This window comes from Pan troglodytes, chromosome 14 (assembly GCF_028858775.2).
Source record: "Pan troglodytes isolate AG18354 chromosome 14, NHGRI_mPanTro3-v2.0_pri, whole genome shotgun sequence".
NCBI lineage: Eukaryota > Metazoa > Chordata > Mammalia > Primates > Hominidae > Pan > Pan troglodytes.
The window spans coordinates 21,290,129-21,578,486 of NC_072412.2; the positions used below are offsets into that span (position 1 = coordinate 21,290,129).

General features: G+C 39.4%; 1 long non-coding RNA gene across 1 annotated transcript; it reads left to right on the plus strand.

The window, feature by feature from the left end:
- The first annotated feature begins 52,984 nt into the window (after nucleotides 1-52,984).
- On the plus strand, nucleotides 52,985-167,435 carry LOC134808187 (uncharacterized). The gene is made up of 3 exons (XR_010150624.1): nucleotides 52,985-53,119; nucleotides 74,755-74,822; nucleotides 165,454-167,435. It is a non-coding gene; the product is annotated as an uncharacterized LOC134808187 (long non-coding RNA).
- Nucleotides 167,436-288,358: the final 120,923 nt, after the last annotated feature.

A 288,358-nucleotide genomic window follows, 5' to 3' on the forward strand; every position in this document is an offset into this window, starting at 1 on the left:
TTAGTTGTGCTGTAAGGGAGCTTTTGTAACTGCAGGAGGCCAGGACATTAGTTTGACGTCTGTTTAGGAAAGTCGGCTCCATTCTGCTCAGCACCCCTGGATCACGCTCACCTGTTAAATCATCCATGTCCCAGACTGTATGTAACTTGATGGACGGTCCTCTGAAATGGGGCCAGTTTTTGATACCAGCTGACAGAGGGGCTGGGCAGTATGGAGAGGTGGCCTTTCATGAGAGACAGGGTGGGCAGACCCCTGCAACAAGATTTGGAACTGGGAATGGTCCTGGGTGATAGAAAGCAGAGATTCATCCAATTCTTTCTGGTTACTCTAAAGTGTGTTCTCCAACTTTGGAAATCTTTCCCACAAATTCATTAACCTCTGGTCTATGCCATCCTTCATACTGATCTACTCTGATGGGCCACAGATCTTGAAAAAGAGCCAGAAAAAATGTCTCTTTTTGGACCAAAATTTGATTAGCAAAAATAGCTTATCCTTTAGGCAAAAGAATAACTCAATTTACAAGTAGATTAACCTGTTCTGAATAGGAAAATCAAAGCTCCATGACCACTTGTATTGCTTTACACCTTCTGTGGTCCCCAGGGTAGTGTGATTATTTTTATGGATAAAGAGGGAAGTCAACACAGCATACTAAAACTTACGGGATGCATTAGAAGAAGTGCTCACAGGGAAATTGATCACTGTGCATGCATACATTAAAGAAAAATGAAAACCTCAATTTAATAACCTAGTCATACACCTTAAGGAACTAGGAAAAGAGGAGCAAATTAAACCTAAAACCAGCACAGGGAAAAAAATAAAGATTAGAGTGTAGAGAAGTAAAATAGAGAATAAAAAATTATAGAGAAAATCAAAACCACGAGTTGATTTTTTGGAAAGATCAAAGGGTTGACAAGCCTTTAGCTAGACTAAGAGGAGGAGAGTCCATCGTGGCAGGGTCTTTTTCTTTCATTCTGGGGGCTTGATGGGGCTGGGCTGGTCTCTTTTCTCACTCACAGAAAGATTTGGGAGTCTTTTCAGTGTTGTCTTGGATGACGGAGTGTAGTGGAGCGTCCAAGACCCTTCCTGGGAGGCTGTGTGTCACAGGTCAAAGAAAACTGTGTGTCCTCCACACCCTAAATATTCTTATATGAACAAAAAAGGAAACACAAACATCCAAGGCCATCCTACAGTGGAAAAGAGCAGCCTGGAGCTGGGGCGGGGGCTGGCAGGCAGAGCCCGGGCTGAGTCAGATTAGGAGGAACATGCGGTGGTGGGGATGATGTTTGCAGAGTGATTGTCCAGCCAAGGTCTTGGCTAGAGCCATTGGCTGGTAGGGCCACTGCGGTCCCTACCCTGAATCACCCTGGAGCCCAGCAGCTCTGTCTTCTCAACATGCAGGAACCAGGGCTGTGGTTCCAATTCACCGTATCCTGGTGACAGTTCTGATTCTCCATGGAAAATTCCGTATTTCCCAACTAGGTCCAAATTAAATATTGACTTTACTAATTTTAAATTGTTTCACCCAGAGACATGTACTTTTATAAGGACATTCTGAAGAAATATTTTGAGTGATTGCTAAGGCACTTCTGCTAGACAAGGCTTCATGGAGGTGCAGTTGTGGGGAGCAGCAGAGATGTGCCTGCAGCGAGCAACCTGGCCTGGGAGGGGCAGCAAGAGCCTGGAACCCTGAAACACTGCCCCTGACCAGGCACGGGGCACAGCTGCTGGGCTCCTGTGGGGTGTTCACCGTGCATGTCTTGCGGAAGCTGTCCCCTCTGCCCTGCAGGACATCTCAGCGTCCTCTGAGTCCTGGTGATTTGTAGGCTCTTCTTCTGCCTGGCTGTGGATACACAGTGTTTCACGCCTGGGCTAGCCTTAGGGACTACCAAGGGTCCCCCTTCTCTGGGTGTCTTTCTTACCTAATCCACATTTCACTTCATCTCTACGGTGTGTCCAAAAGCAAAATTTCAACAAATGGAGTTGACAGATTGAGTTGACTGTTATTAGTCATAGCCCATCTAAAGATTTAGACAGGTGCTCCACTGGGCATGACAGAAAAGTTGGTTTCTATAAGGCTGCTTGAGCAGGAGCAAGGAAATGGCATAATACAAAAAGCAGGTGGGCTAACATCTGGCAATTTCAGGTTGCTTTTCTCCAAAGGGTTAAAGCAGAGGGGACTTCCTTATCATGCTGGCTGAAAGTGGCTTCCTTAGAAATTTGGCTGTTATCTCTCCTGATTTCTCAGAAGGCCAGATAAACACTTTCATTTCTGTTTGGTGGCATGAAACTTTAGCCTGAGTGACTCCATTTTGGTGTGATCTGTTGAGGCGTAGTTTCGGAGCTCACTCCAAATCAATGGCCTCCCATAAGTCATATTTAGCAAGTACCAGCAACTTATGTCTCCAGCACAACTGGTGGAACCAAGTTAGTTCCGTTTGATGATTGTTAGGATGTTCTCCAGTCACCTTCCCTGCCCCTTCACTTGATGTCAGGTCAGTGTGTTATCTCACCCAGGAGAGCATTGTTCTTGAAAGCCATCCTCTACTCATAAAAAGCAGTGATTCTCCAGGGCATGTAAGGGAATTTGGTGTTTTTTCTGAATAGGAGGGAGAGACATCAACAGATGTATTGGAATGGATTGGGAGTTGGAGGTGATGAGACTGGAGTTTGGGATCCGTCCAGGAGCCTAATAAGATGATCCTATAGAGAGACGTTGGGGTCTTATCAAAAGCGTTGGCCAGAGGAAACTGTTACCGGGAGCTACCACTCTTCCCTCCAAAAATGAAACTGACATTGACAGGATGAGGGCATTTCTCCATAACGAATTCCAGGATCCTTTGTGGAATGCATGTGGCGGTGTAGGCACTGGGCTAGGAGTGGTATGCACAAGAAGGAGTGTGTCCTGGTTCTGCCCTCGGGGACCTCTCAGAAACTTGACGAAGACTTTCATGCTAACGCTGGTATAGCAAGCTCACCTGCATCGTAATTATGCGTTTCACACAGGCTTAATGAAATAGTAGACACAAAACGCAGGATAATTAACTTAAAATTGAGGCAAGACATTTTCTTGTATCCTGTAAGTATTAATGTTTAGTGACCCAGACAAGCATCTTTTAAAACTTTTTTCTTTGAGCCATTTATAATATACCAAACTTTGTCTAGGAGGAAAAAAGTCACACTAGTTAGTCCTCGTACTATCTTCTGTTCAATTAATCTACCTTAATTGTCTCTTCTAGAAATTATTTCCACACTTAGTGCAAGCACAGTAAACACATTTAGTATTTTTATTCTTTAACCTTTTTAAAAATTCTATGAATATATTAGTCATATTGTATTTTAAATATTAAAAATTATACTTATTCATTAGTAAGCAAAGCAAAAGAAAACAAAACCCAGCGAAATGTTAGGCATCTTATTCTCTAGGATTTATTCATGTTGTAAAAAAATGGCTGGGCTTGTTGCTTAGATAGGAGCACTTGACCTGTGTTTGTGAATTTTGTAGGATTTCCTACGTCTTATTCTGCAGGCAGCATTGACAATCGCCGTGCATGCACCTTAGCATCTCTCTATAGTGGATCAGCCAGGAATTGCTGACAAGGACCCCGCGTGGATAAGGTTGTATGTGTGGCCACAAGGAAATCTTTCCTGGCTGAGGCTGAGTTGGAGACCCTCTGTGTGCTTCCCTGTCACCTGGCCTCACCTGTCCTGACACTCCTGATTTGACCTGCTGCCTGAATGAGCCGCAGCTGATGGAGTGAGTAACAAAATGGAAAGCTTCCCTCTCTGTGTCCTCTCACAGGAGGGGATAAAAGCTGTTGGTTTTCCAAGAACAGGCATTCTTAGACATGACTGGGATGACAGCAATAACAGTTAATTATCGACAGAGAGGAAACTAAAAGAACTCAATGTCCTGACTTAAAGGAATGCGGGCAAAGGATAGTGGGTCAAACCCGCATTCGTAAGGGTTAGACTTTTCTATATAAGTATTGAGTTGTGGAAGTCAGAATGTAATAATTATTAGTGATAGGGCCAGTAGGGTGTTGACTTACCTCATGGATTATATAAAACCTCTGGTCTTCGGCACCTTCCTAACATTGGACATAGGTCACCCCTGCACAAGCAGCGAAGGAGCAAGTACTAAGATCTAACCTCCAAGTGCATGTCCAAGCTTAGCTTCTGTGACTTTTCTCCCAAAGCCTGACTCATCTACTCCCAGTCCCCGATGCATCTTACCTTTTGAGCGTGCTATGTAAGAATTTGCCCCCTCTCTGACTGGCAGTAAATGTTGTCAGTGAAGTGGTTCCATCAACAGGAATTCACGTAGAGCAGTGGGTTGTTGAAATACAAAACTTATTCTGATTCCTCTTTACTCAGAATTACTTCTGTTGTTCTAAGTTAGTCATGTGTAGAGACTACTGACAATGCTAAAATCATTCATTGGGCAGATTGAAATGCATTTTGTGGATGTTTTCTCTCTTAGAAAAATAATTATCATTTGAATTTTTTTCTGGGTCTTAGAAATATTTTTCTCCTTGTGTTCCTGTATGATTGGTTTGGTGCACATCTTCACTTAACTCCCCACGATTCTCTCAGGTTCTGATTATATGAGAGACTGACTCCAATACCTCTGTGTCCCTAGGAGATTGTAATTGAAATGCGAGCTCTTAGCATTTTCTCTGTTTTGAGCTTAAAACTGAAGAACTAGAAAAAAAGGAATTATTAGAGACATCATTTTAAACATTCTTCCTCAATGGGTTTTCATAGATAGAGATGCTTTACTAAATGTTGAATTATTTTGGTAAGTGATTATACATCTTTACATTCAGGACAGGAGCCTTTCAATTTGTGTTTTTGTGTTGCTGAGGTCACTGTTTTTTTTGTTTGTTTGTTTGTTTTTCCGTTTGTGGGTGGGTATTTGGAGGTAAGAAAGGTGGTGAACTCAAGAGTAGAAGTCACAGAAGTTACATGACACTTTAAGTTTGAGAAAGGACTGAATGAGCCACGTTTAACAAAGTCAGACTTGTTACAGAAAAAGAAACAGAAAACCATTAGAAAATGGCATATAGCTCATGCTTGTAATCCCAGCACTTTGGGTGGCTGAGGCAGGAAGACTGCTTGAGGCCAGGAGTTCAAAACCAGCCTGGGCAACATAGCGAGATTCTGTGTCTACAAAAAATAAAAATAAAAAATAAAAATAAAAAAAATTGGCTGGGCATGGTGGCAAACATTTATAGTCCCAGCTCCCTGTGGGGCTGAGGTGGGATTGTTTAAACCTGGGTAGTTGAGGCTACAGTGAGCCATGATCATGCTACTGTACTCCAGACTGGGTGACACAGTGAGGCCCTGTATCAAAAAAAAAAAAAAAAAAAAAAAAAAAAAATCGCAGAGTACAAAAACTAAGAGATGCATTCTGGAAAAATAACAAAACATGCCGCCAGTCCTAACACCTCTATGTTTTGTATTTTAACCCCCTCCTTGGTTAAGTGAAGGGGAAGTGAAGACCACAGTGACTCGTTTCCTTTAGAAACACTGCTTATTGGCCTGACATCATGGAAAGAAATTTCCCCAGCTATTTTGGTAGTGGTGGTAATTCAACCCTGAATGTAAGAACTGAAACCTTCTCCCACATCTGAGGTCACCATAAACCATTGTGCAAGTCACTAACTCTTTGGCCATTTCAAGTCATTGTTTGTCTTTCTAACAACAGTCTCCATAAATCAGTCACTTGGGTGTTCTCAGGCATTGGAATGAAGTGTGAGTTTTCTCATCCTTGGAAATTAATTGAAATCAACCAGGAGGATCAGATGGCAAGGTGATGAAATCAGAGTCAAAGGAGGGATGGACTAAGAAGCGGAGCCTCGGCCTCCATGCTCCTCGAGGCCTCTGGTTCCCCTTTGCTGATGTGCTCTCCCCAGTGCAATTGAGTTTGTTTTCACTTCCTGTTATTCCAATAGGTCATCACTCTTGGTGTGTGAGTGTTTGACCTCTCCCTGTTTCATTACCCAAACCACCGCCCCATCAAAACACCAGCAACAACTGCAGCTTTAGGAGAAGGATGCCAAGTTTGATTTGTTTTTTAGGTAAAGAGTCATCTGATTTTAGCAAGATGGTAACCTGGTGAATGTAAAAGTGAAAAGTTCAGCTCAACAAGGGCTATGTTTTTCTTGTAGATGTCAGAGGATATTTTTCAGATGGTTCTGAAGTGGTTTCTTTTCCTCAGGTGAATAGTAATATTTTGGACTATTTTCTTTGGGGTTATGGAGATAACCTGAAATTGCTCTTCCTTTATCTGAGTATGGTTTCCATGGTTGTACATAAAAGATGTGCTGTCATTACTGAAACACATAGAGGTAAATACCTATTTTCACTTGTATCCATTGCATGTGATTTTTTGGCTCTAGTTCATGAAATTGATCTGTCAGTGAAAAACATATTTCACTGGAGAAACGCCTAAGAAAGTGTTGTTATAACTAACATCCTATTCCTTCTGTTTCTACATCATGGAAAGGTATGATGTTTTCAGTCTATGTTAAACATTTTCCCGGAGGTGTTTTGTACTAAGACGTTTATTCATTTGGAAAATGTTAGCGTAAAGTCCAAGGACTTTAGAATCAGATCCATTCCTCTGTGTATTAACTGGGCAGATTGGCTAATCTTTCTGATCATCAGATTCCAACATTCATAAAGTAGGAAGAACAATGTCTACTGTTCAAGGTCCTTACTGGGTTTAAAGGCAGTGCAGCTAAGGACACTGCCTGGCATGTTCCGGACATTCATTCAGCCAGTGGAGGTTTTCTAGCCATGTTCTGACTCTTTTTATTTTTTTGGAGACTGAGTCTCGCTCTGTCTCCCAGGCTGGAGTAAAGTGATGCTATCTCAGCTTACTGCAACTTCCGCCTCCCAGGTTCAAACAATTCTCCTGCCTCAGCCTCTCCCAAGTAGCTGGGATTACAGGTGCACACTGCCATGCCTAGCTAATTTTTGTATTTTAGCAGAGGTGGTGTTTCACCATGTTGGCCAAGGCTGGTCTCGAACTCCTGACCTCTGGTGATCCACCTGCCTCAGCCTCCCAAAGTGCTGGGGTTACAGGGGTGAGCCACGGCACCCGGCCATTCTGACTGTACACAGTGTTCCATTGAGTTTCTTACCACAGTTGTAATGCTGCTGGTGGTATGGTTACTAATTTGCTTGTCCTTTGCCAAAATTCATTTGGCTATTTTTATCAAGGAACAAAAGGGAGATACGGAGCCCCTCTGCTTTTGATGTGTAAACTCAGAGCCTTGTGATTTTTAACATAGTTGAGGTGTTTGATATATAGAGTACTTAATGTGAAGATTCTTTTACAATTTGGGTCATGGTCTATTGCTTGACTATAAGACTGGGTGTTGAAATATCCTTATACCAATGAATTTAAAAGCCATTTCTCCTGTGATAGAGGTAAATCATTTGGAAACTGCACTTATATTGTCTCCAAAGGAATATTGCATTATTCCTGAAAAAAAAATCAGGTTATATTTCTTAGGATTTGGTAAACAATGAAGGTCACCATAGAATTTTAATGATGACAGGCTTGCAACACCCTTATCATTTTTTGTGTCTGACATTTTCTTTTTGGTGGCTTGCCCTGGTGATCTTTGTATCAGTAGTATCTGTTATCTGTGCCTTGTAGAATAAGCTTTCTGGGGTAGATGTTAATATTGAGCTCAGTACAAATTGATCCCATCGAAAAAACTTTCAAAGTCAGTTTCTTTGTTTTGATTTTCATAGTATAGTAATAAAAATGGCTTAAATCAGGGGATCTAAGGCTGGGCTTGAGCAGATAAATTAACATACTTGTGGGAATTGGCGCTTGTCTTTAGGCGCCTCAGCTGGGAGTCATTTGTTTGGAATAGGCGACATTTGGCCTCTATCTAATAGTGGGAAATGGACGAGGATTTGAGTGGGCACAGGACCCAATGGGAGCAGATGCAGATGCCCACCAGGCTTGGAGGGCTCCAGAAAGACAGGGATGGGGGTGGGAGCAAAGATTGTAATGAGCTCACTCCAAAAGAAACGGGGCAGGCAGTTCCTGAAAGTGAATCCCCAACTGATTGGAGGGCAGTGCAGCTTATTTTAGAAATTGAACACAACTGGGCTCTTTGACAGAAAAGCGTGGCTGGGTAGGGGTGTGGAATTAAAAACTATCTTACCATTGTCCAGTAGGATGGGGAAGACTTGAGGGCAGACATTAGAGAGAAGAATATTTAATTATTTAACATCCACTGGTATCATAGGGATCAACATGTCCCTTCTCTGTGGAATATAAGCCATGAAGCAGCATTGAGAAGAGATCATGCAGGTCAGACAGAGCTTCAATAAGTACTGTATAAAAGAACAGAGAGCCAAACAAACTGATGCCTCCCTGGATGCTTTTCAAGGGCGTATGGGTCCCAGGTATAAAGGTCTCTATGGCCAATGAGTTGTGGGGGATAAAGGCTTTGGATGCCATCCTGAAAATCTTATCCCTGCTGAACCATGGGACCTCAGTGTTGCCAGATGGGATGGCTTCTCTGTGGCAGGTCTGAAATGCATTTGAGGGTATGGGGTGGGAGTGTGCTGCTGAGTTGGGCTCTTAATGGACAGATGAACATCTCACCGAAATTTCCCGGTATTTGGAAGTAATTGGTGACTTGTTTCCATCCTAATTGACAGCCTCAAAACCAAGATCATGTGCATATAGTGATTGAATTAGCCCTTCCTCCCCCAGCCCTACCCCTGCCCCACCCCCAGCATCCCAGATGATTACTGTAGCTCAGGCGGACTCCAGGGCACTAATTGATGTAAGAGGATAGAAACTCTTGTGTGCCTGATAGGCCGTGAACATCTAAGCTTTGTAATATATGTGACTATAACCTTCTTAAAGGATTTATTTTCCTTATACAAGAACAAGAGGAAAAAGAAGGCCACTCCCTGATCCCTACTCCTAACTATCAGAATAGTGAATTGGAAAAGGATCTGAGACAGCCCTCGATCTGAACCTCAGTTTTGGGAAGCAGTGACATACCTCTGGGACTCAAAGCAAGTCACTTGGCCCTGCTAGACTTTGGGATGGCCCCGGCACTGTGCCAACTCTTTCAAAAACATTACCTCATTTAGTGCTGAAGCCACCCATGTCTTGCTTTCTTTTGCATAAAACTCGTTGGATGAAAAAGGACCTGGTTAAGGTTTAAAATACGATTTGTAATAATAATAGAATGATAGGCTCTGTGTTTTGAGCACATTCCACGTGCCAGGCATGTGATACTTACAATGTATGTTTCCAAACACCGTCTCATTTAATCTTTAGAGTAACCCTATGAGGCAGTTACTGATTGAGGTTGGTAAATCTCAGGTCGTAAAGATAGTATGCCATGTTGTGAAGATAGGAGTAGAAATCTAAATCCCAAATTATTTTACTTAAAATCCAGAGCATCTTTTGGCAAATCTGTATTTTAGCTTCCTAGAACTATACTGAAATTTTTTCTGGAGTAATGAAGTAGTAATGAGTAATGAAAACATTAACAATTCTAGTCATTCTTCACCACCATAACAAAGAATTCAAGATTTCTCTTCATGTGGATCTCAGAAATCTGATGACATACCTGGAGTGTTCTTCTGGAGGGAATATTTACACTTTACCTTTAGGATATCACACAACTCTCTTGTCCATTTCCAGCCAAGTCCCACAGAAGCCCTGCGGGTCACTGAGCACTGACCCCAGAAGTTCGCATTTTCTTTGTTCTCGTCTTGAAAGCTACAACCAGATGAAAATCTTAGATCCACGCATATGTGTGCTGTAGGGCTATGGCTTTCTTTACTAAATGAAGGCATCTTCAAACTTTGAGAAAACACTTTGCTTATGTAGCTGAAATCACATCAAATGTTTGCTTTCCTTTTCTTGTTGCTGCTGCTGATGCTATTTTTCAGGCAAACACTGAGCTTGAGACAGAGAAATCTTCAAGAGTATGTTTCATAGAGGTGTTTCAGCTTCTCTGGCAGAAAAGAACCCACAAGTTCAAAAATGAACATGGACCTCTTGAAACAGACTGTATTCTAGCCCCGATCTCAGGCAGGCTCCTGACCCACAGAAAGAACATGTTCTCCAGTATATCTGTTATCACAGAAGGAGAAAAAAGATGGAATCTGACATGGCTACAGCTTTAGACAGACAATATTATGTATAAGCATTTTTTTTAATAATTGACAAAGGTAGTAAAACTAAGAAAGTGATACGCTTCATTCTCTTAGTCATAAAAATGGACTTTTCTTTGGTTACTTTCACTGACTGCTTAAGTAGCTTTCCAAACTCCAAATCCTATTGAGACCTGACACGGAATTGTCTTAAGTTCTTTCTTCCCCTCTCCCTCTGGCATATCAAGGGTCAGCCTAGATGTTCCATCTCAGCGTTCTCCACATCCCTTTGCAGATGGTGGAGGAATGGGGAGGCAGGATCTTCAGTGGTAAAAGGATGTGTTAGTAGAGGAGAGCCAAGGAGAGCACACCCTTATCTGTGCTTGAAGGTGAGAGGGAAGGGGTGGTCAGTGGGTCAGCTCTGGTCCTGCTGAGGATGGCCCCGGTCTCCAGGCAGTGAGGGCTGAAGGGAGGACAGTCAAAGAGAATGGACTCAAGGCCGTCAGAGCAGGGCTGGAACCCATGACTCGCCATGAGTTTACCCGGGCATGTAGGTCCCATTTGGGACAAGGGACAGAACCTTTGAAACCAGCAGATGTCACCAGTGCATACCCAGTGACCCATGCAAGGTCAGAGGGTCCCCGTTCCCAATGGGAGGATATGTGGGTTGTCTTCTACCCTTTACACCTGGATGCCGTCTTAGGGAGCTGAGTAGGAGAGACCCACTGGTAGAGACAAGGCGTTTCTATCAGGGAGAGACTGAGGACTGCATAAAAGAGAAGGTTCCGATGATCTGATGGAAAGGCCGGGCTACTAACAATGCATATCACTTTTCAGCACATTTGAATTAAATGCTTTAAGTGGGTAAATGTTGCAGCTTCATCGTAGCTGCTAAACCCAAACAGTGAATCTCCAGCTGATGGATCCGCAGAGAGGAGACAATCTGAGTCCGTTTTTGATCTGTGTAAATTACACAGCAGGACCGGCTTCTTTGCCCACTGTACTCATGTAACCTGTGACCCTGTGACCTGTTTAATCTTTGATTGACCTTTAAGCATCATATGCTAAATGAATCAGTATCTCTAGTATATATTGGATAAACCAGAGGTCTAACTTGGAGACCTTTCTGAGTAAACAGTAAATACCTTTTGGTACACTAAATGTTTTTCTGCAAATCTTCCAGTCCTTTGCCACGGCCGTATTTAGCTCCTTCCTTTGTTTCGCTCTCACTTGGTCCCCACTAGTAATCATCTCAGACTTTATATGGAATGCCCCTGCTTTTCCAGTGTGAAATTCTTTTTGGAGGATCTGAAACAAGGAGAATGAGTCACTGACACGAACACATCTCAAACGCTAGTATTATGGCTTTAACCACCTTCCTACAAGCTGCCAGCCCTATGCCTCCAGAAAGCTGTGCGGCTGTTCCCCTGACCTCACACACAGGTCAGCTGCTTGGAGGTCGAGGTCAGGCCAGGATGCGCAAATGAAATTGTGAGGTTCATCTTGCCCTCACGCAGCCCAGAGTAGTTGAGGGAAGAGCTGCAGGTTTGGCCTTGAACTTGGGAAGCTCTGAGTGATCAGCTGGGAAACATGGCCTGGGCACAGCCCTCTGCCTAGCTGTATTACTTAAGGTCCCCTGTGAGCTCCCGGCATCACAAAGTGTAGCAATAAACCATCACCATACGTGCCATGGTACCTCTTAATGCACATTCTGGGAAATGTCTTTCAAGGAACGCTGTTGTACAATGGAATTAATTTTCACAGGTAACTTGTAGGACCAAAAGTTTTATTTTAAAAAAAAATGCTCTAAAATTTCCATGACTTCAGCACCTGGAAAAGCTGTAGAGCCTAACGGGGCATCCCATTAGACAGGCCTGAAAAAGAGCAGATGGAAATTCTGAGGGTGAAGTGAAAACAGATGGGAGCTCTGCAGGTGAAACATGAACTTGAGTATTTCAAAGTTCATATTGCTGAACGTAAAATCCCATTAAGTGCGTTCCGATAAAGAGTTAAACTGACAAGTTGCCTGGTGATCTCCCTCCTTGTGAATTTCCAACGCATTTTGCCACGGACAGTTTCTGTGGCTGGGGTTAAAAAGTACTTCCTCCGAGGCTGCCCGCTCATTTGCAAATGGCAGGTCTTCAAGCTGCACTTTCTCCTGCCTGGGACTCCAAGGTGGCGGCCTTGTAAACAGGGAGACATGGTTCAGCCTCTTTCTTTTTCTTTTTTAGCCGGTTGCTTGTCTGTCCCCTGTAATTTCCCCGTCTCCATTTAGACAGCTGTGCACCCACGGAAAGCTGTGCTGGCCAGGCAGGCCGGCTGGTGCTCTGGCCAGTCTGAAGCCTTCTGGTGTTTTGAAAAGATGTCACTTCATCCCACAAATGTCTCCTTCTGTGAAAGAGGCCAAACTGTGTGACACAGCTATCCTCCGCGCAAGAAGGGCCTGGCACTCAGCGTGGTGTTTACTAGCAGTGGGTAGTCCACCACCTGCTATTTCTTAAATGGCATAGAACTCTGCAAGTTGCAGGAGATAAATAGGTTCTAAATTTACTTGAGTCTGTGTAAGTGACCTGAACAGCCCAAAGGGAAGATTCTCTCTGATGAAGGGGCTGGCTCTTCACTTTGGTGCTTGCTTTGTGCATGCGTGTGTGTGTGTGTGTGTGTGTGTGTGTGTGTTTTAAGAGACACGGTCTTATGCTGTTACCCAGGCCAAGTGCAGTGGTACCATCATAGAGCTTACTGCAGCCTCAACCTCTTGTGCTCAAGCAATCCTCCTGCCTTGCCCTCCGAAGTAGCTGGGACTACGGGTGAGCACTACCACACCTGGCTAATGTTTATTTTTCATAGAAGCAGAGTCTCACTATGTTGCCCAAGCTGGTCTCAAACTCCTGGCCACAAGTGATCTTCCCATCTTGACCTCCTGAGTAGCTAGGAGTACAGGAGCCACTGTGTCTGGCTTGGTGCTTGCTTTATGATGTCAGACTGCAAGGGAGAACTGGAAGGGGAGTTGGGGGTTGTGTCGATCTTTTCTGTCCATTGTCCCGGCTGCTAGCTGCATGGAATCCAACACCAGGCTTTCCCAGGAGGAGGAGGATGATATGCATTTATCTAACATCATCTCTCTGGGTTCACTTTCCTGTATTCATAGAGGAAAAGTTTATAGGTATAGGGAGTTCTTAGTCAAGTGGTCAGGGGTGGGGAGGTTTGGAGGTGCAACCTTTCTGGTATTTTTCCCAAGAGTCCGAATTACCCTTCTTAAATCAAAAAGCACATGTGAATCCCAAAGGAGCTCAAATTGTAGATGTGGGTGTAGTTTGCTTAATTCACAGGGGCTGAAATGTAGGAGCTCTGAAAGAGTCCCATAAAGGAGTAAAACTCATGCATTTTTCTGAGATTTTAAATATGTGAGATGTTATACATCTAGATGCTTCCAGAAGCTATGACAATAAACGTATTTAACAATCATGCCAGCAAACAAATGATGCTGGTTTTGCACAACTGGTCCAATGACACCAGGGACACCTGTGGGAGTATCAGCCTTGCTTCAATGTGCCCACAAGGCTGCAGACTGCCTAAGTACTCTATCTGAAGCTCAGTGGTTTCGATGGTATCTTTAGAGCCAAAATTTATTGAATACTCACTCTCAATAAAATAGGAATAAAAATTTGCCTTGTAAATTTGTTGTAAAAATAATGCCTGATGCGAAGTGCTTATTAAGTAGCACTTGCTATTATTATTCAGCATTCTTCAGACTAGAACATAGTAAAAAATTTTTTTTATTATACTTTAAGTTCCAGGGTACATGTTCACAATGTGCAGGTTTGTTACATATGTATACATGTGCTGCACCAGTTAACTTGTCACTTGTTGGTGTGCTGCATCCATTAACTCGTCATTTACATTAGGTATTTCTCCTAATGCTTTCCCTCCCCCCGCCACCAACCCCACGACAAGCCCCAGTATATGACATTCCCCACCCTGTGTCCAAGTGTTCTCATTGTTCAGTTCCCTCCTATGAGTGAGAACACGCGGTATTTGGTTTTCTGTCCTTGTGATAGTTTGCTCAGAATGATGGTTTCCAGCTTCATCCATGTCCCTACAAAGGACATGAACTCATCCTTTTTTATGGCTGCATAGTATTCCATGGTGTATATGTGCCACATTTTCTTAATCCAGTCTATCATTGATGGACATTTGGGTTGGTTCCAAGTCTTTGCTATTGTGAATGGTGCCGCAATGAACGTACGTGTGCATGTGTCTTTATAGTAGCATGATTTATAGTCCTTTGGGTATATGCCCAGTAATGGGATCACTGGAAATTTTTATTTTTTATTAGTTTTTATATGTTGATGGTGACAAGATCTCTGTTTGAGATGCACCTAGCTTTGTTTGTTTTAAACCACTTTATTGAAGTATGATTAATATACTAAAAGCTGTACATATTAAATGTGTACAACTCGATGAGTTCAGGGATAAGTGTGCACCTGTGGAACTATCATGGCCATCAAGGCCATAAACATATTCATCACCTCCATCACTGAAACTTTGTACCCTCTAACCAACACCCTGTCCTCACACCAAGCTTGTTTTGAGTATTGAATGTATCATAAACAATCTAACATGTCGAATCATTTGATGGCATTTTCATTTGTTAAGCCTGGCAACCCTAGCCAGATTAGAAGCAATGGCTAGTTGTGGAGTGACCATCATGTATCTTAGGAAGGCACGTCCCTCAATATGTAGAAGATTTGGCCCTCAAAGCCTGGGTAAACCAGTGAAGGGGGCATGCGTGACTACTGGCCTGCAAGCTGAATCCCAGCAGTTTACAATTCTCTGCTCTAGAGACTCTCTGTGCTGTTTTGCTTCAAGCAATCTTGTTTAATTTGTACCTTAACAATCTAGAACCTTGCAGGAGGCCATAAATGTCTGGCCTCTGTGAAGTCGAGATGAAACAAACAGCCTCTTTAATGAAACTAGGGCAAGTGACTGAGTTAGAGTTAAAATTTGGCCATTTTTATTCCGGAATTCTTGCTTAAAATATCCAGGGGTAGACATCTCAGAAACCTAAAATTCAGCAGCCACATGAGATGTGGAACATGAGGCCAGTTCATGAGATGCTACTTGGTAAATGGAGAACTTACAAGTCTAGTGATGTATCTGATTATGTGGCTGTGTAAAAAGTGCTTGTGACTTTAAAAAAACCTTTTAGGTTTTTTCCTAGTGGCTGTGTAAAAATTGCTTGTGACTTTAAAAAAGCCTTCTAGGTTTTTTCCTACTTCCAGGTAACAATGGGAAGCCAGGGAGACATTGTTGTAATACCAAAAATGTGCAAGAAATGTTTACTAAAAGTTTTTGTTGAAAGACATTTGTAATAATGAGATTTTCCCCAAGGGGGTGATGATTCAAGTAGTGGTTGTTGTTTATGTGTGGGTACAAAGATCACTGTCACTTAGCTAAAGTTTAACACATTAGTTCAAATAACAAATAGGTCTCTGAAAAAAAAAATAGCCTGGTTTCTTAAATGGGCTTATTTGGGTAGCTGCTGTAGTCTGGTAAGACAATCATGGTGACTTTGGTCACCTGGGTTGTTGCAACAAATTACCGTAGGCTGGGTGGCTTGAACAACACACTTGTTTGTCACAGTTCTGGGGGTTGAGTGGTCCAAGATCAACTTGCCAGCAGATCCGTTGATTGCTGAGAGCCTGCACGCAGGGCTGCTTCCTGGTGGTCATCTTCTCACTGTGTCCTCATGTGGCAGAGAGCAGTCATGTCTCTTCTTTTTTTTTACCTTTTATTTTTTGAGACAGGGTCTCACTCTGTTGCCCAGGCTGGCATGCAGTGGCATGATCATAGCTCACTGCAGTCTCAAACTCCTGGGCTCAAGCAATCCTTCCACTTCAGCCTCCCAAGGTTCTGGGATTACAGGGGTGTGAGCCACCACATTCAGCCATGTCTCTTATAAGGCCACTAATCCCATTCATGAGGGTTCTATCCTCGTGAGCTAATTTCCTCCCAGAAGCTCCATCTCCGAATACCATCACATTGGGATTTAGACTTCAGCATATGAACTTTGGGAGGATAAAAACATTCAGTCCATTGCTGTGGTTAAAAACTTCTGTGTGGCCAGAGGACAATAGGGTATCCAAACATAGGAGGCAAAGGCATGGAAAAACAGAAGAAAACAGGACCTACTCAAATGGGATCTGGAACACCATCATTTGGGTCTTACAAATGGCCTCATAGGCAGGTGAAAGGAAAAACCTAGAATAAAAAATCTTTTACCAAAATTGAGGGAAGAAGGCTGACTTAAAACAAATAGTGATTTTATCTCCATGTTTTAAATATTCCATATGACAGCGCTAATATAATTGGCATTTTCACTTTATAGTTGCTGGTAAAAGGAACATACTTTCCTCGATACGTCTAGAAATCCTTGGCATAATGGGCCAGATGCTCTGTTTTTGAGGCAGATGATGTCACATCTCCTGCAGGTCACTTTGCTGCTCTTCACTGCGGGGTGGATTCTCATCAGCCATGCCTGGAAAAATGCAAGGGGGCTGAGACTTCTGTCCCATTCCCTGAAGCCAACCTGGCTCTGATAACTGCCCAGGCCAGAGTGGCTCTTCAAGGTGTGACAAAGAATGAGACCCTTCAATTCTTCCCTGGACACCAGTGATCAAACTCACCATTCAAACACAACTAATATATCCCTCAGATAGTACCTACTGTGTAGTATGCCCAGTGATACAAAGCGGGCATGTAACCTGCCTCCATGGAGTTTAATGTTTAGAGCGGGAGACAGAGAATTAGCGGGATACAGAGAATTATTGGTAAATAACAGAGTAAAACACTGAAGTCTGAGGTATTACAGATACACGGCAATGAAGGAAAACAGTAGGGCATACCTTTGAGGATGAGGAAAGGGGAATCTAAGGTGGTCGGGGAAGAAGATTTTCTGATAAACTCAAATGATTTAAGATATTTCTGGACTGCCTTGTTAACACTTCAACATTATATATGCTCCTGGAATTTTTTGCCTTTTTAGTCAGATCTCACACTTTAACTCATAATGAAAAGCAGGTAAAATGTGGGTATCTGATGAGGTTGAAAGTTCACACAAATGGAAACTGTCAATTTGAAGCATATAGCTTACCATACCTTCATTTATATATAGTGAAATTGATTGTGGTGATCAATATTAAAATCTCACAAAGTAGTTTTCATCTTCAGTGCAGTTTCAGCATTCCAACGAGGTATGTAATATTGTCTGTAATTTCTAGGAAGGAGAGGAGTAATTTCAAGTCAGAGACAGATTCTAAGTTAACACCCACTTCCGTGGTATGGCTAGCCTGATAGACCACATTTTCTCTCTCTGTCTCTCTCTCAACTTCCCCTTATTACTCTAATTCTGGTAAGCACTCCCCCAACTTCACCATCTTCCTTCCTCTGAATAATTTGTCAGTATTTTTAATGATCACAGCTGCTCCAGGTCCAGGACCCTAAAATTCTGGGAACCAGGATGGGCTTAATTGCAGGAAAACCATGGGTCTTCCCAGATGGGAGAAATGGAGGCCCTCATTGCTCAAGTCAGTAACTCCTCAGGCAGGCAGCAGAATCTGGCTTTCAGAAAGGGCCAGCACATTTCTTTCTCCATCCCAGAAAGCCTTCGAGGAACCTGCTCGAAAGTGGCAGGTATCCAGGGGTCCCTTCAATCCCTGAGGATGTGTGATTCTTGTGAGTAATGGTTCCTACGGTGCCTGCAGCCACTTAAGATTTTATTCTGGAAGCCAAATCAAAGAATGTTTCCTATTTCTTAGGTGTTTTTCTAATGAGAGGAGGTAATGAGAGCCTGAGAATTCTGGTGATGGTCCACATACCTAAACAATGTGGACAGTCTTCAGCTGCTGCTGCTTCTGCAAGCCAAGAAAATAAAAACCCTTACAAGCACCACACACACACATGCACCACAGACCACACATACACTACACACCTATGCATGCACACACACACACACACACAGAGCATACACATCCCATACACACCATACATGCCACACACATTACTCATACACACACCACACCCCTAACACCCCACACATGCCACACACAAGTGCATATACAACACACGTGTACACACAGACTACACATATACACCAAACACATACACATCATACCCACCACACACATACTGCACATGGTACACATGCCACTCACACACACCACACTCCCCACATATGTCACACACACCGCACACACTAAACATGCACATGCACCACACATCACACACATACACATGTGCACACACATGTACATGCACCACACACATAACCTGATATATCAAAAATCCCAGGGCTCACAAGCAAAGAGAGATTGCAGGTCATGGGCTTATTTTAAAACACAGATGACCACAATTCGTAGTTCTTTGCACACAGTGAACAAAAGTTTGTTTTCCTTTTTAATCTTAAAAATACCTGTCTTGCAACAAACTCTGAATGATTCATTTTTTCTCATATCACTGTTAGGTCAGCAGAGCAAATGTTATTTTTGTTTCACAGTTGGGGAAACTTGCCAAGATAGGTGGTGGCTTCTCCTCATTTTGTGTCTGGCCACGAACTCAAGACGTGTATTTCTATTCTGGTGGAATAGAATCCATGAGCATCTGCTGCTCTCTTAGAGTTAACTTATACCCAGGATTTGGGGAGACTTTCAAGTGCCCAGTTCTACAAATTTTTTTAAATCTAGGCCAGAAACCTTACCAGGCAATTTGTTGTATAGAAAATTTATAAAATAATAATGACCTATATAAACCAAACAAACAAATGACCTATCCAGTTGTAAGCTTTTCTCATGAAATTTAACTGTTTCAAAGTTAGTACATGATCAATTTGAGGCTTGGGTGTAATTCCTTAGAGTCTCATCATTGAGATCTCCCAAAAATTGAGAAGAAATATTTGAAAGGGGAAGGAATTAAAGTGATTTGTGGATTTCTATATTGGAAGATTTTTATGCTTTTCCACCCTGCTAGGTTTTTGCCTCAGCATAAAATGGATTCAGTGGAACGACTGTGTTTTGCCGATGAACAGCTGGTTTTCTCTTTTTTCCCCTCTGAATTAGTGATTCATGATTTATTTTGGTCTTGTGAAGACACATTCTCAGATTGTGATGACATACACAAACCATTTGACTGAATTCAGTAAAAATACAGTAAAGTAAACCCAAAAGGATAAACAGGACAGTTGCATTCCAGCAAACATTTGTTTTTACTGAGACAATCACAGATAACCAGTTTGATTGCGTCTCCCTCTTTTAGACGGTCATCCCAAGTCCTGAAGGACAATGATTAAACAATGGAAGTGGACCTCTCTGTGTTCCAGTCTCCTCTCCCGACAAAATGTGTTTGTGATGAAAGGGAGCTTAATTTTTAACATGGATGAATTACTAAACACTTGAATTAAACATTCTCATGAGGGCTTATCTCCTAAAGAAGGCATTCTGTTTCCTTAACACTGGAATGGGCGTTTCATGAAGTATCATAAACAGTTTACGATTTAAGAAGAAAATGTAGTAACCTCCCCTGGCTTAGGAAGGGTTCTGTGGCTGTAGCTTGTTACTGGCTGGAGACTGCTGAGATCGAAGGCCATCAACCTTGGAGATGCTGGCAGGGGAAGCTTCGCCTCTTTTCCTGGTCTATAGTGAGATGAGGTAGGACTGCAGGAAGGGCTGGAAGGTGGCCTGCAGTTAACAAGACGTCTCTCTGCCCACTGAGCTGTTTCCCTCACGTTTCACTGATGATTTCACAAGTGTGCATTTTATTTTAACGCGAGGATAATATTTACTCTTGGTGCGCATGAGGCAGGCATAGCTAGTGTGACAGACATTTGGAGAATGTTTAAAGGCTGTGAGTGCATTGAGTATCTGAAAATTAGGGAGAGAGGACCCATGAAGCCTGTTCCATTTATTACATCTGTATAAAAAATTACTCCAAGATGAAGTGGCTTAAAACAATGGCAGCATTTTATTTTGCTAATGGATTTATAATTTGGGCAGGGCTCAGGAGCAACAGCCTATTTCCGCCTTGCTTGGCCTCAGCTTGGGAGGTTCAAAGGCTGGAGCTAAAATCGTCTGAAGCGTCATTCACTCATGTGACTGTTGATGCTGACTGACTGATGTTGGCCAGAACACTTACACATGGCTCTTCATATACCTTGGGCTTCCTCACAACATGGCAGCTGGGTTGTGAGGGCAACAACCCTGCGAGAGAGAGAAAGATGACTAGGGGAAGCATATCACCTTTCTGACCCAAGCTTTGGAAGCCAGGAAGCATTACAGTGCTTCCTGTGGGTTCTGTTCTGAAGTGCTTGCAAAATCTGGCCTGGGTTTAAGGGGAGCAAAAATTGATTTCACATCTTGATGGGGACTGGTAAGTTTCTGGAGGAGGAGATGGAACTAGAAATATTGCTGCACCCCAGTTTTGGGAAAATCCTCCAGAGGGTCCATGAAAGGAGCATCTAGTAGGTCTGTAGGAAGATGGAAACACACACAGCTCTTACTTTGCCCATACCCTGGTGCCCCTGGAGCAGAAGTCCTGATGTGGTGATATCATTTCTATGCCTTCGAATAGAAATGAAATTCAGAGACACATTTTGAATTACTGTGAATCTGATAATAAACTTTCATAGCATTGTCTAACTTAAGTGACCCAAAAACTGCCTTGTGAAGTGGGAAAGGCAGGCATAAGCCTCTCCATTTTGAGGAGGAGGAAGCTGAGAACTGAAAAAGTTTAAATGACTTTTCGAATGCCATAGATTGCATAAATGTCAATATTGGGACTCAAATTCACATCTTCAGATTTCAAATCTGGTGTGTCTTTTGTTCTAACCACGTTGAACCTGAAGAAGAAAAGACTAAAGCAAATACATAATCAAATGGGTTATATTCTGAGATTACAGTAAGAAGGGGCAAGAGATTAAAGTGAGATTGACAAAGTTAAAAATATTCAGAGGGTATTTTTTGCTGTCTAATGTGTTTTTTTTTTTTGCTGAGTAATGATATATTTAAAACCTTAATGCTCATTTATTAAAAAAAAAAAAAACTTTATTAGGAGCCTACTGCATGCCCAAAATGATGGTGGTATAAGTATAAATGGCAAGATTACTGATTTCAAGGCTCTATTAAGCTCACTGGGAGAAACAGACATATAAAAGTCAATGGTGTATGTCCTTTTTAAAATGATAACAATGAAATGGTATTGTATTATGCTCCCACTCCACATCAAAATTTCCATGAACACTAGAAAAAAACCTTTGAAATGATATAATTAGAGCACTGGAGAACTTAATAGGTACCATGATTATGAGTAATCTAGAAATTTTGAGGAATTTCAGAAAGAAGGATAGCAGCTGGAAATGGATAGAAAAAGTAGAAACAGGGAAGATATACCCCCAAATGTAACCAGAAGCAATCTTTTTTTTTTTAAGATCAGTTCCAGAGGTAATTTAAGCCCGTAGTGAGTAAATCATGAACCCTGAAGGATTTTTATGGGGCGATTGTCAGACAATGGATTAATTTTCTGTGTCCGTAGCAGATGTGCCAGACGAGCTCTACTTGGCTTTCCTTCCGGTGCTGAGCATCTAGCAGCATCAGTGTTCACACCCAGGGTAAAACCTAAAAATTAAATAACCCCACAAATGGAAAAGAGAACGAGATCCCAGTTTGTGGGAACTTTGGGCTCACCAGTACCTACATGAAAAAATGCAAACAAGGAGGAAGAAAATGTAATCACTGACTCAAATATTTGTCCACAGCTAAAATTGAGAATGTTCTCCAAAATGGGAATTGAGATATGAGAAGTTACTGTAGTGGACCAGGCCCAGAGAAGCAGATAAGATGCAGGAGGAACAGGTCAGCTGTTTAGGTCTGTTCTCTCCATCACCCAGGGCATCTGTCAATGTGTGGATGGAGATTCTCATTTGGGCTAGAGTCAGCTGAAACCCTCAGCTACAAGTAAAAGCAGACACCCAAACCACCAGTATTTGATTGGTGGTAAAATAAAAAATAACAAAACACCGCCACACGTATACACATAAAAGAGAATCACCATGGGGACAGAATTGGTAGTGCCAATAGACGAAAACTTGAAATATAACCTTAGGGAGATTTGAGGAGCTTTGATGAAAAGGCTGTATCAAAAATATGTCTCGGAAATTCAAAATATGTCCATCAAAATGAAAAAAATTAGATATGTTGAACGCAGAATAAATACAGCTAAAGATTGAATTATCCAACTGGGCAGTTGAGTCTGAGTTATGCAATACAAAAGGTAAGAAACAGGCCAAGTATGGGGGAAGAAAAGCTAACGGATATGGAAGATGGATCAAGAGATTAAATATCCAGCTGTGGGTCCCAGAAGGAGAGAACAAACAGAATGAAGAGTCAGGAATTCCCAAAAGCTGAAGAAGCTCATGACTCCTGAGACTAAGGGAGACTTAGAACTGATAAGGTTTGCCAAGCAAGATACATGCCTGCACATGGGCTAGCGAGGTTATAAGCACCAAACAAAAAAAGAATCATAAAACTTTACACAAAGAAAAATCAGTTAACTACAAATTAAAGAGGATCAGCTCAACATCAGACTTCTCATCACTGATAGAAAACAATGTAGATAACAATGGAGAGTGTCTTTAAAGTCATTTGATAAAAAACAACTTGGAATATAGAATTGTTTCATACTGAGTTATTTTTTCATTCAAGTGTGAAGGTGAAATAAAAATACTTGTAAGTAATGAAAGCCTTATAAAAATTACCCACAATAGGCATTTTATAAAATAATCACTCAAGGAGGTATCCAAACATGATTAAGGAAAAATATAAAAAAGATGATGATATGAGCTATAAGAAAGGGTGGCACACAAGGAAATCAGTGTAGTGCCTAGCTGAATTTCTGTAATTGTTGATGTATGATTTGAAAGAACACAAGCCCCTCCTCCCTTGGTAAAAATTCAGAAATGTAAACTCCATATAATTTCAACATGGGAAACAGTGAAAAATAAGAAAAGAAAGCTTGTGAAACATTGCCAAGGTCCTTAGTCTGTTTGCGGCGAGGCGGTGTATAGAGTAATTCTAGATAGCAACAAAAAAATCCACATATAAATACATGCTAACATTTTAATGACAACCCTTCCAAATATGATTAAAATGCATATCCTAACTGAATAAGAAAATTTGGGTGGGAAATTGATCAATTTAACAAAAAAGACTCTCAAAAATAATGATCAGAAACCAGATGATGGAAAACAGAAAACAATAGCCACCTCTTTCACTCCTCCTAAATATGGCAGGAAAATATGGATAGCCTGTTAGTAATTATCTAAATGTGAACATGTTTGTCAAAAAGAACAGGGTATCCTGTACCATGTATCCTTTTCAACTCGTTTCTTCCATTTAATATCATGTTTTTTGTGTATATCTTTGTTTTTTGATACAATACAATTTAGGTTAGTGCGCTGTCTCTCTCTCTCTCTCTATATATATATTTTTTTATTTTATTTTATTTTATTTTTTATTTTTTTTGAGATGGAGTCTCGCTCTGTTACCCAGGCTGGAGTGCAGTGGCGCGATCTCAGCTCACTGCAAGCTCCGCCTCCTGAGTTCATGCCATTCTCCTGCCTCAGCCTCCAGAGTAGCTGGGACTACAGGCGCCTGCCACCACGCCCGGCTAATTTTTTGTATTTTTAGTGGAGATGGGGTTTCACATGTTAGCCAGGATGGTTTCGATCTCCTGACCTCGTGATCCGCCTGCCTCAGCCTCCCAAAGTGCTGGGATTATGGGCATGAGCCACCGCGCCTGGCCAGGTTAGCAATATTAATTGCTCTAAGGTATACCTTGTATGAATAAATCGCATTTCATTCACTTACTATCCTCATTCAAAGCCAGTTATGTTTTTTCTATTTTTTTCACTATTAGAATAATTCAATATACACTTTGCGTATTTTCATATGCACAGGAGAGCTAATTCTGCGTGAGTGTTGGGTGATAGAATTGTAGGGTTTCAGGTGATCGGCATCTCCGATTTTAGGAGATATGGCCTAATTGCACTCCAAAGTGATAAATAATTGGTTAATTCATTTAAATGGGCTCATGCAAATGAAAAAGTACTGAGGATGCATGAAGTCAGGCTGACACACACTTCAGAACAGTTCTTATCTATGAGGAAGGCAGGAGGGAGAAGGTGGGAAACTTTGGACTGGATCCATAATATTTTATTTCTTTAAAGGGATTGAAAACTAAACTAACATGATAAGCTGTTCTCTGTTAAATCTGGATAGGGAATACGAGAGCATGTGTTATGCTATTTCCTCATCTTTATTTGAAACATTTCATAATGACATGTATTAGAGATGAAAATTCCATATGTATTGGTGTAAAGAAGGGAGGGTACAAAAGGAAACTTTCACAGTTTAACTGTTGGGGAACAAATAATTCATTATCTGGTGACAGATGATCAATAGCAAGGAGTTAGAAAAGAGCAGGACACTTTTGGTGGAAGGCTGCACTGGTGAGAGATGGACAGGGATTTAGACTCAAGGACCAGGTTTGGGCCAGATTATTAGAGGTCCTGAGATTCTGGGCAGAGTTTCTGAATTTCCCAGAAGCCATCTGAAGGGTGAGTTGAGGTGGAGAAATATTCGAAGCAGGAAGGCACATTAGAACATGCAATAATGTGGTTATGAAGGATGAAGAAGTTAAATAAACCGTGGCAGGATGGACAGGCATGACAGCAAACTGAATATGAAGAACGATCACCACGGGAAAGTCGCAAAGCAATCCTCCTAAATTTGGGGATGGAGAATGGTGCCATTAAGACAATAAATACGGAAGATAGATGAAGCTGGGAAGAAAGATACTTAGTTGGATTTGGGACACTATGGATGTGAAATGCACATGCAATTTGCAGGTGTTCAGTGAGTAACAGGAAAGACTTTTTGTTCTCAAATGCTCATGACGCATGCTTTATATGCATTATTTATTTATCCTTACAATAACCCACATCATGTCTGACGTAACTGACGCTGAGCTACACATGTTAGCTGAACTCAAAACCAGGATTGTCTCACTTCACAAGGAAAGAGAACACAGCTAGCAGTACTGAGTGCCTTCTAGGACATAACCATTCATTTAATTCCCCAAATAACTTAGAGTCTGCTATCAACTCCATTTTACAGATGAAACAGTTCAGGCCTGGGATGCGTGAAGGCACCTACGTGCCTGAGGCTGCCTTCCTGGTTAGAGCCGGGCTCTGGTTGGCTGCCGACCTCATGGTGTGTGTGGCCTCACTTCACTCCTCTAGCCTCAGTTCGTTACTGCCCCCGCTGTCGCCATTCCGAGTAGTAATGGGGTAAGCTGCACACAGCATGCAGAAGAATGCCTAACGCGCAGGACAGTGCTCAAGGCCAGCCAGTTATTTTTCATTATGGAACAAGGTCGTGCATCGGATATTACTTTTATTCTCTAAATAATGGCAATGATTCACCCACATCCACCCACCAGGGAGTGGTGGAGCGTATGTGGAATCCAGGTTCCCCTTCCTTCAATCCTACAAGTTTCTCACGGTGCCTCCACCTTTCTTTTTTTAATACTCACTTCCAGGAAGCATGCAATGCCTTCCCTCAAAAATACATTTACCTCAACATGCATGTAGTGAAAGTGTGTTGGTGTCTGAAAGAAGAGACTTCTTCATTTATCTGGAAAGTCTACCTGCAAGCTCTTTTCTCACTGACACTGTGTGTAATTACATTACTTTTTCCGGATGTACTTAAGCCCCATCACCGTGCTCTCTGCTACTCTGCGCAGGATCTGCGGTGCAGCTGCTGAGGGGTGCCTTTCGGGAATGGCCTCTGTGGAGGCTGCTCTGGGCACCCAATATTGAATCCACCTCTTGAAAGCCGTGAAGCTGTGCAGTCCTAAGAAAACACTTTATTTTTACTGGAGAGAAGAAGATCACTTTCGACACATTGCTGTGCAATTCGTAAAAGACAAATTATGAGAAAGGCTTATAATTTTTTCATGACATGGAATGACAGCAGGAAGTTACACTGGAAAAGGAGTAATGCACGCTGACATAGCTTTGAGGACAATCTCCCCAAGACATACCGGGACCACACATGGGAGGTGATTACACTCCAGTTAAATTCCTTTCACTCACTTCTGTACAAAAGCTCTGCTGTTTCTCTTTGATCCTCCAGAGGATATCTTCTCTCTGTGGTGTGGACTGTGGCCACTGGCTACTCCTGTCTCTCATGATAACCTTGTCGATTTTGGACTGCGCCTTCTCTGCTGCTGTTATGAGAGCTGGCTTTATTCTCAGTTCAGAGGCAGCAGTGCTCAGCTTTTGCTGAGAAAATGCTAAACGTTAAATGTTATCACACATTTTGCTTTTCAATGATAAAAGGACCAAGAGGAACCACCTCTTCCCGACTAAATAACTCTGGGATACTGCAAAGAAAGCATTTCTCTCTCTCTGGTGTTTACAACTCAAGGCTTAGATTAGTAGTAAAGATAAACTCAGGTGAAATTCCTTTGTCCTGGATTGAGTGGTGAAGAAATTACTTACCTAAAATCTAAACAGATATGACTGTTTAGTTTCAGAATGTTCTAAGATGTGTTTTTGTTTTTTTAGTTCAGTTTCAAATTACACAAAGTATAATTCAGATAACATAATTCAGTGCTCACACACCCTAGAAATGATTTAAGAATTAAATTCACTGCTTTTCTGAGCCCTGACATTACTCTGATTTTAGTTCTGGGCACCTCAGCTTCCTTCTCCTATCTCTGTCAACATTTCTACCTTCTTTTGACTTCCAGCTATTCTCATCCACTGTCCTCTGGTTTCCCTGGGGCCTTTCAAGCTGTCTTGTATGGCTGATTTGAATTGATGGCCACAATGATAATTCATAATGATTGGGCTTTACAGCACACATAAAAATCCAAGGATTCTGTGAGATCCATATTTGCAGCTAGCAATTTTCAAGGACTTGAATTTTAAGACCAATGGCAAATATGATAATAAATATCTTCAAAACAATGCAAATTGCCAGGGGCAACAATTTGGATATTTCCTGTTAGCCATGTCAGGCAATTTTAGGTTCTGTATTCAACAAATTCTGCAACGATTGTTTCATTATGAACTTGGCCCCAGGAGTGTGCTGGGGGCACAGTGGACATTGTCATTTTTTCCTGCATGGAGCTTATAGTCTGAGGAGGAGGCAGATGACAACCAAATAGCTGCTCACACAGCAGTCACAGCAAGGTGCCCTTGGAGCATGTGGGCCCCTTTAGAGGCCTGGCAGAGTCTAAGTGGGCCTCCAGAGGGTTTCCCATGAAAAACTGACCATGGAGCTGAGATCTGAAGGGCGTCTGAGATTCACAGATGAGGGGAGCATGTTTTAGCTCAGGGAAGAGTGGAGGCAAGGACTGGGGGCAGAAGGGAACATGGCCTATTCCAGGACCCGAAGGACAGGCTGTGTGGATTGAGCTTGCAGAGGGAAGGGAGAAGCTGGGAGGCTCAGAGCCCTGGGGCAGCAGTGAGGATTTTGAACCTCATCCTAAGAGTAAAAAGAGGTATGTCGCAGACTCTTCCTAGCCCTCAGCTTTGGGGCCTCGGCTTACTAGATAAAGGAATGCCTGGCTGTGTGTTCTTCCTGGAAAACACCCTGCTGCTGGCAGAACCCTAATGAGGGAAGGGGGTACAGCACCCCTTTCAGGACCCTTCACAGACAGAGGAGGGGTGTGGGCCGGGAAGTTCATTGTCTTAAGGCCTTAAATCATACCACACATTCAGCACTCAAATCCCCTACCCACAAGTGCAGTTCTGGCTCCTGAAATTTGGGTGAATAAGTAAACAGCTGATGCTGCTGGGTCTTTCCTGGGTCCAAGACTCCCCTGCTCTGGGGTCTTCCTCTTGGTGACAGCGGACTTGGGCTCCTGGGCTGGAAGATTCCCAAGAGGTCAGTTTAGTTCTGGAGTGAGTTTTTTAAAAAAATAATTTATTTTGTATCTAGATGTTTAATTAAAACATGATGTTTTAATACACATACTGAAATGGTTACTATAGTAAAGCAAATTAACATATCTATTAGATCACATGGTTACGCTTTTTTTGTGGTAAGAGCATCTAACATCTGCTCTCTTAGCACATTTCCTGTATACAATACAAGATTATCACTCTAGTCTTGAAAACAGCAAACATTTGTCTTATCCTCCCTCCTTAAGCTCCCCTAACTACTTCATTCTACCTTTCATTTCTCTTTATGTCCTGAACCCAAATAACCCTTATAAGCCTTTTAAATGAATACAGTTTTGTTGAATATTAAACATATGTTTAGCTTTGTAAAGATGTGGGGGTTCAATAAATATAATCGACCTAGATGTAGGAACTAAAACTATAAAATTTCTCAAAATACAGAAGAAAATGGTTGTGACTATCAGTGAGGCAGAGGTTCCTTGAACTGGGCAGCAACAGCACAAAATAAAGCACCTATAAATGGCACTTCATAAACAACAACAAAACTTTTGCTTTTCAAAGGCACTGTTAAGCAAATAAAAAGTCAAGCCAGACACTGGGAGAAAATATTGCAAATCACATGTCTGACAAAGGGCTTGTTTTGAAACACGTAAGGAACTGTTACAAGTCAGTAAGAATGTGAACAACCTAGGAAAAATTGGGCAAGAGATGTGAACAAACACTTTACCAAGAAGTGATAGTTTGCATCCCTAGTCATTAAAAAACTGCAAATGAAATGCACAATGAGACACAATTACACACCCACTAGAATGGCTAAAATTTAAAAGACTAATCATAGCAATTGTTGGCAAGAATGTGGAGCAACCAGATGCTCATAAACTGCTGTTAGGAATATAAAATTTCTTTGGAAAACAATTTGACAGTTTCTCAAACAGTTAAACATATACCTACCATATGACCCAGCCATCCCACTCTGGGTAATTCTCCAAGAGAAATGAAAGGAAATACTCACACAAAGACTTGCACATGAATGAATGTTCATAGCCCTGTTTGTAGCAGTCAAATCTGCAAACAACCCACGTAGCCTATCACTCAGCAATAAAAGCTATTGGTCTTTGCTACAACACGAGTAGGGCTTTAAAAGCCATGCAAACAAAAAGTACATAACAGTCCATTCATCTAAAATTCTAGAAAATGTGGACCAATCTGGATATAGGAGGATAGACTGGAGATGAGTAATTTCCTGAGGACAGAAGTGGAGACAGGGTGGGTTACAGAGGGGCATGAGGGAACTAGTGAAGCTGAAGGGAAGATTAGCTTGATTGTGGTGATGGTTTTTTGTATGTAAAATTCATCAGATTGTACACTTTATGTACAATTTATTGTATATTAGTTCTACCTAAGTAAAGCTGGAAAATGCTAGGAGCTGTCCTTGTCTTCTAGAGCCGTACATTCAGATGGATCTAATCAGACCTAGTCTTGCTGACCTGATTTAGAGGAGTTCAGGTCTTTAGAATTGTTTTAACCTCTTTGGGGGTCGGGGATCTCTAATCTAGAATGCCCTGAGGTGGCTCTGCTGCTCCTGGGACCATTCTGAGCTACAAAATAATAAGTAGAGACGCATAAGCTCATGCTCTGGCATTTTGGGAGGAGAAAAGCCTCAGAGAACTGTAGGGGGAATGAGTTCAGAGCTATCTCAGCAAAACAACTGAGACCTACTGAATCGATCTACTTGCTAAATACTGTACTGGGTTAAATACCACAGGCATTTAATCTTCATGATAACCTTGTGATTCATATCCTCCTTTTATAAAAAAGAAACTGAGTCAGAGAAGATAAGTCACTTGCTCTTGAAATCTCATTCAGGTGTTCAGGGTTTACGGGATCGCTTCTTTGAGGCTCGTGATGGTTTCCGATAGCACTTGAGCTATTTATTTTTATGTTACAATGAGGTTCATATGTTATAGATTTTTCAAGCAGTGTTGGCCGTGGTATAGGCAATGGCTAGCTTATCATGGGTGTCTTGGACAAAAGAAATTGTCATATAATTTCATCCCCCAGTAACAGAAACCACTCCATGACTATGAGCTCACTGCTGTTTACTCATAATTTCTTTTAAAGTTGATATATAGCAAAATCCACTCTTTTTAGTGTACAGTTCTATTAATTTTGACAAATGCATTGAGTTGTATAAATAACCACCAGTCAAGATATAAAATAGTTTCCTCACCCCCTTCCCTAAATTTCCATTGTTCCCCTTTCAGTCAGACATTCCTCCCATCCCAAACCCCTATCAGTCACAGATCTATTCCCCATTCCTCTAATTTTATATTTTCTAGGATGTCAGATGAATGGAGTTATACAGGATGCAGGCTTTGAGTCTGGCTTCTTTGCCTTAGATGAATGCATTTGAAATTGATCAGTGCGGGTGCCTTTGGTGGCCATTTGTTCTTTTTTGTTGCTGGGTGTACTCTTTTGTGTGGATGTAACACAACCTGCCTAGCCACTCCCTCATTAGGGCACACAAGGATTGTTCCTGGCTTTTGATGATTATGAATATGGCTACTATAAACATTAGCATACAGGATTTTGTGCAAATGTAGATTTTCATTTCACTTGGAGAAAATATTTAGGAGGTGTTCTTCTGGATCCCTCATGCTCTGTTCATTATTTGTTTTCTAGCTTTTTTCTCTGTGTTTGATTTCTGTTAGTCTATCTTCAAGTTTTTTCCCTTATCTCCATTCTGCAATTGAGCTCATCCAATGATTTTTTTAAATTTAAAGTATTTCATTTTTTAGTTTAGAATTGTCCATTTTTTGCATCGTTTCTATTTCCCTCTGAGATCTTCTTCTTTTTTTTTTTTTTTTTTTTTTTGTTCATTTGAAGATTGCTCACTTTTACCTCATAGAGATGATTTAAAAAAAAAAAAAAACTGCTCTAACATCTTAGATGATTCCAACATCTGGGCATCTGTGGCTTGTCTTTTTCCCTGAGAATTTTTCAGATTTTCCTGGTTCTTTGGATGTTGAATAATTTTGAATTGTTTCCTGAGCATTTGAATGTTGTGTTGGGAGACTTTAAAATCCTCTGAAGAGTATTGATTTCTTTGTCTTAGTAGACCTTCGGCCTGTTTCAGTGCAGACCACAGTTCTATCTCACCTGCTGTGGGTGTTGGTGCAAACGTCAGTACAGTCTGCAAAGACGTCTGTGATATTAGCGTTGCCACAGGCTCCCCTCAGTGTGGGTTTGGGATCTGGGTGGTGGTTAGTGCTGTATTTGGTTTTTCGAACTCCTGCTATGCATCTGGGTGTCTGGTCCATGCACCTGAAGCTTGGTGGAGCCTGGGACATCTTTTGGATACACAGAGTTTGGAGATACTCCTCTCCAGCTCTCTGCTATCTGGGGATTTTCTATATGCTTGAGCTCCCAGAGGACCATTTTCCCAGATCTTACTGCCAAAAAGTTAGGTTCCTTTCAGAGATTTTCCCCCTGGCCCTGTTTTGGTTGTCTCAGGCTGTCCTCAGGGCAATGTGGAGAGAGAAAAGAGAAAGGAAAAAAAAGAGAGAGAGAAAATTTCCCCTAAGCTCCTTTGAACTACGAAGGCTATTTTTCCTTTTTCCTCTGTCCAGAGACATGGCTTTTCTCAGATTCAGATGACTGCTCCTGCACAGCTCCTGGAGTGGTACAACTCCGAGCACAACCCTCTCAGGGTGGGACCTGAAGAGGAGAGGAAGCAAGACAAAAACCTCAACTGCCACCACCTCAAGCCCACACCTTGATGCAGGAATGCCGAGAAGGTTTGCATAGGTGCTAATTTTTTACAATGAATCTTAGAGTTTGAGTACAAAGGATCTTGTCAAGGATCTTGTACTCCTGCTGGATTTTAAAAGCAGGGAGATAGAGTATTTTCTAAGTATGAACACAAATTAAAATGGCACAATGAAGATATATGAACAGCACCTGCGAAGTGCACTGGTTGGGACTTTAACTTTTGTAAAGAAAGAGTCTTTTATAAAATGTTTTTGAGGAAGAATTTGTGAGATATTATTTTCCTGCAATTCAAATCCCCCATGTCCCATCTCCATTGTCAGAAACAAAAGATTTTTTTGTTGTTGTCCACATTGACGGACTCAGATGAGAATGAAAGTCATGCAGATGGAAATCTTGAACCTGCTGCTGTTCAACAGGGCTGTTGGGAGAAGCCCCTGGAGCCCCAGACTCTTTCTTCATCTCTGAAGTGTGTGTAGCATGGAGCGGGCTTCACTGCAGAAAGGAGAAGAAGGAAGAGCTGGAAATGGAGTCCTGAGGGACAAGGGGATGCTGAGAGCCACTCTTTGAACCAGGAAGAAAAGCCACAGTGCCAGAAGAAAAGGTCAAAAATAAAATATTTAAATTTTCTTACTGGTACTTTTCAGATCCAACACTCTCTGTGAATAGTCAAATGGAGAGTTGACTCACAAATGATGTGTTGAAATGTATTTGGATGCTTCACAGTGCAGAATTATAAGCCTCAATTAACCAGATAGTTTCCTCAGTTCTCCTCTGCCCCCACCCCCCCCTTTTTTTTTTGGAGAAAGATTGTTTACAAAGCTCAATCTGTGTTCATATGGCTGTCATCATCTTTAACAATATTGAGCAATATTTATTAAGTCAGTAAAAATAAATTTGACACTTTCCTTCTCTGTAGAGGTTTGGAACCAAAACTTGTTGCACAAGATGTGGTTAAGTGAGAGAAACACACACAGTTGTGTAGTAAACACCAAATTAATAGTGTGCATAGATTATATATTTAAATTGTTCTCAGGTCAAGGGTAAGTTCAGAAGATTTTTAGAGTACGTTAAATTGCAGGAGTTTTATGTTTAGGTAAGGTAAGGTTAAAATAATTGGTGTCTTCTAAAAAGCCTGGGGGGTGGACAGCCAGAGGAAATAGGCTTTAATAACTGGTGCACCGGGGAAATTTGGATTTGCAGTGGGTGAGCCTTCAAATGCAGGGGCCCTCACTATGTTTGCTTTGAGAGCAGCACAGAGGCTCTGTGGCATGGGCTCTCTGGGAGTTCCTCACTGTTTCTGGGGTGGTGGCTCTTTTATAGAAATTGATGTGAACTACCTTTTCTAAACACACACTTACACACAATCGTATTTCTGGTTTGGAGGGTTCATCAGTAGGCTGTGAGTTGAGAAGGCAGGTGCTCTATTGGTTTCACACATTGTATCTTCTTAAACAATATTCAATGCATGAAGTGATGAATTCAGTAAGCAAATAGGCATCAAATGCCTCCTATGTGTCGAGGACAGCTCTTGGTGCTGGGGACATAACACTGAGCCAAACATAGAAGCATTCTTGTTGTCATGAAGCCTGGGGGAAGACAGACAATCAACACAATGAATGAGTCAAGGCTATGATATATGAGGTGGTGGTGAACACCGGGAGGAATGTCAAGCAGGGAAGGTGGGTAGAAAGTTTGCATGGAAACTGTAATTTTAGGTAGCATAGCCAGAGAAAGTCCCACTGAGAAGTTGGCATTCAAGGAAAGACCTGAAGGAAGTGAGGACATAGATTGCACCTCTCCATGGGTCATCCATCCACCACAACAGCTGGGTCAGTTTTATGTCACTTATTCATTTATTTTCTGTTAATTAATATTTGGAGGTTTGGTGAGATCAATATTTGTCAGAGAGATGGGCTGAATGTCAATTTAGAGGGGAAGGAAGCTTTATAACCCTACTGGTCTACTCAGAAGGAAGAAAAAAATTATATATAAGAATTAGCCGGGCGTGGTGGCGGGCGCCTGTGGTCCCAGCTACTCGGGAGGCTGAGGCAGGAGAATGGCGTGAACCCGGGAGGCGGAGCTTGCAGTGAGCCGAGATCGCGCCACTGCACTCCAGCCTGGGCGACAGAGCGAGACTCCGTCTCAAAAAAAAAATAAATAAATAAATAAATAATCAAATTAAAATTTTGGGTTGTATGTAAGTTCTAATCCAGGTTGTTCATGTCCCCTCTTCAAAGTCTCTTCTATACGCAGGGCTTGTTTCCTAATATAAGACAGTGTCCTAACATGTAAACCAGGAATACTTTCCTACTTCAAGTAAGAAAAAAACCTAAATAGAGTGACTTAAATAAATAGGAGCTTTTCCCACAAAACAAGCAACCCAGAGGTAACTTGCTGCTGGCATTTGTTCAGCAGTTTAGCAGTGTCAGAGACAATAATGATTTAATTTTTCTGGCCTTTTCCTCATGGTTACAAGATGGCTGTTGCATACTCAGCCATCATGTCCACATTCCATCAGATGGGCTAAAATTGAGTGAGGGGAAGAGCAAAGGACTGAATCAACAAAGCAAAACCTTCCTCAGGGATACAGAGAAGACACGGCTTATGTCTCATCAGCCAGAACTTTTTAACAGGGCCAATCCCAGCTGGAATGTGGCTTTGGAGGAAGGAGGTTATAAATGGAGGCTGGGCATGACAGGCAGCCTCTCTGAGATGGCCCCCATTATCCTACATCCTGGTATTTATGCCTACATCTTTCCTTTTCATGCGCACTTGACCTAGTGACTCACTTCTGTGCATGCACTATGGCAAGTGATGACATGTCACTTTAGAGATTAGGTTTCAAAGAGACTGTGTCATATCTTCTGTCTTGGGCATGCCCTCTCCTGGTCCCCCTTGATTGCTTGGCTTGGGGTGACCAGCTGCCACACTGTGTGGCAGTCCTAAGAAGAGGCCCATGTAAGTGAGCTTAGGAATAGATCTTCTGAGGTCTGTTCACAACCGTGTGTGTGAGCCTGGGAGAGGATCCTTCAGCCACAGTTGAGATTTCAGATGAGTGTATCCCTGGCCAACAGCTTGAGTGCAACCTCATGACAGAACTTGAGCTGGACACACCCAAGTAAACTGCATCCAATTCCTGGTCCACAGGAACTGTGAGATAATAAGTTTTTATTTTAAGTTGCTAATTTTGGGCTAATCTGTTACACAGCAATAGATAAGTGATACATTGGGTCAATGAATTAACCATGTCTTTTACATCTATATGTGATAATATTCAACAACAAAAAACTTCTTGATGAGAAACTTATTAAAGGTTTCTCGCAAGTTTAAGTAAATTAAGTGTACTAATTCTCCCTGCTCTCAAAGTTATTTATCTCTTCAAGGAATACTAGATTAATGAGCGTCATATAAATTTTTATGGAAATTTTGTTGTTACCTAATAGGGACACTCGTGTAAATGTTTCATGGCTGTATTCTCTATGTCTAATACCAACCAACTCTCCATGTCCAGATTATGATTTATTTATTTGCAAGTCTCTGAGTTATCAGGAATATTTCTCATGGGCAGAAATTACCCTGGCCATATCTCAGTCTTGTGATCTTTGTAATACTAAATAAAACATTTCTTTTCAGTACAAGCTAATCATCTAACATCCTACTAACATTTGTTTTGGCCTCAGAATTTTGTGTATCTCAACGTTTTTCAAAGTTCTCTGTGATGTGGGCCAATCTTAAATATCCAAAAATTGGTTTATTTTTCTCCAATATACTTAGAGCAGGCTGATTTTCTCCTTTTTTCTAAATATGCTCTCTCATTGTTGCCTAATTAGGCCTTTGACTATTTTATATCACCATGTAAATTTTCCTTGCATACCACCCCTTCTCCCCAACAAATCTCATCCACATCTTTCAAACTCACCTCCAAGGCTCCAGTGATCGTATCAGTCCATGCTGGTCTGTTCTCTAACACCCATTTGGCCCTCCGCCACCTGATTGCCTAGAGTAGGCATACTAGGAAAATATTTCTGGAATTAAGTTTGAAAAATTTTAAGGTGTTTGGAAACATTCTCTTTTTTTAAATAATATCAGCCTTTCTACTTCATAATAGGGAGTGAGGGTGAGAAGTATTAGTAATTACTATGTACCAGGCATTCCTTATACCTTATAAAATACAACAAGCTATGACATAGGCATTACTATCTCCACTTTGCAAATAAAGACAGTGAGGCATAGAAAAGCTCAAGTCCTAGGCTGGGCGCAGTGGTGCATGCCTGTAATCCCAGCACTTTGGGAGGCCAAGGCGGGTGGATCACCTGAGGTCAGGAGTTCGCGACCAGCCTGGCCAACATGGTGAAACCCTGTCACTACTAAATACCAAAAAATTAGCGGTGCATGGTAGCGCATGCCTGTAATCTGAGCTACTTTGCGGATTGAGGTAGGAGAATTGCTTGTACCTGGGAGGCAGAGGTTGCAGTGAGCCGAGATTGTGCCATTGCACTCCAGCCTGGGCAACAAGAGTGAAACTCTTTCTCAGAAAAAAAAAAAAAGCCAAAATAGTTAGTCCTTAATATCACAGTGATTGAGCAAGGATTGGACCTCAGGTGGTCTGAATCCCAAGCACTTTCTCTTCCCTTGAAACCACACATTCGTTTTTAGATTTGAGAATTATGTTAATATATTCCTCAAAGTAAACCAAAATTGGAAATTAATTATCTTTTTCCTTTAATTCTTAAGCAAATCCTTTGCACTTAGGATCAAAAGTAGTTGCATTGATTCTCCTGTTGAACATCTACCTTTGTTATCTTAAAAACCTGAATTATTGGCTTCAGAGTCCCTTGTAAGGTATTCCTTGAAACTTTCTCTGACATACCTAATTTCTAGTTTGAATTTGGCATTTTGGACCTTGTGGGTTTTATTGTTTATACTTGGGTGGTTTATTTTTCATTTAAAAGCCCATCTGACTTTTTCTTAATTGAAATCTTTTTGCTTAATTGAAATTAACATTTCTTTGGTATGTTTTGGAAAACCTAATGATATTAAATATACATTTTAAACAGTTTTATTAATGCTCAGAAAAGTATATGCAAAAACTGTACAAGGATCAGGTCTGAGCTGTGTCAATCTGAAGTTGGTTGACAACTTTTGCTGAGCTTTCTTACTGCACAGCAAGTCACTGAATTGTACATAAGATGACCAGTTTTGTTCAGATATGTGTCCTTGTGTTGATGCATATTTCTAATCCAGTCATATAAATGCTCCTAAATGTGCCCCATTCAGTGAGATGGGAGAAAGTTCAAAGAATACCATATTTTCAGGAAGGTCAGTTAGTACTATAGGAGTTGATAGAAGAGAAAGAATATAGGGAAAATTTCAACTCTCCATAATTGGAGTAAGTGAATATTAAGAAAATTGATTATTGATTAACCAAAACACCCAATAGCATTAGTGTCCTGAATTTTCACCCTAGGATGCTTTGCAAACGGAGGCTTAGAAAAGTAAAAGGGAGAGAAGGATCTGGCAAAGTTCTAATCTCCCCAAGTGGACACTGTGAAGCATAAAGCACTGTGCATTAGGAAAGTTTTATTGCTATTTTTATTTATACAAGAATGTAGTTTTCTGAAATTAATTAAAAATTATCCCAAAGAAGGAATGGAGTTTGAGGTTGTGAAAATTGGTGATTCCTGAAGTCTTACTGTAATGTACTTTATCAAGATGAAGTCCAGGGCCCTGGTGAAGTGGGAGAGGCTGGGCAGCCTGGGTCCAATTCAGCTGCAACCTGAGTAGGCCATGACTGTGTGTGTGTGTCTCAGCCTCACTGCATCAGAATTTTCTCATCTGTACAAGGGGATAATCATAGTACTTATTAATCAGACTTCCAGGATCAAATCAGTCAATAAATGTAAGGCTTTAAAAGGAGTTCGTGGCACATAGTGAATATCTGATAAATGTTAGCTATTATTTATGACCATAACATCATTTAATCCTTCCTCAAACATTGTTATGTAGGTATTTTACACAGAATTTATAGAAGAAGAACTCAAAATGCAGAAACACAAAATAACTTCTCCAGGGCCATACACAAGCTATTAATTGATAGTTCGGAGATTTGAGCAGAGATTTATCTGATGCCAAAGCTCGTATGTTTATTTAAATAAAATTTGTAAAAACAATTTGACACTTATAAATACAATCTCAATTTTCTAAATAAAAAATTATTTTTATTTGACTAAGTGATGGATTAAGGAGTGAGTTTTCCTAAATATCTCAAAAGAAATGATTAAGTCAAGGATTCACCCAAAGACTGCTGAAATGGAAACTGAAATTATTGTGAATTAGCACAGTGCTTGGTCTCATAAAATTCAGGTGTGCGAGTCAGTGGCAGAGAAGTTCTCTGAGTGTGTGTGCTGAGAAATGAGGTGAGAATGACAAAACTATATCTATAAAGTGACAGCGATACATTACAGGTGCTAATTAAAACAAAATGGTCTCTCTTGTTTCCAGGAACCCCCACCTCCTCATTCTTATTTTTAGTAGGCTTTGTTTTTAGGATGACATGAGTCAGTTTGGTGGATAATACACTTAGGGCAGAGTCACAATCTCATAGTTCTTGATTACCTGAAGTCGTTGGTTGGATATATTAAATTAAAAAGTTGCTTCAGTTTGGAGTGGACAGTATGGTTTAAGAGCATAATTGGAAGTAGGAGTTCTCAGCAAACACCAGGTCAGCATGGAGTTATTGTAAATCTGAGTAGGAAACAAATGGGGCTATATAATTTGGGCTGCTTGCTTTCTGTCTCTAAATTTCGTTTTCATAAAGTGATCCAGAAGAGATTTTGTATAGTGTGAATCTAAGCTTGATGGAAAATCAGTCAGGTACTGAAATATTCAGTCATTTGGGATAAACTGTAGTGACAAAGAAATGATAGAGACTTGGGATTAGAAGAGATCTCAAATGTTCTATGGTCCAACTCCACCTATGCTTATACCTAGTTTTTTTGTTTTTTTTTCCAATCTCATCTTGACCATCTGTAGTGATATAAAACTTATTATTGCACATATAAAAGTTACAGTCTCAGATGGCCTAATGGCTAGAAAAATGTGTTCTTAGAGCAAAATCCTTTTTCAGTAACTTCCATCCATTTCTCTGATTTCAACCCTCTGAAGCCACATTTAATTTCTAATATCATTTTCATATAATATGTTCTTGAAAACTTTTCTTCAGGTTGACGATCCTTATCCGCTTAAAGCCTTCTCCTTTTGAGACCCTTAAAAGAAATGGTCAGTAGACACTTGCCAGCTTGTTGACATTTCTTTTAAAGATTATTTTTCAGAACTGAGGACAGTTCTCCAGTGTGGTCTCCACTGATGAGGCCAGAGTGCTGCATGTTCTGATCCCTCCAGAATAGGCTGCTTACGGTTGTATAAGCCTTCCTGGCCACTTACTGAACTGTTGACTCTTGTTGAGGCCAATGGTAATCATAATCTCTTGAGTCTTTTTTTTTTTTTTACAATTAGTTATGTCTCCACAGTACTGCATTTCTATCCCTCCCCTCCTCTCACCTCCCCTCCCTTTTTCTCTCCCATCCCCTCCCCTTCCCCTCTCCTCCCCTCTCCTCTCCTTTTCTCTCCTTTCTCTTTTTCTTTTTTGTTGAAGCTTGAAATGGACAGTGTTTATACCTATTATAGTTTATTGAGCTAGGTTTGACCCATCTTACCACACTGCTAAGATTATTCAGGACTTTGTCTCTGATATCCCATTTGACATTCCTATCTGTAATTTGCTAGTTGGATCCGTGTGTGTCTTACATGAGAGCCAGTAATCACAGGCTGTTGACTCACATCTGGAACCCAACCCTGGATCCAGTGTGGTGAGGGGAGGCGTGATGGCTCTGGCAGGTAATGTTGGGAACTTGACAACTGAGCCCTGGTGTGTGGGGGATAAAAAGCAGCCCAAAGCAGAAGAAGGACAGGGCCCATGGATGCAAGATAGGTTAGGAGGCACATTTTAAATATATCTAGGTAGGCATTGCCCACCTGTCAACATTGCAAAGTAGAAAACCAGGAGCTGGAGGCACAATGGTAAGGGAGGGATGATGCCCTGGTGGGGAAGGGGCACCATCCTGCCCAGGTGGGTGCTGACTTCACGCATGCACTCCTCCCAGCACCCAACACGAATCAGTGTTGGGATTTAGGCTGAAGCCTCAGAGGCTTTCCTTTCTGAGGAATTCCTTCTGCCTCAAAGTCATCAGAAGTGCACAAACAGCAGCCCAGATCGCCTTCCTCTAGGTACACGTTACCTTCAGAGGCACAGAAGGCCCTCAGGAAATACATGCTCACAGGGGATGATAGGGAAATATCTTAGAATTAAAACCCCTATAAGACACAAGTGACACATAGAACAAACAATGGTAATTAAGCAGAACTTAAGAAATCAGACAAAAAACAAGCATAAAAAGTAAGTATAAGAAATACTTTAAAAGAAATAAGAGAAGCTATGTGGAACACGGAGCAAGAATTTTTAAAAATCATAAATAAGAATCATTAAGAGCTATCTAATATGAAGACATAATAGCTACAACAAAGAACACGGCAGATGAACCAAAAAGAACAATTAATAAGTCTTAAGAATGAATTAATCAGCTGGAATATTTTGCCAAGGAATTCTTCTGGTAAGCATCAGGAAGGGATAAAGAGGGAAAATGTAAAGGACTTGTTAAAAAATATGATGTCTGGATATAGAAATGTTAAAATATAATAGTAGTCAAAGAAACTGAGAAAAATTGAAATTACAGCAACATTATTTCTACCATAAGATGATAGAGGACCTCAGATTATAAAGACTGCCATAGTGCCTTATACTAATGAAAAACCCACATACAGATACACTGTAATTAAATGTGGGAAAATGAAAGACAACAAAAAAATTCTAAAAACTTGGAGATAAAAATTCTTATACAAAGAAACAGGGATCAGACTGGTATCAGCCATTTTGTAAGAAACACAACAGAGTAGCATTTTCAAGTATTAAAAGAAACAAAACCCCTGAATGCCTAATTACAATTTTATATTAACTAAACTATTTGTTTATTTATTTATTTATTTAGAGACTGAGTCTTGCTCTGTCACCCAGGCTGGAGTGCCGTGGCGTGATCTTGGCTCACTGCAACCTCTGCCTCACGGGTTCAAGTGATTCTCCTGCCTCAGCCTCCCAAGTAGCTGGGATTACAGGCACATGCCACCACGCCTGGCTAATTTTTTTGTATTTTTAGTGGAGATGGGGTTTCACAATGTTGGCCAGGCTGGTCTCGAACTCCTGACCTCAGGTGATCCACCCGCCTCGGCTTCCCAGAGTGTCGTAATTACAGGCGTGAGCCACCGCACCTGGCCTAAACTGCCAATTTAAATGCGAGGATAAATAAGACAATCTTAGGCAAGCAAAGCATCAGAAATTTCACCAACTACCTTCTTTGAAAATCTCCATTGAGGTAATACTCCAAAAAAACTGTTAAGTCCAGGAGGGCACTGTTAACTTGGAAATGAAGTCAAGATTACTGTTGTCAAAATAATACTTAAAAAAAAATATGCTCAATGCTCATAATAATTTTTTAGATGATATCAGCAGAGCTGGGGGTGAGTGGAAAGACTGAATTGAGTGTATTGTGGGTTGTGTGGTGAAAATTACTGAAGAGCTGAGGAAAAATGGAGCTATTAATTATTAATAACTGTCCTGTGGAGGAACTGGATCAGGGAAAGGGGGCAGATTTTAGGCACTGAGAAGCCTAAGAAATTGATAGGGGAAAATGAACAAAGTACAACATACATGAAACAAAACCTAGAATGACAAGGGATTTAACTAAATAATCTAGAATGACTAGGGATTTAACTATCTGATGAAGATATTCAGATGGGATGAAAACCAAAATGTAATAGAAACAATTTCAATAAAATTAAAGGGGTATAAAATGATTTACTAGAGAAATATTAACTAAAAGAATGTTATGTATTAGTAAAAAATGATAGTTTTCAAGAAAGTCTAATAAACATGAATATGTATACTTTTTAAGATTTCCTTCAAAAAGTAAACAATTGAAAAAACTGGGAAGAAATAGATAAATCAATGATTAGGCTTTGATATATCAATCAGAAAAAATAAACGGGTTGAATATCTAGTAGATATAAATTACTTTACTTTCAACAAATAGAGAACATACTTTCTGTTTGAACACACATAGAACACAAAAATTGACCACATACTACATTACCAAGAAAGTAAACCTTAACAACTTTTAGATAACCAGGGTCATACATGGTATATACTTTGACCATACATGTAGTGAAATTAAAAAAAAAAATTGAAAACCTAAAGAAATCACATGTTTGGAAACTGAAAGAAAAATCTGAATACTTGACGAAGAAATCATAAAATAAATGTTAAAAGAAGACAACTGACACGTCTGAGACACAGCTAAAGCAGTTCTGGGAGGAAAATGTATAGCCTTAAATGTATTATTTTGCAGAACAAAAGAAAGAATAAAAACATTTGATGAGCTTGCAGGCATGTTTTCATTGGAGTCGTTGGTAATGCTGTTGAAGTGGACTGTGCATACAGCTGAGAGTCCTGTGACTTCAAAGACTTTCCTCTGTTAAATTGATCCATCACAATGGTGAAGTGGATATTCAGTCAATCATGATTCTGTCTAAATACATTAAAACTCAAGCAATAATTTGTTATACCACCAGAAAGGTGTCACGAATATTTTTGTCTATTGACCATTCAATACAGATGTGTATTTAATGGTGCATTTTTTTTAAGTCTTCCAGGCAAGAAGAACGTTCATGATACGATTATTGTGAATCTTTCCTGACTCCTAATGATTGTCTCTTTACTTCAAAATTAAATTCTTCACACATTATTTGCTTACCAATTTGTTCAAAACATTTTCTTGGCTGAACACCAAACCTGCCAGCCTGTACAGTTTGTATTATGAACGTTCTTTTCCTTTCTGAACATTACAACATTTATTCATCTTCAGTCCTCCTTTTACTTATTAGTTCCATAATTATTTAAAAGTTCACTGAAAATCAATTGCATTAGACCCTAGGATGATGCCTTTGAATGATTAGTTATAATCAAGACAGAAATCTAGGAACCAATTTTTTTTTTTTTTTTTTTTTTTTTGCTGCTGTACACTCAATGGTCAGGAAAGCCAATAGGCAAGATTGGGGAAGATGTTGAAAATGAAAATATTTAACATGTTTAAGCAGAAAAAAAGTCCATTTTTGTATAAGAAAATGTTCTTATTATGCACACATGATTATCTACCTCTACATCATCACTGTTCTTCCTGTCCCAAGCAAGAGAGGTATTTTTCATTCACTTATTGCAAGAAACATGGCATTGCCAAAATTTAGATATTTTAACTTGCAAAATGGCAATTTCAAATGGCTCAACTTTGTACCATGTGCAAGGCATTGGGTATATGGTAGGGAACAAAAATGATAGAGGCTCCGTCTCTTAGGACCCCTCCCTCTCCTAGAGGGACAATGTCCTAAGCCTAGAGAAAAGTCACAGATATTAATGGAGATGGTAGAACCTGTGACCTTATCTTGAAAACAACTATGATTTTTTGCCATGTAGCTTGGACCACTGGTCACCAGTCCTGAGCAGTATTTTTCTGTTGGTATGTATTTGATAAGTAACTGGTTTTTAAAAGATGCCAACAGATCCACAGGATTGAAATCATTCCATTACACTAGTTTCCCATTGTTCCTCCATCAGCCTCACATCATTTATCCAGGGCACTTGCTGTGTACTGCAAACTCTGTGGCGCTAATGATGTAGAAAGAATTTAAACTTTCGGCAGTAAATATCTGCTAGATAACAGCAGCTGGATGGATGGAGACCATCTCTGGTGCCATGAGTATCCTCCCTTCTGCCAAACATTTTTATCTGTGGAGCACAACACAGAACTCACTTCACATCCCTGCAACTCTCCCTGGCCAAGTAGATTTGGTCTCAGTGCTCTTATCGCTCATGTGACAAATGTGTTTCTCACATGAATGTGTGTTTATATATATATATATGTATAAAAATGAAAGGTTGGCAAGAAATTGATATGAACTTGTATAGATTGGATACCTCTGCTAGCGATAATATTTATTCATCCATCTTGACTCACTCCAGATTGCTGAGACTCTATGTGTGTAAAGACAGTTTCTATCTCAAATTATAAACAATCTCTTAGCACTTATTGTGGTGTGATGGAGTTAATAGTACCTCAATAAATGCTCATAGAAGATTATAACTTTCCAATGTCTGTTTTGTGGCAATCAACATATAACCAACTGAAGTAATTTTATCACATTGAAAATTAAGTGCTAAGAAAAAGGAAAGAATTGGGGTGTGTATTTTATGATATAATTTCATGTGGCAATGTAGATGTCAATGTAACTTTTTCCTTTTCTAAATGCCCAAGTCATTTCACAAGGCCACAAAACTCTTCTTTCTTTTCAAGTGAAAATGATTTCTTTTCAAATAGACGAAAAAGAAATTCATTGGCTTCAGGTTATATGACGTGAGAAAATCAGGGGAGACTATCCTGTTTTAAAGGATAAGAATTTGAGCAATGAAAATAGCTAGAGAGCCCAGATTCTCATTAGCACCATTTTTATCTGGTGTGTGATAGCAGGAGATAGAGTTGATTAAAATCGCTTTTCAGAGGATTGAAAAAGTACATTCTTGTCACTCTCCTCGGATCATTGGGGCATTCTGTTTATTTTCTGCCTCTTTCCACTGATACTTATTTCTAGTTTCCATGGATCCTTTTTCTCTTTTTCCCACAGGGTGGTAGTCACTATATAAGGAATTCCTTAAGTCTGGCAAGTGCAGTAATTTTTCAAATTACAATTATCATAAAAATTTTAATACCAATTTAAGGATATTCCTGTTCATACACTTTGAACATTACAATAGATACTCCCTTAATTATTAAACTTGTGACTTTGGATCCGTTTCCCTAATAAATGTTAGGTCAGTTGAATCAAAGGAGGAGAAGTCTACCTGGAGATTTTAGTGACTATTGGGGAAATTAAAACAAAACAAAACAAAAAAAGACCCATAACGATAGAAAAACATCAGTGTCTTGCATTGATATTTCAATGTAGTGTAAGATAAATTCTAGTTGCTAAAATCTAGTTTCACCTCCAGGGCTGGTCAATACCTCCTGTGTCTATGAGGTTGGAGGAGGAGTTTGCCTCAGTGAGAAGGGTCTTAATGTTAGGTAACTACTCTAACATGGCAATACTTGAGTGATTATTTATTTTCTAAACACACATTTCTCTGGTCCTTGTTTATTTATGGCATGGGAATAAACATTTGAGACTTTGTATAGTTTTATCTATTAATAATAATTAATCCAGTATCTGAAAACGTTTCTAACTAGTGTTTTCCATGAGGCCCTTTAAAAGAGAGAAATTCAATTGCCTTTTGAGATGTGAATGTTGAATTCATTTAGATCTCCTGCAGAAATAAATCCGTCATAGGCAAAGTTAACATCTCACTAGTGTTAGAAAAACCTGCTGAAGTTCGAAATGTTTCTCAAGGTAGTATGTTCATTTGGTATTATATTTAAGTAAGAAAGCTGATTTTATAGGGGTTGGGGCTTTTGAACTTTCCTAACTCAGACATTCCTTGGAACTGGAGAAACTCATATCTGAGATCAACATTTGGCAGCATTCAAAATACTTTCTTCATTACAATAATATAATTTCCCATGTAATTTGGCTTCTTGGAGTGGAGGTGGCACTAACTTCACCATTTTAAATGGAAGAATAAGATTTGGCACCCTGTCATATGACTTGTCATTTGAAGTCACCTGCTTTTAAGCAATCCCAGAGAGGCTGGGGTTTAGAGTCCCAAAAGATGGCATATGACTCTTCCCCATGCTCCTCAGGCTAAACTCATTGAAACAGAAGCTGCACTTGTTATTTTTGTGATGAGCATGACTTAGTATTGCAACCCCAGAGCTGGGCGAAACACTGGTGTTGTGCAGAATCAATCAAATCAAGGTATGGCCTTGCCAGACAGCAAATATATGAAAAGAATAAAACTTTCTTCTAGCAGTGAAAGATTGGTTGAAGGAAATTCCCTGTAACCAAGAAGGGGCTAGAAACTAAAATCAAATGATTTGTTTGCAAGTGTATAGGAATAATCTACTTTTCTTATTGTGAAGGAAGCTCGGTCTGTGCATCCGGGGTCCTGGTAAAATCATTTTGGGTGGCTCTGTGGCTTCTGGTCCCGAGTTTTGGAACTCACCTGTAGAAGGTACCCATGTTGCTTGCAAAGGCAAATCTCTTCCCCTGAAAGGTGAGTAGATGTCCTGTTCTTGGAGGTTTTAATTAAAAAGAAAAAAGTAAATAAATCAACCTATGGAAATTCACACTTTTAAGCATAGGGACAATTTTTTATCATTGAGATAATCTGCATACTTTTGGTACTTAAAGTATATGTAATATTGGCCGGGCACGGTGGCTCACACCTGTAATCCCAGCACTTTGGGAGGCTGAGATGGGCGGATCACCTGAGGTCAGGAGTTCATGACCAGCCTAGCCAACATGGTAAAACCCCATCTCTATTAAAAACACAAAAATTAGCCAGGCATTGTGGCAAGTGCCTGTAATCCCAGCTACTTGGGAGGCTGAAGCAGAAGAATCGCTTGAACCTGGAAGGTGGAGGGTGCAGTGAGCTGAGACTGTGCTCCAGACTGGGAGACAGAGTGAGACTCTGTCTCAAAAAAAAAAAAAAAAAAAATATATATATATATATATGTAATATTTATGTAAGATAATTCAATCAATTATCTTATGTTTAAAATTTAAAAAAGATGATTCAGCAATTGATTTTAGACTTCAGATATAGAAATGTGTAGAAGAATTTCACGACATTTTAAAGTCATGGTTGTAATTAGCATATAACATTTATAATTAGAACTTCAAATTTATGGAAAATTGGGTTTTTGCATATGCAATTTAATAATTTGAATTAGTTAAAAACATCTGGTGACTTCGGATTATGGTCTCTGTGCACAAAAAGCCCCCCTTTAACATCAAAATACTCATAGTAACACCTTTTACAGATGCAGAAACTGAAATCCTGTCTATCTAGAAAATGCTGCATGCTCCCTTCCTTCTCCTGGTCCTGGCCTGTCACCTCCTGGCCCTGGCCTATCACCTTCTCTGGAAGCCATCCCTGACACACCTGTACCAGGTAGAGCCACCTCTTCCCCTAGGTCATCATTCATCTTTAGCTTGCTTCTATGGATTTGCTTTCTGTCCTATGTAACAATCCTTCACATTACCCAGAATTTTCTTAAAGATTTACTCCTATTTCAATCCCTGTTACCTACCAAAATTTATATTTTGTTCTTGGCATTGTTCTAGGCTTGCTAAGGTGTTAAGGAGACTCCCTAAAATGTTATACTATATTGTTGTAGGCCTCAAGGAACTTTACATTTTAATGACAACTAGTACATATAGTGTGATAAATGACGCAGTACTACATGGCTCCCGGATGTTCTGATTTAGTAGTTGAGGTTGGGCCTCAGGAATCAGGATGTTCAGGAAATCTCCAGAGAAATCCAGTGTGCAGCCAGGTTTGGGGACTGCTGGATTAGAGGAAGGAGATTAGAATCTGCAAAGCCAGTTTGAAGGCACGAGGGTTTTTAAACGAATATTCAAAAGTCTGGCTCAGGATACAGTCATGGGTAGAGCAAGAAACTGATGGTGGCCTTGCATGCAGATCCTTCCACTGTATACCCAGACATCATGTAGGTGCCTCTCCTGGTGGTTGCAGGCCCTTATGGGGATCAGGGCACAGGTAAAGTGTGGGACTCCTGGGAGTCTTGGTAGAGAATGATTGCAGGGTTTTTCCCAGTGGGGTGGTCAAATGTATGGAAAAGAGCAACAGGGAGCCTGGGGTGAGGCCAGAAAACAGCAGAACCTGAGCAGAGTTAGGCTCATAGAAATAGGAGGATCTTTGTGCCAACCCCAGCTCCATGAGCTTGTGGCACGTCCCCTTGGCCTCCAAGAGACCAACGAAGAGCTAAACAGGTAGGGGTCTTTCACCATCCTGAGGCTGACAAGGACCTCAACAGGGACTGGCAGGCTTTCTGCTTCCACACACAATTCTAAAAGGGAGACACCACTTTCCCTTCCATCACATGCAAGGGTGCTGTGCTGTTCCCTGGACTCTGTAGAACCACATTCCTGTCCAAATACAAGTCCCTTTTAATATCCAGAGAAGGAAGAGTGGTCAGAAGAAACACAACATAAACCTAAACAGAAAGAACAAAAGGCAGAAACAAAATACTACATTTTAAAAAGTACTTAACTTTCTAAAGTTGAAAATATGATATATTAGTACATTTTACGTTGCTATAAAGAAATACATGAGACTGGGTCATTTATAAAGAAAAGAGATTTATTTGGTTCATGGTTCTGTAGGCTGTACAGGAAGCATGCCACCAGTATATGCTTCTGGTGAGGCCTCAGGAAGCTTCTAATCATGGTGGAAAGCTTGTCACATGGAAAGAGCCAGGAGCAAGAGGGAGGGGAGGAGGTGCTAGGCCCCTTGAAACAATCAGCTCTTCTGTGAGCTAGTAGAGTGAGAACTCATTCATTACTGAAAGGACAGCACCAAGCCATTCATGTGGGATCTGATCCTATGACCCTAATACCGCCCACCAGGCCCACTTCCAACAGTGGGGTTCAAATTTTAACATGAGATTCACAAGGGACAAAACTGCCAAGCTATGTCACATGATTTTCCAAACAAATAATTGACTGATGAATTAAAGATGAGATAGTTATAGTTGAGACTAAAGTTTGAGAACTAGAAGTTCAAGTGGACAAAATATTTCAAACAGAACATAATTATAAAGAGATGGATATAATGAGGAAAAAATCATTTTGGTGGGGAAAACCCATCTTTAATAGTGAAACAATACATCTAGGTGGGGAAATACTTGGTCAGTTGCTTTTAAAAGATAGTAGGAAATGTATATCTAATTATGAGAGGTAACTATTAATGAAATGGAAAAGTATGGTAGAATTTGTAAATTATTAAGAGGAAAAAATAGAATTATTAGAGAATGGATCAAAGTAACAAAACTAAGAAGCAATTTGAAATATTTAGCAATCATAAGGTAAGATAAAAAATATATAATCAAGGCATCTTAGCCATTATGGTATATGCAAGTGGGCTGAATGCTTTCATTAAAGATGATTGTTATTTTTGCATTATAACACAAAACCCAGTTATATGCTATATGATAACACTTAAAACAAATAAATACAGAAAGCTAGAACATAAGGTTGTGAAGATAATTAAACACAAGGCAATATTAAACAAAATAAAACTAACAAAACACTTATTTAAAAACCCTAAAAAGTAGAAAGTGGGAAAGGCAATATACTAATATCACAATACCATTAATATGATAATATATTAAAATACTCTTGCATTTAAGGTTAAGCAGGGGTATTGAGTAATGATAAAAAGAAATTATAACATTCCTAAATTTCTATGCATAAAAAATATATCAGAAAAATATACAAGGCAATAACTATGCAAAATGCAGTATGTAATAGGAACATGTTTGTAATAGGAAATTTTAATATACTGTTTTGGAAAATGGACAGATCTAGCAGGCAAAATAAATTAGTCTTGCAGTAATGTATACACAATCAACAAACAATAACCATAAACGTAAGCTTGCGTTTTTCAAAGGAGGCCATACATATTTGGTATGATTTTCACACAAAAAAAGTGCTCATTAAATTACCTATGAAGAAAAAATAAATAGAGATTTTTAGGCCACAAAGACTACTGAGTGGTCACAAAAATCATTTTCCTACTTGAATACTAAGAAACACACTTGGATAAAATTTTTGGATCGAAGACAAAATAAGAGGGAAATCACAACCTATCTAGAAAGCAATAAGGAGAAAACTTCACACTAAGTGTGATGGGGTAGAGCTGAACTCAGAGGGACATTTTTTATTTTAAATTACTTTGTCACTAAGGAATAAATACTAAAAATAAAGGAACTAAGGAAAAATGAAGACAGAAATCTATCATAAGGAATTAGAAAAGGAAAAACAAAAACTGAAGAAACTGGGAAGAGAGAATTAATAAAGGCCACAGCCAATCTTAATGAAATAAAAAAATGCAACAAGTAAAAATTTCAAAAAGGATACTTTAATCCAACATTTAGTTTTTTAATAGATCAGAAAAATAAAACTTTAAATGTTCCTGGTTCATGAAAAAGGAGAAATAAAAAGCAAAAATGGACACACTTACACACTTTGAGATACTATTTATTATAGTCGGTTTTTAAAAAGAAATTATTAAGAGTGAAGGAAAATGGAGTATACCTCCTGACCTGACAGTGTCAGTAGACACTGACAAAGGGAGATTATTTAAAATAAGGGGGTCAGGAATTTTGCTACTGATGAACATATCTCTCAAAGCCTTTTCTAGCTTTTAATATCTTGGGATGATTAATTGACTAATGCTAAACTTTAAAGTATGTTTAAATTTGAAAAATGGAGGAGTCAATCAATGTGTTTATAATAGTGACACTCAGTATAATAGTTATTGGTGCGCTACACACTTAAGTCTCTTGAATGTAGCCTTGGAAATCTGTAATGCAAGATTATTAATGTTACCCACAATCCACATTTAGTTTCTTTTAGTGTGTGTTTATATTTGAAAATATTACACATTTGGGAGAGAAGACTGATATCCGTCAAGATAGCTATATAAAGCAGAAACCTGCAAAGTATTTAGCAATATGCTAAAGTATTCACACATGGAATTTCTCTAATTTTCAACAGTAGTAATAACAACATTAACTTGGAACTGGATAAACATATGCATTATGTCACAGATTAAAGCAGCAGTGGTTGCTGTTAATATTTATAATCTTTATTCTATATGTGATACTTCTTCATCTAAAATAAAACTTGACCTTTGAAGAGGTTCATATGAAAAATAAGAATGACTTTTTGTAACTGTAAGATGGAATTTAAGAAAGGAGCTTAAAAGTTGTGATTCAGTTTTGTTCCAGGCCTTTATACTTTTTACTTTATACTTTTGTACTTTATATCTCTTTTGTGACACTTCATAAAGTTGCCCTTTAAAAGGAAACAAAACAAACACCAATGTGAAAACACTATATTGTACATGATAAATACATTCAATTTTATCTTGTGACCAAAAATACAGAAATAAATTTGAAAAACAATGCAAAAAATGAAAAGAAACAGAGATGTAAACAGTAGTAGTTCACCCACATAGCATTTTAGTGTCTCTCATTTCATTTGATTTTCCAAAATACTTTAAAAGCATAGAGGGTATAAATTTCCTTATTGTATACGTGAAGGATCTAAGATTCAAGAACAATGACTTGATGAGATCGCATGTCCAGTGAATGGGCATTGAAGACTCCTAGACCAGCAGTTTCATTCTACTACGCTATTGTGCCTATTCAAGGGAATAAAGTGAAGGCTGATTTTGTTTCATTTCATTCATTAGTCTATTAATTTATTAGCATTTTATGCTCTTTTTTAGCATTTTATGGATAAGTAAATCTTAGCCGTCTTAGGAGCAGGTAGAACCACGTTAAGAGTGATGATTAGAGATGGGGGCAGAGAGAGAGATGGAGAAAAGAGAGAGAGAGGGGTCTGTGTGTGTGTGTGTGTGTTTAGGGGTCTTTTTAAATAGCATACCTCAGAGAAATCCAACCCAAGCAAAGTGAAAGTTGAAAGTAAGGACATGGGATATGTTTCCATAGTTTTCTGGGCTGTAGCCTCATTTTCCACAGAATGACGTGGAGCCCTTCTCATCTGAGTCATTCGAAACTGTCCTAGACAAAACACTTGCAGTCCCAGCTTAGGGAATAATCTTGCCTTGGCAAGAGCCTGGACTAACAAACTTATTTTTCTGATTTTTACTTTGACATTACAGTGAATACAATATCTTTACACATACACACACACCTGTTAGGTGTTACATTATTTTTCCACATGGGTAGGAAGTTGGTATGTAGCACTGTGGACTAGATTTAATTGACGAGATCAATTAAATAGGTGTTGCTGACTTCTCTGTTCCTCAGAGCACTCTCTTAACTTGTGCTTTCTGCTCATGTGTTTTGAGGATGAGAGAACAGCTTTTTCCCAGCGTTTTTGAGGAAGGGCAATGTCATTTTAGGAAGAAGAAACCTCTATTGTAGATATTACCTGTTCTTTTTGTTTGTACACACACACACACACTCTATCTCCTGTTGGTTCTTGGTTTTGTTTCTATGAAGAACCCTAACTAGTACATCATATAATGCAAATAATAGAATATGTGACCTTTTGTGCCTGACTTCTTTAACTTAACATCATTTTTCTTAGATTCATCCAAGTATATCAGTACTTTGTTTCTTTTTATGGTTGAATAATATTCCATGACATGTACATGCCACAATTTCTTTATCCATTCATCCAGTGACGATCATTTGAGTTGTTTTAAACTTTCAAATATTATGAATAATACTACTGTAAGTATTTTGTGTATAATTTTTTGTATGGACATACATTTTCACTTTCTCTTGAATATACACCTAGGAGTAGAATTGCCGGATCATAGATCGTATGTTGATTCTATGTGTAATTGTTTGAGGAATCATCAAACTTTTTTCCACAGTAGTTGCACAATTTTATATTCCCAGTAGCAATGTGTGAGAGTGCCTGTTTCTCCATATCCTTGCCAAACTTATTTTTCATTTTCTTAGTTTAAGATATCCTAGTCGGCGTGAAAAGGTATCTCTCATTGTGGTTTCGATTTGCATTTCTTTAGTGACCAAGGATATTCAGCACCTTTGCTCTGGTTTAGAACCTGCAGTATAATTATGCATAGCAGAAGTGAAAGCAGCAATCCTTTTCTTGTTCTGATTTTGAAGGCAAAATTTTAGGCTTTCACAATTGAGTATGATGTTAGTTGTGGTTTTCTCATAAAAGACCTTTATTTCGTTGCAAAAGTTCTCTGCTAGTCCCAGTTTTCAGAGTGTTTTTGGTATGAAAGGATGTTGAATGCTGTTAGTGGATTTTCTGCATCTATTGAATTCTATTAATGAGGTAAATTACATTAATTTTCTTATGTCGAACTGCCCTTGCTGTCCTGTGATAAATACCATTTGATCTTGGTGTGTAATCCTGTTAATATGCTGTTAAGGCTAGGCATGGTGGCTCACACCTATAATCACAGCATTTTGTGAAGCCGAGGCAGGAGGATCTCTAGAGGCTAGGAGTTTGAGGCCAGCTTGGAAAATGTAGTGAGATCCTGTCTCTAAAAAATTTTTTTTAAGTAGCCAGGCATGGTGGTATGCACCTGTAATCCCAGCCACTCAGATGCTGAGGCAGGAGGACTGCTTGAGCCCAGGAGTTCAAGTTCAAGGCAGCAGTAAACTGTCATTGCACCACTGCTATTTAACCTGGGCAACAGAATTAGACCCTGTCTCAAAAAAAAGTGCTGTTAATATTAATTTGCTAGTATTTTGTTGAACTGTGGTGTGTGTGTGTATGTGTGTATGTGTATGTGTGTGTATGTCTGCATTCCTAAGAGATGTTTGTCTGTAGTTTGCTTGTAGTATCTTTGTCTGACTTTGGTACTAGAATAATCCTGGCTTTATAGATGTGTTAGGAAGTGTTCCCTCCTCTTCTGATTTTTGGAAAAATATTTGAGTATAATTGGTGTTAATTCTTCTTTACATGTTTAGTAGAATTCACCAATAAAGGCATCTTGTCCTGGAATTGTCTTGTTGAGAGGTTTTGATTATGGATTTATCCTCTTGTAGGTCCTTTGAGATTTTCTACTTCTTCTTGAGTCAGCATTTTCAGTTTGTGTGTTCTAGGAATCTGTCCATGTCATCTAGATTGCATAATTGTTAGGGCATCTAATCTCTATAGTTTCTGTAAGGTTGACAGTAATGTCCTTACTTTCATTTTTGATTTTAATTACTTGTGTTTTATCTGTTTTTTCTCACAGTCTAACTAATGATTTATCCATTATATTCTATCCTTTCAAAGAACAAACTTATGGTTTTGTTAATTTTACTGTTTTTATATCCTCTGCTTTTCTTACCTTTGCCCTAATCCTTATTATTTCCTTTTTCCTACCGGCTTTGGGTTTAGTTTGCTCTTCTTTATGTAGTTCCTTAAAGTTTAAAGTAAGGTTGTTGATTTGAGATCTTTCTTCTTTTCTAATGTAGACATTTACAGCTATAAATTTCCCTCTGAGTACTGCTTTCATTGTTTCTTGTAAGTTTTGGTATATTGAGTTTTTGTTTTCTTTTGTCTCAAAGTATTTTCTAATTTCCCTATTGATTTCCTTTATTGGGCTGTTTAAGTGGGTGTTGTTTAATTTTTATGTATTTGCAATATTTTCAGTTTTTCTTCTGTTACTGATTTCCAGCTTCACTCTATTGTGGTCGAAGAAGATATTTTGCATGATTTCAATCTTTTAAAATTTACTGAGAGCTGTTTTATGGCCTTACATATGTTCTATCTACGAAATGTTTCATGTGAAATTGAGAAAGTGTATATTCTTTTGTTTGGTGAAGCATTCTGTATATACATTTAGTCTAATTGGTTGGTAGTATTGTCCAAGTCTTTTGTTTCTTTATTAATCTTCTGCCAAGACATTCTATTATTATGGAAAGTGATTTGGTAAGTCTCCAACTATTATTGTAGAAGTGCTTATTTCTCCCTTCAATTCTGTCAATATTTGCTTCATGTATCTTAGGTCTCTGTTTGTTACATCTGTGTTTATAATTGTTATAACTTCATAATGCACTAACCGTTTTATCAATATAAAATGCCCATCTGTCTCCTGTCACAATTTTTGACTTAAAATTTATTTTTTCTGATATTAGTATAGCCACCCAGTTCTTTGTTGGTTACTATTTGCATGGAATTTTTTTATCTTTTCACTTTCAACTTATTTTTGTCTTTGGTTCTAAAATAAGTCTCTTGTAAGCAGAACATTGTCAGATCATGTTTATGTTATCCATTCTTCCATTTTCTGTCTCTGAATTGGTGAGTTTAACCATTTACTGATTATTAACCATTTAAACGGATTACTGATAATGAGGAATTTACTTCTGCCATTGTGCTATATGTTTTCTATATGTCTTATATCTTTTTGTTGTTATTGTTCTTAAATTCCTCCAGTACAGGCTTTCTTTGTGTTTGATTGACTTTTGTCTAATATACCATTTTGATTCCTTTTTTATTTTATTTTCTGTATATTTTAAGGTTTTTTTTTAGTGGTCACCAGGGGTATATTAAATGTATAACTAGTTTGAAGTGATATCAACTTAGCTTCAATAATATACTTTAACTCTACTCTTATGCAACTCCATCTTTCTTTATCTTGCTGTTGTTACCTATTACATCTTTATATGTTGTATGCCCATTAACATAGATTTATAATTACTGTTTTATGTAATTGTCTTTTAAATCATATAGAAAACAAAAAGTGTTTATAAACCAAAAGTACAATAATATTGAGTTTTATATTTACGTATGGAGTTAACTTTATGAGTGATCTTTATTTCTTCATAGGGCTTTGAGTTACCATCTAGTGTCCTTTAGTTTCAGTTTAAAAAAGTCCCTTTAGCATTTATTGTAGTGCAGGTTTACTAGTGACAGATCCCTTTAGCTTTTGTCTATTGGGGAAGGTCTTAATTTAGCCTTCATTTTTGAAGCCATGGAAATCTTGGCTTAACAGCTTTTAAAAATTCAGTACTTTAAATATATCTCACTGCCTTTTGGCCTCCATAGTTTCTGATGAAAAATCAGTTATTAACCTTATTGAGGATCCTTTGTGTGTGACAAATTGCTTCTCTTTTACTGTTTTCAATTTTTTCTGTTAACTAGGACTTTCTACAGTTTGATTATAATATGTCTCTGTAGATCTCTGAGTTTACTCTGCTTAAAGTTGAGTATTTTGTGTGTAGCTTCACATCTGTCATCAAACTTAGAAAGTTTTTGGCCATTATTTCTTTACAAATGTTTCTGCTCTTTTCTCTTTATGACTTTTATAATATGTGTGTTAGTATAGTTCATAGTGTGCCATAGGACCCTTAGGCTCTTAATTTTTCTTCATATTTTTCTTTCTGCTTGTCAGACTAATTTTAATTACATTCTCTTTAAGTTCACTGATTCTTCTGTCTGCTTGAATGTGCAATTTAACTCCTTTAGTAAATATTTTATTTCAGTTGTTTTACTTTAAGCTCCAGAATTTCTATTTGGTTCTTTTTAAAAATAATTCTTTTTCTTTATTGATATTCTCTATTTTTTCATATATTGTTTTCTTGATTTCTTTTAGTTCTTTATCCATGGTTTCTTTCAATTTTTGAATAAGACCGTTAATTTAAAGTCTTTGTCTAGTAAGTCAGATATCTCAGTTGGTCTTACTTAATTTCTCTTTTTTCCTATAAATCTATAATTTCCTGTTTATTTGTATGTATTGTAATTTTTGTTGAAAAGTGAACATTTTGAATATTGTAATGTGGTAATTCTGAAAATAAGATTCTACCTTTTCTCCAGAAATTGCTTTTGTTGTTTGATGAAGGGTGCAGTTGTCTCTTTTATGGAAGGCATGTATTTCTTGTCATGTGTGTTCTCTAAAGTGCCCATTGTGTTATCTCTACAGTCAGCCAATGACTTGACAGGTATTTTCTTAAATGCCTGGATCCAATAAGAAAAGAAAGGTGCCTGTCTTTGAAAACTTCTAATGATTTATGTGGTGGGAGTAGTGACTCCAGCGAGTGGGGGTTGATATAATATCTAACCTCTGTGCTGGCCTCTCAATGATGAAAAGCAGTGATCAAACTGAATCATTTCTATTTTGAGGGAACACAGTCTCTATTTCCCAATCTGGTTCTAGCTAGCCACAGCAGCATCATGGGTGCCATCTCCATATCTGCCTGTCACAGGGTTTGGGGATGGGTTGATAGTGGCTAAGCAAAACACCAAAATTCAATGAAATTTACCAGTCTGTTTCTTCATCAAGCGCCTCCCAGGATGTTGAGAGTGTTCCCCTAGATTCCAGAGCTCCAAAATTGTTGCCTTACAGTTCTTGCCAGCCAGCTTAATAGAATTGTGTGTGTGTGTGTGTGTGTGTGTGTGTGTGTAAGGACAGATTCCTGGAGCTTCCAATTCCACTATCTTTTGTGATGTAACTTCTCTTATATTATGTTTGTTCTTCTATTTATTAAGAAGAATCCAAAACAATGTTTAGACTCTTAGCTCTGGTAGAAATGGTACATTCACTAATTTTCCAATTTTGCTGCTATGGCCTATAGACTAACAAGTGGGAATCTAGAAAATGTATCAGAATTTTAGATCATCCAAGGTGGATAAACTACTCCTTTGCACTCCAGAACCTCCTGGGGACAGTAGAGAAATAAGGTGATTTTGAAGACTATTGTGAGAATGTGGAGGGTGTTTTAGTTAGTTAATTAAATTATAGATGGAAACTCCATATTTAAGAGCATTAACTAATGTCAATAAAAGAGAACAAAGTTAAAACAATTTCATATCTAGAATGTTTAAGAAAAATTTACAATATGAACAATATGATATAAAACGTCTCTTAGAACAGCTTAAACAAGGCATCATGAAAACTTGGGAAAGTGTAGGTGATGACTTATCATGGGGCTTTTCCATTCCAAAGAAATACTGTTCTCTCCTGCGCACATCTTCAAGTCAGCAAGTTTCTTGACAGAAGGCGGTAATATCACACAAATGAAATTATAAGGGTCTGTATTAAAATACATGCACTTTTTGCTACTTACACTCTGAAAATAACAAAATGCATTCATTTGTGATATTTATAATTTTTTCTTCAGTTTTTAGTAAAAAAAAAAAAGTTAACATATATACTTTGACTAAATAATACTCTTAAATCTCCATGAGGTAAACTACTGTTTTTATTTTCTGGTTACTAACAGGGTTTAGGGAGTCAATTCCTGATCTAAATTTATCTCTAAATTCTAATAGAAAATGAATTTTAAAATCATATAGAAGAGGGAAATTTTAGAGATAATAAAACTCTCTATTTTGTAGGGAGACCGCAGAATGCTTATTGAACAAGAATCCAGTTTGATGTTTTGTTAAGTAAGGACAATTAGTGTCTTAGGTCCTTTTGAATTTAATGATAAAGTATATTGTATATTTTAATGTATAAAAATTGTAAGTATTTTGCATACAATTTCTATGAATCTGAAATGACACCCCAATTGAGTTGTTTCTTCCCAGTGAATTTTATGATTAGATCTTAAAAACATGGGCACATTCACAATAAATGCAGTAGATTATAATTTGAAAGGAGTGATAGTAATAAGCATAAAAGAAAACAAAGATAATGGCAGATTTAGGTTTTACTGGCACATGAGAGGTCAGTTTTTGAGATATTTGAAATAACATAGAGTCTCACTGTATATAAACAACCTGATAATTTTTTTAAAGTTTCATAACCAAGTCAGCATTTCAGAGGGAAGAAATTTTGATGAAAGCCATGCTGTGTAAAAATTAGCTCCTGTATTCATTAACTCTGTTGGGAAGCAAATGTTTCACCTAAGGAGGAATGTTTCTCAGGAAGCTAGTGTACGATATGTGTGTATTGATTAATTTTAGGTCTTAAAATATTCAATGCAACTTGATAAAAATCAAATTGACTACAGAGAATTAAAAATATCATAATATAAAATTTCATTTTAGGTATGTGTAAGTCGTTTTCCACTGAATTCTGTGTCACGTGAAATCCTTACAAAATTTTATAATTTATAGATATGTGTCTGTATATGTATGTATACACATGTACATGCATGATTTACATTTGTTTTTCACAGAATGGAGGCAATATTAGCTTTCCTTAAAGAAAACCATGACTCTTGACAGCTCTTTAAATATTTTGCAGGTTACTGTGACTGATTCAGTTCAAACATTATGTGGCATGAACATTTGCTCATGTGTCATATTGATGTTGATGATGTTAGCTGAGAGAGAGGAAGTACTTAACTGGAATACTATGCTTCTCAGTTTAGACACTAATTTTCTAGCTATTGCAAAACACATTTCATTCTCACTTTAGACACACAGGGTAAAAGGCAGACTCTGCATTCACAGACTTGGAGAGCTCATGGAAATTCATTGCAGTTCTTAGCAATTCCACCTTTGATTTTTCTCTTCAGAGATGAATATGATTCTAAGAACTACTCCAGGAGCTTTCAAACTTTTGTTTGGGATGCCACCATCTTTGAAGCCTTTTTTTCTTGTTGGCTGGAAATTTTGTAAAATGTCTCTGTGAATTTCCCCTATGGCATGTCGACATCCAAGATGGTAGCCGTGGGAGGCCCCGGCCCCCTTAGTGGCGACTCCACTCAGGAATGTGCACAGCTGCAGGAACCTGGGCTGCTGCGCGGAGGGGATTGTGCAGTTGCTCAGCTGTGTGATCCAGTGAACACAAAATATTTCACTCGGAAACTAATACTGCTTTAAGGAAAACTTATGGGGGGAGGAAAAACAGGTGAGACCAGATGATCTAATCCAATTAAAACCATGGGATCTTTCCTTCTTATCTTTAAATAGTTTGCTTCCAAACATACCGTGGTGTGATTGTTTGCCTTGTTCTAATGTGACATAAGGGTGTATTTTCAATTTAAATGCACTGTGAGGTGCCAAAAGATCACTAAGGGAGTTTGTGGAATATGTTTTCCTTAGAGCTCCAGGGCTCAATATAGAGCAATTTTGCTTGAGGAGAAATGGAGATCTTAAATGAGCTCTAGAGGTCTCTTTATATCACATTTATAAAATGACAAATGGATTGAAGTAGGTTCAAACCACAGTGCAAACTCCGGGAAAGTTCCAGGGTATGAGGTCAAATCTGTCTCTCTGCTGTTCGTTTTTCTCTTTGTGCCTTGGCTCTGTCTTTCCTTTGTTTCACCCTCTTTCTCTTGGTTCATCTTTTTCCCTTTTGTCTCTCTTTCCTCCTCTTACAATTTTGGAGAGCGTAGCCTGTTTGTTCTTCATCTTTTCCTTATCTATGGGCCTCATGACCCTTTTCTTTAAAGCATTTGTTGTTCATGTCCTTATTGCTTTTAGAAACCAACAGAAGTTTCTGACATCGTATAATGAATATGACTGAGGAAGAAGCCAAAGTTGTACTTAAAGAAAAGAGATGCTTTCTAAGAGAATCTGGTAGTGTTTACAAACTATGTTAGTGTAACACAAAATATTTATGAAGTAATTTCACAAAGGTAAGTCAAGCCCAGAGCCAGGATCTAAACTAAGGAACAGAGTAGGTGTTTGAGGAATGAATGCTGTCTTCTCCCCTCTGTCCTCCAGTAAGGAAGCACACCACTGTGACAATTGAGGGGTTCAGAAGAGGGTGATTTCACAGCAGGTCATGAAAGGTAGAGGGCTGGTTAGAATTGGACAGAGATGATGACATAACAGCTTTGGAATGATGCTACTGTGAGGTGAGGGGCTTGAAGCAAATCTTCATGAGCAAGCTGTTAGTCTTGATAAATAAGCTATTTTACTTGGTTCCTGTCTTATCTTCGTGGAGTAAGTAGCTTAGTTATTTTTGCGGCTTCTCAGTGTCATTTATCACAGGGACAGGAAAGTATTTTGGATTCATTTTTCAGCCTGCATCAACTTGTCGTGTGTACATCTCATTATGGTGCATCACAGTTAATTACTTACATGTGCTTTTCCCTCAAGACTGTGAACAATTGATAGCATTTAATTTTGTATCATGATAAACATGTTGCCTGGTGGCAATTTCAGCCACATTTTAAAGTGAAATGGATAATGTAATGTCAAAACAAAAACTAACTCAACCTCCCCTACTGCATTCACCCCCTCCCCCACCCCACAATGAAGCACTGTGATCATAGTAATAGAGATGACCAGAGAACCTTGGCACTTGGGCTGACTCCTGGCAGCTGGACTGGCAGGATTTAATAGTAAGAATACAATTTTGTGATAGAGGTGAGTGGACCACATTGCTCATTCCTGAAAGGATGCATTTTGCCTGAGGTTGCTGTTTCTCGTTGTTGCAGGCAAGCTGTGGAAGACTTAGCTGGCTTCTGCTGGTCTCAGAGGTCAACAGGTATATTCACACGAGTTTTCTTGAAATCTGCATGCCATTGCACAAACTCTTTTAGATTTTGTAAACTCGGTAAAACCATTTCATTTATTAGGAGTAAATATAGAAAGATCTATAAGTTAACTAATGATATTTATCAAATGCTTATTTTTTGGGACACCATACCAAGCCTTTCAAGGTTCATTATAACTATGGACAATTTGTGATGCATGGGTGCCAGGTGTGCCAGATTTCGTATTCTAAGGCAAAGAAAATATATATAAGCAAGATAGGTTAGTAGCTCAGCTTCTTTGTTGAGATTTATTTTCAAAAGCAAATGTGACTTATTTTTTCTTGGCAAACTAGGGCCTGTCCTGAGAAGCATAACCAGGTTGGTGAGAGGATCTAGAATCTTGTAATATGAAGAGCAGGTGAGGGAATTAGGGATTTTAGCCTGGGGAAGAGAAAACATAATGGGAACAAGATAGCTGTCTTTAAATGTTTGAAAAGCTGTCAGGTGGGAAAAGGATTAGACAGATTCTGTGAAACTCCAGAGGGCATAAATATGGGTGGAAGTTTCAAGGAAGCGGGTTTGGGTTGAAAGAAATTTCTAACAATTTGAGCTATAGATAAAACAAATGATGTGTTCTAAAACACCGTAGGGTGTGTTCAAGAAAGGAATTTCTGCACCAATTAATCCGTGGACGTTTGGATTAGATATCCTCTAAGGGAACTTTCAGCTCTAAGGCTCTGTGTTTCTTGGGGATGAAAATCACACTTTACACAAAGAGGTAGTTCGGTTTGCCATAACCAGTCACAACAGCCAACTTACAGATGTCCTGAGAAGCAAACTCAAACACTGCTTATGCGGACCTCTGAGCCCAACCCCTGCACGCGTCTCCATTTTCATCCAAGAATCCTCTCTTCCCCAGTGTCCAACTTTCAGCCTTCTTGGTGGTTCTAGATTTTTCTTTTTTGGTGAGAGCCATCATATAGGCCAATTCCTCTGCCTAGAATTTCTTCTTTTCACTTTTTCCTTAGCTGACTCTATGCCTCTCAACGTAAATGTCTCTCTTTCCAAAGAAGACATTCTTTTTCTTTTTCCTTTTTAATGTTTACAGGATCTGCGCGATGCTTTGTTGCGTGTATACACTACATAATGATCAAATCAAGGTGATTAGCATATTCATCACCTCAAATATTTATCAATTAGTTGTGGTGAGAATATTCAAATTCCTGTCTTTTAGCTTCTTTGAAATGTACAGTACATTACTGTTAACTATAATGACTCTCTTGTGCATTAGAACACCACAACTTATTCCTCGTGTCTAACTGTAATCTTGGACCCATTGTCCAAACTCACTCCATTTCCCCTCCCCTTTACCCTTCCCAGCCTCTGATAACTTCCATTCTACTCTGTACTTCTATGAGCTTGCCTTTTAAAAATTCCACGTATGAGTGAGATCATAGTATCTGTCTTTCTCTGCCTGGCTTATTTCATTTAACATCATGTCCTCCAGCTTCATTTGTGTTGTTGCAAATGGCAGGATTTCATTCTTTCTGACGGCTAAATAATATTCCATTGTGTATTTGTACCATGTTTTCTTTATCCACTTATCACTTGATAGGCACTTTGGTTGATTTCATATCTTGGCTATTGTGAATAGTGCTGCAGTGAGCATGGAGGTGCAGAGATCTCTCTGACATGCTGGTTTTATTTCTTTTAGATATATACCTAGCAATGGGGTTGCTGGATCATATGGTAGTTGTGTTTTTTTATTTTTTGAGAAATTGCTATACTGTGTTCCATAATGGCTGTCCTAATTTACATTCCCAGCAATATTTGTTATTGTTTGATCTTTTGATAATAGACATTCTAACTGGAATATGGTGATATCTCATTATGATTTGGATTTGCATCTCCCTGATGATTAGTCATATTGAGCCTTTTTTATATATATGCCTATTGGCAAGTTGGATGTCTTCTTTTGAGAGCTGTCTATTCAGGTCATGGGAAGCCATGCTTGATTCAGTGGTTAACTTCCTCTCTGAAGACCCTGCATGGCGTGGCACATTGCCTTTTTATAATACTCTTTACTCTGTTTGAGAATTATTTGTTCCCTGTCTGTTTTTCCTGTAGGACTGGAGCCTGTTTGAGGGCAGGAACATGTCCCTTGTTCTTGGCTGCATCACCAGTTTTAGACATGTACTGTATACTCATGTATTGACATTGAATTTACTTTTCAATTTTCACAAACTCATATATTGTGTGTGGTAGCAGTGTGTTGCTATGAGGGATGATGAGCTGTGAAGATTTAGAAACTGGGAAGCTTTAAAAAATTTAAAGCTTTTAGTATCTTACAAGGTTGAAGGATTTCTTTCTCATGATAACGCCTTTGGAGTTCTTAGAATAGCTGTCCACACGTAGCACCGTAATTCTTCACCTAAGAGGAACAAAAATGCATGGTCAGAATTACCTGATTTTTGCACAGAGTGAGCCTAGCAGGGAATAAAATGCTAATAGTGAGACCAGATGAAAAGGTGACAAGTCAATAAATGACTTTGCACATAATTATACTTGGTTTACTTCTTCTCAGCTGCAGTTGATCTCAGTTACCACCTTGAGAGTAATACCCATTCTTCTCCACTCTAAACTCTAATGACCTAGTCAGCTGACCAAACAGGAAAATGTTTGACTGTAACCTCTAGGAGAGAAATTTATAATACTTTATTGCAACCCAGTAATATTTACTTGTTTTATTGTCTGAAAAACTATTCTTTATTATTCCTGCTGTTTTTGCCTAGGAAAAGTTAGTTTTCTTTCTCCAAGAGACTTGCCATCTGTTGACAGGCATTCACACCAGTTGGCATGAAAGATCACGGAACAGCTTTCCTGGTGGAGTTTGGATCCATGTTTATCATTTACAGTTAATTAGAGGTGATTTCCCTGAACTTCTTGGGTAGTTTTGAGACCAGATTGAGAGGAAGAGATTTTCGTTTCTTTGTGTTTGTGTAACCACATGAAACAGTTTGTCTCCTCCTGCCCATCCATCCCCTTTTTGCTGTAAGAAAATAACTCCAGTCTTGTGCTACTAACTCTCCTGATAAAAATTATTGGCCTTTTGTTAGGCAAAACAAACTAAACCCATGGCCCAGATTCATGGATAATATTTTTGGGGTTAACTGCTTACAGAGATCTTTAAAAGTTATTATTATCCAGAGAAGAGATAGCAATAATAGTTAGGGACCATTTTGTAGCAGTTACCACTGTCCTAGAAATATCAGCACAGAATTATTGATTTTCTAATGAAAAGAAGAGTAAGGCATACAAGTAGTTGTAATGTGTGTAGCGCAGAGAATAAGGTTGATCCATTTTCAGTAGGGAATGGGACTTCAGTTATTTTTCCACGACTGATGATGAGTCTTTGATGAGTCATCCTTACTCTCAGCTGGTTACAGTCAAGTCAACAAATATTTCCTGAGAAATACAGAGGAGCAATGAGACAAGTATGGATTTTACACCAAGGATTTCTTTGGGAATGAAGGTACGAGCTTTCTGGGCCCGTGGATCTCATTGCATTGTTTGGGAACATATGGATTGGATTTGTGATGTTAGTCATATTAGCAAGATACTCAGGTCAACAGAGTCAAGAAGTGTGTGTGTGTCTAAGTCACATAATAGAACAATAAATTCTTTTGGTTGTCTTTTATTTTAAACATAGTGAGACCTTTTATCTAACAAAAGCCAGGTGTGCCCATGTATGCTGGTGGTCCTAGCTACTCTGAAGGCTGAGGTGGGAGGATTGCTTGAGCTCAGGAGGTAGAGGCTGTAGTGAGCTGTGATCACTCCACTGTACTTCAGCCTGGGCAACAGAACAAGACTCTCTCTCAAAAAAGTAAAATAAAATAAAATAAAGCAGCAATTAGAGCATCCAAAGAGTGCCTCCAGATAGTCATGGTGAGAACAGGTCAGTCAGTTGGGAATTGATAACAACTGTGATGAAGGTGGCAACTGAGGTCAACTGCAGCAGTTTAAGCACTTTGGTAAACAATGCTTTAGATCCTATAGTTTGAGAACATTGCAGTAAAGTCAGTTAAGGGAAATAAATGAAATTGACCCGCGAGAAGATTGTTAAAATAATTGCCCTTGAGAGACAAAGAAGTCTATCTTCTGGAGGAGCAAGCTCTCTCCACAGAGTCAAATGTCTCCACTGAGACACTTCCCTGGTATGACTTCGGTTACCTAGAGGTGCTGCCTGTGGATGCTCTAATCTTGGGGTGGCTCTTTCCAAACTCCTGCCTGTGCACTCATGCATTCTTGCAGAAACCCACAGTGGCAGGGATTCCTGTCCTGTGCCACACGTGCCTGTGGAATTCTTGTCTCTGGGATTGTCAGGCTGTCACATTTGATAAATCCTAGATTTGAAAAGGAAAAAAAGAAACAAAACATTTACATCAAACCAATATGCAACGGCCAGAGCTGAGAAGAAAAATGGTCCACCCCACTGGCCTTCTCTCTCTCTGCCCTCCTTCTCCTCCTCCTTCTCTTCTCTCAGTCAGCAAAACCTGGCAAATTCTTACGAATTCAAAGCTGGAACAAGACTGCTTTCTCCCCAGCGCCTGCTCCTTAAGCCCTTGGATGTTTGTGGCCCTACTGCACTGCTGAGCCTGGCAAAGGGAGAGGAGGTCGCGCAGGACAAATTGAAGCAGTGAAGGGATATTTGGCACCAAATTTAGCAAGAAATCCTGCAATCCTGTGGGCCAGCTGAGTCCATTACTGTGTAGGATACATCCACGTGGAGCCTTTCTATGGCCCTCAAGGACAACTGATGGACCAGTGGCAGAATGCCATGTGGTCTTAGAAAAGGCTTTTAAATCTCTTGTTCTTATTTTCTGAAGCTCATGCACTTTTTATTTTATTTTTTTAATGCTGGAAAATTTTGCTATTGGCCTTCCATTACCTAATTAAAATGAGAACAGTATGTGAGGAAACTAGTGTGTAAGAAAAAAGCTCCTCCACTCTTGAGCAAGTTGCACTTCCAAGCCCTGTAAGAGATGCTCCCCCTGGAGGGCGACTCACACCCGAAGAGTACCCCTCCCGACTTTGGTGATTTCAAGCACTTCAGAAGGAGCAACATTTGGTATGTCAAAGAAGGGATGTGCGAGAAGGGGAGAATTTTCCACAAAAGCACAGCTCGCTGCCAGAGAGCACACATGAGGCCTGAGCATTTGAGCAGAAACCACTCTCATATTTGAAAGAGCTGCAGCGAGGCAGAGAGAACTGGAGGAGAAGGCTGAAGAAGCCAATGTATTTTTCAGAATGTGGCAAAAGTTCTTGGTGGTAATCCTACCTGAGGCAAAAATATAAAAGCAGATTTAGACCTCCTTATTATGTTAAGCCAAATATGACCTTCACCTTCCAAGAAAGAAATCGAAAAAAAGTGAAAAAAAATTGGGCAGGAAACTGAAATCCCAATTTTTCATATGATCCAGTGTAGAGAACCTAAATCCTTTGTATTTTATATTCTCACTGTTTAAATGTAAATCGCATCATATATGGTCTGTGGGCTCTGTGACGGTTAAGAACGTCAAGTCACAGTTCTGCCCTCCTTTCTCCACTCTGGAGGGTGAATGCGTTTTCTCTGGGGGCAGCCTCCAGGGAGTGCTCCACACCGGGAGGAGGGCTGAAGTATCTTGTTGTCTACTGAGGGCTTTCAGACTTAGGGACCTAGGCCACGTGGTTAGGGGACAGGACCAGAATGGGAATGAGCCCTTTCCTTTTTGTCTTTCTGTTGATAGTTCCATACTATTAAGAGAGATACTATTAGGGTTGTCTCTTTTCAGCTCCCCATCCGCATATCTGCCTACCTTTTTTGAATTCCTGCAGTGCTGCCTTTCTCCAAGTCCATATCTTGGATCTTGTTGCATTTCCCTCAACCCTCCACCCAGTGGTGATGCTTCCCAGGCTGAGGTGTTGCTTGCCTTCACCTGTAGCTTGCATTGACTCCAGAGCCAGCCTGCCAGCCTGAAGGTCTTGAAGGTACCTCAAAGTCAGTATTTCCAAAATCAGGATTATTCATGCATTTGCTTATCAACAACATGCTGTGTACCAGATCCAACCACTTAACACACTCAGTGATAAAGCAGCTTTAGCATCATTTTAGGAGCACGGACTTTGGAGAAGGGAAGGCTGGGGCACATTTAAGCTGTATGAACTTAGGCGAGTTACAGAACTTCTCAAAACCTCATTTTTCCACCACAAAGGTTGGATAATAACACTGTTGTCTTGAAGTGTCATTGCAAGAATAAAATGGGATGATGTTGTAAAGTATATAAACAATGCATGCTATATAATTGAGATCAATAATATTAGTTGTTGTGAAAGAGATGTGTAAAATAAATATGGGAACACCTAAGTATGTGTTAGTGCATCAGGGACAGCGTCATAGAGACAGAGCTGTTGAGGTCCTCCCTCAGAGACAAGAGGCAGCCAGCCAGGTAGGAAAGAAGGAAGGGTTTTCTATTCTTCTATTTGTGAAGGTATGAGGAGGCAGCATGAAATAGCACAGGCATTTGGTAAACATTAAGTAGTGTAATACTGAGAGTGAGACTTTGTGAGGATAAGTGAGGAGATAGGGAGGTAGAATGTACACAGGCATCACATCACCATGTAACTTTGTGTTAAGCTAAATAGTTTCAATTTTATCCTGGAAGCTATGGGGAGCAACTACAGGGCTTTAAGCATGGGAATGGCATGATCAGATTTATATTTTAGAAATAACACATTGGCAACTGTGTGGAGTAGGCATTGGAGTCATGCCAGGCTGGAGGCGGTGAGACTAGTTAGGAGGCAGTTGCAGTAATCCGGGCAAGACTTGTTGAGGGCCTGGATTAAGGCAGTGACTTCGCAGATAGAGAGAATGGTGTGGATATGAGTGGATATTAAAGAGGTAGAATCTGTAGGACTTGGTAACTTTAGATGAGGGCTAAATGAGGAAAGAGAATCTGGGATGCCTGCCAAATTTCTGCTCTGGGCAAGTGGATGGATGAGTCCACGGTAGCATCACTCAGTGAGATATGGAATACTGAAAGATGAAAACATCTTGACAATGGGCCCAGTTTGGGACCCAAGGAATTTTCTGTTAGATTAATTGAGGAGAGATGGCTAATAAGGTCTGGTCATTTCTTTTCTTTCAGAGGTAGGGAACCAACATCCAGGAGATGGTAAATGGAGTAGTGTGTTAAGATGAAGAGTTGTGTGTTGAGTGAGAAGAGCCAAGGCCAAGATCTGGGAAACATGGGCACTCAAAAGAAGGAGGATGTTGAACTAGTCGGTGACATAGCCTACACCAGCAAGCCATGGAACCCCAGAGAGAATCAGGAAAGATCGTTCAGTGTCACAGAAGGCAAAGGAGAGGCTGAGTCATGTAGTCAAAGACACAGACCACATCAAGTTAGAGAAGAGAAAACTGACCACTGGGTTGGAAACATGGAGGCCATTAGTGACCTTGGCGAGAGCAATTTTATGGGCACTGTGGGAGGAATGCCCGAACGTAGTGTGTTGAAAGAATGTGGGAAGTGAGAAAGGGTAGGTATCCAATATATTCTACTGCTTCAAGAAGCTTTGCAGTGAAAAAGGGAGAGGCGTAGAGAATGGAATTTAGAAAGGAATTTGAATTTGAAGAAATTCAAATTTGCTTTCTTTTTACTTTCAATTTATTTATTTTTGGAGTAGAAATGTGGGAGAACACTGTGTGTGTGCGTGTGTGTGTGTGTGTGTGTGTGTGTGTGTGTTGTAGGGAAAATCCAGTAGAAGTAGAAATATTGAAATAAGCGATGGGATGCAGCCCTTGAGGATGTGAGAAGGGGAGGGTCACAGAGCATGAGTGATGGCACGGCCCAGCTAGAAAGGTCACCTCCTTGAGACAAAAGAGAGTGAGGAAAGACCAGTGCAGGCATAAATATGTTTTGTTTTAATGATGGGAGAAAAGAGTTCTTTCTTGATACATTATATTTGTTTCTGTTAGGCAGGAGCAAGTTGATTTGTTGAGAATATGTAGCAAGGAGGCTTGAGGATGGAAATAACATTTAAAGTAGAGGAAAGAGCTAACATGCATTGTGTGCTTACTGTGTTCCGATTGGAATTTACTTGAAAGGTATTGACTTTTTTAATCCTCAAAATCACCCTATAAGTCAGGTAAAATTAGCACCCTCATTTTACAGATGAGGAAACTGAGGCACAGATATTAACTGTCTTGACAGAGGAGAGCTGGAACCCAAAGTTTTGCCTCCATGACCCATTCTTTTATGCATTTATACATCTGTGGAGCACCAAATTCGGAAGTACTACAACTGATTGAAATAATAGACCATGAAGTCCAATCTTTAAAGGAAAGAAAATTAAAACTCAAAAAGGTAACAGTGGCTTCAGATATTCCTGCACGATGTGAAGGAGTCTGGGATGGGCATCTTCAGAGAGTATCTGTGACCTGGAATATGGCTGTGGCAAGACTTAAGAGTAATGAACCAGATCAGAAACAAACAAACCCTGGAGGGGTTGCTGAAGGGAAGTGGAGTCAGACAAGTGAAACTACTCTAAGGTTAAGGTGTTGGCTGGATTGACCACTTATATTTTAGCTTTACTGAGATATAATTGGTGTACAATAAACAGCATGTATTAAAGTGTAAAATGTGATAGCTTTCAACATAGTATATTTCATGACACAATCACTACAATCAGGATAATGAACCTAACCATCACCCTCGAAAGTTTCCTCACACCTCTTTGCAATCCCCCCTCACTCTTTCCCATTTCACTCTGCCCACCCCATGCCCAAGGAAACACTGTTTTAGTTCATTCTGGTTGCTGTAACAAACTACCATAAAGAAGTTTGTTTATAAACAACAGAAATTTATTTCTCACAGTTCTGGGGGCTGGGAAGTCCAAGACCAAGGGGCAGGCAGATTAAGTGTTTGGTGAGGATCTGCTTCTTGGCTCATAGATGGCAGTCTTCTCTTTGTAGCCTCACAGGGTGGAGAGAGGAGGCAAGCTCTCTCAGGAATCTTATTAAGGACACTAATCCCATTCCTGAGGGCTCAATCCTCATGACCTTTGCTAACTCTAATTACTTCTTAAAGACTTTACCTCCCCACACCGTCATCTTGGGAGTACAGATTTCAACACATGAGCTTTTTGAAGGGAAACACACTTTCAGACCATAGCACTGATCTGCTTTCTGTCACTATAGGTTAATTTGCATTTTCTAGAATTTTACAAAAGTTAAATCATACCACATTTTTTTTTTTTTGGTTGTCATTGATTTTTTTCACTTGCCATAATTATTTTGAGTTATTCACATTGTTGCAAGTATCAATAGTTAATTCATTTTTACTACTGAGTAATATCCATTGTTTGGTTATGCCACAATTTTGTAATCTATTCATCTGTTAATAAACCTGAGAGTTGTTTCCAGTTTTGGGTTTTTACGAATAGAGCTTCTATGAATATCTACATATGAGTCCTTGTGTAAACAAATGCCTTCATTTCTCTTGGATAAATACCTAGGAGTTGATTGGCTAAGTCACATGGTAGCTATACACTTCACTTAGTAAGAAATGACCAGATTGACTTCCAAGGTCAAAGTGTATTGTATCATTTTACCTTCCCAACAGAATTGTATAAGAGTTCTAGTTGCTCTATATCCTCTCTGAAACATGATACAGCCAATCTTTTTAATTTTATTAATTATAGTTAGTGTGTAATAACATCTCATTGTAATTTAGTTAGCATTTCCCTAGTGACTAGTGCTGTTCAGCAGCATGCTTTAATATGGTTTTTGATATCTGTATTTTTTTGGTAAAGTATCTAAACATTTTTTTGTTATTGTTGACTTATCTCCTTTTTTATTAAGTATCAGTTCTTCATAAATCTTTTGTACAAAGTCCTTTGCCAGATATATGATTTGCAAATATTTTCACTCATTCTGTGGCATTTTTTTTCATATTCTTATGCAGTTAATGTTTTTGGAAGAATAAAAGTATTTAATTTGGATGAAGTTCAATTTATGGATTTTTATTTTATACCTTGTGATTTTTGGTCCTATTTAGAACATATTTGCCAATCCCAAGGACATTAACATTTTTCTCTTAAGATTCATTTGTATATTTTGTAAGGTTACATTTTTTTCTTTGCATATGGCTATTCACCTTACAGCACAATTTTGTTGAAAAGATTATCCTTCCCTCATTGAAATGCTTTAAGGCCTTTGTTGTAAGTTAGTTGATCATATGTGTAGGAGTCTATTTCTGGACCCTCTATACATTGCCATTGATGTATTTGTCCACCTTTATGCCAGAACCACATTGTCATGATTATTGTAGTTTTATAATAAGCCTTCAAACCACGTAAGTGCTGTAACTTTGTTCTTTTTCAAAGTAGTTTTGACTATTCTAGGTCACTCACATTTTTATATAAATTTTAGAATCAGCTTACCAATTTCTGTAAAATCCTGCTGGAATTACAATTGGAAAAGCCTTGAATTTATGGCTCCATTTGGGGGTGATTGGGTCTTAAGAATTGGGTCTTAACCTTGAAATGTGTATTTCTCTATTTATTTAGGTCTTGAATTTCTCTCATCAATGTTTTGCAGTTTTTAATGAGCATATCTTGCACATCTTTTGTCAAATTTATTACTGAACACTGTATTTTTGGCCCTATAATCAATTATTTTTAAAAACATTTTATTTTAGAACACTTTTAGTTTTGCAGAAGTTTGAGCAGATAGTTCAGATATCAAATAATCACCTTTCATACACACTTTATCCTGTTACTAACATCTTACATTAATGTGGTGCATTGAAGAACCAGTATTGCTCCGTAATTATTAACTGAAGTCTACAGTTTATTTAGAGTTCTTCAGGTTTTTCCTGATGTCCTTTTTTCTGTTTTAGGTCCCTTCCAGAATACCACAATACATTTAGTTATCATGTTTCCTTAAACTCTGCTTGGCTATAACATTGCTCAGACTTTTCTTACTTTGAGGATCTTGATGGTTTTGAGTCGTAATGATCAGGTATATTGTGGGATGCCCTCTATTGGAATTTGCATTATGTTTTTCTCATGTTTAGACTAGGGCTATGTGTTTGAGGAAGAAGGTCACAGGAACAAAGAGCCATTTTCATTGTATTAAGAGTACATGCTATCAACATGATTTATGAATGATGATGTTGATCTTGATACCTGGTTGAAGTAGTGTTTGTCAGGTTTCTCCACTGTAAAGTTAGTGTTTTATTCCCCCTTTTCATATTGTACTCTTTGGTAAAAAGTCACTATGCACAGCATACCATTACAGAGTGGGAAAGTTATGTTCCGTGTTAGAGGGACAGAACTAATAGGATATGTGTGTGTGTGTGTGTGTGTGTGTGTGTGTGTGTACATGCATATACACCCTGTATATAGACACACACACACATACACCCTATATATACACCCTATATATACATCTCATATATACATCATATATATGTATGTATGTATGTAAATGGGAGTTTATTAAGGAGCTTTACACGATCACAAGGTCCCACAATAGGCTGTCTGCAGGCTGAGGAACAAGGAAGCCAGTCCGAGTCCCAAAGCTAAAGAACTTGGAGTCTGATGTTCGAGGGCAGGAAGCATCCAGCTCAGGAGAAAGATGTAGACTGGGAGGCTAGGCCAGTCTAGTCTCTCCACGTTCTTCTGCCTGCTTTTATTCTGGCTATGTTGGCAGCTAATTAGGTTGTGCCCACCCAGATTGAGGGTGGGTCTGCCTTTCCCAGTCCACTGATTCAAATATGAAATATCTTTTGGCAACACCCTCACAGACACACCCAGGAACAATACTTTGCATCCTTCAATCCAATCACGTTGACCCTCAGTATTAACCATCACATGTTCCTTCTCTTTTAGGGTGAAGAATACATATGATTTATTTAAAATTCTTCTGCAGGGGAGATTTGTCTCTTCTCCATTTATGGATGTGTTCATTTATTTATTTATACCAGTAAAGGCTCAAGGGTATTAATTTTAGTCTTTGGATTACAATCCAATACTAATTAATTTATTTCATTGGTCAAATTATTCCAACTTTCATCATCAGGAACCGTTATGGACCCAAAGTTGGCTTCTATGCCTCCTTTGACATACCCCTATCAATCAACGTGTGGTGTGTGCATTTTTTTTTAGTACTTTCTTACTTTCTGATATTATAAGATGCCTCGGGCTCACCCAGTGTATTTTCTGCTGCAGTCCTAGATTCATCCATTTTCTCCAAGGGGTCCTGGTCCCTTGGAATTAGAAACCAAGATTTTGGCACAAGATACATTTGTTGCTACTGGATTTCATTTCTTTTAGGCCATCTCAACTGACAGAGCAAAGAAATATGTGTATATATGCTAATCCATGTATAGACATGTCTGCAAATATTCCTACATATAACTGTATCAACATCAAGCTAGACATGAGTTCATACTGATATCCCCAAATCTAATCCATTACCACACCCTTCTCCCCATGCTCATCTGTAAATTCTCACTACAATAGAGAGATACCTGACTCCTACTATCCACCATCTATTTACTTAATTTATCAATTACAGTATACATGAGTAGCATTATCAGAATCATTAACCCCTCGCCCCATGGGGAGCAACTGTCAACTACAATACAATTGCTTATATGCAGCACCTTTTGCCTTTAGTACTACAGATTCCATTCATTTCCAGAGGTATTGGTTCAGCCCCTTGCCCCCACTCCCTTCATTTAGATTGTCTCACACATTTGTAATACAGTTAGACTCTCTAGTCAGTCTGCGTTCTTTCCTTGGATGCCCTAACTCCCTAAATTATTTTTTTAATTCGCTTACATTAAGGTGCACTCTTTTAAAACTTTTATTATTTTATTTTATTTTTCCATAAGTTATTGGGGTACAGGTGGTATTTGGTTACATGAGTAAGTTCTTTAGTTGTGATTTGTGAGATTTTGATGTACCCATCACCCAAGCGGTACACACTGCACCATATTTGTAGTCTTTTATCCCTTGCCCCGTTCCAACTCTTCCCCGCAAGTCTCCAAAGTTCATTGTATCATTCTTAGGCCTTTGCATCGTCATATCAATGAGAACATATGATGTTTGGTTTTCCATTCCTGAGTTACTTCACTTAGAATAATAGTCTCCAATCTCATCCAACACTGCAAATATTGTTAACTCATTCCTTTTTATGGCTGAGTATATCATGTATATATCACAGTTTCTTTATCCGCTCATTGATTGATGAGCATTGGGTTGGTACCACGATTTTGCAATTGTGAATTGTACTGCTATAAACATGCATGTGCAAGCATCTTTTTCAAATAATGACTTCTTTTCCTATGGGTGGATATCTAGTAGTGGGATTGTTGGCTCTTGTGTTGTAAAGTTCTATGGATTTTAACAAATGCCTAATGTCATATATACACAACTGTAGTATCATAGAGAATAGTTTCACTGCCCTAAAAATACCTTGTATTTCACCTATGCTTTCTCTCCACGCTCCCTGACGACCACTGATGGTTTTACTCTTTCTACGGTCTTGTCTTCCAGAATTGGATAATTGGAATCATGCAGAATGTAGCCTTTTTGGAGTGGCTTCTTTCACCTACCAATATGCAGTTAAGTTTCTTCCGTGTCTTTTTATGGCTTCACAGCTCATTTCTTCTTATCATTGAATAATATTCTATTGTATAAATATACTCGTTTGTTTACCCACTCACTCACTGAAGGACATCTTGGTTGTTTCCAGTTTTGGGTAATTATGAATAAACCTGCCATAAATATTTCTGTATAGGATTTGTGTGTGAGGGGAGTACCTAAGTTTTCCACTCAGTTGGGTAAATACCTAAGTACATGATTGCTTTGTTGTGTGGTAAGACTATTTTAGCATTGTAAGAAATTCGAACTGCACTATTTTGCATTCCTACCAGCCGTGAATGAGAGTTCCTATTGCCTTGCATCCTCTTCAGCATTTGGAATCATCATTTTTTTCCCTTTTTTTTTTTTTGGATTTAACCATTCTAATAGGTGTGTGGTGATATCTTATTAATAATTTAATTTGCAATTTCACAATGACGAATGATGTTGATCATCTTTTAATATGCTTATTTGACATTTGTGTATCTTTTCTAGTGAGGTCATTGTTTAAATCTTTTGCCCGTTTTTAACTGGATTGTTTATTTTCTTATTGTCCAGTTTTAAGAGATCTCTGTGTATTTTGGATACAGGTATATTATCTGTTTCTTTTGTTTGTTTGTTTTTTCCTTTGTTCTTTTTTTTAAATTATTATACTTTAAGTTTTAGGGTACATGTGCACAATGTGCAGTTAGTTACATATGTATACATGTGACATGCTGCTGCGCTGCACCCACTAACTCGTCATCTAGCATTAGGTATATCTCCCAATGCTATCCCTGCCCCCTCCCCCCACCCCACAACAGTCCCCAGAGTGTGATGTTCCCCTTCCTGTGTCCATGTGTTCTCATTGTTCAATTCCCACCTATGAGTGAGAATATGTGGTGTTTGGTTTATTGTTCTTGCAATAGTTTACTGAGAATGATGATTTCCAATTTCATCCATGTCCCTACAAAGGACATGAACTCATCATTTTTTATGGCTGCATAGTATTCCATGGTGTATATGTGCCACATTTTCTTAATCCAGTCTATCATTGTTGGACATTTGGGTTGGTTCCAAGTCTTTGCTATTGTGAATGGTGCCGCAATGAACATACCTGTGCATGTGTCTTTATAGCAGCATGATTTATAGTCCTTTGGGTATATACCCAGTAATGGGATGGCTGGGTCAAATGGTATTTCTAGTTCTAGATCCCTGAGGAATCGCCACACTGACTTCCACAATGGTTGAACTAGTTTGCAGTCCCACCAACAGTGTAAAAGTGTTCCTATTTCTCCACATCCTCTCCAGCACCTGTTGTTTCCTGACTTTTTAATGATTGCCATTCTAACTGTTGGGAGATGGTATCTCATTGAGGTTTTGATTTGCATTTCTCTGATGGCCAGTGATGGTGAGCATTTTTTCATGTGTTTTTTGGCTGCATAAATGTCTTCTTTTGAGAAGCGTCTGTTCATGTCCTTCGCCCACTTTTTGATGGGGTTGTTTGTTTTTTTCTTGTAAATTTGTTTGAGTTCATTGTAGATTCTGGATATTAACCCTTTGTCAGATGAGTAGGTTGTGAAAATTTTCTCCCATTTTGTAGGTTGCCTGATCACTCTGATGGTAGTTTCTTTTGCTGTGCAGAAGCTCTTTAGTTTAATTAGATCCCATTTGTCAATTTTGTCTTTTGTTGCCATTGCTTTTGGTGTTTTAGACATGAAGTCCTTGCCCATGCCTATGTCCTAGGTTTTCTTCTAGGGTTTTTATGGTTTTACGTCTAACGTTTAAGTCCTTAATCCATCTTGAATTAAATTTTGTATAAGGTGTAAGGAAGGGATCCAGTTTCAGCTTTCTACATATGGCTAGCCAGTTTTCCCAGCACCATTTATTAAATAGGGAATCCTTTCTCCATTGCTTGTTTTTGTCAGGTTTGTCAAAGATCAGATAGTTGCAGATATGCGGCGTTATTTCTGAGGGCTCTGTTCTGTTCCATTGATCTGTATCTCTGTTTTGGTACGAGTACCATTGCTGTTTTGGTTACTGTAGCCTTGTAGTATAGTTTGAAGTCAGGTAGTGTGATGCCTCCAGCTTTGTTCTTTTGGCTTAGGATTGACTTGGCAATGCGGGCTCTTTTTTGGTTCCATATGAACTTTAAAGTAGTTTTTTCCAATTATGTGAAGAAAGTCATTGGTAGCTTGATGGGGATGGCATTGAATCTATAAATTACCTTGGGCAGTATGGCCATTTTCATGATATTGATTCTTCCTACCCATGAGCATGGAATGTTCTTCCATTTGTTTGTATCCTCTTTTATTTAATTGAGCAGTGGTTTGTAGTTCTCCTTGAAGAGGTCCTTCACATCCCTTGTAAGTTGGATTCCTAGGTATTTTGTTCTCTTTGAAGCAATTATGAATGGGAGTTCACTCATGATTTGGCTTTCTGTTTGTCTGTTATTATGGTACTTATTATGATACATTGTTTTGATGTATTTTAAGTTTCACCACTGTAAGCATTCGAGAGCAGAATCATTTGTTTTTTTGAATTATTTCTCTCTCTTTATAATTGTAGTCCCCAAGGTGTTGCTATTTAATGATAGTTAGTTATTCTCATTATTCTTTCCATAGCTAATGCTTAGTTCTCTGCTTGACACATGTATGTATTCATAATTGTTTGATGAAAGCAACAAAAATTAATTCCAGGCACAGCATGTTTTGAAGCCAACCAGCAGAATGCTGAAATATTTTGTGATATAAAGCTAGTGCTGATGGTGACACATAGAAAGGAATCCCCATTTATTTGTGGTGTTATTTTAAATTAATAAGCTGGTAGGCTTTATTAGTAATGCAGCTACAGATTTCTGACCTCTGGACCCCTCAGGATGAGGAAGGGCAGAGAAGGTAGATTTGGAACTTTATCACTTGTCTGGGCCACCAGAAATATGGATTAGATGTGTGTATTGCTCCATAAACATGCTGACATAGTGCAAGACTTTTGGGTTGCTTCAACAACCCTGTCTTGGCTCTGAGCTCAGATTCTCCTATCCCATTTCCAGCCTGTCCTTTCCTATCTCAGGGAGGAGGAGTAAAACAGGAAAATGTGTTTTGTGTAATTGTTGGAGGTTTAAGAGGTCTAAAATGAGTAGCACCATCTTGAGTCTGTAAAATCAATCAGAGCAGGAATAATGAGCAAAAAAATCTTTTCAACAAAGTTTCAATGAAATCATAACAAGAAAGAAGTGACCATTTAGGCCTCCTTCAGTCTTCTTTATATTATGAGTCAGAAATTTAGGAGGACTTCCGAATGTTCCTACTCTTAAAAAATGAAGACGCCTGTTGTAAAACACTTAACCCAATCAAGGATCACAACCATGTTTCTAGGGCATTCCTGATTGTCTTTGTGATCCTTTGAAATCTTGTTATTGAGAATGTTTTACAGCCATGAATGAATCATGGAAAAAGCCTCTCGAAGTCAAGCTTGAGCACTCCTGGGCTATCATGAACATTTATCAGCTTTTTTGGTGGGAACTTTCTCTCCAGTGTAGTAGAACAGTCCTGAGAACCTGGTCTGCTAATTGCATTGAATTGCTTGAACAGGCTATTTCTTTCTTAAGAAATCACTACCCTTGCTGGAATGAACCAGGCTGTTTCTTCCTGAAAAGTTTACTGCTGTCTTCTTACCCTGGTTCTCTCCTGCCCTCTTTGGGTAAACCTACATTCTAACCTTATTTATTGGTATTCTCTCTTTAAAACTTCAGATGTGCATAATTACTTTCAAAGACAATAGTATCGAATTTTTTTGCAAGTACTTTTACTTTTGATTACTTCGACATTCCCATGAGATAAAGCTCAAAAAATTTAAGCATCACAAGATGATAGCTAAGGTCACACATTTGTAGAGGTGGAATCTAGGCTTCTGTCTCCTAAACCAGGATCACTCCACTGGACTACACGGTATTGAGCACTTGCTATGGACTTTGCATATATTAACTCATAATTTTGAAATGTTATTTAATGCCAGTTTTACATATGAGGGGACTGAGGCTTAGAGAGATAAAGCCATGCTCTCCAAATGATACAGTAATAAATCCCAAAGCTGGTTAATATTTGGATGTGATAGAGTCCAACCTTTGAGCCATGCTCTAACACCTCTGTGGCTTGGCCAGAGCTATTTTTCCAAGACCAAGGTCACTTCATTTGGTTGCTTAGGAAATGCCCTACATAAAGGTGCCTAGCTTTGGATATTGGCAAGGCTGAAATCAGCCCAAGGTTTACTGGCTGGATTCATCAGGCCTTGGGCGTGTCAGAGTCATCAGGGAGGAATAACTTAAACTGGAATGTCCAGTGGGGACACTGTCCTAGGCTTTTTGGAGGGGTGCCTTTTCAGCACATGCAAAGATGCCATATGTGCTGGCTGTGAGCCTGGCTGGGTTTTTCACATGTATTCCTACCTTGGGATCATAGTCCTTGCTGTCTTATCCAGCTCTCCTATAAAATCAGCCTGGGGTATGATCAGGGCTTAAGAGGGAGGAGTTTAGAAATCCCAAAGTTAGTTTATAACTTTTCAGCTAAGTCATGAGGGAAAAATGCGATTTTCATTGGAAATTGCCTCTGTCCCATTCAGGTAGAACTCAATATCTAGGCTTGAGATTATGTACTTTTATAAAGAAACTTCAGAGTTCATTGAAAATGTTATCAGCTACCTACTTGCTACTGATAAAAAAAAAGACTATAATATTTACTAAGCAGGTAAAGTATCAGGCTACAAACTGTAAGCTTTCCTATTGCTGATATTTGATGTTTCTGGTGAAACTCAATTCAGTGCCTGAGATGATACCTGGAAAGTCTGTAAAACTTCAAAGATCTATAAACGAGTCAACTTAACTACCCCAAATATCCCAGTGTGCCATTTGTACTTCAGCTTTCCCACATGTTTACTGAGAAAGAAAACTCAAACCACACACAGGGGTTTGAAGCAAAGTGGGTCTATTAGTTGGGGAATTCTGAGCTTCTAAAAGAGATGTAGAGTGATTGAGTTCCGGATTACATAGGAGAGGTTGTTAGCCTTGTGAGAGTGTCCTTTGTTCAGGTCCAGGTAATAGGAACTAGAGTGCTCCTTAGGATAGGAAGGGATTTAACAAGTGTTATTTACACAGTGAATACAATGATGGGCCCAACTGGTTTGCAGGTCAAGGAAAGTCAGGGAACTGGGCAGCTCACTGGGCTATGCTGTATCTGCATCACACTGCTGAACATATCACCTATTGCAGGAGTGGAAAATGCTATGGACACATGAGTTACGATTGCTGTGAAAACCATAGCTTTGCATTTATTGACTTCGTTGTGTTTAAAGTTTTAGTGTTGTGTCAGCATGTTTGAGGAAGGTGTGCAGGGTAGAATATATGTCTCACTTTCAGATGAAGGTCAATCTAACTTAACACATTCTTTCCCCCTTAACAGAAAGTTACAGAAAACTGTCAGACTTCAACTCTGGTTCAATAGCTCCAGTTCCATTGGCCCGACTTAGAAAATATCAGTCTGGGTCCAACTCACAAAATTTAGACCCAGAAGGAAAAATAAATTCCTTGTGAGGTCATCCCTCCAGTCTGAACACTATCTGGTAGACTCCTTGAGCCACTAAAATGGCAAAGATCTTGGCCGTCTGCCCAGATATTGCAGAGGATGGAAGAGTTAAGCAAAGGAGCCAGGAGTTGTGGCGCAGGAGAGCACTGAGCCTGAGCAGGGAAACAGAGCGACTCAAGGCTCTGCGGACTGAGTGGCTGCTTGTGGTGGAGCAGAGAAGAGCAGACTCCATGTGTGTGCTTGGGGTGGGGAATTGGGGATGCCTGAAAACCAGAGAAAAAGAAGATGCTTACTCATTACTTTACAAGTGTGGAGTCACAAAGAGTTTCAGAAAACGCAAGAACATCACTGTCTGCCTTTTCTTGTTTTCAAAAGTCCAACAGAAATTTAAAGGTATAGAAAAAGTAGGGGCAGAACTTTGATGTTTGTGAGCTCTATTTGGTAAGTAGATTGGGTGTGAGTGTGCATCTGTGCTTCTGGCCTTGCTCCTCAGTACTCAACACCTCCTCGGTCTGCATTCACAGCCAGCAGCCTGTTACTGACCTTTATAAAAATCAGCCTGAGATGGTGCATTTCAGCAGTGCAGCTCATAAGCAACAAGCTGAGGAGATACTTCTTTCTGTAGGGTTGTGTTTTCAAGCCAACTGGTTATCTGAATGAAGTTGAGAGGACCAGCAACCCCTGAGTCCTAATACTGTGTGTCTCAGATTTGTTTTCCAACAGTTTTTTTTTTCAGGCATTTGGGAATATTGAGAAAATATCATAATGTTTATTTTATTTTATTTTTAAAATGTTTCTAAAAAGCAATGTGGTACCTTTGTATTTCTCTCTGGATAAAATCATGTGAAATTATTTTTTATTGCTGGACAGACTGCATTGTTAACCCTTATCGTTTGCAGTGTGTGTCAGTAATGCATTACAGACAGCACACACTTATTGGACTCTGTAGCCTCTTAAAATACGGGTAAAAGCTGCTCTAAGCATCAAAATATCTCTGTTCTCCCAAGAGCAGTAGATATTGAGTTACTGATTGTTAGTTTGATGGATATGGTTTAAACACTTACTTTAAATAAAAGTACACATAAAACAGACCCCATTTTTGAAACACCTTTGATCTATAAGAGGTATGAAACAGGAATAGATTTTACTGAGGACTAACGTATTCTCCATCAACCTGGTTGGCTTTTTACATATTTTTATAAAAGATAAATATTTTGCACATCCCTTGAGATGGAGAGAAAGTTCTAGAAAGGTGTTACAGTGCAGGTTTTCTTTTTTAAAAGCTGTTTTTGGTTTGCCAGAATCTTCTACTTCTGCAGAATTTCCCTCCAGCCTATTTCAGCTGAAGACCTGATGGCAGCTGACGTCCATGGGAGAACATTCACAAGCCCATGCGTTCAGGTCCTCTGGGCACTTTCCTTATGAGGATAACATCTTTGTTGGTTTAAGTTACTTTTGCATGTTACAGGAGCCTGATATATAGAAGGTTGCCTGACTTTATATTTCAAACTTTTCTTTGCTGAGAATACACATAAAAATCCATATCTTTGAAGATGGAAAAAAGAATAATCCGCACATCTGCATAATGTCCTGGATGTATTCCTGACAGTAAAAACATTTCTCTGCCCATAGTTGGTGGGGAGAATTAGGCTGATAGTGTTTTATTTATTCAGCATTCAGAATTTACAAGCATATTTAAAAATTATATGAACCTAAAAGTTTTACATATACCAAGCTAAAGTCATATGTATAATGCTAAAACCATTTAGATATTCATATTCATATCTGTATGAATCCAAAAAAGATGGTCTTTTGTTACGACAAATGCCTTGATTGGTCATTTGGGAGACAAGTCAGGCTCCAGGGCTGTCCCCAAAGACAGAGAGAGGACGTGGCAGCCTCCTAGAGAGCTGAAGCAAGAGTTTGAAGAAGTAAGCACATTTCTAGGAATAATGGATCTAATATGCAAATATGTGAGTAGTTTACATTGTCCATTGTCCTGATGTAAATTTTTTTTATATCTTCAAACCTTTAATAACTTCGGCTTTTTAAATGATAGGAATCATATAAAAGGGGCCCAGCTCATGCAGACTTCTAACCCAAGGTGTGAGGAAAATATATTTTTAAATCAAACCAGTAGACAAGCATCATCTTGTGGATCGTGATTTTGTTTAGTCACTTTAATGTATATAGACAGGTTTCCATGTGCAGGAGAAAAAGGACTGCCTTCCATGAAAATTCATTTTTCTACAAGAGTTCTTAAATTCATGAATGTAGTCACATTGACCTTTCTCTGGGGGTACATATAACATGGTTAGGCATCTGTGTTAAATTAGATTTGAAAATTTTCTGCTACTATAACAGGTTTTAAAATATAGGACACTAGCATTTTTTTATTTCAAGCTGATTTCATATATCAATTCAGGCTTTTTATTACTATGATATTTCACTCAGTTGGTTTTTTTAAATCCCTTCTGTGCAGTTAGATTTAATTGTTTTCATTAAATGTGCTAAAATAATATTTTAAATAGCTTTATAAAATTGGCCATAAAATGAGTTCTTGTTGGGGGAAAATATGCCATATACACATATAAATAGAGGAAAAAATTAGACTTGCAACATACTGGGTCTATGAAGTCTGCGTAAATGTAATGGTGTAACATTTGCTTATTTTCAATAAATTATGTTAGATTTACTGATTTCTGCAGTATTATGGGAAGGTCGCATTGCAGATATTAAATCATGGTTCTATACAGAAGTCCTAATGAATGAGTTTTTAAATGGATGCTAGATTAATGAGATTTCTAATCTGTGTTACTGGGCAAGTTTTTCAAAAACAGATACAAAATCAATTATGTAAATTGAACTATTGAATTAAATTGATCGCTTGGATGATTGTTCAAGCAAATACAAACAAAAGAAAATGTTTGAATCATTAAATAATGGAATTTACATAGGGCTCATGGTGAATAATTCAGACATTGTGCCCAGATTTGCAACTATATTTTGAGTGGTGCTCATTAGGTACAGAATCGTATTTTGTTGATCTAATTGCCTACCTCTTGCATTGATCACGGTCCTTTGCAGCTTCTTTATGCGGCTGCACATTGTAATGGCTGGGGGAGTATGCATGACTGGAGATCCTGACTTCCCTGCTCCGAGGGAGTACTTGGTCAGTGGATTTTCCTTAAAGCTCCCCAGGAGAGGCCGGGCGCAGTGGCTCACGCCTGTAATCCCAGCACTTTGGGAGGCCAAGGCAGGCGGATCACGAGGTCAGGAGATCGAGACCATCCTGGCTAACACGGTGAAACCCTGTCTCTACTAAAAATACAGAAAGTTAGCCGGGTGTGGTTGATGGGCGCCTGTAGTCCCAGCTACTCGGGAGGCTGAGGCAGGAGAATGGTGTGAACCTGGGAGGCAGAGCTTGCAGTGAGCCGAGATCGCGCCACGGCACTCCAGCCTGGGCAACAGAGTGAGACTCTGCCTCAAAAAAAAAAAAAAAGCTCCCCAGGAGAGGCTAATACACAGCCTTGGGTTGAAAACCACTACTCTACTGCATTTGTTGGCTTTTTACATTTTTATTAAAACAAGAAAAAAAGCAAAGCTTTTTTCTGCAATTCAGCACTCAACTGGGGACAGTACCTAGTATAGAGTGTGGCCCACCACAAGCCTCAGGAAGTGTTGCCTAAACGAGCTACTGTGTTGTCTTCTAAGATGACTACACTGCCCTCTAAGCAACACCGCTTCTAACAAGACAGTCCAGAAATTAAGCTGAGCTGCTGACAAGTAGAATCAGCCTTAACTCAACAAAATATGAGGACAGGAAATTTTCTCAATGGTCCTAACTAGTGTGACCTCAGGAGGAGGTGAAGAAAGGGGCTCTAAGCTCAGCACTTGAAGGCATGAGGTACAGAAGATTCTAGAATGGCATCATCATCCTGACACCCAGGCATCAGGAAGGACACAGAGAGGACCAGGGAGGTGTATGTTTTCTAATGGTGTGTTGTTCAGAGGAGGAAATGGCCACCCAAGCCCCATGGAACTGTATCCAGGCTTAAAGGAACCGAGGCCGCACCACCCAAAGACATAATGACTGCCCAAGAACACCTCAGACAGATAAGAAACTTATCTGTCTGTGTTTGTTTCGCTTCTAACCCAAACAAGTTTAGGTGAGAACATTACCAAAGTTTAGGCGTCCCATAAACCAAGTTAGGTGAGTCAAAATTTATCCAAGATTACAAACTTTGTAATAGGTAGTAGTTTTGTCTTTGATACTCCCATGCTTTTGAGTCTGACAGAATATTTGATTTGAGATAGTCCAATATTGTCACTACTAAACCAGGGCATTGGTAGAAGATTTGTTTCCTCTAGGCTTTGATCAGCATTAGGAATGATGATAAGATGGCAAGCATTTAGTGTGAATTTGCTTAGGCACAGGTACTATACTAAGTGTTATCCAGGCTTATGTTATGTAATTTTCCCAATAGACTTGAACCAGGATTCTGTGTTGCAAGTGACAGAAAACCAATCCATACTGGCTTAAACAAAAACAGAAAATGTGCTGGCTCCTATAACAGAATCTAGGTCCAGTGGCAGTTCCAGCTTCAGCTGCAGCGCAGATGAAATTGCTGTGACCTGGCTTCTCTCCTGCTCTCGGCCTTGCTTCTCCTGCAGTGGCTCTGTTCCCTTGAGGCAGCTTTTCCAGGGCAAAACCTGACTCACCCCAAGCTTCGTGTCCAGTGAGGAAGAGAAAACATCTTTGTTGTCAGCAGCAACAGAATGCATGAGATTCAACTTGGTCATTTGCTCACTCCTGAGCCTATTGCTTTGAGCAAGGGACCACAGTGAATGGATTGACTTCGACTTGGGGAACTGCAGCTACAGGCAGAAATAAGCATGAACAAGAGGAAAATGTGCAAATAAAAATCAAAGGCAGCTGTCAAAAGAAGGAGCCATCTGGAGGCTTGGAGAGTCAAAATCGTTTGCCTGAGCTAAGACAGTTGGCACGTGGCCTTGTTGGCATTTGGAGGAGGAGTGGATGACAGAGCACAAGTCAAGTGGCTGCTCTACAGGGTCATATTTTCTTCCCAATCATGTAGCGCGGGGACAACATTGCCTGGGGGAGGACCAGATCCCAGGAGGATAAGCAGCCTTCCTTCCACAGGGTCCCTCTCCTGGTCTCTCCAATTGCAAACCCATGTTTTCAAAAGAAATTCTATGAGGCACACAGCTGTGAGCATTTGTTTATAATAAGTTGTTTCTTTTAATAATAACCGTATTAAAATATTGGTCCCATGACCGTTTTCCCCCCACCTATTAAGAGGCATTTTCCACACAAGTTCTTACAATTGGCAGTAGGTTAGTCTTTTTAAAATCCTCAACCTTTAACAAATATTTTCACACTATGTAAGCCAAAGATAAGGAGGAAGGGCAATTTTTTGACAAAGAAAATTAAAATAAACTTTGGCCATGCTTGGTTTGTGCAAATCAAGCCTGTCAATACAGGCTTGTGGGATTTGCTCTGCGATGTCAGGTATGTTGCATATTTTGATGCATTTAGATGTCTTCTGTTTCTCCTTCTAGTTGGCCTTCAACTGTCAAATTATCTTTACGCTATCCAGTATATTATATGCTTAGTTTTTCCATTGTCTCTGGGATAGTTATCTATTTTATATAACTCTTTTATGCTTTTTGCATTTTTGTTTAAAACTCTTGCTAGCCACAAATTCAGTTTTCAGTCACAGACTGGTTTGTCATTGACAGTTTCTCATCTTGTATATTACCTACGCTTATTCGTTGGCTGCCAATTAAAAGACTCAGCCCTAATTCTACACAATCAGGTTCTGACACTTGAGGTATTGCTTTTTTGTTTCCACATCATCTTGTCTGTGAAAACTTTCTTGTCCTGATTTGCAATTTTAACTTACTTTATATACTACCACTTTTAGTTCATCTTCTTTAGTGTTAATTACTTGATCAAGAATGATGGATTCTTAACAATATAGAGTGTAAACGTCCTGAATCAAATGCTTATAAAGATGAAAATATAAGTGTAATATTTTGGTTGTATTTGGCAAGGGAATCCTGAAATACTGAACATTCCCCTTGATAATTTACCTCATCAAACCAGGTCCCTGTACAGAGAAAAAAGCAAAATAATTTAACTTTTCATACTAACAGTGCCTTTAGCCCCTAGGTTACAAACTCTAGTAGGCTAGGTGAAATTCCATGGAGAATGATATTCAGCAGTCCTTCCAAATGAACACTAACAGTGCACAGGTGCTAGTCTGCCTACAGTCACCCATGAGCTGGCCTTGTCCCCATCTTTCCAGTCCACTGCCCAGAAAAATGAGAGTAGATCTGCCCATGAGAAAGCCAGAGGAGATCAGTGAGCAAGACACTTTGATCCAAATCAGAAAAAGGAAATGGCTGCAATTTATCAAGACTCTTCTTGGTTGGTGGCTGGACACGGTAGCTCATGGCCACTCAGGTCAATCACGCCATTGCACTCCAGCCTGGGTTACAAAGTGAGACCCTGTCACTAAAATAAATAAATAAATACATGCATATGTACATACAAAGACTCTTCTCGGTAGGGGGAAGGATTTGGGAAAACAGGATGTTGCTTCCTAGGTCCACCTGACTTAGCCATATCAGAGAAGAGAACACTGTAAAAGGCAAAAGAGGTGGCCAGGTCTCTCCAAAGAGGAGATCCACCACCAGGCCTAAAGTCTCCAGGTTTCTTGGATGGAACAGATTCAAGCAAAAGAGAAAAAAATATGAGGACTCATCAGTCTTGCTTCCTTGGATTGGAGGAATTGCCCAGGCCAGACTTTGAACTTCTTCATCCAAACATATGTGCACGTGCGCATACACACCAAGAGAAACAAAAAAGAGAGACGGAGACAGGGACAGAAAAAGAGAACCAAGTAAAAAGAGATGGCTAGACCTTCTTTCAAGGGAAGTAGAATCTACTTACTTCTCTTGATATCTAAGAAAATAATTCTCAAACCTTCACCCTTTCAACCAGTTTGAAAGCTTTACCTTGGGGTAAAATGAGGGGCTTATGCTAGAGGCTTACTAAGAGGAAGCATATGTGAAGGAGACAGGAGTCTCTGACATTTTCCCCATAAAGATCAGTGAATTCCATTATATACTACCTTCAATACAGAGCAGATGAGAAGAGAGCAAAATAGGTGTCTGCTCACTTTGTTCCACCATTTTTTTAATACTGTGGACTCCTTTGCCAATCTGGTGATGCCCGTGGACCCCCTTCTTGGGAAAATGTTTTTAAATACATAATATAAATGACAAAGACTTATAAAAGAGACTTATGCTGAGATAGACTTCTACCAGTAGATGGCTCAGGGGAGGGAATTCAGGGAGCCCAGGTTAGGAATCATTGTTACACAGAGCTGAGCACCAATCAAGGTCCCTGCAGGAAACAGGTGGCATACTCAGGCTAGGATAATTTGAGGATGATTTCATAAAAAGATATTTACAAAGCATGGGCAGGTATGGGGAAACCATGAAGTGCAATGCAGTGCATGTTTCCAGAAAAGGCAGGCCTATGATCAACCCCAGATCCAAAGGAAAGAGGGGCAGCATTTACTGGAAGGAGGGTAATTTCAGAAGAGAAGTTACTCATCTTGAGATTGGGCCAACCACAGGTGACCCTTACAGAGAGGGAGTCAGGAGCATATATACTCTCTCCTTACCCCTCGCCTGATCTGCTGGGATCCCCAGAGGTGCCATACATTAAGCAGACTTTTAAAAAATATATATCAAATTAGGTTGCAAGAATTCTCATGACCCAGAGCCAGAGCCAGCCCAAGCCCATCAATCCCCATACGGGCCGACCTCCTGCCAGTGGATATACAGCATTATGAAAAGGTGGAGCAGGAAAGGAGACGAATCACCAAGTGCAGATGATATTAGTAAAAAGTGCCTTCGCTATAACTCGGTCTTTATTTTTGTTGGCAAATATTTAGAAATACTTTAAACCATATGTGGAATTAAGAGTAATTGACCCCCCTCCCTTTTGCTAGAGTAATTTTTCTTTTGTGATTTATTTAAAAAGCAACACCCACTGATAGATTTCCCAGGAAATCTTTTTATTTGCAGGTTAGCTGGCCTGAGATGTCAACTGTGCTGAAGGAGAAATCCTTCACAAGTTTCATCTTGAGAAATGGTTAAAATCACCAGATTCTTTGGGCGCAGCTATTTGGTCTTTGAAAATATAGGTGGAGTACTTGAAAACTATTTGGAAAGTCATTTGTTCCAATGGGTTGTATTGTCATTCTGCAAATTACCCAAAACTATTTTAAAAATGAAAAAAAAAAAAAACGATTATTATCTACCCACGGAGATTCATTGACAATGTATACACAATGTTCTGTGATGGTTTTACCTCTTATAATAATAGAGGGTTAACAAAGATCTGACCCCAACTGTCTGTGTTCCCCAGACGAGAGGCATGTGGTCAGTTACCTTGGTGCGAAGATAGTGCCGATACAGAAATGAAAATCATTTACTCTGGGAACTCAGCCTGCCAGCACGCCTGTGAAATGATTTGCATACGGTTGTACCAGGAGTTCCCAGAACTCGTTCCTGGGTGTTCCCTCCTCTATTTCCACTGCTGGCTGGCTGATTCTGTTTGGGTGTATGTCTCCATGTGTCATGATGTTCTCTTTTAAAATACAGCAAAGTTCAAGAAGTTTTGCTTCCTTAAAAGCACACTTGGTGCTCAAATATGAAATACTGAGCTTTTTTTCCACAGGGCATTTTTGTTTGTTTTTGAACTGCAAAGCAGTTTTCTGAAACTGATCTTCCAGAGTGAATGATGGGAGTGTATTTTCTTGTAACGCTGGCTTTCCTAAATACTAAACTGCCACTTAGGTGTCCTGCTGGTTTATCTTCCTTTTCTGGAGATCCTAATGTTGTAGGGGACTTGATGACTAGAGAGGGCATTTGCAAAGATGAGGATGTCTGCAAAACATTCCCTTTTCTTTTTCTTTTTTTTTCAGGCAGTGATTCTCTGCAGAAGCATTTTTCTTTTTAAATGAATTCTCAGAGGGCAAACAGAGATGAAAAGGGAGGAAAAGCTGAATATTTCTGCTAGTGTTTTGACCAGAACAGCCCTAAAATGTTCTGTTTATTAACAAGAGGAGAACGGTTTGTGTAAGGTTAACGTTGGCATTACTTAGCCGGGTCACTCCTGTAGAGCGTCTGCATGAATTAGGAAAGGCTGCCAGGTTTCCATCTGTCAGCAAGGCAAGCCCGGCCACAAACACAACTGTCGTGACAACCACACCGAGTTAGTCTTTCAAATAAAACTTGTTAAAAGCTACTGCCTCCAGCCTCCACCCACTGCAGCTAACTGCATTAAATCACCCTCTAACTAGTATTTATTTTCTTAGGCATTCCTTACTTGTGCAGCTGTGGGCATGCTGGCCTTTGATTTAAAATAACCCCACCAGGATGAGCGTTTACAGTCCTGAAGGTTGAGATGTGTTGAGGAGGATGTCTGAAAGCAGTGTCCCACCTGAACCTTTCTCAGGCTGAGTGCCTGTATCTGGGCCCTCTGCATCTTCCCTGTGGGACATGGTCTGTAACTCTGGGAACTGCTGGATCAGCTGATTTCTTTCAGATGATGGCAAACCACAAAGATCCCCTCAGTGTAAGGCCATATTCTTGGTGGTGGAAGGCCCGCCCTCAGGCCAGTTCCTCTCCCCAGCCCCCCTCCACCGCCCCAGTTTTCCCATTATGATGAACTTGGGTGGCAAAGGCAAGTTTGGATTAACTTTAGCTCACCTGTGAAATCCGAGTTGACAAGGGAATCAAAGCTATCACGGAGTCCACTGGCACTGCGTCTCCTGGGGTGTGCGTTTTCTTTTAACTCACATGCTTGAAATCTGTGAGATCAAATGGCCTAGTGACCCCCTGGTAGGACTCTGTTATGTAAAAGCAATTTAATATTCTCAATATGCTCTTTTAGGTGCTAGGTCCTTTTAGAAGATTTCTGCACAGTAGAGAGTTATCTTCCCTACTGGTCAGTGTGGGCTGTAAAAATGGGCACTTGGTTAAAAAAATGCTGAGGGTAGAAAAAGTGAAGTGATGGTGAAACAGATTGTGTATTTCTGTACTCTGTGTACATTTTTGAAAAAAAAGGGACAGCCCTCTCTGATTGTTAGAGGAATACTCAGCGGCTATGCCTGTATCTGAACAATGTGGTTAGTACCAAACCTTTAAAGAAACATTTATGCCTAAAATATTATGAGATAAATAGAGGCTTTTAAATGTCAAATTCCAACTTCTGCACAGCTTCTGAAGTGTTGTAGGAATTGAAGGAGCTTATGGTGTCTAGTACTTGGTGGTGACTCAACAATACCTGTTGAGTGAATGATGAATAAATAAAAATGGTGACGGTGATGATGGTGTTAAAGGAGAAACTTTAAAAGAGGATAAGATCATGATTCTCAGGCAAATATACAATCAGCACAAGTCAAAAACTGCATTTAATGTGTAAATTAATGAAGAAACCAATATGATAATATTACAATTGGTTCATAAGACAACTCAAAGAACTATATTCCTTATAGTCAGACAGGGATTGCTGAAATGAATTTACAAATGGATGTAACCTGGCAAAATTGGTCCACGTCCACAGGGTGACACAGAATTGACTACCAGGAGATGAGACACAGTATGTATGTCTACAGGCAGGAATTGTTTGTATAACTAAGAGTTTCCTACAAATCAACTTGCGTTTAACAGAGTTGTAAAGTAGCCTAGTCAAAGAAAAGCAACCAAGCAAATGTGCACACCCTATAGAATCGAATAATCCTTGTAATAGTAGCATTCCATGGAGGGCTATCCAAAAATCCTTTAGGCCTATTTCAAAATCTTCCACAATCTTCCCCAGAGTAGTTAACATATCCATAGTACATATTCAGTGCCAGACACTGTTCTGGATGATATGCTTTACACAATAATTTATTGAATCTTCCCCAGCAACTGGCCCAAGTTTACAAAGCAAGTCAATAAGGGGTCAGAATTTGAATCCAGCCTGTCCAACTCCACCACCTCAGGCTCTTGCTGACCATGCAAAACTCCCTGAGAATGGATGTGGTCAATGGGTGCCTGCTAGCGCAGCTGAGAGGCTACTGCTATCTATGCTGGTCTTCAATTAGCATAAGATATCATGGGAGGAAAAGGGGTGATTGAGGCTCTACTAGATTATCCCAGGTCTTTGGCAGTAGACATAGGTGCATTGTGTTTTCTGGTTTTCCTTTGTTTACTCATCAAATCTGCACCTGGCATAGCGTGTTTCATCTCACTGTGATTGGCACATTCACAGACTGACGCCACAAGCCACCGTGTGACGAAAGGAGTTCTTTGCAGGTTGAGTATAATGGAATAATCAAGTTAGATTAATATATATATATATATATATATAAGCCCAAGTAAAACAGGAGGATTATGGCAAAATATGAGTCAAAAATGGTTGCTTTGGGACCCACCCTGTGTTTGCCCAGAAAGGTCTTACAAGAGGTTGTAGGCCTGCTTGTTCCTACACGCAGGAGGCCTGGCATGGCCCAGGTACTGCCTTCAATCTTTAGCCACAGGGGACCAGGCCTAGTTTTGTAAAGCGGAGAGTGGCAAATACAGAAAGCTGCAAATTCCCAAATTGGCAAAAAGTTCGTCCTATTCATTTTCTCCCCCAGTTTTACTGCTTTGTATTAAAAAAGAAAGTCCAGGAAATATTTAGTACAGTTGTAGAGCTATACCCTGGGAATTCTCAAATTTACTATCCTTGGCCTTTTACTCTCTGTCATCCCCACACACCGTAACAATGGGAAGATTATGCCGGAAGGCCTATGCATTGTGTTATGTATCTGCAAAGGCTCAAGAAAAGCAAAGCACCTGCAAAGCTCACATTCTCTCTTGGCCTCTGCCTCCACTGAGTGGGGACAGCTTATTCCACAGTTCAGTGGTCCCCAAGAGGAGGAAACCATGGTGGATTCTCCCTCATTCTGTGCGGGATCCCCTTTGCTTTGGGTAAGACCAAAGCAAAGAGAGTAAGTCATTTATAGTTTTGGAGAAGTGCAATTTTTTTTTTGGCTGGGTTTTTGTTTTTAAATAAGCTTTAGTCCCTTGTATGTAAGTAAAGTTTGGGCAGGAGCCCATGTTTTATTTTGCTTTGGGAAGAAAAAAAAAACAATGTCATGATGATAATAGGAATAGTTTAAAGTCTATATCAGTTCTTTTATGTTCACTACATCTCTGAAAACCTACTTATAAGAAATTGGAGAAGGAGAGGTATTGGATCATATTTCACCTTCAGGGGGTAATGTCAGAAAGGGAGGTCTGTGAGGGTGGATGGGATTGAGGGTGGTTTATTTATTGATTCATAAATAAGCCATCTGGGAGCTGGGCTGGAGCCAGAGCTGATGGTGCACATTCTCTTCCTAATTCTGTATCTCACAGGTCGCTGGAAATTGCCTGTGGTGGAAGAATTTACACCACAGTAACTGGCAAATGCTGCAAATCAGGGCTTCCTCATTGCCTCCTCTCAGAGTGTCATTTGGTTGTTGCACATGTACTAGCACTCCACTTAGGATACCCCAGGTACCAGAACAGTGCTTGGCATATAGTTAGTGCCCCAAAAATACTTGGAAATGAAAGAATGAATGTTTCTAGGAACCCTGAAGTAAATTTCACTCTGGTGAAATAATATCTTTAAGTTATGTAAGTTCAGAATTTTATCTTCAATTTCCCTGACAGCATAATTTAACTTACTGTTTGGTCTGCAGGTTGCCCGTTGCTTTTTCATGCTTTGCTTCTTCTAGTTTCTATACAATCTCAGGAAAAGTGAGAATTATTCTCATTTTACAGAGAGGAAAAGGAGGCTCAGAGTAGCAAAGTGTCACTGCTGTATTAAGAGGCAGAGTGTGTGTTCACTTCTAAGTTCTGGTTGATTTTCAGGCTGCTGCTTGGCTATGAGACAACACTGCCTGGCCTTACTGTGAAGGGAACCTGTGTCCTGTCATGGAAGGCAAAGAGTGTCAGGCTCATTAACTGCAGGAGCCACCCCAAGAGCTCCACTGCCCTTCTTCAGGCCTGATGTTTCTTGAAGAGCAGAATCAGTGAATTTCCAGCTCCATGTATGCTTCCCTTGTCCCCTGCTGGGAGATCTTAAAGCAGATATAATACTTATTATTAGATCATGACAGCAGTTAATACATTTTAAACTCAGAGCAGTGAAATTCGGCTTGCTGGTTTGACTTGGGAGTGTCTTGAACAATGAGCGATGAGTACATTGGCTGAGCAGAAAAGATGGAATGACGTAAGATAGCTGCAATGTCTGGTGTGACTGTCCTCCCAGGCACCCGGTGTGAAGATGGCTGTCTTTGAATATAAGGACAATATTTCACTTTCTACAAGGACATCAGCACCCACCGCAGTCTGCCTGTGTGGCTTCAGGTTTTGGGATGCTTTCTGTGTCCTGTCATCAGCAGAGGAGTCAGAGGCGAGGGGATGGGAGCAGCTGGGCTCAGCTCTTTGAAGGCCTTCGGAGAAAAGGCTGAGATGATAAAGGAATTTCAATGCAACGCCTAGCAGCCCACCCACCTGTACCTGAGCCTACTCTGCCATCAGGGATGAAAGGGCAGCTGCTCGCCCATCCATTCTCTCTTCATTAATTTTCTTTGAAAATTGGGTCCCTTTACCTGCCCACTCGCTGCGACCAAATTTCAGTGTGGACATGGGAAGAGAAATAATGGGGAAGCATGTGATATGCAGAACAATAGCCAGTTCCACCAGGCCCACATTCTTCACGAGGTAGAGAAATAACGGCAATCAAGAACCATATTGTTATAGTCTGCTTTGAATAAAATTCACAAAAGTTCAATTAAGAAACCCTGTAGTGCTGCTTGCCTGAAATTTCAGTGCGTTCATCACAAAGAATGTCTGCTATTCCCTGTCTCTAAAAGGTGGTTGTTTCTGAAATGTAGTTTATCAGGCTGCTGGCTTTGAGGGTTGTTCTGCAGCTTCTCTCCTTTTCTCCAAGGCACGGTCCATCCCGGGTGGATTCACCAGGTGAGGCAGGCCAGGTGCTTCCATTTGCTGAGGAGGCCGCAACATCAGAAGTAACTGCTGACGTATTATTTGCCATCTTCTGCAAGAGCATAGAGAATATGGCGATTTCAGTCCTAAAAGCCCAAATCCGGGGAAATATTTGCAAAATCTGTAACAGAAAATTAATACTGTTGCTACATAAAGAGCTCTTTAAAATCGATACAATATAACTAGAGTTGTGAGAGTAAAATAAAGTTCCCATGTTTTGGGCCCAAATTGCCGGCATCCATGGGAAGAGTCAGGGGGTGAGCTGGGGCTATTGGTGTGGCACCCTGTAGGGGTGAGTCCAGGCATTTTGACTTCACTCCTGGTGTAGAGAGCAGATTGTGAAGGGAGGGTGTTGGGGATGGATGGAAGAGAAGGTGACATTGCAGCTGCAGTTCAAACATTTCTTTCTTGGGGAGAGAGCAGGATGAGGGGGCTGGAATAATAGCCTGTGCTAGAGAAGCCGGGAGTTCCAGGAGAAAGACCCCCGTGGCATTGAAAGAAACTGAATGGTAGGAGGAAAAACTGACTTAGTCATAGTTCGGAGGTGAGACTGAGGGAGAAGAAGGTTCTAAGGCTGACTCCTGGCTTTCTGTCCGAATAACAAAAACACTGCAGATGGCACCACCTCAGACAACGGATAAGCTTGGGAGGGGACCCGGGTTGTTGCTGGAGACTGGAGGAGGAATCAGGGGTTCGGTCTGTGAGGTTACTGTGTGGTTCCCTGATGAATGACAGAGGAAGGGCTGAACTGCAGGTCTCAATTTGATACTTAGCATAGATAGAATTTTGGGCCCAGATATAGAGTTAACCTTTGAGGAACTTCAGAATTAAATGTCCAAGTGGAAGATGATGACTTTGCAAATGACTCAGAGAAGGAAAGGCCAGGGAGAATGGGGAAACCGGAAAATAAGGAGAGAAAGCATTGGACGTGAAGCACATTGGATGCTGCTGGGAATGGACTGACAAGTCTCCTGGGTTCAGCGACGGGGAGCTTATTTGTAAGCTCTGCAAGAGTTGTGAACTTATGCAATGAAGGCAGGGACCAAGCTGGAGCAGGCTGAGAAGTGAGAGGGAGCTAAGAAACAAAAATGGCAGCTCCCAAGATCTTTAAAGAAGCTTGGTTATGAAAGAGCAGGGAGGAACCAGGAGCCATTTGATAGCCATGGGGTGAGCACTGAAGACACAGAAGAGTCAATGAATAGAAAAAGTTCCAAACTCCAAGGCACAGGCCTTGGAAAGGGGGACAGATTAAATGGAATTGTCAGCATGGTGTCTGGAGACAGTGGGAATTCCCATTTGATGACTCCAAGTTTTTTATGTAAATTAGGACTCAGGTGACTATCGCTGGAGGAGAGGTGAGAAGAACTGAACCATCCAATCAGAGTGGTCAGTGGGCTTACTGACTAGACAGGTGTCATGGCAGAACATCTGCTGAAGACAGCAGCTGTTCTCATCTCTGCTCCAGAATCTTGTCTGCATGGTTAAAAATTGTTGCTTTGCAACTGTAGCTAGGATGGGAAACAGCATGAGGTAGTGTCTTAGTTTGCTGGAGCTGTCTAACAAAGTACTACCGATTGGAAGGCTGAAGCAAAAAAATATGTATTTCTCTAGGTTCTGGAGGCTGGAAGTCTGAGATCAAGGTGTCTGTAGGGCTGGTTTCTTCTGTGTCCTCTCTCCTTGGCTTATAGATGGCCGTCTTCTCCCCGTGTCCTCGCATGGTCATCCTATATGTGTCTGTGCCCTAATATCTTATAAGGACAGCAGTCATATTAGATTAGGGCCCGTCCTAATGACCACATTTAACCTTAATCGCCTCTTTAAAGGCCCTGTCTCCTGACACAGGTCTATTCTGATATACTGGGTGTTAAGGCTTCAGAAACATTTGAATTTTGAGGGACACAATTTAGTTCCCTCATCTAACAAGAAGATGAATGTTTCTTGTTAGAAAATGGCAATGTCTTACTCGCTATCTTTAAAGTTTTATTTAAATGTTCCAAGTGAGTGCTTGCCTTTAAAAACAAAAAACAACAACACAAAACTTTTATTACTTCTTGTATCCCTGAAGTCTGAATGTACACTTTGCACTGCATTTACAGCTTGCTTGCTTTCTCATTCACTGAAGTATCAAATACTTCATAGAAATTTTCCGTACTTTGTCTTAGTCCAAAAATTTGTTTTGAGAAGAAAGGGCAAGTAAAAGTCACCCAATTGTCTTTCAAGTAGATCCAGAGAAATGATATTGTTTCTCCTGTTTCTTTGAGAATTCTCTGGAGCAGCTTTGCTCTAAAATGCTTTTAATAGGAGCTGAATTAAAGTTTTTTTTTTTTTACAACTAGTCTTGTAGTAAAGATAGTTTTAAAAAAGTGGATATTGATTTTTTTTACACCAAAAGTGAGATCGTTTTTGTATTATTTTTCTGAGAAAATGTTCAATTTCATCTTAGAAGAGTCTAAGTAAATGAAATGCATTGTTTAAAGGTTTAACAGGTATTTTTCCCCTCATTTAAACGTATAGATATTATGATCACATTCTTCATGAATACATAACCTATTTTACTCCTTCACATTCTTTGTATTAGGGTAAAAATACTGATGGCTTATTAGGATATCAGATGTATCACTCACATTAGATTTATCTGTGAGTTACAAAGGCCTGAAAAACAGTAGGTTAAACAGGATAGGAAAACGTTTATTTCTCAGGTAAGTCTGCTCAGAGCAGAGGAGTCCAGGACTTGGAAGTGGCTCTGTAGCCATGTGGAATGCAGACTGATGCCTTGGTAAAAAACCTCCTCCTCATAGTCCAAAGTGGCTGCAAGAAGTCCAGCCATCTCATTTGAGTTCTGATCAAAAGTGTGAATAAAGTAGTGAAAAATGTCATACCTTCTCCTTTCAGGGAACATTTCCGCAAGTTGCATCCATTTGCACTTAAATCTCACTGGCCAGAATTTACACCTAGATTCCTGGGATCCTGAAGAGTATGATCTTTTAGTGGGGTGAAATACTGTCCAGAATAAATTCTGTTGAATGCTGTGCAATGCTCCTAAGGAAGAGAGGGAGAAGAGATGTGTGTGGCCACGAGGACCGCTGGTTCCTTTGTGTACCATATGCATACTGTGGCTGGTCACTCTGGCTCTGGGCATAGAGAGGCCTGGGCTGCACAAGAATAATAATGGTAGCAAGAAATTAAGAAAACACATGAGCAGTGTTTTCCAGAGCCGGCAATTTCAGAGCCATTATCTCAATTAGTCCTTATAATGATGTTTTGAGGTAAACAGTATCCCAGTGCCATGGACACTCATGGTATAATGTAAATTTTCTAAAATAATTCAATCCATAAGGGATGAGTCCCTCATTCTGGGATCTGAGTAAAAAGTCTGCCTGCTGTCTGCTGGGCCAGGCTGCCTTGGCATCCCTTGTGGTAGTGAACGCTCTGCCAGCTGGTACTGCAGAGAGGTGGGGTCATCCCTGCCCCTTCACCTGAGCTCGCAAATCCCATTATTTTTCTTTGCTCATATCCCTTACATCTGTTCATTCCCTATCTCTACCACCACTACTATCTCTCCCCTGGATGGTTGCAGTGGCCTTGCGAGTTACACGTGTTTATGGCATTCTCATTCCCTTCCAAATGATCCAAAATGTAAAGCCAGGCACATCCCTTACCTCCATCAAACCCTTCTGTGGCTCTTCTTGCCTTCAGGATAAAGCCAGCTTCTGGGTTAAACCCCACCCTCCACGATCTGGTCCTGACAGCCTTCTCTCTTACTGGTGCTTTTTCCCACAAGCTTGGGCTTTCCAGCAGTTTTGAGCTTCTTTCATTTTCTGAATTGTTTCCCTCCTCCTCTGTCTCTGTTTTTTGTGCTTCCTCTGTCTAGATGTCCTGTTTGCCTGACTGACTCCTGTCCACCCCTCAGGGCTGGAGAGAAGCTTCCACAGAGAAGCCCATCCCTCCGGAGGCTGGCCAGGGGCCCCGGCTGTGTGTTTAGCTGTGTTGCATGGTCATCTCTTGCTCATCTCCCCAGGTAAACAGCTAAACCTCAACGGCAATGCATTAACTGTGTCTTTTTATTCTGATGCTTTGACATCTGGGTCCTGTGGACCCTGAGAGGCTGCCCCTCCCAGGGTGAGCCAGTGTCTGTAGTGTTAAAACACTTGCCTGCAAACACACCCTCTTTTGCAAACCAACCAATCCAGAGCCCACACCCCACATCTCCTCCGTCAGGCTCCCATCCTCTGGGCCACTATTCCCCTGATCACCCCAAGGTTAGGGACCAGACAACTAGGAACAGCCCTATACCAGGGCCTGCTGAAATTATTCAAACCAGCCAGTCCTAAGCCTGCCCACCCTGCTCTGCCTGTTCCTTCCCGTGGAAACCACAGTAATGCCTCCTCCCCACCATGTCCTCTTGCTCCTGACGCCGGTGGTTCCCATGTGGCCCTGTGTGGTTTGGAGTGCCCCCTCCTCTTGGGAACTGAGTAACACCCTCTCCAATGGTGTTGTCTCCTGAGCAGTTGGCCTCATCATACCTGAATAAGAATGCAACCCCCATTGTCAAACAGGCAAGGGCTTTGTCTTCTTCCCATGGCACCGGGTGTCCTCACAGTGCTTGACACACAGTAGGTGCTTAGTATGCACTTATTCAGTGATTGGCTGGAGGAAAGAAGGGGGGGGGGGGGTTGAAAGGATCCAGGAAGGCTTCCTAAAGGGTGTCATTCAAATGGTGCATGAAGGTGAAGCAGGGCTCTCCATGCGGGGATGCCTGGGAAGGACGTCCTAGGAGGCTGCGCAGCCATCGTCTCTGCCTGGGATACTGTTGGCTTGCCTGCCTTTCTTAGCTGTCCACACCTCTCTGATACCTTAGCTGCTTGTTGTGTTCCCAAGAAGGTCCCTGCCCAGTCAAACTGAGTAAAAGCACTCAATTATGTGGATTTTCACAGCACTTTGTCACTCTGCTTTTGGTACCAGGAACAATTTGTAATTTTATACTTGCTTGTGTAATATGATGGCTGGTCATGTCCCTTCCTCTAGGTCATTAGCTCTCGGAGGGCAAAGACTTGGCTCGCGCCTGTAATCCCAGCACTTTGGGAGGCCGGTGTGGGCAGATCACGAGGTCAGGAGTTTGAGACCAGCCTGGCCAACATGGTGAAACCCTCTCTCTACTAAAGATACACACACACACACACACACACACACACACACACACACACACACACACACAATTAGCTGGGCATGGTGGCGCATGCCTGTAATCTCAGCTACTCTGGAGGCTGAGGCAGGAGAATCGCTTGAATCCAGGAGGTGGTGGTTGCAGTGAGCTGAGATCATGCCATTGCACTCCAGCCTGGGCAACAGGGCGAGACTCTGTCTCAAAAGAAAAAAAAAAAAGAAAAAATTCAGTAATATTTGTTGGATAGATGAACGCATACATTTAGGACACAGAGGGTGTTTTATAGTCACTGAACAATATGGTCCCCACCGGGGCATGCAAGGAAATGCCCTGGAAAGGTAGGCTGGGGCTGGGTGAGGTAACCGTGCTCAGGTTTCAGTCCTGCAGCCGCCATTTTGGAAACAACCATCTTATAAAGAGAAGGTGAGACCATTGGTGAGGGTGGAAATAGGGGAATGAGGAAGAGATGGCAGGGCATTGGAGAGAGGGAAGGGTGTTCTGAAGTGTGTTTCTGCAACTCTATGGAAGGAGTCGAGGTTGAACCCCTTACAAATATCTGTCACCATTTTCTGGCCTCAACTCCACAAACAGTGTGAAAGCACTCCCGGTTCTAGTGATGGGAAATGTAGTTTCAGGGTTCATTCATCTGCCGCTTGTCAGCAATTTTTCACAGGCCCTCTTTTTTTTTTTTTGTAAGTCAGAAAAGATACACATAAGAAAATGCAGCACATTCAGGAAAAACACATACAAGCTAAATGCAGATCCATTGTTTACTGAGCTGGTGAACCCATGGCTCCTTTGCAAGGCTGCATTGTGAGTCTTCTAGGAGAATTGATCCTATGCTTGTGTGTTGCTATATGAAGCGCTCCTGTGATTAGGTTTTAAACAAGGACAGTGTGAAAAGGAGAAAATCTGATCCCAATTTTTCTATTTGTAATAAAAAATAATGACAAAGAAAACTTAAACGGCAAAATCTTGAATTCTTAAGTCTCTAATCACACACACATAGACACAAGGTACACATTAATACATCTCCTTTTGTATGAGGAAAGACCACTATGTCACAATTTCCCTTTGCTAACAATTCCATGTTATCTCTTAACTGGAATGGATTTAATAACTGGGAGACTGAGAGCCATTGAGCTTTGATGACCCTTTAGTGGCCTCAAGTTATAGGACAAAAACTACTGAGGAAGTATCTTCTAAGGACTTTGGTGATTTCCGTAAATGACTCCACTTTAAATTGCTGGGATTGTGTAGCCTCCTACAATTACTGGTGTTCTAATTTCCTGGGACTAATTTTAGAGGGTGGAAGATTTTAATCATGGAAAGGAATTGTTTCCATTGTTCAGACTAACTTCAGAAGCAGAGTTGAAAGCCAGGGCCAGAGAGAGCCCCCAGAACATTCCACAGGGGCTGGGCGGGCCGGCCCAGGGCCTGCCTATGGCCTGAAAGAGAAAACCTGCCACGGAGCCCGGGCTTCTCTGATCCTCCCGCCAAACTTTGTCTCTCATTTAGCTTTCTTTGTGTCTGAAGATTTAGCAAAGGCCTCAGGGTGAGTTTCTGCATATCCTTTTTCCTGTGGAACCCCGGTGGTTGACGGGGCCCCTGGTAATGTGGCCTTAGGATGCTGGCCTTCTGAGTTCCTGTGGAGGGAGCAGGCATGGGGGAGGGTTGAAGTGTGGGGCTCTGTCTCTCTTTGGCATCCCCCAACATAGAGCTTTGTGCACCTTTCTTTCTCTCTGCTCACACCCCCATGCCCTGCAGATGGGAGCAGACACCAGCAGGGCTTCCCATTCTAGCCCCAAGGAGTACCCATGTGCCTGGAAGGGCACCTCAACATCCAGCCTGCCCAGCCTGTGAGGCCGTGTGACCTCTTCAGAGCTAACTCGCCTTTCTTTCCTGTCCGTGTGGATCCGCACCCCCAACCTGCACCATCTTCAGATTAAGATTTTGGATTTATGGAAAAATAGCTATTTCATTCACTGTCACCTACTAAAGGTGTGTCACAAGTACCAGGTCATGGGCAAAATCATACTGCTGGTGTCTGCGGCTCCCTCCCCTGCTTGGTCTCCTATGCAAGACCTTCTGGTGGGAGGAAGCCTTTCTCACTAATTTTTATTTGGAATTTCCGCATGCTGCCTTCCTGCCCGTGGAGTACTCTGCTTTGAAATGTCCTAGGAATACTTGCATTGGAAGAAAATACTCAACACAATGCATTTCCGTAGATACAAATTCAAAAGGAAACTCCTGGGTGGTGGGGTGGTCAGAAGACTGTATTAATAAAATTTACAGTAAATGAAAAATGAAGAGAAAAAAATACATATACACTTCATGTCTCCCGCTAACTGTGTTCATTCCTAATACATTTAATAGTGGTTCATTTTCTTTTCTATGTCTCCAATTTTTCTGTGAGGAACACACTTATAGACCATGGAAAGGACACATGCTGAAATGTGTCATTGCACACCAGCCTGGGGACGCTGCTCTGAGTCACACTTCAGGTCCTGGGATCTGGGCTCTTGAGCAAATGTTAGAAGTTTTCCAGTCCAGGCTCCTGCCTCATTTAAGCTGGTATTTTCCTGAATGCCCTTCCACGATGCTGTCCACCCGTGCCTGAACAGTCCCAGTTAGAGGGAGGTCACCACCTTCCAGGCCACAGAGTCCCTTCATGGGCAGCTTTATTGTTAGAAACAAAAAGAATGAAAAACAGTGGGGTTAGGTAAAGATGAGAAGGATGGAGAAGGAATAGAAAACATTGCTATACGTTGAATTTGATAGATGTTTGGGTGGGTTTCCCATTTGAGCCACACAGAACTGGGCGATCTTTCACAGACTTGGCACCCTCTCCTCTTTGAGAGCCGAATCATGCTTCCTCTTCATTTCCACATTGTCAACACCCCAAGTTCCTTCAATCCCTCATTAAACAGGCTTGCTTTTAGCTCCTCACCACTCGAGTTACCTCCTTCTAAACTAATCATAGTCAAATTGTCCTTGAAAAGTGTATTTCCCGGAGCCCAGCGTGGCGCCCTGGAGTGGGCATGGGCACGGGCGGTGCACTGCATGGGACTTTTCCTTCTCTCCATCCGGGTGCCATACACGAGGGTTTTCAGCTTAGGGCAGCATTCACGTTTTCAGTGGTTACATCACACTGTCAGCTTACATTAACTTTGTGGTCATCTCTGCTCCAATATCTCGGACTCATCGAGTGAGTCAGAAGCAGGGTCAGGGGAGACGTTTCCATTGTGTCTGTGTGGAGGTGTCAGGGGACATTAAGGCAGTCACCATGTGGGACCCTAGGAGAGGAGCCAGCAGGGAGGAGCGGCTCTCTGACAGCGGGGCCTGCGGGATGACGGAGCCGCACCTGCTGTGAGAGTCGTTTCAGAGCCAGTGCCCCTTTAGGTGAGTGCACACTGTAGGGATGACAGAGTTGTGCAAAAACTAAAAGCTTCGGCTGGGTGCAGTGCCTCATGCCTATAATCCCAGCACTTTGGGAGACCAAGGCGGGTAGATCACCTGAGGTCAGGAGTTTGAGACCAGCCTGGGCGACATGGCAAAACCCTGTCTCTACTAAAAATACAAAAATTAGTGAGGCATGCTGGCACACGCCTGTAGTCCCAGCTACTCAGGCTGAGGCGGGAGAATCACTTCAACCCAGGAGGCGGAGGCTGCAGTGACACGAGATCACACCACTTCACTCCAGCCTGGGCGATAGAGCAAGACTCTGTCTCACAAAAAACGACAAAACTCTAAAAGCTATGCCATGAGGGGCTGAAGTATCCTCGTTGTGGAAAGGCAGGTTACGCAGAGCACAGCGACCGGGGGCCCCAGGCAGTGGTGTGCCAGGCAAGCCAAGTGGAGGGGAGGACAGAGGCAGGTGTCAGGGAGCGGGTAGCGTTGGGGACATGGCCACTGTCTAAAGAGGCACAGTGGACTTGGAGAGAATTCTGGAGCAGTGAAGAGACACAGAGCAGGCGACAGCCTTGAGTTTAGTACAGGAACTGAGTGGCCACTCAGTCACATGTAAGTGGGCAGCAGCAGCTGTGTTGTGATTCGAGGGCCACAGTCCTTGTGGCCTGGGATGAGGGCAGTCCTTCCTTGCCTGGCTATTTTCTTAGAGATGATAGTCTAAAAGGAGAGCAGTTCATGCCTCGAACAAAGCCCCACCCAAGTGCAGGATATCAAGGCAGATGAGAAGCTTCTCTGTGACTTCCGGGAGGATGCTGGAGGAATGAGAGGACCTCAGAATGGGGCCAAATGAGGTCCTGCCAAGGGCAGATAAGAGCCATTTGGGCTGTTGATGGGACCTTAGTGGTATCCACAAATAATATGGCCTGGGGGTTACAAGGCTTTTCTTATCCACAGAAATGTTTTAAAGTAACCATGTGAACATTGTTTTAATAGAAGCTTTATGGTGAGAAATCACAGAGTAAAATCGCCATTTAATTCTGTGACTTCCTGAACCAAGCTGGGTCCAGGGCAGACCCGCGTGTTTGGATTGTGTGCACTAGGCCACATCTGGGGCTATTAGCAGTTCTCTTCAGTTCCTCTCAGCGTGTGTGGCTCTCCTGCATGGGAGCCCCAGCCTAGACAATGGAAGACTTCCCCACACACTCTGGAAGACTTGGGGATAAAAACTGTTTGGTGCCCAGGTCAGACCACAGAGATGTTTAAACCTTGATTTTAACTTTAAGGTTTGAAAATCAGACCATTTTAATGTTTCATTTTAGACTTACTCGTGCTGTTTCCCTATTGCCAAATTTCACTTTCATAAGGATTTTACTGTAGAGGGATTCTCAGGTGAGATTCTCTGGTTCACGCTTTGACATTCTAATCCATAAAATTAAGCAACAGATAGGATCACTACAAAAAACCCACTTAATATTGCTATGATGACTTACACGCCCCTTTGTAAACTCACTTGAATCATCAACATGTGTCTTTCTTCATGAGAACGTACACTGAAAAAAGGATTTTGCATGTATCTTGGGTTGGAGATCCGTTATAAGACATGTGATACATTTCGATTTAGAATTTTTCCAGAAAAGATGTTTAATTTAGTCAATTGACTTGCGTTTTCTTTTTCTCCCCTCTTCTATTGCGCTGAACTTAAAACCCATTTTAGCTGTTATTTTTGTATTTATTGGATTGCAACCCTCTTAATGAGATTTAAATGAAAAGTCCTGAAGTGCCCAGTCTAGACTTCATATTGCGCCCACATGGTTTGCTAAAGCAGGTACCATACCAGCGGGGATCCCTAGTTGTCACAGCTGTAGGAGCCTCCTAATTGCTTGTGACATGGTGCTGCCTTTTGATCTTGACCATGTTCTCCTAATTATTTAATCTTTGACAACATGAAAACATGTTTAACCACATACCATGAATAAAGATCCAGCACGACTTTTCTCCTGAGGCCTAGTTCTGCGTGCATATTCTTTATGTGCATAGCAGCTAAGGAAAAAAAAAAAGTTTATTTCCTGTCATCTGTTGAAGGGGAACTAGGGGATGGGGGTGGTGTGTGTGTATGAACATCCCTCCAGCCTCTCCCACTCTAGACTTCTGCTGATACATTTCTTGTTTGTTCTGAATTACCCCTGAGTTGTTGAATTCTCAAATGCACTGTTTTTAGGCTGGTATTGTCTGACAATTTTTTTCTAGCCTGGGGAAGGCAGGGAGCAGGAACTCATTGTTAGACAAAGAAACAGGGAATTGATTCTGGTGTGTTACACTTGTGCTCTTCTATTTAGGAATATTTATGTTTCATTTTATTTAGTTCATGTGTCTGTTTTTTTCAATGGATTCTAAGCTGCTTGTTGGTAGGGGCCTTACTATGTCATCTATGAATCATCTGTGCTTAAAAAATAATTGCTGTGTGTGGCCGGGCGCGGTGGCTCACCCCTGTAATCCCAGCACTTTGGGAGGCTGCAGCGGGCTGATCACGAGGTCAGAAGATCAAGATTATCCTGGCTAACATGGTGAAACCCCGTCTCTACTAAAAAAAAAATACAAAAAATTAGCCAGGCGTGGTGGCGGGTGCCTGTAGTCCTAGCTGCTCAGGAGGCTGAGGCAGGAGAATGGCGTGAACCCGGGAGGGGAAGCTTGCAGTGAGCCGAGATTGCGCCACTGCACTCCAGAGCCTGGGCGAGAGAGTGAGACTCCATCTCAAAAAAAAAATAAATAAATAAAATAAAATAAAATAAAATTGCTGTGTGAATGAATGAGCAAATGGGTACATTAGTTTCATGAATCAATGAGTGAATAGTAAATGACGTTTGTCTTTGGGGACTTCGCTAATGCCATATGTGTACCTACTGAGGCATCTCTGTGAAAATCTCAGGAAAATCTGCGTTGTTTCTTATTGGGGCATCTTGCTCTGCTCGCTCTCTGCATCTCTTCTTAATTATGGCAAAAAGAATATACCACATAAAGATTTTTCTCCTGGGTCTGAACAGTACAGCCCAGTGTTCTGTAACTGACAGAGGCACACCAAACTTTTTTGCCTGGGGCACCAATATCCACCACATATGCTAGAAGGATTTATCTCAGCTCCTGACCTATTGCGATTTCCTCGCAGAATTGTTTGCCAGGGTAACAGGCTGCCTATGTATTTTGTTTAATATTTGTTGGGTAGAGGGTTAGGGTGAGGGTGGGGGTGAGGGTTAGAGTTAGGGAATCGAGGCTGTGCTGGAATTCTCACCAGTGGCTTGGAAATGGAATACATCGCAGGTTGCAAACTTTTCTGCAAGGGTCAAGGTAATAACATGTCAGGCTTGCGGCCTTGTGGGTCTCTGTCACAGTGGCTCAACTTTGCGGTTGTAGCGGAAAAACAGACCTAGACGATGCAAAATGGCCATGGTGTGTTCTAGTAAATCTGAAATTCGAATTTCTTGTAATTTTCCATGTCATGAAATATTATTCAACTTTTGTTTCCCTCCGCTGATCATTTAAAAATGTAAAAACCATTCTTACCTCATGGACTGTAGTTGGCTGCCCCTGCAAGGCGGGGACAACACCTACTTATTGTACTTTGGGGGACCCATGAGAAGACTGCAGTGAGATGGAGCAGGATGAAGACAGCACCCCTACTGAGGAAGCCTTTTGCATGAAAGGACAGCATTGTTGTGAAGGACAGTACTGTTGTTCACCATAAACTTCCTTTCCATTGGCTTCCAACAAGTTGTTGGTGGGTTTTTTTGTTTGTTTTTTGGGGGTTTTTTTGAGACAGAGTCTCACTCTATTGCCCAGGCTGGAGTGCAGTGGTGCGATCTTGGCTCACTGCAACCTTCAGCTCCCAGGTTCAAGCGATTCTCCTCCCTCAGCCACCTGTGTAGTTGGGATTACAGGCATACGCCACCATGCCCTGCTGATTTTTGTATTTTTAGTAGAGAAGGGGTTTCACCATGCTGGCCAGGCTGGTCTCGAACTCCTGACATCGTGATCTGCCCGCCTCGGCCTCCCAAAGTGCTGGGATTACAGGCATGAGCCACCGCACCTGGCCCTGTCGGTGGTTCTTGTTTGTTTTTGTTTTTTGAGACAGAGTCTCTCTCTCTGTCATCCAGGCTGGAGTGCAGTGGCGCAATCTTGGCTCACTGCAACCTCCACCTCTCGGGTTCAAGCTATTCTCCTGCCTCAGCCTCCAGAGTATCTGGGACTACAGGGGCACACCATGGCTAATTTTTGTATTTTTAGTAGAGATGAGGTTTCACTATATTGGCCAGGCTGGTCTCGAACTCCTGACCTTGTGATCTGCCCGCCTCGGCCTCCCAAAGTGCTGGGATTATAGGCGTGAGCCACCGTGCCTAGCCCTGTTGGTGGTTCTTAAGGCCGTTCTTAACTTTAGTATTCTACCTTTGGTTGTGTTGCCCTCTGAGACCGTGTGACCTTTAACAGGCTGGGAGCTGGAACTTCAAAGTCCCAGAGTCGTCTCCGCAGAAGGCATATTTCTGCCAGCATCCTGTTTTCTGTATAAGATTATATCATGACTGTTGTCCCTGTCAGTTTGGCTACAGAGAAGAGATGCTTTGGGATTGGAAAAAAGTATGCTTTGGCATCTACGCCACTGGGCAGCTCCATGGGAGTGACTGAGAGGAAAAGGATCAGGCAGTGCCAGCCAAGAGCTTCCTTGGACTTTAATGTCACAGTGTTCGCCTGCACACTTACGGGGGTTACAGGTCTTCTCTAGTCTTTGTGTGGGGACTCAGCTGTCCTATTTGTACTAATAACATAAAGGGAAAGGGTAAAAGAGGTTCTTTTTGCCCGTCTCATAATAGCATTTTTTTTCGCTCTAAATGAGTTAATGAAGCCATCACATATTCCAATGCCTTTATCATTACTTAGGTAAAAGTCTGGACTTCATGCCTGCAAGAATTGATAAGAAACCAATCCTTGGGATTTTAGCCTCTAATTCTTTTTTTTCTTTTTATAAAATTACTTTCGAAATGAAAGGAGATATAGGGAAAATACAACATTGAGTCATCTGAGACCAACTGCATCCCATGATGTTTTAATTTCAGGAATATTTTTCCAGAACTCATTCCAGAATTGGACAAAAAAATAGAGTAAGTCTAAGGAAAGATTTACCTGCATTTTTTTTTTCCAATTTTTTGCTAAGTCCTCTGTTCCAACTCCCATTTGTCACACACAGCCACATTATCTGATACTTACGCCTGAAAAATGAGAACGATGCATTCACATATAGATGGAAAGTTATTTTCTTAGAAATTCAAGGAGCAAAATCAGCTGTCAATAAGCTTTTAGAAGGAAAGGAAAGGATTGCTAGGAATGTGAGTGTGATGGAACATTTCTAGTAATATTTGAGACACTATTTGCAACACCTGTTCCAAACTAAATAAAACATTATATAGAGCGTGTGGAGCAACTTCTGCTCACATCTCATGTTTGCTGCAGGAATACAGAACGCACACACACTCATGTCATGGACACATGTGTCAAATTGATCATACTCCAAAATCTGCATGATCAAACAGTTCTCAAGTAATTTTAGTCCTTGACATAATCCACTTCTCAGTTTCAGGACCTTTTAGAGCTGTTTCCATGAATACTGATTTAAAGTCACCCATGTGTGCACAATGAAGAATGGAATGAGAAACATCACACAGCAGCAGAATGCAGAGGGATCTCTCATTTCAAAACAAAACCAGTATTTGGGTTTGCCATGACTGCACAACTGTACTTCTGCACAAGTGTCTTCGTTGCAGGCACATCGTTCTTTTATTTAAAGGTTTAGAGCAGGGGTCAGGGTCTGTGCTGATTTTATGGATCAATTTTTTAAAACTTGTATGATATAAGGAAGAGATGATTCTAATTTCTTTAAACAATTTCCATACAATGCTATTTATTCTCATCACTTTAGAAAAATGTGCTTCATAGTAATCATTTGTTCTAGGTGGGCGTCACATAGAACTGGGTAAGTGGGTCCAGTCCCACCCAATCCATGCACCCATCATCTGAATAAAACACAGCAGCTTATAGAGAGACATAGTATGGCTCACCCTGCTGGGATAGAGTTGTGTTTGTCTCTGTTTTAGTGAATTTTCATTCACATTTCTCCATTGATCATCCTTCTCAATATAGAGTGTATGGGAAATAAAAGCCTAGCAACGTCTCAAAGAAGTGAGTTTTAAGGAAAGTTATAAAACAACTACAAAGATTGACAGAATAAACGTTTTCTGGGAATCACTACACAGGAGGATTTACCAAGTTTTGAGGGTATACTCATGTGAATCTGCAGATACATTTGTCGTAAGGTTTGGGCAGACAGTGGGACAAAGTGACTGAGACAAAAAGGAGTCCTAACCTTCAAGGCTTTCAGGACCTGGGCAGATAAACTGACCATGGGAAGTAGCCAGACTTAATACAGAGGTGGCGGTGAGGCTTGGCAGTCCAGAGAACATTTGTCATGGCTCCAGGGATTTGGATCCAATTTTTAAATAATAAATGTGCAGGCCAGACAAAAATGCACCTGTAGGCTATGATTTGTAACCCATGAACCAAGTGTTCGTTGGGTGCAGGGTGTGTCCCCACAGTCGAACCACCCAAATGCACAGACAGAATGTTTGAACTCTGTGTAGCGAACAAAGGGCTATAAATAGAGCCGAGTTCTGGAGTCACTGCTGAATCTTGGCAAAGAGATCTCAAGATCACAATCAGAGAGGGAAGGCATCCAACGAGCAAGAGGAGGAGAAGGAAAATAACAGCTCAAATGCTTCAGGAAGGTGGACAATTGCTCATTTATCCACTCATTTATTCTTTCTTTTTTAAATTGTTGCTGGTTTTGAGTAATATATTGCCTGCTTTCATTATTCATATTCCTAAAAACCAGGTAGTCATCTCTCTGGGATGATGTCAAAACAGAATAAAAATGGCAAACGTGATCTCTGCGTTGTAATCTGTCCTTTGCCCTGCTGGGGTCATTCCTTGCTTTCCTGAATGCATTTAAGAAGAAAATTATTTTCTTGCTGCAGAGACTTTGTGTCTGTTGGGTGGTGGGACTCTGGGGACACAGTGTTGATGTGGCTGCCTCAGAAGAAGGAAAACCTTCTTATTCTGCACTTTCTAAAGAGAAGGACAACTTCAGTGAGTGGCTGAAGCTGTGAGGGCTTTTCAGACATCAGATGGTTGACTTCTATGAACCCTACAGAAGATAATGTTGCATCATGCTGGCACTTTACATTCTAAAGAGCATAGCAGACACAGAGAAATACATTTCCTTTTACAGTAAAAAAAATAAAAACTTATGTGCAGGTCCTCTTGATATCAAACCTGAATTGTGTGTCTGATCAGTGTTCCCTAGATCATGAGCGTCAGGGAAGGATGACAATTGTAGGATGACAACTGGGAAACGAGGTGCAGGATGGAATCTTGGAGAACCACAGACCTTAAAGAGAAAATGTCATTTCCAATGGGAAGATGAGGATGAAAATGGCTTTCAAGCCACAGGACCCACAGGGTTGGGTGATGACATCATTCCAGCGCCACTGTCTTTCCCCTTGCCTTCTTGTCTTTCTCCTCGCTCCTCTCTTTTGTTCCCTGGTTTTCTTTCCACTTCCTGCTGCTTCCTAGGAGACTCAGGAGACTGGACCCAGAGCCTCAGCAAGTGAGTCTTTCCCACCCTGTTCTACTCATTTTTCTCAACCCAGGTCTGAAGACCACCTTGAGGGATGACAGGGTAATTCAATTTCCAATCCCATTTCATTCTCCGTCTCTCGGTAGAGACTACCAACAAGGCACCAATTAGGGGAAACAAGAGGCCCAAGGAAAACAGAAGTTTGCTACTGTATTGCCTGTGTGTGTTTTGACATTTAGTTTGAACTTCAACCTGGCCTGTGCTCCTTTGGGAGCTTTTAAAAAGAAATAAACTTCATCTCATTACCATCAGATACAATGATGGGGGAAATGGGCTGGAAAAACCCTGAATCTTTTCTGAGCCCTATTTTGTGCTTACAAAGAGAAGGGCAAATTCTTCACTGCTGTGCCATTCAGCTATTATGTTTAACAATCTAATTAGAAAGGCCGGGTAGCCTATTCCCATTGTAAAAGCTAAGACAGTACACACAAGCAAATCCAATTAGACAGCTGTCCTTTACAGATCGGAGCTGCCCTCCGGCCAGGTTCTAATGAACGACCCGCCACCCCAGCCCCTCCCTGCAGCCCCCAAGAGATGGATTTTGTCCATAAACTGGGCCAGATGACAGTGGAGGCACATTGAGTGCTGCCCACTCTGCGACAGGCATCTGCAGTTACCTGCTCATTGGCACGCAGCAGGAAGTCTTCGCTGGGGCTCCTGCCCAGCGGACTTTACTGCACCCTCACCGGCCTTGGCTCCTGCCCAGACCTGAGCCCTGTTCTCCTTCTGGACTATAATGCCTGCCCCATTCAAGCAGGTCAGAGTCATGCTAACAGGTGGTAATAAATCAGAGCCATTGCTTTCGCTTTTATGGATGTTACTTTCTGGACACTAGGGACTTACTTAACTTGAAACAGACCAAAAGCTATATACACTGAGCTGCATGTTTGCCGTGCCTTCGTTTTTCACCACGTATGGTTTAAATTAAGGCACCCTGTGTTCAGCAGATTGCCCACTGCAACTTAGTCATCTGTTTAGTGTTTGGCATGTCCCACAAGGCAGTTGTGGTTATTCACAAGTCTATTAATTAAAAGGAGAACTGGTAGGGGACTACTAAGTGGGCTGGGAGATCGTGCAGCCACTTCAAATAAAAAGATGTATGAAAAGGTGTGCCTTCAGAACCTCTTGCGCTCCCTCTCTGGGTTCATCTGGCATCAACAGTAATTGTTGGGACCCAGCTTGTGAAGAAACACTCTTGTCACCACTGCATCCAAAGAAGTTTTATGTCAAAAATTAGAGCAATGTCATCTGAGTTGACAAAATTGAGATTGTGTGAAGGTTTCCATTTTTCACCCTCGAGTTTCAACAGGTAATGACTCACTGAAAAACATCCAAATTACGTTGAAACTGGGCCCTATCAGAACAGAAAATACAAAGGATTTTTAAATTCTAGGAAGTGGAACAGAACATACTGTCTATTAGCAAGGTGTAGGTACTAACGGAACCTACCTGCATTTTCCTCAGCATCTCAGGAACCAAGTACTTTTCACATCATCTATTTTTTCTCTAAGCCATGATGCAAGAACCATGGAACACATTTGTTTTATAGGTGAGGAACTGAGTGATTAATATTGCAAGCTTATCCAAAATAGTTTTACCACCAACGGTCGTGGCAGAAGTGACAATTATTGAAATAATTGTTTGCTTATGAATTCCCAATCTTCTGACGTCTTCCTACGAAAAAGAACTAGATTTTGAAACTATCCTGGAAAGCAAGTGTTGCAAAGTTTAGATTTGGTCAACATTTTGTGAAAATAACAGCTTGCTTTTCCAAGGATGTCTATGGTAGATTGTTCCTGGAAAGACTAGGTAGAGTGATTGCATATTAGCTGATAGGTACATAAGACAAATATCCTGGCAGATGAGACTGACATTCCTGGCTGGTACCAAGCACTGTTTCCATGTTTTGTGGGATCTGGGAGTTCAGGGTAAAGTTGAAAACAGTATTCTTACAGAAATGCAGGCATGAGAGGCAAAGTCATCGGATTAAAGTAAGGGCCAGTGTCGTTAGCAAATGATGATATCTCAATGGCAAATCGGTTAGCAGTGTATACTTGGTTCTGTAAAATTGTATTGATTACGTACTCTGTGAAACCAGAGAATGCATACAGACTTTTCTGTGGCTCCAGCAAGTGTATAATCTGATTGGGGAACCAGACACTTGACCCCTAAAACATAACCAATAATTTATAATGGCCAACTATATATTCATTGGAAATGGAGAAAATGCTGTATACTGTTTGATATAGCAGTGAGCAATGTATTTTTCAAGGTTTTAAAACAATTTGTAGAATAAATAAAGCTATGAGCAGTAGAATTCTCAAATCTGCAGATGGCATGAAGTTTCAGGTATAGTTTTATGCTGGATCCATGAATAAGAACCTAAGAAGAGTATGACAAGTTGGAATGCTGATTCTCACAGAGCAAAATTTAATGAAAACAAAAATAAAGAACCAGACTTAGGTCTTAAAATATAAATGCTTAATTGCCTAATGGGGCGAATATTTTTCAGCAGACTACTTAGCAAAGCCTGTTGGGGCTGGATGCGGTGGCTCACGCCTGTAATCCCAGCACTTTGGGAGGCCAAGGTGGGTGGATCACCTGTGGTTAGGAGTTTGAGACCAGTCTGGCCAACATGGGTGAAACCCCATCTCTACTAGAAATACAAAAATTAGCCAGGTGTGGTGGCAGGTGCCTTTAATCCCAGCTACTTAGGAGGATGAGGCAGGAGAATTGCTCGAACCCGGGAGGCAGAGGTTGCAGTAAACTGAGATCGTGCCATTGCACTCCAGCCTGAGCAACAGAGCAAGACTCCGTCTCAAAAACAAAACAAAACAAAACCTGTTGGGTAAATGAGTCAAGAGTGAAAGAGGAGAAGGGGAGAGGTTGAACCTGAATTAAGCAGCTACTGTCAGGGCCCAGCAGCTGAGCTGGGCGCTCTACTCGTGTTTCCTTGTTTCTGCCCACAGCAACACTGTCCCATCGCTGAGCACCATGCACAGCATGAGCATTTTCTCCTGTTCACTGTGTAGGCCCACCTTGCAGGGTGGGTGCCATCTTCATTTTACAGATGAGGTAACTGAGGCTCAGAGAAGTCCAGTCCCTTGGCCAAGGTACTACAGACAGCAAATGAGAGGCAATGTGATGTTTCTTAAAGTCTCTGTCTTGTGTTTTAAACCAAGCCATTCTGTCTTTCCAAGATGTGATGTAGCCTCACGGATAGGCATGCAGTACCCAGAGTAGGGGAGGTAGCAGTCCTGTTCTGTGGGGAGAAGGCGGATTTCAGTAATAAGTGCATGATCATGGCACCAGATGGCCTGGGTTCTCTTAAAGCAAGTTTAGCCCAAAGCTACCTCCTTACGTATTTAAAGTTCAGTCTAAAGATTTCTCTGTATATAGTGAATTATAACCTAAATGGAGGTTTAAACAAACTGTAACCTACGCTTGTGCCAATCACTGAATTCTGGCCAATCAGAGGCATCCAGTTGTTCAAACCGTTTTCCAATAAGGCAAACGCTGAGCTGTAACCAATCCAGCTGTTTGTGTGCTTCCGTTCTGTTTTCTGCACATCACTCCCCTTTTTCTGTCTGTAAATCTCCTTCCACCACGCAGCTGTGCTGGAGTCTCTCTGAGCCTGTTCTGGTTCAAGAGGCTGCCCGATTCGTGAATCGTTCTTTGCTCAATTAAACTCTGTTAAATTTAATTTGGCTAAGGTTTTTCTTTTAACAGTCCTATTGCAGCTCTGCCACTTAGGAGCTGTGTGGCCTCGACCAAAAGAATGAAAAACAACAAACAACCCGCTGTGCCTCAGTTCTTACTTCTCTAAAGTGAGAGCACAAGTAGATAATGGCAGTACCCACCCCCCTGTAGGTTGCTCAGATGATTCATTGAGGGATTTTGTATAAAGCGTTTTCAAGTGGGCCTGGCACCGTCTAAGGGTAGATGTTACTGCTCTGCTCAGACCAGATCCCACCTGGAATACCAGGCCACACACTGCAAGAGACACCTTGGCAAGTAATTTTTCTCAGAAAATGACAGAGCCGGAAACAACTTCCCTGCAGAATCATAGAAGGATCTGAAGGCATTTAGTCCTATGTGATGAGAGCCGCTTAAAAATATTTGAACTAACTTTGCTCTAAGCCCCAAAAAAGAGCAATAGAAGAAAACTAAGATTGCTTTGTTTCATAATCTCCCCCTAAATAATGACATCGGATGTTTCCAGAAGCCTTAAAGCACTGCCTGGCACTTGAGAGGTGCTTCTGGGCCGCCTCTGTAGGATCTTCTGCATGCGGGGCTGTGTCTGAGCATCACAGGCATCCCCATGGTCAGTGTCCTCAAGGCACGATGCCAAGACACTGCTCAGATTCCTCTGGACAGTGACCAGATGCAGGGAGGCAAAGTCACTTGTCTACCTTCATATTAATTTATTCAGAAAATATTTATCGAGTGTCTGTAATGTTCTAGGCATTGTTCTAGGCACATGAAAAAAACAGACACAACTGTTTCCCTGGTGATGCTGACATTCCAGCCAGGGGCAATGGAATCAGGAACCTATCAGCTTGACCTTGACCTCACACATGGGCAATAAATGAACCAAACAAAACCAAAGTGTAAAAACTGAACCTTCTAAGTATCTGACACCTCTCTTTTACTTAATATGCTTTCAATTGACCAACATCCAGCTAACCTATTGGCTACCAAGCATTTGTATATGCTGTCTATTATTTAACTCTTGGAGTGAACCTTTTGCATAAGTATTAGTCCATTTCACAGGTAAAGAAGCAGGCTTAGGAACTTCCGGTGACTAAAGCGACACCTGGGGATTCAGGCCCAACATGATTTTCATTACAAAGTGCTGCCCTCCAAATAGAAATCAAGTAGGCAGAGTATGTGGCATCCTCTGTGGCAGTTTCTCTATGAAAATTAGTACCTGGGATCCCTTGACATACGGACTAGTCAAGATTTGGCTGTCATCTCTAGACCTTCTGGCATATAAGCATCTGATGGCCATAAGCTGCCCTAGTGGCTCTGAGTGTCTGCACAGTCTAGTTTGGGGTACTGATTCAATCCAGTGTCTCTAGGAATGGGGTCTGGGAGTTGGTTTTAAAGCTCACCATGAGCTTTAAAGCTTCTGAGGGATGTAGTGCAGGATTCAGGTAGCATGCATGTAGGTGTGACGGGCCAGGAATGGATGTGGATCTGATTTGAGCTCTGCAAGCCGCGCCAATTCTTGGCCTGGTATGGTGAGTCCGTAAGCCCCATGGCTTCCACTTCCTTATGGGTCACTAGAGAAGGATTATGCATTGGGTGCTTCTCGCTGGACCTTTGCTTCTTTTGCAGTTCCAGGTGGGAGAAGCAGTTGCAAAAATGCATGGATTTAGGGTGAATAGGGTCCTCCTGTGTTCTTGGTACAGTTACCTTGAGAAAACTGGTCAGAGGCAGCTAATGCGGCAGTGAAGTCTGCATTGCTTGTGGTACCTTCAGTCCTTACCAAGCAGTGGCTGTGTTCTCAGCTCAAGAACCACCAAGGAGGCTGTCTGATGATCAGAACCGTGTTTCTGCTGTCTGTCACAGAGCCTATCACAGGTAGCTCCCCAGGCAAGGTACTGAGGTAGGGAACACTCATTTCCCCACAGACGGATGGGACAACAGGGCTCTCTAGGGTGAAGGTACTCAGAGGTATAGGGGATCATCCTCTCATGGGGCCTCTTTGGTGGCTGCACATCCTGGGAAACATCCCTCAAGGCTGGAGCCTGCTGGGTTAGTGCCAGCGCTCACACACAGACCCACTGCAGCTCTGAGCTGCATAGATGCGGGAAGCTGAGCAGCATTTGGGCCATGTTACAGCACACTGGGGTAGAGGCATGGCAGCACGTGATTCTCTCCCATGTCCAGGAGCCTCACATTAGGCAGAAAGTGGAAATTCAGGGCAACACACATCCTACTGGGACATCAAGTCCTTTGCTTGAGACATATGAGTTCAGGTTTTCTAAGACTTTCCCTTTACAATCCTATGAGTATACTTCCTTGGGATAATTTTCTTTAGCTTAGAGCAATCTCTAGGAAACGTTCTTCTGGAGCTGAAGGTTTGTCTTTGCTTTTAAAGTTTTAATCTCATTCTTTTCTCCGAGTCACAGCCTCCTGGTGCCATGAGAAACAACAGTCCCCTTTTTCCTCAGTGGCACTCACATCCTCTAAAGACTTGCAGGCAGAGAGCCAGCAGCCATTTCTCCCTTGGTTCACTCGTTTGTCTGCTTCCAAACTCATCTTTCTCCAACTTAGATACAGTTATTTTACTTTCTTAAATAGCCAGTTCCTTTTAATTAATCTTGGGACTCATCTCCACTCCGGCTGCCTTATGTTGGTAATAGTATAGCACTTTAAAATAGACTAATTTGCACATGTAGACATAGCTATAAAATTCACCCATTATAATGAGGATATATATATACTTCCACATTTATATGCAACACCTTCTGGAAAATTCTACTTCCAGTCTCCATCCCAACCTTGTCCACTCACATCATAGAATGACAGAGGGGCAAACATCTTGAGTTCATACATTCTCGGTCTATGCCAGGAGACAACTGCACAGACACAGTGTTTAAATGTTGGCTCTTGTTATGCAAATTGTTTACATGAAAATGATCACAAAAATCACTTTATTTGATATGGGAAAGAAAAAAAATGTGGTTTGGAAAGTCTTAATAGACTAGAAATGAATTCCTAGTTCTCATAGTCCAAAGAGGAGCCTTCCCTTTTCCATGTTGTTATAGAAATTATTACAGGATGTACAAATTGGTACAACCAACCAAGCGGGATTATTTGATAAATATGTAATTTCTACAGTGTCATTTGGAAATGATTGCAAATATGCCTATTCAGATAGGAGGAAAATCCTACTCTGAAGACTGTGGTCCATGCAGTCTGCATTGTAACCTATGTGACATAAAGAGAAAGCCATGTGCTCTGAAAGGCTGCCCTTGAATCCTTGTCCCAGTGGGAATGAGCCGAATTCAGCACCTACCTCATAAAATCTGAACGTGTGTCTCACTAGGGCTGGGGTTTCTGGAGAACCACCCCCATTCACATGGAATGAAATTACATCGAAGCACTGAAGGGAGAAGAGCCATCTAACATAATGTCCTAATAAAAAGGCCAAGAGGACTGGCCCTTATCTCAGGTATGCACACACATTAGCTCCTGCCATGGGCAACTGAGTGGGCATTGGGATTAAGGATAAAAAGAAATCATTCTTAATAATGAGAGAGAGTGCCAGGAATTTTTCTTGCCTCATGAAATAAGGTAATTCCCTGAACTAAGAAATAATGAACAAGACAAACTGGCAGGCCGACCGGGGGGCTCAGACAGGTGCCTACTTTCAAGGAGTCTGTAGGGCAAAGAGGCATCTGCTCCCGAAGGAGGACTTTAAATAGCCATTTGTTACGCCAACATTTTTATGAATAGACTGAAGTAGGGATGTGATTAGGCTGGGGTGGGGAATGCGTGTGGATAAATAGCAGTGGAGGAGATGTGCTTTAAATATTCTTTGTGCGTAGGATCTGAGAGTAGCACTGAGGATGATGTTAACCCTTTAAGGAGCCACCTTTTAAACAGATAGCAGTAGACAGCAAGGGCATTTCCCCAGGGGTGGATCAGGCTCTGCTTTGAAAACCAGTCACCCCGATGACTCCTTGACCTTGCTGGGAGAAACAGCCTATTGTACCTGGCCCAGTCTTTCCTGAGAGGATTCCAACTTGGAGGGAAACTCTGTGTAGCAGGAGGTGGCTCTGGGGACCCTGTTTTCATGTTGGGGATGTCCAGCCTTGTATCAGGGATGGTGCTGGCACAACAGCACCTGAAACATGGCGTCCCATAGGGTAGCTACTTGATTAATATCAAGTGAATGAGTGAATGATTTAATCAATGATGTTCAGGTTCATCAGACTCCTTTTGACCTGAGCCTTTGTCCAGAAACCTAAAAATATATCTCATTGGACACTTCAGTAGGCTTGCTTCAACTGTCCCTTGTTCCTCTTTTTTTCTTCAACTTCTTAACTGTATGTGGGTTTGTGGAAGATACAGGAAGAAGGCACACTTCATTGCTCAGCCTGAGAAGACTTCGCAAACCTTTGAGAGCCACCTCTCATTCTACTTTCTCTCCAGTCTGAGCCCTGGAGTATGCTGGCAACCCAGGGAGCATCTCTCTGCCCTGTGAAAACTGGGACTAGCAAAGGAGTGGGTGAGGAAGCTGCCGTAAGCACTCCATAACTTCTGCTGGTTCTCGGCTCCAGGGATGACAGGTGGAGTCGTGTCTCTGGGATTTGCCAGGTGGCTCCCAAATCCTGAGTCCTATTTGTCTACTTTAGAGCAGTGAGGCTCAAATTTCAACATCCCCACATACCCCTGAGTATCTTGTGAGAATATGGACCCTGTTCCAGGAGTCCTGAGGTGGAGCCCTGACTTTGCGTTTCTAGCAATTCTGCAGGTGACACTGATGCTGCTGGACCTCCGGCCAGCCTGACACTGAAGCAGATTGAAGCATGAAGAAGACACAGCCTCTGTCTGAGTTCTTTTTCTTTTTTTTTTTTTTTTTGGTTTTAATAGAGATGAGGTATCCCTCTGTTGCCCAGGCTGAAGTGCAGTGGTGCAATCATAGCTCATTGCAGCCTTGAACTCCTGAACTCAAGCAATCCTCCTGCCTCTGCCTCCCGAGTAGTGAGGACTACAGGTGCATGCCACCGTGCCTGGCTAATTTTTTAAAAAAATGTTTTCGCTATGTTGTGCAGGCTGGTCTTAAACTCCTGGCCTCAATTAATCCCCTGGCCTCAATTAATCCCCCAGCCTCGGCCTCTGAAAGTGTTGGGATTACAGGCATGAACCACTGTGCTCATCCTCTCGTTTGAGCTCCTATATCAGAGCAAAACCTCAACACTTGTAAGGATTTATTGAGCAACTTGGTGATGCAAGCTAAGGACTTTGGTACTGACACTCATGGTAACTGCCTGCAGTGTGGCCTTTTGAGGGTGCTGATTTCTCAGTGGAACTTAAACTAATGGATGATGTACCTTCTGATTGTCTCCTGGATGTGCTGCCATTACTCTTTTGGGAGTGTGGACACACAAACACACACACACATATGTGCCCCAGGTCAACTGTTACAAAGCTCCATGGCTATTGGTTGAGCTCAGTGATTATGCACACAATACGCACATGTGCAGGTGCGACCCACAGTCCTAGGACAGGGCCGGCTTCTGGAAGAATAGTGTCTGTGCCTGAAGAGCCTAGCAACTTAAAAGGCTGTTGAGCACTTGCAATACAACACATGACTATCCAGTCTATTAGAAAAAAATACATATGATACGTTTGATTAGTTAAATGCTTGATTGATTAAATAACTTTTGGTTTAATTATTCCTACAGGGACTTCTAGGAGAAAAAAAGCCAACCAAGCAAACAAACAAAAACACAAGAATTCCATTCCTTGCCAAAATATTGGCAGTCAGTATTTTCAGGCAGGTGTGCACTGTATGCTTTGCGGGACAGGCTTCCTGTGAACTGATGTTGGGGGATGCTGTCCCCAGATGTGGGAGATTCCATCTCTGTCAGGTCACATGATGATGGACAGCAAGAGTGTTAATAAGAAGCCTAAGACAGAATTCCTAGACAAAGGCAGCCCTCTGCACAAACCCGTTCCTCCTTGGCTAGAATCCCTTGTCACCTTGGGACCACACTGCCCAGGTGAGGCTTTCGATCCCAGGCCTTTGATTACCCACACGTCTCCCCATTGCTCCTCCCCCAGCACTGAAATCATTTCAGCAACATTCTAAAGTGGATTTCAAGACATTTCCTAAGCCGTCAGGTGCATAAAAATCAGTAAATAATGTGTATGGAGCACTCACCATCTCTGGACGTGATACAAGGTAGAATTGACCTTCTGATGTTAATGAAGTAAACTGCAATTTCTGATGTTAATGAAGTAAACTGCTATTGGGGTTGGACAGAGGGTTTCTACTGAGAATCCACGTGCTAGCATTCTAAACCACGCACCACCCCAAGAGGAATTCCCGGTAAGCAGTGGGGCTGACTGAAACCCACAATGTTGCCTTTCTAAAGTACAGGCTCCCACACAGACCTGCTTTGCTTTAAAATGTCATTACAATGAACCATCACTTGAAAACCTCCATGATCTTGACAAAATTGGAACAGTGATATAAAAATAAAAGGTCAGAAAAACCATGTATGATAGAGCTGAGCTGGCCTGTTATAGATTTCTTCAAAGACCTCCTTTGCTCACTACTAAAGCCAAGATGGTGTGTCAAAGTTGTTTAAGAGAGGAATCGTTTTTAATCAATGTGACCTCAGCTTTCCAAGGTGCTTAGGTCTGGGAACACTTAAAGTACATCTGTTATTATTTTGGTTGTGCTGAATTTCTTATTTTATATGGTTTCATTTCAAGAGGGGCTATTTGAGGGAATATGGAGGTAAGCTCTTGTCACCATATTCTGGTTGAGTTTTTTAGGATTATTTATGTCTCTAGTTCTTATTGATATTTCTTGCTTCCATAAACTTGCCTTCTGGTAGTAATTTTACATTGCAATTTTACTTTAGAATCTACATCTCTGCCCTTTGTGATAAAACCTAGTGTCAAATTGTCTCTCAGTGACTTCATTGGTATTAGATGTATCATCCCATCAATCCCCAAATTTAAAACAAATATGTTCCCTACATGTGGTTTTGTACTAGTTCCTTTATGGAGACAATGCATAGAGACCTGGCCCTGCCACCTGTGAGTTTATAGTTCGAAAGTGATGTGAAGGAAACAGAATCAATCACAGACACATTAAATATGTGAACATGGGCTAAATAAAAACTGGAAAATAAGTCAACAGTTGAAATGCAGACAAAAATGATGGTTATCTTCCCTGTCCATCTTCTCTCCCATTCTGTCATCTAATTCTACTACATCTCTGCCCTTTGTGATAAAACCTAGTGTCAAATTGTCTCTCAGTGACTTAATTGGTATTAGATGTATCATCCCATCAATCCCCAAATTTAAAACAAATCTGTTCCCTACATGTGGTTTTGTACGAGTTCCTAATTCTACTATTCATTTAACTGCCCTTCTCTCTATCCCTTCACCCAGCCATACATCCATCTATATGCTCATTCATCCATCCATCCACCCACTCAGTCATCCATCCATCCACTCACTCACCCATCCAGTCACCCACCCATCAACCCATCCATCCATCCATCCATCCATCCATCCATCCATCCATCCACCCACCCACCCACCCATTCATCCACTTACCCATTCATCTATTCATCCATCCATCCGTCCATCTGTCCGTCCGTCCATCCATCCATCTGTATGAAGAAGTTCATAGAATAGAAAAGAGTTGGGTTTTGTGTAGCCTCAGGTATTGCTGATCTGGTTTTGCCAGACCTTGAGTGACATAGTATCAATATCTATCTACAACAAAAGCCGGACGGGTCTTTTAACTAGGTACTGTATGATCTGTCCAGATAAATGAAGGATAAGCCAAGAAAACACCATAGCAATAACTATACTGGTAACCTAGGTGTAGTTAGGGATAAACAAATACTGATTTGTTTAGTCTCACCAAACAAATTGTGAAAACCTTTAGCCACGTTTGGTTAAGAGAGAGATTTCCTTTTGATTTGGTCAAGGCTATGCTTTGTGGGTGACCTAATTTCTGCTCAAATTGTTTTTCTCCCACTGGGATGTTACTTTCTAGTTTCAAAGCCCTCATCATGCTTTGTGGATGGTCTTTTATTTCTCTGAGTTCACTTGAATTTCAAATCTTGATGATATGCACATTTGGAAATGGCTTTTCCCTGTAGCATGTGCTGGTCAACACCTGAGGCTGTTTATGTTCCTCCCTGTAGTGGGGTCTCAGCCGGCTGCCCTTTCAGTGTTTTGTGTCTGGTGTATGCAAGCTTGGCCCAACAGCATTTTGCTTCTGATGTCTTTGCCATTCTGAGAAGCATGAGAAGGATTGTATTTTTCCCTTTTCCCATCTGCTTTCTGATCAGATGGGTCCGTTCCTGAATAAGGTCTAAATTGAAGAGGGACCCTCTGTTGGATGCAAACATTGATACTAGGGCACCTCCTGTGCAACATTGTCAAATAGCCTTAACGATAATGGGAGTTGGAATGGTCATTGTTTCTGACTCTATTCTCTTACTCAGTGTAACAGCAAATTAGTTCACTTAAGAGCTATCTTGCAAAGCTCTCTTAGTCCTGCTAAACGTGCAACCTCCTAAGTACTAGCGACCTGTTTTTGGCCTAGGTCCTTCACTTTGCTGCAGGAAGTGTGCTTCATCTAGCTCAGCTGGTTTCTGGGCTCAGGCCAGCCTGTGCCTATTGCCATCCTTCCATAGTTACTGGTCCACACTACTTGCCTCCCAGCTGAAAATTATTTTCAGTTGTCTCTCTATTGTCTAGACATTTTCCCCTGTGGACCCAAATCTTCTCAGTTTTAAAAGAGATGTGGCAGTAGCTCACGCCTGTAATCCCAGCACTTTGGGAGGCAGAGGTGGGTGGATCACTTGAGACCAGGAATTTGAGACCAGCCTGGACAACATAATGAAACTCCATCTCTATGAAAAATACAAAAATTAGCTGTGTGTGGTGGTGCAGACCTGTGGTCCCAGCTACTCGGGAGGCTGAGGTGTGGGGATTGCTTGAGCCCAGGAAGCAGAGGTTGCAGTGAGCCAAGATCACGCCACTGCACTTCGACTCAGCCTGGGTGACAGAGTGAGACTCCTCTCTCTGTCTTTCTCTCCCTCTCTCATGATATGAATTAAACTCTCATGTAGTCTTTAACGGAGGGGTACGTGTTCACCTTAGCTCCCTATAATGAGACCTGGACCCTAATTCCAGGTGTTCTACATATGGTAGTTTCATTTTGGTTTGAGATAGTTTTCAAAATGCTCTCTCACTGAACTATATGAGGAAGTAAAAAATATATAATAATACTTGAGTGCATCAAATGGCCTCATTTCCTTCCATTTGAAAATTGATAGCTGAAAAGGCAGCAGAAGTTAAAAACAAAACAAGAAACAACTTTGGACTCAAAGTTATGCTAACCATGTAACTCAGGGCAAATTTCTGAAATCTGCCAGACCTGTGTTATTCATTTGGTAAATGAAGATGACACCACTTTCTACTTTTTAATAAGGTGCTCTTGGACTGGAAAACACTTCGATCCTCTTTAACAATGTGAATCCACTCTTAATTTTATTATTTGTTAAAGCACGTAATTAAATTTTTGTCTAGAATTAGCCATAAACTGCATGCTAACTTTTAAAAGTAGTTGTCTATTTTACTAAGTGTGTTTTCTAGGTTAATACTTTATTTTAAAACCTATACTTGCTATTTTATTTTGCATGAGTTTAAATTTTTTTCGCAACTAAAAGGTCAATTATAAAATACTATCCGAGTCTCTAAATTTGCTCTTCCTAAAATTTTCTGAAAAAGTCTGACCTTATTCAGGTTCAAACATACAGAAAAAGCAACAGTGAATCATTAAACCTCCTTGATACCAGCTGCCACTTTCTTCCATACACTTCTGATGCCTGCACATTATGTAAATATCAATATTAAAAAATTTAGTCTTTAAAATAACTGTAAGATAAGCCCCCAAATATTTGGCCTGCCAAAAGATTTTCTGTTCCAAAAAAATATATTTTTCTTAATCCCCTATACAATTAATCTTCAAAATGCAACTTGAATAGCAGAACAATTTAAAAATATCTTTACCAACCCAGATTCCTTATAAACACAAAACCCTGACATGTGTACAATGCTTAATTTACAATGTCCTTTCACTTGGTCTTCACGACTGCCCTAAGAAGAAGGCAGATGTGTTTTTTGTACCTACTTTATAGATGAAGATAGTGAGGTTTGTATAAAATTTTTCAAGGTCACACAGCTAAGTGGAGGGAAGCCAGGACTAGAACTCAAATACCTACATTCAGTTCTAACAGTCCTTTTACTATAGCCACAAAGAGAAACAGCTTATGAAATTTTTCTATAGCCCGTTACATAGACTTCTTCAGGTTCGGTCTGATTTCTAGGCACATGTTAGTCTAAATTATACAGAGACCAACCTATAATATTATTATAGCTTAATCTTTTTAAGGTCTGTATCAGATTCTGGAATACTGCTGTCTGACCGCCTCTATTAAGGCTTGAATTTTGGCCACTCTTTATAGAAGTCTAAGACACTGAATTACGTATTTTAGTGTTACAGGAAAAGGTTTGTTCCGGAGGATCTGTTCATTTTAACAACTAAGGATTAGAGCGTGGTAATTTATGCTTTGGTGCTTAAAAGGTTTATTTTCTGTTCTGGTGTACTCCCTTTTACAGCTAGCCACCTGAGTGATTGGGAGAGCTGTGTGGATGCTTTTGAAGGTTTGGTTTGGCACCTACTACTGTACAGACATTGCCATTGACTGGAGCGAGTACATCATTCACATCAGAGTTCATGCAGTTATTTTCTGGTCATAAAGAGCAAAAGGCTTTTGAATATCTAATTATTCTATTAGATAACTTTAGAATCCTTACCAGGTATCATTATGGCTCAGATAAATATATCCTCTTGTTAAATTCTTATTCACACAGACTTGAAAAAGGCTGTTCATCAGTGATATGATTTCCACTGGGACATTTCTAAGTCTTCAGTGCTTAAGTTTTCCCACAGCTGTAAAACAGCCCAAAATAACTATTTATTTTCTATGTGTATGGCCATTGTGGAAAGAGGATGTGCTGACACTAGAATATAATTATTCCTCTCCCGGGCTGCCTAAAATGTGGTCAGCCAGCCTTCTTTAGATTTCCAGTGCCTATTCCACAGGCTGTGGTGTTTTATTTCTGAATGGACCAGCGTTTGTTTTTGTTGAATTATGCAATTTATTTTTCGTTACACATTCAAATATGTTTCTTGTTTTCAGCTGACTGTCTTCATTCATGACACTTTTTTTTTTCATTCTCCCAAATTCATTTCTTCTCTCTTGTTTGAATATTTCCATGTGAAATAGATGAAATTTTACATGGGCAAACAGAAGAGCAATCAGTCAGAAGCCAACAGACCTACTTACAGTTGATGATGCTTTAAAACAGACGGATTGAGACTGGGGGGTGTGGAAGAGGGCTTTCCAATTACTGTTTCTCATCAACCTGACCACCCTAAGCCATTAAGCCACTGTAATAGTTTTGCTAATTTGATTTCCTGCACATAAACAACCTTTGCTGTTCTTTGAAGTTCTTAGGAAAGGTATGAGGAGTTTCAAATTGCAATAATTCAACTCCAAGCATAAGGCTAATTCATCTTTTTTTAAAAAATAAATCAGTAAAACAGAAGTTAATTAAAGTGTAAACAATGGGCAGCATTGTGGCTGAGAGTCTCAGAAAAGGAACCTTTGAAATTCTTTGTGTAATGGATATTACCTGATTGCACCAGAGCAGGGTGGGGTTTAGGAAAGGATCACATTACTGAGCTCTTTCTCCTCTTCCCCTTACTTTAAAAAAAAGAAAGAAAGAAAGAAAGAAAACCACCAACAACAGATGCTTTCATTTTTTTTACTGAATTGGGTGATAGCTTCCTAAACCCAAGCTTCTCCAAAGGCTGGGGGCTTCCTTTCCCCAGAGAGGCCCTGACACTCTAGGCCCTTGTAAGGGCTGACTCTGTGGGGCTGAGAGTGGGTGGCTGGGAAGCAGTTTGCAGGGAGTTCTGTAGGCAGGATGTCACTGCAGTGTGATTCACACCAGGCCAGGTTATGCAGAGGACATGGGGTTCCTCATCACTGATGCCATCGAGCTCCTCATGGGTAGACAGGACCCTGCCAGTGACACAGGGATGAACAGCTCTCACCCCCTTCCCTCGTCTCAAACCACAGGCCTGGCTGAGAGAGGTGCAGAAGAGGGAAAATGGGCCAAAATAGCTAAAACACCAAAGTGTTTTCAGTAAGGATTCTCTTGTTTTGATCTTGAGAGAATACAAAGAAGATATGTGGTAGGAGGCCAGGCAAAAATTCCAGCACCCCTGGGGAGGGGGATTCAGCTAAGCCTCTCTGTCTGCAGGAGTAGAGCCTCTCCTACACAGAGCCAGGAAACTGAACTCATGCTTTCTTTTGAAGGTCAGTTTGTGTAAGGAGATGAAATATTTTGCTTCAGAAGCAAAATCCAAAGAAGAGCAGAGTGATACTGTGCATCGTCTCTCACCACATAATAGGTAATAGGTAAACCCATTTGCTGGGGTTACCTGCTGACCATATGACACCACAGATGGCGTGTGTGTGTGTGTGTGTATGCATGTGTGCAGGTGATTCTCTGTGTATGCTGTTAGTGAGGGGTGGGGGGCGAAAGTGGGGAGCCCAGAGGAGATGCAGTGTCAAAACCATGGACAGCAGAGGAGTAGGTGGTCCCCCATGTGGAGAGTGTTAAGAGGTTCCAACACGTCTCCTTGCAAAACAATCCATTCCAGATTGTGCGAAAATTCTTAATTTCACTTTTTGCTGCCAGAATTTCTATCGTTAATGATATAATTTTACAGATAACAAGATTCTCTTTTAACAGGCAGACTTTGCTTTTAAATGGCTAGAAGCCACAGGTATCTTAGAATCAATTAGCCTAATGAAAAACTTTATAACATCAAGCTAAAAATGTCAGCTTAATGGAGAAAAAAATAAGTATAATTTTGAAAGCAGAGAGGTGCGAGCCTGGTGTAAGATTCTGAGCACAAAAGGGGCTACAAGCTGCAGTAAATGATGTAAGAGTTAAATAAATAGAGAGATCTGGAAGAAATATGCCACTTACTTACTGGCTTCATCAAGGGCTGGCCTTGGATATTAGGGAGCAGAGCCCAGGAAGAATTTCCGGGCTGATGGCTGGTGTGTGAGGTCCCTGTCCACCACTCAGGTGGGGAAGTGTGCTTTCCCTGGGGCCCTCAAATACCCTGAGCCAAGTGTAATGGAACTGATGCATTCTCTCCAGAGTTGCTGAAGCAGCTGGGGCTCCCTCCAGTAGTGTACCCCTGGCTTGCACACAGGACCCTGTCCCTGGAAGGGTCTCTCAGACAGCCAGCATGCCCCAGGCCTTGAGGGCACCCGGCAGCTCTCCAAACAGAAGTCACCCATGTGTACAAATGCAGGACTCCTGTCTTCTCCAGGAGTAAGATTCATGGGCATTTAGATTTAAAGTAACTTGTAAAATATTCTAAACTTTAAAACTTATTTATGGATCGAAAAGTGTATCTACTAGCAAGTGGGGTTTTTTTGGAAAGATTTATCCTTAGCTACAAAATTTACTGTGGCTGGAAGAAGGTAGACCCACATTTACCAAAACCCTATTCTTGGGTGTCCCAAGAATGTCACAAGCAGTATTTTACTTAATTTAATCATCCCAACAACACTGTCAAGTCAGTATCCTCAGTCCCATGATACAGATGATGGGAATGAATTTCAGAGCTGGCAAGTGCTGAAGCCAGGATTCAAATACAGGCTTGCAGGTTTCCCAGGCTGGTGTGCCTCTTGCCATACTGTGCCAGCAGGCTGAGAATTAATGCCTAAAATATTATGTGTATATTTTTCATCTACATGTTGGCTACCCTTTAGAAAAGCATGGGCTTTTCTAGGTAATATCTGGAAGAGCAGTAAGTACATTGTTCGACTCTCTTTTCCTCAATCCACAAACTCAGAGTTGAGATCAATTTAGCACCATATGGAATCATGGCAACCTAACTGGGTAGCAAGTCACCCTGTTTATTGCCTGGTTACGTCGATAAACGGAGCTACGTCTACAATTCAGGAAGCTAAGTCAGACTTGCAGCATCTCACTTACTCCTCTCAGATGCAAACCACATCTATGGAACCTTCCCTCATGAAGTGTATTTGTCAGTCTTCATACACCTGTGGAGATAGATTATCTTTTGGTCTTATCTTTTAGTCTGGCTTTTGTTTTTTCTCAGAAAAATTAGATCCCTTTAAAAAGTAGAAAAGTTTATCTTCCACAAGTAGGTGCTCTCTACAGGCAGGGAGGGAAATGAGGTAGTTGACCTAGGCTTCATGGCAGCTGCTCAGGGACAGGGCATGCCCCTCAGCTGTACCTGATCAATGCACAGGACAGGATCCTGAACAAGCCTTCCTGGGCGCTGTCTTCATGGAGTTTACATTCCAGGAGGAAAGAAAGGCAACTAACAAGCAACTGAAGGAGTAAACAATGTCGAGCCATTATGGTGCTGGGAAAAAGGACAACTGTGTGTATTTAATGTGTGTATGTGTGTATGAGTATGCATGTGTGTGTCAGTGTGTGTGAGACTGTGTATATGAGTGTTAGTGTGTGAGCATGTGTATGACTGTGTGAGTGTGTGTGTGTGTGAAAATGAGTTTCTGTGTGTCAGTGCATGTGTGTGTGTGTGAGAGAGACTGTGAGTGTGAGAGTGTGTGAGTGTGTGTGAGTGTGTGGTTGGGGGTCGGTCATAGTGCTACTGTGGAGACTGCTTTCTGGAGTAAACCCGCCTCCCTTCACCTGGTGGCATAGTATGGCATTCATCTGAATGCTGCCACTTACTTGCTGTGTGATCTTGAGTAAGTTCCTTAATGTCTTTGTGCCTCAGTTTCCTCATCTACAAAATGGGGATAACGACAGTAACTGATTCATAGAGTCATTTTCTGAATTAAATGAGTTAATATGTAAAGTCCTTGGTCTAACACAGTGAGTGCCAGAGACAAGTTAGCTAAGGAGACCTAAAGTCTCATGATGGTGGAGGGAAGGGGTGGCAGGTGGTCAAAGAGTGAGGACGCAGGGGCTGGGATGGAAAAGAGCCCTATTGGAGAAGATTTTCCACGTAAGAGTTTTCATTTTTTAACCGTTTAGATAAAACTGTACATTTAAATATTAAAATTTTTATCATATTGAAATATAGCTATAATTTTTAAAAAACAAAATTTCCTATTTATTAAATGTATGTGGGTCATTTTAAGCTATTTCTGAACTACTCATTATTAAAATCGATTGCACTATGACGCAGTCAGCTTCAGAGGACTCTTGTTCCCTAAACTAAATGGCCCCAGGATTTGGCTTTTTGCGCCAGTTTTTTACTTTCATCTTTCTCCCTCTGTTCACATGGTCAAACTCTGTCTCTTTTTATATCTGCATGTCTTATTATGCCTGACTGTAGCAACCTAGAGTCCTTCTAATGTTCTGTTTCCATCTGTGAGATATGAGAACACATGTAACTGCATTGGCATTTGGAGGTAATATGAAGGATATGCGCTTGGAAAGAGGGCTGGAGAGACTGCACATCATTACGGACTTGGTTCTGCTGTCTCTGTTTCTTTTATTAAGAAACATCATCCACTTATATTTGGGTTCTCTTTTAGGTTCTGGTCTATCTACAGCAGTGGCTTTCCTGTAATGGTAACATGATTGTGTGAATGCAGTGCTTCCTGGGGCTCACAGGACTGTGGTGGGATTGGTGGCCCTCCCTCACTGCATAAGCGGAGCCTTGAATTAGGAAAGTTCTGTTGCCCTCTTGAGAAGCATAGAACTTTAGAGCCAAATGAGCCAATTTTATCTAATTCCATCCCCATTATTCTCATAATGAAATGGGAAAAGTTCCCTTGTCCCCCAAAATCGGGGGGTCTTGACCAGCCCAGTTAGGGTAGAGTTTTTAAAACTCCGTGAAGGGAAATAGAGCCTCTTACCTGCAGGAAAGAGAAGTGGCAGGGTTTTGGAAGAGAGGCAGGCCCGACAGTTTTGCATTCGTTCACATTCACCTCCCAGGATCACAGGCAAGGTCCCCAGTTGTAACAGGAAAAGTTCCCTTTTCCCCCTAGCAGTGTGTGCGACAGGAGAGTGGCTCACTTCTTCAGCACCCTGCTGCTCAAACCTCTAGGGGAGCATACAGAAGGGCAGGCTGTGGGGCTCCGACCCCATGGCAGTGTCTAGAGGTGAACTAGGGGTGAACGTTTACAGCTCCTGAACCCCAGTGGGTGTGTGTTACAGGGTGCTCTTGTAGTTTAGCTGTCCGTAGGCAGCTTGTGTTAACCAGCTCAGTTAGACCCTCTACCTTGTCACAAGGATAGAGGGCTTTCTGTATCCTGGGTTCTTGCCTTGGTGAACCAGAAGAATCAGATTCCACCTGGGCTTGGAGGATGAGTGCAAGGCTTTATTGAGTGGAGGTAGCTCGGGGGAAGTCAGAAGTGGGTAGAGTGGGAAGGTTTTCCCCTGGAGTCGGGCCACTCAGCTGCCTGGCCTCTCTTCTGACTGCCCCAGCCAAACGCTGCTAGTTCTGCTTTGGTCAGTGGGCTGCCGGGGTGCTGCTGCCTGTCAGTCAGTGTGTTCCTCTTGACGTCCAGCCGCCTGTGTGTTCCTCTGCTGATGTGCTCTTCTAGACATCCAGCCACCTGTGTGTCTGCCTGCCAGGGTCTTGGGGGGTTTTATAGGCTGGATGGGGGTGTGGCAGCCCAGGGTGGTCTTGGGAAATGCAACATTTGAGCAGGAAATGCCTGTCCTCACCTAGGTCCATGGGGTTGGAGCCCTAGCCAGGGACCATGCCCTCCTCTACCCAGCACTCCCCTTCCTCACTTCTGAATCATTTAAAGGGACCACTCTTCCCTTCCCAGCACTTCTGTATCAATAAGAGAAATCCAAGCTTAATAATGGGGCAGGTGAGTTATTCAAAGTCATGTAGCATCAAAATGCCAATAGCACCATGGCCTTCCGTTTCTGGGCTTCCCTGTCTCGCTGGAGCTGCTGGAGCAGTCATCTCACCTAACAGTTGAACCTAAAAATTTTTCACACCCCACCCCCCACAGCAAAATGAGCCCTGGCACTTGCCCAGTGGGCCCTCTGAGCTCCCAGGGCTGCCCCCACAGCCCCTGGGCTACCTCCTCCATCCCACCTTCCTGGTTTCTGAAACAGAAGATAAAACAAAAGAAGGAAAACAGTCTGTGGGTTTGGAGTTTAAATAAACAGGGAGGTTAACCAAAAGGCTGGTTTCAATAGATCAGAGGCAAAAGGGATTCCTACAGCTGGAGGCAATTAAATGAAACTAAAAAAAGGATTCTCACACTAACTACTAGACAAGTTCTAGAGACTGAAGGAAGCTTTTGTTGAAGTGGACAAATGCTCACTTTAGCTCAAGACTAAAACAAGCAGCCTTTTTCAGCATCCGTTTAGGGATGAGAGTTTTTCTTTCTTTCCTTTTTTTTTTTTTTCTTAGTTGCCCCTCAGTCACTACAATTATGATAGTTCTTGGAAGAGATACTAACTCTCTTTATAGATCAAATGCTGCCCAATCCCAGCAGTATAGAGTTAGAAGTGACCTTACCATCAGTGGAATGCTGTTAAATATTAAACAACTGAATCTCCAAAAAAAATGAAAGAAAGGAAAAAGGCCTGGTGTGTAGCATTTGGAAATTTTTATGGTGTAAATACCCTACGATGGCTGATTTTAAGTAACCAGCATGAAGTCACTAGTCCACTGATTGTGAAGCTGGGAAGAAGGACTAAAGATCAGCTGCAATGCACAGGTACAAGCTCAGGACTCCACTGCTGACCATGTGAGAGTGATAGGAAATGGTCATGTGCCATTGTGGAGAGGGAAAATTTGGATATAAGCCTGTATACGTAGCATGACTTCAACCCATTCTATCTATCTATCTAATTATCTACTCACCATCTATCCATCATCCATCCATTATTTATGCATGTATCCTCCATCCATCCATCATCCATCCATTCCATCCATCATCCATCCATTCCATCCATCATTTATTCATTCATCCCCCATCCATCCATCCATCCATCCACCCATCCACTCATCTACTTACCTACCTACCTCATAGTCCTCAATTATAAAATTGTGTGGAACAGATAATAAGGTACTTTCCATTTTTAACTTTTTGTGATTCTACATATAATATTTCTTTTCACAGAATCACTTGATTCATGGATTAGCCGAGGAAGTTTATTTTTGATTTTGCAAATGCTTTCCTTTATTTATCCTTATGGTACTTATCACATTTCAAAATCTTAGCTATTTACTTCATATTGTGTTTTCCCTAGAAGGTGAGCTCCCTGAAGGCAAGGGCTTTGTTTGTTTTGGTCACTTCTGTATCTAGGATCTCAACGGGGCCTGGAGGATGGAGGAGCCCAGTAGGTGTGCATCGAAGGGCATGATCAAAAGTCTTCCTTGTACACTTAAGGACATTGAGGCCCTAAGGAATGAAGTGACTTTCCAGAAGTCACAGAGCATATTTGTGGCAGAACCTAATATAGAACCTAAATCTTGCAATTCAGTTTTATTCTCTTTATTCTTTAGCTTACCTCACAAAAGACAGGGCCTACGAAGAAGTACATGTATATTTCTAGATTGCAAGTTGCAATTTGTGGAGATGAAGTAGAATAAAGAGAGTTAGTTGAGCAATCTACCTGCTCTTCTCCACTTACTCTGAGACCCTTTGCCTGAAGCCCTTTTCCCCTCTGCTAATTTTGGTCTCTGCTGGAAAGATGGGCATCACGGGCTTGCTTTACATTGTCATACTAATTTGTGGTCTGCATGTATCTCACTGGAGATGGAATCGGGGAAAATTTTATTGTTTTCCCTAGAGGAACCCTTCTTTTTAGGTCCCATATCATCAGAAGACCTGTTTTCTTTTTGTTGTTTTTGTTCTAGCTCCCAGTTCACTTCAGCATATATTGGTAACAGGTACTAATTTAGGCGCTGGAGATACAAACATGAATAATACAAGGCAGCTTATCTCCAGGAATGGACATTCTCTGGGGGGACTGATGAAGAAAAGATATTATCAATGTAATGGTGGTAAGTGTAATGCAGAGGAAAATTCCAAAGCTGTAGGAGTCCAATAGAGAACACAGCACAGATATTGAGGGAGGGTTCTTTAAAAGAGACTGATTTGGGTAATCTCTAATTTATCTGATTAACAGTTTTCTCATTTCTAAAATAAATAGTGTTTGTGAATAATGAAAGTGTCTACCCATTTGTATAAGGTTCTACAAAAGCAATAGAGTTCATGGGCGAGCCAAGTCATCTCCAGCCTCCTGCCAGAGCCTGCAGTCAGATGGTAGACCAGATAGCCCTGCATGACAGGTCCCACCTGATGCTACCTTGTAGTTGTGTCAAAAAATGGATGCCCTAATTTAATCAGCCATTAGTACTTGTGTACTTAATGGAAAAAAACAGCAGTGACATTAAACATCATTAAAACATCTCAGCCTGATTTTTAAAAAATTACTAGATAGAAATTCAACTGACTGAATCATCAACACTATTCAGTTACAATGAAGTTACTTTAGGCATGGGGTTGTTATAAAAAGTTACTGGTTTTCCAAATTATTGAGGGTCCGCAGTTTTAGGGTTTTAAATAAATAAGGGCTCACTGAAAAGAAACCTCCCTGTAGGTCAGTGTAGATTTTAATTAGCTGGTAGAGTCCAGCGTTAAACACCTTGAGAAACTGTCGTGGTGTAGCTTCCTTTCTCTATTGCTTTTGTTCCTTTGAACTGCAGTGCAAACCCATGCACACAGAAAGTCAAGAAAAATAAGAGCAGTTTCTTGTTTCGGGAGTCATAAGTCATCTCAGGTAATGGTGAGGTAGGAAAACAGTTTTGGTCTTAGCCCACTGATAATGGATGGAAGTTACACCCGGTGTGATGGTTGCTCTATGTTTTAGCTGTGGACAATTGAAAGGGAACACATCAACATTTACTTATCTGACTTAATGAATGTTATCATGTGGAAAAGGTAAATCAGTAACAGCCAAGATCAAACATACCAATCTCCTTTTGAACACACAATGCCCTCATTTATATAAATCTCAGCTGCTTGACGGGTGCCCATTTGAATACCCCTGGGCCAGCCTGGCTAAGAGGCCTTCCATCTTAGGGCGCTGGTGTCAGAATTTCAGGAACTTTTAAGCGTGGAAACTGATTTAAGAGCCGGCAAAGCTATAATTCCAGTGGTTTCCTAATTAACATGTGAGTGGAGAACTAGAGTGGCCATGGGTTATCTGAAGTTTTTAGTTCCTGCCTTCCTGCCCTGCCTCCCCAGAGCCCCAGACTCATTGAACAGAAAGGTTAGAAGTGGCCTACTGGTGACCCCAGGCAGGAACAGATTGTGATCTGCTTAATTAGGCTGCTGTCTTCATCTTACACCCCAGTTTTAACACAGCTTTCCCCTGAGGGGATGTGGCTGCTGAGGTTGTGAACAGGTTTAAAGAGGGGATCTGAGAATGGCTGGGTGGGCTTCCAACTCTCAGGGTCCCCAGTAGTTGGTCCCCTCTGAACTCAGTGCTGCTCCATTTACCCTTCCTCCCGTCTTTTTCGCCCATTTCCTCTCCCTTGTCAGCCCTTCGTAGGGTGGAAGGGATTCAGCTGGGGGACCGCGGGCCTAGCCAGACCCAGCTGTGAGAAGCCACACAGGGGAGGCCATCTCACCGTTTTCATTCTTGTCTCCGGCTTCTTGTTTCTGTTCCACTTCATCCCTCACCGGCAAATCCCACCCTCCAACCTGAATTTCCAAGCCTTGTGATTCTCACAGAAGCTCCTTTCTGGGTTGAGGTGGTTTTGAGCAGTAGAATACTCCGCTTTTCATTTTACTTGTGTTGAACAAAGTTTATGGGACTGAGCTGCTGGACTGGGATCCAGCAGATCAAACCAAACCAGAATGGAGTTGCTGGTGCTAAGTGGCGCTCATCAAAGGGAACTTTGAAATGGGCCAGTTTTCCCCCAAACCAGAAGATTCCAGTCAACCTTTAGCCCTAAGGAGGTTAACTTTGAAATAAATGACCAGTTGCTTTTTGTTCTCTATGTCTGCTCTCCTCCGCTCTTTTCTGCTTATGAAGCTGAACGCCTCTGCTTCGTTCATTGGAACACCCATTCTGTTTTATAGAATGAGGTGTTGCTGGATTCCACAATCACAAATCAAAGCCAATGAGCTCATTAAACTAAATCTGTTGTCATTTTGTCTTTTGACACTTACCTTGGTGTTGCTCTTCACTCTAAGGCCTTAAAATATCTCCCAATACCCTTTTCACTGCTTTTCTTAAAGGTGTGTGTGTGTGTTATTGCTTCTGGTTTGATACATCTATCAGTTCAGTTTCCTTATATTAATACTTACATGGTTCTCGATTACCTCCAATTGCAACTGTGAGTGAGGGTTTTAAAATATTTTAAAACAAACCGAAAAAATCGAGTGCCTTAGAGTCTGAGGAAATCAGAAAGACTATCTGTAGACCTTTCTGCCAGTTCACAGTCAAAGCCAGGCCCGTGGCTGCAGTTCTCTGGTGTCCTTGGAGGAGTGGGAGCACGGGGTGTGGTCAGTGGTTGCCTCTGTATTTCAGGCCTCAGGGGACTTGAGCCCATCTCCCAGCCCTTGTCAAAGGCTTTTCAGGCTTAAGAGCAGATTCTCAAAGTTTAGTATTCTTACATTAAAATATGAATGTAGGGACCACATTCCATAGACATCAATTCAAGACATACGGAGTGAGGCCCCAAAATCTCTTAGAAGCCAGCACTAAATTCCGAGACCACATTGCTTTGGGAAACTAAAAGAGAAAATCGCTTCACCCTGTAAAAGTTTGGACACACTTAAGATGAGAATTCATTTATGATTTTTGTTACTTGGTATTTCGAATTCTGCCTTTTGAAATATAAACATAGACTCAGGGAACAGTGTACACATACACTGTCTGTCTGTCTGTCTGTCTGTCTGTCTGTCTATCATCTATCATGAACCTCTATCTATGTATCTATCTATATATCTATCTATCTATGTAGGTATCTGTGTATCCGTGTATGTATGTATCTACATAGGTATCTGTGTATGCATGTATCTACGTATGTATGTATGTATGTATCTATCTATCTCCCTCTTTACAAATAGCTGTTGATCAAATAATAACAGCATTGTTAAAAAGTCAGCCTCAGGGCCTCAGGATGCCCTCTTAGAATCTGTGAGTGTATGAGGCAGATCTGTAGGCTCTGTTGCTGCTAGTACATTATATTTCGCGGTGTAGTAGTAACTTTGGCAAGACCTATTTATTGGATGAGAGGGAACAATGATTGATGTGGGGACAGCATGTGAGTGAGGCATTCTCACTTTGTCACTGGACTCTTTTAGTGGTCCCTATCATTGTGAGAGATGCAGGATCCCTGCCCCAGTTCAGGCAGAGCAGCCTTCCCTCTCCTCCCACCAGCTCCCTGCTGCCACCCTGCTCTGCACACCCTGGCAGAGCACAGGCAGTGTTGACTGGAGTCTCTGCCATCCCTACCTGTCAATTCTCCAGCAGAGTCCTTAAAGGTAGGTTATATCCCCAGCTCCTAGTAGGGGGCCTAGCAATTAGTACATGTTCAATGAGAATTAGTGAAAGAATGTGTTTATTGAAGGGAGTCTAAATGTACCAGGATTTATATGAGGGAGTCGAAATGTACCAGAATGTACCCCTTCTCTGCTTACAGACCTCAACTCCTAGGTGTCTGAGTCAGCTCAGGCTGCCATCAGAAAGGACAATAGACCAAGTGGCTTACACAGCAAACATTTATTTGTCCTAGTCCTGGAGGCGAGAAATCTGAGATCTGGGTGCCAACATGGCTGATCTCCCGTGAGGACTCTCTTCCAGATTGCAGGCTGCCATCTTCACATTCTGTCCCCACGTGGCCAAAAGAGAGTGCGAGAGCTCTCCAAAGCCTGCTTCCATCATGAATGGGATCCACCTCTTAATATCATGTATTGGGGGTTAGGATTTCAACACATGAATTTGGGGGGAAAACAAATATTCAATCCATAATACCAGGGATCCCTGTTTCATCTAAAATGCCGTATAATGAAAACTCAACTCACGAGTATTATTCATGGAATTGTTGGTTAAGTAGAAGGCATAGATAACTCTGAGGTATTCCTCAATCAGCCCTCGAGCCAAGATGAGTGGGAGATTTCACCAGTGAAAGCCATATTAAGCTGAATCAATGAGATCTAGAGTCCAAGTCCTGGATGGTACATAACTTATTTTGTAGGGACTAAGGCCATTCGAAATGGCTTCCTGTTCTTGTCTAGGTAGATGAACAAAGTACTCCAGAAGTCTTTTCTTAGTTTACTCTTCAATCCCTAGGGTTCACAATGTCATGTTATACTTTCATAAAAGAAGGAGGCATGCTTTACTGCTGGTGTGTGTGGTGTGGGTAGGAAATCATTCTTGCCTTCTAGACAGTCTTGGTTTAGGAGAAAAAGCTGAGTCTTGATCCACTTAGATGGCAAGCACAGTGAATTAGAGAGATTTCTGCATAAAGAGAATATTTCTGAAGTCCTTTTTTCATGGAATAATAATCTCTTATGTGGTATATTACAGCAGGATTCTAGTTTTACTAGAATTCTTACACTGAGATTCTGAGACTATTCTGTGATACTTCCTTCTAGGATCATTAGTGATGGAGAGGGCAATCTTTAAGACTACTTGTTTCTTAAAATTACAGGTGAGGATTACAAATCAGCAAACCTCTCCAAATAATGAAATACTCGTCACCTTTTCTTTATGCCTTATAAGCTCTCGCAGTTTAAATGAGTTAGCAAGGCTCCCATGTACGTCCACACAGGTCATGGTTGCACTAATCCAGGGAGCACCATCATGTAGACATCAATTGCAAACAGTACCTCTGGTGGTTGTTCGTTGCACAGTCTGTACTGACATCAATAATAGCACTGTTTTTTGGCATCTGTCACCCTTATGGAGTAGAGACCATAGATTTTGGAACATCTATTTTCTAACAAAGGCACCTAGCCCATGACAGCACTCACAGTTCACCCTTATCTCCCTGCCCCACGCTAATGTCCAAGAATGGCCAATTAACTGATCACCTGTAACCTCTGTGTTGAGTCATACTTTCAGAGTCACCTTCCCTTTGTCCCTCCTGATTTATTCTTAGGCCTTGTCTTTCATGACCAGGAGGCTGGCCTGTCAGACCGCATCCCCTGTGCTCCTCTGGTGTTTGGCTTCTGGCTGGGTTTAGTCAAACAGAAACACTGGCAGGTGAATGGGGAACAGATGAGAGAGTTTGGGGTATTCACTTCTGCTGCACTTTCACCAGGCTGTCGTTTTGGTAGTGATGTGCCTTCTCAAGCTGTCATCACAGTTCCTACAGGGCAGCCCCTTTCCAGGGCTACAGCCCTTGCACGACTTGAAACATTGCCTTCTCCCCTTCCCTGACAGTCCCAGGTGGCAGTGGCTTTCTACTGACATTGTCCCTAGATCCCTCACCATCCCTTGCTGCTTCTTTTACAACTACAAATAGGACATTTCTAAAGTTCCTCAGTCTCCCCTTTGAGAGTGGGGCTGTCTGTTTCGTTCTGGAGTCACGACTGATACAATCTGCTGTTTCCTTTTGCTTCTTCTTACCCCTGACATCCTGGATGTTGATCTCACCAAAATCAGATCTCCTATCATAATTTCCCTTTGGGTATCCTGGCCATTGTCTATTGCCCTCTGAGCCAGCTTTATGACCAAATTAGTCCTCCTTACTCCACAGTTACTCACACTTTAAAACCTTTAAAACGTTTGAAGTGGGGGTTTTAGAACATTCTCCACTGCTATGATTTCTGCACATTTGCTACCAAGGTCTCCAAAGATTTAGATCAATTCTTGTTAGTACTTCATCAAAGTCTTTTACTAGAGTGTAAACTCCATGAATGGAGAGATTGTAAACGCATCTTCGTGTTCTCCATAGTACTTAGAAGAAAGCTTTTTATGTTAAGATTGCTCACTAGATTTTCACTGGTGTAAGTGGCATTTGGGCACAGTACTGACAAATATGGTGCATCCGACATTAGACGTTATAATATGCATCTTTAAAAAATATTGATTCAAATGGAATTATACTACATACACTTGCTTATCTGCACCCATTTTCATTTAACAATATACGTATGTATCTGAAAGCTGTCCATATCATTATGGAATTATTAGTCTTTTTATTTATTAATCTCTTTGTTTGAAATGTGATATTTTATATATAGTTTTTGAAAATCTATCTTTAATAATAAAGAATTTCAGCATACAGAAAGGGCTGAGAATAAGATAAGAAACTTTCATCCAGATTATAAGTAGAAACATTTTGACCCTTTTGATTCACGTCTCTTTCTTTTTGAATAAAGGAAAAGACATTTGCCATGCTCTTTGTACCCTTCCCCATCCCACTCCTTGCTTCCTTTTCTCCCTTCTTCCTCCCTCTCCAGAAATATTCACTGCAGTAGTTCCCCTTATCCATAGTTTTGCTTTCTGCAGTTTCAGTTTCCTGCAGTAAGCCTCAGCCTGAAAATATTAAATAAAAATTCTAGAAATAAATAATTCATAAGTATTAATTCACTCACATTTCTGAGTAGTGTGGTGTAATCTTGTGCCACCCAGACGTAAATCATTCCTTTGCCCAGTAGACTCACTTAGTAGCTGTCTTGGTCATCATATCAACTGTTTCAGTATCCCAGGGCTTATGTTCAATGGCCCCAAGCTCAAGAGTAGTGATGCTGGCATATCATCATGATTGTTCTATTTTATTATAAGTTATTGTTGATCTCTTACTGTGCCTAATTTATAAATCAAAGTTTAACACAGGTATGTATGCACAGAAAAACACATAGTGTGTATAGGGTTCGGTAGCGATAGGGACAGAAGGCAGGGAAATTCTGGGCAGAAGAGGGTAGGTCCCCAGCGAGAGCCCCACCCTCAAGCCTGGAACTGTGGCCCAAAGTGAGAACATACATCCTTGTTTTCCTGTTCAAATGTTGCCTTTTCAAGAACCACCCATGGCCCGCCCCACCCCCTTTCCTGTGCCCATAAAAACCCCAGGCTGTACTGGCAGAGAGAGGAGATGCAGCTGGATGTCGGAGACTATGGTTAGACATTGGAGAAAAGTGGCTTAACTTCAGAGGGATGGCTTGACAGCATATGTTTAAAGGGAAGTCTGGCTGCAGATGGCCCGACTTCAGGGAAGATTACTTTCTCGCTCCATCCCCTTTTCAGCTCCCCTTCCCACCGAGAGCCACTTTCATCACAATAGAAACCCCCACATTTACTGTCTTCAAGTTGTTGGTGCAACTTCATTCCTCCTGGATGCACGACAAGAACTCAGGTGCTGGTGCAAAATGCAAAAGGCTGTCACACTGACCCTCCACTGAGCTGTTAATACATAAACCATCTGCAGATGGCAAAGCTACAAGGGCAGTGTAACACTTTTTCTGGGGCTTCAAGGGTTGTGGGCACCCTCCCCTAGATGCTGTTGCAGGGCTGGCATGGAGTTCATTCTTGCTGGCATCCGAAAGTGCTCGCCCCAGCTCTTGCACTTGCTCACCTGCGCTCCCCCTCCTGTGAGAGGTGAAGCAGTGAGTTAGTGGAGTTTGCCCCTGCCGGTGCCTGTGCACTCCAGATCCTGCCTGTGAAGGGGTCAGGGAAATTTCCTACTTCAGTACTATCCACGATTTTAGGCATCCACTGGGGGTCTTGGAACATATCCCCCACTGATAAGGAAGGGGGGACAACTGCATTCTGAAGTTAGTGGAATCCTTCTCACTCATGAACTTATACTCATCCTATGTACCAATGTGTCCACACACAGTACAACAGTGCTATTTTTGTTTTTAAAATGATCACAAACTCTATTGTCAACTCTCTTTTAACAGTTTTAAACATTTTATTTGTTAATACTTTAAAATTTAAAGAAAAGTTACATGAATAGTATAATTCTCTTATATACTTAATCTAGACTCACTGATTTTTAATATTTTGCCACATGAATTTATCATTTCCTTTCATATACTCTCATACACACATATTCATCCCCCCATATGCAATTTTTTGAAGCTTTTGAGAGTAGATTATATACATTATGTCCCTTGACCTTACTGTTTATTTTGTAATGTACAAGAATAAGTGTCTTATCAAATTTAGAAAATTTAGTATTGATATATTTTTTCTAATCTACTGTTTCTATACCAACATTTGTCCCAACAATGTCTCTTATAACAGCTTTTGCTAAGACTCAGTGTAGCCCAAGATTATGCACCAAATTTAATAATCATATCTCTTTATCTGGAATATTCCTCGGTTATTTGTTGTCTTTTATTATGTTTGCATTTTTTTTAAGCACGTAGGTCACTCATTTCATCAGAAGTCTCTAAATTGGAATTCTCTTGAATTTCCTTATGATTATATTCAGCTTTTTGTCTGCAATACCATTTGTTATGATTACTAATAGATCAAGACTTCTGTGTATCTATTTTTATATACCAAACCTTTTCTTTGATTTTTGTTTTATTATTTAACATTCTTTATTGGATAATTGGATTTACATCATTCCTCTTTTTATCTGTATTGGTATAGACTTTCCCTTTGTATTCTTTCAGTAGTTACCTTTGAATTTTAAATGTAATGCAACTTAAAGACTTCACATCTTAATATTGCTGTCTAGTATTCTTATTCTTTTAAGAAATGCCTTTAACTTAGTCATTTGCAGGGTAAAATACATAATGTGCATTCCTAATGTTTTCTTTGAGGGCAGGAACATAGACGTGTCACAGCTTTGGCCTGTCTTCACCCCTTTATCCGTCCATCCCAGGTGCGGAGGCAACACTTTCCTCACGGATGAGCTCTGGAGAGGAAGTGAGCACAGAAAGCAGTTTCTTCCCTTCTTCTTTCTCATTGGGAGCTGGCTGCTCCTCCGCGTTTATTTACATGGGAAGCAGTGCTTGCCGCCGTGAATGAGTACAGTTCTGTGGTTCAGTATGAAGAAGCCCACTGTTGCCACTATCTTACTTTCTCAAATATCAGCTTGTTAAGCAAGGAAGGCAATATTTGATATTCAATTGCTAATGCTTTTGTCTTATTTGTTAACAAGTTCAATAGTTAGGTGCAAGAGGTGCACATAATTTACTGAGCATCCTCCAACCCCACTTAATAGTCATTATTATTATTATTATCTTTACTAACCATAGTAACTTACTAACTTACTTTGATATATGAACATGTTTTTTTGTTTCTGTTTTTGTTTTTTTTGAGACAGTCTCGCTCTGTCTCCCAGGCTGGAGTGTAGTGGCACAATCGTGGCTCACCGCAAGCTCCACCTCCTGGGTTCATGCCATTCTCCTGCTTCAGCCTCTCCAGTAGCTGGGACTACAGGCACCCGCCACCACGCCCGGCTAATTTTTTGTATTTTCAGTAGAGACGGGGTTTCACCGTGTTAGCCAGGATGGTCTCAATCTCCTGACCTCATCATCTGCCCGCCTCGGCCTCCCAAAGTGCTGGGATTACAGGCGTGAGCCACCACGCCCAGCCTGTTTTCTTCGTTTTATTACTATTATTTTGCTGCTTTTTGCTTTTTAAATCCTAATGATGGCAGCAGCTGCCCATCTAGAGCCATGGCTGCCAAGACACGGGCTGCAGGGGGGATGCATGCCTGGGGCTATAATGCTCCATGGTGCAAGCAGTGGCCCTGCCCCTCTGGGCTGCGCCTCCCGCTCCGGGTGACACAGCAGCCGCCCTGCCATGGCTCCAGACACCGTCATCTCTGTGCTCTTGAGGGGCCAGGAAGACTCCTCCCCACCACAAACCCCTGCAGGCTCAGAAGTGCCTGCTGCCGCTGCCTGGCTTTTCCCTGCTGTTGCTGTTGGTGCCTGCTCCAGTCTCAAAGGCGCCCCCAGGGCTGCATGCTCTGTAGAGAGCCAGCGACTGCCAGGGTACAAGTGGGAGCCCCGCCCCTTCAGAGTTGGTGGGGCTGGCCCTTCCCTAGTGCAGCTTTAATCATCCTCCCAGGCCCAGGAAGCAGAGGAATAGTTTGTGAAAAAGCAAGAATGTCATAACTAGGTAGCTCAAGGTCGCTGCACCATTGGTGCGTAGGCAAGGGTGGGGAGTGGGATGAGGAAAGAAACATGGAAAGGCAGAGGTCAGATTATATGGGAATTGATATGGGTTTTTTGTTTGTTTGTCCCACACTGTTGCCCAGGCTGGAGTGCAGTGGCGCCATTTCGGCTCAATGCAAACTCTGCCTCCTGGGTTCAAGCGGTTCTCCTGCCTCAGCCTCCCTGAATAGCCAGTAGCTGGGATTATGGGCATGCACCACCATGCCCAGCTATTTTTTGTATTTTTAGTAGACACGGGGTTTCACCTTGTTGGCCAGGCTGGTCTCGAACTGCTGACCTCGAGTGATCACCCACCTCAGCCTCCCAAAGTGTTAGAATTACAGCCATGAGCCACTGCACCTGGCCTAATATGTTATATAAGGATTATGGAGTCTATCCTGAAAAGGGTGAGGAACAACTGGAGTATTTCAGGTAGAGGGTAAAATGATGAGGTTGCAATTTAGGAAATGTAAGCAATCAGAATATCATGGTGGAGGTGAGGCAGCACTTGAAGTAGGGTGTGGGTGGGGAATCCATCATAATACTCCAAGTCTGAGACAACAGGAATGGAAGTGTGAGGAATAAAGAAAACAGCAGAGTGGTGTTTTAAAGATTGAGAGACATGACTGTGTAGTCAGTTCACAATAAATGTGGCAAAACGGATCAGTGGGATAATTAGAATTATGAAATCATTCATGCACAACTGATTTTGTGACACCATGTGTATTTCGTTTTGATTCACTGATAGCCTGAGTTGGAGCTGAACCTGTTTGAGTTTTGCAGCTATAGTACATTGGTTTCTGTCTGTGTAGCTGCTTACATTATTTGGGTAATTTTTTAATCTTAGGATGTTGAAATGGAGGTCAAACTTTATTCTTTGTGGCATATGTCCTATGTGCAGGATTCTTAATCTCTATCCCTAATCTTTACAATACCCTCTATAGTATATGCCAAGAAATGTAACCAGAGGCCTTTATGGTCTAGGAATTTCATTTTTTTTATTATGTCATATGAGAACCTATAATTACAAAATATCTTTTATATCACTAACTTCTGAATTAAGAACTTAGTAAAAAGTTAAAATATAAGTTCCACTCACATAGAGCAAACATTCTCATGAATGGCACTTAAGATTTTATTTCTTATATTTGTTTCTAGCTTTTGAATTGTATCAATAGCCTTAGGCTTGTTTAATAATATGCATACATAGCTGTATAATATAGGACAATTAGAATGGGCTTCAGGTTCTTGAAAGCACTTAGAGACACAGGCAGCCACAGAATGAATCCATGGGCTGTTCTACTCTTCATTTTCCATCAAGCTTGTTGACCTTAGTCTTTTGACATAATGTATTGTGGCTAAGGTTTCAGACACTTGAACTTCTCTAATCATAAAATCGTGGAGATGGTTTAGTTCTCATCACTTTTATCTAAACATGATATAATACATGGGAAGGTTTTTTGATCTTTTTATCACTCCGTGTGTAGAAACAGCTAAGTGCTTGCAGACCACTGTCTTTTCTTTCTTAGGGTAGATGTTCAGCCTTCTCCGCTGTGCCAAGGACATGAATAGGTATATAGAGTCCTATGCACAAAGCTGCTTTCTTAACTTTAAATATTTTTCAAAATCTATCTTCTTCATATTGCAAAAAAAAAAAAATCAAATGTGGTGGAAATTCCTGATTTCTCCAAACACTGACAATTTTATTAGACTTTTTACCACATCAAAATTGAAAAATGATACTTAAGAGAAAGGAAACAGCCATTCATTCATTGCTCACATCTTCATTGTGTGTTAACTCTGGACAGTGATGTTCTCAGCTTTGGGGAAATAAGGATAAAAAAGTGTCACTTCTGCCTTTAAGTATTTTGATGTCTACTGGGAGAGAAAAACATTGCTTAACTGGAGCATAGTGAGTACTACAGAAGAGGTAGAAAAAAGGGAAAGTGGGAACAACGGTTAGGACTAAAATTAAAATGATGAGAACAAATTATATCAAGTTATAAGTTATGTGCATGTGATGACAGCGTAAATTATATTAGATAAGGGCTATAGACACTATTATCATTTGATAATAAATGTGGATGTTGGCTCATTTCAGAAAGCCTTTGGGATATGATATACTGATACATTAATACCAATAGTAATAAGAATAAAATTATTAATTGTGGGAAGCTATTATGGGCCAGGCACTTTTATGGATGTGTTACATGTGATCCAAGAAATAAAACCACATGTAGAGCATTGTGGCTCATGAAAAGGATGTGGAATCAGATGTCCTAGGTTCAAATCCCAGTTCTATCCAAATTGCCCATTTGGCCATATTCAAGTTACCTTTCTCCAAGGGTTTTTTTTTCCATGGAGAGAATGTCAATAACTTACTTATTCAAGGGTAATTATGAGAAAATGAGTTAATTGATTTAACACAGTGAATTAACATTAACAAGGTGTGTTATTATTATTATTATTATCATCATCATCATCATCATCATCATTATTATTACTTGAGACAGAATCTTGATCTGTCACCCAGGCTGGAGTGCAGTGGTGTGATCTCAGCTCACTGCAACCTCTGCCTTCGGGTTCAAGCGATTCTCCTGCCTCAGCCTCCCGAGTAGCTGGGATTATAGGTGCCTGCCACCACGCCTGGCTAATTTTTTTATTTTTAGTAGAGACAAGGTTTCACCATGTTGGCCAGGCTGGTCTTGAACTCCTGACCTCAAGTAATCCACCCGCTTCAGCCTCTCAAAGTGCTAGGATTACAGGCGTGAGCCACAGCGCCTGGCCTATTTTTTATTTTTATTTTTTGTTGTTGTTGTTGAGACCGAGTCTCGCTCTGTCGCCCACTGGCCTATTATTTTTTTTGACACTTGAAACATCTCTGATTTAGAGTTCATGTAACTTTCCAAATACCACAGGCATGGTTAGCCCAAAACAGGTTCAGCACACATTTGCGTTCTCCAAAGCCTGTGTTCTTTTAACCCTGTACTGTGTGTGTGTGTCTGTGTATGTACTATTTTATATGTATAAAATATATTTATATATATTTATATATATGAAATAGTATCTATATATTTATGATGTATATCATATATACATCTTAAAAACTTCCAACCTCAACTACCATGATATTTAGAAATAAAAGGTGACTTCCTCTTTTTAGATTACAACTTTATTTGTCCGTGCTTCTAATATGACTAAGTTTAGCATTAATTAAATGACATAATTTTATGTAGTATTAAAAGTTGGCATGTCTAAATTATTCCGTTTAATTGATATCAGATTAGAATTTGAAAACTTTATGCTACAATTTAGATGTATAAATATTGATCCACTCAGACATAAAACAGTTCTCTTTATTACCAGCTGCATGAGTGATGCTATCTTTAATTTTACTAGTTGTGGAACAATTTGGAGAATGTGATATTATAGCTGAATAGTGAAACTAATATTTAAGTAATGCTGACACAGCAAAATCAAAACAAAACAAGTCTCTATGTTATTCTCTTTGCTGTCATCATTAAAATCAGTACATTAATAAGGGAGAACTTGGCAGCCGGGGCAGCAGGCAGGTTGGCAGCCACAAGGGGGTGTTCCTCCTGCTGCAAAGTTTACAAATTTTTTTTTCCAACTACATATGCCTCATTTTTCTTGGAATTCTGTTCTTTTACTTGAACATGCAATCTCATGGTAGCAACCCAAAGCATCAAAACACTAGCAATTTCTGACATACTTTGGGGAAGGCAATCACGTGTCTATTTCATCGCATGCCACCACAATATTCTTCCATGATGGAAGATGTTTTCAGACTTCCTTTTTCAATTTTTTTCTTCGTATTTTAATTTTCAGACATTCTTTTTTATTTTCATCCGATAGCTCATGCATGGATACTCTGAGAGAGGATGCATGTAATTCAAAGATACACTAAAGTAATAAATACATTTCTGTGTGTCATTTTTCCATGTGGTAGTAGATGGAAACTTCTGTCTATATGGAGAGCTAAAGATCCTAGCTCACATCAAAATGTTATTTAGAAATGCACACCATGGCCTCCTTTTGCTTCTGTTTATCTTTTCATATTACAAAGTAGAAGAAAGATGATAATTGGATACTGCTATTTATGGCCACTGAATCCACATTATTTTTAGGAGCTAGGTCACCTAACATTTCGTCCTGATTTGTTTTCTGTTTTAAATTTCTTTGATTTCTGCTCTTAACTTTATTATTTTTCTCCTTCTGCTTGCCTCAGGTTTCTCTTGTTCTTCTTTTTCTAGGTCCTTGAAGTAGGAGGTTAGATTATGTATTTGAATTTTTCCTCTTTACTGTTATAAACATTTAATTTCCTAAGGTTTTCTCTCAGCACTGTTTTAGGTGTGTCTTATAAATTTTGACATGTTGTGTTTTTATTTTTATTCAAGTATGTAAATAAATATATATATATATTTAATTTTGCTTGAGGCTTCCTTTGTGACCCATGATTATTAGATATATATATTTCCAAATGTCTGGAGGTTTTTCTGTTATCTTTCCATTATTGATTTCTAGTTTGATTCCACAGGGGCCATAGAACACAATCTGTATGATTTCAATTCTTTTAAATTTGTTGAGGTTTGTTTAATGGCCCAGAAGATGGTCTCTCATGGGTTAAGGTTCTGTAAGTGTAAAAAATGTTTCTGATTGGAGTATTCTATAAATGTTGGTTAGACTCTGTTGGGTGATGTGTTTTGAGTTCTTATAGATCCTGGCTCCTTTTCTCTCCAGTTGTTTTATCATTGTTGAGAGAGGGATGTTGAAGTTTTCAACTTTAATTGTGAGTTTGTCTATTTCTCCTTTTAGTTCTGTTTTTGCCTCACATATTTTGCAGCTGTGTTGTTTCATTTATACACATTTAGAATTCGTATGTTTTGGTGGATTTATCCTTTTATCATTATGTAATATTCTTGTATGTCTCTGGTAATTTTCTTTTCTCCACAGTCTACTTTACTTGATGTTAATATAGCTACTCTTAATTTCTTTAGATTAATGGTTGCATAATATATTTTCCCCATCTTTTTACTTTTAGGCTACTCCTATCATTATATTTGACCTTAGTTTCTTATACACAACGTATAGTTTGGTCATGTTTTCAAATTCACTATGCCAGTCTCTGTTACTGAATTGATGTGTTTGGACCATTTACATTTAATATGATTAATGATATGTTAAGGCTTAAGTCTGATATTTTATTTTTGTTTTCTGTTTGTTCTGTCTTGTTTTGACTTCTCTGTTTTCATACATTCCTGTGGGTCACTTGAACACGTTTTAGAGTAACATTTTGATTTGTCTGTAGTGTTTTTAAGTATCTCGTATAGCTATTTTAGTAGTTTTCCTAGATATTACATTATATGTACATAATTTATTACAGCCTACTGGTCTTGATATTTTACCAGTTAAAGTGAAGTATAGAATCCTTGCTTCTCTTTACATTTCTTTACCTTCTCCCATTCATAATAAAATTGTTGTAAATATTTTGTCTCCACATATTTAGAACTACATTAGAGAATATTATATTTTTTAAACCCTCAAACATAATTTAGAAACTTAAGAGGAAAAGGAAAACATATTTGCTTATACTTAACTTTCCTTTGTTCTCTTCTCTTTTTCAAAGTTCCAAGATTCTTTCTGTTATGATTTCTTTTTAGAGAATTTTTATTAGCAACAATTTTTTTTTAAGATAGATCTGTTGGCAGCAAATTCTATTACTTTTTCTTCCTCAGAAGATGTCTTGGTTTCTTGTTCATTACTGAAGGATGTTTTTCACTGGATATAGATTCTTCACTTAACAGTTCTCTTTCAGCACTTGAGAAGTAGGTTACTTCCTTATGGCCTCCATGATTTCTAATGAAAAATATGCCGTCATTTAAATTATTTTTTTCGATATAGATAATTGCTTATTTCTATGTTGCTTTTTTCAAGACTTTGTCTTCAGTGTTCAGAAATTTGGCTATGCTATGTCTTGGGGTGGACTTCTTCAGAGTTTTTCTGTTTGGATTTCTCTTAGATTCTTAAACATGTAGGTTTAGGTCTTTTGCCAAATTTGGGACATTTCAGCCATTATTTCTTTGAGTACTTGTGAGCGTCACTCTATTTCCCCTCTCCTTCCAAGGTCTCAATGGTAAGAATTTTAGGTCTCTTGTTATAGTCCCACAGGTCCCAGAGGCCTTGTTTATTATTTTTTTCCAGTTTGTTTACTCTCCATTCTTAATATTGGGTTATTTATGTTGTTCTGTTTTAGCTCACTAATTCTTCTTTTTGCCCCTTTAATTCTACTGTTGAACTCATACACTAAGTTTTTAAAAAAATTTTGCTTTTGTGTTTTTTCAGTTCTACAATTTCCATTTGGTTTTTTATGTCTTCTATCTATTTATTTGCTGAGAGATTCTATTTTTCAATTGTTCCATGTATGTTCAGAATAGCTCACTGAAGTATTTTTATTGTGGCTGCTTTAAAGTATTTATCAGATAATTGCAACATCTTTGTCATCCTTGTGTTAGCCTCCATTGATTGTCTTTTCCTTCGTTTAGATTTTTCTCATTCTTGTTGTGATGAGTGATTTTTTATATTGAAATGAGGACATTTTAGGTATTATGTTATGAGACTCAGGGTCTTATTTAAACCTGTATCAGTTGGCTTCCTCTGACATCCTCTGACAGAAAAATGGGGAGTGAGTTGCCTCATTATCTCCAGTTAGGGGAAGAAATCCATTCCAGTCCCTTGGCATTCACTGATACCGGAAGTGGAGAGTTTCCTGTTACTGCTGGAAAGTGATGGGAGTTCTGGGTCCTCCAGCCCCTGGGCCGCTGTTTATTCCCCTGGAAAGGAGAGGAAGGAATACATCATGAGTGCTCCCTACATGGTCCCACTGACACCATGGAGAATGATCTTATGATCACTGAGTGATGGCGAAAGACCTAGTGCACTTATCTAGCACTAGGCCACCTGTGACACCAACATATCAAGGAGAGGGAGGGGCATCTCATTACTATTGGGTTGGGGTGGAAGTCCAGGTTTCCCACAAAGTCTCCACTGACCCTGTAGTGAGGCAGCCTCATTACCATGTGGCAAGGATGAACATCCCAGCTCCCTTCTCTGCCTTCTCTAACACCACCCCAATAGGGGTGTTGAGGTGTCTCCTTTCACCCTGGAGTAAGTGGAAGTCTAGGCTTCTCACTCTGTCTTTGCTGGCATCATGATGGGGCCACTGTCTTTTCTTTGGCTGGAGCAGAGAAGTTATACTCTGAAAGTTTACTGTCTTGCTAAACTGCTCCTTTCTGGTTCTTTGGTTAAGGATAGCAGGCATTTTTATTGGGGGGTTACTTTTATCTGCTCCTGTTGACATTTGGTCTTGTCAGCTTCTCCAGCTAAAACCCAAACTAAAACCCCCAGGAACTCACCATGATGTTGTTCCTTGTATCCTACCATCTCTAGCCAGTGAGCTTTCTCATTTGTCTTTTAGGGGCTTTTTATGTTTGTTTTATACACAATGTGCAGGATTTTAAATGGTACTTAGCAGAAGGAATGAGAAAAAGTACTTCTATTTCATCTCTTTGGAAGTGGAAGTCTAATATTAACGTCTTATTCAACCTTGCCAAGACTTAGTGAAATGCTTAAGAAAACTTTGTTCTAATTCTAATATGTATTATATCTTTTATCATTATCCTGGTCCTATTAAATGTACATTCCATATTCCATCCAGTATACTATTATGATGATAGTAACAGTGATAGTAGTGGCTAACACCTATATGGTGTTATGTATAGAAATGTAGTCATTTAATATTCATGATGATCTAATAATTAGTTATCATTATTTCCTTAATGCAGATGAGGAACTAATGCACAGGGAGACTAAATAATTTCACCAAGGTCTTTCAGCTGAGCTTTGAGCTAAGGCAGATGTGGTCGCTCTCCTGAGTTTCAGAGAATTTAGTGAACATTTCAGAGAACTCTTACTTACTATTTTAATTTGCAATTTCTTCAAGTTCAAACTTGAAGCACAATCTTTACCACTAGCTATATTTCTAAAAGGGCTTTGATTTCTTCAAAATGCCTGCCACCAATGATGATTATCCAAACAGTGGTTTCATGAGGCTCATGGTGCCTGTTGGGAGACATTCCTCACTGGGAGTCTTGTGCTCATTTGTGTCTTATGATGTCCCCAAAATGCAAGTCCCTGACTGATCTTTACCTGGGCTCAGGATTGTGTTTGCAGCGAGAGCAACTTTGAGGCACGAGATACTATCTCCCTGCAGAAAAAAGAAGTCTGTCTTTTGCTAACTCTAAAAGCAGTGAATACCCCAAACTCAGGGTTTATCTTTTGTAAAGCCACCCGTGGTCAGTGTAGATGTCTTTTGTCTGTTTAAGCTCGTGTGGGACTCGGGGCTTGGAAAATTGGTGCAGTTACACAGTCACTGACTACTACTTTTGCTGGAAGTAATAAAATTTTTTGTCTGTAAGCCAGGAGTCTCATACCTTCAGGGGTAACCATGAAATGGTGGCAGGCTAACTTTTTAGCTTGCAGGTAGGGTAAAATATCTGATCCTTCACAGTTTTCACAGTGGTACAAGGTCCACTCTTGCTTTCTGAGGACTCCAGGAGCTCAGCCCACACTTAGATAAATGGGATTTATACATTGTTTCTTTAGGCAGGAAGAGTAAGTTAACATTTGAGTCCAGGCAGAAACAAATTTCTTTACCCTTCAGAAGCGTGAACTTTATGATTTTGCCTGTGTAACATTACTGGAAATTTTAGCAGCTCAAAATTTCACCAGTTCATCATTCCATGCCCACAGCCACATCGACTAAATTGACCATTTGGCAATTTGTTATCTTCTAATATTATCTCCTTCTAACCATACTGGGGATAATTCTAGCAGATACAGGCTAATGGTGTGTTTTTTGTTTTTGTTTTGTTTTTTTGTTTTTTTTGGCCCAGTCAAAAAGTAAAGACAAATTGGAGAAATGGGATGAAAATTAGTATGTGTCCTTCTGGCACCCAGACACAGTAATAAAAAAAAAAAAAACCAGGCCAGGGGTTTAAAGATTTCTAATTAAGGGTTTCCACCTCAGTTTCCTCCTGTTGCAGGACATTTGACATAATAGGCTGGCTCCTGAAGGCAGAGCCTTATGGAGAAAGGTGGGCTTCGTGTTTCAGTGTTTTACTTGCCTCTCCCTTCTGTTCTTTCGTTTCCCAGGCCTTCCCATTGTGTAAACACACTTGTTCATGCTGTGTTTCTTGCTTCCTTTTTTTCCCCCATAGTTTGCTAAATATGCCTTTCAAGTATTCTCTTAAAAAAAAAATCGTTTTTTTTTTTTTCCCTCCAGATTTTGCCTTCGTTTGCTTCATTTTCTGGGCAGAAGGCCCAGTCTGATTTATACTTATTGTGCATCTATATCTTCTCAAAGTGATTCCTTCCTTTATAATTATTATTCTCATTCATTTATTTTCTCATTAGAGAATTGAGTGATGTGGAAAGGTGACCTCCCAGCTGATCTTTCAGGAGAAATACTTCCTTCTGTGTCTTTAAAAATATTCTTCTATGATGTTAGAAGATGAGGCTTAATGCCTTCCTTACATGCTTTGCTGCTGAGTAGAATGACATTTGTTTTGACCAGTGCTCGCTTCATTTTCTTTCCTCTTATTGAATCAGATAGAAATCATGCACTTGTCTCTGTGTGTTTGTATGCCTGAGTGTAGTGGAGTTGCAAAGGCAAATGCTCTGTGTGTGTTTGTGTGTCTGTGGGTTTGTGTGCTGAGTGTGATGCAGCGTAGATGCATAGGCGAATGCTCTGCTGCACTTTGGCATGTTTATTTTGGAATGTCATTTCCAATCAAATCTAACATTTATAACTGGCCTCCCTTCATGGCTTTCTGGGCCACAGTTTAAATGCCCAAGAATAAACATGTCAGCTGTAAATGGAAGATTATGGCAGCAACCAAGACAGATTGCCATCTCATCAGCTGCTTAAAAATTAAAATTTCCTTCTGTGGCTAGACTTTCTTACAGCTATGTCTATGGGCTGTGAAGAAAGCAGATATTTAGTGGAGTGAATGGGGTATAGGATATAAGATGTTAAAATAACACAAAGTTCCTTGTCTTGTCAGTAAAAGACAACCATAGAGAATACCAAGCTGAGCCAGAATGCTTTTTAAGAAATCTCCCCCAAGCAACCAGAATCTAGTGATTCTAGGATCTAACAAGAATAAATTTTCTAGTGGGATATGTATTTTATAGGTATGGAAATGCAGAATTGCATATTCACGTGTAAGCCTATAAGTTTTAAAGATGCAAAGAGAAGTGTAACAAGTTTTATTTTTCTATTTGAAAGCAGAGTATTTTTCACAGATGACTACACTCAGCTTGCTGACACATTCTCTGGATTTACCAAGTGAAATTGCACAGTGTCAGGAATGATTTGCCAATGTCTTCAGTAGGTATGAACTCAATACATCTTTCACATTTAGGAAGCCACCAGAAGCTGTCAACTGGCCAAATGAAGGGGTATCCCACTGAGCTGGGTTAACATCGTCAAATGAATGTGATGAAATGTTACTTCATTGATGATGGCATATTGTGATTCCATCAGAGCCTTCCCTTAGGAAACACTATGCACTATGGTACTTTTCTTGATTATTACAAAATACATGGATTCCTATCCTTTATTTTAGCAGGCTGGAGGAATCTGAAAAAAGATGTTTCGTGAACAATCCAAATGGATTCTTTACCATAAAACTCTGACTTTTATTGCTGTTATAACTTTGGACTTTCTCAGTAAAATTAAACAATCCTCTGGGTGCAGCAGTTTATTCCTTTAAAAATCAAGCTGTGGGCCAGATGCGGTGGCTCATGCCTATAATCCCAGCACTCTGGGAGGCTGAGGCGGGCGGATCACAAGCTCAGGAGATCGAGACCATCCTGGCTAACACGGTGAAACCCCATCTCTACTAAAAAAATACAAAAAAAATTAGCCGGGCGTGGTGGTGGGCGCCTGTAGTCCCAGCTACTTGGGAGGCTGAGACAGGAGAATGGCGTCAACCTGGGAGGCAGAGCTTGCAGTGAGCCGAGATGGCGCCCCCACACTCCAGCCTGAGCAAGAGTGCAAGACTCCATCTCCAAAAAAAAAAAAAATCAACCTCTGGTGTTGTGGGTGGGGATGGCGGAAGGAGTGATGCATGATACGTTCATGGCTATTTCGTCATGCTCCCCTGCTTTCATCAGAGATATCAACAGATGAGCAGCTGTTGACCCAGAAAGGTGGATCAATGCTTACGGCCATACCCTGTATTAGTTTCCTTATCTTTGCAAGTTGGGTCCTACGGGGTTTCAAATCCAGCTGCCTTTAATAGACAGAACGCTTAGGGCCACACACGTGAAGGACTTACTAGGTATTGCTTAACTCTGTTTTTGTTCATAAACAGGCATCAAGAATGGAGATGCGCTAAGACTGATGATGTACACAGTACAAATAGTGCAAATAAGGATGAGAATACAAGCCCTGGTGATTAAAAAAGGTCAATAATGTTTTTCAAGGAGCACTTAGATTTTTAAGTGATTGTTTAAAAAAATGTTGCTTCCATGTATTAAGTCTGAATTGTCCTTAGATGAATGACAGGAAATTATGTCTGTCTTTTCTTTTAATATGTGTATGTTCATCCAAACACAATGAAGTAAAACACCGAAGCTTTATCTGTGTGATTCAAGTCCCCTAACTTATCTTTATCTGAATATTACAAGAGAAAAATCTTGGTAGATATAAATAAGAACTAAATTGTCTACAAAATTGATTTAATTCTCTTTTTTTTTTAATTTTTACATGACCTACAGGACATCACTTGTAACACAATAAAGAAAAAGATATTATTCTTTAATACAGATTACAAAGTTGACAGTGAAAATTGCATCATGATTGGTTGAAAGAGATATTGATAGGATTTAATAGTCCTCTACTTTAATTGCTACTGTTTCCAATTAGGCAGAGTTGGTGTTGCTCAGCCTGAAAATTCTGGACTCTGACTTCTTGAGCCTCTACAACTCTAAAATGTTCGTGTTCACTGCTGTGCTAACTTTACATTTAAGCATTAGTAATGATATTTTTAGATAATTTTAATGTTTTTTATAGTAGTTATGAATACACTAACCTTTTTCATCCCATGCTTACTGTAAAAATAAGATTAGCCAATGATTATCTCTTATATATATATATATATATATATTTGACAATCCCGTGGTTATGGTAAATTTCACACATACTGACATTACTTTGAGAAAACTGATTTGTATCCCTACTCCCATCCCAGGAGAATGTTCTTATTATCTCAGTAACGTCCAGCAGATGATATCAAGATATGGGTCAGCTGGTGAGCACATGTGGGATTATAAGAAAATCGGCCTGAAACAGCTCAAATTCACCAATAAGCCATCCCATGCATGGCATTTTATTTATTGGGAATCTTAATAAACATTTCCATCATAATTCTCTCCCAAGTAGCCTTGGCACAACTTGGATTTCTTCCTTCTTACGGTCTTTATAACTGTGCTTGCACAAACTCTGTTATAGCAATAGATGACTGAGGGAAGTTAGCTGGTTTGGTAGCTCTAAATACCATCCCCAGGACCTGGATTAATAACCAGCAGAACATTTATTGTTGAATAATGAATTCACTCCTTGTATAATGCTTTAATGTAAGAAATTTCTCCCTTGATTGGTTTGAGCCCTTTCTTAAACTCACACGTCATTAGCGAGCTAGGAAGTGTATTGTTGGACTACTGGTAATTCTTAGCAGTGTACGAAGACCACTATGTTCCGTATATTAGTATCTAACATTTATTGAGCACAAGCTTTATGTGCCAAGTGCATTGGCAGGTGCTCTCTATTTAAAGTGGAAAGTACAACGAGTACTTGTTCCTTCCCCTGAGTGTAAAAGGAGTAGGTGGAACTCTTAGTATGGAAACTAGCAAATTTGAGTGTATCTGACATGGGGTGGGGGTGGGGGGGTGGTGCAGATCTTGGATAATAGCAGGAAAAAAGTAGGTAAGTCATATATGCATACCTAAGACCAAGACTCATTCAGGGCATAAGAAATTGTATGAAATTATTTGAAGTTATTGAGATAAGATTTTGTTTTTAACAAAGGCAGAACTTTTCTACATGCCGGCTTTGCAAACTATATCTTACGTATTTTCAGTCCATGTGCCAAAACTGTACTAGTCTCTCCTCCATCAGAGACTAACAAAAAACATCATGAAGATCCACCTGCTGTTGTAGTGGCCTGAATGATGCAGGAGAAAGGGGGTTTCCGAGGGGGAGTAACACCACTCATAAAACCTGAAAACATGTTATTGATTCTAGAGCCAAGATGTTGACACTGTCTGCACCCAGATCAAAATTAGATAAAATAACATTAGATTTCTATAATTACAGAAAGTAGCATATAACTTGAGACAAAGTTTCTAAAATACTGCATTACAGAACACTTAGTAATTAAATCTTCCATTGCTCCCTAGTTTAAACACAATGACTATTCATTACTGTGCTGTCCTCCCCAAAACTCCATTGGAGCCTTCTACGTAGCTCCTAGTCTTTCAGTCTCCCTAGAAAACCTTTTCTATTTTACATGAAAATTTTAGAGGTGTAGAGGCTACAGGAGTCAGAGTACAGACTTTTCAGGTTGAGTAACACCAACTCTGCCATATTGGTAACAGTATATAAAGTTATATACATAAAATATGAACAGAGATAAAGTTATATACATAAACTATGAAACAATTCCTTGCCTTCCTTATTATTTGCCTGTCTGCTCAGCAAACCTCTGCTCTTTAGTCTCTGTTTCTGCCCAAGACCAGTCTCCCCTCAGGCCCTTGATCTCAGCTTCTTATGTTCCAACAGTGTATCTTAGATTTATTCCTTCTTTACTAAGTTCTTTTCCTCAACCTATACACATGCTCAAATAGCCTATCCTTACAGAAACTCTCTTGTGACCCTGAAATGCTCTCCTAATTACTATCCATTCTCTTTTCTTTCTCATCCAATGTCATTCATTAATGCAATAAAAGTTTGTTGAGCAGCTATTATGTGCCAGGTACAATGCTTAACTTCTTTAATTCTATAATCAGAACAACAGTTATTATTCTTCATTCTCAAAAAGCATATATGTATTAAATTAGAAATATAAATTGGGAAAATATAGAAATGTATAAAAAATAAATAAAATTATAAATAGTCCTACTCACATGCCCAACACTGGTAATATCAATATATAACCAACCACATATGTACTGCTGCCTATTGGTAATGATGTATTCTAGATACAGGTAGAGTAAAAATACAAAATATGCCTTACAATATAAATTATTTTAAGTTTGTAATTGTAATTATTTTAAGTATTTTAATGAGATGTTTCTCACCCTCTTGAATAGTCTTGGAATGCAAAGTTTGTGCTAATTAATGGTCCTGGATTGCAGACCCAACTTCTCATTGTATCCTTACATGACAGAGAGGCCCGTCCCTTCTGTAAGGACACTCAGCCTATTCCTGAGGGCTCCATGCTTACATTCTAATTATCTCCCAAAGCCCCCCACCTCCTAATGCTATCACATTGGGCATCAGGATTTCACATATGAATTTTATGGGAACACAAGCATTCAGCCCATTGCAATGCTCTTTTTCCCTTCTGTAAAGTTGTTTCTGGGGTGTGGCTGTCCTTCCAGGACACCTTCATCACAGTAGGGCCGTGCGACTAGTGCTCATTAAGAGTGGTGTGTGTAGCTTATGGGCCAAAATAGTGAAGAAGTAGGTTTTCTCCAAGCTCTATGACTTCTTTCATCTGTTCACTGGGTCACAATGACCAAAGTCACCTTGGAAGCCATGTGTTGAGGATTGGCAGAGCCCCTATCAAAGTAGGGTCATGAATGACCCCACAGAGTAGAACACGGTTCCACACCCCCACCCCCTGACTGCCCGCTAGATTTACAGGGTGAGAAACAAAATTTCATGGGATTAAGCTACTGAAATATAGAGTTTCTCTGTTATATTGATTAGTGTTACTTAAATATAGAAACTAGTATCTTAAAGTGAGAGCTAGTATAGTAAATATCCTAAAACATGTGACATTGCTTCTAGATGCCAGGCAGGGAACAGTAAAAAACCTTGCGCTGAAGCATGGGAAGACAGAGGTCCAGGGTATGGGGTAACGAAACATTTGGTTAAACTGTCTCCAAAAATAAGTTTAAAGGTAATCAATTTGCCTGTAGCTGTAAATGCAGAAAGTGAAAATAGAATATTTGTAGAATGTGTTGGTTGAATGCAGGCTATATTAGTTTCTTAGGGCTGCCACAAACTGGGCCCTTGAAACAACAGAAATTCATTCCCTCATAGTTCTGAAGCCTAGAAATCCAAAATCAAGTGGTTGGCAGGGCCATTCTCCTTAAAACCTCTGGGAAATAATCCCTCTGTGCCTCTTAGCTGCTGGTGGTGGCGGTTGACACGTCTTCACACTCCTTGGCTTGTAGCTGCATCATTTTAATTTCTGCCTGTATCTTCACCTATCTTCACATGTCTATCGCAGTGTGTGTGTGTGTGTGTGTGTGTGTGTGTGTGTGTGTGTGTGTCGAAATCTCTCTCTCCTTACAAAGATACCAATCCTTGGAGGTAGGGCCCACCCTGATCCAGTATGACCTTATCTTAACTTGATTATATTTGCAAAGATCCTAATTCCAAGTAAGGTCACACTCGCAGGTATCAAGGATTAGGTCTTCAATACAGCTTTTCCAAATTCAATTCAATTGTGGAATTCAACTTGAATTCCACAATTCAACCCACAAAATGGACATTGGAAAATTACATGGCCTCAGGCAAAGTTTTTCTGTTTGTAGGCAAAAATTGAGAAGGAATAGAAATAATACACATGTTTGGAGTTTGTTGGAAAAGCAGAATGCTGCTGCATTCGTTCTCGTGGGGAGCCAGACTGACCAGGGAATCTTAACACATTGAACTTGGGGCTTCCAAGTCTACTAGGGTGTGGGGAATAGATCCTGTATGTAGGAATGAGGATGCACATGGATACATTTTGACCAGAAGAGGACTGTGGCAGAGAAGGCGACTGTGGCAGAGAAGGCTAGCTATGCACAGAGATCCTATTCCCCTTCCGTACTAGAAAATGATTGCTGGGAGCAACTGCCTATTTAAGGACTGCATTTTTTACTTCCCCTTGCAACTGGGGGGGATAGAAGGAATGTATTTTACTTCCACCTGGTTAAGAAGTGCATATGCCTTCTCCTTTCTCTCTTCCTCCATCTTTTGACTAGATATATTCAAGATGACTTTGGGCTCTGCATGTTTAATAGGGTGGGACTTGTGTCAGACCGGATCCCTTAACAGCTGGATGGAGAAATAAAGGTATATTTTGTTAAGCCACTGAGAATTTAGGGCTTATCTGCTACGGTAATATAAAGTTTTACCTTTACCAACATATAAAGTGTTCCTTAATTTATTTGAAATGTCTTCTATGGTTAGGCATTTTAGATGTTTTTAGGTTTCTACTGTTACAACAATATTAACCTATGAAGTTTTGGATTCATCCCTGCTTATTTCTTTTCTTTCTTCATTTTTTTTTTTTTTTTTTTGAGATGGAGTCTCACTCTGTCACCCAGACTGGAGTGCAGTGGTGCGATCTTGGCTCACTGCAACCTCCATCTCCTGGGTTCAAGCAATTCTCCTGCCTCAGACTCCCGAGTAGTTTGGATTACAAGATTGTGCCACCACGTCTGGGTAATTTTTTGTATTGTTAGTAGAGACGGGATTTCGCCATGTTGGTCAGGCTGGTCTCGAACTCTTTTTTTTTTTTTTTGAGATGGAGTCTTGCTCTTTGGCCTAGGCTGGAGTGCAGTGGCGCGATCTCGGCTCACTGCAAGCTCCACTTCTCAGGTTCATGCCATTCTCCTGCCTCAGCCTCCTGAGTAGCTGGGACTACAGGCGCCCGCCACCACGCCCAGCTAATTTTTTGTATTTTTAGTAGAGACGGGGTGTCACCGTGTTAGCCAGGATGGTCTCGATCGCCTGACCTTGTGATCCGCCCACCTCGGCCTCCCAAAGTGCTGGGATTACAGGCATGAGCCAAGCCACTGTGCCCGACCTCATCCCTGCTTATTTCTTTGGAATACATTCCTAGTGTGAAATGTGGGGGTTATGAGAGGCTGTCAATATTCATTGCCTTTCAGAAAGAATATTTCAGTTTGTAATTATTTCTACCAGAATTGGATGGTAGTACCGTGTTTTTACACCATTGCCAACATACTTTGCAAAAATTTACCAAATTGACAGGAGAAATAAAAATCATATCTTGACTAAGCTTGAAGTGTAGCCTGTACGGGTTGCCATCATTTCATCACCTTTTAGTCACTTCTAAACCTATTACAATTTATCTTCCACACCATTAAGCAAATGAAAATGCACTTGTTAATGGTCTCTAATGACTTCTGAATTATCAGATCACATGGACGTATTTAATTCCTTGTCTTATTTTATCTCTTTGTATCAGTTTAACAATGGAACAGAAGTCTTTTCTTTCTTATTTTCTTATTTCTTCACTTCTGCTTTTGTCTTTTCTTTGATATTATTATGATGACAACTCTGTCTTTGTGACCATTCCTCTAAGTTCCCTTTCTGGATCCTCTTTCTTTGCCTGGTCCTACATGTTGGAGCTCCTTAGTGTTCTGTCCCTGTCCTCATATTTTCTATCTCTGTCCCTGCTCCCAAACCTACCTCTCGTGTGCTAATGGCTTTCTTATCTATGTGGTTAGCTTGGCCTCTCACAGACCCTGTGTCAAGTGCCTACGGGACATCCTCCACCTGACCATCCCATAGAGACTTCAAACTAAACAGAACTGAATTCATTATCGCCTCCTCCCTCAAACCTATCCTTTCATCTTTACTTCCTACATAGGTTGGTAACTCCGCTCTTTAACTCTTTACTCACTCCCTTAGGCTGTTGGAGTCAATCGGTCTTTTTGAGTGTTCATATTCAGGTTCTCTTGAATGTGCACTGGACCAGGTGACTTGCTTCTAACAAATAGAGTAAATAAAAGTGGCGGGATGTCACCTCTGGGATTAGGGTATAGAAGACTGTGACTTCCATCTTGCTGGTATACTCTTCTTCACTCTACCCCGAGCTTGCTGTAATGGACAGGGCCAGATGGTATGGCGCTAAGCCAGCAAGGAGCTGAAGCCCTCAGTCCAACAGTCTTTGAGGGCCAGGATTCTGCCTGCAACCACCGAGAGAGCTGCGAAGCTGATTCCAGCTCACTTGAGCCCCAAGATGACTATGGTCTTAAATGTCACCTGGATCACAGCCTTGTCAGAAACCCTGAAGCAGAAGACCCAGCTAAGTTGTGCCCAGATTTCTGACCCACAGGAGTATTAAACAATAAATATGTGTTATTTTAGGGCATAAGTTTTGGAGTACTGATTTGTTACACAGCAAATAAACAATACAGGGAATAAGACAATGGCAAAATATTATGCGAAAATTTATGAATTTTTACCTTCGAAATGTGTGAATATTAATGAAGGAAATTCTTAGTGATAATATTTGAATACCTCTTCATATAAAATATATCAAAATAGCATATTTTAACTTTTATCAGCATTCGATGTACCAACAATATTTTTCTTCAATATGTTCATTCATTCTTGGTATGATGAACTATATGAAAATTATAAATGCATACTTAAATGGCTAAGAAATTACATAAATTTTGATTAATTATAAAGTAATGAGAATATGTGGCTAAATTAAACCTCAGTTATTTGGCAGGAAGCTATAACTGATCAAAGCAGTGTCCCTTGAACTTACCTTGATTAGCATTTCCTGTGTAACAAAAATGCCCCAGATTCCTTGAGAATACGCACAGTGTTGGTTCATTCAGTGAAAATTTGTGTTATAATTTTGCATACACAACTACATGGTAAGTGGCTGTAGTTCCCAGTACATTGGCTTAATTGGGTGGATGTGACTTAATTTAAGTAGCTGTCTTGTTTAATTCATTATCTTAATACTTTCACCCTCCCCCTCTATATTTCAAATTACCTCCAGGATGAAATAGAATGCTGTAGTTCTAAGGATAGAAAAACATTACTTCTGAGCAATATTTCAGTCACAGGTCAGTAATCTTGATAGCTGGTGTTACATCTGCCTCATCTAGCAGGGTGGATATAGATGTTCTTATAGCTCAGAGAGAATCACCAAGGTACTAAATACATGCATAGGACAAAGACAGGCATCATTAGGAAGGGCAAGTATTGCAACATATTTTATTGTGTGCTATGGCTGCATGATGAAGTTTGCTGCCCCGACAGCCATAAATCACATTCACAGATTAAACTCATTTTCTGTGGCCTAAAGGAGCTTTTCTAGATTCAGTCATTAAATTTTTAGTTTAACCATTTTCATATGTGGAAAAAATGATGTTTTTTACAGAGATGTAATGGTTATCCCCACTCTGGAGAAATTTACTGCATTATATTGCTGAGGCTTAATAGAGATTTAGGTTTCATGTTGGGAATATACTGAAGATAAAATTTAATGGTGCATTCAACCACTAAGGTGGATTGTCATCATAAGTCATACAAAAAAGCTGTAAGTGATGAGACTTGCTATCTTCCCACTGAAAGAAAAATATGAAAAACCAAATTGAAAATAATGCCTTATACCATAAAGTTTTATTTCTATGTACTTTTGCCTGTCACCAAGTATCACAGATCATTTCATTCTTTGATGTGTTGACTGTAAGTCTACATTGAACACTAAAAATAACATCAAATAGTGTCCTATTAACCTGATTTAAAACAATGATTTTTCCCTCTGTATTTTACAACACAAAAAATAAGCAGATGGATTTAGATGATTGAGTGGTTTTTCCCCTGGGATTTCACCCTCAAAACGAATCTCCAGATATTCTGTATGTCCCCATAAAAATGTATATTTTTCTCCTTTTTTTTTGTTTTGTTTTTTTGAGATGGAGTCTCACGCTGCTGCCCAGGCTGGAGTGCAGTGTGCAGTGTCACGATCTCACTCACTGCAACTTCTGCCTCCAGGATTCAAGCTATTCTCTTGCCTCAGCCGCCCAAGTAGCTGGGATTACAGGCATGTGCCACCATGCCTGGCTAATTTTTGTATTGTTCGTAGAGACGTGGTTTCACCATGTTGGCCAGGCTAGTCTCGAACTCCTGACCTCGGGTTATCAGCCCACCTTGGCCTCCCAAAGTGCTAGGATTACAGGCGTGAGCCACCACGCCCAGCCTTTTTTCTCCTCAATTTGGGTATCACATGAATTAGCTTTTCTGTAAAGTACCGTTTGCTCTGTCCTTTCTGTGTATTTCCTCCATCAAAAATTTCAGAGCCGTGTTTTATTCCTTCAAGTGTCTTCCAGGCAATTGTTTAGAGCAGTGCTACTTTTAAACAGAACCTTGTTTGATGATGAAAATATTCTATATCTTTGTGTCTACTGCAGTGTACATACAGTCCTAAGTGCCTGTTAGTCACTTGAAATGTGTCTAGTGCAATGGAGGAACTAATTTTTAAATCTCATCACATTTTAATTAGTTAAAATTTGAATTAGTCACATGTGGCTACTATATTGAACAGTTCAGTCTAGATAACAAAGTGATAATGCATGCTTTAGTTTAAATGTATTGTTCTTTTCAGTTAGATTTCACGATGTTCTCTTGGTGTTTAATCTTATTTTGCTTTATTTCATTTTATTGAGTGTTTATTATGTGCCAGGTACAGTGCAATATTCATCAACATGGATGCTTATCTATTCCTATTGTTTTTATTTATTTCTGAACTGCAATTGGCCACTAAGCCTCATAGGAAACTATCTTTGACCCCAGAGTGACCTGAAGATGCAGCGTCTTGGAACTTTCACCTGGAACACCAGGATTCTCTCAGCCACATGCCTTCAGTAGCTAGGCTGTCTTGCTGTGATCTGCCTCTGTCACCATCCAGTGGGGACAGGTCCTAGGTGCAGAGCCAAGAGAACGATACATGTGATTTGATGTAAAATATGTTAATCAAAGGCCTTCTGTCTCCCTTTTTTGTCTTTTTCCAAAATTCTCTCTGAGATTTTCCATTAAAGGAGTAAAAATTTCTTCAGATGGAAAAAGAGCCTCATATTGTAATGTCTATGGGATTTTCATAGACTCTGAAAACCAAACTCCAAATTCCTAAATACCTAGACACTGTTGAAAGCACTTTACTTGAGCGCATTCAGGTATTATAATAACAATTACGTAAAATTTTCAGAACACTTCTGCCTGGTTGGATTAAGATCAAATTTATTAAAATATGTCTGAACCAATTAAGTAAATTGTGATATAATGTAAAGTACAAAACACCCACCAATGATAATAATTTCTATCAACATTTCACATCTGCAGTTAACTTGAAGCAGATGCTCTAAGACACGGCCCATTGTTTTATATTTGCATGTGACAACATGTTTTGATGTTTTCTTTTTAATTGTAACATCATGTCATGCAGCTTTTTAAAAAAGTACATGTGTGGTAAGTGTCAAAGCCTGAGCTAAAATTTCATTTCGAAAACTCTTTGTAGCATTTCCAATGATCCTATCTTTTTTCCATGTACTCCACAGGATTCAACAGAGTTGGATTGCTGAGAATAAAATTATGGATTTCTCCATAATGGACACACGCACTTTTTGTTTGTGCTGTTTCCTTTAGAATGGACGATGAGTCAAAATTGTTCGTTTATGCTTCTTCACAGAAGGATCTTCTGTGTCGTAGGAGGTGGCCTGCAGCAATCTGACATTCAGTGGTCCTCCTGTGATTAATAAGTGAACGGATGAGCTATTCTGATAAGAACTGGGGAACTTTTGCCATTCAAAAGCAAATAGAAGAACTGGGAGATTCCTCAGCTTAGCTTTTCTTTTTTTGGTTCTAAAGTGACTGCGAATGGAGGTAGAAGAGAAGAAAAGCTTTCAAAAACATCTTCCATTAAGAAAAATATGTATCTTCATGAAGACCTATCTGAGTAAAATTACTAAAACATAACGGCTTTCTTGAAATAGGATGGAATGAAAGGCATATTAGGGAGTATGAAAGTATGAAGATTTTATTAACATACTTCTAGAAGTTTATTAAATATCTGCACAGGAACTGTAATTCGAGATCAGTGGTGGAAAGAGAATAAAGGAATCGTGTGGACATCAGCTCTGAGGCCTGTGGCCCGACTTGCTTCTGGGCTTTCTATAGACATTTGCTGGTGACCTGCCCAGGCAGGCTAGAGTACCCTTTCTCATTGCACCCTGTGTTCACATCCTCCTTTCCTTCCTTCCTTCCTTCCTTTCTTCCTCCATCCCTTATGAAACCCTCGTTGTGCAGTTACTTATTAGGTGCTGTGTGAGCGTGTGAAGTCTCCCCTCACCCACTTTTCCATTTGGGCCACTTGGCCAGTGATTGCATCAGTACCAGGGTTCTAGGAGCCATGCAGGGCTCCCCAGTGGGCAGAGCTGGCTGTAGCATTTGGAAGGGAAGAGAGAGAACTGGAGACAATGCCTAGGAACAAAAGCAGAGTCCAGACCCAGGCATCAAGTGCAAATCCAAAGGCTCTGGATGAGTCAGTTCCCAGCAAAGGGACACAAGTAGGCACAGAAGGAAGGACAGCAGAAAACACTGGTCCAGAGAGGGCCTGCAGAGCCAGAAGCGATGACGCATCCAAGGTTGTGTTTGACTTCTGCACTGTCTCTGCAACCTGTAAGCACATCTGAGCCAGTTCAGAAAGTAGGAAAACCAAAGTATATCAGAAATGACCTCTTATCATCAAGGAGATTTTGGTCTAGATTGCTTATTGCTCAGGAGAAATCACCACTTTTTAAAAAGATATGCTGAGATAGGGTTTAGTTGGGATAGAAAAGGTTATTAAACTACGGGACACCCTTCCTTTACAGAGTGTAAGCACTACTACCCCTTTTGTTTGTCTGTTTTTCTTATTTTTCTCACAGATGCAGTTCCTGCATTAGTATTGATAAATGTGTGGCTGCTCCACTTGGAGTGTTTTCAAAGCATAAATCACAGCATTGATGGTGCTGTGGTTTGGCTCTTCCAGCCCTCTTAACAACGGTCTGATGGACTTGGCGAGAGTCTAGCCACGTGTTCTGGCCTCTGTCACTCTCATGGCTGAAACGCATGCACACCCACAGATGGGGGCCCCGTGGTAGAGATGTGCCTCTACTTGTCAAATAGACTGATTCCAGATTCGGAAATATGCCTCAGGAATCTAGAAAGATAGAAAAGGAGTCTTCGTCACTGTAGGGTCTCATTCACAATATGGAGGAGAGATGGAGGGGAGTTTTTGGTATAAATTTTGCCTCATAAAAATTCTCCACGTTGTTTTTGTACTGTATGAGGGTAGCGAGAAATTAGTTGATGGTTAACAATCAAGCTGGAGAAGAATATCCTCAATTTTTCACATGGAAAATGAAAAACTACAACTCCTTCCAAATATATGTATGTTTCTTTTCTGAAGATAGACGTGTGTGTGTTTGTGTGTATCATATAACATTTATTTTTTGATTTCTTTGTTATCAACAGTAAAAATACAGAAAATGATGCCAAAGAGAATTTCTGATTTTTCTTTCCTTGTTTTCCATTAAAGTGTATTACAAATAATGTCTTCAAACACAATAGCATGCATGGTGGCTTAAATTGGGTTCTTCCTGGGCCACTCTGTTTAGGATCCAGGTTTTTAACATTGTTCTTCTAAGTGCATCCATGTTTCCTGAGATCCACAAAGCTTGATCTCATCTGTGGAACCACCTGGCCTAGAACCAGCTGCGGCTCTTACTGTGGTCCCCAGACGGGCAGCCTCTGCATCACTGGGAGCTCCTTTGAAAGGCAGGTTCTTGGGCTTCACCCAAGACCCACTCAATCAGAAACTCCAGGGGCGGGCCTAGCCATCTGTGTTTTAACAGGGTGAGGCCGATGCTGGTGCAGGCTTTACTGCTTCCAATAGTTGTGCAAACTTGAACTAGATGATTAACTTTCTTAAATCTCAGTTTCTTTACTTGTAAAATGAAGCTAGTATTATTTACTCATTGGACTATTAGGAACACCAAGTTTATAATACATTGTCTAACACGCTGTATGTATCACTTAATAAGTGTTTTCTTCCTCTTCCCCATCCAGAGCACTTTCTACCCTCTTCCCCCTCACCTGCCTCTAGACCAATAATATATCAATTCTGTTTTTATAAGGAATTAGTCAACATAAAAATTTCAATGTAGATCTTGCATCAATTTGGTGCAATGCACTTGGAGGCTATTTCTGTTAGTACACCTTTAAAACAAAATGCTGAACAACTGCTGTGTTGTTTTCTAGGTTAAAAACAATCCCCCCAAAGAAGTAGAGGTCTCAACTTTTACATCTTGATTTTACTGCAAAGAATATAGAAGGTTTAAAAGACAAGGTCTTTCTATGTCTCTAGGAACTTTTGTGCTTCCCTCATCTAGAAGAACCAGGAGTAACTCCTTCATTGGAGATCGTCTTTCACTTGGAGTTTAAAGCATTTTGCTTATGTGACACCCTTTTTTGAAATGGCCTTTTTGATGTGGAGAGGCAGAGGGTATCTTAATGAATTCTAGACTGCTTTCTGCACAATCCATCTCTGAAAGCTGAGGAAGATGGATCCTGTTTTGTCATCTAGCTTCTTGCTACTCAGTATATGTTCCATAGGGACCAACAACAGTGGGAGCTGGTGAGAAATGAGGAGTCTCAGACCCCTCCCTAGGCCTACAAAACCAGAATCTGCATTTTAATAAGATCTTCAAATAATTTGTACTCATATTACTGATTTGACACTGGATGAGTTCATTGTATCTATTTAGGCAAATAGATATGAAAAAATAAAGGGAACTTTTCTGGCTGTTTGAAAACACTTTCTTTTCAATGAAAATTTTAAACTGCTTCCTGTGGCTCACAATGGACCCAAAATTAGAACTAAATTCTGCCTAAGTGCTTTTCTTTAAACTGTATCACCTAAGGGATATATAAAGAGGCAAGAGTTTAGAACTCACTAAATCTAGAAGACATAACTCTAAATAAGAGCGTGACACAGGAAGTCAGTTGGTTGGTGGTGTCCCTGCATCACTTTCTTGGAGACCGTCTTGCCCATCCTGTAACCACACACTCTTCCTTCTTATGCTTTGCGCTTCTCCAATTCCGTAAGCACTGACCGGAGCATTTCCATTAATGGAGTTGCCTTTCCAAGAGATTTTTATTACAGGGTTTTAAAAATGAGGCCTTCAAATTCTTAAGAGCGAAAGGAGTGAAAGTATAACTGTGATTATAAGATTATAGAAATCATCATGGGTTGAACTTTGGGAGTAAGAACTCTTGTCTTGAACTGTTTAAAACATGCTAGGAAGGTGACTATTGATTTGTTAGTCTGTCTATATCCCAAGAACTGTATTCGGTGTGAGGGATACTAGGGAACGGTGTCCTCTTCACAACACCTGGAGTCTATACTTTTCTTGGGTATACCATCTTGTAAGATTTTGAACCAGCAGAATACTAGGGTGTACCCAAATTTGTAATGTAGCTGGTGCCCCCTGCTGGAACAGGGTTACTTAAATTTCCATCTTTTGGGCCATCTGTGCCAGCAACCCTGTTAAGACACAGCCTTGCCAACGTAGCCTGTGGGTATAAGAGTAAGTCATTTAATTAACCTCTGCTTCGGTTCCCTGACATATAAGAGTAGAATAACAATAGCAGCCAATCCCAAGCTTCTGGTTGAAAGGTAGAATTAATTAGGGATGACAGTAAAATACTTCATGAAAACTGGATACTAAATAGTGATAAATGTTTGAACATGCCTCCAGTGTTCCTCTGGCAGGAAATGACAATGTGGTATGTATTATTACTAGACTCGATGTTGCTAATTTTATCTGGTTATTAATTCTCACTTGTCTTAAAGTTGAAATGCACACATACACCTTCATCCACCCCAATCAATATTACATGAGCTGAAGATTTTTGCTGATAGCATTCTCTAGTGAGCAAGATGTGATGAAGAATGTGCTTCAAACAGAGAGGACAAAATAGGTCAGTAAGTGTCTTTGTGTATTACAGGTATAATGCTTTGAAAATCACTGATTTGTACTCCTTTATTGATAGGGGGACTTCTCCTGACACAAGAGTGAGTCCCAGAGAATAAGGGTCCCAGAGATTGAATTCCATATGAAGAAGGGAGGGAGTATGAGATTGAGGAAATGCAAGGAGAAATAAGCGTGCCCCATTTTCCTGGCTGGGAAGGTGATGGAAGAAATAAAAAAGAAAGTGCTAAGGTAGAAAAGTCAGTGTGCATCCTATCTCTCCTTTCATGGATAGAACCCCAGTGTGGGGTTGGGAGTGGGAGAGTTTTAGCTAGAGGTAGGGCAAAACCCCAAGGACATTCCAGGAGAAGTACTGTAGCTGGAAAGCTGTTTCTCCCAGGAGAAGCTGGGGTCAGTTGGCATCCAGCATGATGTGTGGTTGGCCGAAAGAGGAGGCAAAACAAACAGGACTGAGGCAGGCTCCTGGTCCCACAGCCTGTGTGTGGTGTGCAGGAGATTTTTAAAGTCCCTGCAGAAAATGATGAAGGAGTCAAAACTCCTAGGCTTGAGACCAAGGCTGCAGTTTGCAAATTCTTCAGGGATGAGGCAGGTGGCTGAGACCAAGGATTTTGGAAAGAAGTGCCATCACGATGCCTGGATGGCTGTGGAGTTAGGCACACTGCAGTGCTGTGGGCTCAGGGGGAGGGGCAGCTCACCTAGAGCACAGGGGAGATTGCAGAATGCTATGCATTTGTAGGGCCCTGCTCTCTGGCACTCATGCCACAGCCAGACTGCAACAGGCTCACCTAAAAGGCCTGGAAGTTACCTTGGAGAAGAGCAAAAGATATAGAACACCCAGAATTTCCTTAAGGAAATATCTGAATTATTGGATCAGACTAAGTTTGACAAACTGAGAAACTGGATCAGCCCCAAGAAACAAGGAAGCTCCACTTGTCTTCACACATCTCACCCTAAAGTATACAGTTGTGAACCTTCTACATGGCTCAAAAATTGTACCAAAATATGCCCAGATTTCCAGAATAATTGGTGGCGCAATTCTTCTAAGTACTGTCAAGTATCAAAACACCTGTGTGATGCTGAAGCCTACATCTTAGAGCTTGTTACGAAGGATCTGGTGTTTGTAGGAATAGAAGGTTAATGGAGTTTATAGAGCCTCAATGAGATGAGGAGGCCATTGTGACATCACATTATCAAAATTATTGTGGGATATCATGTTAGCAGAAAAGAGGGGAGAAGGAAATGGGGGTAGAAAATCTTTAGTTGTTTACTAGAAAAGAAAAAAGCCATATGTGTTCACTGTGATGACACAGAGGTGTTAGGGGGGAAGAAAATAAGACAAGAAGCCAAATTCACAAATGTTTAGAAACAAGTGGAAGCTGCGCACATCTCTGATCATTCTGTTGACGCCAGCTTTACAAAATGGAGGCCCACTTTAAAAATAAGTGTACTGAAGGGTTAGGCAAAGGACATGTTTTGGTTTTTTTTCCTGAAATCTGCAGTCACTGAGATTGGTATTAATGACATCGCTATTATGAATGCTGCGATTTCATCTAATATCTACTCAGTTAACTGCGAACTTGAGGTCTGAACAAGTCCTCTCTTCCTGCTCCTCCCTGCTAAATACAACTTTAAACTCTGGAAATAACCTAAGAGACAACCAAAGGAGGGTACCAAAAAAAGGAAGAGGAAGGTGGGGACTGATGAGGGATCCATACAGGTGAGGGACAACACAGAGCCAGTGTCCTGTGTCTTATCCAGGCATCTAACCTAACAAGAAAGAGAACCCCAGGCCTGGCAGAAGGCAGCCCAGATAGGCCCATTTCTCCTTGGATCCAATGGGAATCCTACTGAAAACACTGGGTGGGCTGGACCACCAGCTGTCAAGGATTGAACAAGAGTTATGCCAAGGGCCGACACCTAGGGCCAGGGCCAGGGCAGTGATCCTGTTTCTGCAGGTGTGAAGGGACTCTCTTCTTCCATCTGGGGACACCTGGGTGCAGTGGGGAGGCCAAGCGCCCTGCCAGGGAGTCCTTTTCACACTGACCACAAAACCAATATCCATTAAAAATGGGCGAGTCCAATATGATTTATAAATAATAATATGAAAACAAATACAATGTTAACATATAGGATTCCATAACATTTAAAAAAATACACCATGATTAATGTGTTTATTTCAGGAATGCAAGCCTATTTAATATTTATAAATCTATTCTCATCCACATTAATGAATTTAAGCATAAAAATTATATGCTAATCTCCCCAGATATTACAAAGGAATAAGTAATAGCCAATCTTAATAAAAAGAAAATTTGTTATAAAACAAGTGTAGATGAATTCTTCCTTGACACGATAAAATATATTTATAATAATGCTAAAGATAGTATTATGACTAGCAAGAAAAAAATGTTAGAAACATTCCCATTAAAATAAGAGATAGGACCAGGGTGTTTGCTGTCTCTGGTCTTTAGCACTTTTCTGGAGCTATAAGCCAATGCAATGTGACAGGAGAATAAAGTTTAAAAACTGAAAATTGAAAAAAGGAAGGGTACAATTTTATTTATTGGCAAATTGTATAGTAGCATATCTTCAAATAGTCTAGACAATTAACTGAAAAACTCTTCCATAAATTAGAGGCACTCAAAATGAATATGCAGAATATATACAGAGTCTATACAGCAAGAGAAGACCCAATTTACAATCCTATACAAATGATAAAGTACCTTGAAATAAATGTAATGAAAAATGTGCTAAAAACAACAAGGTTATATTTATGGGCTTTCTTTTTTTTTTCTTTGAGACAGAGTCTCGCTGTGTTGCCTAGGCTAGAGTGCAGTGGCGCGATCTCGGCTCACTGCAAGCTCCACCTCCCAGGTTCATGCCATTCTCCTGCCTCAGCCTCCCGAGTAGCTGGGACTACAGGTGCCCACCACCACGCCCGGCTAATTTTTTGTATTTTTAGTAGAGACGGGGTTTCACTGTATTAGCCAGGATGGTCTTGATCTCCTGACCTCATGATCCACCTGCCTCAGCCTCCCAAAGTGCTGGGATTACAGGCGTGAGCCACCGTTCCTGGCCTATTTCTGGACTTTCTTATTCTGTTCCATTGATCTCTTTAACAATTCTTGTACCACTTTTAATCATTATAGCTTTATAATATGTTTTAATATTTAGTAAATCTAGTTCTGTGTAAATGTCTCTGAATAGGAAGCTTGTTTTATTAATGTCATGTACAAGTCTGCATCCATTACAAATATTGGATTTTCAGATACTCATCTAAAATTATTTCTTCTGTGTTGTTCAGTGAAAACAAGCAAGGTGCAGGACACTTTGAGCAGTTGTGCAAAAGCAGGTATAAAATGTATATACATTTTTAGAATGAATAGACTATCTTTGAGATGGTTTGTAAAAAAGAAAATCATAACATTTATTTCCTCTGGAGAGGAGAACTGGCAACTGGGAGATAAGGACAGGACAGAGAGTGTCATTGTAAAAAGTTTTGTTCTCATTGATTTATGAAACATGTAAATATATTATTGTTTACTCAAAAATAAGTAAATATAAATTTTAAAATATGATCATAGTCTCTACATTTTAATCCTCAGAGATGCCTTTTAAGTTTTTCTGTTAGAAACTTTTAATTCTATTACGCATATATAGGCATTACTTTGCTCTTTAATATTTTTTCAGGGAAAATGACATAAAAATTTAAAAAACCCAGGCAATAACTTTCTACATTATCAGGTTTTATTACGCTAAATTAAATTTACTAAATGCTATTAAATTTTAGTAAATGCTTTTAGAGTATGTGTTCTTTTAATTGATAAGATGGTACTGTTCTCATGATACATTATGTGGAGTCTATAAAGGAAAGTTAATATCACAATGCCTAGAAAAGTTAAAGTTTCTGCCTCATGGGGAAATATGGCTGGTCTTTATTCCAGACTATTTTCAAATAGCCTGCTCAGCCCTCCAAAGCTATGTTGTCTTCTCTGACCTGTTTCTTAATTTATATGTAACTTTTAAATCTGCAAAAGGATATTTCAATTTATTTTTATTTTATTATTTTTTTTTGAGACAGAGCCTCACTGTGTTGCCCAGGCTGGTCTGGGATCCTCCCGCCTCAGCCTCCTAAGTAGCCAGGATTAGAGGCTTGCACCACCCTGCCCAGCAGTTTTAGTAGTTTGGACTTCCTGTGTCATCCTTTCTGTTTCCCCTTTCTGTTTCCCTGTGTCCATTATTCATCTCTAGTCACTCATCTTCCATGCACATCCAATTCCTCATGTTCCTTGACTGTCTCACACCTCCATGCAAGCATTGACCCAGGTTGGCAATGTCCTCTTTAAGAAACATAGTATAAACTTAGAAATATATAATTAATACCAAAGCAAATACTTGTTTAGAGAGACAGAAACAACATAACAAGTTATACATTTTAAAAAGCTTACAAAGGCTATAAACATAAAATCCAGAAAAATAAGATTTCTTTATGTCCTAACACAACTTTATAACATTTTTTCTCCTGTTTTTTTAGGGGTTCGGGGAGCTACTTGTATTTTGCCTTGACATATAACAAAAATTTTGTAAAACTATGTTCTGTAGGGAAAATCGAAAAAAAATAATTCAGCCTTTTTTCCAGCATTGTTGGTTAAAATAATTTGGAAAAGTTACTTTTAGCTTCACAACGCATCTCTGGTTACATGTAGATTATTAGGATTGTTGTCAAATGCGGATAATCCTCTACTGAGTCTCTTTCATAGATGAGCTGTAAGAGTTCAAGTCATTTCAAGCATTCTTGGTCCATGACTAAACTTACATAGTCTTTGAACTGACAACATCCATTCACTCATGGAAGTGGCGTATTTTGAGTTTTCACTATATTTGTGAAAGTCAGGGAGAAACTTACATCTTTTCCCAATGTGTTCATGCAATTTACTCTCTTTAGTCATTGGTACAGTCCAAAAAGTTATTTATTATTTCTTTTTGCAGTTTGTTTCTTCCTCTAAATGAGTTACAACTTTTGTATGATCTGAATTTTTAGTATTGCCACTGCTACAATTTGCTTCTTGATGTCAGAATAATATGTGTTGATTTCATTGCCACTTTTGTTTGTATTTCATTAATTGAAATTTCTCTTCATCCTTTAACTATAAATTTTAAGATGACAAAAAGAGGTAACAGAATGATCTTTAAAAAAGATCACCCACGTTCCCCACCGCTCCCCGGCCCTGGCTCAAGATTCTTTAATGGCTTCCTGTTTTAATCAATATTGAATTGGAACCACATGGCCCTGTACTACCTGGCCTACGTTGACTCTCAGCCCTTACCTCGCACCATAACTTCCTTTTGTTCCTCAGGCTTCACCCCCTCTGAACTTCCTTTCTGTTCTGGGATACACTGAGCTTGCTCTACCTCAAGGCCCTCACACCTGCTGCTCCCTATTCCTGGGATACTTTTTGTTAAGATGTTTGCATTGAGGACTCTGTCTCATCATTTTTTTTTCTTTCCTTGTTTAGAGACAGGGTCTCTCTCATTCCACGTAATGTATCAGCCTGTCAACCAGGCTGAAGTGCAGTGATGTGATCATGGTTCCCCACAACATTGAACTCCTAGGCTCAAGCAGTCTTCCTGTCTCAGCCTCCCAAGTAACTGGGACTACAGGTGTATGCCACCGTGCCCAGATAATTTTAAAAAATTGTATAGAGATGGAATTTAGCTATATGCCACACAAGCTGGTCTGGCACTCCTGGCCTCAAGTGATCCTTCCACCTCAGCCTCTCAGAGTGTTGGGATTACAGGTGTGAGGTGCTGAGACCAGCTTCTTCTCACCTTTATGTACCTGTTGTATGAAACTTCCCTAATCACTCTTCCACCCCTTCCAATCGTGATTTCACTAATTATTTTATCATAAACTCTTAGCAGCACTGATGAAAGGATTTTTAAACTCCTCTTTGTATTTGATCATTTGATTATGTGTTTGTTGGGCTGTTTATTGTCTGTTTGTCCTGACTGGACAGCCATTTTTTTGATGACAGGGATTCCATTCACTTACTGTTTCTCCTTAGGGCCATGAGCAGTGCCCACGGCAGGACATGCAGCCCGTGAGAAGTGTTGGCACGGTGTGTATGTTATGAAAGGGTTCTTTGGCCCAAGAAAGCTTAGGCAATGCTTCACACAGCCCCCTTTTGTAGACTTACATTTCATCTGAGTATTTTGAAGCTTCTGAGACTTTTCTGCGATAAATCTGTTTCATTTTGTTTACGCCAGAGTTTGACAAATGTATTTAACCACAGAAGCTTCTTGTTTTATTACCCTATTACCAACTACCATTTTGGAAATAGTCACACAAAGCCTTAAAATAATGTCTAACACCAGAGGAACTCTACACAATTCCATAAAACTACTTAGGTAAGGATTTAGGGTAAACAGACATTGAAAAATAATGCCTTCATAGCTCTAGTCTGGTCATTCATTCATTCACTCATTCAATAAGCATGTCTTGGACATCTGCCCTGTACCAGACATGACATCATGTCTCAGAGATATAGTGATTGGTACAATCCCTGTATCTCTGAGCCTCAGCATCTATGATATGGTGTGAGAAACACCACAATCTATGGGAGAGCATGTTGGAGCAGCACTGAGCCCAGTCTCGGGCTCTGGGAAGGCTTCCTGGTGAGGTGTCCTCTAAGCCAAGACCTGAAGGATTCATAGACATTTGCCAAACGAAGAGCCAAGGAAGACCACCACAGACATGGAGAGCAGCCTGCGTCCCAAACTGGCAGCGTGAAGCAGCATGGGCATTGGAGGGACTGGGGGAGCCCAGTGTGGTGGGGCAGACTGCGAGAAACAGGTGCTGAGCTACGAGGACAGAGCAGTAAGCAGTGGCCAGGTCACACAGAAGCGACCTGAAACTGCTAACTTATTTATCTGTCCTACTAACCTGAATGTAGATTCATTTAAGTGGCTTTGTATTGTTGACTGTATTTCTCTGGCTTACCTTGTCACCTGGTGCCGAGTGAACATTTGGTAAAGTTTTATGAAATAGAGGAAGTAAAACAAGTTGAAGACTGGAGGAGTCTTTCAGTAACATTGCCAGTGGGGGAAAAAGCTGCTCTTGGGTATACTGTGATCAACTGCTGCTTCATTTACTACTCAATTCGCAAGCAACCTTCTAGGAGTAGCAGGAAAACACACCACAGACATGATAGCAATCACAGGCCTTTCTGATGGAGCAACTGGCCCGAGTAGCTGTCTCAGGAAAAGGGAGCAGCCGTTTCTGACACCGTTGGGAATATCTTTCTAGCTTTTGAGTAATTGTAAGTGTCAGGATCATTTAACTTTTCAGAGTGTGCAGTGTAAAACAAGTGGTAAATTGGGGTGGGGGGAGGAGTCCAAAAGAGAAAAATAGTCGATGTTGCAGACTTGTTTCCACTATTCAGTGGCCAATAAATGATGTCTAGACTCTGTCCCTCATTCCCATCTGGAGAGTTCTGCTGTTCTTACATAATAAACGAATCAAAAGAAAAACAGTCATGGGTGGGAGAAACAGCAGGGTCTTCGCATGTTGTTTCCCTTATGATTTCTTTGCCAACAGGAAGGCAACTATTCTAACCGAGCCAATGAACACTTTATGAAAACTGCTTTAATCCCAGACTTTCTTACCCTCCTGACTAGCCAAGTCATTTTTGGGTAGCTCAACACTTCTTATTTTGGCCCCGGCCCAGAGCTTTCTTATACCCTGAGAATTCATATGAAGACGATTATATACACTTTCTGGGACTACTTCTTTTTGTCAGAGTTTGAAACCAAAGAAATATTTAAACACTTTATTGTCTTTTTATGGTGATTCTGTCTGTGTAACTGATCAAACTTTTATAAGGGAAAGAAAAATACAGGTTTTGTTGAGTAAAGGGAGATGGTAAAGAGCTTGTTTCTTGTGAAACTGGTTCTGTGAATAAAGGAAATAAGGATGACAGTTTTGAAAGAATCGTCTGAATTCCTCCCCAGCCTTGGAGAGTTTTTCACCTCTTTTTTTTTTTTTTTTTTTTTGCTAAAATTTAACTTTTCTTCTTGTTTTTAAAAATTGATACCTAAAACTGTACATATTCATGGGGCGCAGGTGATACTTTGATACGTGCATACAATGTGTACTGATTAAATCGGAGTAATTGAGATTTTGTTTAGACTTCTGTTCATATTTCATAGTTTTCTTTGTTGCTCAATTCTTGCCTTAAACAAGCACAAGTGTCTTTGCTTCCTGAATTCTTCACAGGAGAAAGGGATTGTCAAATGGTGAAGGCAAGGGGCCGGGGCAGGAACCTGGTTTTCCAGACTGGTCAGGAATGGAGGCTCCTGGAATTTTCCATAGTGTTTTATGATTCCCCCACTCCCCTTCTTCTGCATCTTTGGCCTGTTGAAAAAAGGGAAGCAGTTGGAGGTTTTGAGAATTGTTTTTGAGCAGGCATGACAGGCTGTGGTGTGGAACCATGCACCTATGTTTGACCTCGGACCCTTGAAAATGCAGCTAGAGTGCTGGATCTACAAGCTCAGGCACTGTGTTGAGGACTTAACTCTGTCAAATGACTACCTCTCCTTACACGCCTACAACTCCGGTTATTGGCCTATGCTGTCATCTTGCTGCTGTGTTTCTGGGCATGTGATAGAATTCAATGTGCCATGACAAAGAAAACATAAAGTGCACACTCACTTTTCTCTAAGCCACACAGCTGTTGCGCTCACTCTTCCATTACATAAAACCTTGTTTCTCATTCATGCATCTTAAATTGGTTTGTTTCAGGCTGGTGTTTCTCCAGCGAATCTAGAACAAGAAAGCAGTTGCTAGATTCACATCATTTTCTGAACACTAGGTTTTTATGTGACACTATTGGTTACCTAACATCTATAAGTTTAGATGCTTGAGGTCAGCATGTAACACTCTTACAGGAATGTTATATGATCCATTCATGTCTAAAATTTTACTGTTTTAATAACATCAAGGACTACAATAATACTAAATTACACTGTGAGCTCAAGATCAATGAGTATCTGTATTAGTCTGTTCTCATGTGGCTAATAAAGACATACCTGAGACTGGGTAATTTATGAAGGAAAGAGGCTTAATGGACTCACAGTTCCACATGGCTGGGGAGGCCTCACAATCATGGTGAAAAGTGAAGGAAGAGCAAAGGCATGTCTTACATAGCGGCAGGCAAGAGAGGTTGTGCAGGGGAGCTCTCATGTATAAAACCGTCAGATCTCATGAGACTTATTCACTATCATGAGAACAGTATGGGGGAAACTGCCCCCGTCATTCAGTTATCTCCACCTGGCCCTGCCCTTGGTACATGGGGATTATTTCAATTCAAGGTGAGATTTGGGTGGGGACACAGCCAAATGATATCAGTGTCTCGTTCATTACTGAATTCCTAATATTTAGAATGAAACCTTGTATTAGATGAGACTCGATGAAAAGTTGTTGCTGCTGTTTAGTCTGGGACTTAGGTTCCCACAGAATTAGATCCTAAGACAAAGATTTAAATGCTTTTTTGGAGGGTTCAGGGTCATTATAAGAGGAGTGAGGAAGTGATATAAAAGAAGAGAAGGAAGCCAATAGAATGTGCACTATTCAGTCTACTTCCGCGGTAGTGTAATGTGGGAGCGTAATCACACAGAGAAACTCTGGGGCATATTGCAGAACACATGTCTCAGAATTTTCCCACCCAAGAAACAATGGCGCTGCTCTATTTAAACAACGACTTCTGAAAATGAATTAAAGGCTGCTCCCAGGGGTGTTCATTCTATCATTTCCAGCCTGCCTTTCTGTGACCAGAGTGGCCTTTCTTGGCTCAGGAACTGAGTGCCCTCTGGCACAGAGATGCAGAGCCAGGCAGAAAGATGCCCAGCAGCCAGCCGCAATGGCAGTCAAAGGCTGTGCCAGGAATGTGGGCAGAGCACTGACTGTGTCTGCTCAAGGTAATTTTGAAGTGAAAGTAGTTGCCAATTATTCTAATTCCTCTGCGTATTGCTTTAAGTGTACCAATGACATTTTTATCACAGTCATTTGAGTAATACAAAATGGCTGTTTAGTTGTCCCAGCACCACTAGTTAAAGAGACTATTTTTCCCCCATTGACTGGTCTTGGCACCCTCATCAAAAATCAATTAGTCATAGAGGTATGGGTTGATTTCTGGACTTTGAAACTCATCCCTTTGGTCTGTTTGTCTATCCTTTAGCCAATACTATACTCTTGTAACACTGTAGCTTTGTAGCAAGTTTTTAAATTGGAAAGCATGAGTCTTCCAATGTTGTTCTTTCTCAAGATTGTTTTGGCTATTTGAGACTCCTTATAATTCCATGTGAATTTGAAAAACTGATTTACCATTTCTGCAAAAAAAAAAAAAAAAAAAAACCTGCTGGGATTTTGATAGGGATTGCATTAAATTTTTACTAGAGTTTGTTTTGGGCAGTATAGGGATTGCTGTCCTAATGATATTAACTCTTCTAATCCATAAACATGGGATTTTTTTTACCATTTATTTAGAGCTCCTTTAATTTTTTTCAGTAATGTTTTATAGTTTTCAATGTACAAATCTTTCACCTACTTGGTTAAATGTATTCCTAGGCATTCTATTTTTTAATGAAAATATAAGTAGAATTGTTTTCATAATTTCCTTTCTGGGTTGTTAATTACCAGTTTATAAAGACAGTGGTGTTTTATGTGGTGATCTCATACCCTGAAGTTTCCTAAATTGTTTATTAGCTTCAGTTTTTGTGTGGAATTTTTGAGATTTTCTATATATAGGATCATGCCATCCATGAATAAAGATAATTTTACATCTTTCCTTTCAATTTGAATACCTTTTTTCTTGCCAAATGGCTCTGGCTAGAACTTCCAGTAAAACGGAATAGCAATGCTGAAAGCAGGGATCTTTTTCTTATTCCTGATTTTAGAGGGGAAGCTGTCAGTCTTCAACATTGAGTATGATATGAGCTGTGCATTTGTCACAAGTGCTTCTTACCATGTTGAGGAAGTTCCCTTCTATTATTGTGTGTCTTTATCATGAAAGAATGCTTGATTTTGTGAAATACTTTTTGTGTGTGTTTCTCCGAATGAGATAATCATGCAATTTCTCCCCTTCATGCTTTTAATATAATTTATTACATTGATTGATTTTCTTATGTTGAAACACCCCTACATTCCAAATTTCTGTACATCAAAGAACGTTCTCAGGAAAGTTAAAAGGTAATTTTCAGAATGGGAGAAACTTGAAAATCATTAATATGAAAAGTATCATGTCCAGAGTAAATAAAGATGTCTTACAACTCAACAACAACAACAAAAAAAACCAAAAAAACTAATTAAGAAATGGGAAAAGGACTGCAACAGATATTTCTCCACAGAAGATACACAAATGGCTTCAAAATAAGCACAATGAAAAGATGCTCAGCATTATCTCTTACTAGAGAGATACACATTAAAAACCACAAGGAGAATGCCTTACACCCATGAATATGGCTACAAGTTTAAAAAGAAGTAAAGAAGAAAATAGAAAACAGCAAATGTTGGTTAATATGTGGAGAAACTGGACCCTTGTGCATTGCTGGTGGAAAGGTAAAATGGGTAAGCCACTGTGAAGAAGAGTTTGGTGGTTCCTTCAAAAGGTAAACAAATTTACCATATGACCCACTAATTCCACTCCAAGGTATAATCCCCAGAGAACTGAAAACAGACATTCAGACAAATACTCGTGCATGAATATTAATAGCAGCACTATTGAGAATAGCCGAAAGATAGAAACAGCTCAAACATCCATCAACAGATGAATGAATAAGCAAATTGTGGAATATCCATACAATGGAATATTCTTCAGTCATAAAAAAATGAAGTACTGGCCGGGCAGGGTGGCTCACGCCTATAATCCCAGGACTTTGGGAGGTCGAGGCGGGTGGATCACGAGGCCAGGAGATCGAGACCATCCTGGTTAACACGGTGAAACTCCATCTCTACCAAAAATACAAAAACAAAATTAGCCTGGTGTGGTGGCGGGCGCCTGTAGTCCCAGCTACTCCGGAGGCTGAGGTGGGAAAATGGCATGAACCCGGGAGGCGGAGCTTGCAGTGAGTGGAGATCGCGCCACTGCACTCCAGCCTGGGCGACAGAGCGAGACTACGTCTCAAAAAAAAAAAAAAAAAAAAAGAAGTACTGATGCATGCTATAGCATGGATGAAGCTGAAGAAGGTTAATGTAAGTAAAAGAAGCCAGACGAAAAGATTACATATTGTACAATTTTTAATTAAATATCAAAAATAGGTAAATATATAAACACAGAAAACAGATTGGTCATTGCCGGGAGCTTGGAGTTAGGGGAATGGGAAGTAATTGCTTAATGGGTACAGCATTTTATTTTGGAGCAAAGAAAACATTTTGAAACTAGATAAAGATATGATTAAACAACATTGTATTGTTAATGTACTAAAAGCCATAGAAGCGTCACTGACATCTCATATATTATGCATTTTTATATGGGTTACTGTCATTGGAAACTAACGTCTTAAATGTAGCTGAAGTTCTGGGAAAATTTGAGTTAGCCATTATTTTTTACACATAATTTTTGCATCTATTTTGGTTACTATTATTTTAAGAACAAAATAAATGTGTGTATTGGATGGCTTAACTAGCCAGGAATGCCATATGGAGTCCAGACTAAAGAAAAAGAAAAAATATATTCTAGATTAGTTCTTATGGCAAAGTACTTAGTCACATTTTAGAATAATTTTTTTCCCCTGTATGACGTTTGGAGAGGTGTTCTGACAATTTTTTTCTCCAATTAATGGTTGAGGCTGAGTATTTTGCAGGGTAAAGTATGGTCTTAGAAACGAGCCTTTGAGTCCGTCTTTGACTGGAAAATCAGAAGGCTGGGCTGCCATAGTCCTTTGGCCTAATTTGGGGCAAATGATGTTTTCTGAAGCTAAAAGAAAGGAGGTTAAAAAAAAATGAATGGTTTTTCTGAGTATGTCATTTAAATGTTATTTAAGCAACCATTAGGGTTTTACTAACCAGTACTACACTTCATTCAAGCACATTTACTTGCACCTCACCTGTTTTAACATTAGAGAGTTTAGTTGGGAGTAGGGTGTTTAAGCGAATTCAGTTGTAAGCAGGCTTGCCTATCCAACTTAGTCTATGTTGTGACTAGCGGACAAAAGAGGGGGACAGATGTCCTCTCCAAGCCCTCCCGGAAAAAGTGATGCTTAACAAAGTCACTCTATTCATGAGGAAGCTGCCAACTTCACTTATTCATCAAAAGGTGACTGTACAATGCATGTTTGCTGTGAAAGTAAAGGAATTTGATCTCCTTGGCTGAAACCTACTAGAGGAACCAAGGAGAAAGATGTAATTACCAAACTAGTTGCAGTATACCACAGTGCTGTGTGCAACACCAAATTCCTGGATCTGTACACATGAGAGACTGCATTCTGTGAAGCCATGATGATTTGAAAGCAATTCCCTGGGCTCATTCTATGTAAGGGAGAATTGATGCTTTCTATGAATCATGCTCCAGTTATTGTATTATGTTTATGGCTTTCAACTTGGCAGAAATGCTTTTAATAACTTTTTAATATTTTATCTTGGCATTATCAATTCCTGGCTCCCATTAGTTCATTGTCTCCTGCTTTGTACAGGTTTGGCTGAGGTAGTGATTTTAGGTTGTTATTAATCCCCTTATTTGCTCTCATGGCTTAAGATTGATGGCCAAATAATATTGAATTATTATGACCCATACTCAATTTATATTTGAATTGGAGTTTTTATGTTTACATTTTTGTGTTTATGTATATTACATAAAAACATTAAAGGAGGTGTAGAAAACACATAAATAAATAATGAGTGAAAAATTAGAATCAACCATTACTCAGAGATAACAGCATTAACTTTAAAATTTCCATTCCAGCCTTTTTCTACGTATATAATTATGCATTTCATATAATATATGTTACAAAATTACATTCATGCTGTATGTATAGTTGGTATCTCACTTTTAATTTAAAATATATTGTGACTGTTTTTGCATGCCATTAGTTCCTGTTTTATTAACTTTCTTACTTTTAATTTCTGTCTTTCTATATATATAAAATATATTTTGTTTGCTAGTATCTTCTGTAGTTATGTACAAAGTCCATAATGTACTATTTATAGTAATAGTTATCTTTCCGCATTTCAAAATACTCTTAATTGATGACTGTTGTATCGTCAAAGTCAATAAATCAGAACATTTTTAGATTTTTAGTTCCTTCTGTAAAAGAAAACTAAATGAACACCCTTTCTCTTTTTTTTGATTGGATTGTTTAATCCATTCACATTTATTTTAATGTTAACACGATTGTATTCATGCTTGCCTTTTGCTTTTTGTTTTCTGTAGATACCATGTCTTTTGTTCCTTTGTTCCTCCATTCTTCCTTTATATTTTTTGCATTAAGTGAATGTTTGCTTTTTTGCTTTCTTTCTTTCTTTTACTTTTCATGTATTACCCCCTTCTTTTAAACTTACCTTTTAAGTTTGGAGGTAGAAGTGCAGGTTTCCTACATAGGTAAACTTATGTCACAGGGATTTGTGGTACAGATTATTTTGTCACCCAGGTATTAAGCCTAGTACCCATTAGTTATTCTTCCTGATCCTCTCCCTCCTCCCATCCTTCACCCTTCGACCGGCTCCAGCGTGTGTCGCTCCTCTCTATGGATTTTTCTATGCTCTATTTTCTTCAATATTTTCAACATCAGTTAAAATCTATGATTTTAAGTAAAACATACTTTAATGGAATTATTTTACTTGTTATCTTCCTTACAAATAATTAATGGTATATGTTTTGTACCAACATTTATTACATTTTATTTAATGCAATGGTATTCTGATTTCAAATGCTCAGCTACAGCATGAATATTAAAGTGTTGATACTATAGTACTCTAAAATCTGATTCTCTGTCAACTTAAGTGCATTTCTTCATTTTTGTTCACAGAATTTTTTGTTAATAAACTTTCCAGTTTTTAGATCAGTTTTAGGTTTACAGAAAAATTGAGTGAAAAGTACAGAGTTCCCATATATTCTCTCCCTCCCGTCAACAGCTTTCCCCACTATCAAATTCTCTTAATATCCACCATTAGAGTGGTACATTTGTCATTACTGATGAACCTACAATGACACCCAAAGTGTATTGTGTACATTAGCATTCACTCTTGGTGCTGGAGTCTATGTGTTTTGACAAATGTCTAATGGCATGTTTATACCATTGCAGCATCATACAGAATAGTTTCGCTGCCCTGAACATCCACTGTGCCCTGCCTACCCATCTCTCCCTCTCCTCGACCTCTGGCAGCCACTAATAATTTTATTTTCTCCATAGATGTACCTTTTCCAGAATATCATAAAGTTGGAATCATAGTGTAGCCTTTTCACATTGGCTTCTTTTACTTAGTAATATGTACTGAAGTTTCTTCTATTTCTCTTCATGACTTGATAAGCTCATTTGTACTAAGTTTATTCATTCATCGGCTATTTTGATTGCTTCCAAACCAATGTGACAATTATGAATACAGCTGCCATAAACATCCATATGCAGGGTTTTATGTGGACATACATTTTCAATTATGGGTAGGTAACAAGGAGCAGAAATGCCGAGTTATATGGTAAGAGTATATTTACTTTTGTAAGAAACTGCCAAATTGTCTTCAAAAGAGGTGGTACCATTTCACATTCCTACCAGTGATGAATAGAGTTTCTGTTGCTCCTCATCCTCACCAGCATGTGGTATTGTCAGTGTTCGGGATTTTGGCCATTCTAATAGATGTATAGTGGCATCATGAATGGATTACCGTAATCTCTGGAATCGGTTAGTTATTTTAGGACTTTGGCCCCCATTTCTTTTCTTGCTCTCAGGGTGCACTTCATCGCCATGTGATGCCTTCTGCCATGTTTTGCAGCAAGAAGCCCTCACCAGATTCAGCCCCTCGATCTTGGACTTCCAAGGCTCCAGAACCATGAGCCAAATAAGGCTCCTTTCTTCATTAATTACCCAGTTTGTGGTATTCTGTTAAAGCAGCAAAAAACAGACTAGGACGCATATTTTACAGGTTAGGCTTAGAGAGTTTGCTTCTGAAGTCAAACTCTCTTCTTTTCCAGGTTAAATGCCCAAAACGCAGGGATCACATCTTTGACTTTGGTCTCCTGTTATTTGTATTTTAAGTGCCTCTGACTTTTTCTATAAACCATTGATCACAGTTATAATTAAATACTTTCACAACCCATATGGGCTGATGCTGGCCTCTCTTAGACTTAAAGGTTATAATATTCAAAGCAGATTTCTGACTATAAAAGAAGTGAGACCTAACAGATTGTTATCCATAGAGATTGAGAAGGCGGATAACCTGCTTGTTGCTCAGCAAACTCACTAAATAGCATCTTTACACACATTCCTTTTATCCCAAATTCCCTCAGCTTTAAGTTCACTCCTTCATTTCTCTCTCTTCAACCCCCTTTTCAGAAAGTCTCTTTCTTCTCTCAGTCACAGTGGTGTGACGTCTTTCCTTTCTAACCTCTAGCCCTCTTGGCCACACTGCATTTGTTCTGTGCTTCCTGCTACATGTTTCCCTTATGGTTTTCTGGACAAGCATTGATATCACAGCTTGCATGAAAATCCCCATCAGTTTTCCCATTCTAGGCCAGCACTATAAAAGGGTGGATGTGACAATGAGGAGAAGGATAATAAGTGTTTATAAATTAATGTATTTTTCTTGTCACACATAATGATGGGATTATTTTCTCTATCTCCTACTGGGCAAGGACTGTGTCATAATGTCTGACTTGGTAGCTGACAAAGTAGAAGAGCAGAAAATATTTGTTGAATGGGTATATAAATGTAGTTTGTTGGAAGACACATAGCTAGGATGTGGAAAGTCTTAATTCAAACCCAGATCTATCTGACTCCAGAGTTCTTCATTTCTGAAACAGTGATGGAAATTTGGTTTTTGAAACAGTGATGGAAATTTACTTCCATGGTAAGAAAGGGATGGTTTTTGGAACAAAGTTTACAAGGAAACAGCAGAGATAGGATCCAAATGGTGTGTGTAGGTGGATGGGAGGATAACCATGTAGGCGTGCAGGTACTGAAGGAGGAAACTTAGTGAAGCCTTACCTAGAGGAATCTTGATCTATTAGTGAACCAGAAAAAAATCATCTACCAAGAATAAGAAGAAAAAGTGATGGCGACACAGTAAGTTAAAGGTGTAAGTTGAAAATGATTAGTAGAGATAACTGAGTATTGATCCTTAGAGACTGTTGGGCAGTACTGAAGACTGAATTATCAGTAGCACAAATCCCCCAAGCTTTGTAGTTGTTAAAACAGCAGGATTTAGTAGTCCTTGTATAGGAAAAGCTAAATCAGACCTAGTTTTTCTATGATTTGGGTTTTGCACATAGATTAAATGAAAGGACAGTGATTCTGTGGAAGTGATGATTATAGCAAAGGGATAGTTGTAATGAGGATCGGTGTGACCTAGACTGTTCAAAGACAGAAGGTGCCTCAAAGGGCTATGAGCTTCTGGTAGTCACTGCGTGTTGGAAATCCCTCTTCTCAGATGGCCAGATAGCACTGTGAACTTAAGAAGTAACAGATCATAGTAATAGATCATAGTGAGCCATCCTGGAGGTAACACAGCACTCATAGTTGGCTCAGACACACTGAATCAGATGAGGGAAGCAGAGTTTTAGGACAGTAATTCTCCTCATCCATGGCAACGGGAACATTATGTGCCATACTTCCATATCATTTGTAATTTTCGACCACTTTGAATGTCCAAATTAACTGTAAGGAAATTTTGTGTAGCCTTTTTCTTAGTGTGCATTAAAAGACAGGTGTTTTTCATCTTTTTTTTGACCTCATAGATTCATATTAAAGTCAACGAGTTTTAAGATTAGGGCACCCACAAATTAGAGCAACTCAGTCGTTTAGTTCAAAAAACATTTATTGAGAAACTATTTTTCCTGCCAGACATTAAAGATACTGAAATGGAAAAGTAACATCCTCTGCTCCTGAGGAATTTTTAGACTAACTTTCACCTCATGTGAATGTGCTTTCAAAATTGTAATACATTCAATGGTGATAGTGCTTTGATTCCAAAGCTCTGAAAATTTACCTATGAGTTCTCTCTTTCCCATCTTCTCTTTTTGGAAGAAGGTGGTCCAGCATGTGCTTGAGTACATCTGACAAAGGGAAGCCTGCTGTGTCCTGAGAGAGCTTGACAAGGCATGATCAGCCCATGAGAAGTGCACGAGTTCCCTCTCGCAGGACCATGCTAGCACGGGAGAGACATATTCATGCATCTGAGCTCATTCTAGTAAAGTCCTAAGCAAAGGCAAAGGAGTAGCAACATCAAAATTTCTTTCAGACCCTGAGGTCTTTGATTCTCACATTTATTTTTACTTTTATCATCTTTCTCTTTTTTGAGGCCATGTAATCAATGATAAATTGTCCACCAGAAAACAAAACTTAGTAAAATAAAAGTCCTCTTTAAATATATCCTTTTGACTCCAGATTTTCTGTTACTTTCACTACCGTGGTAGAGAGGAGGATATGTGATTTATTTTAAAACTGCTTATCCTAAAAAGTTGGTAAGTACCATACACCCCAACATTAGTTACACTTACATGCATGACATTAGTTATATTTACATGCACGACTACCATTTATTGAACAACACACATTTATTGGCAGAGATTGTATATAGAATGCTTTGAAACAAGGAATGAAAAGAAAAATAAGATGGGCAAGAATAAGGGAGAGAAAAATGGATCTGAAAACTAAGTTTCTTTAAGTCGGGCTGAAGGGACTGTTACTGTTTTATGTTAGACATTTTTTAATTTGAAACACATAAATTCAGGAACAGAAAATTATTTTTAGATGCATTTTGAAATGTGCAATTTTTTTTTGTTTTTTTTTTGAGGCAGAGTCTCGCTCTGTCGCCCAGGCTGGAGTGCAGTGGTGCGATCTCGGCTCACTGCAAGCTCCGCCTCCTGGGTTCACGCCATTCTCCTGCCTCAGCCTCCCAAGTAGCTGGGACTACAGGCACCCGCCACCACACCCGGCTAACTTTTTTTTTTTTCTTTGTATTTTTAGTAGAGACGGGGTTTCACTGTGTTAGCCAGGATGGTCTCCATCTCCTGACCTCGTGATCTGCCCGCCTTGGCCTCCTAGAGTGTTGGGATTACAGGCGTGAGCCACCGCGCCCGGCCTGAAATGTGCAACTGTTTTTTAATGGTAAGTGAATTTTGTCAAGGAAACATGAAATTCTAATTTGGTTTTTTAAAATTGTTATTTAAAAAACACTCAAGTAGTTTTCTTGCACAAGTTCAAGGCACTATCTCTTTGATGTAGACATTGGCTGCCATTCCTATCATTTTCCCAGTTGGCTCACTCTATGGCAACAGGCATACTACTACTTACTCTTTTCATTTTGATTCTTCTTTTCTCTCTTTTTCATCCTGTCTCTTGGCCAGATCCCACTTGTATTCTGGAGCTACTCCTTGCCTAGAGGAAGCACTTCAATTGTTCCCTAGTCTAATGAATAATTCATTTGTGTCTTTGAATTCTGGGTAAACTTGATATATTTCCTCCCTCGTCATTCGTGGTTTTTATACCTATCTTCTCTGGACAGGTTTACTCCAATCAAGAAGCAGTTAAAAAGAATCCTCTAGCACTCCCTGTCTTCATTATGAGAGCTGGCAGAAGCAAAGAGGAGTTCTCTTGCTGGCATCAGAGGGTAGATGGGAGCTTTATATGTCATTCCATTTTCCAGAGAACTGCTGAGTTCTGCGGAGACTCTCTTTTTTAACAAATCTTTTCTTTCAATTTTTCCCTCTCTGACTAACCTCTGACTTCCTGTTATCAAATGCCAACTTCATCTCCCTCATCTTATTCAACTTTCACTTCAAGGCCCTAGTGACACGTACCCCTCCCCTTTGCCATAATTTTTATTTGATTCTAAATTTTTTCCTGTTTTCAAAAGCACCATAAATATAAAATATTTTATTCAACAAAATGGCCAACTCTAGATATCATGAAATTACCAGAGCATTTTATTTTGTGTATTACGGAGATATTAATGGAGACATGTTAAACCTCTGGGGAAGATGGCTCACTCACTGAGAGAGATCTCTAGTTATTGGGTAATCTCATTTGCAATTTATTTTAGCAATTGTTTATGGTCAGATAAATGCACATGAATAAGAGAACACTTATTTAGCTCAATTATATTATACACAAACTGGCTACTTTAATTGGAAATAAAAGCTGGGCATTTTCTGCTTAGCTTTCATCTTGTTCTACTTGAAAAGGAACTTATCTTCAGAGAATACAAGCCACTCTATGTCTATCTCCTAAGTCTTACTTAGGTATAGCCTCCCACCTCCCACCTGTGTGAAAGAACTAGTTCAGTGTAGAATTGCCAATGGATTAGTGAGTAATTCTGTCTAATCTGGAATTTAGTTAACGTCACACCACTTGGGTCTCATACATAGAAACACGTGGCCTAACTTTGCTTCCATTTGACTCTCCTTATTTTCAAATGAAGTCTGAAGAAGAAGGTTGTTTTTGGAGGACCTCTCTTATTAGGTTCTCCAAAGGCTCCTCAACATTTGGAAACTCTTATATCTGAACTCATCATTTTTATTGCACAGATGGGGAAAATTTGGGCCATGTTTAGTTTTTACTCAGCCACCTATGACATTGAGATAAACATACATAATTAATGGGATCATCTTTCCTTCCATAGAGATGGCAGTGAAATGTATTTTTGTTGATTCATTCATTCAACAAATATTTTTGGGGCAATTTCTGTAAACCAGGCACAGATCATAGAACCATGCTATGGATAAAAGCTGTGAAAGAGACAGACACTGGCCCCATTCAATGGTAGGAAATAGAGATGTTAAGTTATTTCTGTCATGACAAATGCTACAAAAAAAGGATGTCTAAGTCTACATAAAAGAAAGCAAGGGTCCAGTGAGGAGAATCCAGCACATGTGAATATCTGGGCTGGCCATGCCAAAATGGGAGCTGCTAGCCACACGTGGCTATTTAAGTTTATATCTAAATTAATTCAAATGGAATGAAATTAAACATTCACTTCCTCAGTTTCCCTAGCCACTTTCATGTGCTTAGTAGACACATATGGATAATGGCTATCATATTGAAAAACACAGATATAGAATTTTCCATAATGCTAGAAAGTTCAATTAAATGGCTCTAGATTATATAGGAGTCAAATCCAGTAGCTGAGTTCCATTATCTTATGTCTTCTTTTTACCCATCCATCCCAAGTTTTACGAAGTCAATAGCCAAGTGTTTAGTACTTTTGTTTAATCCTGTGTTTCCAGTAAATATCTACACTATTTAAAACAATAAAAGCAACTTGATTCAAAAGGGAGTAAAAACAATTATTATCTCATGCCTAACAATCTATATTTACAGACTTTCTAAGTATTGAAATCTGTTATTTTGGTATTAGAAAAATCTATTATGTAACCGTGGTTTGATTCCAAGCACCTAATAACCTTAACCTATTTCAGGTTAAATGGGATATTTTTTCAATTATTCAACAAATAATTATTGAGTTATTCTATAATCCAGGCACTGTTTAGGTGGCGAGGACACAATGATAGGCAAAGTAGTACAAGTTTCTACTTTTGGATAGCTTACATTCTAATAGAGACTATCAATAAGCAGAGTTTATATAGCTCTGATGGTGATAAACCCATAAGAAGAAGAATAAAGTAACATAAGAGAATGAAGAATAATAAGGATGGGTGTGTGCCATTTTGTTGTGTTTTTAATTGATGAACTGAACCTTTTTTCATTAAGAAATGTACTGTGCTATCTCAGGTATTACACAGAGTGTTGAAATCTTTGTTTTAAGTTAATATATCAATTCCATGTTTTATAAAATTAATGTATATAATTTTCCTTCACTTTTAACCTATGGATTTATATTTAAAGTGTGATTTTTGCAGACAGCATACAGTGAGGTCTTATTTATTTTTTAATCCAGACTCATAATCTTTGCCTTTTGATTGGATCATTTACTTGATTGACATTTAATGTAATTATTTATATATTTTAAGGATATCATCCTACTATTTGTTTTCTGTTTGTCCCATGTGTGTTTTATGTATTTCCCTGTTCTTTTTCTCTTTTGAATTGAGTATTTTTAGTATTCTATTTTTATTATGCTCACTGGCTTCTTAGCTATAGTAGCGTCCTCAATTATTTTGGTCATTTCCCTAGGAATATTCATCTTTGAGTTATAACAGTCTACCTTCAAATACTATTAACCACTTGTTATATGAGAATTTTACAACAATACACTTACTTTTTTTTTTTTTTTGAGATGGAGTCTTGCTCTGTCACCCAGGTTGGAGTGCAGTGGCATGATCTCGGCTCACTGCAACCTCAGCCTCCTGAGTAGCTGGGATTACAGGCACCCACCACCATGCCCAGCTAATTTTTGTAGTTTTAGTAGAGACAGGATTTAATCATGTTGTCCAGGCTGGTCTTGAACTCCTGCCCTCAGGTGATCCACCCACCTTGGCCTCCCAAAGTGCTGGGATTACAGGCATGAGCTACTGCACCCAGCCCAATACCCTTTTTTCCTTCCTTCCTTTGTGTTCCTATTGTTATCCTACTTTTTACTCTTACATATGGTATATATCCCTTGCTACAATATTATTATATTTGCTTTGAGCAGTTAATTATATTTTAAGAAGTATTTTTTAAGTGAGGAAAAAAGCTTTTTTATTAATACACATTTATCATTTCTTGCATTCCTTTATTTAGATCTGCATTTTCTATAATATTTAATATAATGCTGATTTGTTGCACCTAAATTATCTCAGATTTGTTTGTCTAAAATGTCTTTATATCACTTATGGTTTTGAAAATATTTTTACTGGATATAGGCTTCTAGGACAAGTTTTTTTTTATTTTAATGTATTGAATATGTACTATTGTCTTCTTGTTTGCATTGTTTCTGATTAGAAGTAAGTAGTTATTCTTGATCCCCTGTATATACTGTGTCTATATTTTAGAAAAAAGCTTTTAAAATTTTCTCTAAGTGATTTTATTATGGTGCTTCTTGATGTAGTTGTTTTTATACATTTTGGGGGCTTGTTGAGATTTTTGGATCTGTTAGTGTATTAGTCAATTCTCATGTTTCTATAAGGACACAATCAAGACTGGGTAATTTATAAAAGAAAGAGGTTTAATTGACTCACAGTTCTTCAGGGCTGGGAAGGCCTCAGGAAACTTACAATCATGATGGAAGGGGAGGTAAACACGTCCTTTTTCACATGGCAGCAGCAAGGAGAAATGCAGAGTGAAGGGGGAAAAAATCATTCTAAAACCATCAGATCTTACGACAACTCACTCACTATCACAAGAAGAGCATGGAGGTAACCGCCCTCATGATTCAATTACCTCCCATTGGGTACCCACCATGACACGTGGGGATTATGGGGACTACCGTTCAAGGTGAGATTTGGGTGGAGACACAGCCAAATCATATCATTTCACCCTTGGCCCCTCCCAAATCTCATGTCCTCACATTTCAAAGCCAATCATGCCCTCCCAACACTCCCCCAAAGCCTTAATTCATTTCAGCATTAACTCAAAAGTTCAAGTTCAAAGTCTCATCTGAGACAAGGCAAGTCCCTTCCACCTATAAGCCTGTCAAATCAAAAGCAAGTTAGTTACTTCCTAGATACAGTGGGGGTACAGACATTGGGTAAATACACCCAATCCAAATGGGAGACACTGGCCAAAACAAAGGGGCTATAGGCCCCATCCAAGTCCAAATCTGATAGGGCAGTCATTAAACCTTAAAGTTCCAAAATGATCTCCTTTGATTCCATGTCTTACATCCAGATCATGCTGATGCAAGAGATAGGCTCCCACAGCCCTGGGCAGCTCTGCCCGTGTGGCTTTGCAGGGTACAGCCCCCTTCTGAGCTGCTTTCATAGGCTGGTGTCAGGTGCCCGCAGCTTTTCCATGTGCACAGTGCAAGCTGTTGATGGACCTACCATTCTGGGATCTGGAGGACAGTGGCCCTCTTCTCATAGGTCCACTAGGCAGTGCCTCAGTGGGGACTCTGTGTGGAGGTTCCAACCTGACATTTTCCTTCTGCAGTGCCCTAGCACAGGTTCTCATGAGGGCTCTGCCCCTGCAGCAGAGTTCTGCCTGGATATCCAGGGGTTTCCATACATCCTATGAAGTCTAGGTGGAGGTTCCCAAACCTCAATTCTTTACTTCTGTGCACCATGTGGAAAGTGCCTAGGCTTGGGGCTTGAATCCTCTGAAACCATGGCCTGAGCTGTACCTTGGCCCCTTTTAGCCATGGCTGGAGGAGCTGGGATGCAGGGCACCAGATCCTGAGGCTGCACACAGTAGGGGGTCCCTGGACCCAGCCCAAGAAACCATTTTTCCCTCCTCGGCCTCTGGGCCTGTGATGGGAAGGGCTGCTGTGAAGGTCTCTGACATGCCCTGGAGACATTTTCCCCCTTTGTCTTGGTGATTAGCTTTTGACTCCTTGTTACTTATGCAAATTGCTGCTGCTGGCTTTAATTTCTCCCCAGAAAATGGGTTTTTCTTTTCTACTGCATCATCAAGCTGCAAATTTTTCAAACTTTTATGCTCTACTTCCTTCGAACACTCTGCCACTTAAAACTTCTTCTGCCAGATACCCTAAATTATCTCTCTCAAGTTCAAAGTTCCACATATATCTAGGTCAGGGGCAAAATGCCACCAGTGTCTTTGCATAGCAAGAGTGACCTTTACTCCAGTTCCCAAGTTCCTCATCTCCATCTGAGACCACCTTACCCTAGACTTTATTGTCCATATTACTATCAGCATTTTAGTCAAAGCCTTTCAACAAGTCTCTAGGAAGTTCCAAACTTTCCCACATTTTTCTATCTTCTTCTGAGTCCTCCAAACTATTCCAACCCTTGCCTGTTACCCAGCTCCAAAGTCGCTTCCACATTTTTGGGTATCTTCACAGCAGCAGCCCACTCTACTGGTACCAGCTTACAGTATCAGTCCATTCTCATGCTGCTATAGGGACATACCCAAGACTGAGTAATTTATAAAGGAAAGAGGTTTAATTGACTCACAGTTCCATAGGGTTGTGGAGGCCTCAGGAAACTTACAATCATGGCAGAAGGGGAAGCAAACACATCCTTTTTCACATGGCAGCAGTAGGGAGAAGGGCAGAGCAAACGGTGGTGGGGAAAGCCCTTTATAAAACCATCAGATCTCATGAGAACTCACTCATTCCCACAAGAACAGCATGGAGGTAACTGCCCCCATGATTCAGTTACCTCCCACCGGGTCCCTCCCATGTCATGTGGGTATTATGGGAACTACAGTTCAAGTTGAGATTTGGGTGGGAACACAGCCATACCATATCAGTTTATATATATATTTTTTTAAGTATAATAATAGATTTTTGTTAGCTGAAACTAGTTTTCCATTTATCAGTTGAAATACATGGTCATAGGAAGAGAATAGTGCGTGACAGAAAAAAATGCTTTCCAAAGATTTGTATTAAGCTTGAACAATAGGGATATGTCCTGATTTAAATACATTAATTTTACATTTTCTTTTTTTTGTTTTTTTTTTGTTTTTAGTTATACTTTAAGTTTTAGGGTACATGTGCACATTGTGCAGGTTAGTTACATATGTATACATGTGCCATGCTGGTGCGCTGCACCCACTAACTCGTCATCTAGCATTAGGTATATCTCCCAATGCTGTCCCTCCCCCCTCCCCCCTCCCCACCACAGTCCCCAGAGTGTGATATTCCCCTTCCTGTGTCCATGTGATCTCATTGTTCAATTCCCACCTATGAGTGAGAATATGCAGTGTTTGGTTTTTTGTTCTTGCGATAGTTTACTGAGAATGATGGGACATGGATGAAATTGGAAACCATCATTCTCAGTTTATATATTTTTAATCACATTTGGAAGTGTTTTGGCAATTGTTTCTTCAAACTTTTTCTTCAGCTGAGTGCAGTGGCTCATGCGTGTAATCCCTGCATTTTGGGAAGCCAAGGCAGGTGAATCCCTTGAGTCCAGGACTTTGAGACTGGCCTGGGCAACACAGTGAATCCTCTTTTCTACAAAATATTTTTGGAAAAATCTAGCTGATTGTCGTGGCTTGCACCTGTAGTCTCTGCTCCTTGGGAGGCTAGGTGGGAGGATTTCTTAACCCCAAGAGACAGAGGCTGCATTGAGCCATAATTGTACCACTACTCTCCAGCCTGGGTGACAGAGTGTGACCCTGTCACAAAAAAACCTTTTTTTTTCCCCATCCTAATAGCTTTCTTTTCTATGTCTAAGACTGAAATTACATTTAAGTTAGATTGCCTGATACAGGTCCTTTGTAGGCAGAGCTACACAGAGCTACAGCAGAGCAGCTGCTGTGTTGTTCCCATTAGAGGTGAGAGATATTAAAAACCAAGATCTGGGAACACTCCTCAGTTTTTGGTTAAGCTACAATGTGATCTTGACATAAACAGAGATAAAAAGAAAAAGGTTAGATTTTGAGTGAGGGGAGTATATTAGTCATGTTAAATTTGAGACTCCTATTAAAAAACAGCTGGAGATGAAAACATGTATTTGTTTATCCAAGTGTGATTCTTGGGCAAAAGACTGGAGATGGTGGTGTACATTTAAGAGTTAAGATACAGATAGAGTAATAAACTATGACACTGAATGACATCACTTTGGCTTGAATTCTACATAGAAAAGAGAAGAATGCTTAGGATGGAGCTCTACATCACTCCAACATTAAGAGATTACACAAAAGCAACTGTAATTTTTGTGCATTTAAAGGAGACTGTAATTTGGCTTTGTGTTATTTAGTTTTAACCCAAATTTTAAAATAAGAAATGAAAACCGGGATAGAAATCTTGTCATTGTTTATAATCTGATCTAATAGGAAACAAATTTTGTTACAGTAGGATACAACTTAATTTTGTATATTAACCTTGTAGTCTGCAAACTTACTGAAATTGTGTATTAACTTTTACAGGTTGAGCGTGTGTGTGTGTGTATGTATGTGTATTCCTTAGAAGTTTCTACATATAAGAACTTGTAATCAGAAAATAATTTTACTTCTTCCTTTCAAATCTGGATACCGTTTATTTCTGTTTCTTTCCTGATTGCTTTGACTAGAATTTCCAGTATAATTCTGAAGAGAGGCTGTGAGTTTGAAATGCTAATCTTGTTCCTGTTATTGGGGTAAAGCAGTCAGTCTTTCCTCATTAAGCATGATGTTAGTCGTGAGATTTTTATTGATATCCATTATCTGGTTGAGAAATGTCCTTTCTATCCATAGTTTGTTGGGATGAAAAGTTATTGGATTCTGTCAAATTCTTTTTGTGCATCTATTGAGATGATCATGCAGTTTTCCTACTTCATTTCATTAATTCCATCTACTATATTGATTGATTTTAAATGTTGAGCCATCCTCGCGTTCTTGGAATAAATATCACTTTGTTAAGGCATACACTCACTTTGTATGTTGCTGTAGTCACTTTGCTAGTCTTTCCTAAAAGATTTTTTAATGCCTATTTTCATAAGGGATATTGATCTATGGTTTTATGTATGTGTGAGGTGGGGGAGATGTCTTGGTCTGGTTTGGGTATCAGAGAAACACTGTTCTTCTAGAACAAATTGGGAAGTGTTTCTTCTTCTGTTTTTTGATAAGAATTTATAAGGAATTGGTGTTAGTTGTTTGTATTGGTTTCCTAGTGCTGCCCTAATAAGGTGAGCCCACAAGAGCTGAGCCCACAAAATTGGTGGCTTTAATAACATAAATTTATACTCTCACAGTTCTGGAGTTTAGATATCTGAAATAAACATGATGGCAGATTCATTCTTCCACCAAAGCCTCTAGAAGAGGTTCTTTCCTTGCCTGTTTAAGCTTCTGATAGTCCCAGGCATTCCTTGACTTGTGGCAGCATAACGCCAATCTCTACCTGTGGCCATCTTCCCTCTATGTCTGTTGTCTCTCCTCCTGTTCTTATGAGGACACCAGTCATATTGGATTAAGGGATACCCTACTCCAGTATGACCTCATCTTAACTAATTACAGCCGAACCACCTCTTTTCCCAAATAAGATCACATTGTGAGGTTCTAAAAAGAAAAATTATTGAGGGGAGGAATGAATGCACCTAGTGTATTTTTCCTTAAATATTTGGTAAAAATTCACCAGTGAAGAAATCTCATACTGAGCTTTTCTTTGTGGGATGTTTTCAAATTACTAATTGGATATCTTAGTTACTATCTGTGTATTCAAATTATCTATTTTATCTTGAATCAATTTCAGTAGTTTGTGTCTAAGAATTTTTTCATATCATCTGTTTTATCTAACTTGTTGGCATACAGTTGTTAATGGTGTTTATTTTTTATTATACTTTAAGTTCTGGGGTACGTGTGCAGAATGTGCAGGTTTGTTACATAGGTATACACATGCCATGGTGGTTTGCTGCACACATCAACCCATCATCTACATTAGGTATTTCTCCCAGTGCTATCCCTCTCCCAGCCCCCCACCCCCTGACAGGCCCCAGTGCGTTATGCCCCCCACCCCCATGTCCATGTGTTCTCATTGTTCAACTCCCACTTATGAGTGAGAACATGTGGTGTTTGGTTTTCTGTTCTTGTGTTAGTTTGCTGAGAATAATGGTTTCCAGATTCATCCATGTCCGTGCAAAGGACATGAACTCATCCTTCTTTATGGCTGCATAGTATTCCATGGTATATATGTACCACATTTTCTTTACCCAGTCTATCAGTGATGGGCATTTGGGTTGGTACCAAGTCTTCGCTATTGTGAACAGTGCCACAATAAACATATGTGTGCATGTGTCTTTATAGTAGAATGATTTATAATCCTTTGGGGTATATACCCCATAATGGGATTGCTGGGTCAAATGGTATTTCTAGCTCTAGAACCTTGAGGAATCACCACACCGTAATCTACAATGGTTGAACTAATTTACACGCCCACCAAAATTGTAAAAGCATTCCTATTTCTCCACATCCTCTCCAGCATCTGTTGTTTCCTGACTTTTTAATGAACGCCATTCTAATTGGCATGAAGTGGTATCTCATTGTGGTTTTGATTTGCATTTCTCTAATGACTAGTTATGATGAGCTCTTTTTCATATGTTTGTTGGCTTCTTTTGAGAAGTTCATTATACTTCGCCCACTTTTTGATGGGGTTCACATCCTTTGCCCACTTTTTGATGGGGTTTGGTTTTTTCTTGTATATTTGTTTAAGTTCTTTGTAGTCTGCTGTTCCTACTAAGATGCACCCATGTTTCTTGAATACACATCAGGGATTGCTGTAAGCCTATTATTTCCAGAGTTTTTAAAAAGTAGATTCTGATAATTTTTGCTAGTGTTCTCTTGATGTCATGAAAGAGAGAATTTTCAAAATTATTTTTTGCCATTTCTGTCAATATCACTTTATAATTTGATTTTTAAATGGCCTTTCACAGATTTATCTTAAATGTAATATTTATTAGTTTAACATTTCAATTTAGATTTACATTTTTTTAACATATACCGAGTATATTCTCTTATTTTGAAAGGTATATAATTAGTGGTCTTATCCCTTGTGATCAATATAATCACACTTAGTAATGTAATCTTGTGGAATTCATTTATATATCAATTGTGGTAAAAACTGTTTTTGGAGAATAGTATAAATGGAGTAAGTGAATAATTCATAAATATGACAATGATCTTCATGGTGAAATAAAAGTAAGAAACACCAGAAGTAGATATTTTTTTTCCAAAATGGCATGGTGATAAAAGATAATGAAAATAAAGTTCAAAAGTGTGAAAATAATAAATGAAAACATAATTTTGTCATTTTATTAGTAGACTAAATTTTAAAGGTAGTGTTGTTCTAATGGGATTAAACAATAAATAAATTACTCAAGCAATTTACAGAAGATATGAATAAATAAGTTCAGTTTGAAAGAGTTATAAAAAGAGAGGAGTCATTGAAGAACGAAAGTTAGAATTACGCAAGTTTAGAGTTAGAAGGAATTATAGACAACATCTGATTCAACACATTCTTTTTTTTTTAATGAAATAATGAGATTTAAAGAGGCTAAAACACTTGGCCAGAGTTAAACATTGAGGAATGGACCTAAAATGTTGACTAAAAGATGACTCTGGTTGTGAGCTGGACAATGTCCTGAAAGGCAGCTAAGAGTACTTTAGACTCACGACTAGTGTCTTGTCTAGACTTAACCTTGTCTAGACTGAAGTCTAGACCTCCTCCTTCTCTAAAACGCCACGTATAGTTTCTGCAAGTGCCTATCGACATGACAGTTTTGTACATGGATTGGGATTTGTTTAACATAAAATTCTCAGAAAAACCTAGTTAGAAGTCTAGACATTGTATTATCAGCTTTTAGCATTTTCCACTTCTTTTTTAAACAAAAAATCTTCATCCTGTGAGTCAATACATATTTATGGAATACTATAAATTCCAGGCACTTTGCTAGGCAGTGGAGATACAAAGATAAAGAAGTAACAGCCCTGTCCTAAAGCATATTCAACTGTAATATGCTTGGAAGAGCAGCTATTGTAAATCAAAGGATCACAGTACCACTTGGTGAGTGCTCTTCCTTTAGTATGAACCAAACACTTCAAGACAAACATCTATACCCCTGACATTTCAAGCTTTGGCTTTTATTTTGATCAGTAGCACAAAATACTTATACTCCAGTCACCTTTCTGCTTCTTATTCTTTGCTAAAAATCCAGCTAAGAAAATGAACATTCAAAGAGAAAATCATGTGACATGTTAACTCATCATTCTTTTAAATTCCAAAATCTCTATCATTATATCAATTAGAGTATTAGAAAGTCACTTGGAGTTTATTCCCTTAGACTTCCATGGGGAAACCTTTACAGAACTACAATTCAATTCTTGCCATTTCTTAAAGGTCGATATAAAAAATAATGATGAACAATTTTTTGTTGGTGTTATTGAAAGCACAGGTGATTCTAAGTCTACATAACAAGTTGCTTCTTATTTATTCAAGACATGTTTATTGGGCATTTATGTGCCAAGAAAGGAAAAGTTTTTCTTGTCAAGAACTATTAGGCTATCATTTAATAGATGACTCCAATTATATAGGGTACTCCCTCTTTGCTTTTGCTACCAGGAAGCTTAGAATTATTTTGGGGGCTCAGTGGAAGTGGTATTTTTAAACTTAATGTTTCTGGTGAAATTCTCTCAACTCCACTCTTTTCATACCCCACGTCAACCTCCACTCTCTTCCTTGGCTCTATTTTATCCTAATTAATATAATCTTATTTACTTTTACACATTTATATTTAGTGACCTAAACATAGGCAAGGTTATACATAATAAACGGTGGTGCTGCCACGTAGTACATTTATTCTTTATCAACAGGAGTCCAAGATAGTATTAGAAGTCTTAACAATTACGATAAAATACACCAAGGTTTAAATGAAATTAATGTTGTATGTAAACTAGAATCCATGGAATATGCAACCTTTGAAATCCTGAACAATGACGCTATTTTTAAAGGGGTTAGCTGCCTTTCGTTGGTTTTGTTGTATCATGGGACCAGATGAAGAAGCTTTGCTAAAATGCCACCTGTGTTTGGAAATAGCATGACAAAGGCCAATTGCTTGTGCCACCATCTACGGTCCAGTAAAAGAAAGTCAGAGATTAGAAACATCTTTGGTTTCACCAGTTGGATATGATGATAGAATGGGTTACCTAAGTTTCTGTAGCATGTTAAGTTAAAATAAGACGACGCCAATATTAATGTAAGAGCTTTTAATAAAGGCTATTTATATCTACTTTGCTAGTAAAGAAAGTATGATGACAATTTATTAAAACAAAATCTTCATGATTTAGAAACAATAGCAATAGGCATACTGAATTGCAGCACATCAGCAAAGAGGGTGACCATTTTAGGAGAAAGAAGAAATATCCTACGTTATAATCATGTAAACTATGTAGTGTATGTGGATCAGTCACACGATCATTTCCTTTGGTTATCATAATGTTATGGGGTGGCTAGGGCAAGAATATTATGAAAGATTCTGAGGCTCAGAGAAGTCAATTTCAATTCTAAAGTCTCTGATGTAGCAATTAAAATAAGTTAGTTTTACTTGCATCATCAAGTATGCAATACTAAAATAATTAATAAAAGCAAATTGCTATGAATGCAAACATACTTCAGGAATAGTGACTATATTTGGAGAGGGTAGGAGGAGAATGAGATGGAGAGACGTTTTATCTATAATATCTTATTTTTTAAAAAAGTTAAAAAAATGTAATAAGTATGACAAATGCGGACATTTCTTTAGTCTGGATTATTGTTACATATGTGTCTATTTTCTTGATGTTTGAAATATTTAATTTCAAATCCTTATATTTTTTATTAAGACTCCTCAGCACTTATAGTTGTATAATTTATCCACGGTCACGTTGCTGTAAAGGTTTTAATAGTTTGAGTGGTGTCCCCCTCCCCTGAAAAAAAAAAAGTCTACCAAGAGCCTCAGAATATGGCCTTATTTGGAATAGATGCTTTGCAAATTTTATTAAGGTAAATATCCTAAGATGAGATCATTCTGGATTAGGGTGGTCCCTAAAATCAATGGTGAATGTCCTTCTAAGAGACGGAAAAGGAGAAGACACAGAGGAGAAAGCCATGTGACGATGGAGGCAGAGATTGGAGTGATGTGTCTACAAGCCAAGCAAGGCCTGGGGCCACCAGAAGCTGGAAGAGACAAGGCAGGATTCTTCCCTAGCCTGCAGAAGGAGCGTGGCCCTGCTGGCACCTGGATTTAGGACTTGGCCTCTAGAACTGTGAGATAATAAAATTCTGTTGTTTTAGGCTGCCAAATTAGTTCTAGTTTGTTACAAAAACCCTAGAAAACAAACACTTGGAAATCTAAGACCCCAGCTTTATTTCAAGACTCTAGTCCATCCCATGTTAAATTCTAGGGAGATCCCAGAAAGCCAAAGGAGCAAGGATTCAGGCCTTGCCAGTCTGTCACATCGCAGGTCAGCTACAGCTACAGGAAACAATGCCTTTCCCAACAGCAATATGGAGAGACAGTCTCCTGGAAGATGGTGAGAAAAAGAAAGTTCTTTTTCATTTAAAAATTTCAAAAAATGTCCAGACTTCTCAGTTACTTTCCGCTGTCATTCGTTGGACTGATACTGAAATTGAACTGAAGTTGCCAGGGGAATCCTACGCTCAAGTGAATTCTGTCGCGGGTGGAGAAGATGAAATATGGGACCCAGGAGGTTTGTTATGGACCCATTATCAGACTGAACACTAAAGTTAGTATGAGGCCAGTGCTTCAGCTCCAGCCAGTATGAGAAACATGAGAAACAGCTGGAGATAAGGCAGGAAAATCTGTAGGTCTCTTGGCTTTGTTGAGCCCTCACCTGGTGGAGACAGTACTGGAGTTGGCAGCCTGAGACTCAGCACATCCCCCTCCACACCTCGCAGCCTGCAGAGCATGGCAGGACAGGAACCATGTGTGTCCCCAGCTGCTTCTGGCTGGGGCTGAGCCTCAGCTGGCACTGGGAGAGGCCTGTCTTATGCTGCTCCACTTTCTTGGCAGGAAGACCAGAGAAAAACATCAGCTTTGGAACAAGCCGTGCACTGGCATAGTGCAGCTCACTGCGGTGTGAACAAATCATTTTTCCATCTGTTTGTGAGGCCTGCATGTGTGTTACAGGTTGGTGGGTGTAACCAATCCACCCTTGCTCTTTGGTCTTGGTTCCATGAGTAATTGATGTTTCTGGGGATGCCTCATGCTGCTCATCAAACCTCTGGTGTTTTATCCAAGTGAGTCAATATTTTTACTTCTTTTTTTCTCTCTCTCTTTCTTTTCTTTTCTTTCTCTCTCTGTTTTTCTCTTTCCTTTCTTTCGTGATTCTTCTTTCTCTTTTTTCTCTCTCGTTTTTTTCTCTCTCCCTTTCTCTTTCTTTCTCTTGCTCCCTTTTCTCTCTCTTCCTTTCTCTTCCTCTCCTTCCCTCTCTCTTTCCCTCTCTCCTCCTCTTCCTCTGTTCTCTTCCTTCCCTTTTTCTTTCCTCTCCTGTTTCCTTGCTTTCCTCCCTCTCTTCTTCCCTCCCTCCTTTCCTGTCTTCCTCATTATTTCTGTTTTCTCCATGTTCTGTTTCTCCTCCTTTTTCCATGAGTCAGTTAGTGATGGCTCTGAAGTGCGCTTGGGGAGAGAGATTGGGAGGACATAGAGTTAAGAGGTTCTTAAACCATCATAGATCAATATTCTTTTTTGAAGAGTTCATTTGCTTTTTTAAATTATACTTTAAGTTCTGGGATACATGTGCAGAATGTTCAGGTTTGTTACATAGGTATACACGTGCCATGGTGGTTTGCTGCACTCATCAGCCTGCCATCTATGTTAGGTATTTCTCCTAATGCTATCCCTCCCCTAGGCCCCCACTGGCAGACAGGCCCTGGTATGTGATGGTCCCCTCCCTGTGTCTAGGTGTTCTCATTGTTCAACTCCCACTTACGAGTGAGAACACGCGGTGTTTGGTTTTCTCTTCCTGTGTTAGTTTTTTGAGATTGATGGTTTCCAGCTTCATCCATGTCCCTGCAAAGGACATGAACTCATCCTTTTTATGGCTGCATAGTATTCCATGGTGTATATGTGCCACATTTTCTTTATCCAGCCTATCATTGATGGGCATTTGGGTTGTTTCTAGGTCTTTGCTACTGTGAATAGAGCTGCAATAAACATACATGTGCATGTGTCTTTATAGTAAAATGATTTATAATCCTTTGGGTATATACCCAATAATGAGATTGCTGGGTCAAATAGTATTTCTGGTTCTAGATCCTTGAGGAATTGCCATACTGTCTTCCACAATGGTTGAACTAACTTACACTCCCACTAACATTGTAAAAGTGTTCCTATTTCTCCACATCCTCTCCAGCATCTGTTGTTTCCTGACTTTTTAATGATCGCCACTCTAATTGGCATGAGATGGTATCTCATTGTGGTTTTGATTTGCATTTCTCTAATGACCAGTGATGATGAGCTTTTTTTCATATGTTTGTTGGCCACATAAATGTCTTCTTTTGAGAAGTGTCTGTTCATATCCTTCCCCCGCTTTTTGATGGGGTTGTTTTTTTCTTGTAAATTTGTTCAAGTTCCTTATAGGTTCTGGACATTAGACATTTGTCAGATGGATAGATTGCAAAAATTTTCTCCCAGAGGAGTGTTTTACTTCTAATTATGTGGTCAATTTTAGAATAAGTGTGATGTGGTGCTGAGAAGAATGTATATTCTGTTGATTTGTGGTGGAGAGTTCTGTAGATGTCTATTAGGTCTGCTTGGTCCAGAGCTGAGTTCAAGTCCTGAATATCCTTGTTAATTTTCAGTCTCGTTGATCTGTCTAATATTGACAGTGGGATGTTAAAGTCTCCCGCTATTATCATGTGGGAGTCTAAATCTCTTCGTAGGTGTCTAAGAACTTGCTTTATGAATCTGGATGCTTCTGTATTGGGGACATATATATTTAGGATTGTTAGCTCTTGTTGCGTTCATCCCTTTACCATTTTGTAATACCCTTCTTTGTCTTTTTTTTATCTTTGTTGGTTTAAAGTCTGTTTTATCAGAGACTAGGATGCAACCACTGCTTTTTTTTTTTTTTTTGCTTTCCATTTGTTTGGTAAAAATTCCTCCATCCCTTTATTTTGAGCTTATGTGCATCTTTGCACATGAGATGGGTCTCCTGAATACAGCACACCGATGGGTCTTGACTCTTTATCGAATTTGCCAGTCTATGTCTTTTAATTGGGGCATTTAGCCCATCTGCATTTAACATTAATATGTTATGTGTGAATTTGATCCTGTCATTATGATGCCAGCTGGTATTGTGCCTGTTAGTTGATGCAGTTTCTTCATAGTGTTGATGGTCTTTACAATTTGTTATGTTTTTGCAGTGGCTGGTACTGGATTTTTCTTTCCATATTTAGTGCTTCCTTCAGGAGCTCTTCTAAGGCAGGCCTGGTGGTCACAAAATCTCTCACCGTTTGTTTGTCCATAAAGGATTTTATATCTCCTTTGCTTATGAAGCTTAGTTTGGCTGGATATGTAATTCTGGGTTGAAAATTCTTTCCTTTAAGAATGTTAATATTGTCCCCTGCTCTCTTCTGGCTTGTAGGTTTTATGCAGAGAGATCCACTGTTAGTCTGATGGGCTTCCCTTTGTGGGTAACCCGACCTTTCTCTCTGGCTGCTGTTAACATTTTTTTTTTCTTCATTTCAACCTTGGTGAATCTGACAATTGTGTGACTTGAGGTTGCTCTTCTCGAGAAGTATCTTTGTGGTGGTCTCTGTATTTCCTGAATTTGAATATTGGCCTGTCTTGTTAGGTTGGTGAACTTCTCCTGCATAATTTCCTGAAGAGTGTTTTCCAACTTGGTTCCATTGTCCCCGTCACTTTCAGGTACACCAATCAAATGTAGGTTTGGTCTTTTCACATAGTCCCATATTTCTTGGAGGTTTTATTCATTCCTTTTCACTCTTTTTTCTCTAATCTTGTCTTCATGCTTTATTTCATTAAGTTGATCTTCAATCTCTGAAATCCTCCTTTTCCGCTTGATCAATTCCCCCACTGATACTTGTGTATGCTTCACCAAGTTTTCATACTGTGTTTTTCAGCTCCATCAGGTCATTTATGTCTCCTCTAAACTGGTTATTTTAGTTAGCAATTTGTGTAACCTTTTTTCAAGGTTCTTAGCTTCCTTGCTTTGGGTTAGAACATGCTACTTTAGCTCAGAAGTGTTTGTTTTTACCCACCTTCTGAAGCCTACTTCTGTCAATTTGTCAAATTCATTCTCCATCCAGTTTTGTTTCCTTGCTGGTGAGGAGTTGTGATCCTTTGGAGGAGAAGAAGCATTCTGGTTTTTGGAATTTTCAACCTTTTTGCTCTGATTTTTCCTCATCTTCGTGGATTTATCTACCTTTGGTCTTTCATGTTGGTGACCTTCAGATGGGGTTTTTGTGTGGATGTCCTTTTTGTTAATATTGATGCTATTCCTTTCTGTTTGTTAGTTTTCCTTCTAACAGTCAGGCCCCTCTGCTGCAGATCTGCTGGCGTTTGCTGGAGGTCCACCCCAGACCCTGTTTACCTGGGTATCACCAGCAGAGCCTGCAGAACAGCAAAGATTGCTGCCTGTTCCTTCCTCTGGAAGCTTCGTCCCAGAGGGGCACCCACCAGATGCCAGCCAGAGCTCTCTGGTATGACGTGTCTGTTGAGCCCTGCTGGGAGGTGTCTCACAGTCAAGAGGCACAGGTGTCAGGAACCCAAACAAGGCAGTCTGTTTCTTAGCAGAGCTTGAGCACTGTGTTGAGAGATCTGCTGCTGTCTTCAGAGCTGGCAGTCAGGAATGTTTAAGCCTGCTGTAGCTGCACCCACAGCCGCCCTTTCCCCCGGTGCTGTGTCCCAGGGAGATGGGAATTCTATCTATAAACCCCTAACTGGGGCTGCTGCCTTTGTTTCAGAGATGCCCTGCCAAGAGAGCAGGAATCTAGAGAGGCAGTCTGGCTACAGCAGCTTTGTCAGAGTTGAGGTGGCTCCATTCAGTTAGAACTTTCCAGCGGCTTTGTTTACACTGTGAGGGGAAAACCACCTACTCAAACCTCAGTAATGGCAGATGCCCCTCCCCCCACTAAGCTCTAGTGTCCCAGGTCGACTTCAGCCTGCTGTGCTGGCAGCGAGAATTTCAAGCCAGTGGATCTTAGCTTGCTGGACTGTGTGCGGGTGGGATCTGCTGAGCTAGGCCACTTGGCTCCCTCGTTTCAGCCCGCTTTCTAGGGGAGTCAACGGTTCTGTTTCGCTGGCATTCCAGGCGCCACTGGGGTATTAAAAAAAACTCCTGCAGCTAGCTCAGTGTCTGCCCAAATGACCGCCCAGTTTTGTGCTTAAAACCCAGGGCAGCAGTGGTGTAGGCACCTGAGGGAATCTCCTAGTCTGAGAGTTGTGAAGACTGTGGGGAAAGCATAGTGTCTCAGCCAGAATGCACCGTTCCTCACACCACAGTCCCTCACAGCTTCCTTTGGCTAGAGGAGGGAGTTCCCTGACCCCTTGCACTTCCTGGGTGAGGCAACACCCCACCCTGCTTCAGTTTGCTCTCCGTGGGCTGCACCCACTGTCTAACCAGTCCCAGTGAGATGAGCCATGTGCCTCAGTTGGAAATGCAGAAATCACTCGCATTCTGCATTGTTCTCGCTGGGAGCTGCAGACTGGAGCTGTTCCTATTCGGCTGTCTGATTAATATTCTTTTAAAAAATATTAAAAGAGATTCTACCTCTCCTGCAGGCAATGGAAACTGTTATGTGTGGAATAAGGCAGTTCAGTTCAAATATGAGGATGTGTCCTGGGGATCTGTACGGTGGACAGCACCATGACAGCCACTCCAGGGGTGAACATCTGTGTCCTCTTCTGAGCATGCAGAATTATTCCTCCTGACACGTGATCTGCAATAAAGAGAAGGTGGCTTTCAAAATACTTACAGTACTGTTGGGGAGACAAGGAGATTTGTCAGAGGAAAAATGATAAAACAATGCATGTGGAAAGAATTTAGGGGAGAGGAGCAAATAGCTTGAGTAAAGGTCTGTTTGTGTCACAAAGAGCTCCTGAAACTGAATCTTGCATATGAGTATAATATGGTTAGTTATAAAAGAGAATGAAGAACACACCAGCCCTGGGGAATACAGCATGCAAGGGATATCATATTTGGAGGAAAATGAGGACTCTGGCTTGGTCATGGCACAGCCTTCATGGTGGACAATGGCAGGAAATAGTTTGGAAAAGTCAGTTTTTAAAGGGTGGTGAAGTTTTGTCACTTTTTTGTCCCTGGCTCTATCCTGGGTGGACTAAGAGTCCTGTTCTTTGAGCAAACGTGGCTAGAGCTCTGGGATTGCTTGTGACCACCATAGCTCTCTGCAATGTAGATATGCACTCTGTCGTGATTGGAATCCTATTGCAATATCTAGTCACAGCTGGATTGCTCAGTAATACTTTTATCTATTTCTCCTGAGTTCTTGTGGGCTTTTCCATGGCAAGAAACATATTTTGCTCTCAAGTTCCTTCTCGAATTTCAGCACACACCTAGGAAGGAACTCCTTCATTAGCCTACTCCATGAAAACAGCACCTCCTACCTCTCCTTTTGCCGTGCTCTGGAGAAATACCAATTGTCTTTGCCATACCTAACTTCCATTTTGAAAACCGATCTTGGTTTTTCTAATTTTTTTCAGAAAAAAATATCTTTTCCCCATCACCACTATTAAATCCTCCATTCTCCCTTTCAAATGATTTTTACTATAAGCTTGTCAAGGTTTTCCAAGTTGTGAAACAAAACTTGCAAATAAATTCCAAAATCAAACAAAAAATGGCTGTTAGGAAAGGTCATTTTTTGTGCAACATTTCCCCCTAGTATTGTCACATTTTACCTTTTCAATGCACAGCCAACATTTTCAAAGCAATTGGCTCTTATTGACTCCGATTAGTTTACTGTTCTGTTTCTTTTTTCTTTGATTTTAGCTTCTGCTCTACGGAACAATTGAAATCATCCCCACAAAAGTCACAAAAGGCCTCCTTCTTGAACTGTTGGGCAGGTCCTTTCAGTTCTTCTGTGCTGTCACCACAGCACCCACATGATTAAGCATTCACTTCTTGACGTACTCCTAGCTCTCTCTCACTTTTCCTCTCTCTGACTCTGACATCAATTATTTGTCTTCATCTCTGAGTCCTCTTTCCTCTCCCACTTTCCAATTAAGATGAGTTCACTACAGGTTTGCATTTGGGCCCTTTGTGTCCACACTTGCATCCTCCTCTCTTTAGCAAGGACCTCTCTAAATGACCTCAGCTCTCTATCACCTGTCTTCCCCCTCTTCTCATATAAACATGCATTCCTCTCTCCCTAGAGTCTGCATCCTGCTTAATGCAGTGGGTCCTAAACTGTCACCTTTATTTCCCCAGACCTGCCAGTGTCTTCTCCTAACTGTTCTGTTTCTGGAAGTATGGAGTGGAAACATCTATAAATTCATTTTATTCCAAAATTTTATTAGTCATCAACTCATAGTCTGGGAAAGTATTTAGTATTTCTTTTCCCACTGCCCATACCCTGCATCTTTCCATCTCATTTTTTAAACAGCTTTATTGAGATATACTTCACATACCTAACAATTCACCCATTTAAAGTGTTACAGTGTAATGGTTTTTGGTATATCACATCATTAATTTTCAAAATTGTGGCAAAATACATATAACATAAAGTGTGCCATTTTGATCACTTTAAGTGTACAATTCAGTGGCATTAGCTACATTGATTATGTCATGCAACCATCATATCCATGTATTTTCAGGTTTTTTACCATCCCAAACAGACACTCTGTGGCTATTAAGCAGTAACTCCCCCATTCCCCAGTCTCACCAGACACTGGTGACCTATAATCTACTTTCTATGATCTTACGTATTCTAGGTGCCCCATATAAATGGAATCATATAATGTTTGTCCTTGCTGTCTGCTTTATTTCATGTAGCATAATGTTTTCAAGGTTCAGTCATATTGTAGAATGTATCAGAATGTTATTCCTTTTTTTGGCTGAGTATTCCATTGTGTGCATATACCACATTTTGTCTATTCCTTTATCTGTTGATGGACAACTTGGATTGTTTCCATCTCTTGGCGATTGTGAATAATGCTCCAATGAACATGGTGTCCAGTATCTGTTCAAGTCCCTACTTTCAGTTCCTTTGGATATATACCTAGGAGTGGAATTGCTGGGTAATGTAACATTCTTCACTTAGTATTTTTGACAAGCAAAAAAGCAACATAGCATCTGCAACATTTTACATTCCCACCAGCAATGTACAGGGTTCCAACTTCACATCCTTGCAAACATTTATTATTCTGTTTTCTCAATTATAGCCATCCTAGTGTCAAGTGGTATCTCTTTTATTATCTGATGCCTGGGCTATTATAATCTCCTAACTACTTATTTCTGCTTTAATATTTCTTTCTTAATGTATCTAGCACAATAATGCTATATTTTCTTACCTTGAAAAACTTACTCACCAGTAACTTTCAATGGCTCTTTATTGTTCCTTGAAAAAAAGTCTAAAGTCTACTAGCTTGCAAAACTTTCTATTTTCTTGGCCTCAATCTACCTTAGTAGTTCCCTACCTTATTGTGTATTTGGAAAGAATAAATGAGAGAATATAGTCATAGCACAGTTGCCTAACACATGTCTTCATTAAATATTTACTCTTACAAAGTAGTATCACCATATTTGTTGATGAGGAAAATGAAGTTCTTAAGAGGTAAGTAGTTCAATAAGTCTAATTACTCAATCTGAGTCAGTCAGCTTTTGAGTGAGCCAGACTTGGGTCGGACTGAAGTAACCAGCCTTAATTGTTCTGCTACTCCATGAAGAATTATGGAATAAGGATGATTCATACCCCAGTGATACTTTGATAGCCAGATTAGGGAAGAATTATATCATGGTTCACCTGTCCCTAGTCAAAGATCCAATTTTTGCATGAGTTCCAGATCTAGAACCCTGGTAGCATAATCCCCGCCTTATCCTGATAACCTGTGTGTCATACTGCCTTTCCAGAGAATTGCAAATACTATGCCTCAATCCAATGGCTATTTTAGTCACAGTAATACAAACATTCTTCTGCTTATATTTGACTCACACTCACAGAGGTCTTCTCCTCACCTGGTTGGCTCTTCCTTTACTTCCCCTTACTAGGCAGCTACAACCATGCTTTGATGTGATGGGTCTAGCCTCAGGGTCTTTATCTGCCCCAATCTTCAACTCTTCCTTTGTGACTATTTTTCCATTTTGCTCTGACGTTACTTTTCTCCTTGAAAGCCTCCAAACTAGCCTTCTTCTGTCTTTCTAATTGCTTTATTCTAGCAGCTTTCTTCAGCAAGTAGACTAGCTATGACAGCTTACTTCCCAGTCTGAGGGCACCTGGTCATGAGGATGAGAAGAAAACTTGAAGGAAATATGCAATCAGAATAGGCAATAATCTTTGATTTACATGATTTCTTTCCTTTTCCTTGATTATTTTAAAGTTTTGTTTCATTTAGGTGATAAGCCCAAGGGATTTGAAGCTGCTTTGCATTTGAAGTTCGAGCAGCTCCAAGTGTGCTGTCAGCATTTAATTATTAACGCATGATAACAATAAAAACAATACCAGCAACAACAAGCAGATACTACCATCTGCTATTGCTTCAGGGCTAAAAGGGGGACATTTTCAAGGCCAGCTGTTGTGGAGGTACTTTGCCTTTTCTTGCACCATTTGCTTTCCATTTGAGGGCACAGGAGCCTGAAAACATTTTTTAGAATTTGTTCCCCTACCAATATGCTATTAATTTCCATATTAACCATCTTATAGCTCTAATATTCTAAGCTGTATGTCATTTTTTTAAATTCTACTTGAATATTTTTTAGATTTTCCCATATCCTTTTTATCCAGTGGGGATTAGAACTGCCAAAAGTGTTCCAGATGGCTTCACACCAGGCTGTGTAAAGCAGGGCTTCTGCTTCCTCATTCTCACATGTGAGTGGCCCTTGTCAGAAACGCAAGACTGGCTCTGACTCTCCGGAAGGCAGGCCTTCTCCAGCATGTGAGAACGGAGGAGCAGAGGTCTAGACCAGTGGACTCTAAATCAGTAACATCTGCAGGTCTGCTCACTCAGACTCCTTGATGCAGAGCAAAGATGGCTTTTTTTGATGCCTTCATTGAAGATCAGACCAGCTTTGCTTTTCCTCTATGTTATCCAGTGTTTAGTAGATGATCTCCTCAGATTGAAGCTATTCACTGAGGCGTTTTATAACCAAAATTGGAAGCCAATTGGTGACAAATTCTCTACCTTCAACTGCTTTAAGAATGATTAAATCAATAATACTTAAAATATCCTTCCAACATGTCTTTTTCTAGAAAGGTGAGTGTTACAGAAAAATGTAATTTGATATGAATTATGTTCCTCATAATGTCATTAAAACTTTCAAAAATAATTGTTTCTTTCCTGTACATGAACATTTTATAGTGCAAGTTATTATGATTCCTTAATATAAGGCTTGAGAGACCTGCCATGTTTATTTCATAATTGTTTCATTAAGAAATGTGAAACTCGGCCAGGCACGGTGGCTCACGCCTGTAATCCCAGCACTTTGGGAGGCCAAGGCAGGAGGATCACCTGAGGTCAGGAGTTCAAGACCAGCCTGGCCAACATGGTGAAACCCCATCTCTACTAAAAATACAAACAATTAGCTGGGTGTGGTGGCGAGCACTTGTAATCCCAGCTACTTGGGAGGCTGAGGCAGGAGAATTGCTTGAAACCGGGAGGCGGAGGTTGCAGTGAGCCAAGATCGTGCCATTGCACTCCAACCTAGGCAACAAGAGCGAAACTCTGTCAAAAATAAAATTTTTAAAACGTGTGAAACTCTTAAAATTCATCACTGAACATGAGTTTTAGGACAGAGGTGTAAAATCCTTTGGCTTCCCTGGGCCAAACTGGAAGAAAAAAAATTGTCTTGGGCCACACATAAAATACACTAACAGTAATGATAGCCAAAGGGCTAAAAAAAAAATCACAAATAAACTCACAATGTTTTCAGAAAGTTTATGAATTTATGTTGGGCCGCATTCAAAGCCATCCTAGGGTGCAGATTGGACAAGTTTTTCCTAGAAGTTGTCCATATTTAGGGGACTTTATTTTGCCTGTGGTACAATTAAAATCAATGAAATGGTAAACTGTTGTTATAGGTTTCCTCCAGAACTGCTGATAAATTTGAGTGGTTCTCAAGGCCATTCCAAGATTGCATTATTCCCCTGAAGTTCCTGTCTGTCATACCCACACTTTCCTCAACACACTCTCCAATAATGCTTCATTTTCAGACTTCAACAAAAGGTGAAAACCCTCTAAATTCTCATCCTTTCATTTTGCATTTTATGCATATCTCTATTTATAGTTAACTATTTACTTTCTAATTCTCAAATTGAAGCTGTGGTGCTATTCCTTTCCGTTGGAAATCCTTCCACTATGAAATTGGTAGTGGAAGAGTCTTGCATGTGGACTCTGGAGCCACTACTTGTTGCTTTCTCTTCGATTGGCTCCTTGGTCTCTTTGAGCCTTCGTTTGTCCACCTGGGATAGAAATAGAGATTAAACATGATTATTTAATAATAGACACAAAACAGAGTGATTCTTCCTTCCCTATCTTCCATGGCCTTCTCTCAAATGTCTCTTGATTTTTTTGGATAAATGTCTTCTCTCTCTCCATCAGCTTCTTCATTGCTTCATTGGTAAATAAACATATTTATATTTCCTATTTCTGAAAAACAATTAAAAATTTAAAGTGGGGTCTTCTTGTTTATGTTTCTCTTTAAGCCATTCCTCCATTGCCCCCTTCCCACTGGCTGCCATATTTCTTGAAATCATATTTTCACGGTGCCACTCTCCACATTTGCTTATCACTGAACCACAACCCTGGTTTCTTTCACTGCTTGTCAGAGGTCTCCAGTGGTCTTCTATTAGCTCTCCTACTATCAGATGTGATATCATGCTATAAGTATAACCACATTGAGAAGCCATTCCTCTAAAATTCTAACATGGTTTCTGACACTGAAGCCTCAACTTAATTCTCTCCCCATTCCTCTAGCTCCTTTGTGATTTCCATCCTCAGATTTGTTTCTTCTGATTCTCTCTTAAGTTAAAGTGTCCCCAACATTCTCTCCTGGGACAATTGTTATTTTTGCATGCACCATGAACAATTGCATTTCCTGTTATGCCTTTGAATTAATATGGACTGCTCATTCTTAATCTTTATGCCTGAATATACAAATACAGTGAATGTCTCTATTTGTTGCAGCAATGTAAGTAGATGCACATTCAGAAAAATAGATGTGTGACTATCTAGTTTCCTCTATATTTTTTAATTCTATTGATTCACTTCAAGTTTTAACTAGATTGGTATAAAGCCAATTGTTCCCTTTTTAAAAAATCAGTTTACAGAGCCAGACTCCGTCTCAAAAAAAAAAAAACATTCAGTTTGTGAACATGTCAACTTTTAGTATGTTGGCCAGAACAAGTGTCACAAATTTTGAGAGATATGATGACATTCCAGCATAAGACATTACCTGTATTGACCTTCCTAAATATAGAATCTCGGAGGGAATCAGATGTCACCTCTGAAAACCTGTTTCTGTGAGAATCTTTCCAAGACATACTGATAACACAGATTTCAGTATATTTGTTTTAAAATGCATTTTTCAAATACTGACCTACATGAATTTGGTTCACTATAAGGTTCATTATAAGAGCCAAAGTGGTTATGAGAAATATTCAACAATAAGTGCTTAAATTGTAGTTAATTGAACAGCCATTTAAATATTATGGAACTTTAACCACTTAAACAAAATATCTAAATGAGGGTTCAGAGCTGTCCAGTTTTAACTCAAGGTTTAATATGAAATATACAGTGCCAAACACACCAGTGATCCATGTTGAAACATCATAGCAGTTAAAATAAAACCTAGATATGTGAAACAACTTACAAGTTTGTTACACAGCAATATTTTGATGTCATTTAAAAATCTTGGAAATATATTACTTCTAAGGATCAAGGCAATTGTTTTATCTATGATTTTTGATTCAATTCCTAGGAAATTGATACATGCACACATTCTGGGATTCAGATGGAGTTTTCCTTTTAAAGAACTAAGGAAAATACAGTTAAAAATACAAAAAACTTGAATTTAAGATAAAAGATTGAGAGCATGTCCTGGAGCGTTGTTTAACATGCCTACCCAATAATTAAGTCTCTAGGAGAATGCATCTTTGAATTACTATTAGCTACTGGTTAGACCCTAGACTCTGTGAAGTTACATGTTGTTACCTTGTAAATTTCAAAAATAAAGATGTAAGTAATTTCCATCTAGTCAAAAGAAATATAAAGTTAAATGCTATAATCCTGTTGCCCTATAGTACACTCACCAGTTTTATATCTAATTTTGCAATATTATTCCAGATACACAGATTGTTTCTAATTCTCCATTGAACCAGATTTAGCATTGTGACGATTCCTTTATTAGAGAGTTAAATATTTTTTTGACAAGTACTTACTTTATATTTACATAAGAATCATGTTTTTAACTTTTAAAAGCTATATTGTGGCAATATCATTTACAACCAATGATAGGTATTCATATGCTATCAGTGGTGATTTGAAATATTTTGAGATTTGTATATAATGAAATGATACTAAAAGTAGTCTGTCCAACTTCTATGTGGTTTTAGATCTGGCAGAGACATTACTGCAGTATGGAGTATGCCTTTCTCATTTTTACAGATTTAAAAGCAAACAAAACCAAACGCAGTCTCCAGGAGATTTATTTGCATGAGGTCATAAAGTAAATAATAAGCAAATCGAGAATCTTACCTCTATATCTGAGGTTGCACTTTCTCAAATAATTAGCTTTATTTATAATATTAATTTATTTAAATATGTTATTTTATTTTGATTATATTCTCAAGACTATGTATGGCACTAAAAAACATGAAGATGAGTAAGTCTTGACTTTAAGAAATTTTGTCTAGTTTGGGTCTACATAGATTAAAATTTATAGTACATAGTGTGGTTATTATGTTTAAGGAAGTATGACAAGAATATTTTTATCAGTCTAGAGGGTCAAAGAAAACATCTGGAGAAGGTGAGGTTTGAGTTGGACCTTGAAAGAACAGGAGAAGTACAAACCAACAAGAAAAATAAATGTGTTTGTGTATATCTATATCTTTATCTATATCTATATATCAACATCTCTGAAGGAATATATAATGCAAAAAATAGAAATGATCATCTGTGTCTATAACCCAAAAGCGTAATGGCAAAAGTCAAGAAGTGTGGATATGAGATATTAAGTAGACAGAGTCATGCAGGGTCCTACCAAAGAGGCAGTCTGTAGTTACTCCATTTTACATTGATTTCTGAAAATCAAATAAAGGTTCACCTAAAGCAATTGATTTTTTAAATGTATAATAAATGTATAGACTTTCAAAACGTCTTTTCCATTTCAAAACATGTATAAATAAGATAGAGCCAAAATATAACATATGAAAGTAAAATGATTATTAAGATAGAGCCACATTCCATGAAAATGATCTTCATGGGCTGTGTGGTGTAGGGGGAGGGAACAATTGAAATGCAAAGTGATGAGTGAGAACTCAGCCATGGCCTGCCTCCTTCCAAAGCCTGAAGCAGTCAGGTAGGCTGTGACGGCTGGGCTGCTGGAGTCAGTAGTGCTCAATGAGAGGCAGAGGAGGGAAGCCAGGCTTACTCCTTTAGGCCAGGGGTTGGGATCAGTTTGCCCTCTGGGGCTATCACTTTATATGGAGCTATCGCTGTGGAGACGAATAATGATTTAGCCTTAAGCCAGGAACTGAGACAAACCATCAGCTACTTCCAAGGCTGAACTGGTAATAATACCTCGTGTCATTATAGATCAAGATAAACATGGTCAGAACTCCTTCTGGAGGGCCAGGTTAAAGCCAAAATAAAACAGCAGAACTGATAAAATGGTAGTAGGGGTCTACGGGAGTGGGGGCAGGAGGATGAAGCAAAGCAACTAAATAAAAATAACTTTCTACCTAAATGAGCCTATAAATTCAAATTCCAGAATACATCAATAGATGTAATGCAAAACCAGTCATACAACAAACTCAACAACTGCAATGGGAATTTATGTCAGATGAAATTAATTTTATAGAAGAGTCTGATAAAGACTTTACATTCGACATATTTAGGAATGTTAAAAATGAAGACATGAAGACATGCCAGCAAGATGAACAATAGACCAAAAATATATAGGCAAACATGAAAAACTGGTTAAGAGAAAAAGCTGATCATAAACCTTAGAAATGGAAAATTTAAGATTTAAATAAAAATATTTTTATGTACAGGCTGAGCACCCCTAATTTGAAAATCCAAAATTCAAAGTGCTCCAAAATATGAAACTTTTTGGTGCCAACATATTATTTTGAGTGCCACAAGTAGAAAATTCCACACATGACCTGATGTGATGTGTCACAGTCAAAATGCAGGCACACAACACAAGCTTATTCAGCATCCCTATGAGAAAAAAGACCCTCTCAGTGGGTCAGCTGCAGCATTTTAATGCATTCCCAGGTTTCCCGACACAACCACTTCACAAAGGTAATATGATGGCACATTTGTAGGCTGGTAACAGCAATGGCAGGTTCCCCAGGATGCCCCACGTGGGGTCAAGACCTGCATGCATGACTTATTCTTTTTTTTTTTTTTTTTTTTTTTAGCTTATTCTCTACTCTGGAGTATAAAGATATTATTAAAAATATCAAAAGGCCTGCAGATGCCCATCTTGTCAATGGTGATAATAAAAATAGAAAGTATTTATGTTTATCTATAGCACAGAAACTTAAACTGTAGGAGAAATTAGACAGTGGTATTACGTGTGCAATGTCTAACAGAAAAGTATGATGTTGGAATGACCACCATATATGACCTGAAGAAATATAAAAGTAAACTGTTGAAACTCTATGATAAAAGTTATGAATAGAAATTTATGAAAAATGCTCCCAAAAGCTAAAAATGAAGATATTAATTATGTATTTAAAGAGTGCATCCATCAGAGTGGCAGTGAACACATGCCAATTAATGGTATGCTAATCATGAAACAAGTAAAGATATGTCAGTGTGAGTTGAAAATTGAAGAGAACCATGAATATTTAACAGGCTGGTTGCAGAAATTTAAGAAGAGGTTCAACATTAAATTTTTAAAGATTTGTAGTGATAAAGCATCTGCTGATCATGAAGCAGTGGAGAAATTCATTGTCGATTTTGCCAGGGTCATCACTGATAAAAATCTGAGGCCAGAAGAAGTCTATAATACTGATGGCACATGACCATTTTGACATTGTTGTACTAGAAAGACACTGGCTATAGCTGATGCGACTGCCTGTACAAAAATTAAGAATGCCAGGATATGATAACTGTGTTGGTTTGTGCTAATGCACCAGGCAAATTAACAATGACTATTTCTGCTATGATAGGCAAAAGCTTTTGTTCTTGCTACTTTCAAGGAGTGAATTTATGACCAGTTCATTATTATGCTAACAAAAAGGCATGGATCACCAGGGACATGTTTTCTGATTGTTTTTGCAAACATTTTGTACCAGTGGCTCACACTTTCTGCAGAGAAACTGGACTGGATGAAGACTGCAAGATTTTGTTATTTTTTGACAACAATTCTGCTCATCCTGAAGTGTTCATCAAAAATCATCTTTATGCCATGAACTTTCTCTCAAATGTCAGTGTATTAATTCAGTCATTTGACCTATAATTAGTCAATGCAGACTGAATATAAAAACACTTTCTTGAAGAGCATGCTGTCAGCAGTGAACAGAGGCATGGGTGTTCAAAGTTTACGAAAGGAGTTTAGCATGATATGTGCTGTTGCCAATGTCTGGAATATAGTGACTAAAGATACAGCTGTGCACATCTGGCACAACCTCTGGCCTGTGACTATGTTCAGTGGTGATAATGAATAAAGCAGTGGTCTTCAAGGAATTCATATGTCAAATGAGAAAAACATGATGCCCAACCTTACATATGCAAAAAATATACTTTCAGAGTTCATGAGTAAGCTGGAATAAGTGGATATCAAAGCAGTTTTTAACATCAATAATGAGGCTCCAGTTGTTCACTCATGAATTAATGGTGAAATAGCTGAAATGATTCTGAATCCAAGGTGATCATGATAATAGTGATGATGAAGAAGACATGGTTAACGCCGCAGAAAAATCCCTATAAGCCATGTGATGAAAAAGTGTGATGGGCTTATTGGAAGACTAGAGCAGCATTTATTCATAACAGAATAAGAAATCATGTCAGTTTAAAAACCAAAGGGAGTTGAATGCAAAAAACCATTGTTAATAAGACAGATGACTCTGGAGAAAACATTTTTAAAAAGTCATCCAGCATGATTTATAGTCCTTTGGGTATATACGCAGTAATGGGATGGCTGGGTCAAATGGTATTTCTAGTTCTAGATCCCTGAGGAATCGCCACACTGACTTCCACAATGGTTGAACTAGTTTACAGTCCCACCAACAGTGTAAAAGTGTTCCTATTTCTCCACATCCTCTCCAGCACCTGTTGTTTCCTGACTTTTTAATGATTGCCATTCTAACTGGTGTGAGATGGTATCTCATTGTGGTTTTGATTTTCATTTCTCTGATGGCCAGTGATGATGAGCATGGATGAAATTGGAAATCATTCTCAGTAAACTATTGCAAGAACAAAAAACCAAATGCATATTCTCACTCATAGGTGGGAGTTGAACAATGAGATCACATGGACACAGGAAGGGGAACATCACACTCTGGGGACTGTTGTGGGGTGGGGGGAGGGGGGAGGGATAGCATTGGGAGATATACCTAATGCTAGATGACGAGTTAGTGGGTGCAGCGCACCAGCATGGCACATGTATACATATGTAACTAACCTGCACAATGTGCACATGTACCCTAAAACTTAAAGTATAATAATAAAAGAAAAAAAAAAAGTCATCCAGCAGAATGTCTCTTCATCCCTAGAAGATCCACTTCCTAGTCTCTAAACTGCTTCTGATGTTTCTTTTCACCTAAGAAAAATAAAATATAGTGTATAGTAATCTTTTTGTCAAAACACAGCATGGCGGGTGGAGACTAAAAGTCTGCTGTTGTGTGTTGTTGCTGCCGTTAAACAGCTGATACAGGCATTCTGATGATGCCACTGTGCTGTTGAGTTATTCTGAACACATTATATTTTCACTCAGTTAATAGTATGTTGTATTTTTTACTGTTGAGTACTTACATGTGAATAAATGTAAGAAAATGACTGCTTATCAGTAGTATATACATTCAGAGTCAGGCATGATGGTGATGCCAAACAACCACAGATTGTCCACATGGTTGGGTATGATAGTGGCATCTTTGCTTTCTGATGGTTCAGTATGTACCAACTTTATTTCATAAACCAAATTATTAAAAATGTCAGACAACATTTCCTTCAGGCTATATGGAAAAGATGTATACAGCACATAAATAATTGTATGTTTAGACTTGAGTCCTATCCTCAAGATATCTCACTATGTATATGCAAATATTCCAAAATCCAAACAAATGTAAAATCTGAGACATTTCTGGTCCCAAGCTTTTTGGATAGGGATACTCAATCTATACTTAGGAAACAGAGTTAATGAACTGAAAGGGATTGTGAAGTATTGCACTCGAAATCAGCACAGTAAAACAACACAAGCATATTTTATTTAAGAAACAATAGTAGACAAAGGGAATGGATTAAAACATTATTTTATAACCAAATAGAAATTCTGTATGTTGACTCATGAACTAATGGTGAAATAGCTGAAATGATTCTGAATCCAAGGTGATCATGATAATAGTGATGATGAAGAAGACATTGTTAACATCGCAGAAAAATCCCTATAAGCAACGTGATGAAAAAGTGTGAATGAAGACTGAAAAATATTTAAAATTCAATGGATTAACAACTCAGTATTTTGCAGAAATGAGGAAAGAAAGAATGCTCAGATCAAAAGCCCATCCCAATTCACAAGTAGAATGGATGAAGATACCACAATACATAGTTACATCACAGTGAACTCCTAGAATATTGACGTTCTTGGAAAAATCTTAATAGTTATCAGAAAATAAACGTTATTTATAAAGAAAAAATAATCAGGTAAATAACAGATGATTCAGTAAAAATCAAATTGAAAAGTACAGAGGCTAAACTGCAAATTAGAAGGAATAAAACAACTCATTTGACAGTGAGAAAAACTTTTCTATTTTAAGATATGAAGGATTAGTTCAGGAGGAAGAAGGTCCAAATGAAACCTGTGGTAAACAAGAGATTATAGTTGACTATTTTCTCTAAGATATATTATTTACTGTGATTTTTAAAGGGCAAAATTCATAATCTGATAAGAAATTATAATGGAATATAAAAGCAGTAAAGGAGAAAAATAGAAGAAGACGACTATAAACTGACCAAGAAAGTATAAATTATATCAAAAACACCAATATGAGTAAAATGATTTAGATTATGCGATTGGAGAAAATAAAATACAGGTATATGCTGTTTACAAGAGACAGTCTTACAATAAAGAAAAAAAAACTACCCAGGAAGATTGAAAATAAAGGGAAGGTAAAATATCTAATTATAGAAAAGCCCAAATCACTGATAAGTTATAAAAATTACTTGTTTAACAAATATTTATATGCTGCTATGTGCCGGGCTGGGAATATAGAAATAATCAAAAGAGAGACAACTCCCTGCCCTTGTGGATCTTATATTCTGGTAGAAAGCATCTAGTACACAAAGTTGGCAGTATTACAAGGAGAAACTGACAGATCTACACATTGCATGTCTATCAGAAAACTAATATGTGTAACTAATGCTTAATGGAGAAATCACAATGACTATTTCTATATGTTTAGTTTGAACAAAAAATTTTAAAAATTGTGGGATACAGCTTCGAGTTCTCACAGAAAACAAATGTCAATACAATTGGATGATTTGAGGATGGTAATTTACAAAGGCACTATTTAGAAAGGGGTGGGTTTAGGTGAAATCTTCAGGAATCCTTGGACATACCCCAAGCTAAGATCAGTAAACTTGTCACCATGCCTAGAACAGAAGGGAGCAGGAGAGAGAGCAATTTCCAGATTCTGTTGAGAAGAAATCATTGAAAAGCCTGCCTTGGGAAGTCCATACGTTCAGCGGGGAGACACACTAGCCTAACGGGATCTTGCAAGAAAGAAACCAGTGGTGTAAATCCCCTGAACTTACTCTCCTTCCTGCCCTGCCTCTGGTCTCTTCCAAAGCCTGACATTGGCCAGCTCAACTGGAATCCTTAAAGCAAAGGGTTGTTTGAAGTCGTTTGTTCAGATCAATCTGCAGGCTGTAAGCCAAAGGGAGGAAAGGTATCAAGTGCTCTTTAGAAGAAAAGTTGTAACTTGAAGTTAATTGATTTTACATATCAGGATGAACATAATGAGTTAAATTTTGAACTCAAGAATATAAAGAGAATAGAGTAAATCTGGAGAAGGCAAAACAATAATGATGATCAAGGTGAAGGAGAGATTAAAAGACACAGGTAATAAAAATTTTACAAACCATAGTTAAAAGCAATAAAGAAAAGCAGCAAAAATCTGTGCTTTGAAGAAAAAAATATAAGCACTCTTTTAGCAATAATAATTAAAGAATGAAAGTGGAAAATTTTCCCAGAAAACCATTTTTACTAACATTAACTTAAGAAATACAAAGCCTTACAAAATCAATATCGATTAAAACATTGAATCAATTATCAAAGTCTCCACTCCAAAAGACACCATGCCCTAGACACCATCTTTGAGGTGTTTTTATCATACCTTCAAGGATTAGAGAGAACAAAACAAGAAAGTAAGATATGATGGCCCAGACAGCTAGCTGACTACTCTTTCTCCCACACCAAGAATCTGTTATTTCTGATGTCTTCATTTGTAGAAATTTTATCTGGTTACAGAGTTGCTCAACTAAAAATGAAAATTCCCAGATATTATTTCAGCTAGATGTACTATGTAATAGATTCTGGTGAATGGGATGTGAGTTACTATAATATGTAGAACTTTTAGCATGTGTTTTTAAATGTAAGGGAATGTGCTCTTCTTTTCTTCCATATCTTGTCCTCAATTGCGAGGATGCGGACACAGTTGTCACAAGTAGAGCAGCAATTTTATACTACAAGACGAAATCCTAAATTGCAGAAACCAGAGCAACAAGGTAGAGCCTATAATGCCAATAGTGTGGAACTGCAATATCAATCCTGGTCTTTATATGAGGGAGGAGTGTCTGTGTTTTTGAAGCTTTTATTACCTTGGACTTTGTCATAGTAACTTGATCAACATTTGGTAACGGAAGAGGAATATTGCCTTAACAGCTAACCGATTAACTCAATGGTTGGGTACAGGCAGAGAAAACACGTTACTGTGGCAAAATATTTGGTGAGAATTGCGCCTTGAAGGGGAGACGAAATGTGTTGAGAATACCTTTCAATTTCATGTAACTGGTTGGAAAATCAAAACATGTTGGTAGATATAAGTGGTTACTTAAAATTTTTAGCAAAGTTCCCTGCGAGAAATTAGCTCAGGGTGTTGACTTTTTGTAATAAGGCCTCCTTACAATAGGTAAGATTTTGGCCCTGAGCTCTGGGCTCTTCTCAAGGGCATCATATTGAGGCCTCCTTGCCAAACAATGGGAACCAGTGCACTAGCATAGATCATACTAAGAAGGTTGTCCCAACCTTAAGGTGACCTCAAAGTAGCCACCATTGTTGAAAGAGAGAGATACATTTTGGGAGGCTGAGGCGGGCGCATCACCTGAGGTCAAGAGTGCGAGACCAGCCTGGCCAACATGGTGAAATCCCGTCTCTACTAAAATTATAAAAAATTAGCGAAGCGTGGTGGCACATGCCTGTAATCCCAGCTACTCAGGAGACTGAGACAGGAGAATCACTTGAACTTGGGAGGTGGAGGTTGCAGTGAGCTGAGATTGCGCCACTGCACTTCAGCCTGGGTGACACAGCCAGACTCAATCTCAAATAAAGAGAGAGAGAGAGAGACAGAGAGAGAGAGAGAGAGAGATGGGCATTACACAGAACAGTAAAGACCAATATTTTCAGATCATTGAGAGTAACAACCACTTGTAGCTAAACTCCTGCTATGACAAGCAAGAAAATGAGAAAACTGCATGAAGTATAGGAATAAAAAAACTATTTTCAGGCATCAGCCTACAGCCAGTGTAGAACTATGACCCCTGAGGAGAACATCAAATAAGGGAGGAATTTAAAATTTGCCAAGCTTTCTGCCTGGAAGCAATTTTCAGACTGCAGCCCTGAGAAGGGCATCCCAGAGTGCCCAGTGATGTCTGGAGTACAGGAGACAGAATGAGGAGTTGGAAGAGGCTAAGACAGGTAGAACATATGAGGAGACCAGCTGAGAGAAGAAGAAAGGCATCTGAGAAATCTGTGTAGGGTCCCTATTAGTCTTTGACTGAATATGAATCTTTGTATGCATACAGTGCAAACCCATAAGGCTAAAAATTGATAGAACTGCCAACAGAAATAGAAAAATCCACAACTATAATTGAGTATTTTAATAGCCCTCTCTAAAAATGGATATGAGAATTGAAGAGAAATTAGCAGAAACATAAAAACACTATAAACAAATTTGACCTATTAGCATTTATAGACTATGTTATATAATAACAGCAGAATATACAGTATATACAAAGGAACAGGAAATATTTACCAGATGAACTATATTCTGGGTCACAAAATAAGTTTGGACAACTTTTAAATAATTATTTTTAAACAGAATATATTCTCTGACCATGTAATAGAATTAAATTAGAAATCAACAACAAAGACCTCTAGAAAATTCCTAAATATTTTGAAAGTAAATCATTAACATAAATAATCAATGGATCAGAAAAGAAATCAAAAGGATACTTAAAAATCTGTTTTGAACCAAATGAAAGTGAAAACATAGAGTATAAAATTTTGTGAAATGGTTCAAAAAGGGCATACAGTACTTTTCATAGTACTGAAATACTATGTTGGAAAAGAAGACCTTATGATAGGTCTGCTAAATGGCTAAAGTTATCACCTTAAGATACTAGAAAAAGTAGACGATAGGAATCCCAAACAATGAAGAACAAAGGAAATTAAAAAATGAGTGAAATTAACTAAATAGTAAACAAGCAACAATAAATCAATGAAACTTAAAAACTCATCTTTTGTGAAGACCAATGCAATGAAAAAACTAACAGTCAGATTTATCACAATAAAAAGAGAAAAAAGAGAGAGAAGGTACAAATTGTCAGTATCAGGAAAAAGAGTGCTTATCTCACTACAGATTCTACAGGTACTTACAGGAAAATAAAAGAATATAAGAAACAATATTTTGCCAATTAATTTAAATGTTTAGATTAAATGGATGGACAATTTTTTTTTTGCAAGAGACAAACTACCAAAGCTCACTAAAGTGAAAATAGATAAACTGAATTGCCCTGTATTTTAAAAGTCATTTTTAAATAGCTTGAGATATAATTTATATTCGATGTAATTTGCTTAAGTATAAAAATCAAGGTTTTCCAGAATATTCATAGAGTTGCATAATCATAATTAATTTTAAAACATTTTTGTCACTTCAGAAATAAACCCCAACCTCATTAGCAGTCATTTTCCATTTCCCTCCCAACTCCTAGACTGAAGCAACTGCAAATCTACTCTTCTTTTTTCTACAGATTTTCTTATTCTGGACTTTTTTCTATAAGGAATTATAAAATATGGTCTTAGGTGGCTCTTGTTGATGGAAATTTGGTTTGTTTCTACTTTTTGGCTATTATGAATAATACAGCTATAAATATTCATGTACAAGGTTTGATATGGACACTTATTTTTACATATTTTTTATTTTTCTGGAGTATATTCTTAGGAATAGAATTGCTAGGTCATATGGTAACTCTATGTTTAACAGTTTGAGGACATTTCATGCTGTTTTCCAAAGTAGCTACTATTTTAAATTCCCACTAGCAATTCATGATGGTTCTAGTTTCTTCACATCCTTGTCAAAACTTGTTCTTTTCTGCCTTTTTTTATTTTGGCCACCCTAAGTGTGAAGTGGTATCATATTGCAATTTTGATTGCAATTCCCTAATGGATAAAACATCGAACAACTTTACTTATGCTTATTGGCCATTTTTATATCTTATTTGAAAACAATGTTTATTCAGATTCTTTCCTCATTTTAAAATAAATTATCTTTTAATTATTGAGTCCTGAGAGTTCTTTATATATCTTGAATAAAAGTCTATTATCAGATATATGATTTGAAAATATTTTATCCCATTTTATGATTGTCTCTTCACTTTCTTGATGGTGTTCTTTGAATCATAAATTTTTTAAATTTTAATGCAGTCCAATGTATCTATTTTTTATCATGTTGACAATTTTTCTTTTGTATTCCCATCAAAGAAGCCATTACCTAGTCCCAGGCCACAAAGATTTACTTCTGTATTTTTTCCTAAGAATTTTATAGTTTTAGCTTTTACATTTAGGTCTATTATGAATTTTGAGTTGTTTTACATATGTTGTGAGGTGGGAGTCCAACTTCGTTTTTATTTTGCGTATGAATACCCAGTTGTCCCAGCATCATTTGTTGAGACCATTCCTGATCATTAAATCATTTTTGGCACACTTGTCCACAATTAATTGACCAGGCTGGGCGTGGTGGCTCACAACTTCACACCTGTAATCCCAGCACTTTGGGAGGCTGAGGCAGACGGATCACCTGAGGTCAGGAGTTTGAGACCAGCTTGGCCAACATGGCAAAACCCAGTCTCTACTAAAAATACAAAAATTTGCTGGGTGTGGTGGCAGATGCCTGTAATCCCAGCTACTCAGGAGGCTGAGGCAGTAGAATTGCTTGAACCTGGGAGGGGGGTGGAGGTTGCAGTGAGCTGAGATGGCACCACTGCACTCCAGCCTGGGGAATAGAGCTAGATTCTGCATCCCCTGCAAAAAAAAAAATTAATTGACCATAAATATGAGGGTTTTTTAGTGGACGCTTTATCATATTCCATTGATCTTTGTGTTCACCTCTATCCCTATACCACACTGTACACTGTACTGACTATTGTAGCTTTATAAGTTTTAAAACTGGAAAGTGTGAGTCATCTAAATTTGCTTTTTTTAAAAGATTATTTTGACAATTCTTGGTCCTTTGCTGAATTTCTATAATTTTATCTTGCCTCAGCATTCATTTTGAATATAAATTAGACTCCCATACCAGAAGCAGACCATAGTCATCTCTGACACAGTTTTCCTTCTCCACCTCCTCTCACTTCCTCAATGTGGCCAATCTAAATATCTGTCTTACAGGGGAGGAAACAGCTAGGTACTACTTACTTACTCACTGCACTGGCCCCCACCCCTGTATGAACTGCATAGATATGCTGCAGTGATCACCTCTCAGTCACAGTATGATTCCACATAACTTGTGCCTGCTTGCTGTAAACCCACCAGTTAGAAATCCTTGTGGGAAATCTGCCTATGTAACACCTTGCACTGCAATTAAGGCATTGGTCCAGAGGTACCTGCCTCTCTCTTTCTTGCTCCTCATCCTCTGGTTGAGTGTGTATCCCAGATAGCTCTCCCCTTCCCATTGGCCCCGTGAGGCATGCTGCTCTCTTCTCTCTATGATCGGTAGGTAATAATCTGTTTCTGTTATTTCATGTGTTTTGTTGCTTTGCCTCCTCTTTGTTTCACCTGACAGGCATACTGAAACATAGATTTTTCTCTGGTAAGGGCTCTCCTAAAGAGTAGGAATAAACTGAACACAGGTCGGACAAGAGACACAGTGTGCCTGCCAATGTGAGCAAGTTTCCTGTGAGAGGGACACCTGGTCATGGGTCAGCCACTTAGGCACATGCCATCTGCCAGGATGAAGAAGCATCACATAAAAGGCACACTGTAAGTATCCATGACCAGATCCCCTGGAGCCCCATCAAAACCAAATTAGAAACCCCTGGAGCCCACTTCAAAACCAAATTAGAAAGAAAAAACAATATGACACTTGCTTTTCCATACAAGTTCTAGATTCAACTTGTCAAATTAAAAAAACAAAACAAAAAAACCCACAAATTTTGTTAGGGAATGCATTGAATTTGAAGATCAATTTAGGGAGTTCTGACTCTGTGTCCCCACCCAAATCTCGTGTTGAATTGTGATCCCAGATTTTGGAGGTGGGGCCTGGTGGGAGGTGATTGGATTATGGGGGTGGTTCTAATGGTTTAGCATTATCCCCCTAGTGCTCTCTTGCGGTAGAATTCTGATGATATCTACTTGTTTAAAAGTATGTAGCACCTCTCACCCCCACCCACCACACTCTTTCTCCTGCTCTGGCCATGTAGGATGTGCTGGCTTCCTCTTAGGCTTCTATCATGATTGTAAATTTTCTGAGGCCTCCCTAGCCATGCTTCCTGTATGGCCTGTGGAACTGTGAGCCAATTAAACTTCTTTATAAATTACCCAGTCTCAGGTAGTTATTAATAGCAATCTAAGAATGGACTAATACAGAAATTTGGTACTGGGAGTGGGGCATTGCGATAAAGATACCTGAAAATGTGGAAGTGACTTTGGAACTGGGTAACAGGAAGAGGTTGGAACAGTTTGGGGGGTTCAAAAGAAGACAGAAATGTGAGGGAGGGTTTAGAAGAAGATAGGACGATGAGGGAAAGTTTGGAACTCCTTAGAGACTTGTTGAATGGGTTTTGACCAAAATCCTGGTAGTGATATGGATAGTGAAGTCCAGGCTGATGAGGTCTCAGATGGAGGTGAAGAATTTATTGGGAACTGGACTAAAGGTCACTCTTACTATGGCTTAGCAAAGAGACTGGAGGCATTCTGTAGAGATCTGAGGAACTTTGAACTTGAGAGAGAAGATTTCAGTTATCTGGCAGAAGAAAATGTCTAAGCAGCAAAGCATTCAAGATGTGGCCTGGCTGCTTCTAAAAGCCTACACTCATTTGCATAAATAAAGAAATGACTTGAAACTGAAACTTATATTTAAAAGAGAATCAGAACATGAAAGTTTGGAAAATTTGTAGCCTGGCCATGTAGAAGAAAAGAAAAATCCATTTTGTCTGGAGAAATTCAAGCCAGCTGCAGAAATTTTGCATAACTAAAGAGGAGCCAAATGGTAACAGCCAAGACAACGGGAAAATGCCTCCAAGGTGTTTCAGAGACCTTCAGCGCAGCCCCTCCCATCACAGGCCTGAGCGTCTAGAATGAAAGAGTGGTTTTGTGTGCCACGCCCAGGGCCCAGCTGTTCTGTGCATCTTTGGGACATGGCACCATTTGTTCTAGTCACTCCAACTGAAGCCATGGCTAAAAGGTCCCCAGATATATCTCAGGTCACTGCCCCAGAGGATGGGAGCCTTGGCAGCCTCCACCTGGTATTAATCCTGCAGGTACACAGAGAGCAAAAGCTGAGGTTTGGGAGCCTCCACCTAGATTTCAGAAGATGTGTGTAAATGCCTAGACATTCAGGCAGAAGTGTGCAGCCGGGGCAGAGCCCTCATGGAGAACCTCTAATAGGGCAGTGTAGAGGGGAAATATATGGTTGGAGCCCCCACACAGAGTCCCCACTGGGGCACTGCCTAGTGAAATTGTGAGAAGAGAGTCACAGTCCTTCAGACCCCAGAATGGTAGATCCACAAACAGCTTGCACTGTGTGCCTGGAAAAGCCATAGACACTCAATGCCAGTCTGTGAAAACAGTCATGGGGCAGAGCTGCCCAAAGACTTGGGATCCCACCCCTTGCATCAGTGTGGCCTGGATATAAGACATGGCATCAAAGAAAATTATTTTAGAGCTTTAAGAGTTATTGACTGCCCTGCTGGGTTTTGGACATGCATGAGGCCTGTAGCCCCTTTGTTTTGGGCATTTTTTTTTTCTTTTGGAACTGGAGCATTTACTCAATCCTTGTATCCCCATTGTATCTTGGAAGTAACTAACTTCTTTCTGATTTTACAGGCTCATAGGTGGAAGGGACTTGCCTTGTCTCAGATGAGATTTTGGACTTGGACTTTTGAGTTAATGCAAATGAGTTAAGACTTAGAGGACTGTTGAGAAGGCATGATTGTGTTTTTAAATGGGAGAAGGATGTGAGATTTGAGAGGGGCCAGGGGTAGAATAATATGGTTTGGCTTTGTGTTTCCACTCAAATCTCATGTTGAATTGTGATCCCGAGTGTTTGAGGTGGGGTCTGGTGGGAGGTGATTGGATCATGGGGATGGTTTCTAATGGTTTAGTACTGTCTCCCTAGTGCTGTCTAAAGATAGAGTTCTCACAAGATCTGGTTGTTTAAAACTGTAGTAACCACCCCCTTCACTCTCTCTTCCTCCTGATCCAGCCATGTAGGATGTGCCAGCTTCCCCTTTGCCTTCTCGCATGATTATAAGTTTCTTCAGGCCTCCCCAGCCATGCTTCCTGTATAGCCCACAGAACTGTGAGCAAATTAAATGTCTTTTCTTTATAAATTACCAAGTCTCTGGTAATGTTCTCACATTATAGCAATGTGAGAACAGACTAACACAGGAGTATTACCATCTTAACAATATTAAGTATTCTGATTAATGACCATGACATGTATTTTCATTTATTTAGGTTTTCTTTAAGTTCTTTCAAGAGTGTTTTGTAGCTTTCAGTGTGAAAATTTTGTAGTAATTCTGTTAAATTTTCCCTAATTATTTTATTCTTTTTAATGCTATTATAAATATAACTGTATTCTTAATTTCATTTTTGAATTGTTCATTACTGGAGTATAGAACTACAGTTCATATTTATATATTCATCTTGTAACCTGCAACATTGGTGAAATTGTTTATTAGTAGACTTCTTGTGGATTCCTTTTGATTTTCTATATACATCATCATGATATAGACAAATCATGATAATTTATTTTACTTCTTTCTTTCCCATTTGAATGCCTTTTTAAAAATCTTTCTTGCTAGTTGCCCTGTCCAGAGCTTCCTCTTCAACTATTAATAAATGTGGTAAGAACAGGAATCCTTATGATGTTCCTGATTTTAGGTAGAAAGCATCAAGTCTTTCACCCTTAAGGTAGCTTCATGAAGTCAGCTCTGGGGTGTGTGTGTGTGTGTGTATGTGTGTGTAAAAGAGTGGAACTTCACTTAAAAACTTTTCCGTAAAGAAAACACCAGGTCTACAGAGGAATTCACAGCTGAATTCTACCAGATGTACAAGGAAGAGCTGGTACCATTCCTACTGAAACTGTTCTAAAACATGGAAAAGGAGAGACTCTTGCTAACTCATTCCGCAAGGCCAGCATCATCCTGATACCAAAGACTGGCAGAGATACAAGAAAAACAGAAAACTTCAGGCCAATATCCCTGATGATCATCGATGCAAAAATCCTCAACAAAATACTGGCAAACAGAATCCAGCAGCACGTAAAGAAGCTTATCCATCAAGATCAAGTCAGTTTCATCCCCAGGATGCAAGTTTGTTTCAACATATGCAAATGAACAAATGTGATTCATCACATAAACGGAACTAAATACAAAAACCACATGATTATCTCAGTAGATGCAGAAAAGGCTTTTGATAAAATTCAACATTCCTTCATGTTAAAAACTCTTGATAAACTAGTTATTGAAGGAACATACCTCAAAATAGTAAGAGCCATCTATGACAAACCCACAGTCAACGTCCTATGGAATGGGCAAAAGCTGGAAGCATTCCCCTTGAAAACTGGCACAAGATGAGGATGTCCTCTCTCACCACTCCCGTTTAACATAGTATTGGAAGTTCTGCCCATGAGAATCAAGCAAGATAAAGAAATAAAACGTATTCAAATAGGAAGAGAGGAAGTCAAACTATCCCTGTTTGCAGATGACATGATTTTATATCTAGAAAACCCCATAGTCTCAGCCCCAAAGCTTCTTAAGCTAATAAGCAACTTCATCAAATTATCAGCATACAAAATAAATGTGCAAAAATCAATAGCATTCCTGCACACCAACAACAGTCAAGCTGAGAGCCAAATCACAAACTCCCATTTACAATTTCCACAAAAGGAATAAAATACCTTGGAATAAGGCTAACATGGGAGGTGAAATGTCTCTAAAAGGAGAACTACAAACCACTGCTCAAATAAATCAAGGATGACACAAAGAAATGGAAAAGCATTCCATGCTCATGGATAGAAAAGATAAATTTTGTTAAAATGGTCATACTACCTAAAGCAATTTATAGATTCAGTGCTATTCCCATTAAACTATCATTCACATTCTTCACAGAAGTAGAGAAAAGTATTTAAAAATTCATGTGGAACCAAAAAGGAGCCTGAATAGTCAAGGCAATCCTAAGGGGGAAAAAAAAAACAAAGCTGGAGGAATCATGCTAGCCAAATTTGAACTATACTACAGGGGTACAGTAACCAAGACAGCATGGTACTGATACAAGAACAGACACATAGACCAATGGAACCGAATAGAGAAATCAGAAATAAGACCACACACCTATAACTCTCTGGTCTGTGACAAACCTGACAAAAACAAGCAACGGGGAAAGGATTCACTGTTTATAAATGTTGCTGGGATAAGTGGCTAACCATATGTGTAAAATTGAAACTTGACCCTTTCCCTACATCATATGCAAAAATTAACTCAAAATGGATTAAAGACTTAAATGTAAAACCCAAAACTATGAAAACCCTGGAAGACGACCTAGTTAATACCATTCAGGGCACAGGCCTGGGCAAATATTTCATTGCAAAAATGCCAAGAGCGATTGCAACAAAAGCAAAAATTGACAAATGGGATGTAGTTGAGAGCTTCGGAACAAAAAAATAAACTAACAGGGTAAACAGACATCTTATTGAACAGGAAAGAATTTTTGCAAACTATGCACCTGACAAGGTCTTATGTCCAGCATCTATAAAGAACTTAAACAAATTTACAAGAAAAAACAACCCCATTAAAAAGTGGGCAAAGGACATGAACAGACACTTGTCAAAAGAAGACACACACGGTCAACAAGCATATGAAAATAAGTTCAACATCACTGATAATTAGGGAAATGCAAATCAAAACCACAATGAGATACCATCTCACACCAGTCAGAATAGCTATTATTAAAAACTCAAAAAATAAGAAATGCTGGCCAGGTTGTGGGGTTTTTTAAATATTTTTAACACAGAGTCTCATTTTATTTCCCAGGCTGGAGTGCAGTGGCTCCATTTTGGCTCATTGAAACCTCTGCCTCCCAGGCTCAAGCTATCCTCCCACCCCAACCTCCCAAATAGGTGGGACTACAGGCATGCACCACCATGCCCAGACAATTTTTATATTTTTTTGTAGGAGAAAAAGGAATGCTTATACATTGTTGATGGGAGTGTAAATTAGTTCAACCATTGTGGAAAACAGTGTGGCAATTTCTCAAACACCTAAAAACAGAACTATCATTTGACCTAGCAATCCTATTACTGGGTATATACCCAAAGTTCTGTCAGAAAGACACATACATGTGTATGTTCATTGCAGCACTATTCGCAGTAGCAAAGACATGAATATTCAAGCAGCTTTATTTGTAACAGCTAAAATGTTAAAACAAACCTCATACCCATCAACAAGTACACAAACTCTGCTATAAAAGTACAATTGAATATTACTTAGCCAGACAAAATGAATGAACTATTTGTGCACAGAACAATATGAGTCTCAAAAGTTATCTTCAGAAAATACACTGAGAAGAAGATACATTGTATGACTCTATTTTTATAAAAGTCTAGAAAGCAGAAAACAATGCATAGTAAATTACAGACTAGTAGTTGCCCAGGGACGTGGTTGTGGGAGGGGAAGGAAATAGAGATTATAGAGTAGCCATAAAGAATATTGTGGGGATTATATTTGTTAGCTTGATTGTGTTGGTGGATTCAAAGGTTCATGTGTGTGTGTCAAACTTATCAAGTTGTACATGTTACATATGTATGGTTTATTCTGTATCACTTCTTACTAAATATCAAAAACTGTATTTCTATGGTCTGAATGTTGATGTGTCTTCCAAATTCTTATGCTGTGACCCAGTACACAATGTGATAGTATTAAGAAGTGAAGCCTGATTAAGTCAAGAGGTCTTCAACATTGTAAATGGAATCAATGTCCTTACAAAAGAGGCTGAGTGAGACACTTTCCCCCTTCTGTCATGTGAGGACATAGCTAAAAAGGTACCCTCTTGATGCAGGGGGTGAGCCCACACCAGACACTGAATTTGCTTGCACTTCACCTTGATCTTGAAATTTTCAGGTTTCAGAACTGTTTGCAGTAAACTTCTATTTTTTGTAAATTACCCAGTCTAAGGTACATTTTTATAGCAGGCGTAGTGTCCACAAGGGCTGGACTGTGTATACATATATAATCTTATATAATATGTATATATTTTAAGAGGCAGTGTCAGACTTGATGATAAATCAAGGTTTAATTATATGCTTTCAATAAGAGAAAACTTTAGGTTTAAAGTAACAGAACTTTGAATGTAAAAGCATGGAAAGTTATAACAGGCTAACCATAACTATATGGGAGCTGGACCAGCTATATCATTATCAGACAAAATAGACTTTAATATGAGAAGTGTTGTTACCAGAGGTTTGGGCCAGGTCCCATTGCTTGCGGCACAGAAAGCCAATCACTGAGAGGACAAGTATTACCAGGGAAGAAGGCTTTACTATTTTATGGGTGATGTCAGCCAGAGAGAAGGGAGCAAAACCTCAAATCTGCCTTCCTTCTCCGACCAAAGTTAGGTTTTTGTATAGCAAAGAAGGAAAACAGGAGGGACAAGGAAGAGGAGTTGATCAACAGGCAGCAGTGGTCCAGCATAGCACTGTAACCACATGCAGAAAGACAGAAGTAGGGAGGGAGGAGAAAGGAATTGATCAACAGGCAATTGATTCTTCTTATTGTCCAGGTGCAGTGATCTGGAAATCCTTACCTCCCTGAAATCATCTGGGAGGTCTGATGTTCAGTTTTCTGAGAAAAGGTGCAAGTTTAAAATTGGGCCAACTTCAGTGTTACTAGAGAAAAAGAGAGACATTGACAATGATGAAAGAGTTAATATATCAGGGATCTAATAACAAGTACCTATGCATATGCACCTAGCAATAGAGCTTCAAATTACATGAAGTAGAAATTTTTAGAATTAAAAGAGAAATTCACAACTCAACCTTCAATATGGAGATTTGAATCCAGCTTTCTCATAGTTGACAGGAGAATTAGGCAGAACAAATTAAGGGTATAGAAGACTTGAACACTTTCAGTTACCTCGATCTAATTGTCATTTATAGAATGCTCCACTAAATAATAGCAGAATACACATACTTTTCAATATGCCTGGAACATTCTCCTGGGTAGAACATATGCTAAACTCCATGACAAATTTTAGTAAGTTAAAATACATTAAAATCATGCCAAAAATATGTTCTCTGAATAAAATGAAACAACTGAATTAAATTTGAGACTCCTCAAATATTTGCAAACTAACCAATATGCCTCTAAAAAACTAATTAGAAGAATTTACAAGGTAAATAAGAAAATATTTTGAATTTAATAAAAATGAAAATAGCATATCAAAATCTATGAATGGCTTTTAGAGAGGTGTTCAAAAGAAAATTTAGAGCATTAAACACTTAGAAAAAAAGAAAGATTTAATAATAATTATCTAAGCTATAACTTCAATAATAGAAGAGAAGAGCAAATTATATGCATAGTAAATAGCAAGAAGGAAGTAATCAGAAATGAAATAATTAAAGTAAATAAAGAAGGAAAAAAATGGAGAAAAACAATAAAATCATAGTTAATCCTTTACAAAATTTAAAAAATATATAGCTTTATCTAGACTTACCAAAAAAAGTGAAAAAACATATATTACCAAAATCAGAAATAGAAGAGGGTACATCTGTAACAACTTTACAAGAATGAAAATGATTATAAAGAAACACTATGAATGACTGATGCCAATATATTAGACAACATTGGAAAAAATTTATAGGAAGACATAAGTTACCTAAAATAATTCAAGAAGGAAAGGAAAATCTCAGTAAATCTGTATTCAGTAAACTAAATTAATAATTAAAATCTGCCAGTGGAGCCAAGATGGCCGAACAGGAACAGCTCCAGTCTACAGCTCCCAGCGTGAGCAACGCAGAAGACAGCTGATTTCTGCATTTCCAACTGAGGTACCGGGTTCATCTCACTGGGTAGTGTCAGACAGTGGGTGCAGGGCAATGGGGTGCAGCACACCGAGTGTGAGCCGAAGCAGGGCAAGGCATCACCTCACCCGGGAAGCACAAGGGGTCAGGGAATTACCTTTCCTAGTCAAAGAAAGGGGTGACAGACGGCACCTGGAAAATCGGGTGACTCCCACCCTAATACTGCACTTTTCCAACGGTCTTAGCAAATGGCACACCAGGAGATTATATCCCACCCCTGGCTCGGAGGGTCCTACGCCCACAGAGCCTCGCTCATTGCTAGCACAGCAGTCTGAGATCAAACTGCAAGGCAGCAGCTAGGCTGGGGGAGGGGTGCCTGCCATTGCCGAGGCTTGAGTAGGTAAACAAAGCTGCTGGGAAGCTCGAACTGGGTGGAGCCCACCGCAGCTCAAGGAGGCCTGCCTGCCTCTGTAGACTCCACCTATGGGGGCAGGGCATAGCCAAATAAAAGGCAGCGGAAACCTCTGCAGACTTCAATGTCCCTTTCTGACAGCTTTGAGGAGAGTAGTGGTTCTGCCAGCATGCAGCTTGAGATCTGAGAACGGACAGACTGCCTCCTCAAGTGGGTCCCTGACCCCCGAGTAGCCTAACTGGGAGGCACCCCCCAGTAGGGGCAGACTGACACTTCACACGGCCGGGTACTCCTCTGAGACAAAACTTCCAGAGGAACAATCAGGCAGCAACGTTTGCTGTTTACCAATATTCACTGTTCTGCAGCCTCCGCTGCTGATACCCAGGCAAACAGGGTCTGGGTGGACCTCCAGCAAACTCCAACAGACCTGCAGCTGAGGGTCCTGACTGTTAGAAGGAAAACTAACAAACAGAAAGGACATCCACACCAAAACCCCATCTGTACGTCACCATCATCAAAGACCAAAGGTAGATAAAACCACAAAGATGGGGAAAAAACAGAGCAGAAAAACTGGAAACTCTAAAAATCAGAGCACCTCTTCTCCTCCAAAGGAATGTGGCTCCTCACAAGCAATGGAACAAAGTTGGACAGAGAATGACTTTGACGAATTGAGAGAAGAAGACTTCAGATGATCAAACTACGCCGAGCTAAAGGAGGAAGTTTGAACCCATGACAAAGAAGTTAAAAACCTTGAAAACAAAATTAGATGAATGGCTAACTAGAATAACCAATGCAGAAAAGTCCTTTAAAGATCTGATGGAGCTGAAAACCATGGCACGAGAACTACATGACAAATGCACAAGCCTCAGTAGCCGATTCAATCAACTGGAGGAATGGGTATCAGTGATGGAAGATAAAATAAATGAAATGAAGTGAGAAGAGAAGTTTAGAGAAAAAAGGATAAAAAGAACAAAGCCTCCAAGAAATATGGGACTATGTGAAAAGACCAAATCTACGTCTGATTGGTGTACCTGAAAGTGATGGGGAGAATGGAACCAGTTGGAAAACAGTCTGCAGGATGTTATCCAGGAGAACTTCCCCAATCTACCAAGGCAGGCCAACATTCAAATTCAGGAAATACAGAGAACACCAGAAAGATACTCATTGAGAAGAGCAACTCCAAGACACATAATTGTCAGATTCACCAAAGTTGAAATGAAGGAAAGAATGTTAAGGGCAGCCAGAGAGAAAGGTTGGGTTACCCACAAGGGGAAGCCCATCAGACTAACAGCTGATCTCTAGGCAGAAACTCTACAAGCCAGAAGAGAGTCAGGGCCAATATTCAACATTCTTAAAGAAAAAAAGTTTTCAACCCAGAATTTCATATCCAGCCAAACTAAGCTTCATAAGTGAAGGAGAAATAAAATACTTTACAGACAAGCAAATGCTGAGACATTTTGTCACCACCAGGCCTGCCCTAAAAGAGCTCCTGAAGGAAGCACAAAACATGGAAAGGAACAACCGGTACCAGCCACTGCAAAAACATGCCAAATTGTAAAGACCATTGAGGCTAGGAAGAAACTGCATCAACTAACGAGCAAAATCACCAGCTAACATCATAATGACAGGATCAAATTCACACATAACAATATTAACCTTAAATGTAAATGGGCTAAATGCTCCAATTAAAAGACACAGACTGGCAAATTGGATAAAGAGTCAAGACCCATCAGTGTGCTGTATTCAGGAAACCCATCTCACATGCAGAGACACACACAGACTCAAAATAAAGGGATGGAGGAAGATCTACCAAGCAAATGGAAAACAAAAAAAGACAGGGGTTGCAATCCTAGTCTCTGATAAAACAGACTTTAAACCAACAAAGATCAAAAGAGACAAGGCGATTACATAATGGTAAAGGGATCAATTCAACAAGAAGAGCTAACTGTCCTAAATATATATGCACCCAATACAGGAGCACCCAGATTCATAAAGCAAGTCCTCAGAGACTTACCAAGAGACTTAGACTCCCACACAATAATAATGGGAGACTTTAACACGCCACTGTCAACATTAGACAGATCAACGACACAGAAAGTTAACAAGGATATGCAGGAATTGAACTCAGCTCTGCACCACGCGGACCTAATAGACATCTATGGAACTTTCCACCCCAAATCAACAGAATATACATTCTTTTCAGTACTACACCACACCTATTCCAAAATTGACCACATAGTTGGAAGTAAAGCACTCCTCAGCAAATGTAAAAGAACAGAAATTATAACAAACTGTCTCTCAGACCACAGTGCAATCAAACTAGAACTCAGGATTAAGAAACTCACTTAAAACCACACAACTACATGGAAACTGAACAACCTGCTCCTGAATGACTACTGGGTACATAACGAAATGAAGGCAGAAATAAAGATGTTCTTTGAAACCAACAAGAACAAAGACACAACATACCAGAATCTCTGGGACACATTCAAAGCAGTATGTAGAGGGAAATTTATAGCACTAAATGCCCACAAGAGAAAGCAGGAAAGATCTAAAATTGACGCCCTAACATCACAATTAAAAGAACTAGAGAAGCAAGAGCAAACATATTCAAAAGCTAGCAGAAGGCAAGAAATAACTAAGATCAGAGCAGAAGTGAAGGAAATAGAGACACAAAAAACCCTTCAGAAAATCAATGAATCCAGGAGCTGGTTTTTTGAAAAGATCAACAAAATTGATAGACCACTAGCAAGACTCATAAAGAAGAAAAGAGAGAAGAATCAAATAGACACAATTAAAAATGATAAAGGGGATATCACCACCAATCCCACAGAAATACAAACTACCATCAGAGAATACTATAAACACCTCTATGCAAATAAACTAGAAAATCTAGAAGAAATTGATAAATTCCTCGACACTTGCACCCTCCCAAGACTAAAACAGGAAGAAGTTGAATCTCTGAATAGACCAATAACAGGATTTGAAATTGAGGCAATAATTAATAGCTTACCAACCAAAAAAGTCCAGGACCAGATGGATTCACAGCCGAATTCTACCAGAGGTACAAGGAGGAGCTGGTACCATTCCTTCTGAAACTATTCCAATGAATAGAAAAAGAGGGAATCCTCCCTAACTCATTTTATGAGGCCAGCATCATCCTGATACCAAAGCCGGGCAGAGACACAACCAAAAAAGAGAATTTTAGACCAATAACCCTGATGAACATGGATGCAAAATTCCTCAATAAAATACTGGCAAACTGAATCCAGCAGCACATCAAAAAGCTTATCCACCATGATCAAGTGGGCTTCATCCCTGGGATGCAAGGCTGGTTCAACATACGCAAATCAATAAATGTAATCCAGCATACAAACAGAACCAATGACAAAAACCACATGATTATCTCAATAGATGCAGAAAAGGCCTTTGAAAAAATTCAACAACACTTCATGCTAAAAACTCAATAAATTAGGTATTGATGGGATGTATCTCAAAATAATAAAAGCTACCTATGACAAACCCACAGCCAATATCATACTGAATGGACAAAAACTGGAAGCATTCCCTTTGAAAACTGGCACAAGACAGGGATGCCCTCTCTCACCACTCCTATTCAACATAGTGTTGGAAGTTCTGGCCAGGGCAATCAGGCAGGAGAAGGAAATAAAGGGCATTCAATTAGTAAAAGAGGAAGTCAAATTGTCCCTGTTTGCAGATGACATGATTGTACATCTAGAAAACCCCATCGTCTCAGCCCAAAATCTCCTTAAGCTGATAGGCAACTTCAGCAAAGTCTCAGGATACAAAATCAATGTACAAAAATCACAAGCATTCTTATACACCAATAACAGACAGAGAACGAAATCATGAGTGAACTCCCATTCACAATTGCTTCAAAGAAAATAAAATACCTAGGAATCCAACTTACAAGGGATGTGAAGGACCTCTTCAAGGAGAACTACAAACCACTGCTCAATTAAATAAAAGAGGATACAAACAAATGGAAGAACATTCCATGCTCATGGGTAGGAAGAATCAATATCGTGAAAATGGCCATACTACCCAAGGTAATTTATAGATTCAATGCCATCCTCATCAAGCTACCGATGACTTTCTTCACAGAATTGGAAAAGACTACTTTAAACTTCATATGGAACCAAAAAAGAGCCCACATTGCCAAGTCAATCCTAAGCCAAAAGAACAAAGCTGGAGGCATCACGCTACCTGACTTCAAACTCTACTACAAGGCTATAGTAACCAAAACAGCATGATACTGGTACCAAAACAGAGATATAGACCAATGGAACAGAATAGAGCCCTCAGAAATAATGCCGCATATCTACAACTATCTGATCTTTGACAAACCTGACAAAAATAAGAAATGGGGAAAGGATTCCCTATTTAATAAATGGTGCTGGGAAAACTGGCTAGCCATATGTAGAAAGCTGAAACTGCATCCCTTCCTTACACCTTATACGAAGATTAATTCAAGATGGATTGAAGACTTAAACGTTAGACCTAAAACCTTAAAAGCCCTAGAAGAAAACCTAGGCAATACCATTCAGGACACAGGCATGAGCAAGGTCTTCATGTCTAAAACACCAAAAGCAATGGCAACAAAAGCCAAAATTGACAAATGGGATCTAATGAAACTAAAGAGCTTCTGCACAGCAAAAGAAACTACCATCAGAGTGAACAGGCAACCTACAGAATGGGAGAAAATTTTTGCAATCTACTCATCTGACAAAGGGCTAACATCCGAATCCACAATGAACTCAAACAAATTTACAAGAAAAAAACAACCCCATCAACAAGTGGACAAATGATATGAACGGACGCTTCTCAAAAGAAGATGTTTATGCAGCCAAATAACACATGAAAAAATGCTCATCATCACTGACCATCAGAGAAATGCAAATCAAAACCACAATGAGATACCATCTCACACCAGTTAGAATGGCGACCATTAAAAAGTCAGGAAACAACAGGTGCTGGAGAGGATGTGGAGAAATAGGAACTTTTACACTGTTGGTGGGACTGTAAACTAGTTCAAGCATTGTGGAAGTCAGTGTGGCGATTCCTCAGGGATCTAGAACTAGAAATGCCATTTGACCCAGCCATCCCATTACTGGGTATATACCCAGAGGATTATAAATCATGCTGCTTATAAAGACACATGCACACGTATGTCTTTTCGGCACTATTCATAATAGCAAAGACTTGGAACCAACCCAAATGTCCAACAATGATAGAGTGGATTAAGAAAATGTGGCACATATACACCATGGAATACTATGCAGCCATGAAAAATGATGGGTTCATATCCTTTGTAGGGACATGGATGCCGCTGGAAACCATCATTCTCAGCAAACTATCGCAAGAAAAAAAACAAAACACTGCATGTTCTCACTCATACGTGGGAATTGAACAATGAGAACACATGGACACAGGAAGGGGAACATCACACAGTGGGGCCTATTGTGGGGTGGGGGGAGGGGGGAGGGATAGTATTAGGAGATATACGTAATGCTAAATGACGAGTTAATGGGTGCAGCACACCAACATGGCACATGTATACATATGTAACAAACCTGCATTTTGTGCACATGTACCCTAAAAATTAAAGTACAATAAAAAAATAAAAATAAAAAAACATAATTAAAATCTTCCCACAAAGACAAGCCCAGGCCTCAGAGGCTTCAGTTGTGTACTCTCACATTTATAAAGTACTACATAAATTCTTGCAGACAGTAGAGGAGGAAAAAACTTTTTAAACTTAACTTTGAACCCTGATAAAACAAGTATAATACTGGAACAAAAACACATCAAAGACGTCATAAGAAAAGAAAATAACTGTTCTATATTCCTCATTAACTAATTGCAAAATCCTTAACAAATTTTTAGTAAATTGCCTATCAACGCCTGTAATCCCAGCACTTTGGGAGGCCGAGGCGGGTGGATCACGAGGTCAGGAGATAGAGACCATCCTGGTTAACACGGTGAAACCCCGCCTCTACTAAAAATACAAAAAATTCCCTGGCATGATGGCGGGTGCCGGTAGTCCCAGCTATTTGGGAGGCTGAGGCAGGATTATGGCTTGAACCTGGGAGGTGGAGCTTGCAGTGAGCCAAGATCGTGCCACTGCACTCCAGCCTGGGCGACAGAGCGACATTCCATCTCAAAAAAAAAAAAAAAAAAAGTGCCTATCAGTACCTCAAACAAGATGATATCTTATGACTAAATGATAGTAATCCCTAGAAAATAAGGTTAGTTTAACATCTGAAAATCAATTAATTTACTGCACCATATAGTAGAATAAAAGGTAAAAAAAAAACCACACATGATTATCTCAACTGACACCTTAAAAAACTGAAGAAATTAAACGTTTATGATAGCAATCCCTAACAAACTTGGAACAGAGGTAACATCCTTAAACTAGCTAAGTGCAGCAATGAAAAAGCTACAGCTAACATCACATTTAATGCTGAAAGACTAAATGCCTAAAAATACAGATTTGAAAGGAAGAAGTTCAACTGTCTTTGCTTGCAGATTGCATGATTCTGTGCCCAGAAAACCCTGAGGATTCTACAGAAAAACTACTACAGCTAGTAAATAAGTTTAGCAATTTGCAAGACACAACATCTATGCTATTTCTATATGTTAACATCAAAGAGTCAGAAAATAGTAACGATACAATTCCATTTACAATAGCTTTAATACTTATAAATATATTTTAACTTAAGTAATATAAAAGCTATACATTAACAAGTCTAAAAATATTAGTAAAAGAAATTAAAGAAAAAATATGTAAGTGGAGAGATATAGCAAGTTCATGTGTTAAAAGAGACGATATTACTTAGATAAAACTTCTCCCTAAATTGATACATAGATTCAACACAAAATCTCAAGAAATTTTGTAAAAATTCACAAGTCAATTGTAACATTTATATAGAAATGCAAAAGACCTAGAAGAGTCAAAATATTTTTGAAAATGAATAAAGTTGAGTGACTTATACTACCTGATTCCTAAAAGTACTATATGGCTACAGTAATGAGACATTGCGGCATGAGTTGTGAATATTTACACATTTATATCATGGAACAATTTAGGGAGTCCAGAAATAAACTCTTAATTTTCCGGTCAATAGGCTGCTAAAAGGCATCAAGACTAGTTTAATGAAGAAAACATGCTATTTTCAACAAATGCTACTGAAAAAAATGGAAATCTGTAGAAATATGAACTTATACCCTTCAAACCATAACAAACTTATTAAAATGTATCATTATTATATATTTAAGTGCTAAAGCTATAAAACTTTGAAAATTAAACATTGGAAATGTATTTGTAACCTTATGTTAGGAAAATACTTTTTCACATAAGATACTAAAAGCATAGCCAATTAAAAATAATAAGTTAGACTTCTGAATATTTAAAACATTTTTTCTCCAAAAGACACGATTAACAAAATGAGAAGTGAGGAGGCTTACAGGAAAATGGTTCCAAAAATTATCTCATAAAAGACTTGTTATACAGACATATAAAAAAGCTCCTGCAACTCATTATCAGGAAGACAAATAAATTAAAAATTAGCTGCGCATTTTACCAAAAAAATATAAATAGCTAATATAATTATGTTTGAATAGATAATAAAATATGAAAATATGCTCAACATCTATAAACATTAGTGAAAACCAAAATTCTGTATCATTACATACCCACCATCATATCTACAATTTAAAAATCCGACAATAACAAATGTTGACAATGATGTGGAGGAACTGGTACCCTCCTATAATATTGCTGAAGGGAAAGTATAATAATATTATAATTTTGGAAAAAACTTTGACAGTTAAACATTATTTACCATATGATTCAGGAATTTCCTGTCAAGGGTATACCCAAGAGAAATGAAAACATGTATCTACCCAATGACATGTAAGCAAAAGTTTATAATAACATTTTTTATAAAAGTCAAAGATCAATAACAATTCAGATGTCCATCAATTTGTTCATGGAAACATACTGATATTTCTGTATAATGGAAAATTACTTGGTGATAAAAAGAAATAAACTGTTCATACATAAAACAATACAGATTATTATCAAAAATTTTGTGCTAAGGGAAAGAAACCAGAGAAAAAGGCAACATTGTATATGGTAATAGTCATAAGAAAGATTAGGAAAGGCAAATTTATATAGACAGAGAACAGATCTAAAGTTTTTTGGGGCTGATATTAAAAACAGAAATTGATTACAGTAGACACAAGACAACTTTTTATGATGATGAAAAAGTTCCAAAATTGGATTGTTATAATGGTATGACTGAATAGATTTATTAAAAATTATTAAGCTGTACAGTTAAAAAGGGTGAATGCTTTCTGTTTAAATAAAGTTGTTAATTTTTTTATCCTGCCACTTAAAATATTTAACAAAGTTGAAAAAATGTTAAAATTCTCAATGCACCTACTAACAATAAAACTAATAAATTGTTACAGATTAATTTTTTTAGGAAATTAAAATGAAGGAACTTAATAATTGCAAATACTATTTAACAAAGAAATGGATTGTCAAAAAAGGCATACATTAACCACAAGATTCAGATTATGTAACTAATTGAAATTCAATAATACCATTAGTTTTCCTTATTGAATCTCATTCTCATGACCCCATCACATACTCTCTTCATTCGTATAGAAAACTGGAAAAGTCATTTACAACACAATGAATTTACAAGTTCTAATTTCTTCCATCATTTAAAGGAGTCCTGATTTTTGCAGTAGATATTGTCATACTTACTTCAGTGCAAGCTTCTGTATATTTGTTAAATAATAATAGAGTGATGGGCCTGGCGTTTGTGGCTCACACCTGTAATCCCAGCACTTGAGGAGGCCGAGGCAGGCAGATTACGAGGTCAGATCAAGACCATTCTGGCTAACGCGGTGAAACTCCATCTCTACTAAAAATACAAAAAAATTAGCCGGGCGTGGTGGCGGGTGCCTGTAGTCCCAGCTACTAGGGAGGCTGAGGCAGGAGAATGGCGTGAACCCGGGAGGCAGAGCTTGCAGTGAGCCGAGATCGCACCACTGCACTCCAGCCTGGGCGACAGAGCAAGAGTCTGTGTCAAAAATAATAATAATAATAATAATAATAATAATAATAATAGAGTGATAAACATTTATTTCCATAAATAATGAAAAAATAATAGCATTTCATTAAAGCACTATTGATACAATTTATTTTAAAGCAATCTGAAGTCTTAGACGAAAAATACTTTACTTATAGCTTCGTAATTAGTTAAAGGTGGATTCAGGTCTTGGAACTTCCCAGACTGGGACTTTACTCACACAATTTCCATTAATTGTTTATAATTTGGTTTCATATTTCAAAGATGCTCTAGTCCAGTGTTTTGTAAGGTATGACCATGACTTATTTATAGGTTGTAGAATTAGTTTGGGTGGTTGTGAATATCAATTTTTTAAATGAGAGAAAATATAGAGAAAAATACCAATCACAGATGGTAAGTTGTGGTGGAGGTTATTTTTTCATAATTCTTTCTTCTTTTCCCACTCTCCTGTTGACTTGTCTTTTGACTTTGAGCTTGGCTATATACTTTGTTGTGACTAACAATATATAGAAAGAAGTACTAGTATGTAGTTTTTAGCAGAAGATTTAAGAGCATCGTTTGTCACCACATATGCTCTTGGATACCCATGTACTTCCACAAGAGAAGACCCTGGTCTGAGAATGAGAAAATCAGTTAAATAAACCTGATTGCAACTCTCAGTCTGGAGCCTGACTCAGTAGATTCTATCCAATCCCAGCAGAGTCACAGTTGATAACACAATCATATTTGAGAAAGAATTCATTGTTACTGTAAGCATTAAGATTTGAGGCTGCTTGTTATGCAGGATTATTACAGCAAAACTGACTAATAACCAAGCTTTACGATTGTACTGTGAAACTTTTTTTTCTCTACATATATGTCAACATGTTTTAGGAATTAGGCCACGCCTATGGTTATGAAATAAAATATATTTTATTATAAGAGTAGTTGGTCAAAAATTTGAAAAGTGTTTTCTCAGTCTACTGAAAAGGGAAAATTTTTTTATCAAGAGGATGATACAGATTTCTTTTTGTTTCTTAAGTGAAGGAACTTTGCTTTTTCCCTGTCCCCTAGCTTTATCGAGGTATAGTTGACAAAATTGTGTATATTTAAGGTGTGCAACATGAGTATTTGATATGCATATAATATATATATGATATATATAGGAACGATTAACGCAATCAGGTTAGTTAACACATCAATCATCTCATGTAGTTATTTGTGTGTGTGGTGTGAACATTCCAGATCTACTGTCTTAGCAAATTTCAAGTATACAATACAGTATTGTTAACTACAGTCATGCTGTGTATTAGATCCCCAGAATATATTCATCATTTACCTGCATTTTGCACCCTTTGACCAACATCTCTTTATTTCCCTGCCTATACAGTTTTCATTCTAGGGAATTAGTTATTTTAGCATTACCTTTTTAACTAATGGTCAGGCTTAATAATTTTGTTCTTCTTCTAAAATATCTGGGGCAGAATAACCATCAGGAAGGGGTAAAGGAGGGTGTCTGCTGAAGCTGAAACAACTGGGTATCCTCAACAGTCAAGGGCCTGCAGGAGAAGGCACTCAAGGGGCGTTGTCAGTTCTTTCTCTTCTTCTGCATGAAGGAGGTGGCTGGGGAAGCTACTGTGGTTTGTTTCAGATGCAGGCAAAAAGAGCACAGAAAATGGTATCTGTTGATGAAGTGTGGCTATATTGGGCCTATGAGTCAGGAGTGTTCCAGAAACTTTGAACCACAGAACCAGTGTGACAGTGACTCAACTCGATTAACTAGGAAGAGTCTTTAAACTGTAGGATGTGGGTAGGGAGATTTTATCCTTTTTTATTTTTTAAATGCTCTATGGGAAAATACTGTTTTGTAGTACTGCTTTTGGAATAATAATATTTTTAAAAATTATATAAGTTTTCAGTTTATTCTGTTGAAATGGGCTAGTGACATATCCCCCCTAACTCCAAGAAATACTTGGGTAGCTGTAGCTCAACCCAAAGCTAAAAGTTGTTGGAAAAATTAAAGTGATGATTTGTTTCCTGATAGAATAAATTTTAAAGAAGAATTTAATTAAGAAATGTTTTCTGGAGTAGTTCAGAGAAAAACAATGTTTACCTAAAGTATGGATTGACTCTAGAAATCGTAGGTATCACATAGCTAAGATGAATGAGATAAAGTAGATATAATAATGTTTGAAGTCTTATTAAGTATAATCACATGACCACTTTTGGGAAAAATTTTTTAAAAATGCACTGCATGTAACTTTTAGAATAGATTTATTGAAAAGAGAACTTTCAAAATTCTAGAGAGAAGACAGAGCTTGGCTTTAATTCCTAAGGCATTCCATTTGCCTGAAGAAGAGGTAAAATTATTGCTAAGTTCCTTTTTTACATAAATGGTTCTTGACCTTGGCTGCGTAAAATAACTACCACCAGATCCACTCATCAGAATCTCTGGGAGTGGGAGCACTGCAGCCAAGGTTAAGAATAGCTGCTTTAAACATCCTAAATTAACTTTTAATAGAAGTGTTATATAATTTATTTCAAATGTAGAAAATAATTATAAAACATGATATAAAAGCTTGGTAAATTTTTTCCTCACTAGGGCTGTTATCAGTGCTGTAGCTTTAAGGTAAACTTTTGATAAATTTGAATAGTTCATTCAATATTTGAATGATGACTAAATATGTTATTAAATTTCATGAGGCCCTGGTGGTAAAGCATTTCCTGAACATACCTGGGATCATCTAGATTTTACCATTTCAATTCAGATAGAGAAAACAAGAGATATCATTAGTGGCCTATATTCTTTCATATAAAGAATAACAAATTGTAAATAAATGTAAAATAATGGTAAACCCTAAGCCTTATTAAGATATCAGAGTCATTTTTGAAACACATTTTCTAAGGCTAAAGACTATATATATTGTGCGGAGAGCAGGGTGTTTACCAATTTATGACTATAAGAATGTCATTTTTACGTCACTTTTTGTCTTTAAAAGTTTTACTTTTTTTCTTAAATAATTTTTATTTATTGGCTGGGGGCGGTGGCTCACGCCTGTAATCCCAGAACTTTGGGAGGCCGAGGCAGGCGAATCACCTGAGGTCGTGAGTTCCAGACCAGCCTGACCAACATGGAGAAAACCCGTCTCTATTAAAAATATAAAATTAGCGGGGCATGGTGGCACATGCCTGTAATCCCAGCTACTCAGGAGGCTGAGGCAGGAGAATCGCTTGAACCCGGGAGGTAGAGGTTGCGGTGAACTGAGATCATGCCATTGCACTCCAGCCTGGGCAACAAGAGTGAAACTCCGTCTCAAAAAAAAATTATTTATTATGGTACATAATGGTTGGATATATTTAAGAGGAGCATGTGATGTTTTGATACAAGCATACAATGTGTAATAATCAAGGTAATTGGAGCATCCAGTCAGGGTAATTGGAGCATCTATTATCACCTCAAGCCTTTATTATTTCTTTGTGTTTGGAACATCCCAATTTCACTGTTCTACTTATTTTAAAATATGTAATAAATTATTGTTAACTATAGTCACATTATTGTGCTACCAATTCCTTCTATCTAACTGTACTTTTTACCCATTAACCATCCCCACTTTATCCCACCTCCCCCACTCCCCACCCTGCTGCCATTTCCACACTCTGGCAACCATCATTCCACTCTCTATCTCCGAGAGTTCTTTTTAAATGAAAGCTCCCACATGTGAGTGAGAAAGGCAAAGATATTTGCCTTTCTGTCTCTGGCTTATTTCAGTCAACATAATGGCCTCCAGTTCCATCCATGATGTTGCAAATGACAGGATTTTATTCTTTTTATAGCTGAATGATATTCAGCTGTATATGTGTGTGTGTGTCACATTTTTAAATCAATTTATTCATTGATAAACACATAGATTGATCCCATGTCTTTGCTATTAAGAATAGTGCTGCAATAAATGTGGGAATGCAGATATCTCTTCAATAAACTTATTTCCTTTCATTTGAATATATACTCAGCAAGGGGATTGCTGGGTCATATAGTAGTAGAGTATATTTTTTGTTTTTTGAGGAACCTTTATACTGTTCTCCGTAGTGGCTTCACTAATTTATATTCCTACAAACAAAGAACAAGTTTCCTTTCTTCACATCCTAGCTAGTACTCATTATTGTCTGTCTTTTGGATAAAAACTATTTTAACTGAGGTGAGAAGGTATCTCATCATAGTTTTAATTTGCATTTCTCTGAAGATTAGTGATGTTCATCTGTTTTACTTATACCTGTTGGCCATTTGTATGTCTTCTTTTGAAAAAGGTCTATTCAGCTCACTTGTCCCTTTTTAATTGGATTATTTGTGTATTTGCTTTTAAAATTTTGTATTGAGTTGTTTGAGCTCCTTATATATTCTGGTTATTAATATCCTGTGAGATGAGTAGTTTGCAAATATTTTCTTCCATTCTGTGGGTTGCCTCTTCACTCTGTTGATTTTTTTTTCTTTGTTGCGCAGAAACTTTTTAGTTTGATATTATCCCATTTGTCCATTTTTGCTTTGGTTGCATGTGTTTTTGAGATCTTACTCAAAAAATCATTGCCAAGACCAATGTAACTAGAGTGTTTAAGTTTTTTTCTAGTAGTTTCATAGATTGAGGTCATAGATTTAAGTCTTTAATCCATTTTGGTTTGATTTTTGTATATGATAAGAGAAAGGAAGCTAGTTTCATTCTTCTGGATATGGATATCTAGTTTCCACAGCCAGTACCATTTATTGAAGAGACTGTCCTTTTCTTACTGTATGTTGTTGGCACCTTCATCAAAATATGTTGACTATAAATGTGTGGATTTATTTCTGGGTTCTCTATTCTGTCCAGTTGGTCTATTTGTCTGTTTTTATGCCAGTATCATGCTGTTTTGGTTACGATAGCTCTGTAGTATAATTTCGAGTCAAATAATGTGATTTCTCCAGTTTTCTTCAAAATGTTCAGCATGGCATTGGTTATTCTGGTTTTTCCTTCTGGTTTTATATAAATTTTACAATTATTTTTTCTGTTTTTGTGAGGAATGTCATGGGTATTTTGATAGGGATTGCACTGAATCTGTAGATTGTTTTGGGCAGTATGGTCATTTTAACAATACTGATTCTTCCCATTCATAAACACGGACTATCTTTCCATTCTTCTGTCATTGCTTCAATTGCTTTCTGTAATGTTTTATTTTAGAGATCATTTTAGAAATCTTTCATTTCTGTAGTTAAGTCTATTCCTATATATTTTATTTTATTTGTAGCTATTGTAAATGGAATTAGTTTCTTTTCTTCAAATTGTTTGCTGTTGATGTATAAAATGCTACTGATTTTTGTATATTGATTCTGTATCCTGCAACTTTACTGAATTTGTTTATAAGTTTTAAAAGTCTCTTAGTGGAGTCTTTAGGTTTTTTAAAATATAAGACCATATCATCTCCAAACAAGGATAATTTGGCGTCTTCCTTTCTAATCTGGATGCTCTTTATTTCTTTCTCTTGTCTAGTTGCTCTGGCCAGTTGAAGAAAAGTGGTGAAAGTGAGCATCCTTTTATTCTTCCAGATCATAGAGAAAAGGCTTCAGGTTTTCCCTGTTTGGTATGATACTAGCTGTGGGTTTATTGTACATGGTTTTTATTGTGTTGAGGAGTATTCCTTCTATACAGTTTTTTAGAGAGTTTTTATCATAAAGATATGTTAAATTTTATGGAATATTTTTTCAGCATCAGTTGAAGTTATGATATGATTTTTGTCCTTCATTTTGTTGATATGATGTATTACATTTATGGATTTGCATATGTTGAACCATACTTGCATCTTTTTTGTTGTTGTTTTTATTTTATTTTATTTTATTTTTAATTTTTTTTTGTATTATACTTTAAGTTTTAGGGTACATGTGCACATTGTGCAGGTTAGTTACATACATATACATGTGCCATGCTGGTGTGCTGCACCCACTAACTCATCATCTAGCATTAGGTATATCTCCCAATGCTATCCCTCCCCCCTCCCCCAACCCCACAACAGTCCCCAGAGTGTGATGTTCCCCTTCCTGTGTCCATATGATCTCATTGTTCAATTCCCACCTATGAGTGAGAATATGCAGTGTTTGGTTTTTTCTTCTTGCGATAGTTTACTGAGAATGATGATTTCCAATTTCATCCATGTCCCTACAAAGGACATGACCTCATCATTTTTTATGGCTGCATAGTATTCCATGGTGTATATGTGCCACATTTTCTTAATCCAGTCTATCATTGTTGGACATTTGGGTTGGTTCCAAGTCTTTGCTATTGTGAATAGTGCCGCAATAAACATACGTGTGCATGTGTCTTTATAGCAGCATGATTTATAGTCCTTTGGGTATATACCCAGTAATGGGATGGCTGGATCAAATGGTATTTCTAGTTCTAGATCCCTGAGGAATCGCCACACTGACTTCCACAATGGTTGAACTAGTTTACAGTCCCACCAACAGTGTAAAAGTGTTCCTATTTCTCCACATCCTCTCCAGCACCTGTTGTTTCCTGACTTTTTAATGATTGCATCTTGACCATGATGAACGATCTTTTTGGTGTATAGTTGAATCTGGTTTGCTATTTTTTGTTGTTGTTGAGGATTTTTGCATCTGTATTCATCAGATACATTGGCCTGTAGTTTTCTTTCTTCTTCTTTTTTTTTTTTTTTTTGGTGTGCCTTTGCCTGGTTTTGATAGCAAGGTAACATTAGCCTTGTAGAATAAGTTTGGAAGTATTTCTTTATCCTTGATTTTTTGGAATAATTGAATAGAATTAGTGTTCCTTAAATATAGGTAGATAAATTCCTGGATTGATCCAGGAAGAAATTGAATCCCTGAATGGACCATTAAAGAGCTCTGAAATTCAATCCGTAATAAATAGCCTACCAATCAAAAAAAGCTGAGGAACAGATGGATTCACAGTTGAATTCTACCAGATATACAAAGAAGAGCTGGTAGCATTCCCACTGAAACTACTCCAAAAAATTGAGGAGGAGGGACTCCTTCTTAACTCATTCTGTGAGGCCAGCATCCTCCTGATATCAAAACCTGGCAGAGACACAATAAAAAAAGAAAACTTTAGGTTAATACCCTTGATGAACATTGATTCAAAAATTATCAACAAAATACTGGCAAATTGAAATTAGCAGCACATCAAAATCTTATTCACCATGATCAAGTAGACTTTATTCCTGGGATGCAGTGCTGATTCAACATATGCAAATCAATAAATGTGATTCATCACATTAACCAAACTAAAGACAAAAACCGTATGATTATCTCAATAGATGCAGAAAAGGCTTTGATAAAATTTCATACCCTTTCATGTTAAAAACTCTCAATAAACTAGTTATTGAAAGAATGTACGTTAAAATAATAAGAGCCATCTATGACAAACCCACAGCAAACCATCATACTGACTGGGCAAAAGCTGGAAGCATTCCCCTTGAAAACTATCACAAGACAAGGATGCACTCTCTCACTACTATTCAACATAGTATTGGAAGTCCTGGCCAGAGCAATCAGGCAAGAGAAAGAAACAAAAGGTGTTTGAATTGGAAGAGAGGAAGTCAAATTATCCCTGTTTGCAGATTACATAATGCTATCTGGAAAACCCTATAGTCTCAGCCCAAAAGCTCCTTAAGCTGATAAACAACTTCAGCAAAGTCTCAGGATAAAAAAAAATCAACATAAAAAAATCACTAGCATTACCATACACTAACAACAGTCAAGCTGAGGGCCAAATCAGAAATGCAGTCCCATTCACAATTGCCACAAAAAAGAATAAATTACCTAGGAATACAGCTAAATAGGGGTTTAAAAGTTCTCTACAAAGAGAACTACAAAATACTGCTCAAAGAAATCAGAGAGGACACAAACAAATGGAAAAGAATTCCATGCTCCTAGATAGGAAAAATCAATATCATTAAAATGGTCATACTGCCCAAAGCAATTAATAGGTTTGATGTTATTCCTGTAAAATTACCAATGACATTCTTCACAAAACTAGAAAAAACTATTTTAAAATTCATATGGAGCCAAAGAAGAGCCTGAATAGCCATGATAATCCTAATAGAAAAGAACAAAGCTGGAGATATCATGCTACCCAACTTCAATCTATACTACAAAACTATAGTAATCAAAACAGCATGGTACTGGTACAAAAACAGACACATAAACCAATGGAACGGAATAAAGAGCCCAGAAATAAGACCACAAATCTACAACTATCTGATCTTCCACAAAGCTGACAAAACCAAGCAATAGAGAAATAAGTTTCTGTAGAATAAATGGTGCTGGCACAACTAGCTAGCCATATGCGGAAGATTAAAACTGAACCTTCCTTACACCATATACAAAAAATAACTCAAGATGGATTACAAACTTAAATGTAAAACCCAAAACTATGAAAACTCTAGAGGACAACCTAGCCAATAAAATTCTGAACATAGGACTGAGCAGAGATTTCCTGACAAAAATGCCAAAAGCAATTGCAACAAAAGCAAAAATTGACACATGGGATCTAACTAAACTAAAGCACTTCTGCACAGCAAAAGAAACTATCAACAGAGTAAACAGACATCCTACAGAACAGGAGAGAATTTTTGAAAACTATGCATATGACAAAGTTCTAATATTCAGCATCTGTAAGGAACTTGAACAATTTTAAAAGAAAATACAAATAACCCCATTAAAAAGTTGGGAAAAGACATGAATGGACACTTTTCAAAAGAAGACGTATATGTGGCCAACAGGCAGCTGAACAAAAGCTCAACATTACTTATCATTAGAGAAATGCAAATCAAAATTACAATGAGATACCATCTCACACCAGTCAGAATGGCTATTACTAAAAAGTCAAAAAAATAACAGAAGCTGGTGAGGTTTTGGAGAAATTTACACTCCCACACTTGGGCATGTAAATTAGTTCAACCATTGTGGGAAACAGTGTGGCAATTCCTCAAAGACCTAAAGACAGAAATACCATTTGAACCAGTCATCTCATTACTGAGTATGTACCCAAAGGAATATAAATTGTTTTGTCACAAAGACACATGCACATGTATGTTCACTGCAGTACTGTTCACAATAGCAAAGACATGGAATCAAGCTAAATGCCCATCAGTGGTAGACTGGATAAAGAAAATGTGGTACATATACACCATGGAATACTATGCAGCCATAAAAAAGAACAAGATCATGTCCTTTGCAGGAACATGAGTGGAGCTGGAGGCCATTTTCCCTAGTAAACTAATGCAAGAACAGAAAACCAAATACCACATGCTCTCATTTATAAGCAGGAGCTAAAAGATGAGAACACATGGATACACAGAAGGGAACAACAGACACTGGAGCCTACTGGACTGTGGAGGGGTGGGAGGAGGAAGAGGATCAGAAAAAATAACTAACAGGTACTAGGCCTAATACCTGGGTGATGAAATAATCTGTACAAAAATCTCCATGACACAAATTTACCTGTATCACAAACCTACACATGTACCTCTGAATTTAAAAGTTAAAAAAAAAAAGTGTTTCTATATGCTAATACTGTACTATTTGAAAAAGAAATAAAGAAAACAATCCAATTTACAATAGCTACAAAAGACACCTAGGAATAAATTCAACAAAGGAGGTAAAAAATCCCTATAATGAAAACTATTAAAATATTGATTAAAGAAATTGTGTAGACCCACACAAATATGGAAAGACATCCTGTGTTCATGAATTAGAAGAATAAATATTGTTAAAATTACCGTACTACCCCCCACAATCTGTAGATTCAATACAATCCTGCCAAAATACCAATGACATTCTTTACAGGTATAGAAAAAAATCCTAAAATTTCTGTGGAAACACAGAAGGCCCCAAATAGCCAAAAACAACCCACCTCCAAAAAAAAAAAAAAACTGGAGGAATCACGTTACTTAACTTTAAATTATACTACAAAGCTATAGTAACTAAAACAGTATGATACTTTCATAAAGACTGACAGATAAACCAATGGAACAGAATAGAGAACCCATAAATAAATCTGTGTACAATAAGTCCTCACTTAACATCAATAATTCATTCTTGGAAACTGTGACTGTAAGAAAAATGATGTGTAAGAAAATCATTTTTTTCTCATCAATGTTATAACAAAATGACATTGAATCAAACAGCATTATCCAAGGACCTGCAGTATGTTGTTTCACTTAAAGTCACAGTTTTTGAGACCCCATTGACAACATTGTGAGGACTTACTGTATTTACAGCTAGCTGATTTTTGATAAAGATGCCCAGAACATAAACTGGGAAGAAGACAAGCCTCTTCAATAAATAGCACTAGGAAAATTGATATTCCTATGCAGAAGAATGAAACTAAATTCATATCTCTAGCCATGTACAAAAATCAACTCAAAATGGGTTAAAGACTTAAATGTAAGTCTAAAACTATTAAACAACTAGAAGAATACATATGAGAAACACTTCAGGACATTATTCTGGGCAAAGATTTTATGAATAAGACCTCAGAAGCTTAGGCAACCAAAGCAAAAATACACAAATGGGATTACACCAAACTAAAAAGCTTCTGTATAGCAATGCAAAAGAAAGAAAAAAAATCAACAGAGTAAAGAGACACCTCGCAAAAGGGAGAAAATATTTTCAAACTATTTATCTGACAAGCGATTAATACTGAGAATACACAAGGACCTCAAGCAACTCAACAAAAGTGAAAAAAAAAGAAATAATCTAGTTAAAAGATGTGCAGATGCTCTGAATAGACATTTTTCAAAAGAAGACACAATGGCTGACAAATATATTTAAAAATGCTGAACATCACTGACCACCAAGAAAATGCAAATCAAAACCACAGTGAGATATCGTCACCCTAGTAAGAAGGGCTATTATCAAAATGATAAAAAATAACAAATGCTGGCAATGATGCAAAGAAAAAGGAACTCTTATACAGTGTTGGTGGAGACATAAATTAGTACAACCATTGTGGAAAACAGTATGGTGTTTCCTCAAAAAATCAAAAGTAGAACTATCATATGATTCAGCAATCCCACTACTGGATACAAATCCACAGAAAAGGAAATCAGTATGTCAAAGAAATATTTGTAGTCCTATGTTTATTGCAGCACTATTCACAATAACTAAGATATGTAATCAGCCTATTCTGTCAATGGATGAATAAAGAAAATGTGGTATATATACACAATGGAATACTTTTCAGCTATTAAAAAATGAAATCCTGTCATTTGTGGCAACATGAGTAAGCCTACAGGATGTTATGTTAAGTGAAATAAATCAGACACAGAAAGATAAATACCACATGTTCTCAGTCATATGTGGAACCTAATAAAATTTGATCACAGAAGTAGAAAGTAGAATACTAGATACCAGAGGTAGGAGAGGGTAGGGGGAGGAAAAGATGGAAATAGATTGGTTGTGTAGCACTGTAGGGTAACTACAGTTACAATAATTTATTGTATATGTTCAAATAGCTGGAAGAGAAGATTTTGAATGGTTTTTAACACAAAGAAATGATAAATGTTTGAGGTGATGGATGTGGTAATTACCCCGATTTCATCATTTCATATTGTATTGAAATATTACACACTATCCCATAAATATTACATTTATGTAATATGTTAGATAAAAAAAAATCAGGTAAGAGAACTTCTCCTTCAATCCCTAGTCTGTGACTTTTCTTTTCCTTCCTAAGGTAATATTGTTAATAATATTGTCACATTGTCGCAATATCTACTTCGTTGTCTTACATAATCGTACATCACATGTAAGATCTATATATATGTAGGGCATATATTATTATGTATTTTATATAATAATTAAGCTTACAACTCCATTTAAGGGTAAGATTACTCTCTCTCATTCTTTAGGGGAAACTGCCTTGAGGCAGGAGTATTGGTTTTGCCCGTCTTTCTTTCTCATTTCCTTCTCTCCTGCCTGGCTGCTGTTTGCAGCTCTTCCAGGGGATGGGGGGCAGAAGTCCATAGGGAGCATCTCTGCCTTGTCTTGGCTTTATCTAGAACTGTTGTGTCTGGTTTTGTGCCCTCAGAGCCAGCAGAGTTTGAAGGAGGTCATGGACTCCCTCATGTGTTCTTTGAGGACCTCTGATCTCTGGTATGCAATCTCCTGATTTCAGCGAGTGGTTCTTCTGGCTGGGCTCATTTACGTGAAGATCCTGGGAATCTTGAAGTCCACCTCCAGCTTCTGTTGAGATTACATCTCTTTTCCAGATGTGTTTTGGAAGGGACTTAAGACAGTCCACAAGGAAATGTGTTCTTTGTCCCAGCCTAACCAAGTGCAGCCGAGTCCAGGCTCTGCTCTGTTGCCTACACCTGGGTTCGCCTAGTTCTTTGTATCTGGAGTTTCCATTCAGGGCCAGGTGGGGATCACCCTGTCTCATAGCTGTAAGGATCACAGAAAATCTTCCTGCAAGGTCCCACTGAAGCTGTTTTCTCTCGATTTAAGTTGCAGGAGGAAAATACCTCTTTTCTAATAAATCCTCTCAAAAAATCTTCCTCTTGGATTTATAAGACTTGTACTTCGGCAAGTTTGTGAACTGGTCTGGAATTTTATATATTTGTACCTTAGTTTCTCAGAAACGTCAAGTAACTATGTCATTGCATATTATATTGTCTGTGTGTGTGTGTGTGTAATCAAAATTGCAAGTGTCTAAATAAAACAAATTATCTTTTCATGTAATGCATTATTTAAAGCAGAAAATAACTAATGTAGAATGAATCCTATTGAGAAAATAATATCAACTTCTTATCTAGTTACTGTCTGATAAATACTTAAAAGACCACATTCTTCTTCTAGTTAGTAAATGAAAAATCACTGGTGAGGTCTCGCAATAGAAACAGTATGAGATAAACCACTGTTAAAATTCCAGCTTACTTCAAATATTATAGCCAAAGCCAAAAGAAGAATGAGCTCTTGTTAACCTCAGTGCAGTTTTATCTTGAAGGTATTATATTTCATCCTTCTCATTTTTATTCACAAAAATGTCAAGAAAACATCTATAAAGTAGATGAAAATATAAAAATATGCTGCCTCCCCTATCTCCATAGATTTCTTCACAAATCCCATCTTATTCTCAATACAGCTTTTCATGTTAGAGTTAGGTTCATTCAAATGTTTGAGTAGCAGAAGCTGCTCTAACATCAGGTGAAATCCAGATCTCTTTATAAGAAATAATGGAGAAAAAAATGTTTTTAGAAAGACCAAAGAACCAGAAAAAAGGGCGTAGAATCAGCATGTCAAAAAGAGACCATGAATAGTGATGAGAGATGAAAGACATGTCTAAAAAATATGTAATGAATAACTCCCTTTGACTGATAATGTAGATATTATTAGTGAAGGCGACATTCAAGGAAAGAGAAAAAGACGGTCCTGATTCCCATATTTAAGCTAATTGGAGTAAGTCCGTGAAGTGATTTCCAAAGGTCTGCTGCTGTGTGTACAAACCTGTAGGGTCTTTAAAGGAGCTGGAGCTCAGAGCTTTGTGCATGATGTTTGCGTTTTGTTTTGTTTTGATTTGTTTTGTTTCATTTCTTTTATTCATTTTGAGATGGTGAAGGCAGCATATTAGGCTGGAAAGAGTGACTTTCAGGAACTCTGGAGAGAAATCATACTATCATGAAAACTCTACTTGCCCCCTGCAAATCATCTGATAGGTGCCAAACAAAATAAAACAGGAGTATTCAGTAAAATTTACTCCTTATCACCATTTTTCCCTTTGCAAGGGCCACAGGAGAGCTTTCCTCCTGGCCCTCTGAAGGTTTGCTGAAAAATAAATTCACAAAAGGCAGATTAATAGAAGAAAAGGCATACAAATTTATTTAACATGTGTACCCAGGAGCCCTCAGAATGAAGACCCAAAGACACAGGGGAAATTGTCTATTTTTTGCTTTGGTTCAACCAAGTATGGACAGCCATATAGAAATATGATTGGACAAAAAGTGTGTGATCTAATGCTAATAGTCTGCGTGGGGGAACCCAGCAAGGCGTGTCCATCTAGATTCCTCTTGGCTTCTCTGAGCAGCATTCCTTCCCTCTGGGTATGGGGCAGGAACCTTTCCGGAATGGGAGTCTTATAACCTATCATCAAACAAGGTAGGTCAGAGAATTTCTTTCTGGCCATTTTTACATGGATAGGGCTAAGGGAAGGTTAGATTAATATTGTTAGTTTTATAGCTGTCTTTGGAGAAAAGGAGTTCAGGTTTCTATGACCTGCCTTGGAGAAGAGTGTTTCTCATTTCTATGGCTAGCCTTGGGGAAGAATGGGATGGAGAGAAAGGAGGGCAGGAAGAGGTCAGAGAAAAACCTTTTGCTTCTGAAGGTATTGCAGAGGCCTTCATTTTGGGATATTGTTTTCTGAGCCCCAACACTCTGAATGGTAGACCTAAGAAGGACAAAAACAAGTTCTAGGTCAGAAAATACGTCCTTGCTATTGTATTTGTTGGAATCCAAAATATGCCTCTCCAAAATATACTTTTTTGGTATATTTCAAGTTGTTTATTCAGAGAAGCTGAATAGATTTGAAAAGCTATTGCTTTGTTAAAAGAAAAAATGTATGTTTATCTACATTAGTAAAGCAAACAGGAGATACAAACAGAGGCTTTCTCTGAGGTCACCTTATCCAGATCTAGGAAAGATGAACTCACAGAAAAAGGAGACTTAAGTCTGACATTTTGAAGTTCTGACAGAGAAACTGTTAACCACAAGCTGCCTTCTATTCACTCTGAGGACTGCTACCTGTGAGACTTCATCTGCATAACAAGACAGCCTTTGCTCTCCATGTGTTTCCTCCCCCCACCCTCCCACAACCCATCCCCAGGCTCCCCAAGAGCCCTAAGTCCTTATTCTACTCTGTATGATGTACAACTTAGTCATCTGGCCCTTCTTTGAGTCTCATATTTTGTGTAGTTATTCTACACATGCATATATAATAAACTTGTATACCTTTTCTCCTGTTACTCTGCCTATTGTTGGTTGATTTTATGGAGTCAATTTATTAAACATTCAAATGGGTGGAAGGAAATTCCCTTTCCCCCTACGTATCCATGAAAGCTTTCCCAGAATGCATAGTTGTGTCCTGCCAGATTGGTGGTCAGAACAGGTTTGTATATCTTATGTGTGTTTTCCACAAGGAAGAGTGCCTTTTAAGTCCAAATAGCATTGCTCTGAAAATTAGGAAAACTGTTTGCTTTTTAAATACTCTACACAAAGCTTCCTGGGGCATTTCATCAGAGCAGCCTAGAACTTCTCATTTTAACCAGCTGAATACTTTCTTGCTTGGCAAAGCTTTTTGACACCTTTTGGGTTTAAATCCAGATTTTTTTTTTAACACCTGTACTGTAAATAAGAGCACTTTTTTTTGATGATTTAATAGCCAGTGGCTGACAATATATAGCCTAAGATAGCTATTATATTAAATAGACAGGTATATAACGTCTCTTCTGTTCATTCTTTGATACGATCTGTTTGTGACCTTTGCATTTTTTGTTTGTTTGTTTTGACCAGGATTCACTGGATACAAGACAGTTTTAATTCCAGAAAATATTTTTGTACTTCTCTTTAAATATGTGACATGGAAGCAGGTTTTTGGGTATGAGCATATGTAGCTGTTGAAGATGACTATCAAAATTGATGCCACACAAAGCACCTTGTAAACAAAAGATGCTGGCACTTGGTAGGAAAATTAGGAAGGAAAATTAATAATACAGAAAATAATAGTCACATTTTCACTTATGCTTGCATAAGTTCTACCATTTAGGAGTTCTCAAAAAGAAATTAAAAAGAAGAGAAACAGGGTAAAAAAAACGTAATTTCTCCAGGGAATGTCTTTGGTCTGGCTTTCACATACACACAAACATTCTCATCTCAAAAGCAGTCATCAGAAAAATGATCTCCCTCTGGAATCCAAGTGAGATAAGTGCTGTATTAGTCCATTTTCATGCTGCTGATAAATACATTCCCAAGACTGGGTAATTTATGAGAAAAAAAGGTTTAATGGGCTCACAGCTCCATGTGGCTGGGGAGGCCTCACAATCATGGTAGAAGGTGAAAGCACGTCTTACATGGTGGCAGATAAAAGATAATGAGAACTAAGCTAAAGGGATTTCCTCTTATAAAGCCATCAGATCTGTGGTGGACTTATTCACTACCACAAGAACAGTATGGGGCAAACTGCCCCCATGATTCAATTATGTCCCACCAGGTCTTTTCCACAACATGTGGGAATTATGCGAGCTACAATTCAAAATGAGACTTGGTTGGGGACACAGCCAAACCATATCATTCTGCCACTGGCTGCTCCCAATTCTCATGTCCTCACATTTCAAAACCAATCATGCCTTCCCAACAGTACCTCAGATTCTTAACTCATTTCAGCGTTAACTCAAAAGTCTACAGTCGAGAGAAGCAAGTCCCTTCCACCTATAAGCCTACAAAATCAAAAGCAAGTTAGTTACTTCCTAGATACAATGGGGGTACAGGCATTGGATGAATACAACAATTCCAAATGGGAGAAATTGGCCAAAATGAAGGGACTACAGGCCCATACAAGTCCAAAATCCAGCTGGGCAGCTGTATCTTAAAGTTTCAAAATGATCTCCTTTGACTCCATGTCTTGCATCTAGGTCATGCTGATGCAAGAGGTGGGTTCCCATGGTTTTGGGCAGCTCCGCCCCTATGGCTTTGCAGGGTACAGCCTCTCTCCCAGCTGCTTTCATGGGGTGGCATTGAGTCTGCAGCTTTCTCAGGCACATGGTGCAAGCTTTCAGTGGATCTACCATTCTGAGGTCTGGAGCATGATAACCCTCTTCTCACAGCTTCACTAGGTAGTGCCCTAATGGGACTCTGTTTGAGGGCTTCTACCCCACATTTCCCATCTTCACTGCCCTAGCAGAGGTTCTCTATGAGGGTCCCACCCCTGCAGCAACCTTCTGCCTGGACATCCAGGTGTTTCCACACATCCTCTGAAATCTAGGTGGAGGTTCCCAAACCTCAATTCTTGACTTCTGTACACCAGCAGGCTCAAGACCACATGGAAGCTGCCAAGGCCTGGGGCTTGCATCCTCTGTAGCCATGGCCCAAGCTGTACCTTGGCCTCTTTTAGCCATGGCTAGAGTGTCTGGGACACAGGGCACCATGTTTCTAGGCAGCACACAGTGCTGGGTCCCTGGGCCTGGACCATGAAACCATTTTTTCCTCCTAGGCCTCCAGGCCTGTTATGGGAGGGGCTACCGCAAAGGTCTCTGACATGCCCTGGAGACATGTTCTCCATTGTCTTGGCGATGAACATTTGGCTCCTCATTACTTATGCCGATTTCAGCAGCCAGCTTGAATTTCTTACCAGAAAATGAGTTTTTCTTTTCTATTGCATTGTCAGGCTGAAAATTTTCTGCATTTTTATGCTGTGTTTCCCTTTTAAAACTGAGTGCTTTTAACAGTGCCCAAGTCACCTCTTGAGTGCTTTGCTGCTTAGAAATTTCTTCTACCAGATACCCTAAATCATCTCCCTCAAGTTTGTAGTCCCACAAATCTTTAGGGCGGGGGCAAAATGCCACCAGTCTCTTTGCTAAGACACAGCAAGTATCACTTTTACTCCAGTTCTCAACAAGTTCCTCATCTCCATCTGAGACCACCTTAGCCTGGATTTCATTGTCTATATCATTATCAGCATTTTGGTCAAAGCCATTCAACAGGTCTCTAGGAAGTTCCAAACTTTCCTACATTTTCCTGACTTCTGAGCCCTCCAAACTGTTCCAACCTCTGCCTGTTACCCAGTTCCAAAGTCATTTCCACATTTTTGGGTATCTTTACAGCAGCATCCCTCTCTACTGGTACCAATTTACTGTACTAGTCTGTTTTCATGCTGCTGATAAAGACATACCTGAGACTAGGTAATTTATAAAGAAGAAGAGGTTTAATGAACTCACAGTTCCATGTGGCTGGGGAAGTCTCACAATCATGGCAGAAGGTGAAAGGCACATCTTACATGTTGGCAGACAAGAGTGAATGAGAACCAAGTGAAAGGGGTTTTCCCTTATAAAACCATCAGATCTCATGAGACTTATTCACTACCATAAGAACAGTATGGGGGAAACCACCCCCATGATTCAATTATCTCCCACAGGGTCCCTCCCACAACATGTGGGAATTATGGGATCTACAGTTCAAGATGAGATTTAGGTGGGACACAGCCAAACTATGTCAAATGTAGTGTCTAAAATAATATGTAACCAGAGTTGCCAGTTTATTATGAAAATGTTTAATCTAAGTATTTTTAAATTATTAAATAATACTTTATATTGCTTTTACTTGTTTATATTAGGCAACAAAAGTAAGTGAGCATATTTAAAAAATAGGAGAAATCTGAATTAACACACAAAGTGGCCAGAAAGGAGTTGCAAATTTAACCCTACAGGGGAGCATTCCAATATCAGGAATATGTTGATACTGAAATGACATGGGGAGACATGCATAGAACTAGTCCTCACACAAATTATTTTTTTCATATCAAACAACTTTTTGGGGGCCAATAGATAATATTTTATGACTCACTTTTACATTCCAAAGTAGTGTCTCTTTGCTTTTAATGCTCATGGGTATAGCACTAATAAACTAACTCCATTCTTCTCTTAAGCTTAATTAAGTTTTAGAAAGAACACCAAGTAGATAAACACATAAGAAGCTGATAAAAACAGCACCTATTTAGAAAAATAGCACTGAAAATATTTTCATTTGTTATAGAACAGTATTAAATTACTAGTGCTAAAATCAAAACTATGTGCTCACCAGATCCTTTCTTTTCTTCCTGGACACATAGCCAAACTACATTTCTAGTCTCATTGTGGTTAAGTGGGACGATGTAACTGAGTTCTGACCAGTGAAATGTGGGCAATTATAATGTATGCATTTCCAGGGCTGGCCTCTCCTGGAAACATCTAGAGGAAGAATCCACATTATGCATTTCCAGGGCTGGCCTCTCCTGGAAACATCTAGAGGAAGAATCCACATCCCTGCAGGACTCCCAGGTTTTAGGAGGTGGCAAAACCATACATAAAATTATCCTGAATCCCTGCATCATTTCATGGTGGATGTTGTCAAAGGATGCCACTCACACTGGAACACCTGCAGTAGAAGTTGTATGAATAAAAAATTAAACAATTACTATGATAAGCCACTGTGATATTGGGTTTGTTTGTTAGAGGGATTAGCCAATATAAAACTGGCAATTTCTTTTTGCTGTCTTGATATATTTACAAGAATGACTCAGCTTTGAAAAGAAACTAGAGATATGTATCTCAAATGGAATGAATTACATGGGGAGACATGCACATGTATGTGTATTATTATTTAATACAAGGCTCCCAGTCTTATAGTTTTTCTTATTTTGCTATTGCTCATCAACTTTTAAAAGGCTTAGCTTATAAAATGAGACCCAGATTTTTGATAACTATGTCTATGCACTCCTAAATCAGAGTGGCATAAGGTGCAAAAAGAAGGGCCCCAGTTGGATTATCTAATCAATTATTTTCAAAGAAGCAGTCTGTGCACTGGCACAAGATTATACCCAATTGCCAAACTTACTGCACAAAGGAATTATTTTTCTTCTCCCTTGAATTCTATGTCTGGTCACAATCTTGGACTATCCAGAAAGTGATATGGTGACCACTCGATTTAATTAAAGAAAACATTCTAATAAAGTTCTCAAACATTCCAGCATCTGCCACCCATACTTCTAACAATAGTGGCAGAACAGAAAGATTAATAAGCTGCCCAAATTGTATCATGTCTCCCATAATACAGTGAGATCTGATGTATGTTTCAATTTTAACTACTTAATTCCTACAGTATTTTGTGGTGGTAAATATGTCTGGGGAAATCCTCCTGAATTGGATACTAGGAGTTAGCTCACAAATCTGGGCCTGTATTTATGTGATGAGTACAGTTCCTCTTAAGAAGCATAGAATAAGGCTATTTAAATGCAAGCTTGGGTTTCTTATAGCAAAACCAGGACTGCTTGGAAAAGTGTTTTGATGACATATGCTCCGTGAATCCATCAGGGCAGCCTCGAGTAGGGTGAAGATTCTGGATGAGATGAATAGCTTTTTGAAGAATAATGCCTGCAGCTGCTGTGGTCTTAGTCTTGGTGGTTGGGCCTCCTCATTGGATGGCTAGGAGCATAAAACCTGTCAGTCTGACCACTGCTAGCCTTATACTCCTTAAGTACTGGAGATAGGGGGCTTCTCCAGAGGTCTTTAAGTGAAAGTGGTTATAATCCAATTGGAAGTTAAGAGTTGTGTCTCCTATTTTTTTCTAACTCTTAATTACTAAACTGTTTTCTTAAAAATATGCTTGTGTATATACAAGACACCTCCCATTTCACAATGACAATGCATTACTTTATATCGTTACCTTACTAGATCTTTGTCTTGTTGGCTAGATTATAATTCCTTTAGATTAGGAACTATCGTATATATGACTTATGCTCTAGGGTCTTGCAGAAATTTAGTGATTAGTATAGATTCTAGTTTTGGAATCAACATAGCAAAAATAAGGTACAAATTAGGAAAAAATTAAAAAATTTGAAGAAAAATTAAAAATTAAAGTTATGTAATATCACAACATAGCCTTTCAAAATGTAATCTATTATATGTGAATTTAATAAAAAAGAGACTAAATATGTTTAGATAGAGCTTAAAGAGAATATGGGATATTTGATAGATTGACAGCAAATTACGTATTGTTTATGTTTGGTTTTCTTTGATTTCTTCTCTTCTGTCTGATACAGGTTTCTATATTTGAAAGAAAATGTTTGCTTCCTTTTAGCCAGTTGATGGGGTCAGTAGAATCTAAAAATTATATCTGCATCTAAGCATAATAACTAAGAATGAGAGAATGACTTTGAGAAACATTTGTGTACAATTTTGAAGCCTATTTCTAATGTAAGATATATGCTATGAATAGAATTTCTTTTTAGGTGAGGACTATATTTCTAAAAGGAGTACTGACAAATGTGTGTTAATGCTTTAAAATTTTCAGTTTGAATGAAACATATCTTATAATAGTTTTCCAAATGAAATCAGAGAAGACCTTCTATAACCATTCATTTACTCTGCTATAAAGTATTCTATCCTTTTTCACTAGTTTTCCTATCATTACACATTCTTTGCTGTTATATACTATCAAAATATTCTCTTCTAAAATTAGGATTTTCTAAATTAATTACAGTATTAATTGCCATAAGGTGTTTAAAAATTATTAATAAATAGGAGAGAGGTTTTTTCTACCAAAAATGTTGAAAGCACACTCAAAACTTCAACTAGCTCAAGGACTCCCACTTAACCATTTAAAGCACATTTTTCTCTGAGTGAAACCTAACTGGACACCGCATGTCTTTGCCATTCCTCTCTGTAGGAAGACAGTTTCCAGTTCTGGCAAATCCTCTGCATATAAGAGTAACAGAAGTATGATCCATCCATGTTTAAAGAACAAACATGAATCTGAGCGTCTAAGTAAAGTGGGTACTTAAATATCTTAACTAAATTAAGGAAGTAATTTTTTACTTATTCTGAAGCATCCCAGTGAATCTTCAGCATCAACTTTACCAGAATTCCTTTAGAGAGAGAGAGAGAGAGAGTGTGTGTGTGTGTGTGTGTGTGTATAGGTATATTCTAAGGTAATCTGAAGACTAGCATTTTTTCCAAAAAAAGTATTTAGGATGATGTAAGAAGCAACAAGACAGTTTTCTCTATTTTCAAATGGCTTCTTATTCAAGTGATTTCTTGATATGACTTTCTAACTTATTAATATTCAACTTTTTGTGACTTCTCTTTTAAGGAGGACAGAGTAGATAGTGAAAAGCTATCATTCACACTCCAACAAATGGACAAATGTAAATGATCAAGATCATATTTCAAAACACAGTGGAGAGACATGAAAATAAAATAAAAAGGACTAAGTAAGTAGATACAAATATCAGAGAAGGTCGAGTTCTTCCTATGTGAGCTGCGGTTGGATACCACTTTTCTTCTAGGGACATGTGCTGATTCTATGCATGGGCTGAGGATTAGGCTCACCGTAGAAAGTAGGACTCCATTAGGACAAAGAGAAACCAGTGGAGACCTTGACAGCCACATATGCTGACACTGACCAATCAAAACTAGATAAACTCCAAACACGTGGCTAGTTTCTTGTATGGGCATTTGCTGGGTTTTGAGATAGGCTAAGAGTGTAGCAGCTGATTCAGAAAGACTCAGGACTGAAATCAACTGAAGCCTGTCAGTGCTTAGGGGACAAAGTCACACTACAGGAAGTGATAAGTAACAAGTATACAGTTAAGTTTCCCCCTTATAATAGCTGCCATATTTCAAATCTGTGTGGAGCAGAATGCCAAACAATGAAACTCTCAAGTTCCAAAGGGCAGTAATTTCATGGTGGAAGAGAGAAGCAGAACCATCAGACTCTTAAACGAAGATACAGGAGGGCCAGTCCCAAATGGAAAAGAGAAAGTGATGGATCTTGAACTTAAAACATTTGAAAAAAGTGGTAAAGGTTTTAATTAAAGGTGAAACCCAGCCCTGTCCCAACTTAAATTCTGAGGGACCTATGACTTGTGATCATCCCTTCACATTACCTGCCTAACAGAGGGAGGAAAAAAAACAACATCATTTCCCTCTCTAGGAAAAGAACAACATCATTTTCAGCCTCTACAGTTATTTTATACACAATGTTGTCCAAGATATAATAAAAATTGACACATACAAAGGGAAAAGGACATGTGACTGGTAATCAAGAGAAAATACAGACATTAAAAGCAGATATGAAATGAGGCAGATAAATGTGATTGATAATAAAGACTATAAATGAGGGAATAAGCAAATAAGAACTTCATAAATATGTGAAAGAAAACAAAGAAAAATTTAAGAAAATGGAAGACAGAATTTTAATGAGGAATTGAGATCCAAAAAAATGAATTAAATAGAATATGGTAGAATTGAACATCCAATATTTAAAATTAAAAAGTCCATTGCTGAAGATATGTAATCACATGTAGAATGTAGGAAAAAAATTCCAGAATAAAGAATAAAAAAAGATGAAAAATACAAAAGCTCCCAGCTACCTATTGTGGGGGCTAAGTTCTGGGCTAGTGTAGCTGAGAGGTGGGGATCCCCTGCTTCCACCCACCTCTCATAACCCACTAATAAAATAGAGATTTTTTGTCTTGTATGCAGTGTGTTGAGAATAATGGAGCCCTGATCACTCATGTCCAGACTTGTGAGGCGTGGGTTCTATGCCAGGAGAGGGAAATAGAGAGGATCCTAGTCTTCTGTTTTTCCCCTAAAAAATGGTCAGCTAATAGAACAGAGATGTTTGCCTGGTGGTAGAAAGAGGCCATAAAACACCTCCTAATTTCTTCTGAAAGGGACTGACTTCAATTGCATCAGAGATTAAAATAGGTACTCAAACCTAAAGGTACTCTCAGGAACAGTTGAGATTTTGGCCAAAAGGTAATTGAGGGGAGGCTCAAGATACTGGTTAAACTGAAGGTCTGTGAGTTTGCAGGAGAGAACTAGGGGCTGAAACAACTGGGAGGAGTTCTCCTGGAACCAAAAGAAAGAACAAGCACTGACATCAGAAACTGTTTCTTCAAGGGAGCCAGAATTTGATTAAATTAGTTTATGGAGCAATTCGTATCCGAGAACATTGTTGAAAAAAACAGAGCAATTGGCTGGCAATGAGTAAAGTGTAATAGCTTGGTGTGGCCAAGAATATAGAGGAAGGGAGCCCTACCAAAACCACTACAAGGGGCCCATGGGCTAAACAAAGCTAAGTTCCCTGAGGAACACCAGAGACTGAACACGTAGGTGTCACTGAAAGAATCCAGTTGGTCTCTGCTGTGGTTTGAATGTGTCCTGCAGAGTTCATGTGTTGAAGCTGAATCCCCTATGCAAGTGCTGAGAGGTGGGTTTTGGAATCTGTAAGAGTTGGTAAGTCATGAAGGCTCTGTCTTCGTGAATGGATTAATGCCATTATCACAGGAGTGGTTTCCTGATAACCGGATGAGTTTGGTTTTCTCTCTCAGGCACACTCTCTCACCGTATGATAGCTCCTCCTATGTTATGAGGCAGCAAGAAGGCCCTCACCAGATGCAGCTTCATAATCTTGGACTTCCCAGGCTCGAGGACTACGAGACATACATTTCTTTTCTTTATAAATTACCTTGTCTGTGGTATCCAGTTATACTAGCACAAAATGGACTGAGACAGATGCCTACTGCACAGTTTTGCTGGCCCTGGAGTATAGTATAATCTTCATCCAGAAGTCATTACAATGGCAATATAGAGAGAGATGAAATCCCCGTGCACACCTGCTTTCAAGAGTTCCTAGAAATGCGTCTACCTTGCTTTCAATCAACCTTTTTCTCTCAAGAGGGGTGTTTGCCTACCCTTCAGTGGTAATAATTACTGATACTAATCAAAAACTGTGACAGTGGTTTCCTTTTTATTATTATTATTATACTTTAAGTTTTAGGGTGCATGTGCACAATGTGCAGGTTTGTTACATATGTATACATGTGCCATGTTGGTGTGCTGCACCCATTAACTCGTCATTTAGCATTAGGTATATCTCCAAATGCTATCCCTCCCCCCCGCGACCTTACAACAGTCCCCGGTGTGTGATGTTTCCCTTCCTGTGTCCATGTGTTCTCATTGTTCAGTTTCCACCTATGAGTGAGAATATGTGGTATTTGGTTTTTTGTCCTTGCGATAGTTTGCTGAGAAGGATGGTTTCCAGCTTCATCCATGTCCCTACACAGGACATGAACTCATCATTTTTTATGGCTGCATAGTATTCCATGGTGTATATGTGCCACATTTTCTTAATCCAGTCTATCATAGTTGGACATTTGGGTTGGTTCCAAGTCTTTGCTATTGTGAATAGTGCCACAATAAACATAGGTGTGCATGTGTCTTTATAGCAGCATGATTTATAATCCTCTGGGTACATACCCAGTAATGGGATGGCTGGGTCAAATGGTATTTCTAGTTCTAGATCCCTGAGGAATCGCCACACCGACGTCCACAATGGTTGAACTAGTTTACAGTCCCACCAACAGTGTAAAAGTGTTCCTATTTCTCCACATCCTCTCCAGCACCTGTTGTTCCCTGACTTTTTAATGATTGCCATTCTAACTGGTGTGAGATGGTATCTCATTGTGGTTTTGATTTGCATTTCTCTGATGGCCAGTGATGAAGAGCATTTTTCATGTGTTTTTTGGCTGCATAAATGTCTTCTTTTGAGCAGTGTCTGTTCATATCCTTCGCCGACTTTTTGGATGGGGTTGTTTGTTTTTTTCTTGTAAATTTGTTTGAGTTCTTTGTAGATTCTGGATATTAGCCCTTTGTCAGATGAGTAAGTTGCAAAAATTTTCTCCCATTCTGTAGGTTGCCTGTTCACTCTGATGGTAGTTTCTTTTGCTGTGCAGAAGCTCTTTAGTTTAATTAGATCCCATTTGTCAATTTTGGCTTTTGTTGCCATTGCTTTTGGTGTTTTAGACATGAAGTCCTTGCCCATGCCTGTGTCCTGAATGGTATTGCCTAGGTTTTCTTCTAGGGTTTTTATGGTTTTAGGTCTAACATGTAAATCTTTAATCCATCTTGAATTAATTGTTGTATAAGGTGTAAGGAAGGGATCCAGTTTCAGCTTCCTACATATGACTAGCCAGTTTTCCCAGCATCATTTATTAAATAGGGAATCCTTTCCCCATTGCTTGTTTTCCTCAGGTTTGTCAAATATCAGATAGTTGTAGATATGTGGCATTATTTCTGAGGGCTCTGTTCTGTTCCATTGGTCTATATCTCTGTTTTGGTACCAGTACCTTGCTGTTTTGGTTACTGTAGCCTTGAAGTATAGTTTGAAGTCAGGTACTGTGATGTCTCCAGCTTTGTTCTTTTGGCTTAGGATTGACTTGGCAATGCAGGCTCTTTTTTGGTTCCATATGAACTTTAAAGTAGTTTTTTCCAATTCTGTGAAGAAAGTCATTGGTAGCTTGATGGGGATGGCATTGAATCTATAAATTAACTTGGGTAGTGTGGCCATTTTCACGATATTGATTCTTCCTACCCATGAGCATGGAATATTCTTCCGTTTGTTTGTATCGTCTTTTATTTCATTGAGCAATAGTTTGTAGTTCTCCTTGAAGAGGTCCTTCACATCCCTTATAAGTTGGATTCCTAGGTATTTTATTCTCTTTGAAGCAATTGTGAATGGGAGTTCACTCATGATTTGGCTCTCTGTTTGTCTGTTATTGGTGTATAAGAATGCTTGTGATTTTTGCACATTGATTTTGTATCCTGAGACTTTGCTGAAGTTGCCTATCAGCTTAAGGAGATTTTGGGCTGAGATGATGGGGTTTTCTAGATATACAATCATGTCATCTGCAAACCGGGACGATTTGACTTCTTCTTTTCCTAATTGAATGCCCTTTATTTCCTTCTCCTGCCTGATTGCCCTGGCCAGAACTTCCAACACTATGTTGAATAGGAGTGGTGAGAGAGGGCATCCCTGTCTTGTGCCAGTTTTCAAAGGGAATGCTTCCAGTTTTTGTCCATTCAGTATGATATTGGCTGTGGGTTTGTCACAGATAGCTCTTATTATTTTGAGATATGTCCCATCAATCTATTGAAAGTTTTTAGCATGAAGGGTTGTTGAATTTTGTCAAATGCCTTTTCTGCATCTATTGAGATAATCATGTGGTTTTTGTCTTTGGTTCTGTTTATATGCTGGATTACGTTTATTGATTTTCGTATGTTGAACCAGGCTTGCATCCCAGGGATGAAGCCCACTTGATCATGGTAGATAAGCTTTTCGATGTGTTGCTGGATTCGGTTTGCCAGTATTTTATTGAGGATTTTTGCATCAATGTTCATCAAGGATATTGGTCTAAAATTCTCTTTTTTTGTTGTGTCTCTGCCAGGCTTTGGTATCAGGATGATGCTGGCCTCCTAAGAGAATTTTTCAGTTTTTATGCACATCTTAGCAACCAGTATTTATTATAATTTTGGCTTCTTTTCTTTAGATATACAACTGTATGAAGTCTGGCAGAGTTATTGCTGCTGTTGGGTAAGGGTACCTCATCTTTACATTATTCAACATCTTGATAATGCCATTTGCATAGATAGGTGATACCTATGTCCTGACATAATTAAGCAGAGCAGAGTTTTTTCTCTGGTACAGGTGATAAGTTTGTATTGATCTGTCTCATTTTCTCCGTTCCTGATGACCATGTACATCAGCATGAGATTGCTGGCTGCAGCCAGTGCCATCTGTGGCCATGTAGCAGCAAGGATCTTGCATATTCAGATATGGTTTGTGTAAAAGGCTCTGGTCTCATTAATTCCATCCTCCCATCAACTGAGCCAGCCAACAAGAAATAAGCAGTTGGACCCAAACATCTAGAAACTGTCCATTGTGATAATACACTTTCCTCAAGAGGGAACAATGGCTACTCTTTGATACAAACAAAAATAAAATAAAGTTTGAGCTGTCAAATTTTATGTAGGCTTTCACAGAAAGAAAATGTACTCTTCGTCTTAAAATAATTCTATACTAAGAGATGTATTGTGGGCCCACAATATAGATGAAATAGGATTACAGTAGTCATTGCTGACTTCAGTAATTTGAGTAGAACCTCTAAATCCTTTATGCTAAATTCTGCTTTGTAATCACATGTAGAAAAACAAGATGATTTTGACAAACCAGTTCTCCATTTGGGAGTCTTATTCATCATATAATATTCTTGTGAGGCTCTTTTTGAACGTGAGAGAGTTTTAACAGACAAGTGACAGACACAACAGCATATGGAGGAGTGGTATTTTCTAGGTGAAACCCTACCCTGCAGGGGTAAAGTCTAATACTGTGAAGGTTTCATGGGATTGTGTCATGATGAACATGTTTTTCATTCTCAAAAATTTAGTTACCACACAGGAATTTACCCATTAATTATAGTGTAAACGCATGCTATTTCCTGATAGTTTTGTAGATAACACAGTTGGCATACTAATACACTCGAGCTCTCTGCCAGATACCTACACAATAACAAATGAATTGTAAAGACAAAAAGATTGTATCATTTTGTTTTCTGGAGAGCTGTAAGGAGATCTGAGAATGTCAGGTAATGTGGTAATTATGTTTCAAGTAACTTGATAATTAAAAAAATATTATGAAGTAATCTGCTGAAACTTGCAGTTATTCTGTGGCTACATGTTCCATTCCCATTATGTTACACAAAATTATGGGTTAGAATTCCTATAGCTACCTTTTCTACTCTCTCAACAAAAGATGCCAACCTTAAAACATTGAAGAGGAGGTTGAGAAGTTCTTCTTTCCATGCTACAGTTGACAAAAGAGGAAAGTTTCTAGCACAATGAAACATGTAATTTCTTTCAAACTTCTTCTTAAGCCAACATCTAAGCAGGGCAGGAGGCTCTCTGGGAGACTATTTTTCCCATTTTGTAGCTGGCATCATGTTCTGCTGATGGAAGAAGAAAGCAAGAGAAAATGTCATTCAAAGCACTCTTTGTAATGGCCATCTGGGACTTCATCTGAATGTTTGCAGGAAAAAAAATCCTATGGCCATCCAGTTAAATCGGGCCCTCTAGCCACCATGGACACTTGCAGAAATACTAGGTCACGAAGAAATGCAAATTGAGTTTATTGTAAACTGTGATAACACGTGTTAAGGGGATGAATTAGAATTGCATTTGGGAAAGCAAAGTCAAAGGTATAACAATATATACTCAAGAATACTAAGGTGGGTTTCTGGGAAATAATGTGGAAGGAGAGACAGGTAAAGGCACTTGTAAGAATTTGTGTTCTATTTTGATGTGGCAGGTCAGACATGTAGCCCTAAGCACCGTATGTGTGCTTGGTATCATTGTTGGTCTCGTTTCTAAGGAACAGAAGTATTGGGTGTTTGGGGTTATCTGTTCAGATTAGAATTTCAATTAGAATAGAAGGCTCACGCCTGTAATTCCAGCACTTTGGGAGGCCGAGGCAGGCGATCACCTGAGGTCAGGAGTTCGAGACCAGCCTGACCAACATGGAGAAACCCCGTCTCTACTAAAAATACAAAATTAGCGAGGCGTGGTGGTGCATGCCTGTAATCCCAGCTACTCTGGAGGCTGAGGCAGGAGAATTGTTTGAACCCGGGAGGCAGAGGTTGCGATGAACTGTGATCACGCCATTGCACCCCAGCCTGGGCAACAAGAGTGAAACTCCATGTCAAAAAAAAAAAAAAGAATAGTTGTGACATTAAACATAGGAGAGAGAAAGGTAAATTGGCATGGAGGAGCAAAGTGAAGTCACGCATTGAACAAGGACGACAGAGAGAAACATGCACGAAGCAAAAATTTTCTTATAAACAAAAAAGGAATAAATACATCTTTATATCAGACCCTCTAGGTTCATGTTTCTGTAGTTCACTGGTGGTGCTTGATTTTCTGTAAAGTAGTCCTTAGACAGTTTGCTCATGGAAGCAAGTAAATGAGTTTTAATTTTTGCTTTATACATTTTACAAATTTAAAAGGTCAGATCAATTATGATTTTCACATAAATCTCATTTCTTTCTTTCTTTTTTTTTTTGAGACAGAGTCTTGCTCTGTCGCCCAAGTTGGAGTGCAGTGGCGCGATCTTGGCTCACTGCAAGCTCCGCCTCCCAGGTTCACGCCATTCTCCTGCCTCAGCCTCCCGAGTAGCTGGGACTACAGGCGCCCGCCACCACGCCCTGCTTATTTTTTGTATTTTTGGTAGAGACGGGGTTTCACCGTGTTAGCCAGGATGGTCTTGATCTCCTGACCTCGTGATCCGCCCACCTTGGCCTCCCAAAGTGCTGGGATTATAGGCGTGAGCCACTGCGCCCGGCCTAAATCTCATTTATTTCTAAAAACATTATGCCACTAAAAGTTTTACATATGCATATACATATACATATGTATGTGTATAAATATATATATTATGTAATTGTATATATTATTTAAATACACACACATACACACACATATATACACACACATACCCAGCATGTTATTCAGCTAACAGGGAATTAGGTTGATTCCTTGGTTAGGTTGATATCTTGGTGACCCAAGATATAGGTGGTCACCAATATCTTGATGGTGTTTCCTGCTATTTATAGTTATTACATCTGCTGTTTTCCATTGTTGTGGTTATGATATATTTTGCCCCAACTTTAATAATATGAATTAATGGCTTAAGATTGTTCATTGCAGCATACAGCTTATTTTTAAAACTAATACTTTTTGAATATCTGTTTTGTGCCAACCATATTTTTATGCCCTGGAGATAGGTGATGAAGAGGTCAAAGAAGGTGTCCACACTAGTACATTCTAGTTTTATGGTGGTTGGAGACAGACAATAAGTTACAAAGAAAGGAAAAATATTAGCTGGCAGTATGTGTCAAGAAGAAATAAGAAATGATTATAGGTTTAAGTTCTTAGGATGGTGGATAGCCTTAGAGTGGTGAGCGAAGGCTGCTCTTAGGAGAACTGCGGTCTGGATATGAGGAAGGAGCCTGCAATGGCAATAGCCAGGAAGGCACACTTGGCAGAGGGAATGACTAGAGGAAGAGTTTGGAGGCTGGACCAAAAAAATACACAACCCGGAATTTGGCCGCAAATATCGACACAGCAGAGCGCTTTGGTAGAAATACAGAATGGAAATCTTTAAATCTAGTGAGATGTTTTGCAGTAGTGAAAAAAATGAAAAGTACAAATGCCAGGACAACAAAATTGGAGAAAAATTAGTGTTGAAATATAGTTGATATTCTATTTGAATATTCTATTTGATATTCTGTTTGAATCACTAGATGACATTAATAGAATCCTTGCATTATCGAACTATTTATAAGATTCTTCTGCTGATAGAGTCAACACCTGAATAACTATCAGCTCACTTTCTTCACATTCACAAAAAATTACATTCAAAAGCTATTAAGGAGAGCAACTATTTGGTCTAAATGGCAAGATTTGTTCTATAAAATCATATGCGAACACAGTTGCATGTGGAAAATGGTCATTTGTGACAAAGTGTTTCTAAAAATGACTACGAATTTTGAAGCAGAAGCTGATGTTTTGTGTCTTCTGCTATTTATGTGGTCATTGAAACTGTACTGCTCCCAGAGTAAATGATAAATGCCAGTGAATATTTTGTGCAAGTTAAACAATGATCACCCTCTTTCTGAGAAATAAAAATGCAGTACCTTAAAAACAATTATTAGGTATTTATTATTCTCTTGCTCTCTCTCATTGCTGCTAAATGAGCTTACTGCAAACTATAAAGGCGTTTCTGCATAATACAATAAATAAATGTATGTCTACTGGTTCCCATGCCCTTGCACAATTCCCTCCACTTTTACCCTGGACTTGCCCTGTGACTTGATTTCACCAACAGAATGTGATGGATGTGATGCTATGCTGTGTCAGTTTCAGGCCTAATTCTTAAACAGGTTTGAAGGCATCCTCTGTGACCTTCTTGGAGTTCTGGACTAGCACATAAATAGTTCAGATGAGCCTGCTAGAGAAAGAAGCCATGTGGAGAGGCCTTGGGGAATGAGACACCACATGAAGAGACAGGCTGCTTGGGGGAATACTGAGGGCCCATGCATGTAGGTGAGAGCTCCATATTGAATATTACAGTGTCCATTCACTTAAATGTAATCATGTAACAGATGCCAAGGAGACCGGCAGAAGAACCCATCAGCTAGTCCCCAGCCAACACATATAATCATGAGACAGAATAAAATGATTGTTGTTTTAACCATTAGGTTTTGGGTAGTTTGATCTACAGCATTAGATAATAGAAACAGAAATTGGTACCCCAAAGTGGAGTGCTGCCATACCAGAAATCTAAAGTGCGTGGTGTTGTTTTAGAAACCACGGGGCCAGTGGAAGCTAGAAGTCTCTCAAGGAAACTGTCTCTCAAGGAAACTGAACAAAGGCTGAAAGGACAGGGGAGAAATATCGGTGAAAAAAGGCAACCCATTTTTTGCAACAGTGGAAAGTATGAAATAGTGTCATCTATGCTGATATGATAGGAACCTAATAAAACTGTGGATCTCACTTAAAAACGTACTTGTCTTACTGGTCTAAAGTTTTAGAGACGTTGCTATAGTTTCTATATTTTTGAAATCTTAGGAACAGGTATTTGACAGAGCCTCCTTACAGAGCTGCATCTGTTGAAACCATATCCCCAGAACATGTTAATTGGCGTGTCCTTTATGGTGGCTCCATTTCTAGTCATATCCATGTTCATCTGTGATCCCTGTGAATATATATAAGGAATATCTTTACTTATGTAGTTTATATAAGCTGAGGGAAGCAGCTATTAACCATAGTAGCTATTCCATAGGGATAGAATCAAGTATATACCAAAGAGTAGAATGCTGGAATGAGATAATAAGCAGGATTAAAGTCTTGAATTGAGCTTTCAAATCTCATTTATTCATGGAATGTGAGGGTCATGTTGCCCAGCAGTTCTCTCTCTCTGTCTCTTTCTCTGCCAGCCTGTCTCTCTCTCTCTCTTTCTCTGCCTCTGTGTGTGTGTGTGTGTGTGTGTGTGTGTGTTGAACGAGGAGGATAGCAAATCATTGGCTTCTATTTTTAGTTACCCATGAACTTAAAAACAATGAAAACAGTGACATTTCTTTTAACTGTAGTAACAGTCTCTAACTGTGCTAATAGGCTGTGAATGCTGCATCAAGGAAGATGTCATGGCACTGTTTTCAGCCCTGGTCAGATCTGGGACACAGTGTTCAATCTGGCCAGCACCATTTCAAAGAGCTGTTTACAAAATGAGTGTGAGGGATCTGAAAATTACAAACACCACCTAGGGGACACGTCATGGAGCTGGGGATATTTAGACAGGATAGGAGAAGGCCCTGGGGGAACAAGCTCACTGCCTTTTACGTAGCTGAAGTCCCGTCATGCTGAAGATGTCATAGACTTGTTTTGCACTCCTCTTGGAAGGTAGAACTATGAACAATTGTCAAAAGGCACAAAAGAGCAAACTGGCTTAACACAAAATGGACATTTCCAAGTTTTAGTGCTTCTCCATCAAATAGACCTGAGTGGCTATTTCTCTAGAATAAAATAGAATGTTTTCCTGTCCAGGTAGGAGGTTGGAGCTATGGAGTTTTCTTCTTACCCAGAGTCAGTGGTTTGAAGGCATCTCTTCTTACTAGTGCAATAAGTCATATTTTGTAGTGCATTTGTTGGTAAATAATTAATGATTATAGCTGCAAATTAAAACTAATTACTGCTTGCTTCTTCAAATGGGTTCAACTCAGTTTGGTTGCTGATAATAAAATCTGCTTCCATATGTGATGGGATGGGCATATGAACCTTTGTTGGAGTTTCCTAATACTTTCTTTTAAAAGCGACTACCTAAAAACTTAATAAAATAAACTTGTATGAGGCATTTTATTAAACTTCACCATTCTCAATAAGCATGTTGGCATTTCTTTGAAGTGTTTTTTAAAGTATAAAAAGTTGATCCATGAGTTTATGAAAAGTGTCACCACAACTTTATTTGCCCAAGTAAGTAGGAGTCAAGCCAATTGCCAATGGGAGTATTCACACTTTTTGCCATGCAGTTGGGTATCTGAAGAAATGTTTGAATGAAATGATTAAAGAAATGCAATGAATTTGAAAGATTGGAAATTTTTTTAAAGGAAGTATATAAAAATATTTTAATATGGTGGTGAGGCACTAGGCATCATGTGGTTTCTGTGTCCAGTTCACCTTGTCTGAGTATTCATCAGAAAGAGGGCTCCCTGTGGAGTTATTGGAAGAAACATCCCTGGTGTCACAGAGAGAGCTGGCTTGAACCTGGAGGATATAACAAATGGCTGTTCCTGAAAATACACTCAGCTAAACATGTAGAAATAAAGGCATGCTTAAGATAGTAGAGCTGATACCACTTGATGAAAAGAGTCAATAAAGTATGTGAAGATGATGGTACAGCCTAAGGAAAAAACAATATATTGGGCAGTGTGAGTTTTGACCTGGGAATTCACTAAAATGACTGTGGAGGTTGGGGGAAGAGATGGTGAAGGGCTCATAGAGCAGTGACCCATGCAAGCCAGTCCTGGAGCAGTGTTATAGTTAAAGAAGCGCACCCCAAGCTCAAATTCCAGTTTTTTCTCGTGTTGTCTTCAAGTCTTTTGTGGGGTCAAATTAAGCAGTCCTTGAAAGCTCAAAACTCATTATTAACTTTTCCTTGATCTTATTATTATTTAGCACCCAACATCATTCTCCTAAGGCAGGGAAGAAAAAAATAAAATTCTCACTGACGCAGTCGCTTTCCTTTCATCCCACCCTATTCCTCATCTCACCTCTCCTTCCAAACTCAGCTTCTTCTGTGTGCTACTTCACACTCTGCTACAGCACGCACAGCACTTCTACACTGTCTCCTTCCCATACTAGACTTGGGGTTACCCACTTCTTCTGCCTTTTGCTTTGATCTGTTTCTCATAAGATTTGGTTTATGCAAAATCCTGCCATTTTCTTCTGCTAGTCGGGAAGGACAGGTAGAGCCTATCCAGGCAGCTCCATTGATGGTGGTGGTGGGGAATCCATAGATGCTCATGCTGAATAATTCTCGTTTTGCCAGAGAAGAAATGGAACAGCTGAGGTTGGTGCATTTACAGATGGTTTTATGGAAACCTTTGTATATGCTGCCTGGTGTGATTGCACACCAGGTTACAGGCCACAGGACATAAGTTTAATGTCTCAGATTTTCCGTTAACTAGTGGTTGTCCAGGTCTCCTAATCACTCAGGGGCAAGTTCTCTCTTTATCTGCAAAGAAAAACAAATTCCTAAAATGATTGTGCAAGTTGAATTAGGTTATCAAAGGTTGAATATTCCTTGTAAACAGTAAAACACAAATGGTGATTGTCTTCTTAATTGTCTCAAGTCATTGACCATTCCACATTTCCCTTCTAATACCCAATGGCACCTGTTATCTATGACCTCCCACTTGTTTTCTTATTCCTAATTATGAGAACAGAGCTTCAAAGTAATAAAGTTTCAAAGCAAAGGGGTATGCAATAAAGAGGATTTGGGATGAAAGCATCAAAAATAGGATAAAATCAAGAAATTTGAGGCTGATATACTGTAATGTAAACTGATCATAAATAGTAGGTGAGCAACATTCATCTATTCATCATTCATGATGTGGTCAAGAAACTAAGTGCTGATTAAAGACCAGGTGCTTTTCTGGAGAGAGAATTCCCTTTTCATTCTCTTTGTGCTGTCATGAAGATCCCATTTGAGTAATGTATGACCTCTCCTCTTTCTCCTAGTTTCAATAAGTGACTTACCAGATTGCCTGACTCAATTTTGTTCACTTCTTCTCTGCACCCTGTTTATCCTATGGAGAAAGACTGTGATTATTCAGGGTTGTAACTAGGTGGGCAAATTCAGTTCAGAGGAACAACATGGCCAGCTTACTCAGTTAACAGCTCCAAAGACACACTCTTTAACTTAGACTGTGTCAGCAGTGAAAATGATATTTTTAGTCTCCATTTGACTGACTCAGTTGGTTCCCTACAACATAGGCAGGGAAGCAGTGGTTTTTTTAATTGGATACTCCTTGCCTTACATCAGGTACTATTCAGAATAAACATAACAAAATTTGACCTTAAAATATTTTTAATAGGTAAGATGAAAGAATGAACACAAAAATAATTTAGGATAGATGATTCAGACACCTTGGTTTTGAGTCTCAACCTTACCATTTACTAGCTGTGTGCTTTGGGGAAAGTTGGCTTAATCTCTCTGAGATTTAATTTCCTCATTTGTAGAAAGCAAGTCATAACCCCTGCCTCACAGAGATAATATGAGGATCAACTGTAATACTGATGCAAAAAGTTTTATAAACTCTAGAGCTAAATAAACTCTTGTGTTTTTATTATTACTCTGGGAACTAGGTTCCCAGCTTGTCTTCCTCCTACGCCCACCTGCTCCTCCAGCTCAGCCCCTGTTCTGATTATTTACCTGGCATACCACAACGTTTTTCTTGTCTCCAAACATGGATTGGGCCCATGGCCATGACTTCCAACACCACAAACTAATGTCAGTGCTAGATTTCATCTAGCATAAATTATCTGTTCCTGTCCACAGACCAACTGTTGGGCTCTTCCCAGAGAGTTTCCGTGATTAACCGTCTTTCCTTTAGCTTTTTGCCTGTAGCTAATTGCCCCGTATTTCCTAGCTTTGTGCTTTCTATATCGTCCTAAACATACTCCTGTTTTCTCTTATTGAGAACCTCCTTAGTTACTTGCCATGCATTGGTAGCTGTGTCTAGGATCTCTGTGTCATAGGACTCTTGCTTGTCTTGTTCTTCCTTGAACTCTTAGATTTCCTGCTGGTCACAAAGCCCAGTGGTGGACACTGGCCATCCACATTATTCAGACCTCTAGTGTCTCTACCATGAAGGATGGCTTTCACAGAGGTTATAGACCTGGGCTCTGGAGTCAGACAGCTCCTCCACTTAGAGCTGTGCACTCTTGGTTATGTAACTAGCTTTCTATACCTTACTTTCCTCATGGGAAAATAGGGTAATGGTAGCTAGAAAATATTAGAGTTATCATTAAATGAAAATAAATGGGCTAATAATTCGTACAACACCTGGCATATATTAAGCACTCAGTGACATTATTTGTTGTTGTTGTTGTTATCATCAACTAAAATAAAACTTCTCTAACAACTCTGTGTTTCTTCCAAATTAATAGATTAAAAACAATAATGTTCTAAGGGGAACAAAAAATAAGAGGAGCGAGGAGGTTATTAGTCTTTTTTTAGTCTGCTCTAAATACCTACTCAACAGAAATGAATATGAATCTATAAGACTGGGAGAGATAAATGCACAAAAAGAATATATGTACACACACATATATACATATATACATAGCTATATATACCTGCATATAAACCCACACATTTGTGTATGTGTGTATATATTCATCTATAAATTTATATATTATATATATATATATGGAAGAAAGGAAGAAATAGGAAGAAACCTCAACATTCTACCTTCTGCACATTATGATACATTGTAATATTCAGAAGATAGACCGTTGAGCTCTCTCCTTTGCTTTTTAAATAGGTGATATATGATGCTTAAGTCATATGAGTTGTAGCGTGAGTTAGCTCCAAATAAAAATTTGTGACCTTTAGACCTTATAATCCAAGTCACTTTTGGTAAAAGCAGCTGAAAGTTACATTTATAGAACTTATTTAGAGATTTTCCAGATAATAAGGATTGAAGAGAAACACCAAAGACGGCCCCAGAATAGCAACTAGGGCATTTCCTTTGACAGCTGCAGCAGATCTAGTGGAACTTTAAATTAGTCTCAAAACTGATTTGAGACTCTGAAACTTGACTAGCTTACTAACAATAGTGTATGTGCTGAGCAACTACCAAGGGGAGAAAATACATAATAGATGAAAAAAATCATAAAGCACATTATTCACATAATTTAATGGCATTTATGAACTATTAGGGAGAAAATCCACCAGAAAACAATGTTGTACATGTCAACTCCTTTCTAGTTACAATCACAATTGTGCTTCTATTATTACTGAAAGTAGGTGCAACTGCAGATAAATTTTGAGAATGGAACTACTATTTCTCTTTGTAAACTCATTTGGATAAAGATACTCATGCCCCATCTACATGAGCTCAGTTATTCCATCTTTACTGTATAATTTGGCTCTGACATCTTGTCTCTTATGTGTTGTTAGGCAGGGTGAGGGAGATGGTTATTGATGACAGAGCGATAACAATCTCTGCATCTAATATGGAAAGAGATTCCATCCTTGACCTTGGTAATGTATGCCAGCATTTATCAATCCTCACTGCCAGGTTTCCCAGCCAATTCCTTTGCTCTGCACCCAGGCCAAATGGGTGTTGGTTAGATGCCACCCTGGGAGTGGGGCCTACAATCCTGGAGCAGATCCCCACTGGAAAGCATCTCCACCTTCCCTTATTTTGGCAGTTTCAGTTTGGGGACATTGAGGTTATGTGCAGAGGCATTGTTGTTCAAACAGAATCCAGAAATGAGGCTTCCAGGTTTTAGGAGTACTACAGAGGGAACTGGATTCATTTGATTTTCAAAATATGACAGAAGAAAATATAGGAGAATGTGTTTATGGTTCTGCGCTATGGAAAGCCTTGTGAAGAAAGGCTTCAAATTCAGAAGACTTCAAGAAAAAGAGTTATCTACATCAAATGCAAAAACCTGTGGTTGAGAGGAAATACCATTAATAGCATTAAAACTTAAGAGGCACTGGCCGGGCGCAGTGGCTCACGCCTATAATCCTAGCACTTTGGGAGGCTGAGGCAGGTGGATCACCTAAGGTTGGGAGTTTGAGACCAGCGTGACCAACATGGAGAAACCCCGTCTCTACTAAAAATACAAAATTAGCCAGGCATGGTGGTGCATGCCTGTAATCCCAGCTACTCAAGAGGCTGAGGCAGGAGAATGGTTTGAACCAGGAGGTGGAGGTTGTGGTGAGCCGAGATCATGCCATTTCACCCCAGCCTGGGCAACAAGAGCGAAACTCCATCTCAAAAAAAAAGAAAAGAAAAAAGAAAAAGAAAAAAAAAAACTTAAGAGGCACTGTGAAAAAAGTATTTGCAACACAGGATATAAGTATGATTAATATTCCTAATACTCAGATGGCGACCACAAATCAATGAGAAGGATGAATTGCTCAATAGAAAAAAGGGACAAGATAAGAACATGAAACTAATTCATAAAAGAAAAAAATACAAAATGTAATAAGCTATAAAATGCCAATTGCGGACAAAGGCAAATTAAAATAACGGGATACCATTTTGATTCACTACATTTCCAAAACTAACAAACAGAGTGACTGTAACATGCCAGTTTGTCAAAGGTATGGAGAAACAGAGTATAAGATAGTGTTGGTGGCACTATATTTTGGCATGACTTCTTTGAAGGATCATTTGGAGGTTTTTCACAAAATAAAAAATGAACAATCCTATTATTCAGCACTTTTAGTTCTTGACAATTATCATGCAGAAATATCTACTCATGTGTATAATGATACGTACACAAGGGTGTCCAATCAATACTATTCATGAGGTCAAATGGAGACCATCTAAAAATACTTAATAGAGGAAGTTACAAGTTAATGTGGTAAATCTATACAATGTAGTTCTGTGCAGCATTAAAAAGAACCATGGATCAAGGCAAAATTTTCAAGATATATTTTTAAGTTCAAAAAGCAAGTTACATGGCAATATGATAACATGTTTATAAAATAAATTGTGAGTGCATGCAAATGTGCATACAAAATAGACAAAGTCTGAAATGATATCTGCCAAACTTCCAATTCTGGTAACTTCAATTGGATGAATTGGATATAAAATACTTATCTTTCTCTCCCTGTCTAACTGTATGTAAAATAAGAAATATTTTGATGTTTTTCCTATATTTCTCATATATATATATATAATATATTCACTTCAAATGTGTAAAATGTGAATACTTATAAGCTGTGAAACTATGAGGTTTTAAAAATTGCTTTTTATAATTATAATAGATAAAGAATCTCACTGATATTTCTAATATCAGGGTAGCTTATAAAGGTCTTTGGCATGATACATAGTGCATTATAAATATATTAAACATTAAGTCAACAACCATCAAAATAAATAAGAGTTTCCTATTGCCATAATATTACATATCATTTATATAGGACCTATTCATTATAAAATAACTAAAATGGTGTAGTATGAGACATTTTAAAAAATATCTTCTGAAATCAGAAGAAACACACTGAAATTTTTTTAGAAATTACTTAGCGAGTACTTTTCATTTTGATGTTAACAACAGTAGTTATATTTGTAGCACAACCTTCTTAAAAAGCTTTATATACATGTTGTGGATGCTCTTTTGTTCCCCTTAAGTTCTAAATAAGCATAGAAATGAACTTCACAGGCTACACATGGCAGAACCTGTCCATGTGTCTCTGCCTCATTCCATATCAGTGAAGGATACGGAGGTGGAAGGATTTTCAGTGAAGGCATAACCTAACTCTTCATTTTGCAAATGAGAAAGCTGAGGTCTAGAGACAATAAATAATCACTGAGGGTGAAGATGTTTTAACTTCTGTAGCTTTACAATATAGTTTACTATCTGGATGGGCTAGTCTCCTCATCTTTTCTAGAATTTTCCTGGCAGTTACATCACACAGTGAGGGCTGTTACTAAGCCTGTGGTAGGGCTGGAGAGGCTGCCCTTCTGTGTCCTCTTAATATCTAAGTTGCTGTAGACCTCACTGTTAAAATACTATACCCTTACTCCTAGGAATGCAGTTCCAGAGGAGTAAAGAACTTTTATGCCCAAATCAAAAGGCTCCATAAAGATGCGTGATGGCAACAGAATGCAAGGTCTCTGTGGAAGCCTGGGGTGCGCAGCTTTGAGGGGCTCACTGGGCTGGGCCAGGCCTGGACATTCAATGGCCATCTGGCTTGCTGAGTACTTGTTTTTCTTCACTAACACACGAACTCCTGAGAAGCAAGAAAAACATAGGCTGAAGCCCAACTAGTCACTGCTACATGCTTTAAGAATATTCCCTCCCCCATGCAAAAGAGAACTGAAATTTGGAAGGTAGTAATTTATATTTATACTCTTTATTCATGAAAGAGGTTATTTGTTCATAAAAATAGTTGTCAGAGATGAATATATTTACATAAGAATATAGTTTAAAATCACAAGGATTTCAACTTTCTGGGTCATTCTGCTGACGGACAATTTGAAAAAAAATACTTCATTGTGCACACAAATGATCTTTGGTTTATTGCCATTTGCAGCTCTTACTTAAGTGGAGGAAGGAAATTTCCTCACCCCATTTCCTAGTGTTCCAAGCTCAATAGGTCTACCCCTTGCTCTACTTTTATCATTATGTCACATATTTCAAAGTTATGTAGTTCATCTTTGAATGCATGTTTTCCATTTTTCTTCTTATATTATGTTCGTCCTATTTCTTACTGTAATGCAAAGAAAAATGTATATTCAGGTTAAATTCATCTAACTTCTGGCAAGTGTAAGAGACTGTGTGAGACTCATATTTTGTATCATTAAACCTGCAAAATTATGTGAGATATGTATTACTAGTTTCAAGATGGGAAAATTGAGTCTCATAAAGAGGAACTATGTCTCCAAGTCCAATAGCAAGTTCATGTTGGAGAAGGACATTTAGGTGGTTCTGAATGGGCTGTGTCTTACTTATCCCTCTGACCTCATCTCATACTACTTCTCTCTTTCCCCACTAAGCTGTAGGCATAATGGCTTTATTTCTCTTTATCAAATACTCCAAGCTCTTTCTCATCCTAAGAACTTTGCATTAACTCTCCCCTCTGCCCGATAATCTTTTCATGATGATCAGCATATTGGTGGCCCCTTCCTTTCATTTTGATTTCACTGTAAATATCACCTCCTCCAATAATTCTTTCTAATCTAGTGCAGTCAGCCACACAGTGCCTTTCTCATACCAATGTACTTTAACCCTCAGCATAGCCCTAAGAAATATCTACTACTACATTTCCTGCCTATATTTAAAAATAAAATCTCCTTTTATAAAAATACAAGCTCTACAAAGCACAAACATTCTCTTGTTTCTGTTTCCCTCAGCCCCTAGAACATCACCTAGATGGTACCCAGTAGAGGTTGGACGGGTGATTGGTGACTGTCTGTAACT